The sequence below is a fragment of the Spea bombifrons genome, chromosome 5 (genome assembly GCF_027358695.1).
Source record: "Spea bombifrons isolate aSpeBom1 chromosome 5, aSpeBom1.2.pri, whole genome shotgun sequence".
NCBI lineage: Eukaryota > Metazoa > Chordata > Amphibia > Anura > Pelobatidae > Spea > Spea bombifrons.
In genome coordinates, this window is record NC_071091.1 from 95260726 (window position 1) to 95549083 (window position 288358).

General features: G+C 38.1%; 2 protein-coding genes across 2 annotated transcripts; both read left to right on the top strand.

The window, feature by feature from the left end:
• The first annotated feature begins 431 nt into the window (after positions 1–431).
• On the top strand, positions 432–36001 carry SDC2 (syndecan 2). The gene is made up of 5 exons (XM_053467202.1): positions 432–670; positions 32614–32728; positions 33318–33460; positions 34189–34306; positions 35264–36001. Exons 1-5 carry the CDS (start codon positions 611–613, stop codon positions 35425–35427), a joined length of 600 nt encoding a protein of 199 aa, XP_053323177.1. The 5' UTR covers positions 432–610; the 3' UTR covers positions 35428–36001.
• Positions 36002–61474: 25473 nt separating this feature from the next.
• On the top strand, positions 61475–190514 carry CPQ (carboxypeptidase Q). The gene is made up of 9 exons (XM_053467199.1): positions 61475–61521; positions 67250–67345; positions 83445–83911; positions 100450–100657; positions 116500–116707; positions 155268–155379; positions 162169–162260; positions 170064–170265; positions 190056–190514. The coding sequence occupies exons 3-9, from the start codon at positions 83479–83481 to the stop codon at positions 190214–190216; spliced, it is 1416 nt and encodes a 471-aa protein (XP_053323174.1). The 5' UTR covers positions 61475–61521; positions 67250–67345; positions 83445–83478; the 3' UTR covers positions 190217–190514.
• The last annotated feature ends 97844 nt before the right edge of the window (positions 190515–288358 follow it).

Here is a 288358-nt window from a genome sequence, read left to right on the forward strand (position 1 = left end):
TCCAGCACTATATGTAACATCCAAATAATATATATACCGTATATTTAAATGCCCTTTAACGTCACTCACTCCCATTCACTGCCTTGCCTTTTCTGTTTGTGGGAGGGTCGCAGCAGGCAGTGGAATCTCTTCGTTCATTGGTCAGCTGAGCTGCCAATCTGGAAGTTCTCCTGGGTTTTAACTAGGAGTCGCGCTAGTACGCCAGTGCACATTGTTCGGGAGGTTGTGGGAGGATCGGACGTGTTCCTACAGGCAGCCTGAAGGGGAGGAATCACGAAGCTGCAGCCTTGTTGGCACATTCGGCATTGATTACACAGTGCGATCAGGGGAGGAATAACACGCAGAAACTGGGAACACGTGCAGGGCCCCCTGATCTGTGCAGCGCCGGTCACCCCGAGACCCCCTATTCGTTCCCTTTAAGTTTCTTCTCTGGTGCTGGAGGAAGGGAGAGAAGTAACCTCGGGGTAAACAAGTGTGCGGAAGGGCAGAGACTGCATTGATTCGGGTGGGAATTCCTCTAGCAACAAGTGGGAGATCCGGATCGAGCGCCCGTGGGATCGCTTTATACGGCGTGATTGGGAGCTTCACGAAGAACCTATTTGGGGGAATAATGAGGAACATTTGGATACTCCTTACCTTTGGCTTGTTCGCCTTGGTCTCCGGGGAAACGGTGAGTTTTAATACCGCGGGTGTCGTTCGCTTTGGGGCAGATTTATTAAGGTATGAAAAGTCTGCGAGTTACTCCAGCGAGCTGCTTCTCATTAACTCTTTGTGTGCTGTGGGCGATCATGCCCCTTTATGCTCTTGAGTTAAAGGGTAAATCTTTCTAAATGTTATTACAGGGCAAAAACTACATTCAAGCAAGAAATTCATTTTTTGTTGCTCCTGACAAAAAAAATGAGATCCTTTAGCTTTTCTTCTCTCCTTCTAATAGAATTCTGATTAGATCTACCTTTTATAGTTCTGGGAGACATTGTATAACTGTTTGTATTTTATTATATATATATTTTTGTTTTGTTTTTTAAATTCCATGAGTGCCTTTTAGTTTCATTAGTGTGTATGTATATAATATATAATATAATATAATATATATATATATATATATATATATATATATATATATATATATATATATATATAATAAAACAAATCATGACACATGGCTCCTGCATATATACCAGCCTTACCTGATCTGCAATGTAAATTCCCCAGTCTCTGAATGACTCTGTAGCTCTGCTAATGCAGCAAACAATACAAGCAATTAGGCAACTTTAGCTCTTTTTGTGTGATGCTAACTACACACTATGAACAATGCATAATTAGCAGTGATCTCCTTATCGACTGGAAATGAGTTAAATGTGGATTATTTGCTTAGTAACCAAGCAGACCATGACATGCAGCAATGGAAGGCAATGACACTGAACAGAACATTGGGCTTTAAATGGTGACTTAGACTTCTGGGGTTATTATTGTTGTATTCAGTTAAAGCAGCAGTGTGGATCACACACCGTATCTCGTGGCAGCCTTGCTCGATAAACATATCCTTAAAAGTCCAATGTCGTAAGTCTGGGTCCTAAACCCCCCTGGCTTTCTGAGGTTTGAAGCATTTAACCAGGCATTGTTTGAAGAGGAGTCCTATCTCCTGCTCTGTAGTAGTAGTGTGTGTGTGTGTGTGATACATTTATTTATATTACAGACACAAATAGTTGGGGAATTATCAACACATTTCTCCCAAGTTGTATTGAAATGTAACCAGACCTTTTGCCTTTTAACCCCTTAAGAGCCACACAAAGGGTTAACTTTGAAAGGGAATCTGGAACCTGAAAGTGTTGTGGAATGCAGATAACACATCCTGTTTTCCTTTTAAGAATCAAGTCAGACATACCTCTTTCAGGAATGCTGCAGAGATTGCAAAGGAGACTGCTGATTTTTTTTTTACGTTTTTTTTCTTTTTCTTTTGAAATCTGTATTATAAGGAAGTGTTGGGATCCAGTTTTTTTAAAAGCCGCAGAAGTTTTTTTAGTGTCTTATTGACTTAAAGAAAATCTAGCCCCCCCTCTCACCAGCCCCTCAAATGCTGTTTATGGTATTCCATGTTTTGCCCCCATCCCCCACTTCCTGCTGGGCTGCCAAGTTTTATCCACTCCATCCCCTCTTTGTTGACAGACCCAGCAGAGCCTGCAGACTGAAAACTTGTTTTGAGACATTCAGCATTTTTTCAGCACTTCCCAATATTTTTTTTTCTTCAAACCCATCTTTATGAGATGTATCACCCATCTGTATGTAACTTCCTTTGGCATTTACATCTAAATAAAATATGTAGACAAATTTGATGGAATGATTCATTAAGAATTTATATTTTTTTTCCCGTTTTATGACAGCAGGCAATACTCTCTTCTTAAAGCCCGAACTCTGAAGTAGTATATCTGTTAAACACTAAATGGTTAAATGTATAAGATGTGTTCTCTGATATAGCATTATCTAACATATTTCTCTGTAATAATGGATTTCAAGGGTTTTGATGTCATTTAAAAAAATGGATTTATAAAAGTTGGTATTTGTGGCATAATTTCCCTCTGGCACATTTTCAGATCAGATTCCCCACCTAACCGCAACCTTACCAAGGCCCTCAGAACCAACCAGAAGCTTGACAATAGGGGCGCGATAACTTAATTGGGAGTAGCGCAGGATCTAAGGAGTTAAGATGGCTTCTGCCATGGTATATGCATACGATGGATTTTACACTGGTTAAATTAGGGAGTAAAACTGCCATATAGAATTAGGGAAATATGATGTTGGCTTACTGGTCGAACCTTCAGCACCCGACTTGTTTTTCTTTTTCTCTGACCTGTCCCTTTTGCTGTCTTACCTTGAGATCAATTTGTAACTATTGTTACGTGTGTGTGTGTGTGTGTTTTTTTTTTTTTTTTGTTTTTTTTTTGTGTTATAGGGTAGAAATGTTTACAGATTAAATTTGTTACTTTACATTCTGTGGGTATCCAGTGGATTGGTGAATTGAAACACTGTTACTCACCTGAGATTGAAGGAACTTGATTGTTTTCGCTTTAAACATATACATTTTATAGTGTCAAGAAGAAAAAGATGTTTTTCATTTTTAGTCCCCCCCATATAGAAATTAAACATTTAAGAAATGCTCACTGACTCATAACAAAAACAGTCTGTATGGAAAATAAAATACTGATAAAAATCGGAGCCTTTTATGGTAAAAGAAAACCGAACCATATCCATTATAGTGACTCCAGTGTGCGGGTATAATATATATCTCTTCAAATCCTCTGGAAACAATTGAGGCTAAAAAAGTGAATTCCTGAATACAAACCAGCTGGGTTCTTGGTGTCTTTTGCCCAAATCCACTTTGATATTATCTCGAGGTGGGTTGGATTGGTTACGTGGCCACAGATGGACTTGTTGTTTAGGTTCCTGAAGTGTTAAACGTGCTGAGACGTATTATGGAAACATACTAATAGATGTTGCCTTTAATGTTACGTTGAATTTTCTGATCTTTTGTAATATTTTGATAATCTGAACATGCGTATGAGAAGTTTATTTAGAGGACATTTGTTTATTATATATGGTTTTCACTGACTAATTTTGTCTGCAGTGCATTAACCTTTTGTGACTTGCGTAGTATGGTGTTGGGAGTTGCTGGATAAGTAAAGCACTTTGTTGTCCTTAACAGTACAACCACCTAGGCTCGCGTGGTCACCCCCTGACAAATTATCGGTGGTGTTCCATGGACTAACTTACAGAACATTCAGTTAGTGTAGTGAGACGGGTAGTCGGAGTCATGATCTGAAGTGTATCAAGCAGATGTCCCAATTTGCGTGCCTGGCTCCAAATCTTTTTACAGATGTATCCAGCATCCATACATGGAGATGTATTTTCTATCTAGGCATGTTCCCCCCCCCCCAATAATTTACTTATTTCAATGTATTTTGGGCCATTAACAGGGTTCAGACTAAATCATTATTGCGGGTTGCCAAATGCGGTGCTCACTGGTTGAGAGTCATGGTACCCCGCTTCACACGTATTCCGGATGTTGGTAATCACTCTGGGGGTGTCATACTAACACTGAATCAATCGCAAGAACGAGACCAGCGAAAACATGTCTTGGTATTTGACTGACTGGGTGGCTCCATAATTTCAGCCAGGTGTAAAAATGGATCTAAAAATCCTCATGTTGCTTGTTTTTTAAGATTCTAGTGGAAACATCCTATGGTATGATTCAAACATGGGGGGGGGGTGCTTTTTAAGTTGTGCAAACATGAAGAACAAAATGTCCTTTTTCTAAACATCTGTGACGCACCATCCCCAATTCCAGATACATGGCACAGACAGCGTACAGGAACGTGGTTCCTGTCTCTTTGTGGTCTCCTGTCCCTATAATTTTTCCATTGCTGAAATGAGGCAACATAGTTACAACAAAATGTTATTTGAGGTCACTGTATTATCCTGGAAAAGTTCTCACCAAAAAGTGTGAGGTTTGAAAATTGAAGATAGCTCCTGGTCACTATGGAATTCTCTTATATCAATCTGATGACTGTGCCATGACCCCCTGTGTAAAATAACTTGATGGTCACCTACTGGAAAACTATTTTTGTTCACTATTACGTTCTTCCGTGTGTCACCTACTATATACCCCAACCGAGAATTCACTTCACAAAAGGAAAACAAAAAGTTGATCAAGTTGACTGAATTGTAGGACGCTCCCTGTTTTTTTTTTTTTTTTGTTGTGTGTGTGTGTATGTTGGCCATGTAGATAAAACGGTGCTATATCATAACCACATGGTACAGCCACTGGTTGATCTGATGGTCTGATCAATGTATATAGTCCACTCTGTTAATGTGTTATTTATTTGTGTGTATGTGTATATATAATGTTTTCTATCTACTAGAGGACACTATTAACTTTAATTGGTCATATACAGCAGAAGGAAGACACTATCAATAACGATGAATGTTAACTTTCAAAATGTTGAAAAAGTTCTGCTTAAATAATTTTAGCTTTTCTCTAGCTTTTTCATGGGTTTTAAACTGTTATTTATCAATTTCCAAAACACAGAGACTTAAAAGTACATCCCAGATGAAGAAGAGCAGTTTATTATTTCAACACATCCTGAAAAAGGTTTTCAAAGGATCCTTTTGTAATGAAGAATGAGGTCAGCTTTGATAAACATTCCCTGCAAACTTCAGACTGTAAACACGTTCTCTGAGCACAAGAGTGTCTCTATTTAAGAAAAGCATACGAGAAGCTCGGTATGAACAGATGTTTTAAGATTCATTTTCAACAGCGCTGTCTGGAATAATATTTTCAACTTGTTTTTACATTCAGACTCCAAGGCAGGAAAGGATAATTTGTGTATGCGCTCGTTTTACAGTTTTGGAATGCTCTTTGCACTGCTTTCACCACATCACTGTCCCAGAGACCATGTTATTCTATCTTCACCCACTAAAGTGTACACGGGGGGGGGGGGAATCTGTTCTTGTGAATATCTTGCACAACTACGATATATTTTTTTTTTCCCTTTTTTATGGGGCACATTTTCAAATTGATTGTTACCGTGGGGGAAGACGTTATATTAGAATGTTCACTTCCTGTTTTCTTTTCAGCTTCTTCCTGCTCAAGTTTTCCCCCCTGAACAAAAAACACTATCTTTAAATGCAGGATATTTTGCAAACCTTTTCTAGATTAAATTATACACTACAATATTTTGTTCTTAATACAGTTGTAACTTTGGGAATGGCTTCTTTACTTGTCTCCATTTTATCCTGTGTAAGATATTTTTTGTTTGACCGTTCCTTGCATGGTCATACAATGTACGCAGTCGGTGCTATGTATGGTATTTATGGAAGCTACTTTTTAAACAAACAGTTCTATACTTTGGCTAAACTTTATAACGTAGGGTATAGATTTTAATCTTTTTCCCCGTGAACATAGTGTCCTGTGAATTTTTTTATTTTTTCTTTCATACTAGAAAATTTTGTACAAACCAGAAACTTGGAGGGTACTTTTTTTTTTTTTTTTTTTATATTTTATTTATTTTTTGTCCCAACTCACCACAAGATCAAATCCAATAATTTGCTACATCGTGGAAATGTCTGTCACGTTTTATTCATATAGTAGTATGTGTGATATATATTACACATGCGCACTTAATTGTCACTTCAATTAATTGGATTCCCTCTGCTCTGACTGTTGGGATTCAATTGACAGGTACAATTATGTAGTTTCATAACTGATTGTCAGAAAAACATTGAATTAGCCGGACTGACCACTGGGGATTAATATTTATGGTCTGCATTTTCTAAATATTTCATGGAGTTTGAGATGAAAGTGCTATTTCACTCTTGGCAGAGTGTAACTATACGTTTATTTCCTCTGAACAGAAGAGCAATTCTAATTAAAGTTTTATTGCTTGTAAACACAATCATTGGAGAAGCTGGAAGGGATTTGCCATAATAAATATTGTATCACTAAAGGCCTGCTTTATGTTTCCTGGTGTTTGAGGGAGGTTGAGGTAATTAACATATCTGACCATTCCATGTCAGCAAAAAAGTGTTCAAAATCCCCAGATTTTAGTTACTTGTGATGGTTGCTAAATAGTTTTATTCTTATTGCACGTGTAACTATCCTTTACCCAAATAATATTTGGCAAATTTTTTATTTGATATTTGGCTTTTTTCTTTCTTGAGGTATCTTTTTACTAGAAGCTTTAGAAGACAATATAGTTCACATGGAAACTACTTTGATATGTTGAACACTGTATGTTTTTGTTTTAGAAGCTAAACGTATGCTATAGGTTTACTGAATAAAGTGTGTGTGTATAGGTAAATTTATTAATGTGGGTTTTTTTAATCAAAATCAGCGAAATCATGCCGTGCTTTGTTGCTTTCAGGCTTGTGGAATGAATGCCCATCTCATTGTTTGATAAAATGTGTAATGTTAACACCGTTCTTGGTTTCAGCATCCTGCACTTATCCCTTTTATAGTAACGCTACTCATGTTCTTCGTAATATATAGTCTGAGCAATTCCTAATTTATTTGGCGGATGAGGGATCACAATATTTAATGCAGAATCTATCGTCCTCCTTTACTAATTGTGAAATGCTTGAAAGTTTGATGCTCCATATAACTCTAGTAAAGAAGGTGACACTAATAAGAACAATTACTCTTTAACACCCTATAGGTGTTTAATGCATTAAATATTTACTTTCGCTGCAGCTGTCTTTCTGTGCCTTAGTGTTCGCTGGAGAATATGGTTTGAGCCAGACAAAGTGGTTAAGGCTTTATGTGCATGAAACACGAGATTAATGCATGTAAAACCTTCATTAAGAGTGTTTGCTTATCCTCCCAGCACTGTTCTCCAGTATTACAGCAATCCCTCAAACTAATCTTTGCAAAATAGCAAAGACTAGAAATGTTTTTCCCGTTCTTGTGCATAAAGGCAACACTCGGTTGCAAGACAAGTTTTGACAAAAAAGGGGATACTAGTCAGGACCAGTGACATCACAGCGTATATTGACTAAGAACGTCTCTGAGAGTAGCGGCTGCCAAAGTGCATGCGCCAGCGCAGTGGGCAGCTACTTCTTTACATTTTATTTTTACCAGCACCGACTGCTACCCCACCGAGAATGCCGCCATCTTTCTCGGGAGATCTTTCCTAGATCGGCTCATGGCCTAAATGTCCGCATAATTGGTACAGCGTTATTTCTGATGCCTACAATGTTTTGCTATTATAGTTCACTCTACCAGACTTTCTACACTTATATCTACCGTAAACCCAACAAAAGTCCCTATGCGTGTGTCCATATATTCTTTTATCGTTCCCAAAAACGACTTGTGTTTCATCATAAACTTGTTGGTGCTCTTCTACCTGCGCACCTTCTCCCTCTTTCACACCAAATGCTAAACTGGCAACAGTGATGGCACTGTGTTTAGATCAGTTGCCTGCAGATCCCATAGTTCAAGAATAAAATACTGTTTAATAAAACAGTCTTTATTAGAGAAGGGCATAGTATAAAACCTTCAGTAAACAGGCATACTACATCAGAGGAAAATTCAAAAGAAAAAAAGTTCACAAAAACAGTAGTTTATTACATTAAATAACTAAACAGGACTCTCATGGAAATGTATAGATGTAGATTATACAAAATTAAAATACAATTCACGCATGAAATACATTACAAACTTTTTTTTTTTTTTTTTTTTTTTTTTTTTGCTTTCTTCATAGAAGGGGTAGAGGGAGCTTTTCTTAGAATTGGCCAAGTCGGTTTTTATTTTATCACTCATGGTCTACATGCCCTGTGATGTATCTGAAATGTAATACTCCTGAAAACGTGTGACTATTCTGCTATTTGCTTTTGAAGATATTAATATCCCGCAGACTACTGAGCAGCTACAGGAAATTTAGTTCTGTTTCTTTTTTTTAATTTAAATAGCATAATATTTGTAAAGTGCCTGTGACAATTTATATTTTTGGGGCTTTTGTTTGCCATGCAGTTTATTAGTGTGTTTATGGATAACACCAATATGTTTCTGACTCAGAAATTCACAAAGTACAGAGCTGGCCAAGAATGACAGGTTACACTGTATGCAGTGAGGCTTTTACTTTTAATTCATAGTTCTCAGTTTTAACAATTGTTAATTGTTACTGTCTATCTAAGAAGATATAGGTGTGAATGTTTTTCAGAATAACCTTTTTTTTTTATTATTGCATACATTATATATATATATATATATATATATATATATATATATATATATGTATATATATGTATATGTGTATGTATGTATGTGCAATGCCTATGTGAAAACCTATTGGGTACCACGTGGTACCAATTTTAGGGTGCTTTTTATGCAACTGTTTTTAATTTACTGAATAGCAAAGGAGACCCCCCCCCCGTTAAACACTGTTAGATATGGTGTTCTAATGAGTTGATTTCCGTATAACTTCCTTTTTTGAACTACATAAGATGACTTGTAATCTAATGATCTAAAAAGCTGTAGCTATAAATCAGTTTGTCTTTCCAGAATCTTTCCCTTTGGGTTTGAAAAGGAAAGCTATCCCAACTCTTATCCACTTTGTGTTTAAAACGCAGTTAGAATTGTATATGACTTTCTTCAGATGTTTCCTTTTTCATTGTCTGTGCATTTTGTCATTGTAGTTTGGAGTAATGTATTTTCAGCCAGAATACGCATTATTACTTGGTCTGTTAACAAATTCTCAGTGGTGCAAGAATATTTATTTCTATGTAGGACAGACCAAAAAAAATGGCCCAACTGACAGCAGGGTTCCGGGGCTGGCAGGAACAGGCTTTGTGGCGGACTCTTCTCTAAATTTCCCTTATTCATTGGTACCTACAACTAAACTTATCTCAAACGCCACAATACTTTGCCTCTCTGCTGCAGTCATACTGTTCATTCTCGTTTTATCTAGTAGTTGGTTTTTCATTGCACTACAACCCCCACTCGGTGCCCAGTTAGAGGAGATCAGGGGGGCTATAGTCCAGAAACCACTGGCGAACCAACTGTTGACTACTTCTGGTTAAATTATGATAGACTGTGTTCACATCACACACAGTGCAACAGTAATAACCCATCAAATGGAAATGCTGGCTTTAGACTTTGGTAGAATGTTTATGTAAGGGAAGTACTATAACTGGAATATACTGTATATCGGACCCTTGTGATTTCAGTGCATCCAAATGTATTTAATTAGTTCTGCTCTGTATCTTCCTGAGATGTAGGAATTCTACCAACTCGATGTTATGGGTACTTCAGTCATTAGCCGAGTCAGCTTTATTTACTTTCAGGCTAAATCCTTAAGAGTGGGTGTATGTCTTTAGGGTGTGATCCAAGCCTTGGAGATTATAAATATGGAAATAATAACATTGCTTGTGTTTCTGAGAACTTCTTTCCAATCCTCTCCTTCTGGTTTGTATCTTGGCTGATCATGGTATGCAGTTTAACATTAAAATAGACAAACAACTCTACTTTTGATTGTATGTACAGTTAGAAGCGCTGCATAAATCGTTGGCGCTGTAAAATAACAATCATACCTTTTTTTAGCTTGAAATAGGATGGCGAGTGGTGATTGGCTACTGTAAGGGTAAATATAGTGAGGGAGCTGTTTGAAAGGTTAAAAAAAAAAAAAAGTTTTGGCTGCCATTTTGATTTCCTGCATCTTACAGCTCAGTATATTTTGGCATTGACTTGCCATAACAAAGATTGAAGATCACAAACTCAAAACGTGAAACCTAGGGATGTGTCCCTTTATACTTGACCAACATTTCATAGATTGGGGATGTTGCTAACAATTCCACATGAATAATATATCCTCTGTCACATCGGGGAATATCTTATTTACTTCGCTCTCCAACAATGATGTATCATAATTTGCTTGTGGCTTATTTCATCTCTCGCCTCTTGAGAGTTGACAAGCGAACTCGTGGATAAATAATGAATCTTGAATTTCCATGCTAAGCCTGTATCTGTTTACCGCTTCCTGGGTTTGTGAAAAGCAAATGCAGGAGCGGTGCGCGGTTACGTTGCCTCTGGTATGGGAGAGATGGCCTAATGGAATTCATAATGTTCGTATGAAGGGGAGCTTTCATCAATAGGCTGTTTGCAGTAATACGTGAAGATGAAAATGGATTGGTAAAGGATGTAGACTTATTGGGTCCTTATATGCAAATTAACTCCAGAAACTCTATTTCCCTGCCATCCCAGGTGACACTCAGGATAGACTCCTCCTCCGTACCTGAGATAGGGCAGGACTCAAAAAACTTAAAAGCCCCTCCCCTCCTACTAGCTCCAGTGTTTTTTTCCTGCCCTACATCAGGTAGGGAGGACTCGTCATCCCTTTTGTTGTTTTTTCCGGCTCCAGGTGGAGCCGTGTTCCCTGGGCTAAGCCCCCTTTCTGGGGGATACCTTGCACCTTAAGCCGGACGGCTGGTGCTGCGCTGCCCGGCGCTTGTCGGATATTGTACCGCGGCGCCGTGGTCCCGGCGGTGTCCACGGCTGCGGCGCCGTGGTCCCGGCGGTGTCCGCCGCTGCGGCGCCGTGGTCCCGGCGGTGTCCGCCGCTGCGGCGCCGTGGTCCCGGCGGTGTCCGCGGCTGCGGCGCCGTGGTCCCGGCGGTGTCCGCGGCTGCGGCGCCGCGGTCCCGAGTGCTGTCCTCATCCTGGGATCGATGTCCGCGGCTGTGCCGCGGCGGCTCCGGCTGTGCTGCCCTCGTCTCGGCGGCGGCTCCGGCTCTGCTGCCCGCGTCCTGAGAGGCTTCTCGGTCCCCGTATCTGGGGCTTAATGCCGCTGTTGCGGCGTTCTGACGACGGCCATAATGGCGGCGGCCGACTTCCGGTCCAGGCTCCTGCACTTCCTGTAGTGCGTTTCAAGCCTCGTTTTCGTTCAAATTTGAATTTTTGGCCCCAAGAAGCCGAGGGGTCTTCGTCTCATCATAGACTTGCGCTTTTTGAACAGTTACCTCCAGTTTGTCCGGTTCAAGATGGAAACCGTGAGATCCACCCTCGACACCTTATGCCTCAACGATTTCATGGCTTCATTGGATCTAAAGGATGCATATTTCCACGTTCCCATCCATCCATCGCATCAACGTTTCCTGAGAGTGGCGATTCCTCGGGGTTCGACTGTCCAGCATTTCCAGTTTCAAGCCCTTCCATTCGGTTTGTCGGCGGCCCCAAGAGTCTTCACAAAGCTTTTGGCAGTCGTGGCAGCGCATTTCCGGGTCCAGGGAATTTCAGTCATTCCTTATCTGGACGATTGGCTTATACATGCCCGGACAGAGCAGATTCTTCGGGTTCACCTTGCCACAGTGATCGACACGTTACAGGATCTCGGCTGGATTCTGAACTGGGACAAATCCTGCACCATTCCCTCTCAACAACTGACGTTTCTAGGTCTTCGCCTGGATTCCTGCTCCGGGAAAGCTTTCCTTCCTCCTGCCAGGATCAAGGGGATTCGGCTCCTAGTGCACAGGGTTCGCTCTGCGCACCGCACCTCTTTGAGGCTATGCATGTCCCTGTTGGGCAAGATGGTCTCCGCAAGGTATGCGGTGCCCTGGGCTTTGGCCCACATGAGACTTCTTCAGAGGTTTATCCTCGACAATCTAGAAGACAACCCTTTGGCTCTGGACAGGCTTGTCTGTCTTCCACCGCATGTCAGAGCCTCTCTCGCCTGGTGGCTCCAACGAAGCACCCTTGCTGCAGGGAGAAGATGGTCTCTTGTCTCCAAGGTTCTTCTCACCACCGACGCCAGCGTCACGGGGTGGGGCGCTACGTATCGGGACCTATTCGTGCAGGGTCTCTGGTCTCCAGCCACGAGGCTTCTTCCTTCCAACTGTCTGGAATTGCTTGCAGTGGAAAGGGCTCTGCATCACTGGGAACATCTGCTCACCGGCAAGGACATTTTGCTTCGCTCCGACAATCAGGCTGTAGTGGCCTATGTCAACAGGCAAGGGGGCACAAGAAGTCCTCGACTTCTCCGTATGTCTCTCAGGATTTCTTTTTGGGCAGAGTCCCGTCTCATGACTCTGTCCGCTATCCACCTCAGAGGGACTCTGAACTTTCAAGCGGATTTCCTGAGCAGAACTCCGGTTCTGAGCGGCGAATGGGCTCTACATCCGGCAGCCTTCGACCTCATCGTCCAACAGTGGGGCTTACCCGAGATCGACCTGATGGCATCCAGAGACAATGCTCAAGTTCCTGTTTTCTTTTCCCTCAAGCCTCGAGATCATCCTTTGGCAATAGATGCCTTCGCCCAGGAGTGGAATTTCCGTCTCGCCTACGTTTTTCCTCCGTTTGCTCTGATCTCCAGAGTCCTGCAAAAGATCAAGAAGGATCGCGCCTCCGTGATCCTAATAGCACCAGACTGGCCCAAGCGTGTCTGGTATTCGGACTTGATCACTCTAGGTCTCTCTCCCCCTCTAAAGCTCCCGGCTTGGAGAGACCTTCTGCATCAGGGTTCATTCCTACACCCAAACCCTGCCGTGTTCCACCTGACGGCCTGGAGGTTGAACGCGAACTGCTGAGAGCGCAAGGTTTTTCTTTTCGTGTGGCTGAAACTCTTCTGCAGAGCAGAAAGAGGATTACCTCTCTGCGGTACATTAAGATCTGGAAGAGATTTCACGGTTGGTGTTGTTCCAGAGGAGTTTTGCCATCTTCCTGTTCCTCGGCCTCCATTTTGGACTTCCTACAGGAGGGATTCGACAGTGGGCTTCAACCTTCCACTATCCGGGTTCATATCTCTGCCATCAGTGCTCTCCTGGGATTCGAGCTTATATCTCTGCCTGCGGTTAGACGTTTTGCCAAGGCCATTGTCCGGATGCGTCCTCGTTCTGTCACCAGAATGGTTCCATGGGACTTGAATCTCGTCCTTCGTGGACTCACGTTACCTCCTTTTGAGCCTCTTCAGTCGGTTTCTCTGTACTTTCTATCGCTGAAGACTGCCTTTTTAGTGGCCATTACTTCTGCTCGTCGGATTTGTGAACTGCAGGCTCTGTCTATGAAGGAACCGTTTCTCCGTTTTTTCCCGGATAAAGTGGTTCTTTCTCTACCGCCGGAATTTGCTCCCAAGGTTCAGTCGGCTTTCCACAGGAATCAGGAGATCGTGCTGCCTACCTTTTTTCCTGCTCCTGTCTCGGCTGAGGAAGTAGCTCTTCACTCCCTCGATCTGAAGAGGTGCCTTACCATTTATTTGGAACGGACTCTGCCCCTGCGTAAGTCCTCTCGTTTGTTTGTGGCCACTTCGGGACCCAACAGAGGTGTCAGCATCTCCAAGTCTTCCATCGCTAAATGGATTGTTGCGTCCATCAACTTGACATATTCTGCGGCTGGCCAAACTGCTCCTGTGGGGATCCGTGCCCACTCTACTAGGGCGGTCTCCACTTCCTGGGCCGAAAGATGCTGTATTTCGCCTGACCAGATCTGCAAGGCGGCTACTTGGCGGACTCTCCACGCTTTTGTACAGCATTACCGTCTCGACCAGATGGCTCAGGAGGACACTCTTTTTGGTCGGAAGGTCCTTGAAGCTGTTTTGTCTCCTTAGGTCTTCCCACCCTTCTGCTTTGGTACATCTATCCTGAGTGTCACCTGGGATGGCAGGGAAACAGGAAGTTCTACTTACCGAGAGCTTCTTTTCCCTGCCAATCCCTGGTGACACGTTTTTGTTCCCTCCCTTCCTTTCAATAAAATTTTGTTGCATCAGATTGCTTTTCCTGTGTGGTCTTTGGTATTCACTGGAGCTAGTAGGAGGGGAGGGGCTTTTAAGTTTTTTGAGTCCTGCCCTATCTCAGGTACGGAGGAGGAGTCTATCCTGAGTGTCACCAGGGATTGGCAGGGAAAAGAAGCTCTCGGTAAGTAGAACTTCCTGTTTCCATGTAGAGCCAAAGGGAGCATTTTTTTCTTTTTTTAAACTATATTTTGTGGTTTTAGAACAATGGATAGATTGTCAGGCTATGGAGTAGAAAGCCATTCTGTTTCTCAGCCCATCAGCCCACACACTCTTCAGGTGATCTTCATCTCTTTTTAAATATTGTACAATGAAAACCATTCATACTTCTAACGTGTCGAGTCCTGCCGAATATCCTAAAGGATTTATGACCAGCTGAGTGACGCACTGCAAACAGAGCTTAGACAATGGAGATGTCTGCCTTTGGTAAAAGCCTCTTGCTCTTGTTGATACAGCGAGGTGTGAGGTAGCAGGTGCAGAGACCGGGCCCCGGTGTCCTGAACCAGTAACTCGGGTCTCACCTGGCCTTTTTGTTTTTCGAAGACTCACATACATTTCGCAAAAAAACACAATGTCACCTTCTACTGGTTAAAGGCCATCGATCTTTCTGTTGACATATCGTGCACATGGTTCAAAATGGGGGAAATTATCATATCACCATTGCGTAGGCCGAAGCCATATTTCCTCCAAGTGTCAGATCGGGGGTTGGTATTAAAGGGAAACTCCTGTCATATATAATAACTTTTTGTCGCGGTTGTATTGTGGTATTAAAATACCATTTAATCTACACTAACAGGAATTCGGACCTCCAATATACACTGTGTCCATTTTCTTTAGGAGGCATTCTTGTTGAGGGGGTGTCCTGCTCACAGATTATAGAGAAATGTCTCCCACCTGCTGGCTCTGCTCACAATTCTGCTGCCTGTCACGCTCCGCTTTGGCCAGGCATATCGTGACGTTACTCTTTGTAACATTAAGATTATGTGTGAATGTATAAAAATATATTGGGTAAGCAAGAATTAGTGGATTGAAGACCATTTTAGATGTCAACCTGTTCATACCTTGTATTCCTTTTTTAATGTATGTACAGTACGTGCCTGACCTTCAGAGACCTTTTCGTGTGCCTACATTTAAATTGCTAAAAATAACGTGGCTATTTAAAGATGTAAGGCCACTTACTAGGCACCTTTTATCTGAAGGCAGACATACGGCTGAAACTGTTCCAAAGGTTACATCTCTGCGTCTTTTCAGACTGCGGTCTGTGGAACTCCAGTGTTCACCAGGACCCTTTCAAGGTGATTTTCTACATGACACAAGGAATGTGACGGGCAGGGTTTAAAGAAAATGTGGGCACGTGAGACGAGGAGCAAATATAGCCCGTTTCTTCCCTAGAACTTTGAGCTATCTTTATGCTCCTCGAGCTGGGAAAAAGTTTCACAGATATTTATTTTATTTATTTATTTTATTTATTTTTTTGCATTGGATCTTGAGTGGCTTTGTGTTGATGCGTACATATTTAATGAGTTTTTTTTTTTGCCACATTTATCTTTTTCACACAAGTGCTCTCCTACCTAGACTAGCTTCTGAAATAGCATATAAAAGTATAAAACCAGAAAGATCTCCCCGTGCATGTAAACTATCATCCTTTTTATAAAAACTCATTTCTCTAACCATGTATTCACTTTAACGATCTTTAAAGAACTGAGTGGCAAACACAATATTCAAATAAATAGAAGCAGATTTTTGCTCCTCCTTTCCGATTCTCTGACGCGTCTGCCGCTTTAACCTTGGATTTGCATGTTATTTAGTGACTGCCGACTCCTTGCTATAAAAAGCAACTTGAACTCACCATCTGGCTAAAACATCAATAAAGCACTAATAAGGTTTGGTGACCTTCATTTAAACAGGCTCCATATAAATGTATGATAGGCTGCCATACTATTTATGTCAATTTAATGAGATTTAAGCATGGGCCGATTTCTTTCTCAGTCTGTTCGCGTTTTGGGTTCCTCCGCTTTTATTGAAGATTTGTAACATAGTCTTGTCTCCAGTTCTAGAAGCTGTCCTATAGAAACACATTGCAGAACTTGCCCTCTAACCCTTCCCCTTCACGTGGATTAAAAGCATAAGGTTCAGCCGTCGGCAGGAACTCTGCTCTATAGTTTATATTGATTTACAGAATTCACAAGTCATCGCTGAGTTTAAGAATTGTACTAAACAAAAAAGTGATTCTGTAGTATGGTTTTGATATCTATGCCAGTAAACTGACTTTGTAATGTATTTAATTTCCTGGCACCGGGTCTTTGCCGAGCCTTGCCATACGCTGTTATACACTTACACACTCTAACACCACACAGAAACACACGCTAATGTCTTTTATGCTCGCAATCCCCACACAGTAACGTGCATTACGAGACCACCCCCGGGAGCCACACAGTACTGCACCACCGTGGGAAATCATAGGGTGCCGGATTCAATACTCCAATGATGTTAGGTATCCGTCCATGAAACTCCATCTCTGTGTGTGTATGTGTGTGTGTGTATATATATATATATCTATATATCTATATCTCACAAATTATGCAGACTATGGATTTGTTTTTATTCCACTATTGTATGAGTGGTTTATGTTTTGGAAGACCTTAATGCTATTTGTAATTTATTCACCTTGAGTGTCTCCTTGAGTTGAATGTCTTTTACTTGTCCTGCTCCACCAGAAGCCACCAATTCAGATTGATACTCTTTCTGACTTCAGAGGATTTAACTTGTGATTGGGTCAAAAGTAATTAAAATGCGTCATTCGCCCATGTCATGAAATACTTATCACATGCTCTCTTAATTGAAGCTTATTAGTCACCCCCACAGAAAGTTATTGGTGGCAAAAATCAGAGGGCTCAGAGAATCAACCTAGAATTGGATTGACCAGCTCAGCTGACCCTATGCATGTGAGACGGGTAATGGCAGAGATGTTAAATGATACACTTGGTCCTCTTATCATATAAACATTCTAACGGTTGGCGTTTATTGTTCGTTCTTTGCAATTAATCAGATGTAGCCAGTGTCTCTGCCACTTTGATGCCATATCCAGTGTCTTTTGGCTAATTTTCTTTTTATGTAAACGCTGTTTAATCAGGACATTTTTCTGCTAAATGTGTCTGCTGGAGCTATAAAGATGTGTTCTGCATCTTTGGTCCCTCAAAGCAACAGAAATAGTATGTAGATTGGACAATTCCTCCATTTGCAAGAGTAAAAAGACTAGCAAAACCTTATTATGCTTCTGTATGTTTTGAAAATGGCAAGTAGAAAACGGCTATATAAAGGAATGGTATAAGCTGTTCGGGACCATTCTGTGTTCATCACCTATTTATCTTCTATTTATCAACATGGAATGGTTAAAATATCTAAATATCTATTGTAATCTCTGCCGTGATCAGATTCACTGATGGTGCTATAAAGTATTGGAACTGGTGTAGTTTTTTATTTTATTTTTAAGTTTACTTCACTAAAACATGGTAATACATGCAAAAAGTGTTTGGTTTGTATGGCTTTTACTGGACTTGGAAAAAAATGGCTACAATCACATTTTTACGCAGACTAAAGTGCATTTGCTGCATGCAATTTGTGGTGTTAGTGTTTGAAGTTGGAAAATTGGACTTTAGAAGAAGGGTTAAACTTTGCTTGAGTCAAAATGTTACTCTACTGCAAATTCACGGATTTTAGTCAATACACCCCATTTGTTACAGGGAAGTAGTGTTGGAATCGTTGCAGTGTATACTTATAACAAGATACTTCAAGGTTTTTGGTAATGTTGTCAACCCAGTTCCAGAAGTAGGACTGTAAGCTGCTGTGTATCTGGAAGGCTGCCAGCCCTGGGTCATGCATAGATGCAAATTCCTCTATTTGCATCTGTAGACACGTAATTACTTTGTACCGTGGTGTTTGTGTGTGTGTGTGTGTGTGTGTGTGTGTGTGTGTTTGTTTTTGTTTTTTTTCTTTGCCCCTGACCCGTGGCTTCTAACTTTTAATTGGAGCTCATTCATAATTTTGTTATTTTAAATAAAACATTTGTTGCCCCTGATATCTCGAATAGCTTTGTCAAGTGATTAGAAGACTGATTGGAACGGAGGGCATCCTCATTTGGACTTTTGCTCCGTTTATTACAGATCGTGGATCTTAAGGTAAACTGTTTATCTGACGTCTGACACAAACAGATTGAGGACTAATCTGGCCCAGGATGAGCCCAGTAATCTGGCACACGGTCTGTAGCAATGCCCTGACGGACAAAATCCCTCTACAGTAAATATCGTATCACTTTAATTTACGGCCGGCAGCTTTAATGTTTATTGATTCATTAGAAACGTCTAATTTCTCTTCTACCTCGATTTTAAATGTTCTCAGACTAGTTTCCTTGTAGACTGCAATGATGAAGGCTCCTTTTAAGCTTTCACTGTACTTTTCAACACACTGTGCATCAGAAAGTATTGGAGGTATGTTTCCAAAATAATCGCACATCGGGATGTATCATCAGGGATGTTCCAAGCCACAAGTTCTGTACTCCACTTGCTACATGATCAGTGAAATAGTTGGTTGTGTGCTTTGATGTGCATTAAGGTATTTGAGAAGCTCCACTTTTTCCTCTGTGTATTAGCCCAGCTCAAAATCCTGTTTAAATCCTTCTATTGATAGTATTGTTTAAGCATGATCATCCTTAAGTTTTTGTTCCTGTAAGTCAAAATTGTATTTGGAATATGATGGCGCTATATAGTATAATACTGCATTAACTTGAGCTGAGCCGCTATCGCCCACAACATAAGAAAAGGCCCTGCTCGTGTATGTGTGAATAAGAACTTTACGCCTTAAAGAGCTGGGCTGAGTTAGTCTCGAGTCCACCCCAGCTCATCCACAGGAAGCCAATGTAGTTTCCTTACTGAGGAATCGCTACATTTCTAAATGTTTTACAAGGGAATGTTACATTTTTACTACTTATAATAGAGGTTGACTGCACGCAAAAAGGATAAAAGGAAAAATAAAATTTTCTTAGATGTCTGAGCTGATATCATTATAATTCAATTGTTTTTCCTAGACCACTGCCGTTCTAATGGGTATTATGCCTAGTTGGCATTTTCCTGTCCATTGGTGCAATGTTGGCCTCTTCCCTGTACCGAAGGATGAGCAGTTAGTTTGTTCAGTAGGGAAAATTCTGCCCTACTTGGTCTCTGAGATATCGCCTGCAAGGGCAAGTAAAAGAAGCGTGCGCCCCTGGTGGTACCAAGGTGTATGGCTGGGCGGAAGGTACTAAGTGACCCCCCGCCCAAGGTGTTTTTCTACAAAATGCATTGTCCAAAGGCTTTACAATATAACAATATAGGTTTTATAGTTCCTATTTTGTTGGTAGTTTAGCTATAGTAACACTGTTTTCTCTAACAGCCAGTCAAGTTGCCCACATAAGTAAAAAAGTTTATCTAGTCAAGACTCGCTACTGGTTACACCTGAGCTGATCTGTGCTTGACTTGAGAAACATAACATACACCTGGCCCTTCTGTAAAGATGTCTTGCTAAACTTTCCCCTAGGGTGATTGACATAGGCAGGGAGTTTGTCACCTCCTGGCTATTTTTATGACCTAGATTTCTATGCTCCACTCCTATTGTTATACGTTTTCCTGATCCACCTGGGGCTGTGGGTTATTTATAGTGTTTGTGAGATCTACTGAGAATGCGGACAACAGAGCCTTGAAATGTGCCATAGTCTCCTATTCTATAGCAAGTGCAATGTATTTTTAAAACTTTTTCACGTGTTGATTTTAAGTAAAAATCAACTTGTAATGAAGAAACATCATATAATGAGAACTGCTCACACCCAAAAGGTGAGAACCTTGTAGGGACTCTGAATGTTTTATAACCATTTGGGTGCTTTTTTAAAAGTGAAGTCTCGAGGTCAGCTCTTTTTAGGAAGTTGCAGGTATGCATGTGGATATTTTTCTGCCTATTTCTATATACATATAGTCCTGCATTCTACAAAGAACAGTAAATATAATTTTGACATAGGTATAGCCTGAACAATTTTTTTTTATTTAAGTGCAGCATTTATTTTTATTTACTTTGCATAATTTATTAAAAATGAATTCAACTGGATAACAAAATTAAAAAAAAATAAAAAACCTTTTTATGGTGGAACCAATTTATATAAACTGCTTTGGGTTTTGTTGCAGAATAATCTAGTTCTCATTAGTTTTGTATAACCAGTCTCGCTCCCCCTCCTATAACGTACGTGTGTGTGTATTAATCCCGCTCTGCTCTGGTTGTTATCGCTCTCTGTGTAATGTTCTGTGTATATATCTCCTTTCCTCCAAAACCACCACACACAGCTGGTGTGACCATCTGTTGTACGCAAAGCAGATTTCACTCCTGTATGACATAGAAACTCTACGGATGTGCATTTTATTGCATAATGTCTAGTTTCAATAGCCAAATAATAGCAAACCAAATTATATTTCTAAACATAAAGCCCCGACTCTCTCCCCTTAATATGGATATAGTAACCGTACTCAATATAAGGCGCACATATACTATCAATATACAACGGAACAACACAAGAACATTTTCCGGAGTGCGCCGCAGCCTTCTGCCCACGCGGTTGTCAATTTCTTCATTCCTCAAGATTACAAGCTTGTGAGCCGTGCTCTCTCCACCTCATGTATCGGTTTGTCTTAGTCTGTCAATTCTCGTCTTGTCATACGCCTTGAATATAGGTATTGTATTAAGTGCTGCGTAAATTCCTGGCGCTATAAAAAATTAAAAGATAATTTGTGCTGGAGGGGAACCGGAGCGGCTGCACCTGAGAGGCCCCGTTATTTTTGTTTTGCACAAGTAGGAAAGTGTTTTACCTGTTTGACGAACTCGATTTAATCTCTTAAAGAACATTTTCAGATGCAATCTCCTCCCTCGTGTTTCCTGCCCATCTGTGGCATATACCCTGTCCATTACCTTCTGCCCAGTCTTTCCCCTCCCCCAGTGTTATTACCGCACCTCTCATTATACAAATAATTTCAAACTGCACTGGGCCTAACATGTTATGTGCATACCTGGGAGCTTTTGGGCTCCGGCTATCCGGGTCTACCTTTTGCAGGATGTGGCTGGCACTACCAGCTGACATCTGTGGGCAGTCTAGCTGATGTCGTCAGACACCCCTGTTTAAGGGGGAAATGGCGGGGCCAGCGCTTCACCTGGAGTCTAAGGGCAAAACTCGTAGCATTCCCAGGTCTTGGATGCTATCATTCTTACACAAAACCATCAATGTGAGATCTGGAACTTTCTCTATTCACCCAAGAATTGTTTTTGTGGATCAGAGGAGCCATAGGTGAGAAACCGCAGGAGACCTTGGTTTTGGGCAAGATGATTTGGGAGCTAATGTCCAGCCATCTCTACAATCGTATAGTGCATACTGTGATGCTGAACACTGTACTTGCCTAAAAAGTTTGTGTTGTAAAATATGCATTGCTGACTGCTCAGTGCACATATACTACAAATGAACATGGTCATATCTGTGAATGGTAAACAAGTCTAAAGCTAGACTCCCATTTAGCTGAGATCCTATATTGTACTGTGCATCTTTACAGTAGACCCGAAGAACTTCTTTCAGCTCTCCAGATGTTGATGCACTTCCACTTCACATCATACATTATCTCTGTCAGAGTTCTTGCTGAACACAGAGATGTCTGTTCTCATCCAGTAACATGTCTTGGCTTAAAGGCTCTCCTTACCCTGTCTGGGAATAAACAGATTTTCTTTTTAGCCGCCCTTGAAATTCTACCAGTCCCTGGCATCTGGCAAAATCTATTGTCTTGTTTAACAAAACATCCACTGTTCGTGCAGTTAAAGCCTCAGGGCTAACAATCTTTAGACCAGTAAAAGCCTATCTATGGTTTTAAAGAGCTAATGTAAATACCGTGCTGTATACGGGACCATCATTAAATACTTGTGTGCTAGAGGGGTTACACAGGCTTATTGCTCCTCCGTCTTAACCTCTTCGGTCTCTAATTTCTCAAGCACAGTGTATAAGACCTGTGCAACTTGTCCTCTACTGGAAGAAATCCAAGTATTTAAACTGCTTGTACATTAAAATTTTCGAGTCTCAACCCCCCCCCAACAAAAGTATTTAAAACTGGATTTTTACCATATTTTTAGTTTGTAAGCTCAGTGCCTGTATTTTTATGGCATACATACTTTTAATAACATTTTTAGTATAAGCAGCAGTTTTAACGATGCCATATGGTATACATTTGATTGTAAGAAATGCACTAGTTAGGTTGGAGCCAATTTCCATCCTGTTCCTCTTGTAATTCTAAAATGTTCTGCTAACTCTGCTCTATATCTTACAGTGGGCTTATTAAGAATATATTTAAAAGCATTTGCAGTTGTATTTTAGTTATTGGCCCCTTACTCCCTCTGATGTCCATAACTAGAAACTGTGCTGTTCCAACGCTTTCTGGGTCAAAAGAATTCTCTAAATGCTCTACTCTCTAATAATAAACATCAAGCAATAGTCACAAAGTCCCCGGTCAATCTAACCGTATGCCTCGGAGGTATACAAACTCTATTGTGTTCTATCGCTGGTACTCATCGCAACCGGGGGTGAACCTGGAAAAAGGACCCGGTAATATAGCAGATCGGAACTTTGACTTTTGCCCACGGTTTTATTCTACCAGACCAACAAATAGTCACTGGTGCACAGTATGGGCACTCGGTACAAATACCTATTATAGGAATGGTCATGTCATGACTTTATAAATGCGATTATAGTCCTCAGTGCTGTAAAATGGCCATACAGAATATAGCATGTAGTGCATCACATAGCAATTTAGACTTTCAGAAACAAAAGGTAAAGAGGTCTCTGCTTACAATCTATGTAATTTAAGTTGAGCACAGATATACTTTTTTAATATGACACAGGAGACAATATTTGCCTCCTGTTCCAATGTGTTTACTGCTGCAGCCTAGGTCTTTGTCCGCATGATTCCAAGCACTAGTCGACTTAAGCCTACACCAGCCAAATGAAAATTCCTTGTGTGTTTTGAAGCATCTTGCTTTTGTTAACATATAGTGTTTCTTCAACTAGGGAAAGCAGTGGCGTTTCTAGGTACTGACGACTAAAGAATTGTAGGCATTTCGAGAATCTGAAAGGCAATTTTTAGAATAAAGACCTGATCAGGAATGAACTGGAGTATTGAAGGGTACATGCGTTCGCTCCTTCTAATGTTCCCAAAGACAAAAAAAAACAAACCTCCCAAAGGTCATAATATTGTACCACTCCTGTCTGGTTACTACTTGATTTTCCAAAAGTATATTTGTTTCTGGAAAGTCCTTAAAACTAAGTTTTACTTGCAGAAAAGCAAGCCATTGGTGCTTCATCTTGGTTTAAAGGATATTGGATTAATCCACTAAGTACTGAGGGTCATTGGCAGCAGTGCTAATCCAGAAGTCAGAACTTCATTAAATCATGGAGCATAGTGCAGTGTCTTTTATTTTTTTATTTTATGATTAGATCTTAACCTAGGGATCCTCTGTTGCTCTAGCTAGTGTGGTCCACACTTTATTTCGATACATTATATTTTACATGGAAGCATAGCAGGGATTTGTATGTTTGAGTGGAGCAATCGCCCAGCAGCAATGCCATCAGTAGCAGTGTTGGTGTACTAATATATCCTGTTTAGTCGCCTTATTTTTCTCCCACTTATAAAACCGCAAAACTTACCTGGCCTTGTCTTATTCTGTTCAGGATAACTTCATGCCATTTTACATTCTTAGATTCCCTCATTGTATTAACATGTATCCTCTCTGAGACCTGATTCCATTTAATTACCATGTACAGTCAATACATAATAGGCTTAACAATCATATTGGTTTCTTACTGTATAGTCTAAATAACTTAAATCACTGTTGGGAACAAGCAGTGGGAAGCAATTGTGGCAAGTTGGGTTTCTGCTTGGCGCAGGATGTTGCATAGAGGAATATCAATCAGATCTGATAAATTACAAGTAATTAAGTAAGTAAGTGGCTGTCAGATATACAATGGTCAAGCTACATGGAGCGCAAGTAAGCGACTGATCATGGGCTGGTCCGGTGCATCCCCCCTGGTGGCCAGGCTCAGTAATGCGCTTTTTGTAACTTATTGTACGTGTGTCTGCTGAACAGTTTAGGGAGCCCAAATAAAGTCTAAATACCTACCTCCATCAAACGTATTATAAAAAGTGCAATGTTGGAGCATACCAAGATTATAAAAAACGATCTGTTCCTAATATAATGTAAACTAGCCTATTTTATATATTTTGGATATTAAAATGAAAACTGCAACCAGACCTATTAGGGTAGGAATTTTACAAACCAGGAATATTTTATGTCCCCTTCATTACTTCCCATTTTATAGCTTTTAAAACGTATAAAGCTATTTTCAATGTGCATATGGTTTGTTTGTACTGAAAACAAATCTGTTCTCTGTTCATCTTGCCTAGTTTTAAAACCTAAGGAATAGACATGACTTATGTGCTGCTCAAATTTTCACATAAATAATAATTGGAAGTTAAATTGTGTATAATATTTGTATTCCATTATTAGCTTTGTGCTTCTAATAATTTCCTAATCTCTTCTACATTCCTTAGGATAGTTATGTTCGCTTACATCGAGGATGCAAAAGTAAATTTGACCTATTCCCAAATTGAAGATCCTCTCCCAAATTCAATTAATATGGTTTCCTTAATTTCATCCTGATATCGCCCTTGGCAGTGCTTGGCAGTCTTCTGTGCTTTAAGTTGTCACGTAGCATTGTATTTTATCACCGGGGGATTTGTGCAGACTATTAACACATCTGCACACTAACAGGACCCCCACCTGCGTGTAATATATTAGACTTTATCTTACCAATCCTTCCTTTCAGGAAGTAATTCCGGCGTTACATTGCTGAGCTAAATACATAGGGAGTTGTTTTGAATCCCATTGTCTGTAATGCAGCTTGTAAATTTGGCAGCAGACTGGGTATTCATGTTGCAAAAAAACCCCCCCTAAAATATCTACTTTTTAATTTTAAGAACAATAAAATTTAAGAGCAATTAATGATGAAGTTGGAAACAGGTGCACTAACTCATGTTGGGGAAATAAAAAAAACAAAAGAAGCTGATTGTTACACTGAAACAATAACCTATCGGTGCAGACAAATAAAAATAAATAAAAAATAAAAATCTGATTTCTAGATGACGGACATGTTGTAGAGTCTCAAGGTCGCGTAGTCTGCAGCTGCCTCCTTCATAATATACTCTGTATGAATACCCGATAATTCCAGTTGGTGTTTTATCTTCAAGCTTGAAACCCTTGGTTGACGGCACATGACATAATTGTGGATGTTTTTACCTTCTATCAGGTTTGAACATTTAAAAACATTTGTCGGCAATAGAATCTTTGTAATACGAAATGGCAAATATTTTTGTAAAGTTCTAGGTACAGACATGTTCTCTACATGCTTTATAGCCCATTCTTGCTATAGTCATGAATATTGGCAGCCAGTGCCAACATTTCAAACTGTGCCGGGGGAAACCATTTTAAGTTTTTTGGGGTTTGTTTTGGTTTTTATGCCCCAGAGATTGATATAATGGGGAAAAAAAATGAAAAGTGCTTTGCTACATTTACATTTACAAACCTCCCGATCGTCCTGACGATCCACATACGCGTAGATGTATACATATAATGTTTAAATGTGTAGGGTAAATGTGTGGGTATAAATTGCTACTGTATATATACAAAGTGTGTTTTCTGCGTATACAAGAAGAACAAGCTGAAGAAGGGACCATGTTCTGTTAATATAGATTTCCCATTCTATACCCAATAATATTTTTTTGACATCGCAGAAGGTCACACAATCAGTTTGCATTATGAGTCACTTGCTCTTCTATAGTCCCCTTATAATCATTCCTCTGTGCCAAGGATTAATCTGTGGGCAACCATCAATTACTAAGGACAGATTTGTTATGATAGCTGTATTTAGTAAAGCGGAAGTCTGTGTCTGAGGTTTTGTCTCTAATCTGGATGTCTAAATGTGCGCTGATGACTATATAATAGCAGCCATTGATAATAATCATCTGCCAAGACAATGCAAGGGAAAGTTGAGAAGCCATTAGACACAAAGCAATTTGCATGTTTGCAGAGTCGATTGTTTGGATGGCTTTTTCACAATATGACGATCTGCTGTTGACGTTGTGTCATACGTTGGAGATACCAGTGTTACCTCGGCGGTATGGATTAAAAAAAAAATGAGTATTGCAGATTGCGGTGACATTTTAGCTTTAATCATGTGCTTTCCAGACTATCAACCTTTCTTTATCAAGTTCAAGAGTAGTTATTAGGCTCTTGTGGTGTAGTTGATGGAAACATAAAGAGGCCATACATTTGGAAATTGGACACAAAACAAAAAAATGGCCCATAGTGACTATAAACTAGAACTTAACACCATTAAAAATTCCAGGAAAAAATAACCTGACAGATCTGCTAAGGATTATTCATATAACATGCTAGAAAGCAATTAATAATTTTCTAAGTGGAACAGAGCCTTTAAATTTGGCATTCACCTGGGGTCCATCCTTCGTATGTCCATCAAAAGTTAATAGGCTCTTTACCTTTTTTATTTATAGATAATAATTCAATGGTTTCTTGTGCAAATCCATGTAGTTTTCCTAGTCCTGTGTGTTTTTTAAATCTGTCGGTGCACTAAACCTTTTGACAGAGGTCATTGTTATGATTGGTTATTAAAGTTTGGTTTGGTATAAAATGTATGCTAACATCTCCCTTTTTCAACTTTTAAATCTCACACATAGTAACTTATTTTTGAGGGTATTATAGCATGTATGCGTCGAAAAGCAGGAGATGTTTGGCAAAACTACTTGTAAGCTAGTGAACTTTTTTTCTTTTATAGTTGTGTTTTTTTTTGGGGGGGTATACTGATGGCTGGGGGTACCTTTTTGAGGAAATCTCTATCCAGATAGTGTAGGTTTTTATATTTTTTTAATAGCACAAAGCCTATGAGAGTGACTTCCATGATTGCTTACACTGATAGCTGATGGTATGAGGGATCTCTGCGCCAACAAGTCATGTTGGGAATTGTATGTTTATGTTTTTAAGTATCGTAAAACATTTAATTTTTCACATCTGATAAAATGCCTAAACTTTCAATAAGATGAAATGGTCTTGAATCACAATTTTTTTTTTTTTTTTTTTTTTTTTTATAAATGAAAATTTCTCTTGAAGAATAAGACGGAAAGCCAAGGTTATGTATCACAGTGGGTGGGAAATGTTATAATAGAAATACGCAAAAAGCATAAAAATATGAGGTTAGTTTACTATGTTCCCGTGTATGGCTGGGGGGACCACACACACAGCCATATTGTGCGTGAATAGAAAACAAACTGTTATTATAGGTGGTCTCAACTGCTTTTGGTCTTAAGAAAAACAAATGGTTTGCCCATATTCTACATACAACAGTGTTAAATCAAAACTATCTTCAACTTGAGTTCTTCAGTGGACAGCTGCCATACATTGCAAAGGTGAGGGGAGAGAGACCTGTCTCAACACATTGTCTGATCCCTGCATGATAGCAGCGATCGGGTAATTCTTTTTGGATGTCAGGCAGTGGTTTAAGTATATATTGGCTGCCAACATTCAGGCACTGATTAACTTAAATAATTTTGCTCTTACTTGGATTTATGTTGTTTTTTGTAAATTCTCTGAAAAGGATGAAAGCCTTTATCATTGGCAGAGTCGGTGTTCTACCCTGCTCTAGAATGCTTACGGTCATGCTCTTATAAATGTCTTCTCACCTTACCCTGTTAGGATTGATCTGTTTACTTCAATACGCTATTGTTAAAAGGATTAGCCATTTTATGAAGGCAGTATAAATTGTGTGGATTTAATGGCTAAACACAAGTGTGTGATTTCTTTAGAACAAATTAAAGCAAATGACTTGTCAGTTTTTTTTTCTTTATCTAAAATCATGTTATCCGGCGCTTTTCAAAAGGCTGGCCAGAGAGGCTTTTTGAAATTGGTACACATGGGCTTCAGTCAACACGATTATAACTTTCATGCATCTACATAGTTATGTTGGACAATGGGTCATTTTTTCAACCCAATTAACTAAGTTCAACTTTTCTACAAACCCATATTAGTTGATCCAGAATAAGGTAAAAAACCATGGACAATAATAATGTTATCGCAAAGGGAAAACATTCCTTTTGGACTCCAAGGCAGTCCGTACTTGTGATAACCCTGTATGCATTTTATATTTGCAAAAACTTTTTTTTATATTTTTTATTAAATGAATGTGTTTTGACCAAACTTAATTCAGATGGCAGTCTAATCCACAATTTAACTGCCCTAACAGTAAAGAAACCTTGTCTATGGGCAGTAACTGAGAACATGTGGAATAGAATCTTCTTTTTTCTAAATTATCCTGTGGATGACTTTTGTTTTTCTTTACAGTCTAACATTTGACTTTTAGTCATGTCCCAAATACTTAGTCACATGATCTGCATATTGACTGTAAAAAGGAATGAACAATTACAGGGTAATATCTATGGCATGACTGGGAGTTGTGGCATTAAAATGTTTAATTGCCTGCATGCTGCATCATGTGCGTCTGAATAAATTGAGAAATTGGTCAGCAACAAAGGGACCAAAGTCCTACTAATGGCAATAAAAACAAAGCCTTTTCTGCAGGGATGGGATATTTTTCTTATTGAATGGCATGTGTGCATCAACTAAACCAAATTCTCAATCAGCAATTCTTAAGATTCCTTCTATTATATATAATTTTGTGTCCCCTTTTAACAAAGTCAAATAGTTTTGTTTTTTTTAATAAATAAAATATATATTGTGATATTTGTGTAGGTCAAAAATCCAGCAAATTGATTTTTATTTCCATGGAGGTTCTAATTTGATTGGCTACAGAGTGGAAATTTAATCCATGAAGACTCTTGAGGAGACCGCAGCGCAATTGATTACAACTGCTTTTATATAGTTTACAAAAGGAACAATCTTTATTAAAAACCTAATTCTTCTGTTTGGGGATCAGCGGTTTCAAATGGGTTTCCATGGGGCTATCCTAAAATTTGACCATTGGAGGATTGTAGTAATCCGAGGCAAAGGAAGGGCTGGTGGGTGAGGATTTTCTGTCAAGCATGAGTAAGAGGCTCTACTCGGAAGTCATAATCACTTTGTTGCTTATAGTATAGGGAGGAAGAAATCCAAAGTGTGTTCAAGTTGATGCCTTTTGAAAAGCACAGACGTGTACACGGCTTGCAAGCCTGCCGTCTCTGGTTATTCTTTACCGTATTCCGAAAGACTGGCAGTCGTGTGTATAGCTGAATTCTTTTGTTCATCACCTCTGTTAACACCCTTTCACCAGATTCCACATGTTAATGGTATCCGAAGTCTGGAAATATGTTGGAAATTGGTTGTCGTGAACTGTTGCATAGTGATGTGGAGTCAGTACAGGAAAATCAGGTCATCTTGTGTTGAACACATCACCAAAGAAGCAGATGCATAAGGGGGTATAGCACTTAAAGCAGGACTATCATGAAGAAGCACGATTATGCAGTGATGTCACCATCAAGGGAACCGCAGAGTTCTAACAAAATGGAAAAAGCCCACAAATCTAAAAATAAAGTGTTTTTATGAGTAAGTGTTAAAATATATTGACAGTGACATATTATACTTCAGGTATGGACTTATAGCTTCTGGTATGTGGTATGTGTTTTAAAAAAACACAATGATTACCACAAACTTTGACAAAGGCAGGAGGTAGAATTAGCGCATGGAAAGCACTTGAAATACCTTGGGGTGTCTAGTTTACCAAAACATATGGTTTGATAGGATAAATTGAGTTGGCCGGCTTCAAAGATGTCTAAAATAGGACATGGGGACAAGGTTATCTGGTTTTGAAATGGCAAAACATTACTTGTACTTGTCCTATAACTTGCAAACAAAATAAAAACATTGGGTATTTGAGTAAAAAGTTTTAAATGTGAGTTTGGTTTTGGGGTTTTACCATATTTGTATTTTTTTTAATAGGAAATGAGGTGATTATACATATTACTTGTGTGGGTACACTAAATGAGACGGCTAAACACAAGCACAATATTAATGTTAAAACCGCCTAGTTCACAAAGGGTACAAAAAAATAAATAAAACAGCCTGGTCCTGAAGAGGTTAAAATTAGGCGAATGATCTGAAGCATTTAAGAAGTTCTAGCTCTCAAGGATGTTTGACCGCAAAGCAAATTGATGTGCTTCTCTGGATGATCTGAACTCGTCCCAGATCGATTACAAATGTGTTTGACAAATCTTTTACGTGGAAATGTTTGTCCCTTTTATAATTGAACGGGTTGGGTGTTAATGAAAATGACTTTGCAAGGCTTTTAGACATAAATCAGTGGCTTCTGTTGAGACCTCTGGCTACAAATAACAGTTGATTCAGACAGTGCTGTCAATATTATGTGTTGATCAGACCAGGTGAGATATACCTGATGTTGTTCAGCGCTGTCATCCAATCTAGATAATCCTTAGCTTTGCAGTCAGGTCTTTTCATATACAGCATATATACATAATGTGTAAAACACACTTCTATTGTGATACTGTTACTAAACAATGTAACCTTGATAGTGTTGGTGGGATGGCTTCAGGATGTGCCCTGTTTCCATGTCCAAGACCAGTAAAGGCTTTATAACATTCTTTCCATGACCGGATTTGGCAGGTCTCTTCTGACTCGAATCCAAACATCCTTAATTACCCTTGTGCCGATCAGCTGACAAAGTAAAGCCATATCTTCCTATATCCGCCGTTTTTAGAATGTGATAGTAACGGGACCTAAAACAAGTGGGTAGATCAGTTCGTCTATTTTAGATTAAGGTTTCTTGATTGATATACGGTATATATTTATTTCATTTTTTTTCCCTCTGCTATGCATGTTTAGTGTCTTATGTTTCTGTCTTCTAAACATATGCACATACCCCCTTCTGCCCTTTGTCTATGTTGCCAATGTTTTTTTTCTGTATATTAAAAGTAAGGTTTGCACAATAGTTATCACGAAAGTTTAAGTGTATGGAGCCTAGTTACTTTGCTGAAACGCATGTTCTCTTGCGTGCGTCCTCGCTGTTCTTCAGTGCAAAGAATATCAGACAGTAGAGGAGCCAGCTGTGTCCATATTGTGCCGCCGGGTCTTCCTTTTTGAAGGGAATAAAACCACTTGTGAAATTCTGCGCAGACCTTGGGGTTGCTATTTTTCCCCAGGGATAGATTTACTTTTAAAGAGCATGGCTCTAGTGCTTAAATACCTTTTTATACAATAAATTCTTTTAGTGTTTTTTTTTTTTTTTTTTTTTTAAGTTATAACCCCCTCCCCCCCAATCTCATGATTTGTACATACAAATTAAATCCTACTCCAAGAATCTGTACAGAGTTAGATGCTTGGGAATTAGAGCTGGAAAAGACTGTTTCCTGTAGCGTTTAACATCTGGTTTATTGTTTGAATGCTGGTGTCACAGGTTCAGAAGTTTATTTAATGGCATTTAGGGCATTTCAGAGATCAGGAACTGGCTGTATTTAATATAACAGCTTGTAAACCAATTGTAACAACAAGCCTTGTTTTCCTTACGTTTGAAAGCCATGTGTGCTCGACGAGGCTTGTTATTTCTACACTTAATAAAACGGCTGCAAGAAGTTTATATTGAGATACATGGCGCTTGTATGACTTTGTAGAGGAAGCAGAGCTGTGAAAAGACAGGAGGACAATCTGCAGATATGTTTTGGCTTCTCCTCTGGTCCATCAGAATACCACATTTATGCTTTAATGTATCATACAGCACTTTGTAAGTCTTGCTTGCAAGAGCAGGATCCTCTTCTCTTTCCGTACCAGTACTGAATCATCAAATGTAAATATTTTGTCTTTCTCTGGTACCCTAATATCATTCTTTTCATCCCCTGATGTTCCCCTTTTTCTAGCCGATTTTGTTTCAATTGTGAAAGTGAAATACACTTTTGGTCTAAATGATTTGCTCAGTTGCATAACTAGATTTCAACCAGCATATTATTATTATTATTATTATTCTTTATTTATATCGTGCCAACAGTTTACGCAGCGCATATGTTTCTCTAACCACACTTTAACACAAGCATCTATTGTTGGCTGTGTGAATTGTTGGCTGTGTGAATTGTTGGGAGTGGTGTGCGTCTATGCACACAGTATTTGCATAATTATATATTTGTGTATGTATTGCCTTCGTTCATCGTGACTTACGGTGTTTGTTAATACTTACAGTGGGTGAAAACAACAACCTCTGACAAAGACCTGTATATCGATAATACATCAGATGAAGGAGCATCCGGATCCTATCCAATTGATGATGATGATTATTCTTCTGGGTCGGGCTCTGGTAAAGTTCATTTAAGTTTTTTGGCTTTTTTTGTTTGTTTTTTTTCTCTTGCACTGAAAGTCTTAATTTGTAAATTAGGCTTCCTTTTAACTCTAAAGCTGCCCCACCTTGATTGTGTGTTAGAGGAGGGCATGTGTGCCACCTTTTTGGATTTAGGAATGCTTACTCTACATGCAGCTGGGTTTTGATTGTGAACCCAGTGATGCCTTATCTCGGTGGGCTCGGGAGGACAAACGTTTGCATAGGCGAATATTCCAATGTAAAGACATTTATGCAATTAATAGCAAGCCCCTTTTTAACTTTAGAAGAAACTAATTGGCTAGATCACTTTTGTGGATTTTTTGTTTCTGGAAAGACTTTCAGTTGAGCCAAAGCCAACCCACAACATATGCTGTACCTGCATTCTGCATTAATGGCGCAAATCCCAGAACTAACACACACACGCACACACACACACACACACACACACACACACACACACACACTGGCCTAGTAAGCGCTATGATCTGATATACAGAGAACTTACTAATTTAGTTAGAAATATGATGCAAGTTTGACTAGACAAAGAATATTGTTTTTTATTTAACAGGTTCTTCTCACATAGATGATGCGGATGAAGTTGTCGTGTTTACAACACCAGAGATGCTTCCAGACGTTACAACAGATAGTGATGCTCCTAGCTTGGAGACTACTACTCTGACAATAAAAACAAATATACCACCTGAAACTGAGGTAAGTACAGGCCAGAGAGCCTACAAACCTATAAATTCAATAACATCAATATCTGAAGCCAGAACTTGTGTCACTCTTTTACGATGTGTATCTTTTCCATTGTTCATTGACCAACTGAAATGTATCAGATCATAACAAACGTGTTCTCGCCTTAAAGCTATTCTTGCACCTTGGAACTTGAGGTTAAGCGTTACTTTTCAAAAGCATCTAAAATCTCTGCTGAGGTTGGCATTTTTGGTCATGCCCACTCCTGCCTCCTTATCATAACCACACCACAGGAGAGGAGTCACTTTGCCAGCCCGCCAGGGGGGTATTTCAGTCATCACGATTTGGGGTGTTCGTCGCCCTGCCAGAGGCAGACTGAACTGCCCACCACTGGAGGAGCAGGGCCTGTTGGGTAGATCATTGATCGCCTAACTGACCTAAAATGTGACTCCTACCACAGGACCATCAGGAATTAAAGCAAGAAAGACAAGGGGGGAAGGAAAGCATAGAGAGGGGAGAGAGTGTGTTTTGAAAGTTGTATGAAGTAAATGTTTGTTGGGTAAGTCTGTCCATGTAAGGACAAGTAAGCGAGTCTCTTTAAAAAACAAGTGTATGGTGAGATGTTTGAGTAAGAGCAAGCATGAACATGTGTATAAGGGCAGGAGTTTGTAAACTTGCGTCTTTTAACATCTATAATAATTCAGATGCGACTTTCTGAAACAAACTTTATTCTGATTTTACAGGAGTCTGAAGAACCGGTAAGGAAAAGCGACACTGAACAAATTCAGGTTAAAACCGAAATAGATGTGCGTACGCAAAAGCACACGGAGAACCTTTTCCACCGAACAGAAGTACTTGCAGGTGAGAGCTTGATTCTTAAAGGGCATTAACAGGACATCTGGCTACTAAACCTCTGTGTAGGTGTAAGAAATGTCTTAAGATGGTTTAATGTATATTATATACAACATCCAATCTTTGCTTGCACTTAGTGGTTTCAAGATGCTCTTCCAAATAGAAAACTGAGCAATTAATGTTTTTTATGTACACAGCCCATAGCTGCCTTGTAGTAATTTTATCTTGTATTACATGACAATGGTAAACTGTTAAATAAAGCCATTTAGATAGAACAGCACCTTACACTAGCAATGCCCAAACTGTGGAATGTCAACGTTCCTAGGACACTTCGAGGTGGTCTTCCAAGTGATATAAGGAATGTGAAAGTTAAATTACATGCATTTAAACAAGGATCTGTGATGTGACTGTCTTCGCTGTAAAAGGGCCGTTTGAATCTGCACTATCCATTTTACTTTCTTTAAAAGAAAAACTCCCTGATTTTGAATGTGAAAGTTGAAATTTCTAGGATTTGTCCCAAGGTGAAGTGTCGTAACCTGTGAACTGTCTGATCTAGAAGGTTTCTCCTTGATGCAGGATATGGATATAAAAAAAAGTCTCTCCTGTGCTAGGTCTAGACATTCGGTGGGCATCATAAGAGTCTAATTCTGTCTTCATCAGTGCTGCTCGAAGGCTGCGCATTCTTTGAATCCTTTTGCCTGAAAGCAAGTCGTATAATACGTTTTAAATTAAGATGCCTCTGCTAAAGCTGAACTTATCAAAAAAAAAAAAAAATTAATAATAATAATGCAGCCTCTTTGCGGCCCTCGAGGCTTTGAGTTGAGTACTACTGGTGTACGAGGAGGAGCAAACTCTAATCTCTTTTGAAATTTCTAGATAGTTGGGCCATTTTCCCAAATCTGTGCATTATTCTGTAATATTTACTTGGATGTGAAAACTAAACAAACTATATGAACTGTTTTTCAGCTGTTATCGCTGGAGGAGGCATTGGTTTCCTGTTTGCCGTCTTCTTAATTCTCCTACTGGTTTATCGCATGCGGAAGAAGGATGAAGGCAGCTACGACCTGGGCGAGCGAAAGCCTTCAAGTGCCGTCTACCAAAAGGCACCAACTAAAGAGTTTTATGCATAAAACTCCCATTTAGTGTCTCTTTTTATGAGATCACTGAACTCTTTTCTTTTAAATAAAGCTTTTGCATAGAATAATGAAGATTTTTTTTTCTCATTGAAGAGCCTTCATGGCGACTTTATGATTAAAGAAAATCCCATTGTATTTAAAAACGTTTCATGTATTCCTTTAAAAAAAATAAATAAAAAAGCAAAAAAAAAAAACCCAATGTAAAGTCAGATCTTAACACTTACATTGTTGAGTGAGTAACGGTGGCAGAGTATTATTTTATAAGACCATTGCTATTCACTAATGTCTCAAACCATTTTGAATAAACAGAATATAAAGGAACAGATTGTTTAAAGCTTCGGGTCTGTGAAAGGTTGTTTAATATTTCTAGCATGTCTCAAATCTTTAAAAATTTTAGTTTTTAATTTCATTAATTTATCTCTTTCCAAACAATGCCTTTTGTAGTTGTCATGGTGCAATCGTCTTAGGATAATTCAGATATACAATATATTAGTGTAAATGTATTTCTTTTCCTTCCTATGTAAACTTTTACTTCCAAAATTTGTATAAATCTGTGTTACAATATCAACATTGCTATATTTTTTTTTTTTTATGGAATTCTGTTTTTTTTTTTTTTTTTTTCCTCTTTTCAGCATATGCTATTAGATTTTTTTTTTTCCTGGTTAATCTGTAAAATTGGAACATCCCTACAAACGGTTGTTGCAAATTAAATTACTTTGTCATTTAAAGGTGCATTCCCTCTTGGATGAGTTGAAACATTCACAGAAGGAACAATTCTAATCTGCAGTGTTTTGTGTTTAGGTCTTTATAATTCTAGATGGATTAATTTATGTATTTTCCTCTTATCGAACTACCTTGGCCCATTTGGAGGGCAGCAGTATGTAGAGATTCCTAGTGTTAGTAGTATACACAAACGACAAAAATACACCACCTCCCCATCGTCTGTTATACCATGCCAAATTGACCCAAGTAAAAAAAACCTAGAGCATTTTATTTGCTTTTTAACGTGTAGTGTAATGAGCTATAGTGGGTTTAATTTTTTTTTGCCCCCCCTCCGTTTAAATTACCAGAGCGTCTGCTTGAAATATTAATGTATCCTGATATGAAGTGTTTGTTTCTTAACTATATATATTTTTCTTAAGTGTGTACTTTCCTGCCCCCTTTCTCTGTAGGTTAGGGAAGCCATGTCTCACTAGTTTCCTCATCTGGTGGGTAAATTGGGAGACTGCTGGGGGAGGTCTGCAAAATAGCACTCGCCCAGCGATAAACACTACCCTGCAAAACTGTGTTATAATATTGGCATTTGCTTTTAATCATTTTATCGACATAGTCCATAGAGAGGTCGCATAGAAGAGGTTCAAGGAACTGGGGCTCTTTTTTTTTTTTTCTCTATAATTTAGCTAAACGGACAGTTTGGCGGGGAGTGTATGCGCTTTGTAATGCCGTTCATTGTTGGAGTGGATGCACCTTTAAACCCATTGTTACTGTAGAGAGCGAAAGGTGTACTGCATGCAATGACCTGCAGATCCTTGTGGTCACGTATGTATTACATATGTCCTGTAGCAGCATTGGCAACCTGTGGACCTGCAGCTTTTGTTGAGTTGCAACTCGTTCGGTATGCTGAGGATAATACAGGTGGCAGTCCACCAAAAGCAGACAGGAGAAGCAGGTTCCCAATCCATATTCTATGGTGGTTGGAGCCAAAATCCAAAGATTATAGCAGTATTCTGACAATTTTGCCGAAGTCCGTGGGCCACTGTATTTGACTCCTTTACACTTTGACGGTACGAACAGGAGTTTCAAGAACAATTGTCTTTTTTTATTTTTTTTTCCCACATGCATTTAAGTTGTAAAAGTCTTTATAAGCCTTTGAAGTGCCTATGATTCCATGTAACTTGTTGCAGACTGTGTTACGAAGTGTATGACTGTAAACAAAAAAAGTTATTTTATAAGCACAGAAAAATCTAATGGTAAATTTTGTAGTCTTACATCAATAGACCTAAAATGTAATTCGGGAGCATAAACACTACTGAATAAAATCATGTGGCCTAATGATGGCTATTTGTGTCGTTTATTTCTTATCACAATGTTTTGTAATGAGAAGCTGAGATTACTTTTGGCTGTTTTTACATGCTGTTCACGAAAAATGTTTACTTTTTTCACTCAAGCATTAACGATAAATAGGGAAATGTGCAAGCGATTGTTTACATTTAATAAATATTGGACTTTAGTCTGAACACTTGTAGTCACAAAGGGACAGTTTTACTAAAGGTCACATGACAGCACTTTTGTCCCAATGCATAGATTACTTTTATATAAGAGAATTGTAAATGCGCAGTTTACATTTTGTTTGGTTGTTTACATTGTTGCTCCTATTTACGAGATCACTATGAGGCCTCATATGGAAATTGTGTAGTTTATTTTGCATATAGTCCATAAAAACACTAACCCACCACTAACCCATTTACTTATACATCCTCTTGAATTCTGAAACCACATACCCCTAATTACTGCTACAAAAGAGCTACTACTCCTTTTTTACCCCTACTTTCAATTATCCACATTATTCCTTTAGATTGGAAGTGCTCCAGCTCCCTCCTCTTGCCAGAAACTTTGTGTAAAAGTTCCATAAAACTAGATGGCAAACTCCCCAAAAGGGTTCTTAACGCCTGTTGTCTGTATGTATTAATGTATATTTATGTATGTGTTATAACCCCCTTAAAAACTTGACAGCTCTGTATAATTTGTTTCAGCCTAATCAATAAATGTTTAAATAACATAGATGCTGCATGTAGATGGGTACTTTATTATCCAAGTTCCGCAAGTTGGATCAATGCCTTAGAATACATAATTAGGCTGGAAAAAGACATGCGTCCATCAAGATCAGCCTTTCCCATATCTGTTTATTTCTTGCTGTTGATCCAAAAGAAGGCAAAAACCCAGTTGTGGCGTTTGTTCAAATTTTTGCACACACTAGGGAAAAAATTCCTTCTTGACCCCAGAATGGCAGTCAGATCTCTCCTTGGATCAATAAGCGGTTTCCCCATAATTTAAATATTATATCCCTGAATCCATCCAGTTGCAGTTTAAACGTCTGTACAGACTCTGATAAAACTACCTCTGCAGGCAGAAAATTCCACATCCTTATTGTCCTTACTGTAAAAAAACTCTTTCCTCTGCCTTAGACTAAATCTCCTTTCTTCCCGTCTAAACGCATGACCACGTGTCCTATGCATAGTCCTGTTTATGAACAGATTTCCACACAATGGTTTGTATTGGCCCCGAATATATTTATATAACGTTATCATATCCCCTCTGAGGCGACGTTTTTCTAAACTATACAGATTTAAATTAGTGTTCCATTCCTTTTAATTTTGTAGCCCGCCTCTGCACCCTTTCTAGTTCTATGATATCCTTCTTTAGAATAGGTGCCCAAAATTGCACAGCATGTTCAAGGTGCGGCCTTACCATTGATTTATAAAGAGGCAAAATTATATTTTTATCCTGCAAATTGATGCCTATTTTTATACATGACAATACCTCACTGGCCTTGGCAACTGCTGACTGACATTGCACATTGTTTCCTAGTTTGTTGTCTAACAATTCCCAAATGCTTATCATTTGTTATCCCTAATTCACTACCGTTTAGGGTGTAAGTTGCATTCCTTACCCCGAAGTGCATAACTTTGCATTTATCTACATTAAATTTCATCTGCCATTTGTGTGCCCAGTCCCCCAGTCTAAATCCCTCTGCAGCACAGTAATATCCTGCTCACACTGGATTACTTTACCTAGTTTAGTGTCATCTGCAAACACATAACTTTCAACACCTACTGCCAGGTCATTTATAAATATGTTGAATAAAATTGGTGCCAGAACAGAACCCTGAGGAACACCACTTACCACTTTTGACCAGCTTGAAAATTTACCATTTATAACAACTCTCTGTTCTCTACCTCTAAGCCAATGTTCTACCCAAGAACAAGAATTTGTATCTAGACCATTTTCCTTCAGTTTGAATTCTAACCTATTGTGTGGAACCGTGTCAAATGCCTTGGCAAAATCCAAGTAGATTACATCCACTGCGACACCCTGATCGACACTTCTACTTATTTCGTTGTAGAATGACAGGACCTATGTTTCATAAAACCATGCTGATTATTGCTAATACTGTTCTTCCCAATATTTCTGGATATTATCCCTTAATAACCCTTCAAATACTTTCCCGGCCACAGAAGTTAAGCTCACAGGTCTATAATTTCCGGGCACTAGAGTTGGAACCCTTTTTGAATATAGGAACCACATCTTCCTTCCTCCAATCCTCTGGTACAATTCCTGAAAGAAAAGAATTAGAAACAGAGGTTCACTTATTTCCAGACTCAGCTCCTTGAGTACTTGTGGGTGAATACCGGCAGGCCCCGGAACTTTGTTAACATTAACTTTCTTTAGTTGCTGTAGAAATTTGCCTATCCATTGTCATAGGTTCAATAATATATACTAAGGAAAAATAGTTTCTGCTTTTTCCTGGTCCTTGTTAATGAACACCCCCATCTCTGTTTTTGGTGTACCTACACTTTCCTTTTTTTTTTTTTAATTTATTTGTAGAATTTATGTACTTTTTTGGGGGTTGGTTTTGCTCTCTTTGGCTATCCTGCTCTCCTTTTCTAGTTCAGCCCATCTAATCCCCACTTTGCATGCGTTATTGGCTTCCTTATATAGGATGCCTCTGTTTTGTCTGATTTAAATGCTTTAAAATCTCTTTTCTTATTTTTAATTTCGTGGTTTACGTCCCAGAATATTTAATTTGATCCATTGATGCAGAACCATCTTTTCTCAAATTAGTTTTGGGGAATTTATGGAAGGAATAAAAAAGTAAACAAAAGGTATGCAAAATAGGAAGAGAAAATGGGGGGGGGGGGCTAGAGGCTTGCAATATATATTTGCAGCAAGTTTATTCAGATGTCTGAAAATACTCATTTAAAGCACCAGATGGTAGGACATATAATTTATCTTTATTTTGTACCTGTTGAGGTTGGGTAATTTGGTTTCTGAATCTATCCCATTGTAGGATATGTTGCACTTGTCATTCACGCTGTGAATGTTAATAGAATCCTCAATCCAGTGCGTGAATAGACTGTAGCTGTATATTTGTATTTTTAATTCTCATTTCCATAAGAAGAAACAAAATTACAGGGTTATCTGCATGACAGCCGAAGTTTATTTCAAATCGAATTGTCCGTTACATTTTAAAGTCCTAAACATTTAACAAATCTATGTAACTGTATACAGATTAAACGAGAAGCCCATCCATCTAATGTGGAGACTGTGAAAGTTTCCATTTATAAGTCTAAGGATCATCGTTCCATTAAAATGTTTCCTCCTTTAAAAAAAAAAAAAAAAGAAGTATTAAAACATTTATGAAAACTTATAGAAATATGTTCTTCAAACCTTGAAAAAGCTTTTGAGGACTACGTCTACGCTAGAATCATAACCCACCTTCCCATGGGTTGTGGTTATAGCATTAAATCTTCTGTCATGTACGTGTTATGGCATTTGAACGCATCTTACGTTGTATACGGTCACCAATTAAGGGCTTTGTGTGTGTATACTTCACAATATATGCTGCGGGAGAAAAATAAATCTTGAATCTATTGAATTAGTTTGTCTCTGTAAGCCACCGCTATATAACATCATATCTAGTTAGTATGCGGAACATCTGGCGGAAGGTTAAGGAGATGATATTTTCTTCAAGAGAGAATGGAAAATTTGGGGAGGCATGGGATAGCATTGCGGGACGGCCCACTTCCTCATTAATAAAAGTATGCCCCCCACATCTTGCAAAAGAGTGAGCTCTGGGTAGCCAGAGCCAGAAAGTTGCCAGTCACAGATACTCGGAGGTAGCCAAGCAGATAGGAGTATCTCACAGGGTGCCTGATTTCATGAAGAACATGAGCCTGCTAGACATGACATAAGGACAGTGTTGACAGCAGTAGTCTCCATCTCTGGCGCTTCAGTTTCCTCTTAAGTTTTTGTTTTTATTTTTATTTTTATAGGAATACATGTTAAAGTATTTACAAACTCATATGCATTCTTTGTGGTGCTGTATAAGAGATCAGTGTCCCTTTATCACCCATTGTACAGCGCTACGGAATTTGATGGCGCTATATAACACAATAAATAATAATAATAATAGACATAGACGGGACTCAATTTCCATAGCGGAGAATATTTTGACACAAGTATAACTGTTGACTTAAAGGTTTTGGTGGGGGGGGAGTTATTGTTCAAAACTCCTGAACCATACAAAAATTAAGTTTCAATCTACCTGCTTTACAGCAATAATCCTTTCCATACAGATGCCATACTTCTCCAGTAATAAATTAAATTACAAATGTCTTGGCCGAAACTTAGCAGCTGACTGAGATGAGGTTAATAGGTTAATTGTTAAATTTGTTATTTATTTTTATTTGTCACCATAACCGCTTTTAGCTGTAGCCTGAGCTTTTTTTATTTTTCAATTGGATATTTTAATGTTAATTTGGATGCTCGGATCATTTGTAACACAACCTTAATCTTAATCATTGATTTTAATTCACCAATGTGGCAACACCCGTTTGTATTCAGCAACGCCCCCCCAATAACACCATTGCCCCACATACATTGGTTATGTGGAAGCTACTAGGCCAAAACTGGAACATGCGCATTTCAAATTTCTTGCCCATGTTCAAAAAAATCCCCAGTTTGGGTGCCCTCAATTCAAATGACCCTTTAATCATTTTTTTTCTAAAAAAAATATTTTTCTGTGTCATTTTCAGTGCAATTTCTTTTAGGTGTAACTATGCCAATTTTATTTTTTACTTTTATATGTATTTTAAGCCCTTAAGGGCAATGGGTGGTCCCTAAACACATTGAAAACAATGCATTTTGAGCCTGTACATGTTCCTTTTTGGTCTTCTTTGTAGATATGCTCAACTGAATAGGTGTTACATGTGAACATAGATGTTCCTCTGTGTTTTTAATACAGAGGTTGGAGGCCCCTGGCCCTTTATGCTGGTCTATGAAATTTAGTCAAATAACTCATCCCAAAGGTGAATCTCACAAATAGTATGTAAAACACTTTCATAAAAGCAGGGCCGGCCCTATAATGGGGCAGACTGGGGCAATTGCCCCAGGCGGCACTTTAGAAGGGGCGGCACTTTGCCGCCCCAAGCGCTTTTTTTTTTTGTTTTTTTTTTTGAAGCGGAGGAGAGAGAGAGAGAGGGGCACCGAGTGGTTTTCGCTTACCCGCTCGGCGCCCCTCTCTCTCTCTCCTCTGCGGCGAGTCTCCCTGTTCGGTCCCGGTGCCAGCTTGTAATGCAGAGCGCCGGAAGTGACGTCAATTTCCGGCGCTCAGCATTACAAGCCGGCACCGTGGCAGAGCAGGGAGACTCGCCGCAGGACTGTTTAAAGGTAAGTACCGGGGGGGGGGGCGGGGGTAGATAATGGCGTCGGCGAAGTTTAAAATGCCGCCCCCGCCCCCGGCGTCGGCGGGGGGGGGGCGGCGGCGTTTTAAACTTCGCCCCAGGCGGCGTTAAGTCTTCGGCCGGCCCTGCATAAATGTGTATAATCAAGGGGGAAAATTGGGCTTTTAACATGCAGAAAAATCCTCAAACTATTCTATAATTTGAAAACTAACTTCAAAAAGTAAAGTTTCCGAATGTACAGATAATTTAATAAAACAATCTCACATGATAACTGTTACTTTAATGAAAATAAGATTACCCAGTCAATGCTCGATATTATATGTGATATGTAAAATGCTACAGTATATTTCATCCTTTCTAGTTGTATGTCATGAGAATATATACTTCTTTAAAATTGCTAATTCCTTTTTGGGTATCATCTGGAGACATGTCATAGTTTGAAATGTTCCTCTTGGTAATTCAAAAGGAATGTTCAAGTTATCTCAACACTTACATCATTGGTGAAAAAACAGGATTTTGATTAATGAGACCTTGTTTGGGTTTAAAAAAAAAACAAAAAACTAGCCATAATGTCGCTCACCCGCCAGCGCCTCTGGTTCTGCTTCTTCAGTCCGAGGACAACTTGTTACTGGATGCTGCCACCAGAGGATCCTCCGCACGGTATGGGACAGTGGAATAATGACGCCCCTGGATTCACAGGCATAGAGTCTGTCCCCGAGGATCTTCAGAAAGTCCCACCGCCTTCCAACTCGAGGGGGAACTGGTTGGAGGGTGAAGAACTCTTCTGAGACCGATGGCTTTCTCTTATGGGGACGCAGTGTCCTACTCTGCAACAGCATCTACTCAAGTACACTGAGCGCGACACTATGTTAAAAAATGTATTTTATTTTTTTTTTAGTTTGTGAATTTATTTAATCAGAAGTGTCAGCACGTTTATTAAATCTCAGCACGATGTACAAATATGCTCATAATATCTTGATTTTCAGCAAATATAGATTATAATTTCCACAATTTCACTATTGAATGAATAGTGAATTTGTAGATACTAATATACTCTTTTGGGATTTACTGGATTGATATGAGAACTGGCAGATTCATGACATGTAAAATCATAGTCAATGGATTCTTAAGAAATCTACAGAAAGGTCTGGAGAATAAAATGTTTATCCAGAGAGGAATTTTATATAAACACTATCACAAGTCTGAAAGAACAGCACATCTGTCTTATTATTGTACATGAAGGTTATAATAACTCATTCTGATAGACTGGGGTGTCTAGTCACTTAACAACAAGCTAAAACATATCACCCAACTTCTTTATGCACAACCAACCATGGCAGATGTTTCGTACAATGAGGGCTGAGTGTGTCCTGCATAACATTTAGCTAAATCTGTGTGGTTTCATCAATGTAATTATGGAGTCTTCTACAAACTTCAAAGCACTGGCACTCAGATCATATTTCGGTAAATAGATTTGTAAACATAATGCTCACTCATATCTAAGCCAAATAATTCACCATTTACAATGTAACCCGAAAATAAGGATTTTAAAGCGGGTATATCCTAACTAAAAAAAACCCAAAAACCTAATGACTAAAGTTATGTACAATAAAAAGGAGCAATACTTACAATATTCTTACCACTACATCTTGGTAACAAATTGCACATGCATGGCACAAATATGCAGTGATCCCACAGTAAGCAAGCAGTGATAACGCGTGTATATCAGACTACGTCTAAAGTACTCACCCACAAAATGCCAAAATGCTATTTATTATGGATCATTTTATTCCAAAAAACGTACCTAGTTGCTGGTATTGTTTAAGAAAGATGTGAATAAGATCAGGTGAGTCTGCTGATCCACGTAGTCTTCTTTTGCTTCAGGAGATACTCCCTCTCTCTCCTGCCCTTCTCAGAGGTATACATGGTCTATGGGGTGGTACTAATTGACCCATCGCCTTAAAGCATCTGGTACCTGGGGAATCTAAGCCCCTGTGCCCATTAATGGAACACTTTTACTCGCCTAGTGGTTTCACCTACACAGTTTTGCCACACATGGACATTTTAATAAATAGATGGCAAAGTTAGTGTTAGATGTGTAGAAATTACAAATTTTGTGCTGGTGGCCAGTGAGTAGGTGAGAAAAAACGTGGTACCTTTGATAATACTGTTGGGCCAAGAATGTGCATGTACTATCTTCATGATGTCCTACATCAGCTTTCACGAAGGCGTGTGGCAGGTTGGGGCCCCTTCTATAAGAAAATAAGATGGAGCTCTAAAAGATTTCTATAAAATATCTATTACTTTTTCCGTATTTCCTCACAATGCAATTGATGGAGTTGCTCAATTGGGAAACAGTCTCTATTATCTGACTGTACATGAGCTCACTAGGGGAACCCATTTGTGCAAAAGTGTTTTCCAATGGTGGTGGACTAAGCAAAATATGGGCATACAGTGGTTGATGGGTGTGCCCTGATTCCCTGCTTTGTGCCCCAAAATCTGTATTTATGTGCTTTTTTTTTTTTTTTTTTTTCTATAATCTTTATTTTTTTATAAAAAGAGGAATTTTAAGAAGACAAGAATAACAAAAACAAAACATAAATGCATAAATAAATAGATTAAGGGATGTATCTAGGATCCGAGAAACTTCTTTCTCCATTGTGATTTGAAATTTTAATTGAATTCTTAACTGAGTCAAAGTAAATTGATTGTCTTGTTTCCATTGTCTAGCTATTAATTTTTTAGCTGCTAAACAGGTATGTATAGTAAGATTTACTTGTGTCTGGGACATGGAGCTTTATGTCCATGTATTCATGTGCATTTATGTATTTATGTGCTTTTAATGGTATGCTTCCCCGTTTTAGTAAACCAACAATGTATTAGATTAATAAAGTTCTTTATATCTACAGCAAATTGTTTTACACACACCCTTATTTTAATGACGAATGCACATGTAATGGCGCTGCCACATGCGTTTGTTCTTCATCCTAGTCTAACAGAGAATTAGATGGAATAGGAGAATGTGATAAGAGATGTTCTGTGAATAGCAAAACTGCTTGATACCTCCTAGTTTTTACAAATATAAGTAAAAATAATAATTTTGGAAAAACCCGTGTATGTGTATAGACATACTTATGTTTTTTTGGGAGCACATGCCCTGAAATAAGGATAAAACAATGAAAGCACTGCTCACTGGGTTGAACGTGAATGTTTTTTTCTACCTTTCAGAAGAAAATTAAGAAGAGATTTTTTCCTAGAGAGCCCAATATTAGACATGCACAATCTATGACGGTTTTGTGCTGAATGAGGTCATTTCAAGAACCAGTTTGCGAGTGATCTTCTCTGTTCTGGTTTTCGTTCCCCTGAACCAGCTAAAAAAGCTGCCAGGCTATGGCTGTATGAAAGAAAATTAGCATAACTGTTTGTTAACTTGCTTAGCAGATCTTTGCTATTCTCATCACATACCTTCAAGATGCAGAACTCCTGCACGGTTTTTTTGTTTTTGTGGTTTTTTTCTTAATTTGTGAAAAAAATTACTTTTAGCATTCAAGAAGTCTTAAATTAGGTAACATGGCTTTTAATCATAAATTAATTAATTAAAAAAATAAGCTAATCATCAAATCTTCCCACATGCTTTCAACACGTTTCACATTCCAGACTAGAAATATTGTTACTAAATTATGGTTTGTCTAATTATGTGGCAATGTGAAAAAACAGCAGCCTGCCTTGGAGACAGCCTATGTGAAGCAATAACAAATTATTACGACCACTCATTTAATTATTTATTTTTACTGATTGTCTGTTGGCATTTCTATCAAAAACAAATTTAAATAATTGATTTGAGTGGGTGTGTGTTTTGGGGGGTGAGGGTAGGGGTTCTGAATTTTACATTTTACCTTTCAGAGATCTAGCTATTATAGCCCAAAATTGTAATTTACTTTTCAATGCATTTGGAAACCAATTTGCATCCAAACCGAGAGTCCTCACCTGGCTTTTTCTACTGAGCTCAGCAGCACCACTAAAGAAGCTGCAGATATATGTGTGTGAAAAAAATCAGTGATCAGATAGCATACATCTAATTGGCTAAGGCTACTAATTCTGATGTCAAAGGGAACTGAGCACCCATTGACTAGAATGGGAGATCTAACAAGCATACTATGGTATGCTTCCTGCTTTCAGCAGAGACAGTTAGGGGAGGAGTTAAATGAAACAGACAAACTCCAATAACTAAACAATGCCTGCATCTGTTTGCTTGCAATATAAAGCACTGGAGTCTAGGGAAAATCAACGGCAATAAGGCTAAGGTGCACCTTTAAAGACAAAAATGTGCCAGATTTATCAAGATTTTAGCTTTGCCAGTGTTGTCAGGTGCTTCAGAACACAGTTTCCACAGTATCCTGCCCTCATGACACATAAGTAGAGTGTCTTTAGGTGCTAAAATAAGTTATAAGTAGATACCATACATTTCATAACATTGTAAAAACCTGCTAAATAAAGATTATATATACATATATATATTGTCCCTGAGCATTTCAAATATGGGGAGGTGTGTGACAGTGAATTGTCATCTGGCTCACAGATTCTGTAACTGCATTATCTAGAAAACTGTGTTTCCCAAGAATGTATATGGCAACTCCTGTGATGGCATGGTGAAGAAGAAGGCCGTCCAAGATAATCTATAGTAACACTTACAGGAGCATAATATGCATGAAAATGAAAGGATGTTATTGTGGGTCTGGATCTTATTTTGCGTTTCTATATTCAATCAAGGATAACTAGACATTTTGTCTAGGAATAACTGCCTAGTGGCTAGTAATGGTGATCAGTTGGCTTTGTACAAGTAAGGAATTTTGCAAGAGCCTAGTAATATCCCTTAGTAAAAAAAAAATACTGCAAGACTCTGTCTTGTGCAGGATACATTAATAGGAATATTTATGCAATTGTGTGCGAGACAGAAGCTACCAGTAAATTAAGATTTTTGGAGACCGTGCCAAACCCATTTTAAAATGGGCTCTTCAAACCTTTATTAAAAGACGGAGGCGCATCCCACTTGTCTGCTCTATCGCAAATAATATTTTTTATCCTGGTCAACTTGAAAACACCAAGAAAAAAATCTTCTGACAATATGAGTCCATCGTACAACCAAGATGTTTTATCTCTAGACAAGCCAATCTACGATAAGTTTGTGTATTTATGTGTTTAAAGTGGCTGATCGTTAACAGATACTCTTTTCAAATATACTTATTTTCCTCTGTAATTATAATTTCCACATGGAAAGCTTATTACCTGTGGGTGGGAAGACTAAAGGTGTCAAATAATAAACACAGCATGTGTATAGGAAAAAGGACGTATGGTGCGAAACGAGTCAAGTGTTTAGCCTAGTCCTACTTGGTTTTGTTTTGTACTCTATTTACTTTGGTCCAAGGAAGTGAATAAATATTGTTTTTATATGGACTATGTTTCATTTCCTTATGGGTTTCAAGCTGGCAGTGACCACTCAATACTTAATGCATTTTATGAGGGCTAGAGCCGATCCTGATTCTGTGCATTACATGAAAACATCCATCAAATGAGTTGCAAAATAAATAGAAAATACAGTCAAGATGTTAAAGTTAGAAATAATCATTTTTTACTTAAATAATAAATATGTCCTTCCAATCCTCCATTTGCAGCAATTACGGCCTATGGTATTCTAGTTGTCCATTTGTTGCATAATCTGTAAAGACTTCACCCTATGTTTCCTGAAGCAGCTTGAATTGGCTTGATGGGCACTCTTCCCACAACAGCTCGGTAGAATTGAGATCCGGTGACTGTGCTGGCTACTCCATTATTGACAGAATACCAGATGGCAACTAAATAGTTCTTGCATAGCTTGAAGTTGTGCTTTGAGTCATTATCCTGTTGAGCAAATTGTCTCCAATCAAGTGCTGTCCACAGGGTATGGCATGGCGTTGGAAAAACAGAGTGATAGTCTTTCTTCTTCAACATTCCTTTTACCCTATAGAAATCTTCCACTTTACCCCTACCAAAGCACCCCCAGACCATCACATGGCCTCCACCATGCTTGATAGGTGGTGTTAAGCTCTACTTTGTGATCCAAATATATCAAACCAAGATTTGTCTGTCCATAACATTTTTTTCCAATCTCCCTCTGTCTGTGGTGTTTAACCCTTCTTAAGCGTTTCTTTTTGCTGGCCGGTCTGAGGTAAAGTATGGTCTTTTTTGCCTAGAAGGCCCACGTCCTAGAGTTGCCTCTTCACGTTGATGTTGAGAGCATTGTTATGCACATACCATGTAATGAACTGCCAGTTGAGGACCTGTGAGGTGTCTGTTTCTCAAATTAGACACTCTAATGTACATTTTCTTGTCCTCTTGCTCAGTTGTGCACCGGGGGCCTCCCACTCTTCTTTCTAGTCTGGTAACAGTCAGTTTGCACTATTCTGTGAAGGGAATAGTATTCTTCACGATCTTCGGTTTCTTGTCAATTTCTCGCATGGAATAGCCTTCTTTTCTCAGAACAAGCATAGACTTTGTTTCTGTCTCTTCTGAGCCTGTAATTAAACACACAAGTGCTGATGCTCCAGATACTCAACTAATCCAAAGCAGGATAGTTTTATTTGTTCTTTAATCAGCACAATAGTTTTCCTGCTGTGCTTAAATAATTGCAAAAGCATTTTCTAATGATCAATTGGCCTTTTAAAATGATAAACTTGGATTTGCTAACACAATGTGCGATTGGAACACAGGAGTGATGGTTCCTGATAATAGACCTCTGTATGTCCATGAAAATATTCCATTAAAAAGCAGCAGTTTCCAGCTACAATAGCCATCCACAACATTAACAATGCCTACGCCGTATCTCTGACCCATTTCATTTCAAAACCAAAAAAAATGTAATTTCTAAGTAACCCCAAACTCTTGAACGGTAGTATGTATATGTGTGTACTGTTTAGATTCAATTTGTAGACTTGTGTAGTATGTCTATGGTTTCTATTTCTATGGATGAACGCATACCACAAATATCTGCTTGAGAATATGAACCAACCAAAGTTTATCCAAAAACCCCGCACTACTGGTGGAGACTGTTCATTGACCTTAATCAACATTATTGATTAAACAATAGTTATTTCTCATCGCACTTGCATTCTAGCCTTAACTTCCTGTTCTCAGAATCAGATGTTCTTGAGACTTGAAATAATAAGGAAATGAATTTATGTTCAAAACTGTATTTTTGGCTTATTAATAGCTTTGCTTCCGTTTTATTGAACTATGGCCTCATCACATTGCATCTGAAGAGCTGTATAATGGGAATTTCAACACTAGTTTATAGGCGTAAGTAAGACATGAACAAACGTCTCACTAACTAAATATATGCCTTATTTTTCATTTGTTCAGCTTTTTTTAAGATCATTTCACAGCATGTGTAGCTTAAGCTTGGAATATAAATACCAAGCCAACAGAACCATCTGCTGACACTAGCGGTGACCTTTGGGGCTCAGCAATGGAAATTAATTACTGCAGCCGTATGCTGGCAGTCACGGACAATCATCTGTGAATGCTGAAAAATACCTTAATGGCAGTAATGATCTAAAACTAACTTCATAGGCATTTTAACCAGGTAAATAATGTGTAAGAAAGGAAAGTAAGAACGGGAATTCTGGATAAAATAACTTTCTAAAAGTTTAATGCACACAGAATCAGTTCAAAGGCAATATCACGCTAAAAAAGCGAGTACATATAGAAGTCATATCATTTTATAGAATATATAATTTCAGATTTTCCAAATGATTTCTATAAAATATTTAGGCATATTAAGAGAGGAAGATTTAAACCATGGGTTTCAACTAGCAGATATACTGTTGTGGCTCCCACCCATCCTTCCACTTTGAATAATACAATTATTCACTATGTTGAGGGACTAGACTGGTTGATGACACAGGACATAGACAGAAATGGGAGGATGGGGAGACAGAACAGCATTTAAGAGTTAAACTGCAGAACTGATACTCTTATTTTGCGTATTGCAATTTCTGTGACAATTGGCAATAGTGGAATTTTCAAAAGAAGCAGCTAGTGAATATACCGTATTGGCTCGGATATAGGCCGCCCCCGTATATAGGCCGCACCCTAAAAGTTTGGTGCTTTTTTAAAGAAAAAGTTTTTTTCTTTAAAAAAGCACCAAAAAACATGCTGCCACTCTGTCCTCTCCCCCCCCGAGATATGCTGCCACTCTGTCCCCCCCGAGATATGCTGCCACTCTGTCCTCCCCCCCGAGATATGCTGCCACTCTGTCCTCTCCCCCCACGAGATATGCTGCCACTGTCCTCCTCCTCCCCCCCCGAGATATGCTGCCACTCTGTCCCCCCCCCGAGATATGCTGCAACTCTGTCCCCCCCCCCGACTTACCAGAGCAGACTCCCTGGTGTCTTGCGGGCCGGAGGGGGACATCTATGCACATCGTGTATACAACTCCCGGTGCCGGCACTCAGCGGAAGTGCCGGCACCGGAAGTTGTATACGCATATTGCGTAGATGTCTTCCGCCGGCCCTGCAAGACACCCGGGAGTCTGCTCTGGTAAGTCGGGGGGGGGGGGGTGTGTGTAAAATGCATCATGCGGACGTTCGGACGATGCGCTTAGACAACCTCCCGTGCCGGCACTCCCCCGTGGGAAGTGCTGGCACGGGAGGCTGTCTGAGCGTATCAGACAGTAGGATACAGGTCCCCTGCACCGCTGCGGGGGATCTGTATCCTAACCCCGCTGCCTGCCCGGCGCCCGGGACTGCATGTCCCGGGCGTCAGGCGGTAGACCCTGAATATAGGCCGCACCCCCACTTTAAAGACTTAAAGTGGGGGAAAAAAGTGCGGCCTATATTCGGGCCAATATGGTACTATGTAACAAAAAAACAAGCAAATATGTGCTTCATATGTTATATAGGAAAAACTATGCCCCCTGTAATCTGCTTTTACTCTACAGAGATCCAACCATTCCTTGGCCATTTTTACTCATCCGCTACACATGCACACTAACCCATAAGTGCACAGACAAACTCGATGGGCCAGATGGTTCTATGGTTTCTATATAGTACACATTTTTTGCTTTGTGAAACTCCCTTGAAGACTTGAAGATAGGACACGAAAGGACAAATTACTCCAAAATCCAGGCTTAAAAACATGTGATGTGTGTTCAGAATATAAAATATGTGTTTTTGATGTCTCTAGGTTTTTTTCCCAAATGCATCCACATTCCAATATTCATAAAAAGATTGACATAAAAAATGACATGGGGCCAATGAGCTTGTCGGAAGACAAGACAACACATGATCCACAACTGACTACAGGTGGGTTAAATGAATTTATGTTCAGTGGTGTGTCTCCTAAAGGAAATAAACTTTCATACTTGATGTCAAAACTATTTTGAAACTATAAAACAGGGCCAGGGCACCAATCTATGATGTGGTTAGGTTTAACCTGTCTAGCATATCGAGTACCCAGAAACTACAAACAAAAACCTCAATTTGCTTCCATTTGATATTAGTGGTGGACAGTAGCTGATTTACATCCTAGATTTTTTCTCTTATCTAGATAAAGCATGGGGTGACTAAATGTATATTGTAAATAGCAACTGGTGGAAAAGGTGATCCATTCCCTATAGCAACCAATGGGATTTTATTATTATAATATATTGATTTATATACCACCCTCATGTTCCGCTGCACTTTTAGTTTTCTATTAATTGTTCTTAGCACTTGGTGTTAAGGACTGCTCTTCACACCTAACCCCAGACATTCCGTATGAATACATATACATATGACAATACGCGCTTTTTTATGAAGGTCAGTGTGATCCGACAACTCATTTAAATAGGTGTGTGTGTATAAAAATGAAGTAGGGTAGCTTTCAGGTTGTTACCCAAAGTTAAAAAAAATATATTTAATTCAATTTACTTATATGCATTCTAATTCACCAATGTTTTAGGCTTTCCCTGTGAAGTAATCATTTAATATAAAATAAATTTTGACTTAAAAAGCTAAGCAGACGTTATTATTTTCTTAGCATAGTCCTCCTTACTTCTGTGTTTTTAATGTGTAATAGGTCAACAGGAATAGCAGCCCACCCAAAGAATCCATACAACTAAACACATGTTATAACCATCAACCTCCAGTCAATAAAAGCAGATCCAGTCAAAAGTAACCCATAAAATGGTGAGTGTTTCCCAGGTGTTAACGAGGGGAACAAGAATTTTGTTTGAAAAAATAAAAATTGTGCAACGTGATCCTGTGCAACGTGATGCCGTGCAACCGCTAATGGTAAAAGGCATTTAATAACAGGCCTAATTAAGCAAGGTGAGCGAGAACACTCAATTACGCAATATTCTACACCAATGTTTTTCAAATCCCCTTACAGACCTGATTTTAAGTGATAAGTAAAGTAAATAAATTTCAACAAACAGAATGAGAACATTTTATCCATGTTTGTAAAATGTGTTAGCATTGAATTTAGAAAAAAGCTAATTAAATAACTTGCGCAGAACACAGGACACCATAAATTCCCAGTTGTATCTTGTTTTGCTTCTAGATTATTTGAATGACAGATACCAAATCTAATAGATTGTTTTATAGATAATTTAATTATGGGTTTTTACATTATTGTTAATTTGCATTGTACCCCTATTGTCATAGCTGTGCATATTATGTATTACATTCCATAGTGTGGGACCCTCGGTAGTGTAGTCAGAACACACAATAACGCAAGCCCCTATATAGTGCTGGAGAGTATTCTGTATCATCAAGTGTTTTTTTTTAATTTCATTTAGGAATTTGTATTCAGGATATGTGGATAAAACTATGTAAGCTTGTCTTTCTCATATTCTGTTTTTGTGTATCTACAGGTACTTGGCAATGAAACCATCAGTTTGCTTCATAAATCTCTACCATTGATTTGATACGTGTGGCCCAAAATGCTTTGCTTTGCTATTTGACAAAAACCAAAGTAGGTTGAGGTTCTCTCACATGGTAGCATTGAGGCAGGAAATGCCAGAGACTGATGAGCTGTACAGTCGCACTCTTTTACTATCTGTTACAGCCATCATTCAGTACCAGCAGTTAAAGTCAACTGCTGTCCAGACATTCAATGTAATTAACTGGAAACAAAACACAGAAAACCTGTTAAGAAAAAAGGAAAGTGCCTTTGCCTGTAAATAGAGCAATTTTTACTGCTTATAAATTTCACAGCAGTGTCTATGTAAAAATTATTTGTTTCAGACAAAAGAAGCTCATGAATTGGTGAGATTCTATGGAGTTCAAGGTAGGGATGCCACCTATCCTGTGTTTTACCGGCACAGCTGGTAATCTACTATATAGAGTAAATGCCGGCATAAGTAAAATAACAGCAATTCAAAGTCACGATTGGAGTAACTGATGAGAGGCTGTCGACATGGTGCCCAGATGCTCAGCCCTCATACAGATGCACTCTGGAAGGCCTGGTACCAGGGAGAAGCAGACAAAGAAAGAAGACAGAATAGGCAAAATAAGAAGTGTAGCTGTAGGAAATGAGACAGAGACGTGGAAGCGGTCAGCAGAGAATGTTGAAGACATTGAAAGAGAGAGTGAGACAGTGTGTGTAAGAGTGTGAGAGTAAAAAAGCAATGAAATGCAAATTAAAACGATGATGACAGAGTTATGCTGTACCACCATCAATGTTTTGCTCAGTATATAATGTTTGGAGTTATGGTACTACTATATTTAACTGTAAAATGTAATCCGTATACTCGTATGAAGAATATGCATTTAAAATGATGAAGTACTTTTCTGACAATTACTAATAGAATTTGAAAAATGGTTTCTTATGCAGCACAGTACTATAATTGATTTTCCACTTTAAAAAAAATCTTCCAAAAGATCTGCAAAAACCAAATAGTCAAATATACTTTTTATATGGATTTAATTCATCTCATTAAAAGGCTGGAAGCAAAATCCCATCTCTTCTCAGCCTGACCTTTACTTGCATTCCTTCTTACTCTTGCAAAGCACCAGCAATAGAAAATGCTTATTTAAACCTAGTTTTAAATCATACAATTTGAAGTGTGCAGAAGATAAGAGATGTGTGAGTGGCACAAGAGTGAGCAAAGCAAGCTTCATTGACTAATATTTTCAGACATGGAAGCTGGCAAGTAGCTATTATAGAAGCTTATCACAGATGTTTCAGGAAATATCATCAATGCAGCCAGCATGAAAAGGATTGTGGCACGAAAATCAGACTGCTCGGACTTCAAAACAGTTTATTATTCAGGATTGTTATCAAAGTTAAAGGGCACTCCGCAGCGCCTAATACGAACCTACTAAGGAAAAGTGGAAATGCTTATATATTGCAGAATATATTGAAGGTAATTATTATTCTAGGCAAAACTAATGGCACAGCCGATTTGGAGCAATAGTCTTTTAACCGCTACAAAGCCTACTAAAAAATATTAAAGCCTATATGGACAGATAAATTTCCCCTCTACACACAATAATAGTTGCAACAGTATTAGGGAACCTAGAGATGGCCCTGAAGGAGTATTTGTGTAAGATAACAGATAAGCAAACATTATTATAACATTAAGTATTAATAGAGCTTCTACTGGTTTCATGATATGATATTTGGATACTTGGAGAGTTTTTTAAATAAATCCCAGCGTCACAAAGAAACTGATCCCTTCACATTATATATATATAGATTTGACAATAAAATACAGTCTCCCAAACATTGGTTACAATCCCTACCTGAAAATCGAAAACCAAGAAGATGACGCATTGGTACACAGTCCTCACGGTACAGACCTTTATTTCGTAGGGATTGAGGTCATAAACGGTTGTCGGGTTGAAAAGTTGAATAATCTTTGTAAAATGTAACATTTATACAATTAAAAAAGAGCATGTAGGCAATTTCAAGGATGATACACACACATTTACATAGCTCATATTGATCCACTTCACATAATGGAGTAACTAAAACACAATCTTAGATTTTGTCTTTTGATTCCATGGCTGATTAATTCTACCAAGTATGCTTGTTCCCCGGTACCTGAGATGTAATGGATGTAAAATGGTGAGGAGTGCAATGTGGTTAATGATATTTGTAGAAAGTGCAGATTAATATTTTGACAAATTGATCTGAGAATAGCTCATTTTTTTTCTCTCGGATTTCCTCTACCGCTCGGGAACACTGCTTCACTCATGAGTTAAGTACCTAATTAGTTGTCTATACGTGTGTTATGTATAAGTATATAACCTTTAGTGATGTCATTGTGACTCCTCAAACACAGAAACGTGTCTCAACCTGTTTGTCTCAACCTGTGTCTAATGGTTTCCTGTTAGAATGCTGTAATGACCATCATGAATCTGATTATTTCCTGACTGACAGGAAGAAGCCTATTCCTCTCTGTTACAACACACAGGGGTTCTGTTACAGAGAGCCAGGAATGTGTACGTTTTTTCCAGAGCCTGGATGTAGGGTGAAACATGTATTCTCTATACTGTGCCTCTTAGAAACATGTTGGTCAGCTTGCACAATGAGAAGGACAGAGAAGCTATACTAATGGACTAAAAAAACAGGGACATACATATATTTAAGTCATTGCAGTGATGGTTATGCACTATATAACATTAACTTTTTATATTGGAAAAAGTTAAGTGATGCGTATTCACTAATGTAATAGTAATATGCATTTTCCGCTATGAGTTAATGTTGTAGCAAACATGGCTGCCAAAGGCTTGTTCTGTTACTTTTCTCCTTTTTACATAGACTTACCCATCGATACGTCCACTTTTCATTTCCTGAAATACATTTCATTTCCTGAAATACATGTTTGCCTATATTTATTCTATGGTTTATGGAAGGCCTGGTGATTTAAATAAGCCCTGGCACTTTAAGGCCAGTGGTAGAAATGATGTACGTACGGACGCCTCTGCTGGATACTCATGGCGGACATGCTTTACTATTAAATGTGCTTGGTGTGTGGTTGCGTGTATCCAGTCTGTGGCCTCACATCAAACGACCAGATCTGACGTAAAGGTAAGTGACCCACATCACCTGGGAATTAACTTGGTTTGCCAGATGGCCAATCCGAGCCTGGCCTAGCCTGTATTAGTTCTCAATTTTCTGTATGTTTTGATTTGAAAAATAAATTTTTATTTGTATTTTTATTTTGGTGGCCAAGTGGTCACGATATTTAATTTCACGCGAATTTGCATTGTTTGTAACTCAAATAATACCAAACCCTGAACCATATGCATTAAACTTTTCACAAAGGGAAGCATCGTCTCCGATTTTGGCGAGATTTTTATCTAAAATGTATGTCTTCTACAAGATAGCTTTTTATATGATTTTTTATATGAATTTCCCATTCAGTTTTAAATAATAGATTGTTATATTTCCTGACACCTTAAAGTGAATAATTTATGTTCTCATTGCATTTTTGAGACTAGAAATTGCCTCATGTTCTAAACATACACAATAGAACAATATTTTGGCACAAAATCTAACATTAGATGATTCCTTTGAAATAACAAACATTTACATACTGAAAAGAGAAATGTCCCCAAATGTTATGTTTTACACTTTAATAAATCCTATTTTAACTTAACGAGTCAAATAATCCTCTAGATTGTCATATAGTTGTATTGTTCCAAGAGAAGATGGAGTCTTTAGCTTTTTATTGTACCAACATGGAAACAGATGCAGAGTTACATAAGCTTTTGGGATCTCAGAGGTTTCTTCTTCAGATTCTACCCTTTAAATATTTTTAAATAAATTGCTAAAATAAAATGACTTAAGCAAAAATATGAAGTCCGCCATCCAGATTCTTTCTGTTTAATCTAAATGTGCTTAGTTTCTGATGCCTGAACCAAAAAGGAACCCAAACAAACTGGGCATTACAGTTCGAGTATGAGTTATCAATCACATATATTGGGCACAATAGTTTTTACACAACTGCCTTTAGAGCAACTAGGACTAGATGGATGATCCAATTACAGCCAAAGAAATTCTAGATGCTGTTACTTTTATCCGTTACGATAAATCTCCTTTACTGGACACACAGCCCAGCATGCTGAATTATTAGCACCACAATGCTGTCTAGTTCTCACTTGCAAATTATCCACTGCACACACTTGAAACACAAACACATTTTCCTTTTCTGGATTTATTCGTTTTCTTGACTGCATGTCTGATCCTGAAATTCCTTAGAGTGGTAGCAACCAGACTGCAATTGCAGTGCCTTTAATCTGCTGTCCCTCCATATTCGTTCAGTGATTTGTTTTTGCCCAATGCTGCTGCAAAAAATAAGTCTGCTCAACTGTCACAGGGAAAAACTTGAAAAAAGAACAAAATAAGAGGAGATAAGGAAAACTGCTCCATCACAGCCACGGCTAACCTTTCGGGTTTTTTCAGTCCTTGGTCTATAAAGAACATCTAGTAACAGATTCTAAAAATTAGGTAAATACAAACTCAAATGAAAAACACACCATGACATATTACACCGTGTCATAATTTATTCAACAAAAATAAAGCCAAAATGGAGAAGCAATCTGTGAAAAAGTGAATAAGTACACCTTATGATTCCATAGCTTGTAGAACCACCATTTTAGCAGCAATAACTTAAAGGAATCATTTTCTGTATGACTTTATCAGTATTTTACATCATTGTGGAGAAATTTTGCCCACTCTTCTTTACAACGTTGCTTCAGTTCACCCCAGCTTGCAGGCATTTGTTTATACACAGCTCTCTTAAGGTCCTGCCACAGCATTTCAATTGGGTTGAAGTCCGGACTTTGGGCCATAGCAACACCTTGATTCTTTTTAATTTTTCTGCCATCTTGTTGTAGATTTGTTGGTGTACAACCGAATTTCAGCCAAGCTTTAGCTGTTGGATAGATGGCCTCGCACCTGACTCTAGAATACTTTGGTATACAGAGGAGTTCATGGTCAACTCAGTTACTGCAAGGTTCCCAAGTCCTGTGGCTACAAAACAAGCCCAAATCATCACCCCCCCACCACCGTGCTTTACAGTTAGTATGAGTTTGTGCTCATACGCTTTGTTTGGTTTTCACCAAACGTGACGTTGTGCATTATGGTCAAACATCTCCACTTTGGTCTTGTCTGTCCAAAAGACATTATTCCAGAAGTTTTGTGGTTTTTTCAGATGCAACTTTGCCAACCTAAGCTGTGCTCCCATGTTCTTTTTAGAGAGAAGAGGCTTTCTCCTGGCAACCCTTTCAAACAAACCATACTTATCCGGTATTTTTCTAATTGTGCTGTCATGAACTTTAACATTCTGAGGCCTGTAGAGTCTGAGATGTTTTGTGCAATTTCTCTGAGCATTGCACGTTCTGACCTTGGGGTGAATTTGCTGGGACGCCCACTTCTGGGAAAATCATTGCTGATGTCAGTTTTAAAAAAATCCTTGTGCAATATGTTTTTGTCCATCTGTCCATACCACAAGAGCAACGGCATGAGTTAAAGACTAGATTATCGCCTCATACTGTATGAACAACCTTACTCATAAGTGAAGAGGCTGAGGATGTGAAAGAAATAGATGGCAGGCAAGGAGTCCGGGATATTTGTGATCCAAGTTTCTTTAAAATATGGCTGTCTGCCATAAAACCTGAGGATTTAACTGGTTTTGCTTCCTTATTTTAGTTCCTTGTTTTTTTGGCATTTGTCACACGCTTTAAATCTGTGTCTTCCTGTAATGGATTAACATAATATGGCTTATTTAATGTTTTTTGTAAGTAGCATTTTAGGGTACTGTATATCTCCAGCTTCAAGTATAAACTTCTATACCCCTCAACAATTCAGGTGAGTGTGAGGCTGGTTGTTGGAGGCGCATGGCTTTACCCAAAGTACCACCTAATGATACCCACCTTTTAGAGGTCACATGGTAGCCAAGGTGGAAATCTGTGCTGCAGCAGAGTGGTCCTCTTTTGATTTCCAGACCCCTGGACCAGTCAGGGGAGGTTGGGGGAATCTCCCCAACTAGCCCAAGACCACCACCGCCACCAAAAGCGGTGAAGCAGCTATGTAGTGAGACAGTACCCAAATATCAGGACTGTCCTGCAAAAACTAGTATACTTGGCGGGGATGCTATTGATGTAAGCAGGTTGTAATGACTCAGAAAGGAATGTCAGCCGGCAGCTCATGTACATAATGACCTGGGATTTGTTGTCAAGAAATCAAGCCAGAACCATGAGCAGAACACTTGCAGAGCATTACATAGCGCACTCACATACATGAAGTACTCTATATACAGGATTTGCACATTTACGTTTGTACATTTTCTCCAGCATCTCCGAGAAGCAGCATGCCAGATGGATACCAGGGACAGTAAATGCACTTACTGAGAGATGCGTGAGGGAGGCAACTCCTTTTCCATCACATACATTACTTGTTTCCTCGCTGGGCAGCTCTGTGCAGAGCACTGGGATATTAACTTGTTCTGCGGGGCTCCGCACGGTGTAGCTGCATGAGGGAGAAAGTGAGAAGAATATCTGCTAAAAGGGAGACTCTCACCATTCTTTATTACTAGTATCATTATAAAAATACCATTATAAAGAAATATTGTACTATTTTCTGTGTTAAAACACTTCTAGTTTTTGTATAATATAATGTTTTCAGGCAGCTGCATGGTAACCATTTGTATGTGCTCTGGCTCTGATATCTTAGCCCAATCTTCCAGACAACCCCCCCCCCCGACTCCTTATAAAACAGCAGCCCCCAGTTCTGCAGATAAAGGACGTTTACTGGAGGAAAGCAAAATAAAAGATTTTGTTTGTACCGATGCTAACTTACATTTCTGTATACAGCGCACTCTTCTAGTACGTTAGGAGCTGCAAAAAAACTGTTTTTATCTAATTTTGTTAAAATACCTGGATCTACCGCCATCATAATTTGCGTGACTTTCCCAGTTCAAACACCACACCAATGCTAATGAAAACCACAACTCCAGTCCAGACTTTTATTAGTCACTGTCCAGCTGGGCGATTAAGACTAAGCCATTCTATTGTTTACCGCAACAATAGTTTGGATTCAGATAGCAGAGCAAGAAGACATTATATTATGGGGCAAAAACTTGCACAATAACTGCACAACAGCGCTTGGAATACTGGACTATCTCACCCACATTGGTACTATTTGCAATTACATGAAATGTTCCCATGAAGGCTGGCATTCTTGAATCTGGATACAGGGGGTTAATATTTCTAAGCATGTATGATGTCAGACTCGGGGCATTTACACAGTTCCAGGCTATTTGTATTGAGCTTATATGGAAAGCAGCCTAATGTATACAGCGACATACTTCCTGCCCCGAGAGCTGCATCTGTAAACGTTTAGAATGTGAAGACTTTTGGACTGTACCATTTCCATAGACGGGGGGGGGGCAGCCAGTATTACATTTAAATGCATGTGAAATAATGATATTGGCTTTTTAACTATTCGTTTAGTGATTACTGTAGCAGATGATGTATAATCATAAATGAATCTGGCTTTCTGGAGTTAAATGTATATTTTTAATTTAAATGAGGCCACCCCTTTCCTTTTTTAGTGTTGGTATGAGGAAATGAGCGCAGAGCTGTTTGATTGTTACTTGGTAAGCTGCTTAGCGCGACTGCTTGAAAAACATGCTTTCTAAGTAAACTGGCGGAAAGGGTTAATTGATTCACTGTTATTGCTCGTTTGGGGTGAGTGGGTGTTAAGTTGTTATAGAGAGCAGCGCGTTATATAAGGTAACTCCTCTTACACGAGGTCTCCTGAGAGCATGCCATCAATACAGGCAGATGATAGCCTAGAACATAGGTGCCTGTAGTTCCCATAACTATGAATGACAGATTCTATAGGACTGTACAATGTGGAACCAGAAGGGAGTTTTGTATATAATGGGATGAGTTCCCTTTAATCTCAGGCTTATTATAAATACCGGTATTAACTGCAGGATTGTATAAAACCGTCCAGCTCTTTCTCAGTTTTAATGGACTCCCCAGCCATCAAACGCACTATAATGTACAAGAAAAAGAGGGCGCATTGTACAGCGCTGCAGAATATGATGGTGCTATATAAAACAATAATAGTGTACATCAGTCAATACACTATATAAGAGGCCTGCTTACCGACTTGAGGAGTGTGGATCATATAAAAATAAAATAGCAGCACGGTCTAGGGCTCCCTGAAAACAATTGTCAATGTTTCCAGTGCTCCAAAGACTGCTCCATGTGCAAAAGATGCAACAATACAAAAGTCAGCGGGATAATTGGACTCGTTTGTATAGATATGTGGTATTCATTTTATGTATAGACTGAGTTATGGGTTTTTCTCGTTAAATGATTGAGTTGCACTTGGAGTTGCGCCCTCTTTTTCTCTTTGTTTTGTGTGTTTTCGGTTGGTAGGAGTGAGACACACACTTCGTAGAAGAGCAGCACCCTGGCGCTACATTGAAGAAAACATTTTTTTTTAACTTTATTATTCACATATACCTTTTATTGTATTTTGGACTTTGGGGACTTTTCTCTTATATATATATATATATATATATATATATATATATAATTTTTTATATGTGTGTGTGTGGCCCTGATTGGTCAGGAAATCTAGTCTATCAAAACACAATATGTATGTGTGCGTATATATAGATATGTATGTGAGGAAGAGACACAAATAATGTATTGTAACTATCATTAATGCTCCTGGCACAATGAGAAATGAGCGCACATTATTGATGTGAATATAACGACATCCATACATGCTTGATAAAATCAGCCAGTGAGGATCCAGAAACAAAATGAGACTCAAAAAAGGAAGAATATTAATATTAATGCAAAAATGTAATTTATACATTTTTCAAGTGCACTACCAGTTCTGGTTCCAGCGGTACCTCCTGGTAATACCCTGATCTTTGCTGTGCATGTATGAAATGTTATGGGGTTGTTGTGTATTAGTGAGTTCTGTCCTCGACCACCTCTAGGCTTTCAATATTAGCAATAAAACGCATCTGTTATTATTGCAAACCTTGGATGGTTTTCTAGGTTAAAAATTGTCAGTGAGTCTAACAAAAAAAAAAAAGATCTTGCGTTATGTACCTGTCAGTGTTTACTTTTGACATTTTGTTTCTGTAGAAGTTAGTAACTAAAATAAACTTACGTCGACGCTCCAGGCATCAAATGCACTTTAACCCCTTCAGGACCGGGATTTTGATACTAAGGTGTCGCTAAAGGACCGGAGCCGTTTTTGTTTTTTTGCTATGTCTTTCTTCAACTGTAATTTCTCTCTTATCAATTAGTGCACCCACACAAATCATATATTGTTTTTTGCAGCACAAGTAGGGCTTTCATTTGAAACCATATTAAGCTGGGTAGTACATTGTTTTGTTTGAAATAAACTGGAAAAAGTGGGAAAAAAAATGAAAAAAACAATTTTTTTTTACAGTTTTGTATACATACAAATTGTACACACATTAAACCAATGGGAAAAAGTTATCCAAAATATATTCATTAACTTGTCCTGATTTGGAAACCACCCAACATGGCCAGGATTTTCATCTATTTTGACCATAGAGGCAAATATTGCAAGGCATGCATCACGTTTTTAAAACGTAATTTTTTTCAAATTTGGCATGGTAGTCTAATAACTGCAATAATTATATGTTTATGAACAGTAGATAAGTCAAGGTGTACAACTAGGGTCATTTTGACACTTTTCAAACAGGGATTTTATCGCCAATTGCTGCCAAATTGCATATGTTGCAATGTTGCTTTAGATTTCATATTATATTTTGTATAGAATATGTGCAACTGCAGAAAAAACCACCACATTTTGTTCACCAACATCCCCCGGTTCCAACAAAGCCTCACATGCATGGTTCATGCATTTTGTGAGGAAGCTATGAGGGCAAAACTGGAACATGCGGATTTTAGTTTTCAAATTTGGAATTTTCAGAAATTGGTTTCTTGGCCCATATCCCATTTGGGAGATTTTGGAAGCCCCCACTGTAAATTACCCCATAAAGGTATATATTTACGAACAGCAGACAAGTCAAGGTGTTCAACTAGGGTAGGTTTAACAGTTTTCAGCAAGCCATTTCTTCACTGATGTCTGCCAAAGTTCACAGGGAAATTATTTTATTGCGTTTTTAATGCATAAATTTCAATGTTGCATTGAATTTCTTGCACACCATAAGTGCAACAGTGGAAGAAAATGCCATATTTTGTTCACCAACATCCCATGATTCCCACATTCCTCACATGCATAGTTCATGCATTTTTTGAGGAAGCCATGAGGCCATAACTGGAACATGCGCAAGTTTTCAGAAATTGGTTTACTGGGCCCATATCCTATTTGGGACATTTTGGAAGCCCCCCCACTGTAAATTACCCCATAAAAGTATATATTTATGAGCAGCAGACAAGTCAAGGTGTTCAACTAGGGTAATTTTGACAGTTTTCAGGCAGCCATTTCTTCATTGATGTCTGCCAAAATTTATTTTATTGCGTTTTTAACGCATACATTTCAATGTTGCAATTTATTTCTTGCACAGCATATGTGCAACAGTGGAAGAAAACGCCACATTTTGTTCGCCAACATCCCCCGGTTCCAACAAGGCCTCACATGCATGGTTCATGCATTTTTTGAGGAAGCTATGAGGGCAAAACTGGAACATGCGCATTTCAATTTTTATATTTATATTTTTTTTTATCAGATTACTTGTAAGGTGTGTTCAGCGGAAAGCATGTGATATACTTACCACCAATCAGCTCAAGCTCTGGCTGGTAGACTCCTCCCTTTGCGCAAATGAGTGCAAAGTGACCCCATTGATTCCCTGCCGCTGATTGGACGCTTCTCATATCCCTTCATGTGCATCCATTGTTCAGGTGGCTCGGAATTGTAACAAATTGCTTTATACAAGTTGCATCTGGATTATAATATTTTCATTGTAAGAGTGAATATTGATATACAATGATTGCATTTGTTTAACGTTTAGCAGGTGTCTGTGCATGCCACATGCCTAATTATAGATAAAACAACCGGTGTGATGCCCTGATATGCCCTTTATCTTCTCTTTAAAGATCTCTTTAAATTTTATTGGGGCTCTCATTGAAAATGCATGGTGGGGGGGGTTTCTGCAGCCAGTCAGTGACAATAATCATCTGACTACAGAAAGGGAAGAGGTGAGCTGCAGCTTCTCTCTAAGGCAAGTATTTTATTTAGTAGTATAGCATTGTGCTTTGTTCTGTGAAGTGGCCGTCAGAGACATTAACTGTCTCTTTAACCACAGATCTAAAGCAAAAGTGCCTTTCTTTGCCTATTTGAAATAAGTAGGGCTGCAACTAACGATTATTTTAATAATCGATTAGTTGGCCGATTATTTTTTCGATTAATCGGATAAAAAAAATGAATGTAAATTTTTCATTTATTTAAAATAATTTACTAAACAAATGATGTTAAATACAAACAGCAGAATAAAAAAACTTTGATAATACATTTCTTGTCTTTATTTTCCAACCAGCCCCCCACATATACCACACCACGCTGCCTCCCACATATACCACTCCACGCTGCCTCCCACATATACCACTCCAAGCTGCCTCCCACATCTGCCACGCCACGCTGCCTCCCACATATGCCACTCCACTCTACCCCCCACATGCCACTGTGCCTGATACGCCTTATACCCCCTGAAACACCACTCCATCCTCCCCAGACATGCCACCCTGCCCTCCCCACATATGCCACGCCATGCTGCCTCCCACATCTGCCACTCCACAATGCCTCCCACATCTGCCACTCCACGCTGCCTCCCACATCTGCCACTGTGCCTGATACGCCTTATATCCCCTGATACCCCACTCCATCCTCCCCAGACATGCCACCCTGCCTCCCAGACATGCCACTTCTCTACCCCCAGATATGCCACTCTACCCCCAGATATGCCTTATACACCCTGATACACCACTCCGTCCTCCCCAGACATGCCACACTGCCCTCCCCACATATGCCTTATATACTGTATATGCCTTATACCCCCAGATATGTCACTTCACTGCCCCCAGGATTTAGATTCCCCTAAATTAACCCTAAACTCCCCATTAACCATAACTGCCCCTAAATTAACCCTTAACACCCCCTTAACCACAGCATCCCCTAAATTAACCCTAAAGACCCCATCAACCACAGCATCCCCTAAATTAACCCTAAACACACCATTAACCACAACTGCCTCAAATTAACCCCAAACACCCCATTAACCACAGCTGCTCCTAAATTAACCCTAAACACCATATTAACATAACTGCCCCTAAATTAACCCTAAACACCCAATTAACCATAACTGCCCCTAAATTAACCCTAAACACCCCACTAACCATAACTGCCCCTAAATTAACCCCCACCTCCCCTAACTTTCAGTAGCCCAAATATATATATATATATTACATACATATATACATATACATATATATATATATATACATACACACACATACACATTATATATATATATATATATATATATATATATATACATATACTTACAGTTAGATGAGTGTCACAGCCATGTGGTTCTGGCCTGGAGAAGGAAGGGGCGGGGCCAGTTGTCACGGTGATTACAGGGAGGGGGAGTAAGTAGGAGCTGCTGCTGTGAGACGGTGAGTCAGACTAAACGGATTATATAATGAGGGGGATTTTTCAGAGCGTTTGCTCTGAAAAAACCCTCATTTTATAATCGATAATAATCGATTCAACTAATCGATAATGAAATTCGTTGCCAACGAATTTCATTATCGATTATTATCGATTAGTTGTTGCAGCCCTAGAAATAAGTACTTGACGCTATATATTGTTTAAGTTGAATGTCCAGCTATCAGTTTAGCCAAACACTAACACACAGGCAGAGTTGCCATATTGACCATTTTTTACACGGCATGTCTAATATTTACATTGCTGACCACCACCTACAAAGAGCTTCCCTGCATTATGGGGAATGTATAAACTTTATTAAATAATAATCAATTTCTTTCTATGAGATTATCTATTCAAAATACTGCAGTGCAGCACTGGATGTGGTGGACAGTGAGATGGGGCTTGGAAAAAAATGGCTGGCGTGGCAACTCTATTTCCTGATGATTCAATGTTACCCGATTGTTGGGGCTTGTAGAAGACAATGCTGCTCATGACACTTGGCGTAAGTTGTTTAATGGCGGCCACAAACAAGAGGTGCGCACGTGGCGGTGCATTCAATCAGATAAGTTTTTAAGTGTAACACTTGATTTAGAGCGTTAAGTGACTTCCCGCATAATTAACCCAACTTTAATGCTTTTTTGTTTATATAGTCTCCGTGTCACCACCAGGCATACTGTATATTTTTGGAGCTGCAGGTACTGAACTCGTAAATTGATTCATCTTCAATGCGCTGGGGTCTGCTAAAAGTAAGTGCTTTTATTACTCTTCATTTTACATAGCTCAGCTTATATTTGTGGTTCTGTTTTTTAACATTCTTTTCCAGCTAAATTAATGAAAAAATATTCCCATTGATTTCTGATATAAAGAGGTTTCTGAATAAAAGACCCATGTAGAATTTCTAGGTCCTCACACAAAAGTTTATAAAGTGAATTACAAACAACAATAAAAGGAAATATACTTGTATAACAGTGTAAGAGGCTATGGGGGGATAAAGACCCTGTGATGTTTGTCAACACAGTCCTTTGACTAAATTATACAAATCCGTATTCGTTGAAGGACTGTTTCAGACAAACAAACATACGATCCTTTGATTTCTCTGTGATGAAATCCTTGTAAGTAATGAAGAAATAATAAGCCAAAGCCATTGTGTTTTGTGAAGCTATTTTGCATTGAAATCAAAAGCAGCTGATCCTATTTCAAATAGCTTATTTCAACTTGTTAGTTACATTTTTATGCCCTGACAAAAAAGTGAAATATAAAATATGTTTTGCTTCTGCAGTCAAGAAGTTTATTTAATTTAGTTAAAAAAAAAACAGTGATATAACTTCATAAATATTGCCACAAATTAATTCACAGTCATGGGGACTAATATAACAATATAATAAGTAAGAATGTCAGGTTACCCAAAATGAAGCATAGTCACCAATATCATCCATGGGAGCACAATGAGAGTATAACGTGCTGGCAGGAGTTGGAGACATTAGTAGATTTCTTCATATTCTGGGAAACTCTCGGTACAAGAGGAAAGAATGCGGACATAAGGGGGTTAAGAGGAGAGGTGGCAGGAGTTGAGGACGTTTGAACTCCCCAGGTTCTCTATTTATTATTGGAGGCAAACACTGGCAAATTTCTCTAGCAAGAATGGGTAAGGAGACTGACGGCAAAACTACTGAAGCAGAAGCTCGCTGAGCTGCAGCATTCTTAATGTATAATAAAATCAAGGAGTTGAAACCACAACTCTTCCATCCAACTCTAAATTTGGTGAATAAACCTCAAGGTCATGCTGTATTACTTTTCATTGAGGACCAACAAACCCAAGAGCCAAAGAAACGAGGTATTTTTCCTTATTTCCCAACTCATTCAAATTAGATTTTTTGAGTCACTTACTGGATATTATGTATGGTCTTCTAGGGAAATAAGGCACGGAAACATCAAACATCAACATACAAATTAATGTTGACATAGTGATCCCACAGAGGATAGTCTAGATACTTTACTGTTGGCTTATGGTAATTCACCCAACTTCAGGCACAGTCTTCTCTATTAATGTCTTGCATAGTTAAGATTTCTCACGCCTCAGGTGGCATCTGAAACTGGATATCTGAGGCCTTGTGTACAGACTAAAAGTCATCAAAAACACTTTTCATACCTTCGGGGTCTTTTCCCTCACAGCATAGGGAACATTCACAGTCTTTCATCAGTCCCGTGGATTCTGTTGTTTCGGGGAGTTGAAGTAGGCATGCTTCAGGATGCATCAAATTCCTTGGATGAATTTGGAAATCCAGGCATGGACTTGTAGTGTGTTCCACACCGCAGCAGGTTGGACCATTGGCTCATCAATGCATCTCTGTCCATCACAACTTATATAAACATACCAGAACACAGTGATCTGGGCTCCTTATTGGGGGCAGGGATTGGGGAGAGAGATTGCATGCAATTGTCAAAATGGATAATGCAAACAATAAATAGCAGAGATAGTTCACAGTCCCTGACAACATTTAAAAGCCAGGTTTTGTCTGTCTTCTGGAGACCAACTTCAATTCTTAGAGACAGTCTGTTTTATTGTTCATGGGCCATTGCAACACTTAGACATGAGTGGTAATCATGAACATTCTTCATGCTTGCCAAATGTAGTAAGAGTCCTCTTAAAGGCAAGTTTCACATATGCTTGGCTACACTTGAAAAAGGAGAGAAGCTAATAATGCAAGGCTTACAAAGAATTATGCAATCAACAAAAGGACTATTGGCATAACAGAAGCCATTGCATCCCACCTTTAATGCAAATGACCGTCGGAGGCTTCTGACAACCACAGAGAAGATTCACTAAACAATCATTGCTTGTTAGTTTCAGTTAGTGTGGGTCAACATAATGAAACATAATGTCACATCCCAGTTCTTGGCTTTAGAAGGACCGCATCAGTGAGTGATACCTAAAGAGAGCAACGAGAGTTCTCCTGCTACCCCATTCACTACCAATTAACCCACCTCCACATGTAAGTGAGCGGTAGGAGACCTCATAGAAACAAGTATTAGAGGGTGTGGGTATATCGGTGATAAGAGTCTGAGTGCATCAGTGTTCATATGTATATAAATGTCAGAGTGGGTATTTACTGGAATAGTGCACAAGAGTGTCGGTATATCAACCAGTTTGTGTTGTTGTGGGTTAATATATGTATGTGTACACCATGTCAGCTAGAGTAGCATTGTGTGAATTAGTGTATACCTGTGTGTAACTGTGTGTGTGTGTGTATTTATGTGCTTATGATTTATATGAATTTCGCAGCTAAGAACTGGTAGTCAGTTAAGTTTGCAGGTTGACAAAATATTCTGTACTGGACAGCCGTGCTAAAGATTTGTGGTCCCTAATGGCTGCTGAAAATATTCTTATCTTTTGCAATTAACAGCAAATATAGAAAAAGATGAGTGCTGCGGATATATTTTGTAATACCTGAGTATTTGCCAGGAAGGGTTGAATACTGAACAAAGGCACACGTCTGTCCTTACTGCATGGTTGTGTGGCTGGGAGAATTCCTCTCTTTCACAATAAAGGTGATGTATTCAAATATATACAGAGGTTAAAGAAAATCACACGCAGATGCGTGCTACAAATACTCAGTTTCTTGTGTAACATGACAATCGCTGTATTATTAATACCAATAGTTTAACTGTCTTCTAGATTGTAAACTCTTTTGCCCTACTTACTTTTTGTTGTAATGTTTATTAACATTTATGTAATGTTTACCCATTGTACAGCTCTGCAGAATATGATGGTGCTATATAAAACAACAATAAGAAGAAGAAATGTGCTTTCCTGTTAGCATACAGCCTTTTTACGATTCCGGTTCATTCACAGACGTCTTAAGTAGCTGCACAGGCCCCTTATTCATTACTCATTTATAAGCAATTTCCTGCTGTATGATTATGTACACTAGCGATAACTAAGAGTAATCATTCTGTACCGCAGAAGCCAGTGAATCAGAGAAACAAATGCGACGATGATTCAGAGAGACTCGTGTCTTATCCGAAACAGCAAACATTGCCTAATAGTATCTTCTGTGCCAAAGTTTGGTGGTTCTTTTTCCCCAGAATCCTCCCATACTTCATTTGTTCCAGTATCCCTCGTACTTTGGGGTGGGGGGGGGGCGGTCCAGCTCTTTATAGCTTTTATCTCTTCTTCTTCAGCCGCCTAAATTGCCAGTGGTTTTATGATCTTCACACATCCCTCGCATACCTCTTATTTTTGAAACTTTTGTCTTCACTCCGAGTTTCTATCTTCCAAGCGCAGATGCAAGGGTTTGACGGCTGTGAAATTCCCATGCCGAGATTGTAACCCAGTTTCTGTGGGAAACCATAAAATAAACAACCCTTTAGGGAACTAGTCAGTAATGGACGGATTAAATTAAGTGTCGTCTGAGCCTCCATTTGAACTATGACTAATGTGGGTTTATTGCAATTAGACATTTGTCCACTCAAATCTAATGTACAACTGCTACGTTTTTTTTATTCTTTTAGTGGAGATTATAAAATCCATTCTGATGCAGCCTTCTCTGCAGATACAAACAACCCATTTTAATATGTATCTTCAACTTGCATTTCCTCTAGAGAAATCTAATGTTCAAATTAATTAGCAGGTTCATATGGGACAAAATTGAGTACAAACTGTTACACAGACGGTAAAAACGGAATAAAGTATATATTAAAGAGGAACTCCGACCAATTCTTTTATTACTAGTAATGCATTAAAAATCTAGTTATCTCCTTATCCTGGGTCCGTTATCCCACGCTACTCCACGCTGTTTCTAAGTTTGTTCCGATATCCTTGTCCCTGGAGTCGCCACTTGGGTCGAGGACAGGAGACACTGGGGGTGAGAGATAATACCTTCTCCCTGACACACGTGTAGCACTTCACACTTGTTTTCTTTTTTTTTTTTTTATTGTTTTGTCGTTTTGATGTTTTACACATCCCCGCGAATCGTTGTTTTGTTTCAAGGCTCTACCAAATTACCTTCTCAAAACTTTACATACTTGCTGAATGGCAACTTGATTCACCTCAGCCAGGGCATTACTTATAATAATATATGTACTCTAAGAGAATACAGGTTTGGTTGAGCGCTTCCTACATGCGCTCTTCTTCTCTGTTTTTGTTTTCCATCAATATACGCATGGACGTTTAACACTCTGCTGCAGTCAGCCCAGTATATGACATTGACACCTAAATCTCCATATGTTGCTTTGTATTAGCTCCTTGGTGAGCTTTCTCTACTACATACCATGTTTATTTATGTTAAACTTCATGATGCTGTCGGATTTCATAATTGTACAGCTGTGTGCTGACTTCATGTATGTAATATAATACTGTCGGCAGCTGAATATCAGTCGTTTGTATATGTTCCAGGTCTGTTATCCTTTCCAAATCTACGGGACAAACTCCATGATGTTTCTAATACTGTATGTGGTAAAAAAATATATATATATAAAAAATAGAATGGCTCAGTGTTAATCACTCAGCAGGACAATCTAACTAATGGAAGTCTAGAGATATATATATATATACACCGTATTTGCCCGAATATAGGCCGCACTTTTTTCCCCCACAAGTCTTTATGCATGCTGTTCCGGGCAGGCAGCAGGGTTAGGATACAGATCCCCCGCAGCGCTGCAGGGGACCTGCATCCTACTCTCCGATACACTGAGACAGCCTCCCCTGCCGGCAATTCCCACGGAGGGAGTGCCGGCACGGGAAATTGTCAAAGCGCATCGTGCAGACGTGCTGGCAGCGTTGGTTGTTTACGCTCGCATCGGCGCAGCCAGTGAATGTCTGCGCGATGTACGTTAACAATCTTCCTTGCCGGCACTTCCCACGGTGGAAGTGCTGGCACCGGAAGTTGAATACGCGTATTGCGTAGATGTCCCCCGCCGGGCAAGACACCGGGGAGTCTGCACTGGTAAGTCTAGGGGGGGCATATCTCGGGGGGGGGCAGAGTGGCAGCATATCTCGGGGGGGGGCATATCTATAACACCATGTTTTGTTTTTTTACTAAGAATTCTTTAAAAAACCTAACTTTTAGGGTGCGGCCTATAATCGAGCCAATACGGTGTGTGTGTGTGTGTGTCTCTCTCTCTCTCTCTCTATATATATATATATATATATATATATATATATATATATATATATATATATATATATATATATATATATATATATATATATATTGTTGATTTTCTGTGGTCCAATTTTGGTGCGTTAACCACACTTTTATGAAAAGTAAGTAACACCAAAATTGGACAAAAAAATTTGATAACAATATATATATATATATATATATATATATATGATTGTTAACAGCAATCACTCTCCTATCAGCCAGTACATGCTGTAATCTGGCTATGCCTGGGCATGATAGGAGTGTAATTGCTGTTAGCAATCATATATATATAATTTTTTTTAAGGTGGGGAGGTCATTTTCGATCTCTGTTTCGGCCAAGTAAATCCTGAATTTTCATTTCGGTGCATCCCTACCAGTATTTTGATGTATCTCATATTGCTAAAAAAAAGGTGATAGGTTCACTTTGCAATTATTATATTATTTATTACAATTTATTATAGCATCCAGTATATTAGCTAATGAGAGATACAAGTCATTATTATTATTATTTTATATAGTTTCTGAGTCTCTGCTTTTATCATTGAACTTTTAAGGGTTTGATGAGAATGTATGAACCCTGCTGTTTCGCTACTTTTTGCATTTCCATTTTTATATGGCGGTTACATATCATAAATGTAATCCAATTTATACAAGTACAAGAGACATGCCATGAAATAGGAGGCTATTTGCAATTTTTTACAGAACACGGGTAAGTGTAGTTAAAGGGTCACATCTGAAAAATGAACAATTTCACAGTTCTAGTGTCACATTTTATAAAACGATATGAAAGGTAATAGAGGCTCTTTTACTTTTGTGCCAAGTATTATGATCTTCATTGTTTCTTCTTTCTGTATTGTGACCTATTCAAATGTAGTATTAAGGCTCAACTTATATAGTCATGCACTCTTTTTGTCTTGTATAGCTGGAAAGAAGATGTAACGGTGAGAAAGTAACTTTTTTAATGTAAAAAAAATATATAGCATTAAGGGATATATACACTAAACATAGAATTTGATGGCTTGTACAACTACTGATGGGAGGCTGTCCCTTTTATCTACCACCCTCTCAGTAAAGTAAAACTTCATTACATTACATCTGAACCTCTAACCTTACAGTTTTAGACTATAATCTCTTGTTCTAACATTTCTCCTCCCTTGAAATATACTTCTATCCTGTACTTTGTTAGAAATGTTTAAAAAAAGTAAAGGGACTTTCACATCTCCTCGCTCTCTTTTTTCCTCCAAACTATACATATTGACCAACCTTAGTCTTTCCTGATAATATTTATATAAGTTGCTCCATTTGCAACACTTAAAAAGATGCAAACGTGAATAGACCAGCAAGCAGGGGCAGACTGGCCCATTGGGCACTTGGGCATGGACTGAGGGCCCGGGAAGGTCAGAGAACTGCGAGGGGCCCTGTTGGGCTCAATGATTTGTCCCGGGGCCAAAGTAAATGCTTGCCTAATTTTTTCAATATAAAATGTATCGGCAGCAGGGTCTAATATTTATTTATTTATTTATTTATATATATATATATATATATATATATATATATATATTGGCAGCAAGATCTAATATTTATATATATTGGGGGGGGAAACACAAAGAAAACTACTTTGTTGAAGCACCTTTTTGTAACAGCAATCAGTCTTTTTGGGTAGGAGTCTATTAGCATGGCACATCTTGACATGTCAATATTTGCCCACTCTTCTTTGCAAAAGCGCTCCAAATCTGTCAGATTGTGAGGATATCTCCTTTTGTGCAGCCCTCTTCAGATCACCCCACAGATGTTCAAGTGGATTCAGGTCTGGGCTCTGGCTGGGCCATTCCAAAACGTTAATCTTCTGGTGAAGCCATGCTTTTGTGGATTTGGTTGTGTGCTTTGTGTAATTGTCGTGCTGAAAGGTGAACTTCATCTTCAGCTTCCTAATGCACGCCTTAGGCTTTTGTGCCAAAATTTCCTGGTATTTGGAACTGTTCATAATTTCTTCCACCCTGACTAAGGCCCCAGTTCCAGCTAAAGAAAAACAGCCCCAAAGTGCTGCCACCACTATGCTTCACTGTGGATATGGTGTTCTTTGGGTGATGTGCAGTGTTGTTTTTGCGCCAAACATACCTTTTGGAATTATGGCCAAAAAGTTCAACCTTGGTTTCATCAGACCAGAACACATTTTCCCACTTGCTATTGGGGGACTTGAGGTTTTGTTTTTACAAACTTCAGCCGGGCTTGGATGTTTTTCTTTGTAAGAAAATGTTTCCCGTCTTGCCACCCTACCCCACAGCCCATTCATATGAAGAATACGGGAGATTGTTGTCACATGTTGCGCACAGCCAGTACTTGCCAGAAATTCCTGCAGTTCCTTTAATGTTGTAGTAGGCCTCTTGTAAGCCTCCCTGACCAGTTTTCTTCTCATCTTTTCATCAATTTTGGAGGGACGTCCAGTTCTTCACTGTGTTCCATGGTATATCTAATGCTTTGGAAATTCTTTTGTACCCTTCTCCTGACTGATATCTTTCAACAATGAGATCCCTCTGATGCTTTGGAAGCTCTCTGCGGACCATGGCTTTTGCTCTGAGATGCAACTAAGCAAATGTCAGGTAAATCCTACTAGAGCAGCTGAACTTTATTTGTGATTAATCAGTCACTTTAAATGATGGCAAGTTAATTCTAATTTTTTCCCCCCTCAAAGATTTCAGTTTCTTTTGCAATTGAATTGTTCATGTTATAGGTCACATTAAAGGTGGAAAAAGTTCTGACATGATTTATCTTTGTCATTTTTTAACATCACAAGAACCTGGCATTGTAACAGGTTTGTGTAGACTTTTTATATCCACTGTGTGTATGTGTGTGTGTGTGTGTGTGTATATATATATATATATATATATATAATTTATATCGAAAGAGTTACTTGTATTTTTCAATTGCTGTCAGTATTATTTAATATATATATGATAATGATATAATTTTATTTATGTGATATGTGAAAACCACCATGTTTACACTGTTATAAAGTTATCTTTTTTTCATTACTTAAAAATAGATATAAGGGGGTGTAACCATGGGGAGGGACTTAATCAGGAAGGAGTGTGGTCAAATAGGGTGTGGTTAAGGGAGGGGCATCACCACAGGGGGCCCCATGGCTTTTAGTTGCCCGGGTCCCTGGATGGACTCATTCCGTCCCTGCCAGCAAGGAAGAAGAAGTCAAGAGTTTGCCAGGAATTATGATGTCTATGAGAAACATTATACTTTGTGAATAAGACCCTCTTCTTGACCACAGACCTGGACACAGATGGGCTTATAGCTGGTATAAGGAGGTACAGCAGAACTATATATATCCGAAATTGCAAGTTGGGCATTTTTATTCATCAGCTATACTGTCAAGGGCCAAACTTGATGATCCATGCAAGTCATATAATAATATGATTTAGCATTGCATCATTCTGTTACTTTACATTTTATTTGTAGAACAAATTCCATAGCGTTATTACAATAGGAAAAATGCATCAATTTGTGAGAACAATAACATGAACATATGTTAAGACATGCTGGTACAGAAGGAGGAGAGGGTTCTGCTTGTGCAAGCTTACAATATATAAGGGGGATGAGGGGAAATGAGACAGATGGAGAGGAACTGTTTGGTAAGAATGATTTAATTGTAGAGAGAAAATCACGGGAAGTAGTCAATGACCTGAAGAGCAAGAAGTTGGTTAGGTTGGCCTATCATAATACACAGGGCTATCAAGGAGTTCAAGTATTCAACTCTCTGGAAACTCCTGTGGAAGACCAGTTTAGTAAACGACCCCCTTATTTTATAAAATGTTAGAGCTATAGCATATTATGGGAGATTTCAATGAAATCAAACGAGGAATCTTCAAGTTAATCTTTATAAAATAACCCCCTGAAAAGTCAAATTTTAAAATTTCTTTGGATTAAGCTGTCTGACTGGTAGCAGGACATACGGGGCGAAAATCCTCTAAATGAAAATTGCTGTTTATATTCAAAGAGAAATATATAATTTGAGAGTTCTGTGATCTTTGAAATCAGAAACTCAAATTTAAACTTCAATTAGTGTTGAGTTATATAGTGTTACAGAAACATTCCTGAAAAGAAGAAACCTGGCTTCTATCAGTAAAACGTACCATTTTTTACACGAATGCGTTATTTTTTTTTTATATATAATGGTGTAGCAGGTGATTATTCTGCTCAGGTAGAGACAGATTCCGTCAGGGCAGATATTATATGTAGTAGCCAAATAGTGGTATTAGTATTAGTAATGGTAAATATTAGCAGTATTAAAGTGTATGGTAAAGTCTGGCCGAATGCAGGAAACTCTTATGTGTATTCAGTAAACAGTGAGTCTGACGTGAGTTGAGCGGAAATTAAACATTTCATTTTTCACCTGATTTAACCGCGAGTGATTCAGAACCAACTCACTGTCAGAGGTTGGTCCTTTACAGCGTGTAGGTGAGATGATTTCTAGTGCTTTTTTCCTAGATGTTATACAAAGATAAGTACATGGATTGTAACAGACCAAAAAGGTAAGGTAAAACAAGGTCAACCTCACAAGCTTACGGTCCACAACAGACAATGAAGGCAGGACAATCACAAGTTAGGAAAGAGATAGACAGCTAGCGTCATAGGTGGGGAAAGACCTGGCCAGCCACATACCCAGTATCAATGGATGGCTATTCTCTTGGCTACTTCTGGTAAATGACGGTCATTGATCTGTTTGGTAGATAGGGGTTGACAAGGGTTAACATTTGAGAACCTTGAACCAGTGCTTTTAAAGCTCAACGTCACATTAGTTGACAACCACGATATGGACACATTAAGGACAACAGGATTACATTGAAGTAGAGTCTATAGTATAAGGTGCAGAACATTACCCATAGTTCATTCAGAGATATGTGATCTTTTGTTCAACATATAATCCTCTGTAATCTTAAACTATGAAAAATATAAAGTTGAGACTTTCCCCCCCATCTCTTTGCAAAAGATTCTACTTTTAGTGTATCCAGAATATTTAACATATAACAGAACCAGAATGGCTTTATGTATGTGATCATGGTAGCTGCAATGAAGCGAACAATTCTTAAACAGATCAGAAATGCATTTGTATCTAAAGGTTGTATGAGTACAATCATTTCATTTTCATTATTTATTTTTTCAGTTTAGCTTAGTTATGGAAAAAATCTTTGTTTTATTGCTCCGTGAGTATAATTGTACTGAACACAGAGATGTTTACATGCTGTTCTGACAAGTACAGGCCCTAAATTAGTAATGCAGCACAACGATCTTCATGCTTAAGTAGTTCAGGGTTGCTTTCATAATGAAATCACATGTATATGAAGCAGATGGTTACTTTTTAAGGCAGAACTACTTTTTTTCTATATTCGTTTGCGTGTGTAAGATATACAATGTGTGTGTGTGTATATATATATATATATATATATATATATATCACACACAGCTCAAACGTGACCTGAGTTGACGTTTTACTTTTCTCTAGGTTTTTCCGTGTTTGTCGTGGATGTGCTGATCAAGGCATAAAGTTAAAATTATCTTTTACTTAATGCACAAAAGAGATAATTGGAAAAACTAGATCATGTGGTGGACTTTAGCCCTTTGTATGAGTTCTGAAATACGGTATTCAGATGACCGTATTACAACACATGTATGTGTTTCGAGACTTACACGAACATCCAGCAGTATTTGTACGATGACTAATTACAGTTCTACAGTCTGTGTGTGGCTGAGTTTCCGGATACCGCCTCACTTTAAGTATGTATTGTATAGGGCCAGCTCAGCCCTTTCTTGAAGGAGAAACGCATTGGGGCTTGTTAAAAAGGGGCAATGAAATTAAAATCGAGCAGCCTCACTAAAGAAGAATGCAATGTCTGCAGAATAATGAGTACGGGGATTAACCCAGAAAAGAAAGCACATAGTGTTTCTCTCTTTTGGGTTTTAGGCAAGGAGGAGCTGTGTCTGTATTCTTAGTAAACCCATTGCACACCACTTCAGTATCCGCTATGGGTTTTGCCTGGTTGTATTTCGTATCTAGTGAAATCTTGGTGTCTTTTGGTAATATGAAAAGTTACGGTGCACATCATACTAAATATTAATCCAAATGTAAGATGCCCTGATCTGCATACCATAGGAAAAAATATAGTACCGCACCCCCTTCTTTTGTATTGCGTAATTTAAACTCGTGAATATGTGTGCCAAGTCGTGTTTAAATCCTGCATATAGAAATTAAAAAAAAAAAAAAAAAGGGAGGAAAAGGGAAAAGATAATGTGCAATAACCATTTTACTAAAGCAGCAAAGCCTACTAATGAAATATTTAATGTACCCGACCTATCAAGCCTGAGGCTGAGATGAAGTCTTATTGAATTCATTCTGTAAAATGTCTGTAGTGCAAAAGTTGCTAATATTTTACATTTCTTTAAGCATATGGTGCAGAAGAAGTTTCATATTCTGTATAATTTATGGAGAAATAGATTAAACTGTCTTCAGGTTGTAATTTCACGACTTTTGCCGCTTTCTGTTTAACATAATAAAATATAATAAAAGGAATATTGTGTTTAGCATACAGGTGCTTATCAACCTTACTAATATTATACTGCAGCCATCAGCCACCAACCTACAGATAGATGCGTTGCGTTTTAATGTGCTTTGTTGAGGTTTTAGCGCTATATATAACAATAAATGACAATATTGATTCTTTTAAAGAGTATTTGCTGCGTGTGGCGCTGATTGCCTTTGTTGTATGCCAAAAAAATATGAACTATTTATTTGACTCCTATAACCAACCTATTGCTGACAGAATATAACTAGACCTGAAACAACGAATCGATAAAATCGATAATAATCGATAACGGGAATCGTTGTCGACGATTTCCGTTATCGATTAATCGAGTGATCTATTCATCGTTGGAGTGCTCGGCTCCTTTCACTTACCTCCGCCAGCGTTCCCCCGTTTCTGCTGCAGAGCTCTGTAGTGTCCGTCTGCTTGAAGTTACGTAATGACGGATGTGACGCGCGTGAACGATGAAGATTTGAATAAAGTGTAGCGGTTGAACGTTGTAAGTGGAACGATTCGGTAGCGGAGGTACGTATGGAGAGAGAGAGAGAGAGAGAGAGAGAGAGAGAGAGAGAGAGAGAGAGAGAGAGAGAGAGAGAGAGAGAGAGAGAGAGAGAGAGAGAGAGAGAGAGAGAGAGAGAGAGAGAGAGAGAGAGAGAGAGAGAGAGAGAGAGAGAGAGAGAGAGAGAGAATAAATAAATAAATAAATAAATAAATAAATATGATTGCCGGGTGGGAAACTGATGGGGCAGGGTGGGGGCAGGGCATTTCATTAAATTATTAAATATTGTTTTTTTTATTCGATTAATCGAAAAAATAATCGGCCAACTAATCGATTATTAAAATAATCGTTAGTTGCAGCCCTAAATATTACATTAACGAACTCTCCAAACATTGGCAGTAGAATGGCCTGTACTGCAAAGCTTGGCGACTTCCATGTGTGTTTTCATTGTAACTGCCAGCTGTCCAGCAAGTCGGTTCATCAAATTTCTGCCCTACTAGACCTGCCCTGGTCATCTGTAAGTGTCTAGGGGCAACAACCGCTCATCTGCAAGTGTCAGGCCGCACGATCTTACGGAATGGGGCTGCTGGATGCTGAAGTATGTGGAAATCTCCATCCTTGGTTCCACTACTGAGTTATAAACTGCTTGTGGAGGCAACATTAGCACAAGAACTCTTTGCAGAGAGCTTCAAGAGATGTCTCCACTGCGGAGCAGCCGTACAATGTACAATCAGACAGATGCTAGGAGAACGCCATCGGGGGCCGTATCTTATGGTTGAAGCTAGGCCATTTAGTGAAGGGCTATCTTCCATACAGATTAGCATGACCTGTACTTCTATTAAAATGGAGACTTGCTTTCTCCAACTAAGCTAAGTGAGGAAAATAGCAAAGTCAACCCCAAACTTACACCCCAGGAGATCGTGTCCACATGTTCTTTTTTTTTTTTCTTAAATTATTATAAAACATTTGGCTGAGAAAGATGAATGATAGTATGGTTGCAGGAACTGAGTCGGATGCAAAGGTAAAAGTAATGTGCTCTGGTAACCTTAAGAAATTTAACTACTTGTAATTAAATCTGGCCGTTACTCAATGTAAAGTACAGTAAACCCAGAGAAGCTCTGATGCAGTAACTTGTATGCTTGTTAAAAAAGGGCAATGAAATGAAAATCGAGCAGCCTCGCCAAAGAAGAATGCATGTTAAAGTACTTTGTGAGGACTTTAATGTGCATTCTTGAAAAGGTAAAAAAAAAATGTAAATGAAATAAAGAAATTGAAAAAACATTTTGGGCATGGCAAGTAACAGGGGACACAGAGAAAATGGCCAATGCGTGTGGGAGATTCTGATGAACTCCTCAAAGCCTTTGCAAGGGAACGCTGCGTATATTTTAAGGGTTAGACCACTCAACTAGCATACGCATTAAAGTGCATGTAATGGCTGGAGCGTCCCTTTAACTGGCATATTCGTCTATAAAGTTATGGAAAATGTTGGGCAAAACATAGGGGTTGTGTATAAAAATTTATTCTTACCACCTTAGCAATAGAAGATTTCAGTCAACAGACACATACCATCGGTGGAAAATGTTTTTTTTATACTTAACCCTCAGAATAATTAATTAATTTGGTAAAGAGGTAGAGATGTGTTTCTAATGCCATGTAGTGCTCATATGCATGTTATTTAAAAGTATAAACACCTGGATCACAGTAAATGCAGCTCTATTGCCTATTGAGAATACTATGCTAATGTTCTTTTAAAGGTCAGAATGTCCTTGGGTTACAAATATGTGCCTTCTCTTTACATTAACGTGGAAGCTCGTAACATTTGTTGTGTCATTTTACTAGCCTTTGCTGATGTTGCATCAGTTTTGTTTCAACTGACTGATTAAACATTTAAACAATCATTGCTGTTAGGTTCAGATGCTGTCTTTCACTAAGTCTGATTAATATCTAACTGGTGGAATATGTGAGGATCAGCAGATTTTCTTTGCAGGGAATTTATTTCCGAAGCTGGTGTCTCTTATTTCGGCCGGCCAACAGACGCTTTGCAACCACTGAGTGTGGTCATCGCGTAATGATATTACCAACTAGTTAAATGATGTGGATATGTTTCATATACGCACTTCCACCCCCTCTAATAGCAACCTAACTCTTTGGGGTTAATTCACGAAGGGACATTTTACAGGAGAGTTCTGGTTTCAACTCTTTGGCTTTACTATTCATTATGCGGGGCCATCACTAGCAGGTTTCTCCGAGGGCTGAACTGGCCCTCTATAGTGCATAATTCAATGAGTTGGAGGCACCGAAGAAGTCTTGCTGATTTAACTATACATTGTACAGGCTCTTTGTGCAGCAGAAGCTCAGAGGTTGGACCTTGATTATGTATAGTGAAGTCAAGGAACTGATTCTTGTCAAGCCACAAGGTTGCCCTTTGGAAACCAGGAGATAACTTATTATTTATTGTTTTATATCACTCCAAAGGCTCCAATAAGACCGCTTTTGACTGCGAGGTCTGGGTTAAAATGTGCAAAAAAAAACCCCAAAAAACTATTTTTTTCTTTTTCTTACACATACAGTACATATTAGAATTATGAAAACAATATTTTAGAAGTGGGCTGATTTTAATCTTTAATATAATGGAAGCACATTAGACAATCCTGCTTTCCTTTTACCGTAATGTTTGACTTAATGCTTCTCCTGACACTGCTTGTTGTGCTGTTGCTAGGCAACTTCCAGCTCGTCTCTCATCATTTCACCTTCTCATGACAACATACCATTGAAAGCTTTTGCTGAAAGTCTCTGATCCCTGGGAGCCGGGGGAATGTTGATCTCTCTAGTGACATTTCAAAACATTTCTCCCATGCATTGGAGCCCAAGATTTCCTTGCGGTAGCCTCATTATTAGATGTCGCTGCAGTAAAAGGCCTTTACATTTGTTAAAACGTGAGAAATTATTGCGTACGCTTAAAATGGGTGAAAATTCACTTGATCCATTACTATACACATCTACAAGAAAATTGTAAAATGTATTACAATATTTTCTACCTATAGCTTTATTTTATCAAGTATAAATTATTAATGTGATGGATACAATGAGGGCTGACAACAAATGCGTTATGGGGAATGGACGCTCAGCCGAAGTAACGGGAACAAGCCAAAGGAAGAAATATCATTTCATACACCATTCTTTACATGCATTAGAAGTGCGGGCTATCACTGGGTATGGGTTAAATCTGTCACTTTAGCCCACTTAATAAAGTGTTTAAAATAACAACAGTCTAGTCTTTAAAACCCCCATTTTGCATGACTCCAAATTATTTTCCTGCATGCGATTTGGAGCATGGGTTGTTTAGTTATTGGAGTTATAAAATAGACCCCTGTCTCATTTAAGTCCTGCCCTCGGCTGCTGATTCTCCCACTGATTTTAGTAGACTATATTGGGGGTTCTGCTTAGCATGTAGAAGAAGCCTACCAGGGCATATGCCTTAGTTTCAAGATCGGTAGCTGGCGGGAGGATTAAATGAGACAACTAATACCTGCAAAAAAAACTACCTTTAAAAAAATATTTAGTTTAATGCTTTAAGAAACAAATAATTGCATTTGTCTGCTTCTTTCAACAGGATTTCGTGGACCAAGAGTACCATAAGGAGTAAGATGAAGTTCTTTACTTTGGCAACTGTGTTCTTGTTTTGTGGGCTCCAGCCATGCTTTGGATTGTTCTACAAGCCCAAGACACTTCATCCGGAGAAGTTTGGAGGACTGAAGGAAGAAATAGCAACTTATAAGGATGTTGCCAAGGCTATAATAGACCTTGCGGTTTATGGCAAAGCGCAGAACAGGTCATACAACCGCCTGGCCCAATTTGTAGACACTATTGGTAACAGAATGAGTGGCTCTGAAAGTCTTAAAAATGCCATAAAGTTCATGTACAGCAGACTTCAGGAGGACAAACTGCAAAATGTTTCTTTGGAACCAGTGAAAGTGCCACACTGGGAACGTGGAGAAGAGTCTGCTATGCTGATGGAACCACAGAAGAAAAACATTGCTTTACTGGGACTTGGTGGCAGTATTGGTACCCCACCAGAAGGTATAGTAATATTTTATATGTTCTTCTAAGAATCTAAATACTTGCTATGGTGTAACTGAATAATTGTACCAGTGGTGGCAGTTAGTGTGGCATGGGCTTGAACAGAATGAACGTTAGTTGTTGTTAGTGAATGTTAGAATAATGGTATTTTATGATAAATTGCCTGAGCTGTAATAACTGTAGGTCACTTGTCTGTAGCAGAGGTTTAGGATGACCTTGCACACAGGTCGTGTTTCACCAGACATCCCGCTGGGTCTCTAAATCACTACTTTTACACTAATCTTTTCTTGACTTTTGTAATCCAAACATTTATGTAGCACTTGGTAACACGCTGGAACATACAGAATGAACTAAGTTAATTGTACCTGGCAACCCCATTACAGAAAATTGTGTATTTAAGTACTCTATGAGTACTCTATGCATTCTCTATGCATTCTTCCTGAACAAATGCCTGCACGAATTGTAAGCAATTGTTCATATAGTTCCACGTTAGACAAAGCTCCAGGCCAGCAGAGGTGTAGAATTATGCAACGTTCGATATGGTAGGCAAAATAGCTAATTTGGTAAGGATGATACCTTTATTGGCTAACTGGATTGCATTAGATTGGAATCGTTATAATGCCTGGGTCTCTTCTTCAGGGAAGGTAAACCTAATATAATATGCTATACAATTCAGTTAGCCAATAAATGTATCATCCCTACGAGATTTGCCCTTTGACATTCTAGAAATGTAAAGAAAGGTTCTCAATCACATTGATACTTTTTAGACAGCGGTTCATCTGTATTTTAAATACAATGGACGTTCTAAAACGCACTGCACCATAACGAGTGAGCATTCATATTGTACTTCAACCTACTCGGCGATTAATACTTGACTGAGGAAGTAAAATGTTTACTTTGTGACACATAATATATTGATTATTTTTATTGTACAATCTAGATGTTATATTGGCAGAAAGTAATTTACAAACAAAAATGTTGCAAGTATCAGCTATAAAAAAATGTTTTTTGGGAAAAGGCAAATTTAGAAATAAATCATAGAAAAGCAGCTGGAATTTTCTTTCATCACTCCACAAATGTAGAAAACATTGAAAATGGTTAGAGCGCTAAAAAATAAAATATCTAACATTGTTTTTCCATATTCATAGCAATTGTTAATATTTTATACAATGTAACGCATGCCGCTACCCATGGTTCCTAGAATGCCCTGGAGCAAAAGCCCGACCTGGATCAATGGAAAATAACATAAATATTGGTCTGTTCAGAAGACAATCAAATATAATATTTAATCCCCAGAGCAATCATCTCCTAAATCATTAAATAGAAAATACAAACTATGGTCCTGCAAAAGTTATCACAATGGCTCTCGTAATCTATAACCTAGTTATTTCCTACGCTTCTATATTATAACTGACTTAATCGATAAAAAAATATTGCAGCCTCGGTCAAGAATGCCCTTAATTCTCATTGAGGACCCAGTGGCTTTGAAACTGGTTTCATTCTCTTTTGAGCATGATTAATGACATTTCAGATATTTAATTTGGCAACCACTATTGTGCTGGATCTGCTGATCTGAGGTCTGTTTGTCCCCAAATATTATTCTTGCTACTGCGGTTTGTGATTTAACATTTCTGTACTCGAATTTCCTTAGTTCACCATGTTATCTACACTGCTTTCTAGGAAATCCTTGCTCAAAATGTTCTTTCTTCATTGGGCCATACTTGGCTAGTTGTATCTAAAGTCTTGAGATGGGAAAGTATCCATTTCTACTGTTTTTCATTTTTTTTTATCATTGGTTTTTCACCACTAGCTACCCTTTTTTCGCCCAGTTGGGTACTGTCTAAATATAAAAGTCAGAGAATATTGAAAGTTATACAGAACACAAGAGTTTTAAACAATGTCACTGATTTGCTTTTATCAAATAATGCAATTATTTGCTGTTGTGCACAACATATTTGCGTCTCTAGCAATAATACTAAAGCCCACAGTAATTAAAGAGGAACAGTTTCTCAGTTTTTCAGATTTATATTATCCATCTTCAACACAGCATTTGCCTCCACCAAAGATACCCCCGCAATCCCTGCATTAGAAATATACTAATGTCGCATCTGCTATTACTGAATGAGCACTCACAGCACTCACAGCAGGAGTTCTTCAGCCCTGAATCACCTAACATGGAGTTGAGCTCCAAACCAAGAGGACAGGGACCCAGACGATCCCAGCAGAGAGGAGGTTCAGGTGTAGGCAGGTAAAGTTCAGTACTGAGTATTATAGGCAAAGCATGGAAGGATATAGATATCTGTATAAGTATACTGTAGGCTGGAGTCCCAGATGGGTGACCCAGGTTGCCAGGGGTTAATACAGCCAGGTTCGGTACACTAAATGGGTAGTCATACAAGCCAGAGGTTGGTTCACAGAGCAAGTAGTTAGACAAACCAGGTACATTACACAGGTAGGGCAATACAGTAACAGATTCACAAGGCAGAAGAGTAGTCGGGCAAGAGAAAGGGTCAGTAACAGCAAACACAATCCACAAAGCAGCAACGCAATAGCAGGACCACGACCGGGTATCTGTGTTGAGCAGATTGCCCAGCTTGCCTCACCTCCAGCTGTGTGTTGGGGGGGGGGCTCCTCCTGCATGTCACCAGTGCACCTACAGTGTTCACCTGTTGAGGGTAACTCGTGGATGGGTTTTCATTGAACATTTGCCAAAGCCACGTGTCTAAGCACATACAACAAAGCAAGGAAACACCCATTAAAAGCACCTATCTGAAGCATAAATATTGGGGATTTCATCACACTGTATGGCCATAGATTGCTCAGTCCGTCACTATGTCAAAGCACCCCAATTTTGGCAAGTCCTATCTCATGGTCTCATAGTATCCTGATTTTGTGAGCAGCAGGTGTGGAAGTTGGATTTCATCAGTTTCATGCTGCAATGAATTTCTTTCTTTTTCTGACTTTCTGTCCATTTGCAGTTTATGGTTCTTCGTCCTATATCTGATTTTTGTTTAGCTGATATTAAGTCTTTTTAACTTTTCTACTCTATTAGCAGCTTTGATATGTCAGTCATTTCACTGTGATAAAATCCGATCTGCTTATTTCCCTTTCTTTATTTCTTTTTTCCCCCCAAAGTTCCCTGTAGGCTCTGCGTAAAATGTCAAGAATTTTTTGAAAACTATATTTAGCCATTTTGAATTCTTTAGAGTAATTCCTTTGTGTAAACATTTATTTCTGTTGAAGTGTTAGGTGGTTCAACGTCGTTTCAATCTGTTCATTTTCCGTTGAACTGCTCACAAACATTCCGAGCTTCTGACAGGTTGACGTTATTTTGGACCCATACAAAAATATATTCTTAGTTACAGTGAGAACATGCTTTTTTGAATTCATTTTGTCTATGCCTTTAGTTCATAATCCCAAATCCCATGTTTCAACATGGCAAAGTGGACCAACTTAAATTAAGATACATGATGGGGTTGGAGACCCACTCAAACTGCCCTAAATGCCAAACACCATGTCCACGTCTGTGGTCTTACCGTTTACAGCTAAATTATGGCGACAGGTTTGTGACTACATAATACACACTCTGAAGAACGAGTTCTGACCCTCATTGTCCTGGGGGCTTTTTTGAATTCTTCCCTTGGACTTTGGTTGTCGCGTAAAAGTAAGAGGCATTGACTTTTATTTTGGGGCAATAGATCCAGAAGTAGCCACCTGTAACAGACATGATGTAATCCAGACCTTTTTTTCAAGTGGACTTGATAGATGCCTCATTGCGTATTGCGATCTTGGACAGGCCTACTAAATTGTCCCTTTCGGGTTTCATTTCCGGTGTTGAAGGGCCGATTTCCAGTGTCGTTACACAAGCTGAGGTGCATGTGGTGTCATGCAAAGAAATTCCCCTAAAACGAGCTGGGGTGCAGGCTATTTATCTTTCTGTATAAACATCCGTCAAGTTCTGTTATGTTGCTATGTTTCTGTGTTGTAGTAACAATGCCATCTTCTATTTTATTTTGGTTTTATCTCTACTTAACATGGTTGCAGGGACTACGATGTCTATAACAGTGTATCTGCTGTCATCACTACAGGCCAACGTTACTCTGTTATATAAGATGTGACATTCTTATGTCAATGAGGGCCTCAATGTTTCAGACTATACTGCATTCTTTGACTAATATGGGGTTATACTGCCTACTGATGCACAGATTGCTGTTCCTTTTATCTCCTGGATTGCTTGTTTATGACTGACAATATTCCAGCATATGATGTGTCTTGTAACATCTGTTTCCTTTTTGAAGAATGAAATAAACATCCCAAAAAAAAGGTAGTATTTTTGTAAACTGCTACTCATACAGAGAAACTCACAAAGGAAGTCACATTTATTTCTATTATTAAGGTTTTTTTATATAATAATATTAATATATATTTTAATATAAAATGTGTTTGTTGTATAGTAATAAAAAAGTTGTTTGAAGTATTTCGATTTTTTTTATGTGAGATATATATATAAAATGAGACACAGATTACAAGCACAAGCATAGATTGCAGGTAGGTATAGGTATGTGTCAGAATTCTGGTGGTCAGTACTTGTTTCATAACCTAAGAATCGAAATGCTGCTTTAAAAGTTGAGTGACGTTTTTTTGGAAACCCACTGAAACCAGTCTTGAAACAATGTGCTTAAGAAAGCCTTTTTTAAGTACAATGCAAAAATATGTTGGGCCCAATGCAAGATCTATCAGGGAAAGAAGCTGAAATCACCCTTAAGAGATTTTTGGACATCAGCTCACATGTCCATGTTTCTTGTGTTTAATTCTTATGAATTACACATTTTGTTAATTAGGTGTCAGACATTTAGACCGGTTTTAATGTGATATCTGTTATGATGGTAAAATCTGGCGGATAGACTGACATCCAGTAATTTATAGTATTTTGCAGCAGCCTTAGCTTTTCAGTTTCCTCTGTGTCTGAAATAAACTGGACTCTCAAGGCAGCTCAGTCCCGACTTCAAAGAAATTTTAGTTTCATATGTCTCAAATTAAAGTAACGTCACTAAAATACTCACTAGGTGCACGCAGCAGAAGTGTGTAAATGTAACAAGTGTTTTGCGTGTCTATGAAGGTGGCGCCGGCTATTTGCCCTGAAGGCGATACATTCTCCTGCGCAGCACTGCGCCCATGCGGGATACTCACTGCCACGGAGCTTCAACGATGGCTTGTGTGAGATTTCAAGGATGCAATTGTATGTTTAAAAAAAAAACAAAAAACTAATTTCCATAAGAACTCGGATTTCCCACTTTTGTGGACTAATGTTTAGGGTCACCCAGCAAGTAGTATATGGGCATTCTAATGTAAAAGGTATAATGTGAGATAACAAAGGTCTGTTAAAAGGAAACGTTATGTTTAATATGGAGGAGGTTTAATTGCACCTCCCCCAACACATTAATAAGGTTTTGGTAGCAGTATAAACTGCTTTGTGTGTCCACTACGTAGGAGGTGAGAGTAGGTTCTCACCCTATTGAGAGTGTGCCTTGACGTGGCGGGGGAGCTTAATTATGCTTTGGCCAATTCATATAACCAAAACCTCTCATTTATATTATGTTTATATATTTGTTGCCAACTTTATTAGGGTAAGAAGCGCAGACAGTTTTTGTTTTTTTGTTATGTTTATATTGTTTATTAACCCTTGGTACATATGTATTAGATTAGGGGATGTTTAATAGTAACGTCTTGGAAATACCGTTCACTATTATTCGTGAAAGGTTAAAAATATATATATATATATTTTCAAAAACAATTCAGGATCTGTTCCCTTCCACTTTTCGAAATTGTTATGCTGTAAAATCATACATTAGTCATGCGCAATGGGATATCGTTTTTGTAAAGTTTGGATCCAGAGTGCTAGGTGGTGGACACAGACTCTTGTGTGTAATCTGCCTTCCTTGGAAAACCTAGAGGAAAAAAGTTACTCCCATAAACTTTAGATCTTAACGTTTTGAAACATTGTGGTACAAAATTTATTTTAGCTGTGTGTCACTTCTAATTTGAGTGTAGCATGTTGCTATATATAACCAAAACCAGCAATTTTAGACATTGGTTATCCAAAGTTTTAGAAAAATATATGCAGTATAGAGCTCAACATTTTGACAGTTAAAGAGTTAATAGACTAACAAATGCCTGGGGTGGATTTCTGAAATTTAGCATGCATTGATTGATCTGGCGATGGCTGGTTAGAAGCCGAAGAAGTCTATGGGGGACTGACAGCCGTAGCAGAAACAGAGGCTGTAGCCTGCAGAGTGGATAACCTGTGTAGAAATTCTGCCAAAATTCTGATCTGCAGACTACAACTGGGCAGAATGTACCAAAAGTCAAAGAACAGGCTATGGGGTCAGGACGGGCAGAGTTGAAAACCAGGAAGACCAACAAACTGTAATGCACACCCAACAAACACTAAAAAAGGTTTGCTACATAAGATGGGCATTTGTTCATGGTGGAAGGACCCAAATTGGCTGAAAAGAGACCTATGGCGCAGCATGAAAGTAGATTTCAGATAACTTCAAGGCTCAGTCTCCTTCATCAGTGTCATCTTAGAGAGCTGATGCCTTCTAAGAACCCATCTAAAAATCTGCATTATATTGATTTAATGCTAGATTCGCTAATAAGTTGTTTAAGCTGCTGTGACTTAAATCTAGCTGTGGGATGAGCAAGGAAAAGGAATTCCGCTTAAGAAGAATCCAGCCTTTCTGTTCCTTGCTTGCATGTATTGGGTTCCAAGTTAACAAAAGCAGGATAGTTTAGTCTTCTGGGTTCCTTCCAGAATATACCCTAGGACCCTCCAAAATGACCTTACTTTTTGTGCTTGCTCTGGTGATTACTTGACTCGGTAACACGTTCACTCAGTCTTACACATAAACTATGACCCTCTGAATTAAAAAATCCCTCACATTTTCGTCCAAACCAAAATGCACCCGAATCTTTTTTTGGTCTAATCGCTACTTTATCCGCAGTATATTCACATATGCAAACTAGCAATTTCTTTCTTTTCTGAAGTCTACCTGTTCAACGAAGCAAACAAAATTCACACATATATCATTTTTCTTTCTTCCCAGGCAGATGTTTATTTTACATGTACTGTCCTCTTCTATTTGTTGACTTGTCTTGTTTGAAATGCCTGTGCTTGCGGGATACCAACTTCTCTCACCCTGTAATTAGAATCATCTTTTCATCTGATTGTATAAAATTTTCTTCTGACAGTATTATGTATATTTTTGAAATGGCATGTAGAAGTATAATTTAATAGTTTTTTCCTTAGAACTTTTGTGTAATTATATGTTTCCACTTGCAGTAATTATTTTTCTGTAGTATGGTCTGTGAAAATGAGATATTGACTTAAGTGTTTGAGCCCATTAAGCAGGAATTAAATATAATGCCTAATTCTGCCATGCTCCCCCAAATGTATTTACTGCCTGTGGTAGTCGTCCCTCTAATTAACACATATTGTCCTCAGAATAAAACAAAGGATGGACTGAATGGCCAGAGCTTGTATCTAAGGTGTAGGTACTGTGACAAACCCCTTTTTTATAGCTCAGGGCCAATAAGTCACTTCTTGTGTCTTAAGGCATTTGTTGCAAACTGTCTTTTTATTTATAGGTTAACAAGTACCCCAAAACATAATGAATAAAACCTAGCTCCCAAAGGGATCCCTCTCTGGCCTATATTTTGTTGGCCCAGACTAACCAGCCTTAAACGTCTTTTATCTTAATACCCCATGGCAGAGTCAGCTAAGCCAGGCTTTAGAAAACCTGCCCCAGGCAGCAGACATGGGTCCAGGCAGGTAATGCCACACTTGGCTCGCGGATTCTTCTTTTAGCACAAGAGAAACTTTGTCTTTCTGTCAACAGTCTCCTGCACCTTTTCAAAATCCTCAACTAGATCTGGCTTTTGTACTTTGTAATTTCAGCCTTTTCACTGTGGCGCATTAGCTTACTGTGCTCTCGAACTGTTGCACCCTAAGGATCCATGTATGTGATTTATGCAACTCCTGTTCACAAAATACAGCAAAACATTTCCATTGGGCTGTACAGTTCCACGGTAAATTCTGGATGATTCTGGCATTTAGCCACAACCACTTCCCTCCTAAAGCTCCCGTGTCTGTGAATGAACTAATCCCAAGTGTTCTGGATACAGTTTATGAAGCCCATTAATCACAATAGTTGAGACCTGTGGTCTTGTGCATGTGGATTTGTACGAATTGCAAATGTACAGAATTTTGGGAAATTCAGCGATTAGAATGCAGCCACGAAAACAAGGCCAGGCCCCCCACGAAGCAGAAAGCTCAGAATTTTCATCTGAAATTTGCGGGCCCTTACACTCTCACTCACACGCTCGTTCTCGTTCACTCTCTCTTCTGCATCTTCTTGCTCTTTATCTTCTATCTTCATCCGCATAACCACAGATATAACCTTGCGCAAAATAGTGACATTTGCAGTGATGTCCTCTCCCCTGATTCTCAAATCGGGAGAGAGGATTTCCCCAGAAATGCTGTGATTTTGGAGGAAGCTTACCTTAGGGCAAGATGGCAGCGCATCTGGTGACGTCCTCTCCCACCAAAAGCGCCGCCTTTTTGGTGGAAGTTCACAGCAGGTTATGTCCATGGAGATGCGGATGAAAATAGAAGAAAAGATAAAAGTGAGAAGATGAAGAATAAGAAGAAGTGTATGTAATTGGCAGAGAAGGTAGGGAAACAATCAGAGAGTGTGAACGTGGGCACCGGGCAACAAATTTTATTCCTGAATTAAGAATACCCTAGATTTACATCCGAAATGAATGGGTAGAAAACATAGTTCGTTCCCCGAAAATGAATGGCCTGCAAACTAACCGAAAAATTTGTCCTAACTTGGCTCATTTGCATATTTCTAATTCCTGGGTACATGGTATCATTCTTACTTGATTTCTGGTTGCTTTACCTTCAGCACAAATGTTATGACATATTTTTTGCCCACCTTCTAAAAGTATGCAACAAGATTGTTTTTTGATGCTCTAGAATTATTTATTCAATTCAAATAAAAAAACTATCTTGGAAATTTGATGGACACATTTTTACATTAATAGCTACCATTTTTTTAAGCATGGTCTAATGCTGATACTTTCTGTATTATTACCATTATATGTAAAACACAAAACAATGTTTTATTACATCTCTCCAGACATTATCCAGGTAACAGTGCACCCATTCCATGGGTGTTCACATTTAACTGTCAAGCATATAATTTTGTTTCAAAAATATTCTTTACTGATTTAATGGGAATCCCATCTGTTTCTGGCAAGAGATTGATTTGGCAAATGTCATTTACTGGCACTTTTCAGTAACAGATCTTTTACAAGATGAAGAATGCTTCAGTGACTTTCAATAAAACATTCATCTTATACGGGCCTGTTAAATCAGACCAATCTGTTTTGTTATTGAACAATTATTTTATGCAGACGGTGGATAACTAGGTACTTTTCTCTTTAAAAGAAACACACGTTGTTTGCAGTATTGGAGTTGCACTTAACCCTGCCGAATTCTATCCAAATCCTTATTTATGTATTTATATTTTTATGTACTTGTGTCAAACCATGATACAACTAATTAACATTTATTTAAGTTTTAATAACTGTACCATGACTATGCTGAAAGTAATATGCCTAGTGAAGGGTGACTGGGGATAGTGAGGCAGCCCTGGCACTTTAAGGCCAGTGGCAGACTAATGACACACGCATGGCCGTAAACATCAGGCCGCATGTTAAAGTTTGATGCTCAGCATGGCTGAGCATATCCGGCTGCTGGCCGCACACTACATCGCTCACTCTTCTGCTGGAGTGGCAGATCGTGTATGGATAAATATCGGGCAGTGGCCCACCAAGCATTTGCCCAGTGTGCCAGACGGCCAGCCCAAAGAAGCAAAAACAGGATTAATCCCCCGTAGTCACAGAATATCAAAGCATGGATGGTAACACAAGGTGCATTTAAGTAAAACACCAAAGTCAGATACTTCTTGTGAGATACTAGTTTAGTAACTATTGACGTTAGGCGCCATCCACGTCCCCTGTAAGCGGTCACAGTGGCTGTCCTGTTCCCTGTGATTGTATAGGAACAGTAGGATATGCTCATCACTATATTGATAAGATTAACTTATCCCTGAACATTCACAAGAGATCTTGATAACATTTTGGTTGACTAACGTTTTATATATAATAACGTCATATTTTAACATTGAGTATTATATGCTTAAATTTACAAGGATGCAATTGCTGTTTTCTTTGTACCATTTTGCTTTTTTCTGTTTTCTTTTAACAGGCAACAAACGATAGCAGTAACAGGCAGAGCAGCTGGAAGGGCTAAGCTACTTATTCACAAATGATTCTGCCGCTTGTATATTTCCCCCAGAGTTTATAACATTAACAGTATGACATCGGAGGATATTATTATGTTAACCAAATGGAGTCGTAGGGTGGCATATTATGTTGTGCTCTAAGCTTCTTCCTCTTATTTTTCATACAGTATTATATATTGTGCCTAAAAGGTATGTTCCCTTTGAGCTTAAGCTGAAAAAGAAAGTAGAAATCTGTTATACTTCTCTAAATGAAGAAAATGCTTTTCATCTTAATTTTCGAAAACCAATTTTTATCATTTTAAACAGATGTATTTAATGGAACCCGGTATAAACTGTAACGTGTCCCTGATAAGTCTTTATCCGTGATATTTTCACTTGATAAAGAGATGAAGGAAAAAGTACAAACCCCTGGGTTTCTACTCACGCCACACCACGCATTATTAGTAGGTTTATTTTTGTCTAGGGATTTTTTAATACAAAAAAAAACATATTTAGCCTATAACCCTGAACAATGTATAGAACATTATGTAGGTTTGACTACTCTCTTATTTCATTAACGGTGTATCTTGTGAAAGTTACTACACTATAGGTGTGGTATACTTTTGTTGTTGTTTTATTGTATTTGTTGTGCGATTACACAGATGCTATTTTTTTCTGTTTATTCTAATATTGTTATCGCCAACAACCTAGCTCAGCGTAAATAGAGTTTTATTTGTATATGTAAAAAGTAGGTCAGTTGCACTTCTTGAAAGGTTGCATCACCGTAGCATCTTATGGAATGTTTTTGATGAGTGTTCCATTTTCTTGGTTGCTGTCGGCTGTTTTCAAGCTTTATGCCAGAATCACTTTTTTATGTATAATATTCTAATGCCCACAAATTACCCTAAAAATCAACCAATATACTGTACAATAAACAAAGAATGAAGGCGTTGCATTAAAAAACAACTCACTTTAAATATTAGAAAGTGTTAAGGAACAGTCTAGTCACCAAAAATCTCTCATTTTATATTTAATGCATGTTAATTAATTTTGTATGGACTCTGCATCCATATTAGAGAATGCATTGTTTAGTTATTGGAGTTGATGAGATTCCCTTGGCAGCCTCTACTAAGTCATTATTTTTGCACATGGTCAGTAGTCACTTAAAAAGCAGCCAATCACATGTATGCTGGTAAAACAATCAATGTTCAAATACCATGCATGTGATTGGCTGCCACTGCTCCTGCTGATGTTCCTACTGTGGTATGCTTCCTGTTTTCAGTAAAGGCCGCAGGGGAGGGATTAAATGAGGCATAAGTCTCATTTCTAGTCTCTAGTAACTAAACAATTTGCATGCACTGGAGTCTATGCAAAACATTCCAATAATGCATTTAACGTGATCTTTTAATATTATTAAGAGCCACATGAAGATTGCAACTGTTTTTGTAGATGTTGGGTAGGTGATCGTGTGAATACCAATCCAGTTACACTTTACATTTTTTTTTTAGAAGGCTATTTTTAACCAGTCTAATTTGCATGACAAACATATGCAAAATCTGCACAAATTCTTACTACTGTTTCCAGAGATCAGTTCCGTGCAGTCTTTTTTATATTAAAATTTATTGAAGGGTTACAATCACTCATGCAAGAAAGCGCCGCCACAAAGTTATTTGCTTCCATTGATGAGCAATCACTAGCATATTGCATGTCATTACATTTCTTAGTATGGTGCCTGGGCTGAGTATTGGGCTAAATGAGAAGCCTGCGCTTTCCCTCTTTCATTTGTTATGAGAAATGATATGAAATGTAGATTGCGGTGCCAGCCTGCTGGGACATTGGGCTTCTAATGGAATATGAAATTTGTAGCTATCTGGCTGTATTTCCAGTGGCTTGATTCCAGGCTCCCAAATTATCCTGTCGTTGGGACATTCCTAAGGTAGAATATTGAACGGGTTGTTCATTAAAAGCAGCTGCAACCTATCAGCACATTTACCTACATGCCAAGGATAACTTCAGTTTAATTTGTACGCCGCTCATTGGTCTTCATGCTTTGGCTGGAGGAGAGATTACGCTCCATAAACATACCGATGTAATACACGGGCATTGTTTATTTTGCTAACAGGCATGATGTAAGTGGAAGAATAGCAAATGACTATAATAATTTTCGTGATGAATTACAGGTATTCTTTGCGGAATTGTCCTCCTTGCAAACATGCATGTTATGTGGTGTTTTACTTTGGTCGGACAGATTGTTATTGTTTCAGTTCGCCTGTTTTTGCTAAATACTTGTGAATCCAGTGTTTAGTTTAGCAATGAGATCCCAAAGGGGAAATTGGGCTGTAACTTAAAGATGCTGTTCTACTAAAACCTTAATTTCACTCTCTAGGATATTAAGCAAGTAATCATTGTAAGATCAGTCATTTTATTCTTTGCTCTAATGGTTTAATCGCATATAAATAACACACAGGCTTCTAAGAAGCTTTTTTCTTTAGTGTTTATGGCAACAACCAACAGCCTCTGCCACAAGACGATTAGGAGTCCCTAGTAATTTTATAAATGAGCTCCAATTTGACATGATTACAGAACAGATTGGGCATTTAGCTATACTAGGAATTGTGTTTGTAATTTTGCATTTAGTTATGAGTTAGTGTTAAATTCAGCAGAGTAAGTATAACAGCACCTATAAGTCCAATAATAACTTTCTACATTCTGATGCCGCTTAGACTCGATTATATATGTAGATTTTTGGAAGAACGAGTTTCTTGTTTACACATTTACAATCTTAAAGTGCTTGCGCTGGCAAAAGTCCTTGCTAGTTATCTTGCTTAGACATGTTCCTACAGGTGACTAAGACCTTGACCTACTTTTTATAAGTAGGTGTAGTTACTCTATATGTACCTGATTTGGGCTGGCAGTACCTGTTGTCAGTAAATGTTTAGCATCTGTAGACTGGATCTGTCTCATGAATTGTAGCTGTTTCCCAGTCCTCTATGGCAATCATTTTGAAGACCGGTTAACCTTCCGCAAGCTGGCACTGCCTGTCTCAGCTCCCATATGGGAATTTCTGGGACAGATTTCCTCGGAGTTATATGTCCGATCTGTGACCCAGAATAAAAGAATTGCAGGGACTGGTACAATATGTCTTGTGCCGCTAGTATACTTGTACAAACTAATATGTATAAAATAAATGCATCCAACCAAGCTTGCTAAATGAAACCAAAGTCCCCGCCATCTTTGTATCCTAAATTCCAGTAGGAGCATTACTTCTCTTTCCCCTCTGAGAACTGAGTATAATTTTGCCACATACAGTTGTACATTGTATGGATTTTTGCTTTTCGAGACCTAGAAATAAGAGGCACAGACATGCAAACGGACACATGGCTAAAGACATATCTACAGACGCTAATACAAAAAAAGAAGATGACAAGACACGAGAGGTGCAGCATCAAAACAGTGGGGCGCCATCACACATACAGACAGCGGCAACCCGAGTCATTCTCAGGGCGATGGGTGATTTACTCGCTGGAAAAGAAGCTCATCAGAGTACAATTTTAGATATGATCCATTACCTTGCCACTAATAACCAGTATGGTTTTATTCTTGAAAGGACAACATTCTTTAAGAATCTCTACAACGTATACATGTTTTAATTTTAGTATGTCCCCTTTAATTAAATGGAACACTTCAAGGCCTAATGCTTTTTGAGAGTATGTAACTCAGTAAAAGGCACAAAAGCGTGGCGAGGCAAGCCTGTTAATACGATACAGAATCAAGATTTTCTGCATTTTGGGCATTAAATTAACATGCTCAAAATCCCCAAAGAAACCATATTTTCATGTAACAAACCAGCCAGATCACGACAGTACCGCCTGACAGATCTTCTAACATAAATCACTGTAAACTGTAAATAGAAACTAGCAGGCTTGAATCTCATGTGAGTCCCAGCGGCAGAAGTATGCAGCTTGTATAACAGGTGAGAAATTGAAAAGGAGATACATTTCCCACATCGCTGTGCCTTATGAAAGTAATCAACAGATAGAGATGCTTTTCTTACCACTTCCAGGGCCTGCTGCTTCTTTACAGAAGAAAATGCAAATGAAAATGATCTGCTATGTAAGATGAGCAGATATCGTAAGATAAATTCTCTGTATGTTCTCCATGGGAAGCATAATGTCTGTGATACAAACCGTGTAATTACTCAATACCTGTAACTAATATTCTGCTGGAAGAGGAATGTGATTTTATCTTGGAATGGGATTTAGTCAAAGTCCCTAGTAGGGACTTGAGCTTTGACTGCTGAGCAAGAAAAACCGAAGACAGTCTTGATTATAGAAACAGATGCCACCGGTTTATTGGTATTTGGTGAAAGAAAGACGTGTCTAATCTAGAACTTACACAAGCACACAAATGTCATTTCTCTTCCCAACGCTGAAGTACAGAGCTGCATACAATGGCATGGCTCAGTTTGCTACATCAGTATTAGCTGTAATACCATAAATACCATAGTCTAATATAACGGTGCAAAGAATGCTATTTACCATTCTGTTAGAAGTCCTGGTCTAGAAATCAGTAGAAACAGTCACCTTCTTGCATTACAGATAAAAAATCCATGAAACTCTAATAAAATATAGCATCTCAGGCCAGTTAGCCCATGCAATACCTTTATAGAAGCCTCTACGTGCAATCATATCCTCTGCCTAGGCTGAAATATATATTATAATAAATATGGAAAATATGTAGTGTCAAAGTGTGCGGATCTAATTTGTGCTTTATTAGTGTAACTATCCGTCTCCCCAACATACCCCTCTCTCATTTATCTGATGCGATGTCACCAGATGATTGGTTTGGAATTCCCAAACAAAAACAGGCTTCTACGTTCCACTTATTCCATTTAATTAGTCATCATTTTAATATCTGTTAATCTAATTGAAAATTCTAGTGATTACTGCGAGTGGCTTGGATATCTTCAATATCTGGAAACTATAATTAGGGCAAAACTTTAAATAAAGAATTTAGGCCAGGATTTGGAAGTTCCACATACTAGGAATGTTCTTCGTAGTACATTGTTATGGATGCACCTTGAGGCTCATAAGCTCCTCGTAACAGAGTAAATTGTCATCTGTTTGGAGTCAATAATAGCAAAGTAATAGTAGATATTGCTTTACATGAAAGCTTGTGGGGTAGTTCTGAGGTGGTCAAAGTAAAGTATATCGTACCTATGATAGTAAAGAACTATGGAAAGTGTAAAAGTCTGTTCACCAAGCCCAAATTGTCCTAAACTGTCCCACCCTGACTGGTCCGCGGCTACACAGCCTCATACTCGGCTCTGAAAACTAGAACAAGAAGCTTTGGGTGAGATTAACAAACGGTTGTCAGAGAAGCTGGACAATATTGCGCCAGATTCTTATATATATTTCATATGTATTGAGACAGCTATGTTGAGGCGATGCAACGAAGCAAGTGGTTTTCTTTTTAATTATATAAAGTTCTAGTTAGTACTATAGCGATTGGATGTTTGTAGCAGGCTGGCACTTTTGTTGCTACTCTGCTAATTCTGTTGGATTTTATCATCACAAGTGAAAATTACTGTCACCTGCCACACTATATAAATTACATTACAAATCACTCCCTTTGTCTACAATCTACAAGCTTTTTATTCCTAAGAATGTTTACTGTACTGTGTAGAAACAATGCATCTGCTAGCCAGCTAAACTAATGGGCGCCAATGTAATTTGGCAAAAAATAAAGGAAGAAAAGTAATACCTTTTTTAATGGTAAGTACCAGCTTTCAGAACATTCAGGGTAAATAAAGGACCTTGATGTCCTACAAACATACAGTCATGATCCTTTGATTTAGCCATTAATGGCTTCACCGTCTCCGTAATTGTAATTTCTTTATTATAAAACTAATTGTGACTCAGATAACTTAATCTTTTTACTGTTGCTATACCTTTTTGCTGTCTAATTGATTAAATTTGTATATTTCATTTTATTTTTGTCCTTGCGTGGATTGACACCCTGTCTTTAAAATGCTGTGTTGCCCAGAAATGTTTTTCTAAATGAAGTTTGCAATCCGAGTAAAAACATATCAGTTTTTGTGCAATGATATTTTCTGCTGCACTCCATAGTATGAAAGGAACCCTAACACGATTGTTTTTCCTTTTGTTTATTTCATTATATTTCCAGGAATACGTGCTGAAGTCATTGTGGTGTCGTCTTTCACAGAACTACACAACAGAGCCAAAGAAGCTAAAGGGAAGATTGTTGTTTACAACCAACCCTTTGTGAGCTACGGAGAAACTGTTCAATACAGAGCATATGGTGCATCTGAAGCTGCTAAAGTTGGCGCTGTGGCTTCATTGATTAGGTCAATTACACCCTTTTCTGTTTATAGGTAAGGCTACTTAATCAGAATAAAGTTATGGTTTGTAGATTCTGATGTGTCCACAAAATGTGGACTTTGAGTGTGTACTTATGGACCATATATAATTTAGGATGCCTTTTTTAGTGGACCAACAAATTCAGAGACCAAGATGAAGACTGCAGAAGTCTCCTAGAAAAAATAGAATAATAATAAAACAGAATTTGATGGCAGATTGTTTTTGTCCAATCTAGTCTGCCCATTTTCCCTGCTGGTAAAGCTCAAATCTTATTTGGCCCTGTGGTTTTTCAGGATGGCCTTATGCCTATGCCATGTATGCCATGAAATTCATCTGATGTAATAGAATAGCAGTCAGTGATGTTGCTGGCTATGAGGATTGTCACAAATGTTTATCAGAAGTGTCATGGTGAAAGCAAGCCACATATGGACAAAAGTATTGGGACACACCTCTTAATTATTTAGTTCAGACCTGTTGCCACATGGATATAAAATCAAGCACCTAGCCATGCGGTCTGCATTTACAAACATTTGTGAAAAATGGGTCGTTCCGAAGAGCTCAGTGAATTGAAGCGCGGTACTGTGATAGGACGCTAGATATTCCACGGCCAACTGTATTATTGGAAAGTGGAAGCGTTTAGGAACAGCAGAAACTCAGCCATGAAGTGAAAGACGACGAGGGGTCACCGAGTGCTGAGGCGCATGATGCATAAAAATCGCCAACGGTCTGCTGATTCCATAGCTGAAGAATTCCAAACGTCCACTGGCATTAATATCAGCACAAAAACTGTGCGGCTGGAGCTTTAAGTAAACAGCTGCATGCAAGCCTCACATCACCAAGTACAATGCCAAGTGTTGGATTGAATAGTGTAAAGCATGGCGCAGCTGGACGCTGAAGCAGTGGAAACGTGTTCTGTGGAGGGACGAATAACGCTTCTCTGGCAGTCTAATGGGCAAGTCTGGGTTTGGCGGATGCTAGGAGAACTGACTACATTGTGCCAACTGTAAGGTTTGATGGAGGAGGGATAATAGTATGGGACTGGTTTTCAGGAGTTAGGCCCAGTAAAGGGAGATTGTAATGCTTCAACATACCAAGACATTCTGAAAAATGCTATGCTTCCAACTTTGTGGGAACAGTTTGAGGAAGGCCCTTTTTGTATTCCAGCAATAATGGGGCCCAGTACACAAAACAAGGTCCAACAAAGACATGGTTGGATGAGTTTGATGTGGAAGAACTTGACCAGCCGCACAGAGCCCTGACCTCAACCCCATTGAACACCTTCGGCATGAACTGGAACTGAGATTGTGCACCAGGCCTTCTCATCCAACATCAGTGTCTGACCTCACAAATGCTCTACTGGATGACTGGGCAAAAATTCCCACAGAAACACCCAACAATCTTGTGGAAAGCCTTCCCAGGAGAGTGGAAGCTGTTATAGCTGCAAAAGGGGAACGGGGACCAAATCCATATTAATGTATTTAGAATGCAATGTCATCAAAGTCCCTGTTGGTGTAATGGTCAGGCGTCACAATACTTTTGTCCATAAAGTGTATATGCAATATACAACTGCATGTGCTTGGAAGAGACATAGAATAATGTATACAATTATATAAATATATATATATATATATATATATATATATATATATATACACATAATTTTTTTATTATAATTTGCCAATTTATCAAGTGCCATCCTGTTCCAAAAGCTGTACTGTGGGTGGATGTATGTTACTTGATAAAACTTTCATAACTTTAATATGTTTTTATTTTAAATGGACTGTAGAAGTTGGTAATACCCTTTAGGGGTCCAACATAGTCGACAAGTTAAATGTTGAGACATGTAAGTGCTTCGAGGCCATTGTTTAATATACATTATAAATAGGCCTCAAAAGTAGATGGGGAAAATCTGCTGTGGAGGAGCCACCGGTCGCGCACAGAGGTTGAGCCCTAGGGCTATTATGGAACATAGCAAAGATAGCAAGGGCAAAGGTGAGCATTGTGCCTGAAGATCCAGAATACGTGCTGAGGTTCATTAGTGAGGAGACAAATCCAAAGAGCAGTTCAGTAGAATAGTCAAGAAGCAACCACAGTGGATGCACAGGTTAGCAGAAGGAACTAGGAATCTCACAGAGTAAACGAGCAATCTAAGAAATATGAGTTTCAGACGTTCTACAGCTTGCTGACTTCATTTGTTGATTTCTTCCTTTATTTGGTATTGAAATATTTATACTACCAAACCTTATGTGAGTTTTGCAATTTCGATTTAATTAGCGTTTGTTGGAGTAGAAGTTGAAACAAAAAGGACAACGATGTTTTATTTCTCCCTAATAAGCTGTTTCCTGCTAGGGCAAGTGTGATTTGACATATACAGCTGATATTTTTAATGGCACGATACTGATCTGATCTAATACCGCCCACCACGTTCTCCCCGTTGGATGCGGTTTGTCTGCCAATGATGCAATTTCTCAGAACCTTATGTTTATTAATATTTAGAGCCATATTTTAATTTATGATGAGCTGCAATATTTATCAGCTAATTTACAATCTACAGCCTACTTGTACCATCGCAGAGAACCTATGGTCAGGGTTGCTAAAATGCGTACACCAATACAGCCTATAGGCAATAGGAACACAACTGCACACAAATGCAAAGCTTGGTGCCAAAGTTACAAGTATGTATGCTTTCTGGTTTGTAACCATGAGCCATAATGCTCATTAGATTACCACCACTAGCGGTTTCAGGACCCCACTGAGGCATAAACAATAATGAGTAGCCCCAACATGTGTAGAACTTTCAGACCTCCACCATAAAATAAACTCCTGTTCATGTCTCCTGTTTGTAGGTACAGTTGCCCATGGAATGACAGCTGAATTTATACTGTCACCCAAGATACCCATGGCTCTTTTTAGTCATGACAATATGGAGGTCAGGGAAGGAAACTGGATTAACATCACTATTCCTCTCTTCATTGCATACAAAATTGAGAATGCAATTGCTCAGACTCTGGAAGCTCACTTTCATGGGATCCCAGTGCATTTCCTCCACAGTAATGAAGCCAGTGGTGTCCTAAGCGTGTAGTCATTGTTTAAAACCTGTTAAATGGTACCAGTGCAAACATAGGTGCAAACATAGGTGAGAAGCTCAGACACAAAGCATAGTGTTCCTCTTATTAAAAACAATGTGCTTTATTAACAATAAAATTATAATAATTCATGTAGTAACATTGTTTCAGTAAAATTAACCACACTGTCTGGTTTACTTTGTGGTCGTTGCCTCCCTGCCTGAAATTTTCCTTTTGAAATAGAGCTTGACGACATTTTTTTTGCTTTTAGAATTTACGTTTAAATGTTACTTAACTAACTTTGGCAATGTGTGTTTTTTTTGTTAGTTATTGGGCGATCATTTAGTTATTTTGGGCAGAGTTCAGTGTCCTGCTGCCAACTAACTTGTTTTTAAGCACTGTTGACTCTTTCTACACGGTAGACCAAGAATGGCGTCAGTAGTCATTTTTTAATTGAAGTGTCAAAATGTAACTGTTCATCCATAGCCAGTGTTAACAAGATTTGGCTTACTCAGTTCCTCTGCAATTACTTAAAACAGTTTCCATGAAATTAAACTTTTGCAAGGATATTCCGTAACATAAACAACCAAATCCTTTTCAAGGAAAGGTTTCTTGAGTATATTTTTAAAACTCACTGAGAGTCTTGTCAAGAGTGATTGTGGTTTTGAAGTTCTGTGTTACCTTGTGGGATCAGTAAAATCTGGGATTATAATTCCACACATTTTAGTTTCTTTGCTCACTTGCTTGCTCAGAGTCAGGACTGTAATGGGGTTGGGTAGGCAGTCCTGGCACATTAAGTCCAGTGGCCACCACTATTATACGAAAGCAGCGTGCGCAGCTACATGGTGGAATGCACAATCTGCTGCTGGAGCGTTATTAATAAGAATGAGGACCTCTTGGCCGCCGGCACATCTGGTATTTGCCCAATGTGCCCAGTGATTGCCTGAGCCAAAACCTTCAGAAATCACAGATGGTGGATTATACTGCCGCTCTGTAAGAAAGCAAGGCTGTTTAGAATGGACTCTCCCTTTTAATTCTTAATCTTATAGCTATGAGACATTTAGGCCTTGCCCCAAGAATGTGAACAGATTCGGTTAAATGTCTTCAGATTCAAGGAGTGCATGGAGCTCTCCTCTTTGTTACCTAAAACATAGTCAGGCACAATTTGTGTCTAGGTGCAGATACACAGTAGGGGCATGCAGGACGGAACCGCAGTCCGGGTGGGTCTGTTGACTCGAGCACTATTGAGGTTTAGTTGTTGGGAGTTCTGAACACCTCCTGAGACTTCGGTTTATTATACGTAACATATTTGCACTTTATTCATTTATTAAAGATTCATATACCACCCAGAACGTTGTGCTCTCTGCAGAGTCTTATGTTAATAATTTTCCTTTTATACTTTATTGTTCTATGCCCCTAGATAATTTTTCTTAGGAACATCTTTACCACATGTCAAATTGGTCGACTGCCCAGGGCCCCATCCACAGCTGCACCTTCTGCTACTGATTGTCTTCCAGTGGCCTGAAGCTGCAGGGAACGTTAGATAAAACCGGGAGAGAATAGAATCTAACTTTGTTCCATGGGTATTTCCTATTTGGAGTGTGAGCAGGTTGTGTGTCTCTGGCACTAGAGAAGCTGTTATGTGTTGAGATGCAGGTCTGCGAGTGAGAGAGTGCTTGTTATATATGTGCTTGATACATTCCCGAGTTGGTACTTGGATGACTATGTACCGGATATCTGTTTTCTGGTAGTCACAGCAAGCAGAAGTGCTTAGTTGGATTTATTCCTAAATAAATAAAACATCACAAGAAAAGCGCTTTTTGGAAATACCGTTATTATGAGTGCAGTGAGAAATTGGTATATAAATGTACATGAATATACTATATATTTATATATTCATACATGCAAGTGTTACATGCATCCCTGTTACATCATTTAGTGAAGCTTACCCATTAAGATCGCCTTAGCATGTCTGCCCAAATATATAAAATATATGTTGATCAGTATGTCTATAGTAAATGATACAAACAGTTGTGTTTGAGCTCTTTTAATATCAGTTAGGCTTTTTCACTTCCTTCGCTATTGATGTTGGGTATTCGGAATCTACTTGGTATTGAACTGGCAACCTTTTCCTTCTTTCCATTATATTGGCCTAATTTACTAGGTATGCGCTCTAACTCCTCATATTGCTTTGTGCTAATCATAATAACCCTCAGACTCATGAAAGACTGTGGAGAAAAGGACTTTATGAAATAAAGTGGACTTTATTAGCATTGTCGTCAATGATCAGCTCGCTGTGGTGTTACAGCAGGGAACGTCATACGTCAAAATATAGAAACTGTATTTTCAGCCGTTAATTACCATTCAGCCCATCTAGTCTGCACAGTTAAGTACAATGGTGACCTACAGTTCAGCAGTTAAAGTAAGTTTAATGGAAAACTTTTCTTTAATGGTAAACTACAATTATATATACAACACTGTATTTAGTGCTCAGAAGAAACTTTTTTTTCATAGTGCTTTTTTCTTAAATTAGCTCATTATTTGAAAAATGTAACCTTTTCGAAGTTTTATGTGGAAGGTCCTATTTAACCACCAATAAAAAAAACAAAAAAACACCAGGAAGCTTGTAATGCGCATTTTCCACAGACAATTCAACATTAACTTTAGATAAATTGGAAACAGTAGGTTTTTACCCTGTTAATGTGTCTTTCTATACTCATAAACATGAACTATTATGGAGTATATTATACTTCCTTGTTTCCCGACTACTAAACTTCTATGACAAATACTCTTGTCCTTTCATTAGTTTAATTACATTAAATAAGTTGGCAGCGAGACACATTCTTTTATAAAATGTGCTAAGTGCTATCGAATGAACATATGATGTTTATAATTTTTATGCGAACGCCAGGAAAAGAACACATCAGCTACGATTTTACCCATAGTAGAAAAAAAGGCAACTTTTGCAAATACAGAGAAATGTGCTAATTAAAGGCCATCTTTAATTCTCATGCATATGTTTTTTTGTGTGTGTGTGTGAATGGAAAGTACCTATTTGTGCAATTGCAGAAAACCCTATAGTTATTATAAATGAATGAAGTATGCATGTATAAAAATATGTTTATGTATATGTGTCTATATACAATCTGCTAATCATAAATATCTATAAATAATTTCTGACAATGAAAAGGCGAAGTGATAGTTTTTATTGTATTTAGGGATATTTTTGTTTTTTTACTAATTAAAACAATTAGGCATCTTTGGTTGTTGTATCATCACAAGATATGTCTTGTTTTAAAGTTAACACTAACTTGAGAATCTATCAAGCACATAAATCCCCGTTTAATGCCTGTAAGACAGACACACACCCTGTCACAGGAAGCACTCAGAAGTGCAGACAGGAAGCACCCGTGGAACAAACCACTTGAGGCAGGGGGTTGGTAAAATCTGTTCCCTCCAGTATTACCTAACTTTCCAAGCAGTTTCTCTACCAGTATGCTCTGACACACTGGGATCTGCCAGGTCATTAAATGGCCATCACAGGGGCAACTGCCCTGGGCATATTTTTATTGTGAATTGTGAAGCTTTTGTACAGTTGTCTATAACCATAAAATCAATTTAGCATTTATCAATTAAACATTATATGTTTTTGCCATGAGGAGCAGTGATTGTAACTTCCTGTGCTCAGGAAGAGAAAGTTGCTATGCTAGTGTTGCCACCATCTCAACTCCCTTTTCATTGGGGGAAGTATTGCCTTACTTTTAAACCAGATTTTGCCAGAAGCAATTACGCTGATTGGAAAAAAACAAAATTAAAACACAAGCCTTAAGTAGCTTTAGAAGCTGTGCAGTCATCAATTCCTCTTTAAAAAAGGAATTCCATATGAGACAGAAGTGGATTTCTTTAACTGTCCTTGCCACAAGGCGGGAATCTCGTCACCCAGGCATATAATATGTGTATTTAATTTTATGACACACTTATTTTAATGCCTTTTTGTCTTTCCATTACTAAAAACGCAGTAAACTGGTTGAGCTACATTAGTTCCTGCGTGCGCTCAACGCATACACAGTTGCATATTATTAAGGTTGGGAAAATTCCAGCCTTAATGAGATCGACCTTTCCAAATCCCGTCTTTGCTGTTTCACAAAGCAAACAAAAACATCCAAATAAATGAGCAGCAAACCCTAAATGTGACATTTAGTTCTAAATGTGTTATTACACGGACAAAATGCAGTACCCAAACCCAGGGGGAAACAACTCAAGAGAAACGAACAAGGTTGCAGAGCGAAAGTTTCTAAAGCTTCACAAAGTGCTTGACTAAAGATGGCAAGAAGTCCATTCTCCAAGCAATTAAAAAAAAAGAAAAGAAGAAGCAAAATACCTGTGTTTAGTTATCCATTAATGGGGCTTCCTAATCCTAAATTTAATTGTGTAGAATAATCAATCTTCGCTCCAGATCTTCCATATCATCAAAAACCACCGTTTTTGGTCCAGCCAATGTTTACATTTTTGATACATATGATAGGTGCATAGCCCCTATTTTCATGTTTTGCAAATGCTTGGGGGAGTTCTACAGAATCCACCCCTTTCCACACATCCCCAACTAAATGCTGTGCAGGAGATGTATTCTGTCTGTTATGTATTCATTATAAGTCAGCTCCAGCGCTGGTTCAGCAAATGTTGTGGACGGGGGTCTGTTCAGACCCCCGTGCACACGTATGAAAAGTGCTTCCGTTGATCTCAGTGTGAGTACCTGTCACTGATTAACTGCTTTGATGCATTCTCCTGTAGTGTCAGTAACACTAAACTGTCCTATTTTAGTTGGGCACAATCATGTTGCCCTATAGGATGAACAGTACTTTCAGGAGATACTTATAATGACCCCTCGTCATAGTAATCTCATTGGAACTTCTGAACTTTTCTTTCCAGATTAAATTTTTCAATTTTTCACATGATATTGATTGGTAATGTCCTCCATTACATTTAGTTAATATATTGTATATGTTTGATTTCTTCCTCTTAAAAGATTTATGAAAAATCTTTAATAATTCTAAGGATATCAGAGCACTAAAACATTAAAATTGTATTATTTAAAATGTTACACTTCTGTAAATATGTTTTGAACAAAATACATATTGAAAACAGACAGATGTACTGTCAAACACACATTCAGGTTGAAAATTCCCTTTGTTTTTTAACATTTAAAGAAATAGTAATTTAAAATGGGAAATATATGAGCCATCGTGTTCAGTTTATCAATACCCTCTGTTTTTGCACTTTTTCACTGTGAAAAACGTTGCAAAATCCCTTGGCCCTTCCCATTTCCATGATGGATCCTTTTGTTTGTGAGTCAAAATGAGGAATCCTTACGGCTGATCTGGTCTCAGCAGAGACACTCACTCAGTCATCAATGACCATCTACAACCCATTAGCTGCCAGTCCGACAGCTACCAAAAACTAAATGTATCTCGGCAGATTCACCAAACTTACTGATTATTACAAGCATATTCTCCACCCTAAATAATTGTTCAGTGTTCCTAAAAGAGGCATGTGAGTGTGTTTTAATAGAAAATTATGTCACTGATGTAAAGGATTTTTTTCCAGAAGGTTAAGAGGGAAAAGTGTGCAAATTTAGCCCCTATAGGAAGAACAAGGTTAGCCACTAGTGGAATACGCAATGAGGGCGATGTAAAGACAAATTGCTCATAGCATTTGTGCATTATCCTCAATGTGGGGAAATTAGTAGAATTACCATGTACCATTGTCGGTGTAGACATCCTGGGGATCCATCAAGGAAGACATTGAAGAGGACAGCCCACTAGACTTCCATTGTCCAGATTTTGTGAGGACTTGAGGGGTCCACTAAACAACCCTGGACAGATGGCAGTTCTGCTTGTAGTTAAAAACAATGGAGAGCTCAAGTCTGTGTACTCTATCATCCAGAAATATTGTGCTTGATACAACGACCAATTAAAATCCAGACGTTTTAAATGGTGACCACCTGCTGCAATCATACTCATAAGTGAGCAATTCAACTCCCTGGGCACAAAAAAATGTTTAAATGCATGTACACATTGCATGGATTCCACATGTAAACCATTATAAATAAATGAAAACCAAAAACCGACCCAAGCGTGAACGGGATAGACATAAGGCTGCCCTGAATATTAGACAAGACACAAAATATGGCTAGATGTACTTACAGCATGAAAAAATAGACTAGATGGGCCCAATGGTTTATCTGATACAAATTCTGTGATTGTATAATTGCCTATGCTAATAGCATTATATGTATGCGTCAGATATTGGAATCAGAAGCAGGAGGACATTTGAAGGGTGTGCCCTGGGGAATGTTGAATATTTTATGTGTGGGGTCTTGGTAATAAATGTTTATGGTTTTATGCTTTGTGGCAATTCCTTTTGTTTCCTATTTATTTAATAATATGCAGCAGAAAGTGGGTCTGAAGATTACAACATTCCAGCCTAGCCCCTTATATCCTCTTTCTGATAATCCTGCTTTCCCGCCCGGGTACCTCACTGGCCGTGCGGCTCGTTTTTCGCCCTCCCCTGTGGGTACACTGCGTTTTCACCATGCCTATGCGGGCAGCGCTGTGAAACCCATGAGGGAGTTGTTGGGCACTCGCCCGCCGCACGCACAGGACACTTTCTTTTATCTCCAACTTTCACACTTCATTACCTCTCTGCCTCGCCGCTCTGACTACTGTAGACCTTTGACGGACTTTGAACACTTATGCACCGCCTCCTCTGAACCGGCCCATCTGATGTCAGTGTTATACTCCATGTTACTTGCCTTGGACACCAAGTCCAAACCGTATTTCCTAGCCCTTTGGGAACGAGACCTCCCCCACATCTCGTCTGACGAGGACTGGGATAAAATCATTCATCTAACACACAAGGGTGCATTGGCTAGTAAAATACAAGAGGCCTCCTACAAGCTGCTTATTAGGTGGTACCGTGTTCCTCATGACCTTCATAGATTTATTTCTGATATACCCGACCTTTGCTGGAGATGTGAGGGGGGACCGGGCACCTTCCTGCACATCTGGTGGGATTGCCCACTGGTTGTACCGTATTGGAAGGTTGTGGAGCGTGTATTACGAGAGGTGTCTGACCCGGCTCTTATCCTAACCCCGGCGGCAGCTTTGCTGCATCACACCTCCCTCTCAGTCACTTCATATAAACATTCGGTCTCCTACCACATCCTGTGTGCCGCCAAGGCTGTCATCCCTCTCTTTTGGAGGAAGAAAGTAACCCCCCCTATACAAATATGGCTCAGTAAGGTGCAATTAATTTCACATATGGAGGAGTTGGTTTGGGCGTCCCGAGGCAAGGAGTTTCAATATAATCGGCGCTGGTTCTGGTGGAAGGATCTCACTTCCTCCCAGAGATTCCCTGAGCTACTACATTGACTGTATTCCCTCCTGGTCTGCGTCCTCCGGTCCACCCTTTCTGGGTTCTGTCCCTACCTCATGTATGGGCCTGCATCTGCCTGATAATGACGTCCCGAGTACACCTTAACTTTGACAGCTGTTAACACCAATACACGCATCGCTTTTCGTCCCTTTATTTTCCCCGGTTTTTTTTTTCTTTTCTTTGTTGTAATACTGGGTTCCTACAGTGTTATGTTTACCCAGCCATGGTTCTCCGATACTTCCGTACGGCTTGATTGTTCTCTAGCTGTTTGGGATGCTCATTCTTCACAATTGGTAATTCCATCAAAGCCTGTGATCCATGAGGGAAGCTTTACTTTTTTTACTGTTTACTCCCTAGTCCGACGCTTGGGGCTACTCATGCACGTGTGACCTTCTCATTGGTACAAGTATGTTACATTTTAAAGTTATCATCTTTCCATTGGATTTTTACTGCCCTATGAATGCTTTGTTTTCCACGGTCTTACTGTATGCCTTATATTGACTGTATTCATTATGTACCTCCCTGCAGCAATGTGTTACAATCTGTTGTCTTCTACCATAAATCTGTCAATAAACGGAGAATTTACAAAAAAAAGATTACAACATTCGATTTTAATTTAGTACTTTGTGCTCTAATTTTATTAGGTTTGCAAGTGCAGAGGAATAATCACTGTTGGTGGTGTTATAATGTATAACACTATTGTTTAACCATACCTGGGAGCTCTCAGGGTTTGTCAACGAACTTTTGCCCTAATCTCAGGGTGAAGGGGCAGATTCTTCAGTCACACAGTCTGAAGCTGACCCCTTCCTATTCTACACTGCTGGGATCATATATAAGACTCCCAATTGGTGCTTTTGCTACCAGTATGTTATGGCTGACACCCCTGCTTGAACGCAGGTGACTTAATGAAGTGTATCTTTAAATAATGACAGGTCAGGGTATCCATGAGGACTTGTAAAAGAGCTTGGCGAGTCACTACAAAGAATCTGCATGATGAGACATTAAAGGAAATGTAATATTTCAGGAGTCTTAGAAAGTATGTATTTAACATCTCCTTTTCAGATTTTTGAACTTTGCGTGTGACTGTGAATATTGTGTGGCAATAAGTTGTATATTGATTTCTGTGTCTCTCTTTTCTGTTATTCAGTAGAGCCATTATTCGTGTTTGTGCTTTAGGTTTATTAATCATTGAGTCTAGAATCCACAATCGCTATTTGGATGATTGAGGAAGTTTAATATAATAATTGATTGGGTGCCCATCTGTCTTAAGGCCACTCAAACTATAATTGGATAGACTTGTATTTTTACTGAATCCTTAAGGGCTAGATGCGCCAAGCACATTAGGTAAAGATAGTGCTGGTGGTATTCTATTCTCTGTGGGTGCTGTGTTCCCCCATGTAAGCTGATTTTCTATGAAATTAAACTTTTTTTTAAACAGGAATATTCAAAATATGTCTCGATCAACTACTGAAAATCTGTGCATGCATAAATTCACTGACTGGGTGTAGGGCCACCATCACAAATTTTGGGTCCCAGTACAGACTTAAAGCCTAGGCCCCCGTTCCCCTCTCATCAGCCTACTCCAGGCCCATCCCACTGTCCCACTCATCATCCCGATTATCTTCCACCTATCTCTGTCCATTCACTGTCCTGCTGGAAGGTAAAACCTCTGCCCCAGTCTCAATTCTTTGGAAGACTGAAACAAGTTTCCCTCAAGAATTTCCCTGGATTTAGCGCCATCCATCATTCCTTCAATTCTTTCCAGTGTACCAGTCCGTGCTGATGAAAAACATCCCAACATCATGATGCTGCCACTGGATGGTGTTCTCGGGGGGTGAGGAGAGGTGTTGGGTTAGCTCCAGACATAGCGTTTTTTCCTTGATTGCCAAAAGGTTCCATTTTAGTCTAATCTGACCAGAGTACCTTCTTCTATATGTTTGGGGAGTTTCCCACATGCCTCTTGGCGAACAGCATACATGTTTATTTTTTTTCAGCAATGGCTTTTTTTTCTGGCCACTTCTCCGTAAAGCCCAGCTCTGTGTGCACCAGATCTTATTTAGGGACTTCATAGCAAAAGGGGTTGAATACATATGCACGCGCCACTTTTCAACCAATTTCTTCATTTCACTTTACCAATTTTGGACTATTTTATGCATCTCCATTAGATTAAATCCAAATAAAAATGAATTTTAATTCCAGGTTGTAATGCAATGAAAAAGGAACAAATGCCAAGGGTAAATACTTTTGCAAGGCTCTCTCTATATAAAATTGGACTTTTGCAAATGGACCAAAAAACAACACATTTTTGACACATTATTTGTTTTCAAACAACAACTTTTGTTTCCTACCCTTTTAGTTTGGACACAATTCAGAGGGCTTTAATTCAGAAACAAAATTAATTGTCACTCACTCCCAATGTCTCCCTACCTTCCCTGCAAACATATGAATGCTTATGAATGAAGGCCAACAAGGAACAGATCCTTGTTTACATCCTGTAAGATCCTTGTTTACATCCTGTAAGATCCTTGTTTACATCCTGTAGTAACGTGGTAAAGGAAGGTAGTGTCAAAATACTAATAAAAAAAATGAGTCTGACACGTTAAAGTGCCATTGAGGCTTTTACTCACAAAATGTACAGTCCGTTTTCATAATAAGCCTCTTGTATTCCGAACCCTAATATTATTTGTATAGCATATAAAAGAATCCATTATACATTAAATCATTTGTCCTTTTTGATGTCGTCATTTTTTTTTCTCCTAGAAACAATGTTACTTATTGTCTGGGCAAATCCAGCATGTTGCTTGTATGATGATAATGCCCAGAAGGGAACATTAACGCCTGAAGAACATTTTTTTTAGGGTGGGGGCTATTAGTGATCTTACAACAAGCTATTGGTGAAATTTGAACAGAATTTAGTTTCTGATGCTATATACCGTAGCCATAACAGACTGTGCTGGGTTATTTAATTACGATAGAAAGTACTCCACTCTTGAACTGACCGAAAGCTGCAAAAAATTATATATAGTGAGCTTAATATGTTTCAAATAAAAACCCTTTATTACATCAGATTTCCAATTCATACAAAAACGTTCAAAATGCAGGAAATAAAAATGACGCGCAGAATCTGTTCTGTTTCTTTACATCTTACATGTTTTGCTTAGTTTGCTGAAATTTGCTGGTATGGACATGCCAGACGGCTGTTATCAATATCTGTAACTTCTGCTATCTCAACCTAGATCCATGGTCCTTCCAGAATAATTTAATGAGCCATCTGTTAATATATTTCATGCAAAGAGGATGAAATTATTGTGGGTTTTTTTTACACGAAAAAGGTAAATGTTTGTTTCTGTTGTAGGAAACTGTATTATGAAAGCTACAGATTCTGCTGAATTTTGGATGTTTTTAAGGGAAAGGAATGGGTGATGCAGAAGAAGAGGTGCTAAATAATAAATAAATGAATACATCGAGAAATGAAGGGATAACCTGTTACACTCAATGCCAAAACCAAAGAACAGAGTTCAGAAAACAAAACCATAATATAAACAATGTCATAAAATATAACTTTGAATTCATACAGCTTGAACTAAATGAAATACTAAGTAAACCGTCTTCATGCGCAGGCACCGTAAACACGTGTATAATTACTGGCTCCTAAATGCATTTCCTAACAATGAAATTCACTACAAATGTCCAGTGGACTTTTTGGCACCAGATTGTTGGCTCTAAATAGGTTCTATGTTTTGTTCTGAATGAAATAAATCATCAAGCGTGCTATATTGTGTATAATTAAAATGAAATGTTTTACATACCACATGGAATTCTCTGTCCTCTGTATCGTGTGTTTGGAATAGTTTTGTGCTATTTCTCTAACATGAACCAAAGACCCGCCAAGTTACTCAACAGGGTTTGTAGCGTGCATCTGTCTCTATAACAATTCTTTTCGTCGGTAGCCACAGACTTGGGTTTCTTTCGTTGTATCATTTACATGGAATATGTCTAATTCCATTGCTCATCGTGCCCAGAAACCTACACGTTTTTAATAATGTTTGTAAAAGTTATATACACTTCTATATTAGCATGAAACACGTTGTAATGCTTCACCTGGAGAGCAGGAAACTATATATATATATATAATAAATATATATATATATATATATATATATATATATATAAAATTATGATGAAAATTCTGTTGCTTGTAAAGTGATCACACAAGGAAATCTCCCAGGGATATAAGAGAGAGAAGAAGGTAGACTTTGTGTTTTTTGGATGTGGGGATATTTGAGAATTATTTGCATCTTCAGCCCCACAAGCTAGATATCCAAAGACTACCACACCATTGGCTGCTTTTAATGTATGAATGTGTGATATATTGTTACTGCTATGTATTTGAGGTATTTTCCAAAGCAAAAACACGAATGCTCTGGGGCAGTCCTAAAAACTGTACTGTTTATTCTGGAATCTGGTGTTTATTGAGAATACAGGCAGGGTAGCATTAACAGCGCCCCGCATAAGAACCATCTATTTGTTAGGCAAACATGTCCCTGTGCATTACGTTTCAATATGTATTCAATATATAAAAACCACTTTTATATCTCATTTTATTTATACTGCCAGTAGATTATGTAGCGCTGTTACAACAAGCGGCAGATGTGATCCATTATAAGGTTAAGGAGGAATGAGACTGTTTTGGTGGGAATGATTTGGTAAAGTCACTGGTTTGGTACTCTCGTACATGGGGAGGATGGATGGTATCTTCAGGATGCAGGTTGAGGGTATTAGGTGGGAATGATCTTTGCATCTCTGAATAGGTGGAATTTTGGTGGGCATTAAAAGGCATGGCACAATGGGGTATGGAATTCTAGAGAATAGATATAGCACCTTAAAATCCTGGATATTAGAGTAGGTAGAGATGATAAAGGTAGAAGAAGAGTGATGCAAGACATGGGAAGAGCAAAGAAGACACTGTATTTGGACATAAGAGCAGAGATATGAGGGGAGCACAGTGAAGCGTTGGGGATGAGAGGTTTTCAGGGTCGGCTGGAGTGGTAAAAGACAGGACAGGGAGGGATATGTTAGCAGGCAGTTGCAATAATCTAGATGGGATATCAAAAGGGATTGGTGTTTTAGTGTCTTGTGTGAGAAAATGACAGATTTGAATGATATTTCACAGGTGAAGGTAGCAGGATTTAGTAAGTGACCGTATATGAGGGGTAAAGTATAGAGTGGAGTCAAGTTCCACTCCTATAGAACATAGTCTGGAGTTAAATGCAAATATGCTCATTTAATTTATGCCCCACGAAATTAGCCTTTTTATGTGTTATTCTTTAAACAGCTAAAAAACATAAATTTTTCAGCCCTCACACAGGTTGGCAGGATTACCAGAAAGACGTACCCAAGATTCCCACAGCCTGCATTACAATAGAAGATGCAGAAATGTTGGCTCGAATGGCATCACGTGGTGAAAAGATTGTTATTCTTCTAAAAATGGGAGCAATCAATCATCCAGATGCAGATTCATTCAACACCGTAGCAGAGATCATAGGAAGCAAGTACCCTGAACAGGTATGGAATTCATTACAAAATATATAAGATAAACACAATAATGCTGCCTTTGTAAAAGGAATCTGATTATAACCACATGATGTTTTATTGTTCATACATATAATTGTATTGGTATGGAAATAGCTTAAAAAAATAATCCATAATTATGTGAAAACAAACACTTGAGTCAATAAAATATGTTCTGGTCCTCATTTGGGAACTCTACGTAGCTTGGAATATTCGGACAGTGTTCTATTGTGCAGATTGATTAACGATTGGTGATCGCACTCTTTAAAATTGAAAATTTCCAGTGGAATATGGATCTTATTGATTTAATAGCAGGATCTAACACTGTCATAGTTTTGATTACTTATAACCTTTTTTTTCTCCATTATTATCACTTGATTCTGTTGGATTCAATATATTCTAAATGCAGCATACAAGCTTATCTGATCAGTTAATCGTTATCCATCTGATGGTGAACTGTATGAAACTTCAAGCTCGTGTAGCCTCTAGATTCTTATCACTTCTGTTACCTGATCTTTCGAGCTCTAACATGTCCCAAGTTGCCCATAATGCCCAAATTCTGTTATTTCAACCGGGCACTGGGGGCATCTGAACTGTGAAAATGGAAACCTTAACCATTGGAACCCAAGTCTTTTGCAGCAGAAGTTAAGAAATAATAATTACAATGATAAAGATTGTATTCTATTCCAGCGACATCTGTACAATTATCTATCCACTATCCACAAAGTTTGTACCAACAAACGATAGACAGGCCATTAACCAAGAGTTATGTTTCCTTGTATTGAAACCAAATGTGCGTGTCGGTCGGGAGAACACTTTTTCCTCTTTTTTGTTCTTGGTGTATATTTTTCATTATTCTGCTTCAAAGCCTCTTTCTTCAGACCAATACTGTACGCACTTATGTAGACGCTTTGCAAAGCTGTAAACACTTTACAAAGAACACCACGTTTCTGTGTTTAGATTGATGCTTCCTGGATTTCTTTAGCAAGTACAAATGCACCTGAAATGTTCTGTATTCTTGTCATCATGTGTCAATTACCGAGACCTGCGGGTGCATGAAATTCAAGCTCTTCTTGGAATCAGCATCAAGCAAACGGCAAACAGTTATGACAGGACATAAAATCTATCATTACATTGGGATTCATGATTCCGCTAAAGTCGTGCCCTGTTATTAAAAGAGAATTGTGGTGCTTTTTATGAGTCTGTTCAGGGAGTTCGCAGCTGATTGCATAAAAGCTCACAGGTTAATGTAACGTTTGTGAAATTGCCTCCCTCGAAAGTGCCAGCTGCGGCCTTTTTGTAAGCCTTTTAATTTGCAATATGCTATTCAGGGTGCTTTTAAGAATTTTTCTCAAATATAAGGATGTATTTATGATGGGCTCTGCCTTAGGTCTGATTCACCATCTTTTCCGCTGAGCACCAGGATAGACCATCATATTAATATAAGGAGTCTGTATCTACATGCCAGTGATCTAAATGAGAACAATGAGTACAGGCAGTAACACACGTGATGAGCAGCAATGCTGTATCCTTGGATGAACAGACGATGCTAATGTGTCTTATCTTAATACATACCTAGAGAGAGAATATAGACCCCCTTGGAAACCTGTCTGAAGAGGCTTCTCTTCCTACAGCAAACTTTCCTTGAGATAAAAATACTTTAATTATAGCACAAATAAAAGTCTCTATGCTTGTATGTAAAGATATGTATGTATTACTATATTAATAAAATGTGGAATGTTGCTGTTTTCTATGTAGAATGTTTTTGGGGTCCAGTTTTGGAAAGTTTTCAACAGGCATTCAGTCTATGCATGCGACTAGCTGCTCATAAAGTGCGTGATAATTTGTAATAATACATAATATATATTTAAAATATGTAATAAAACATATATATATATATATATATATATATATATATATATATATATATATATACACAGGTATGCGCAATTCGTATCGCCAGGCGCCCGGGCGCCAGGCAGGTGTTTTTTTTCCCAGTTAGCCCAGTTGGACTTTTGCTAGTTTACTGCTGTATAAACACATTTTTTGATAACTTACATAAACTCGCAGTTTAGTAAATAAATCACAATTCTATGTAAACATCCATAGTGTTAACCATGGAGTAGCCCTCTGAGAGCCTGTTGAATCCTGCCTTAGTTTCTACTGTATCACCAAGGGTGTTTGAATAGCATAGGAATAGTTGTCCACACTAAAATGGGATAAGAGTAACGCTTACATTTTTTTTACCCTGAAATCCACTTCCATTTGTATAATCATTTCTCTAAATCAACCAAAGGGTTAAATATTCAAGAGAAAGGGGTTAAATAGCATGGCGCCTAAGCAATTGAGCACCACGTCTGTTCTTTGTGCCATTCAACTTAGACAAAATGTTCAACTTCCTCTAACAATTCCGAAGGGAAAGTATTTTACACCAATTTAAAACATCCAGGGGGGCAAGGTTGTCACATGTGGAGTGAACTGGTTGGATTTCAACCCCTTGCCTTCAGCTTCCCTTAACTGGATATGTGATGTAAGGGAACGAGGCGGCCTTCACACACTTTTATTCATTCAAGCAATCACAGCTCAAAGCACTGTGTCCCTCAAACTACATATAATGATCTTTATTGAAGTTTTATATCTTGAATCATCTTTCTGCTTCATACCGGAACAAAGAAGTCAAGCATCACTGATTACTTGAAAGGATATTACTACAGACTACTCCTTTATGCATCTTCTTTATTTTAGATGCTCAGCCCTCTAAGTCATGCGCCCTTTAGGATGCACTTTGTACACTGTTTTGTTTTCTGAAGATAGCATTAATGTTCTTCAAAGGGTAGATGCGTAACTGAATCAGGTCATTTACTACATATTGAAGGGATGACTCTTGCAATACATTCAAAGATTAAACTCAAATACACTGTTTACATATTTATAAAGAAAATACTTAGAAAATGTAATAGAAATCTAAAGCACTTTGTCAATGGAGGGGACTTGGTAGAACAAGAGGTCTTTGTCTAAAACTAGAAAATCAGTCTTAGTTGTAATATAAATTATGATTAGGTTATAAAAGACTGTAAGCTCCCAAGAACAGGACGCTCTCCTCTTCCTGTACTATTATCTCTCAACATGCACTAATCTCATAGTAGAAGAAAAGATAAGGCCATGAATCGAATTGTAGAAATATGGCACAAACAGACTGACCAAATGGCTCTATAGCCATTTAATTCTGTGCCTGTGTAGCTTTCCAATGTTACGCAGTGGATTTTGTTAGCGAAGGAAGCCAGTTTGCACAGCTTTTTGTTGTTTGTAATAAGTCTAATAAGAATGCTGTTCACCGTGCTTAACCATCAGCTAACACGTGACATGACTTTATATGAAGGCAGCTGTTTAGTACAGATCCGGGGGGAGGAAGTTATTGTCATCACCACAGTTATGATGGATACTTCCATTGTGATCTCATGTTCCCAGAAGGAATATGCAGGAAATATTACATTTTTACCCCTTTTCTAGTGGTTATGTTTTACTGTACCAAAATTGTTGCTGCCACTACCACCACCACTACCAGGAGACACAATAACTCTTGAATAGGGCATTGACTCTATATCAAGAATCTTCCAACTTCATCAAACTTACAATAATGGGGGCATTTGAACACGCGTGTAACCTGCCAAATTCTGTTTAATGACCAGGTCATTGATATAGCTCGTTGATCATCATTTCCTTGAATAAATTAACAAGACATTGAATACAATTGTAATACTGTCCCATTTCTGTAGAAAACCCGAAACAGATGACATCTCAGGGACCTGCAGTCAATAAGCTCTTTGACAGAAAACATACTTTTGGTACTTTAGATCATACATTTATTCATTATTACAATCCAGGCACACCCAGTGACTTCAAGAGCTGTACAGAAACCGAGAGATGTTTGCAGAGTAACAAACCATCTCTACAGTTACAATATCTAAATAATATCTCATTTGGATTTGTTGTGATGTAAGGATGGAAGAAGATGAATAATTATGTTTCAATGTGCTTTAAGATCTATTAACTGAGCCCAAGTTGCTTAAAGGGACAGTCTTTTGCTCCAAACAGACTCACCAATGATAAATGCATATTAAAGTGATCACTGTAATTAAGTAAAATAATATGGAATAATTGCCTTGTACTGTCTCGTCCGCTCTATGATTTGCTCCTATTTTGGCAGGAAAGTGTTGCCATTGGAATCATTGTGTGTTGGGGTGGGGTAGGTGTCCTCTTAGATCCCATGGAAATGCCATGCAACTTATTCTAGTTGGAGGGGAGTTCAAACTCGGGTGAGACAACACGCTCAATGGAACTCATCCCCTGCAAGGCAAGGAGTTGAGGGGGAAGGGCAAATGTATAGAAAGGATTCTGATGAATGAATAAAGCGCATATAACGATTGTGTACCTTAACCGTACAGATTGTTTTTATCCAGCTATAGGTCCGCTACTCAATTAGGATAGTGGTATGACACAACAATCGAGAGAAAGTCAGCAGCTGGGCTATCAAAACCTATTATTTGAGAGCTGTGTCTTTGAATTTTCTGTTTTTGTTGTTACTTTCCTATTGTTACCATAGGTGCCGCTATTAAATTGACCCTTTTCTATATTACTGTGAAAGATAAAGAAAATGTTAGAATTATCAAACAGAAGTATAGAATGCATACCTACCCGTGTGTTATATTGCATCGTACAGACTTTGAGCCTCTTTATGCCTCTTTGTACATGTGCTTCCCTAGTGCTATGAAATGGCAAAATCTCATTGTTATATTGAGAGGTAATAAGAATTTAAAAATTGCTGGACCTATATCTCATCGCCATATGGCCTTAAATGATATTAAAATATAAAAAACACTACCAGATTGTAGAGTGTATAAAATGGTCTGCGAGGGTCCCTACCTAGTGCATCCAGGAATCAATGGGAGACTCTTGGGCTATAATAATAAAACATCTTATTGAATGGACCGTAATGTATTCTGATGGCAAAACCATTTCCCCGTAGCAAGACTGGCCTCCCCTGCTGCTGTTAATTCTAATAATACTTCTGCTGCATAGTTTAAACTGATGAGCAGATGGTACACAAAACAAGAAAAGTGATATAATAATGCAGTTTTATTTACAAGACATTAAAAGCACAGTTCCCGCCAAGGCAGATGTGAAGCCCTTTAGATTAAGCACAGAAACGCCCCAGGCAGGTCGTATTCCGAGGTGTTTGACGACATGTTCCCTGTGAAGCAGGTAAAAAAAAAATACAGGCAGCACACCTTTATATGAACGTGTATGTTGTAAATGTTACACATATATTACAGACATAATGCTGCGAAGTGTTGAGGTTTTTCATGGCTACCTGTTTTTCCGGTATCTGACTCATGTTCGTCGATAGAGTATGTTTTTGTGTAATATGTTCAGTATACATGTGAACTCGTATACAGAGGTGTGGCTGCTTTTTTTACATGTATTTATTGTATATATAAATAATAATATGTTTCTTGCACGTTACTAGCAGCAGTGCTTGGTACTCTCATACAAGTGCAAGAGTATGTTATTTTTTCTTGGATACACGTGCCTTGCCATTTCATCCCTGTTTGATACTCCACCAGTGCTCTTATTTTGTGTTTATTTTTGTGTTTATACATATACCAATGTCGGTGTCCAATTAATGTACTTTTGTCTATGTATTCTTTAAACATTCATAATTGCCCTTGGTGCCAAACCCATGTGTGAAGAGGAAAATGCCCCATTCAATTATAACTAAAGCCCTGCAGTGTATACCCGTAAGTCTGCCATTGAATTAGTGGCCAGACCAATCATACCATGCAGGCAGGGCTGTCTTTAATGCCTATGGGACCTTGGCCATGTGTAGCATGTTGCAAGCTTTTTTAGAACAGACTGAGAGATTAATTACAGAAGCTCCGTTATAGAAGTCTTCAGTAATACTATTATTCCTTTAGAAGAAGTATCAGTTTTAGTCTCTTCCCTTGCAAACATTGATCTTTAAAGAGGACAGGTACTTTTGTTGTTATATCTGTTCATTTAAACTATTTATTACTTCATCTGAAATGCGTGTTGTTGTTTTTTCGGTTCGTGATGCTTGGCTGTTCAGTACAGTATGATTTTGTCTCATCCTCTTTCAAGGTTCAATAAAAACAAGAATTTATAGTTATTTTAAGATTTAGTGTTTTCTTTACAATGAAATCATGCAGATTTGAACAGAGATGAGCCAGCTGTTTTTGGGAGTTCCAGTGATCCATTTGATGAGAAAATGTGCGGAGAGTCCCAGGAAAAAGTTAGAAGTCAGTGGGAACACTACTAAAGTGATAGTCAAGAGCCAGATCCATTCATGTTTAAGACCTAACTGTGTTATAGTGTAAAAAAAACCTCTTATTCTACATTGGGAGTTTCAGGGCCCCGTCAGGAAAGCAGTAGCTTGTGGGCGACCCTGCAGGAGCATTGGCGTTTCCACTCACAGATTTCCCTATCATCATGAAGCATCATGAAGGGCCAATTCTAGTGAGTGTTCCCTGTAACATTAGATGATTGGCCCTGTATATTGCGCAGTTAATATAGAGAAAGGTCTTTGAAGTCCTCTGATTTTCATGGTATTCCTCAAACAACCATTCTTGCAGCAGGGGTTCACTTAGGTTGGCTTATCAAGATAAAGTGAGTTGACACCTAACTCCTTACCACCATACTCATTTGCGACATCATTACAAAGTCCAGCATAAAACCAGCTAGGTTCTCATTTATTGTTGAACTTTGTTGTTTTATACCTACTCATTTCATACATTGCAACCACCTGTCATCTTATCGTAGCTTTCCTTTTTTGTTCTTTTTTTTTTCTACATCATTCATTACAATAGCAATTATTCACAATATTATAACAATTATCAATTGGAGCCAAATGTGTCAGGAAAGAGTGGCCGGTGGTCTTGGGTCTTTGAAGACTAAAAAAAAGTGATTTTTCTTGAATGCCATCTCATTGAATTAAGTATTCCAGCGATCCATTTGAGTCCTTCTTGTGTTTAGCTATATAGATTGGTAGATAGGTAATAATGTTATACCCGTTCAAGCTTGGGATTGTTTTTCCTTGGATGACACTTGTATACGTTGAGTTTGCAGAAAGTTATGTTCCCCTGGTCCATTCAATTAGAATTGTCACTCAATAAATCCAGATATTTTCTAATGTATTACTGTTATCATGCTGCCCAGACTGACAAATACCCCTGGACTGTACCTAGCTTATTGGTAAAGCTGGATGAAAATGATTTAACATGAGTGGCTGTTGAAATTGGTTTGGCAAGGAAAGAGCCATTTCAAGAATTAATAAGATTGCTACACTTGAAAAGTCGTCATACCTCATTAAAAACAATTAAATGGTAAAATAGGATTTAGAAAATCTAGTGGGAGCAACATTCGTTCACAGAAGCCATTTGCTATACTCCCAGTGCAGCCCCAAAACCTGGTTAGAGCTAATGATTTTCTGTTTAAGTGCTTATTTCTTAGAATTATCATAAATAATCACAAAGACTAGTTGATCCAGTAACAATTAGGGGACTACAATGGGAGTCCAAGTACTTTTATATTCAATAAAAAGAATGTAACACATAATAACTTTTCATTTATTCATTAATAAAATATTCACAGTTTCTGGAGGCTCATTGTCAGGTGTCCTTTGGCCTTGGAAATTACATCACGATGACTTCACTGATGTATGTCTGTTCTTTTCTGTATACTATGGCTGGAGATATTTCGCTGGTTGTGACGTGAAGTTTTCTAGATCAGCAAGACCAACACACTGAAGACGTATCAGAATATTTTGATACACCCTTTATCCCATCAGACGTGGACTTCCATTAGAACATCGATCCCCAGTATGGCAGTTTACACAATGTGTGTGATGTTAACCCTCATCAATTCTTTCACTGAGTATCTTTGATGCAGCCCTGTGGCTTTTTTCATTCAGTGCAATATTTCTGATATCCCATACTGGGGTGAACGCAGCCGATAATTTTCCAAGTGTGTTTTCAAATGAAACAATATCCTCGGATGTCAGTGCAGACGTGCAGCCACGGCTCTCAAATTGGAATCCTGCATATAACGGCAGCCACCGGCTGTGAAGAGGACCGGTATCGAAGCGCCCACTGCATTTGGTCAGTGGTGGAAAATGGAACAATGAGCGCTACACTGTCCAGCCAGTCAAGGTGCAGGTCAAGCGCTACAAATGGATCTTGACTTTATGTCCCTCCATGCATGACCAACAGAATGCCCTTTAATATTATTTCATCATATACAGTGCTTAGTGCTATGAGATAAGCAGCGCTACACAGCAAAATAAATGAAAATACTACACATGCCTGCTCCATGGTGTTATAAGAGCATTGTGTTTCTACCAAATTGAGACTGACATTTTCAGGTAGCTGTTAAAAGATTTAATTTACGTGAATTACATTATTAAATTGCTTATTTTGGGTGTTTTACCTGGTAATGGAAATATTGCGGTTTACATTTGCCCTGAGATGATTCAGACAATGTGACATGCAGTCAGCCAATATCAATGAGCAATCATAAGAAAAATGTGACATCTCCTCCTACACGCTCAATACTGGACTTATACCAGTGTGCTACGTGTAAAATAGTAATACTTCAAGCTGCTGGTTATTAGTTAAACCTAAGAATAGTAAGATGCTTAAATATTTATATAAGCAATAATAAATAAGCAATTTCAAAGATGCCTTTGCAATTAACTGCTCCCGCCCCAGCTGCCTCTAATGGAAGGAAGGAGCATACCTAAGTTCACTGAAGTATACCTGTGATTGGCTGCTGCTTAAGTGACTTTAATGAGAGTGCTACTGAGCATGTGCAAGAAGTTAACATATTGTTGCCTCCTGGTTTCAGTAGATGCCGCCAGGGAGAAGTTAAATGAGACAGAAGTCTAATTTTCCCACTTCAACATTTGAACGATGTCTTTACCGCTCTGTTACACTTACCATGTGCATGGGCGTTGCGCATGTGCACCCGTCAGCAGTCTGGAGAATTGGGACACTTGATGTGACAGGCAGCAGCTTGTCGTCTTGATGCTAATAGTTCTGAATTGTCCCTTGGGTAGTGTCTGTCCCTGGATCATTCAGAACCATTAGTTTTAGCGGTGTTTGAGTCACTCATGAAGTGTTGCATGCCTTTCTGAAAATATTAAGTGCTTCATTTATGAATTTTGTTTACCTTTGTCTTGCATTGAAATATTATTTGATTTTACTGTATAATTAAATAGGCATTATTAATGTTTAGAAGTTATGGCACTGATCTAAAGGGTTGCGTCACCATCATAGCACCTTTAAATAAGCATTTTAATAAAATAAATGATTGTTTTGTGCGTGAGAATCCCCTTTATGTATTTTCTCTCTTTCACTGCCACCCAGTAGATATGATGTTCTAATGCAACCTCATACATAGACAGAAAGCCCCTCCAAATGCAGACAAAGATGTGTGTGTGTGTGGGGGGGGTGTTTGGTGTTCCACTGAAGTTTTATGATCAGGTATGTTGTTTAATATGCATTCTCTGTTGGTGGTGCTGTTATGGTTTATTAGAATGTTCCTTTAAACATGTTAAAATATAAAGAACTTTTTAAAAAAAGAGAAAAATGTCAGTCTTCATTTTATGCCAGTAACTTGTGTAGGATGCGTTTATACATTTCACTATTCAGTGTTAGGATTTAAAGCTGAGAAAACCAAATCTGATTTTCCAGAGTTACCATATAGTTTCATTTGTCAATAAAATCAATTCTGGGAAATGAAATATGCATTAAGCAGAAATGTTTAAATTGTGATGGTAGGAGTGTTCGCCACGTGGGAAAAAATATGGTTTTGTCTGATATAAAGTGTGCAATGCTTTAGAACCCCCCATAATAAGCAATATCTCTTAACATTTAGTATGCACTACGGGGAAGCACCATGATGCACACATGCATACAGGGCCGGATTGTGCATAATGACAAATGGGAGGCATTCTTTATAGGTGTCAGTGGAGGCGACATTGCAGGGGCTTGATGCTGGCTGTGGTATACCTAGGTTTTTTTATATACACTACAGTGACTTGCAAAAGTGTTCAGCCCCCTTGGCATTTCCTATCCTATTTTGTTGCATTACAACCTGTAAATAAAATTGATTTTTATTTGGATTTCATGTAATGGACATACACAAAATAGTACAAATTGGTGAAAGGAAATGAAGAAAATAGTAATGGATAAGAACCATTCTGCCCATCTAGTCTGCTTGGTTTTTTTTCTGCTGTAAAGATTCAAACCTTGATGTTACCATAGATTTGGGATAGCCATATGCCATTGCCTGGTATGTGATGATCATACTCTGGGAGAAGCGCAGGTTCTCCAGGTTGATACCTAAATCCTCCAGTTCACGGGAGCGGGGTCCTGACATGCCACACTCCCCACCTATTTCCCTCTTAAATGGGTGTGTGTCAGGGGGACTGCCCATCAGTGTCAATAATACCACCCGCTGCGTTAGCAGATAGTCCTGGCTGCGTCCCGCACGGATAGTCTCCTGGTAGTCGGAGCTGAAAAGTTATCAAGTATGGTTATGATTCAAGTGTTTCTATATTGTTGACCTACTGCGCACAGTGACATTCTTTTGTTTATGTTTACTTTATTCTACCTTTTTTTCTGCACTCATGTAGGGAATGAGAATCAGCAAGAATATTGTGCAGTTTTGTATTTTTGGAGCCCGCTGTTTAAAGTATTGTTTTTAAAACAAGTGTTACAAATCAGTACATCATGCCATAAAGAATGGTGTTGTGTTTTCTTCTCCTGTGACAAACTGACTGTGTAGTTATCAATTTTTTTACGTTACTATAAATCATTGGGATTTTTGCTCATAGAACAATTGTTTTTGGTAGAGAACAATTGTAATCAGTGGAGTGCTGAGCTAATTGCAGCAGCGTACGCAGACACCTAGCAATATGTTTCCTCCTACCCTTTTCATTATTATGTTTATTACACCATTGGATCGTCGTGAATGATTAGAATCCCCATGATAGCTGTATTCACAATCAAGTTTTTTTTCTTTACTGGCTGATATTAAGAACCTTTGCTAAAACTGAATATTTCCCTTATGATTTGCGGGGCTGACATTGTAAACGATTGCCGCAAGTAGATTGTTGTCGCCATTCAGGTCAAAGGGCAAGCTCAAACTTGAGGCCAAATAATATAATCCCCCAAAACATTTGGCTAACAATGTCAAGTTCACCAATGCTTGTGCAGAAAATCCAGTCCTGTCTGAAACATACTTGCCAAAACAGATTACATAGAAATCCTATAAAAGGAGTACAGAAAGGATATAGTCAAGGTGTAAGTGCTGCTAAAGACTTTGTTACCCTAGACACTTGGGTACCTATATGTAGAACGGCAAGTAAAACACACTTTTGCTAGTGGCTTAAAATCTTTACATCCGAGCAGCCTAGAGGGCTTTACCCTACAGCCCCTTGCCAGCAACCTCTTGCCTAAGACTGATTAGAAGTTAAATCACTGTAGCGGAGGGCCCTAAACATACTAATGGTTCACTGTTTAAAGATTTCAACACAAAGGCTCAGGTCACTCTTTAGTTAGAATGAATCTGTTAGAAACACAGGGAGATCTATTTAATAAAGCCAGAGTTGCAAGTCGCAAAGGAAACTTGGCTAACTTAACATGACAGAAGTCAATAAACTCATCTTTCGCAGGATCTTATCTAGAAAGTAAAAGTCACGTTGCACCCGAGAGCTGTCAAATTACCTCGGATGTGGAATTGTAGACACGGCAGTTGAGTCAGCAGTCAAGTTAGCATTGAATTGGTCAATTTAAATTATTGAGATTTTGACCAGTTCGAGGTCATGTCATCTCCTGAGACACAGAGTGGATTTTGTTGAAGCCCTTTTTCAACTCAACTGTCATCCTGAATTTATATGAGTAGACAAAGTTCTTCATACATTCCATGTGAGTTTACAATCACATTGAGTGGAATTGACCAGGACACTGTCAAATTTATGGGAAAAGGGCAAAATACCCTCTTTGGTTTGAACAAAATATAACAAACAAAGGCATTGTGGAGCTAAAAGGCCAAGGTGTTAATTAACTATATGACATGTAACATAACTTGTCCTGCTGAAATCACCCTAATGCTTACACAGAGGAAACATAGTTAAATATAAGTAAAGCATAAATCACTTCCATATGGCTTCCCGTTACCAACTTGAGAGTTAAGCAGTCTCGAGATCTTTCACCTGTTGCTAGAATATGCCAACTTTCCTACCAGCATGGCATTGTCTTTGAGGACCTTGCACTTTTTTTTGTAGTGCAACACGAGTTAGTCGACCCCTATAAAGCTGTATGTGTTTTCACTTGTACATCATAGGTTTATACATAGAGAATACGGCTTTTTTTTTAAATCTTCACCAATCTGCCGTTACTCAATAGTTCCCGTATCTGGAGAGCCCAAAGGAAAGCCAGTGAGTGTGCCAAGCAAAACCACCTCCATGCAGTAAAGCATTACAATCAACAGTAAAAAAGTAACAGGTGGGAGTTGATCCAACCCATGAGAAACCTCGCTTGTAGCTTCCAAGAGCCTGCCATACCAGAAACGTATTAGTTACATCTGGATACCAGTAAGCTTAAGCCAAAGACACTAATTTCTTTGGTAAAAGAATTGACTCAAAAGCCAAAAGAAAGCCACCAAGGACTTCAGTTGGTGCTATGGCTCCAAAGTCCTTGTGTACACTTTATGAGTTACTGGGACCATGGAATTACACAGCATGGCTGGATAACCCCATATAGCCATTGCCACCACTATAAGAAAGCTGTTTTAACTTTGCTTTAACTTTGTCTTAATAGACTCTCAGAAAAAAAACATAAACAGTATTGTGTGCATTTTGGTAGCGTTGCTCCACGCACAGTGTGTGGAATAGCACCTTTAAATAAGCTTAACCATTTGTTGTGTTTTAACAGTTCTTGGTGCATATGTATGTTTATTTTTACCTAGTACCAACAGGTGTATTTAATACTTAACAGTTACAGATAATGGGTGGTAAAATATATTAAAAAAACATTACGAGTTACATTAGCTGTGCATGTATTGGAAAAGTGGTCCTAACCTGTAGAGCTTACAATCTGATCTTCTCTTATATGTGTATATTTGGTCAAAAACACCCACCTTAAGAATTTTACTTTTTAAAATCACAGCACTGGGTGGTTTCAAATGATCCTGCAACTTTTTTTTACTTTACAACATTCCATTTGTGTAAGGTCACTGTTTGATGTAGGTCCTTTCAAATAATACCAAATATTCCTCTTGATTAAAAAGAAATATAGCAAGCACATCTCAATAAAATATATGATCTAGCACCTGAAAATGTTGTACCACATGAATAGAAAGCTCAGTGGAAAGTTCTACAGTGGCATTTGTCAACGTTCCCATAATGATATTTTTGCAGCTTTTACGGAATATGATGATGTAATGATACATTGAAACATATATTTTTGCGGCACACTACTCAAACGGCATGCCCAGATTTAATAGTCCTGCATGGTAAAAAAAAATTGTAATTATCATCTTTCCCTTGGCAAGGAAATTGCGCATGAAATAACCAAGCTAAAATCTCATATTCTCATGGATGAAATGTGCTTACTTCTATTTTTCCAGACCTTTTCTTTAGCTGTAGAAAGTTACGTTATTCAGTGAAATGGAAGCTGAGAAATACTTTAAGTATCTTGCAATAGCTTATCATTATTATTAACTATTACAATTTTAAGCAGGAATTGATTTTTTTTATTTCATTTATGGGTAAAATAAGGACGCACTGTTTATTTTTTTTTTTACAAATCTGGCCATATATTAAAATGAGTCTCTTTTATATTTTAGCTGTTTTAGGCCAAATGCCCATATATAAAATATATCACCATATGTGGCTGCAAGAATTCCATAAAGTTATATTCACAAATCTTTGAACTCTACGCAGAACAGTTTTCACACTTCAACTGCAGGCAGTAGTGGAAGTCGATACTTTTTATTGCGCCAACATATACAAACAAAAGAAAAATATACAAGGAAGAGAACATTGGATTACCTACATATCACCCTTATTTACTTCCAGGTGCTGAAATATTAATCTTTAATAATGCTAAAACACGTATTTATTTGATCTCAATTAAGGATAAACTGAGAAGATTCAGCCATTCAACCCATCTAATCTGCCTGTTTCATCTGATGTAAAGACAAAAACATTAATTACTTTATCTCACCTTAGATTCAGGATAACTTTATGCCTATTCCATGTATGTTAAAAGTCCCTCACTCATCTCATTTCTGGGAGGCTGTTCCACTTATCTACGAAACTCTAAGTAAAGTAAAACTTCCTTAAATAATATCTAAGCCTCTAACCCACTAGTTTTTAAACTGGAAACCCTGGTGTTATATAAGTGGGGTGGCTTTGTGAATGGCAGAGTCAGTTTCCTTGTGGGCTGGTTACCGATGTTTAGCTTAAACAATTGGCAGCTGCTTCTCACATTGGTGTCCAACATATATCAGCAGGAGCGCTAGAGCACATGGGCAGGAAGCATACTTAAGTATGCTTTGAGACAGAGGTCTCATTGTATAATTCCAAATACAAAAATGCAAGATTTGCATACAGAAAAAATATAGTGTAATATGTGCCTTAAAATTAAAAAGAGGACTAGGCTGTCAATGCAAATTATTCTCACCTTAGGCAATACATTGGACATGCTTAATAACTAGACGTAAAATGTAGGACCCTTGTTAATAACAGTTCTGTACAATAGAATGTAGTCTAAGTCATCAACTGCTGTATAATCATTATGTAGTAATGTGACACACTGCATTTACGGATGAAGCATTAACCTTTCCGTCAAATTGTACTGGATCTGCATAAATTGGCTCTCCAAACTGAATGAAATGTGATGTTTGCGCATAAAATGTCCATGACATAGGAACTTTACAATTATAGCACACTCTATAAAGGACCTACTATAAATGAAGGAATTAAATACATTTTAAAAAGGCTTTAAAGATGAATAACTATTGAACGTGCATCTAATAAAAAAAGTGAATTTATCATTTATGGCCCTGTTCCTCTCAGGAGGGCATGCGAGACAATAGAAAACACAGTTTTTGGCCTGGCAATAGCGTAATATCCAGTGAGACTCACTACAGAACCTTCTTCCAGAATTGAGGTTCTATTAAGGTTGCGCTAATTGCCTTAGCATGGGAGGACATTATGGAAGTTATATAGGTAAACGGGTTCCCGAGTGTAACATTACCAGCTGACTCTGAACTTTGGTGGCAGTTTTCCATTTTTTGGGTTTTGTGACCAGTTTTTTTGTCTGCTCAGCTATATAACTTGGCAGAACTGGGCTGCATGTGTAAAGATCAGTTCTGGGAACCATTTCATGGAGACTAATAAAATGTCACTGGTCCACATATAGAAGTTTGCACAAGAGCTGAACTTTATAAATGTGACCTCAAAATCTAACTACAAGTTATAAGAACTGGAATACATCAAGCTTTATCCTTCCACACACCACCAAAGGGCAGCTGAAATCTTTAAAGTGTAGCATTTTATGTGAAGGCTATTTTTATTCTGTTATCAACAGATTAATGTTACAGAAATGAAACTCAAGTCCAATGTATGATCATCACTCCACAGGAGCTAGCCGATGGCTACTCTCGATAAAGGTTATTAACCGAAATGTGGAGAGATATCCTGGGTCTCCACATCCACCCTTACTGTGCTGGTGGATTGTTCTTTTTCCGGTATATGAATTGTGTTCTTTATTTGTGTAGTAGTTGTTATACTATTTGTATAGAATTCTATACATAGTACATTGCATTCCATATTTTTCTAGGATATTAGATATCATTTTGCTTAATAAATGACTTGCAGTATCGTAAATGAATGTGTTCTCTGGATATTATTCTGTTATATTACATGTTATCCTGTGCTTTTTGGGACACAGTTATCTGTTGAGCGCTATTAATCGTCTGTAAATATTTACGAGGTTAGTTTGCATTCTATCTATTAACCCCTTCAATCCCAGGGGTTTTTGGTACCTCAAAGCCCAGAGCAATTTTGCCATTTTTGGGGTATGTCGGTTTAGCGATGATTCTCTTTTCCTGTGAATAGTGTACCCATGTAAACTATATATCATTTTTTCAAGGAGAGATAGAGCTTTCGTTTGATACCATAGTTGGATGATTAGCTGGAAATTTAGAATGAGAAATTTAGTAAAAACTAGCGAAGATTAGAAAATTAAACTAATTTTTTTTTACATTTTCCCTCTGAATCCTCACAAAATTAGGTAAAGTGATGGAAAATCCCCTCCAAGTTTATTAATTCAGGTGTCCTGATTTCAGAAATACCTAATTTATATAGATTTTCCAGACTTTCCCAGCACCAGGGAGCGTTCTATTAGGTGTACAATTTTGTAAAATTTGTATGCCTATGGCTTAACGGGTTTGGGGGTTGTGAACGGGGGCAGGAGGGTTATACTGGCTAGATGTTATGCTAGGGCAATGGGAAGTAAGGTTTTTTAATAATTTTTTTATTATCTTTTTTTATATATTTTTTTTTAATTTTTTTTTTATTTTAATTTTTTTACATTTTTTTTATTTTTTATATATTATTTTTACACAGTAATGGTTAGAGGTCCTCCTAGGGACCTCCTGAACATGCCAGTGATGTCACAATGACATCACAGCCCACATTATAATTTTTTTTTGTATTATTTATATTAATATTTTAATGATTTTTTTAATATTATTTTTTAAATCACTAACCGTTTTTTTTTTTCAGCTTTTCTGTTACAGGACGGGAGGGGGAGTGAGAGAGATGGTCTCTCACTCCCCTCCCCGCGATCCCCCTGCACCTATCACACTGTGATCTCTATGCAGGTCCTCACAGACCTGCATAGAGATCGCAGCGTCTCTGTGCCTCATCGGAGGGCAGGATATCCCCGCAGGGGATATCCTGTCCTCCGATGACCTTCCGGGTTACGTCAGCAGTGACGTAACCCGGAAGGGAATGCCCGATCGCGTGTTTCAACTGCGCGATCGCGCGATCGGGCACTTTCAACCGTAACAGCTTACCGGCTTTCATGCCGGAAGCTGTTACGGGAGATCGGGCAGCAGAAAGCCGGCAATGCCGGCTTCTGCTGCCAGGGGGGAGTCCAGGCTGTCAAACGACAGCCTGGTCTCCCGTGCAGCGGCAGGGATGTGTCCCTGACGCTGCACGAAAGGCTGGACGTACCGGGACGTCCATAGGGGTTTCTTTGTGGGCGTTTTTTGGACGTCCCGGTACGTCTATAGGGGAACTAAGGGGTTAAAAAGCCTGTGAGTGGGGCAAATTGCCCCTCTGTGTGCCTGATTTTGTTCCCTGTTTGCCTTTGTGTATTTTCTTTACTTTCCTCTAGTTTTCCTACTACATCAGAAAGCAGGGAGGCACCATCACCTGTTTTTGTAGGCCTTATGGCAGAAAAGCCACAGATCCAGCGACACTTGAATTCTGCAACCAGCTCAGCTTTCTCTCTTTATAATGATACTCCTTTGTAGAATCACTTATACATCTATTAGATTGTGTACACTTATTCAGTCTGGATAAAATGTCACCAGGTGTATTAACCCTAAAATGTCATCTTACTGTAGTCTAAAGTCCAAGTGTTGCTTAATTTGGGCTGTTGAGTCGTGTTGAATAAGCTTTGGTGTCCTGTGCACCTTAAGATCGGATGCACTGTGTGGAACACGTGTGAATATCTAACCGGGTTGCAGAAGAAGGCACGAAATGTCAGCTCAGAAGAGCATGACGCCCTACACCTTCTGACCAGTATGTCTTAATATGTGTTAATGTTATTGTCGATTTTAATGTTATGATTGTTTTGCACTGTCCTCTTATAGTAATAGTGCTATGAAAACTTCATAAATGTAATGTTCTTCAGGTACAGTCAAAGCTGGGTTATCCTTAAAATGATCCAGGTTGTCCATTTGCCATTAACCTGCTCAAAATGCCTTTTTTATCCAGTTTAACTACATCACAGTAGCAGACGGTTGGGCTGCTTTAAGGGAGCGGTTCACGGAACAAAAAAAGAGGAATAAGCCGTGTGTATTTTTAAAACCATATTGTTACATTACAATCACTTGTGATCACTGTCATTATGTGATGTTTCAGAAGCACTTCTTGCCCACAGACCTCTCCGTGCTTGTTTACATCGCTGTAGCGCTTGCTGAATCATGTAGCTTTATGTTTTCACTGGTTAATTAGACCGTTGGCCCGAATCCTCTATGGTATAGCTCGATGCAGCAAAATAAAGCCTCGTCAGATATATTTAGAAGGTGTAATTAAGGAAAGTAAGTAGACAGTGGGAAAAGAAAACTAGAACCTTTCTTGTAAGAAAACGAAAAGAGAAAGGAGGACTCGAGAACTCCTGCCTGTGAATGATGACTAGAAATTGGATATGTCTGAGAAAACTGAATTGATTGTGGAGCCCCTAGCAACATTATTTTTCTTTTTCACAAAATGCTTTGTTATATGAGTAGACTATGGGAAAGTAGAAGCAAAATATAACACCATTTCCAAAAGCAGATTGAGCAAGTGAACATTCTTTTATTTGAAGTGTATTAAGAGAATAAAGACGGCGAGATCACATTATGCTGTGTGTACATGGTGTGGCTGTGGTATCACACGTTCACAGAAAAGATTAACTCTCTCTGTATAATTAATACCATTTCTCATAATAGTTAGTCTTAGCAATTGACGTGTTGTGTAATGTCATTTTTGGCACCTTTTTGAATATAACATTTGTTTTGATGTCTTCCTCTAAATAACCCGCTAATCATGGAAGTAGGCACACAATATAACTTTGTTCAGGTCTATTATGTCCTTACCCGTTATGACACGGACCCCAGCCAACAGATGAATTCTTCTGTGTCCTCTAGCCAAGACACATGCTCTAAATTGATGCATCCCAGCACCTATTTAGCTACTTTTTTATTGAAGCTGTTTTGCACACAAGTTTGGCATGGTATTTTACACTAAATATCAACATATTTATTTTTTGAACTCACCAATGTGTCTTCACCTACCTGTTCCTTGAGCCACATCACTCGCTTTGTGTTTCTCTCTATTGAACCTGCCTGAACCTTTTTGAGCTAATCTAAGTTTATATTTTATTATATAATAAGGTATTGTAGCAGGTGGCTTTTAGCCAAACCCATTTGCGTAGTCCCCATTAATGGCCCAGGTGGGAGAAGTATATCAAGAATATAGATCTTGTGTTGGGAACAATATGGAGACCACTTTGTCATACAAATGGCCAATCTTTCGTACCCATTTTATTTCCCTTGTATATGTAGGTGCAGTCTTATAATAGACATTCTAGTATGCACCCATCACAGGCAATACTGGGTAAAAGGTAGAATCTCACATATACAGCATTTTTGGAGTAACCAACCTTTCCACTTTCTGCAGTGAAATGAGCTGCAAAGTACTTGTGGCTGCAAAAGTATTCTGCAAGATCACCCACGGCTGTCAATATTAGTTGCCTGCTTGGGGATTTCTAGCTGCCTGAGTATATTTGTACTACTAATACATTTGGTATCCCCAAACCACCCTTGAAACTTTGTCTGTACAACTATTTAGAAGAAAAGTTTGACATTTGATGTAGCCAAATTATATTAGTTGAGGATTACCAAGGAGCTGGATGAGTGGGACTACACTGTATTTTAGCCCACTGGGACTCATTAATGAGGCACCTGTGTGGTAGGCGGATTGTTTAATCCTATGATATGGTCAGGACCTGCAAATATGCACCAAAAATACAGAAAAAGGGAAGCACACCCTTAAAAGCATACATATTCAGATTCTGGGGTGCGGCTGTATACACAACAAAACAAGAGCTCAGAGTAGACCCAGCAAATCCTCTAAAAGTACCAACCTGAGGTATAAATATAGGAGATTCAGTCACACTCAGCCCGCCACTCCGTCAAAGTACACCCAATTTTGGCGAGTCACTATTCTCCACAACTACAGGACTTTGTGCATGATATTCTTAACTCTGGCCTTATCGCCATAGCAACCAAATGTATGTTCTGATCAGCAGGAACCCAATGGTTGCTATGGTGATAAAGTAAGTTTTTGAAACTTTGCTCAAGAATTGCTGTTTATAAATAACCCCAAATATCTGACATTGTATTCAGTAAGTATAACAATATATAATAGATTTTCATGTGTGGCAAAAATATAAACTTAGTAACATTTGTTAGTACAATACTTATTTGGATCTCTGTAAAAGCATACTACTGCTAGGGAACATTTTACTATATTTGTTATTTCCAAGGTAATTTAGTATTTCTCATTTGACGAGCAGAATAGACGTGCTCATACAAACTGCAGATTGTTATTTTTTATCTAAATATATATTATTTGCAGACGGGCATACCTTCCATATACCGTCATACAGAAATGCTGTATAAACTTCAGCTAGAAATAATAGTAAATTGATAAGCTGATCACAGCGTGAAATTAAAGAGCAGTCTGGAGAAATAAACAGATTGTTTCTAATTTATATAGTGGAGGCTAATAAAATGTTTCCGTAAAATTCAGAGGAACAGCGAATCTTAAAAAAACACCTCTGCTGCAAAAACTGATAGGGCAGAGCTTCAAATGAAAGCATTGGCTATGTCCAAATTTAATTGTGTCTGTTCTTTTCATTTTCCACTATTTGGCATTGGTACAGTACCTTATTTGGCCCAATATGAATCATTTTTCTGCATTGTAAAAATATGGACGTAAAAAAAACAACTAATAACCCATTGCCAAAAACTGGATCTCTGTAGCAAAGTGGAGATCATTCCAGAACCAGGAAATCAGTCCATGGAGCAAATATATTTGTTTTATTTATCTGAGCCTTGTCAAAAAGAGGGGGCAAGTGAATTTTACCTTGCCTCAATTGTTTAGAATATACACAAAAGTACTGTGAACATTTTAGTTCAATAATAAAACTTAAAGTTAATAAAAGTATATATATATATATTCCATTCGAGTATAATCTTCAAGGTTGCTATACTCGCAGTGAATTGAAACCTGCGTGCATTACATCTTAATTCTCTAGTTCATAGAGGATTTTTAAAAACATTTCAATAGATTTTTTTTTGGGGGGGTGGAAAGAGGTTTACTTGACATGCTACCTAAAGGATTTTAACCACACACAAAAATAGTAATTCTTCAAAAAATCAACTCAACGAAGAGACTCATCGACCAACACTGGAAACTAATTAAACTTGTGCTATACTTGTACAGATACCCATTTTATAGATCTGAGGAATATAATGGCGGTATGTTAATCAATATCTAATAACAGGTGTTAAAACAGGGAGTGCATAGCATATGAAGAAATTCTCAATTGATGGTTCCATTTTGAAGGTTGAGAATTCCCGTCGTTTGTAGTTCTGTTTATGACCCTGATCGTGGACATTGGACTTCTCCTGTCTCCTTGACACCCTGACCTTTTTGCTGGCTGGATGTTGATTTCAAGACCGGAATCAGAAAATAACATCTCTTGGCCATAGTAAACACAAAAGCAAATTACCAATAAATTCTTAAATTGGACAGTATGTTCATTAGATCTCCAACATAATTATCCAGGAAATATTAGATAGGGGAGGGTAATGTTTATACTGGGGCCACGCCATCAGATCCTTCATAAGGCATTCGTATCTTCAAAACAATTTTTTGGACATTTACCTCCAGAGTGAATTTAGGATTATAATTAGTTGTTTAATTTGCTTGTTATCTCAGTGGAAATAATGTTGGGTATGAGAGACCTTTTAATACATGTGTTCATGTTTAAATTGTGCCTAAAAATTAAGCACAATTAAGAATAAAATTACCCAGCAAGTGTGTTCAAGTGTTTCATGCTATAGTGTTTTTTGTTTTTGAAAGCAGAATGTGAAAAGTCATGTAGAAGTGGTAATTTTATCATGCAGCCTAAATGAATGCAGCACAGCAGAATTAGGGTTTTATTCTAATATATGCATGGAACCCTTCAAATCACTATATGACAAAAACCACACAATGTATTATAATGCAAATCTATTCTGCACAACATCTTGTACTGTACCTTACCATTTTTTCCTGCAGTGCCTCTAATTATACCTAAAATAAGTTAATAGATTGCACTTATGTGCAGTGGCTCTTTCAGCCAGAAATATAAAACAACCTCAAAATATTGCCAATGTTCTGCTTTTCTATACTTTCTAGGTCCAATGGGAAAAGACTGTCCGCATCTTGTGTAAAAGGTTTAAGGCCCTGTAGGCTTATAACTTTCCTGCTCTAATCCATTGCCTTATAACAGTTATAGACATGAGCACAGGGACAAGAGCTTGACTGATGCATGGGCGAGACTATGGTCCTATTGACAAGAATTTGTCCCCCTCCCCAATCGTATATATCTGCGGAGGAATGGATGAAGTTAGATTACATTTGACTAATGTGAAGCTGCTTTTATTATATATTTATGTAATTATATATGACTATATATGAAACCTATGTTTTACTGTGTTTGGTAGAATATACTAAAAGACTGAATTTTGTATAAATTTTAATTTGTAACCACAAAATCTGTCACTACCACCTGTCCACCATAGAAAAACAAAACAAACATAGATCAACAGTGTAATTCAAATAATACAGGGAGTGTATATTGTGATTTGTTTTCAGTGGTTCAAACAGAGCAATTTTATTTTTAAGTTGAACCTTATGAAAATGTTATGTTATGAAAGTATGTGTTATAGTGCGTCAGTTGTTTTGCACGTTTATGATTGGCTGTTCTCGCTTTTTGGTCTCATAGTGGGAATGACATTGAGAGCCTCTCACTGCTCAGCAGATCTCCATGAGATCTTTTAGTGGATTTCATGGCACACACTGTATGTTTGGGAGATATTCTTTAAATATTATCATAACTGGGAACTCTGGGTTTGACACAGAGTCTCTGGGTCACTTTCCTTTTTCTCGAAGCAGGGGAGTAGTGTAAGACCATGGCATCTGTCTACCCACCTCACTGCCTACTTCCTGCCCACTTAATGCAGTCCTATGCACAGCTAGCCCCACCCATGCACAGCACCACCTCCTTACAAAGCCACGCCCCTGATGAGGGAGAACTCCAGATAACGGACACAGGAAAGTTTCCACGTATGTACATAATGTGTGTTTTTTATGTGTGTCCTTCAGAGTCTTCTTTGCTGTCCTCAGCAGTAGAATGCCCCAAAAGTGTTTTTGTTCCCCTCCAAAGGAGCCATCAAACATATACCTCTACTAATAATGCTTTATGTCGTCTGGACCTCAGAATGCATAGCTCCTGTTTATGATATCATTGGTGGGCACTCTGATTTTACAGTTTTAAATTCTGATTTTAAATTCAGAGAACCGTCTTGTGGTTGTTTTCTGCAGAACTAACAATGTCCTCACATTGCCAAACAGGACATAACAAGTCAACAAATGAGTGGAGGCACTCAGGGACACTGCAGTTGGATATATTACTTATAACTACCTATCCTAAAACTATCCTCTCTATCCTAATCACTTAGCTACTAAGAGCTTTGTTAGGAACTGCTTGTTTTCACATAGTATGAGCTACTAAACAAGGAAATGGAATATAACAAAATCAGCATGTTTCCATGTAAAAGATAAAGTAATTATGTATTCTACTATAACAGTCTTTAATAATTCAAGTAAAAGGAAGCTGGTTACAGTAACCTTATGGCCTGATAAAAAAGCGACTGTTGCTCTACCTAAAATAAATGGCAATGATTTAGATTTTTGAAATACGAGCTGGGTCTGCAAACATAAATTTACTTCTTATGTAGATGGAAACATCTGGCAAAAGAACATACCATAATTATCTCTCTACGATTGAACTGTGAGCTGTTCTAAAAGAGTATTATCTCATAGTTGTTTCCTAAAAATCTCTGTATTGAAACCGGATATATACATTAACAATGGTGGATTTGGAAACTTATAGTGTAAATTTAAATGAACATTAGTGGAGGTTTGAGACAGAAGACAGAAGTGCAAGATGTGTCCCATCTGGATAGTTCGGCAGATACCCAGGCCTGCAGTTGGAGTCGTAAGGCAGAAATATTCTGTGATCCCTGGGGTGTTATAAGTAAAACCGTGTCAGGGCAGTGGTGTTCTGCTAAAATTTACAGTACAAGATGAGGGAATAGATTTAGTCACATAATCCCCAAGTAATCCTGACTTTCTAAAAGAAAGCTTACATTGCATGCGGGGCTACTTTAATGTTATTAAACGTAACAGAATAGAACATTCACATTCATTGTGTAAGGTCATCTAATCAGAATGACTCTTGGTAACTGTGGTGATGGCTGGAATTATTCCAGGATCCCAGAGTTCTGAAAAACAGTACTTAAGATACATTCCTTTTCAGCAATTTTTCATACGTGACTACCAGTCACACCCAAACTATCCCACAAATGCTTAAACCATTTCATCATTTGTATTCGGTAATTGAATTACTGGAAACAGGGATTCCAACATTTGCAACTAGATTTTTGTTTAGCGGTTTAATTTTTCTTGTGTATTTTCCAATAAACACAACTCACCCTTTTCTTTATGATTATTATCATTTAATGCTAGAAATGTTACCAAGCTTGATGTTTTAAGTGAACCTTTACTATTCATTGTTACAATTTCTGATGGAATTTAATAAATGCTGTGACCTTTTGTCTCAGACATTTCATAGCTGAGATGACTCTGACCCCTCAATCGATAATTTAGTTTGTATCTAGCTTTATCAATAATTTAATCTATATTTAGAAATCTATGATTTCAGGGGGATTTTCAAAAATAAATGTCACCTTTTTTGAGCTGTTGGGATCCAGTACTGGGTCTGGACCAAAAGTTTACAGAACCCGAGTTAATGTATAGTGGTAATTATTGTTCTTTTTGCTCAGCCTCCCCCAAAAATATTATTCATGATTTGATAATTAAATAATGACCTAAATTTTTGTAGTAATATAAGTTCTAATACAGGGATCAACAAATGTTATGCAGACGAAGGAGCCAACAGCAAAATGTAGGAGTCAGTGTCTGTATAGAGCTGGTTAGTGTGTTTAACAAGCTCCTGAAATTTGTGGAGCCCTAGTCTAATATATTACAGACAAAACTACATATATATATATATTTATATTAACTGTATTCCACTAGTCAAACTAAAAATGCCAGAAGCACAAAATGTAATGTGTGATTCCTCCACTAAAATACATTTTCTTTTCCTAAATGTGGGTCCTTCAAATATGTCAGCGGTTCTTATCACATGCTCAACATTGAGTTAAATTACTTAGCAATGTATCATTAAAATGTTTGTACGAAACACAAATTATAATGGACGTTTGTTAAAAAGTTAAATGGGAAACAGCATCCTGGCAGCCAAAGAAAAATGTATATTCAAATACTTAAAGTACTTTAATATGCTTTTATTATTATCAGAAGCTGATGCTCGCCACCTCATCCATAATCTGATTGGCTGCTTCAAGCCACCAATCAGTGACAGGAAAGCGCTCCTGTTGAAGTCAAAAGGAGTGCTTTCTTTGCATACGCGTGGCAGGAGGGGGTCTAGTTAGTCTGTCCCCCGACAGTGTACTTGAGCCAGCCCTGGAACTGACTGGGGATAAGTGTATCATTTTTGAGTAGGTGCGTTTGCTCTAATTATTTATCATGCTCCGGGTGAAGTAAAACCTCCTCACATTACATGTAAGCTGCTGACCTCTAGTTTTATACTATGAGGTCTTGTTCGAGCATTTTATAGAGTGGAATCAGCCAAAAGTACTATTTTACTATTTATACAAGAGGAACTTTTTTTTTTATAAATGAAAGTTGCCCTCATAAATTTCATGCCATATGGGATCCGTGGTTAAACCTGATGGGACAGCTTTCCTGAACCATAAACCTATTGGGTTTTATTTATCTTGCTTGGTTAAATAATACATAAATCTTAATTTCCAAGTTATAACTGTATTTGTCCATGTATACTGCTGAATGGGCCGTATAGCTGGGATAGTAATGATAAATTTCATTAGGTGTCACTTTGTTATTCCATCTGTATTATGTAATGTACCATAATTATTGGAATGTAATCATAACTAAATGAATGAATAATTGTCCCTACCTTCTCTTTTTTCCTTACTCCTTTTATTGTTCTCTAAAAAAAAAACAGCAATAAAAATCCATTGTATCAAAAGTACTATTTTACCAAAAAGATGGTAATACCTAAGAAAGATTTAGAATAGAAGTACTGATAGCAACCAAACACAGAAGGGGGAAACAGACGTTTTTTGTATATGCATAATTCTCTTTTAAATAAGGAAAAGGAAGACGACGGTAGATTCAATTATTTTTTTGTGCGCCACTTAAGGTTTTTTTAATTTTGCATTCACAAATTAATGTTATATGTGTTTTTTTTTCTATCTTTACTGTCATCTATTCCTGGATAATTCCACCATCTGTGCATTTTTCAAGGATTTATGCACATTCAAAACAAGCAAATGAGATATTCAAATCATTTACTTCTACATTAAGCACTTCTGAAGCAAAAACCAAACAGACATATCTGCTGAGACTGTACCCATTATCTGTATTCTCTGTAGTAGTGCCAACATTCTCCACATCACTGAATGCATTAGCTAAAAAAACAGACCACTTTACTGCACTGTGCATACAGTCTGTATCCCATCCTCGCCACAGCCACATCTTTTTCCCCGCAGAATTTTGGAATGCATTGTTTTTTAAGAATATTAATTTAACAAAATGTTTTGCTTTTTTGCTTATTTTTTTCCCAGGCTTCTTATTTTTGGGTGTTTTTCCTAAGTTTGCAGAAAATCTAAGTAAACAGTGAATCCACTTTTATTAAAATTAGAGTTTCAGTGGAATCTCAGCTTAGTGTCTGTTAGACACTACTGTACCACGGAACCAAACCTGAAAAGAAAGGCTTTTGTGCCGTGCTAGAAATGCAAAGGAAAATTGCAGAAGGCGCAGGAAAGGTATTCAAGTATTTCAGAGTATTGAATGTCAGTAGGATGAGGCTTGAATGTCTTTTTTTGTAGATCATAATGCCCGGTAAATAATAAGTGGGTACATTTGAAAATGCTTAGAAAAAATATCTTGAGACAACTGGATATTCACTTAAGTGTGAGGGTTTAATGTGCTCCCAATGTCTCTTCTCATTTGGAGCCATAATTTACATTTCATGGTAATAGATACTGTCTCTAAATTCTGAACATACATTCATTACATAAAAGCCTATCATTTTCTATGCTAAAGTGTTTATACTGCATGTCTAAAATTTTACATGATGTCATCCTCCATTCTTGGAAATGTGATTAATACCTCTATGGACTACTTGGACATCTCTAGTATGTTATTTTAGACTTGGAAAGAATGGCAAGCAATGGTGTATTTTTGTGAGTACAGAATGGATTTCCAGGTCCCGTTAGAGAAATTGCCAGTACTGTGAATTTTGGAGCTAAGCTTCCTTCAGATATTATTACATAGAAGTTTTTCATAGAATATATGTGTTTAGTCTAGGCCCTATTACCAGATGCATAAACATGCTAAAGGGCCATTAGTGGGGCAGCAATGCATCCTGATTTCTTAGAGCAGAGTTCTTCAACAGACCTGAACTGGCAATGAAGAGGTTGGATACGCGTTCCCCTGTAGAGTGCGGCCGAGGATATCCAGTCAGTGGCCGCACACATCAGATCAGGTGAACATGGGGCACTGTCTGCGAGTGGCCCACCGGGTGTCTGCCTGATGTCCAGTCCTAGCCTGTTCTTGAATTATTTTTTATGGAGACCACATTGCATCATTTTGTTGGACTACCTTTGAAGGTCACAATGCCAATGATATTCCAAGGATCGCATCGTGAGAATAAGATCTTAGATGTTCTATACTTAACTACCATAATTGCATCCTCTCAACTAAGGAATGTTACCTAGTTTGGTGAAGAACCATTAACCACTAGAATTTTTATAAATGGAGATAGCAACATCATTTGCATTAACTAAAGTATATTTCGGGATTTTTGAGTGGGATTTTTGAGTGCCCCTGTTCATTGGGCAACTGTGCTGGCTAGCTTAATAGCAAGTGCGCACTAAAAATAGGACTGGTCAGTTAAATAAATACATATGAATTACTACATTTCCAGCTGTGGCACTCTCATTTACAATTCCTGATCAGAAGTTTAGGGAGTACCAAGCATTTTCATGACTATTGGACTTTTTTTAACCAAACTGCTTATTATGAGTGTTTTTTTTTAATTATTATTATTTACAAATCTCACGTCTGACGTCACCAAATGAGCACTCACCGTGGACAGGGACCTAGACGATCCCCATAATAAGGAGGCTCAGGTGTAGGCAGGTAAAGTTCAGTACTGAGTGTAGTAGGCAAAGTATGGATGGATCCAGATACCTGTATTGGTAAACTGCAGGTTTGAGTACCAGATGGGTGACACAGGTTTCCAGCAGTCAGTGCAGAATGGATAGTCATACAGGCCAGAGGTTGTTTCACGCTGCAGGTAGTCGGAGAAGCCAGGAATGGTACACAGGTAGATCAAACTAAAGCAGGATCATTAAGCAGGAGGGTAGTCAGGCAAGCCAAGGGTAAAAAAAAACAGCCTAGGGTCTGGTAAGTATACGCCGCTTGGGACCTCTCTGCCAGCTGGCAGCAACCAGTCTGTCGGCAGTTGGTCCCGGCTACATGAAGTTGTGCCTAGACTAATAATAGTTTGAAAACACTATTTTTTATTGACTTAGAACTCTATATAATAGTCTTATAAATCACACATTTTGAACTTCTACAAAAAAAGGAACATTAAGGTAAGGGGGTCGATTGGGATGGGGGCACCCTCCCTCCAACTGAAAACATGGTGTGTATAGGGAAGCTTGTGTCACTAGTGCTTAATTAATTGTATCATGTAACCAGTTGTTAGTAAAACCTACTAGGACTATTTAAATAGCCATTACTTGGTACAATTTAATGTTTATTCTTTTCATTTATGGTCTGGCATTTATTCACAGAAGACATGGAACAGTGAATTTACTTTTGAATCCATCATTTCTGAAAAACACATCAAATTTTTTGTGATGAACTTACATTTTCCTTTTTTAAAACATTTCCTCTGTGTGGTGACGTGAAATTTTAACCAAGAAATTTAATCCGAATAAGACCGTATTATTTGTGATTTTATTACAGACATATGGAAAGTAGATTTGTGTGCATTAACATGTTTTAAAACCACTAACTGAATTTTAAACAGTATAAAAAGCCCATCAGTCTGTTACACTTAATATTTTTTGCTTAAATGTGTATATTTGTATGTGTGTACACAGAAGGAAGGCTAATAGGATAAACATTTGTGGTTTACAAGTAAATGCCTTGTTGATAGAAGGAAATTTCAGGGTGGTATCTAACCACAGCCTGACATGAGATCACCCATAGTTCCTAATTGACATGAGGTCACCTCAGAGGTTTTGCTTTTGTTATTTTTATGACCCCAAATCTGCTTGAAAACCCCATTGGCTTTATTTAGTGACATCACTGATTTAACAGGGTCTGGACACCAGCCCACACTACTAAAAATATTTAATCCTCACCATTAAAATATGCACGAACTAGCTTGGAATAGTATAGTTCATTTGTATTTTAAACAGCCCTGCTACTTAAGTTATATAGGACATACAACTGAAAATGTTAAAACAACCTGTATATTATGCGTCTGCTGAAATAAGAGCTTGGGTGGAAAATATGGATATCTACAAAATAGATTATATAGAGGAAAAGTTATTTTAATGCGGATGGGGTCCACATACTGTCATGCCCACCAACTATGCAGGTGCCAAATCAAGACACTGTGTTAGAGTGGAGTATGGAGGAAAGGACGTCACTGGACACGCTGCTATATTGCCCAGAATTCAAGTTAGGGCAAAATGACAGCACGTTCGGTGATGTTCTCTCCCCTGATTGGAGGATCGGGAGAGGACGTCACCACAAGCGACACCATTTTGGTGGAAGTTCCCACTTGGTTATGTCCGCAGAGTTGCAGACAAAGATAGTTGATATCAGACTGAAGATAGAAGATAGATAACCAAACATTTTAGTCTATTAAATATTTAATTTGTTTTTCTGCTGTTCCATTGCTGAGAAAATGTACGTTACATATAGGTTTTATTTGTATTAATTTACTTTCTACCTGCAATTCCTCATCTGACCAATGAGAAGGGAACAGCCTCCAACGTAGTAGAGGCTAATTTAGTGAGGGAATTTAGACCTTCATGGGATAAACATAAAACCTTAATAAGGAAAAATAGACAGACTTAGATGGCCTGAATAAGTAGTCAAACAAAACAAGAACTCAGCAACTATTTGATAGTGTAGAGATCGCACTCCCTATTTCTTATAATTAATCACATGATTGTAGTGGAAATTGTTTAGTAAATTTTTGACTTATTACCACCAGTGATTTGGTGTGAGTTACCATGGAAGCGGGTTAAAAAGACACCTTTGTTCTATAATTCCTGCAAAAGCAATATTTCTTCCATCTCTACAAGTGGGTAAGCTCTACAATGTGCGGAATCTGCAGGATAAACTAGAATGTTTCCTGCCGCTCATATATGTAATGTTATTGAACATTAAACTTTGGATTTTAACTACACCACCAGGAAGAAGGTGCTCCTTTGGGTATTGCATTGGCCACATCAACAAATGAAGCCTGTGTAGCCATTTTACACATTAATTTACTGATAATACAAAGCAAACAATGTTTCAGCGGATGAAAACACTTGAGAAATTATTGGGTCCATTTAGTAAGTCTTGAGTCTACACTTGGGTGCGCTCCAGCTGAAACTTGCTTGGAAATATTCTCTTGAGTTGTGGAGAGCACTTTTGAGTTAAGATGCCCTGAGTGCCCGTTGACCTCGATGAAGCCTGATCGGAACAGCTGAGCCTGGTGTTCCAAAGCCCGGTAATGTTTGATTTTTACTAGTTTGTTCAGTAAATCCTGAAATAAGTATTTAAAGACCTTGGCAGATATTATTGGTTTCCCTTGAGTGCTTTAACAATTATGTAGAAATTAACTTTAATTGGTTAGAAAAGAATACCTGTTTTTTTTGTAATTTGATATATTCAGAATTCCGATATCAGGGTTATATAAAACTGTAATTTAAAAGGTATCATCAAATTAAATACAAATAATCTGCATCATTTCAGAACAGCTGGTGCTATCATTTGTGTGTTAGCGTTATTTTTTCTTTGTTATAATAACAATTTTAAGTAATTTGTTTGACTTTTTTCCTCTTGGCCACTATTGATTTTTTTTTAAAATCCATAATAATAATAATAATAATAACTCTGCAACACTGCCATGTAACAGGGCACATTTATCACAAGCTAAAGAGTGATTCGGATGTCACTACATTTCCATTGATGAATGAACCTTTTTTTCAGTGTAATTTGAAACTATTCCAAATTTCATTGTATTTGTCCCCGAGGTAGAACATAATCTCTCTCCTACAGTTAAGTACAACTTAAGTGAGGCTTAAATAAATGCACACTGACAAATAAAAGCATCTCCTGGAGTTGCAATAACATTCAGCATTCAAATTCTTAACAGTAAAAAGAAACAAAAGGGAAGAAAATGTGCCTTAAACTTTGAAATCAGCTTTACAGCTTTGTTAATAACAATGGCCAGAATGCTAATGAAAAAAATGCGTGGTCATGTGCATACTTATATATAATAAGTGATTATGATCGTTGACATCATCAGAATGCTACATTTGAAATTGAAGGTCCTCATTTGGCCAGAGATGCCTTCTGCTTGTCACCATCTTCATAGTCTAACGAGCCAACAATGAGGGATAGCCCACCAAAAGCGGTGATATTACATAACCATGAATGAAGGTTTTTTCCTACTCTAAAGTAACAAGCTTTTTCTGCCATTTTCACCATGTTTGTTAAACCATAAGGCTAGATTTCCACTTGGTTTTTTTTTTGCTAAAAACGCCCATAAAAACTCCAATAGCGCCACCTGGCGTTTTTTTAGTGAAAAACGGCTGCAGCCAGATGTTAGCTGTTCTTCAATAGGAAATCGCAAAATGCCATTTCCACTTGGCGTTTTTCTGTTTGGCGTTTTTTCAGTCCTCTTTGGCGTTTTTCTGCTTTTTTGGGCTCTGTGGCAGTTTTTCAAAATCGCAGCATGTTGACACTCTGGCGTTTTTTGCAAGGAAATCTTGGCGTTTTTCTCCAATAGAAGTCTATGGGAGAGAAAAAACGCCATGAAAAAGCCATGTGGGTTTATTGCCTTGGCGTTTGTTATGGCGTTTTTTCCACAGTTACAATGCAGAGGATGGACCCAGTATCTGTGTGTCCTACGAGAAATAGGCTGAAAACAAACAGTTTCACACAAAACAAAGTCCTGGACTGGTTCATATTGAATTTTACACCATTTGGAACAAACATGCCATTACAAACAAACATACCCGACGCATCAACTGGATCCTGCGTGCCAAGAGCAACAGCAAACAATTTGCACCATCATTTGGGGCCAATCTTCCCAGAGGAGCAGACATTCGAAATAAAGCATGCCTTACAAACCACAGAAAAGAGACAAAAGGGTCTACCAAGTAAATGACATCAGGAGAGGGCAGATACTTGCCATTTATCCTAATCATTTTTAGCTGGGTGAAACTTCTAACTTGTTAAGGCTGGAAAAACTGCCTAAGGTCAAAAAAAGCAATTTCCACAGAAAGGCTAAAACGCCAGAAAAAACTCCAGAAAAAACGCCAAAACGCAGGTAAATGCAGTGGCAGTTTTCTTGGCGTTTTTCCTGGCGTTTTTCATCAAGAAAAAAACGCCGGACAAAAACCCAAGTGGAAACCTAGCCTTATTCCCCTTTTTTACATTGGGCGTACCCATACAATTTATACATTGGGTTTATTCCCCAGAGCAAACTTTCTTTTAAAACCATAAAAAGACATAAAAGACAACCATTATTTGTGGTACTGTGTAAAAGAAAATGGCCATGGTATACAATATATGCAATTCTTCCACTTCTAGTGCACCTGCTTTTGAGAGCTGCAGCACTTGAGGGTAATGGTGTTGTAGCCCAAGAAAACAAATCGGTACATTTAATTTTATTCCAAAACAATAAAAAAATTAATGCATTTAAACAAGTTAACGTGTTTTATCGAAGAGTACAGTCAGGACCTGTGAGTATATGGGCTTTAGAATGTGGGAGGGCATGTGTGCTGTCGCACTACTTGATTGTAGCAGGGATCAACCTTTTTTTAACTGCATGCCAGATGTTTTTAGATTTTACCTTTGGTTCCATGGTAGCAAGCGGCCATATTAGGCTGCCAAAGCCATGGGCAGTCTTCTTAATATAATTTTATCTGTGATCGATTGGCAGCATTCTCATCTAACATAGTGGAAGCTAACTTGTTTAGTAAATCCTGCTGTACCATTACTGGTAAATGCTCAAGAACTCCCCTTGACTCCCCTTGGCGCAAGTCAGCGCAGGAACTCACTGGAAGCCTTGTCCATGCTATGGAAATGTTTGTAGCAGTTGTGCAGAAGGGACCCTACGGTGCCACCACTTTTAAGATGTGTGATTGGCTCCTGAAGTTTGCCAGCCACATAAGTGAAAGAGACTAAAAGAGTGAATCCTTTTGCCTCCACTCAAGGTATGCGTGTGTATATACAGTATATGTATATATATATGTGTGTGTGTGTGTGTGTGTGTGTATATCTACAGTACACACCTTTAAAAAGTATAGAAATTCAGATTTTAGAGTACTGCTGAAATTACCAATACGTACATACAACAAAGCAAGAAATCTGTGCATACTCAGCAAATACTATTTTAAAGGATATTGGTAAATATTTGCAGTAGTATCTGCTGATTTTGTGTGATCTGTTGCTTGTGTATGTGTACACATAGTTTTCATCCACTGTGGTACTTACACATGATTTCTGTGGTTTACTCAGCCTGTAGAAACATGTTTTTTTTCTTTCACAAGCATCCTATGCCCTGTTCTCCTAATCAACAGTCGTCAGAAACTATCCAGACACGAGATGTTGTTTGCGGAGTGCCATGAAGGCGTCTTTTAAACTGCTGTTGCTACACGGCCCCTGAAAAGCTTGAGGGAAGCCTAGTGTTTTGGGAAAATATATTAAAAAGACACAAGTGTGTTTTTCATCACCAGTATTTCTGGTTTAGTGCCAATGTTGATAGGAAAAGCAAGGCGCCAGTATTAGTAGCTGCGTAGACTTTATGAAGGTTATTACTTCTCAAAACACGCACAGAAGGAGCTGTTTTGAGGTTAGCCTGGATGGAGTGTTGGAGGATTTTTGGTTGTGTTGACAGCAGAAAACATGAATTATTTTTTAAATGCTTACATTACATAAAATATGCAATGGAAAGAAAATTGGTACGCTGTTTTTTTATTTGTTTTTCCCTTGATCTTGCATTTCCTTTACTTCTAGATCTTGAAATCAAACCATACGATTGCTTTGTATTCCCACCGTTCTTTTGTTAAATGCCCAAAGAACAGCTGTGGTGATGCTATCATTTAGATCGAATATCTCCTACCGCAGCTGAAAGGTGCAGTGTTAATTAGTAACATTGTGATTGTCGTAAATTGAAAGTAATTTGTTCTTGATTATACTCTGTGATTAGAATTATTATGTCTTAGAATCTTTCTAAAAATGATTTGATTTCTTGATGTTTCCAGAATCTAATGTATGGATGGATATGTGTTGGTGATAGCAACAGAAATTTGAAGGAATATGAGAACTATTCAACCAGTCTAGTCTGCCCATTTTTCCTGAAGCAAAGACCCAGACCTAAATCAGTCCTTGATCTTGTCTTTGATTCATGATAACTTTGTCCCATGTATATTTAAATTCCCTTCCTGTATTAACCTCTACCACCCTCTCAGTAAATTTACATTACATCTAAACCTCTGACCCTCTTGTTTTAGATTATAACCTAACATTTTCCCTCATTAGCACAACAGCTTAATTATTTCCAAGAATATGATAGTGGTCTTTTGGGATGCCCCAATCTCAGTGTGTCATTGTTATTGTATGGTACCTTTGGGGGGGGGGGTGACAGAGGGTGGTAGTTGAATAGCAATGTAGCTAATCATGTTTGTTTGTGGGCCAGTCGCAGTTAGACTTTAGTGGGCATGGTGTCAGGGTGGGGTGACCAAATGCCCCTCGCCTTCCCAGAGATGGAAGATACTGACCCAGAGTCTCCCAGGAATCAGCGCTTTATCCTAAGACTCCAGGTCAAACCCGGCAAGTTCCCATGTATGGTTGCAAATAAAGGTTCAGTTAAGAGTTCAGTTTCTACACAAATTTTACAGGGTTTACTGCAAAATGGGAAACATTTTACAATATTGCCTATTCTTGTCGCATGTAACATTTGTTACATGCGACAAGAATAGGCAATATTCTTCTCGCATGTAACATTTGTTATTGATGAATGTCAAAGTGAACATATTATCCACCCAACCGGCCATGCTGGGAACAAATATAGACTCGGACGTTAAAACGGATACCAGCTCACAGTTTGTCATCAGTTGATAATTCAAAAAAATCCCTATTGCCCTGTGGCCTACTCAGCCCTGTGGCCTACTCAGCCCTGTGTTTCCAAATGCTCCTCAGTGGACATCTACATTGATCTCCAAGTTTACGTTACCCTGTTGTGGAATGACATTGATTAATAGGAGCCAAGAGGAAAACTGTGATTTTTACATTGTATATTTAAAGTGCTATTTCTCGTAAAACACTCAAATAATAAGAAAATGAACAATAAAGTGGAGCTCAGATATCAACCCAATGTGTAGACACATGGGCATTTCAGACATAAACCCCCTGATATCCCTTATACAAAGTAATAATAATTAATAATACAGCCTGTTAGTGTATACTTGGGACAGCATGCCAATTAGCAATAAACTAATTATATATTACTTATCTGATAAAGACATTAAAAGACAATACAATGTCCTCCCTATCACCGCAGAACAAAAAATGATACAGGAATTGGGACATTGTAAAGAAATGTGTCCAGAAAGCTTTAGAAACGTATTAACAAACGCAAGTTTTATCTATATTCCTAAATACAGAGTTAAAATTTTTTGGATTCTGGCTGAGAGCATTCTGGAAATGCACTGATAATAACTTTATACATTCTTACTTTGTATGAAATGAGAAGATGAATGCTCCAGGCTATGTGATTTTTCATGTAGCAGAAACGGATCTGCTTTTCCATGAATATGAACACTTCACGGCCGGTTATTGATCAGAGTGATTAGTTATTCTTTAGAGTAAAAAGTTGCTGTAATTAAAGGAGCTTCCTATTGTTGAATTCTAGAAGTCCGGAACCTTCTCATGTGCTTCACCGTATTAATAGCTTAAGCTCACACAATAAGATGTAATAGATTGTGAAATTACTTTCAGGTGAGGGCACATTTTATTAAACTAGCCGTGATCATTTTTAGTACCTTGCAAGGCAGGGAATTCTCGACGTTACCAATAAGCATTTGAAACATTAAAATGTAAACTTTTAACAGTTTAATACAAAATGAAAAATGAGAAACTTAGAATTTGACAGCAGATAAGAACCATTCAGTCTGCCCATTTTTCCTGATGCAAAGACTCAGACCTTAATAAACCTTGGTTTCCTCTTAGATTTACGATGCTAAATCCCTATTCCGTTACTGTATTTACCTCTACCACTTCTGACGGGAGGCATTTATCTACTACCCTCTCGTTAAAATAAAATGACTAAAGGACTTTATAATTTCTGGACTTATTTGCATGAGATTTTATATTATATGAATATTATATTCTCAAGTGTTTTGACCATTCACCATAAAATATTGTTAAGGTTCTGTTTGGAAACTAACTGAATCGTTACAGAATCTTGAGGAATAAAAGATTTTTTTTTAATTTTTTTTTTTTTATTTGGTGCAGGAGACACTAAGTATCCTACCTCTTAAATGTTACATGACAATATTTCCACTAATTGATAATAAAATGTTAATATTTAAGCAAAACGTACATTTGATATACAATATAATATTTAGTATGGTATTCTTGTGCTTATTTTTTCTAACCATTTCAGGATAAAATATAATTTATTTCTTGTGAAATCACCATCTATTTTCCGCCTATATCTACAGGAACCCTATAAGCTCAAGGGAAAATTCATTTAAAGGGAAATGAAAAAAATGTTAGCTTTATCTAATGACTGGAGCCATATCATCTTCTCAATTGTGGTTTCTAATGTAATTTCTGTATTAATATGAGAATGAAAGTGACTGCAAAGCATTACCGCATTACCTTTTTTTATGTTTTATTATATTTTTATTATATTTTTTATTTATCTTTTACTGGGGCTTTTTCCCAAAACATATCAACAGATTATGTTAATATTTGCACGTGCTAATACATACTAACGTATCCAGGAGCAGTTTATATATAGATGATTCAATAGAATAAAAAAGAAGGAAATAAATATATTTGAATACATAAACATGGTGAACAGGGACATCATCCTTAATGTGTTGATGTTGATGTTAATCTTTTGATTTATGTGTCCATGTCAGTAATGTGATGGTGTATGGTGATGAGAAGTGATCTTCCTCTGTGTATTCTAAAACATCTAAAGTTATGTTATATACTACTTGTTTTGTCCTGTTTGCTCATTGTACAGCGCTGCGGAATATGATGGTGCTATATAAAGCAATAAATAATAATGCTGAACATGAAACCAGGTCTTAATACCCTAGGAGTCAGCAAATGGGTTGTTGTCTGACAAGGACAACTGAAGCACTACTAAAGCTTTAAATAAGTGTAAAGTTAGTGTTGACAGTTGGTGGACAGTGGTGCAGGATCTTTGATGTTTACTAGTAATGCCATGGGTAAGGTAATTAATGAAGGCATTTCTGATGTCATCACTATGTCATTGTTGTTATGTGTGATGTCCTGTCTGATATCATTGCCAAAAGCACATGGAGGAGAAAACGTAATTTCAAAGAACTTTATCTCGGATTTCCCAGCTTTTCTTCTGCTTAAGCAAGAAATTATGTTTTTTTGTGCCAATTTATGAATTTGTATACATTGTTAAACATTGTTGAAATTTGTGTATAACTCTGGATTGAACTACAATGTTTCCGGCTCTTGAAATAGTTGTTCTCATTCCAAAATCCTGCATCAGTTTGTTACAAAGAGCCAGATTCTGCTATAATCCAAAAAGACAAATTATTTCATTTAAATAGCAGTTAAATAAAGAACAATTGGTACATATTTAATGGAACAGATGTTTTTAAAAGAATGTGAAACTCTAACAAAAAAAAAAAATATGCATTTTGTAACTTATGTTTCTTTGTTTTCTGTTTTTAGGTTGTAATTGTCAGCGGACATCTGGATAGCTGGGACGTTGGGCAAGGAGCCATGGATGATGGTGGGGGAGCCTTTATATCATGGGAAGCGCTGTCTCTCATTAAAGACCTTGGTAAATATTTATGAGGTTCAACTACAAATCATTTTTAATTCATTTGTTCCTATCGTATATCTGTAAAAATTGCGGTGAGTGCTAACCCGGTGGTTTTTAGATTGTATTTTCTATAGTCATGACTCAAAAACACCCATACGATACCAGGCTAGATTTTATTTTAAAAATGCACATTTTTTTCTGCAGTCAGATACATTTTATCATTTTATCTAGTATTATCATGAATACAGACGTTGTGTAGACACATATTTATTGAAGCGGCTATCCCTTTATTAAAGGTACTGTTCCACTTAGACCAACAGTTGCACGCTCTAGTATGTTAAAAAAAATAAACTCTTAACGGAATAAAGATCTGAAGTTATTTTCTCCACTGGAAGTCTTATTACATGAAAACAGCTACAAAGAAACCTTTTAAGACGCTTTCTTGGTTTCTATGGCAACACGTACTGAGTGTCTGCTTTTGTGTCACATGACAGTGCAAGTTTTAATAGCAATAAATAATTATTTGCAGGGATGATTTGGGCAATCAACAATACTAGGAATGACATTTCTAATGTGGCATTTAGTAAAAAGCGTTAAATTAATCAAAGTACACGGAACAGCAAGTTTGATGATCCCAATACAGTCTTTTGAACAAATATTGTACTGCATGGCTGCCTAGCTTCTTCTAGCCATTCTAGGAAACATATAAATTCCATGTTATATTACATCATTAAAATACAGATTCTAAGTGCTATGAGACAGTCAAAGCATATATATATATATATATATATATATATATATATATATATATATATATATATATATATATTATAAACTAAGCACATAGATTGAACTATAATAAAAAAATAATAATAATACGTTTGAAATGTTTATGTTAACATTCCCTACATAACTTCTAGTCTTTCATATATATAAATCTTCTTCATTTATGCCATCAGTCTACAAGTTCTCCAACATCAAAGATAGCCAAATATTTCCAGGAAATATATTGCAGCAGTTGAAGGAATTAAGATAATAGAAGCTTGTTAGTTTCAAATTCTTGTTCTTGACCTATGTTAACCCTGCGTTAAAAGTTGTCTAAAAAGATACCTATGATGTAGTGTTATTTGAAGACCTTTTCTTTCTATGATTCATTGCATATTGTATTAGCAGGCAGCTCTGAAAAAAACATCGATTGCCTTCTGAAGAATTGGAAGATTTTCTCTTGTGTCTGACTTGCCCATCATGTGATTAAGTTAGATGAAAACCAGTATAAAGTTCCATTCACCTTCCATGTCATACTAGCAGTGAATCAGGAAACCGGAACAAAAGCGGGGAGTGACAGTCTATGTAAAAACAATAACTAAACCATGATGCCTTCAGCTGATACCCGAAGGATTAGACAAATCCATAGTCAGGAACACACCAAAGGTCAGGGCAGGCATGAAAAACTTCTGAAGACAATAAGACAAGTTAGAGGTTTGAAGAGGCGGCCAACAAAGTCAAAGTGCATGGGTGGTGTTAAAGGTTAGGACCTAAAGAATACCAAATAAAAGGTGCTAGGAAATAAAAATGAAATATCTCAGAAAGCCCTGGTTGAGGGAATGCAGCAATTGGCATTACAGAGCATTTGGATGTTAGACCTTTTGTACACAGGGGCAGGCCTAGAGTTAGTGGTGACTGGGTGCAGTATTTCTTCAAGGCCTTCCTATAACTAACATCTGTACATAAATAACATACTAACACACAAAGTCCCTCTAACACCCCCTCACTCTACCACTGTACACTTAAATACCCACGCATTACTTCTCCTCTGCTCCTCATTTCCCCTACTAACCCTAGGGTCACCCCTAACACTCCAAAACCATACTCTGTCACACAAACTCACACACATTGGCTAACACCAACTACTAACACACACACACCCTCTTGATAACACCATACACTTACACATGCTAACATACACATACAGAAACACATATCCTAACATATGCTCACAAACATTAACCCCTTACAGTAGCACACACACATGCTAACACCATACAATCATGTACAGGCATGCTAACCCCATACACTAATATTATGATATATATAGCACACTATAAGAGTACACGTGGATATACAATCTCATACTCACACGTGGCATACACACCACTCTTTAATATACATGCACACACTATCCAACAACACACACTAACACCCACCCACTGATCCTTACTCACACAAACTAACATACACACATACTCGCACACACTCCCTACCATTGTTGGCTCAAGAGGGGGTAAGCCGGCACCAGCTATTCTGCTCTCTCAAGGTCCTCACCTTCCCACACTTCACATCTAACAATACTACTTCTCTACACAGTGACATTACTATACATTTGTATTATATTACTGCAATATCTTTAAAACATCTTCATATCTTATTATTATTATAATGATCTTTTATTAATGTAGCGCCAACAATTTACACAGCACTTAATACAATACATGTCTTATATCTATTATGGAGGAGGAACAGTAGTATGTCAAGCCACCATATTTCTCGTAGTTACTCCTTGCTCTCATCTTGTAAGAGGTGTTGTACAACCTCAAGGTGACTTTAACTTTGATTCAGTTTTTTCCGACGAAAAGCTGAAAAATTATACTTTTTTATTACTTGCATTTTTGGACGCTTAGATGTAAGGACACATTGAAATACAAAAAAACATGCATTGTTATATTGCTGTTATATATAGAGCTTGGCAGTAGCAAATCATATCAAGATGGCCACTTTTAATGTTTTACTGAGACTTTTTATGTGACTTTGTGAAGTTAGATATTTAGAAGAAGAGGACTGTATTTTATTAGCTCAGTTTAATGTATAAACACCGTTTCTGTTTTATAAACAAATAATTAGAACACAGTGAAATATCCACAGTTCTGTTTTCCTACAAAAGATGGACATTGGTGAGGGGTAAAAGGGACTGAAGGCTTGGAGTTCCAAAGGTTGACAGTCCCTCCTAAACATGGGGATATGAGCAGAGATGGCACAACTATTAAGAAGATCAAGTGGCCTCCGTTACTGCCCTTCAGTTGATAAATCAGAGAGACACACACTAGCATAAAACAGATTCTTTATAATTTATCTTTATCAAACTTGTTTTTGCTTTTATGTTGCATTGTGTTAAAGTTAGAAATGTAAGTTCCCTAAATCGTGTTATCTTGTATGATTCTTTTAAGAGACAGGCACAACATCACAATTCCATTGTTATGGACTTTTCCAGGGTTAAAATAAAGAAAGCTGAACTAAAATATACACAGAATAAATGTATTATTGTGGTTTTATATAAATGCAGCCATTGAATTCTGGAAGACACAATCCTTTTTACAGGGACATTGTCTTGCAGCTGCCCATGTTCTGTGAGCTTGAAAGGCATAAAAAATGAACGCATGCTGTACTAACCAAAGCCTTGGTATTTCTTAGGAATTTCTGCTATGTAACAATCCCTTATCCCCTTCAACTTTATTGGTTATGCTATGAGTTTTGCTGCATAAAATGTTCTGTATTGCATGCCAATATCTGATTAACTTTTTAATGTAATGAATATTAGTTAAGTTGTTAACTAATATTGTTGAATATTAGTTTCTCATAGTTCAATAAAATCAATATAAAAAATAAAAAAAATGCATTTTTATGTGTCTTCCTTAAAGATGATTTTGTTTGTCAAGTACCTTTACTGTTTATTAATATTTTATTGAAAGCTATTTCCTTTGTAAGATTCTTTGTAAGTTCTATGCTATATTATTACCAACTTGTAAATAAGGAATGATGATGGCTTTCATTATACCGTTTATATGAGAAATACTACCATTCCATACTAAAAGACATTGCCGTTGTAAAAAGCTGTTTTTGTAGCTTGGTTTTTTTCACAATTTTTCTTCTGTTTTACACAGCATGAAAAACATCTTTTATCACCTTAATATTGGTGATAATTCACACATACAGTATGTGCAGCGGTGCTGAGATGATAAACATTATCATGGTGTCACTTCCTTAGGGCCAGTAGTATGGGCACAAATCAAAAACCATCAGTGCATTGAATGCCTTTTTATGGGATGTGTAAGGGGTGAGTTTTAGACATTCTCCCCCCGCATACATTAGCTTTGACTATTTTGACCCTGCACCATGACTTTTCTACCTCAACTTCATTCTCCGCCTTGCTCCAGTCCGCCAGTCTCCATTGTTCTAGATCATATCTTAAAGTTTACTGTCCCTGACACCCCTACAATAGAATAATGCATATAAAAGTACTCTGTGACTAACCCTAACTCTCTGAATAATTCAATATGCAAAGAAGTTATACCCGTGCTGCAAAATCTTCCTTGTTTCTCCATTATTTGAAATTTGGTGCCACTGATTTGCTGTTTAAGCTATCAGTGGCAGTAAGTATTTACTCTCATTGATTTTATTGGAAATCTGTCCTGTCGCTAACTGACAGCTTAAGCAGCCAATGGGTGGCAGGAGCATGATCCTATTAAAACCAATAGGAAGACTAAACAGACCCCTTTGTGCAGCATTAAGTAGAGCCTGCAGGTGAGTAGATCATGTGCAGGGAGGTGCATTCGGCCGAATGCACCTCCTGCAGGGCATTTAGCTGAGAAAAGACTCAAATGCACTTTAAAGGGAGTAAGCAGCTATCATTTGCATTAAAGTGCATATGATGGCTGGAGTGTCCCTTTGAAGTTTCTTTGAATAATTTTTTTTCTAATCAATTAATCTTTGTGTGCTGGTGCCAATATAAAGTAGCGTTATATATTAATGCAATTTACATAATCTGTTTTTAACATTGAGACATAGCAGAATGTTAAGCTGTTCTTTGGTCTTATTGTTTGTTTTGTAGTTTAATTTGAAAAGTGTATGAGAACCATCAACACTTTACTAAACACTGCTTTTAATCTATTCTTATTTTCCTTGCTTCCAGTAACATTCAATTAATGGAAATCACTTTCTAAATAATAGGTTTCATGTGTACAGTTAGAGAAAGAGCATTAAACAGAACATTTCTTAGACAATATCCTGTGCCGTTTATTGCAAAGCATATATCACTTTCTAATTTTGCATTTGTTAGCCTTGTTACATGAGAAAAAGTCTTTTTTTTTTTTTTTTGGGATGACTTAAAATTGCACTTTAAATATTTGTGAATCTGTCCCTGAAGTTAATCTGTACTGTTCACAAACAATTGTGATATGGGTATAAGTAGTTGCTATTTGACAATATAACGCTAGATGGTCTGATGTTGTTCTCTGTGAATACTGCCAGTTTTAATTTATAGTTTACTTTTTAGACATATTTTTTATATTATAGACAGGAACCATGCCACAAAAGTAAATGTAGATACGCAATTATATGTAGCAAATTCCAGACTGAGCAGGACTGGTATGTCTAATACCCCATCAAGATTTAGACGCAAGAAAATATCTTTCACCGGTTTATAATGGAAGAATTTAGAGAGCTCCTTTTCAACAATTCCTGCTATTGTGCTCTCATGGATACCGCCGTTTACTTTGCAAAAGTCTTTTCAGTTTCAGGTATAATAATGTCAGTTCAACCAGAGGTTGTTTTTCTGGATTCTTGCAAAGTGAAAAGCTGATTTCTAGTCTTATATGTGGCTGTAGAAACTCAAGTACAGAACTGGCACGTATGGTGCCATTAAATGGTTTCTACTGTAGGCTATCTGAAGTTACCCAGTGTATAAATCCAGCAGAACAATCATTTCAAAGCAAATATCGCCTGTTAATGCACACTGGTGATTAGTATGGCTCACAAGCGTAATGGTCGCGATGGACTTCTGAATAAATATCAAACCACCCAAAAAAATAAGATCCACGTGTTTGGCCTCTTCAGTCACCATTATTTTTGGGATTGGCAAATTTACAATCTTGTGATGTGTATACTGTACACTGGCAGTGTTGTATGAACAGTGTTCAGTCTTTATTTTATATTGTTTTGAATTTTAATGGCAGAGTTTGTGCCAGGGACGCGCTAAGACGACCGCATGGTCGCACCCAGGCCCCTTGCTAAATAAGATGCCCAGCAGGGTTAAGTAGCACACATTATGTGACACACGGTAGTACGGTGCCAGCTGCCCGGAGAATGCAAGCCTCAGTGAAGACAGTGCTCCTCGTGAGATAAGAGAGAAGGACAGGGAGGGAGAACTACAAGAGGGAGAGAATGATTGGCGGTGGGTATGCATGTATTTGGAAGTGTATGGTGTTGTTAGAGTGAACTTGCGTTACTGTATGTCAGTAAATTGTGTGGTTTTTAGCATGTGTGTGTGAGTTACTGTATGCTGGTGTTTGTTTTTTAGTGTATGGTGTTAGCGGGAGTGTTTGTATAGATCTGTATGTCTATGGAGTTAGAGTGAGTGGGTGTTTGTATCTTAGTATGCATGTGTGTGTTTTAGTTAATGGGGGGGCCAGCTAAATACTGCACCCAGGCACTACTAACCCTATGCTTATTTTAAAGATAATTCTAAACATCTGATCTTGGGGAGATAATCCTCTCCTTAGATACCTGTCTTTGGGAAATAATTTCATTCTTTGCAATGCAGGTCATGCGGTGCTCCAGGGGCTGTTAAATCACATTTCCGAATTCCCAGCCTACTTATAGTTGGACAAGAGGCTTGATACTTGTAGTTCAATAAGAGCTAGATGGCTTCAAGTTGGCTAAAGATAAGTTACAGTCAACGATAGTTCTGGCTATCTCAAAAAAGTGTGTTCTGGTATAAATATCTATTTATATCTGTCTCTTTTTGGCACCCTTCAGGTTTGCGTCCTAAAAGAACAATCCGTCTAGTTCTTTGGACTGGAGAAGAACAGGGTGGAGTGGGTGCTGGCCAATACTATGAGCGACACAAGGTAAGATGTGTATATATAATATGTATATTTGGTCTCCAAATGCTGTTTCAGTTGATTTATATAGAACCGTTATATTCTGCCTCTCTGTAATACGATAACAAGCATGTCATGTAGCTTGGGTTGCCCAAGATTCCTTCATAAAACATAATTATTTTTTTTTTTAAATCTTTGTTCTGGTTCAGACATTCCTCAATGATTGCCATTAAGGTCTGTTCACTCCGCCACCAATAAAATCTTTGATCTCTGTCACTCCCCCCACCTCCAGCCAATCACTTTTGCTCATTTAAGATTTAAAAAGGATTTTGGAATAGTTTGTCATCAGATTATGTCACCAAAAATCCAATGCATAATGAGTAAAGGTTAATTAATAAAAGTTCAGTCTTGGTTGCAAGAAAGAAATACTTTAATACAAACAGTTTTTAAATATAACAGAACACTTAGTTTTATTTTTATTTTTTGTAAAAAACAGACTTAGAGATGTACATTTTAAAATAATTCTAATTGTACATTTTAAAATAATTCTAATTGTAATAGCTAATTAATGTTTGAGTCTAAAATATTGCTATAATGAATATTGTTTAAAGGAGGTATAAAACCAGAAAATCCCAATACAGAAAGTAACTCTAATTACAGCCCGAAGTGGAATTCATTACACAAATATACTTTGAGAATTAAAAGGCTTTACATGCCAGTACAGACACCTTCAACTTGAGTTAGTTCAACAAAAATGGAGTAAAATGAAATCTTTAGGATTTGATTTTTCCTTGGCTAAGAGTCTTTTTAGAATTTGTCTTAAATAGGTAGAGTGGGAAGGTCTTAATTTGGACCTTCATTTCTGCATCTTCTGATATACTCAAGCTCTTGAGGGTATTTCTGGACAGGAACTCCTTTTCCAGGTCCACCAGAGATTTTTGAGCCCGCTTTCCAGACTTTTCATGGCTTGCCCCTGACAGAATTATTTAGGTATTGGGCACGTTGACACTAATATAGAGAGAGACAAGCTGTCCAGATTATTGGGCTTGGATGCCTCATATGTTCTCTCTGCCCTTCCTTGTTCTCTCATGGCAACTCTGGGCTCAGAGGTGGCCTAAAATGATATATATTTACCTGCTCAGCTCAAAGTGTATTTTTGTTATGTACTTGTTAACTACGCCATATTTAAACTCTAGAGCATTGCAAATAAATGCGAGTGCTTAACTAAAGAATCATCATCATCATCATCATCATCATGCAATTTCAAAAAGCTCCATAGATACTATTGATAAAGAAAATTGGTCCACATATATTTTTGTTATATTGTGTTAGACATTGTGGTTTCCATTTTCTACATTTGAATTCAGATGACGCAATAAACATATACATCTGTTCCTAAATGAATGGTTTCCACATCATAGCAACAAAACCATGTAAGTCAGTTTCAACATTTATTTTTACTGCTATCTAAACTCACTTCAGTAATCATGTGAGTATAACGACTAAAACATAAAAGGAACTGCAATCGTTTACTTTGGGTTTTTCCTGATACTGCCAAATTATCATGTAAGGCTTTTCATTTAATTTTTAAGACCACAAGTCAGTTAAATGCTATTTATGTCTCAATATGCATTCTTTGTTGACTGTATCCCTGCTGGTAACCAACATAGCTGGATACAATCTGCCATGAGTCAAGATGTGGGGGAAGTGTGACTCTATAAAGAAATGTTGTTGGCTTGCCACTTTGGATGCTGTCGGTTCTCTTTAATCTATTGGCAAAACAGCTGCTATGGAGAAATGATCTATTTCTGAGGAAAAGATTTTGCAAGACATATGTTTGCATTCTAAAATCTGGCTTATTTTTAGGTACGATTAGGATAAAATAGGTTTATTTAATATTTATTTAAAGTTAGAGACGTATTATTCTCTAAAACTGGAGAAACAGAAGCCAAGGTGCTTACGTGTAGCAGATAGGAAACTGGGTGGCGAAGGTTTAATACAAGGAACAGGCAAACAAAAATGAGGAACAGACAAACAGTAACTGGATGCACACTACAGCAGCAGCCAACAAGACACAGAGCCTAACACTGGGCTGGACCTTCATTATATATAGTTATAGAAAGCACAATTCTCCCTTTAGTGAATAAACCTTATTCTGCGTACAACTAGCACACACAAAGCCCTCTCTGTGTCTAGAGCATAGGGTTAGTGTGTATGCACAATGCACTTGTACTAAAAAGACGGAAAATACACACACACACACACACACACACACACATACATACACTCACTGGCCACTTTATTAGGTACACCCGTTCAATTGCTTGTTGACACAAATAGCTAATCAGCCAATCACATGTAGGCATGTAGACATGATCAAGACAACTTGCTGAAGTTCAAACCAAGCATTACAATGGGGAAGAAAGGGGATTTAAGTGACTTTGAACGTGGCATGGTTGTTGGTGCCAGACGGGCCAGTCTGAGTATTTCAGAAACTGCTGATCTATTGGGATTCTTACGCACAACCATCTCTAGGGTTTACAGAGAATGGTCCGAAAAAGAGAAAATATCCAGTGAGCGGCAGTTGTGTGGATGAAAATGCCTTGTTGAGGAGAATAGGCAGACTGGTTGCAGATGACAACCTAGGTATGCAGAATACCATCTCTGAACGCACAACACATTGAACCTCGAAGCAGATGGGCTACAGCAGCAGAAGACCACACCGGGTGCCACTCATGTTAGCTAAGGACGGGAAACTGAGGCTACAATTCTCACAGGCTCACCAAAACTGGACAATGGAAGACTGGAAGAACGTTACCTGGTCTGATGAGTCTCGATTCCAGCTGCGCAGATGGCAGGGTCAGATTTTGGCGTAAACATGAAAGCATGGATCCATCTTGCCTTGTATCAACGGTTCAGGGTGGCGGTGTAATAGTGTGGGGGACATTTTCTTGGCACACTTTGGGCCCCTTAGTACCAATTGAGCCTCATTTAAACACCTACCTGAGTATTATTGCTGACCATGGCCATCCCTTTATGACCACAGTGTACCTATCTTCTACATCTGCTACGTCCAGCAGGATAATGCACCATGTCACAAAGCTCACATCATCTCAAACTGGTTTCTTGAACATGACAATGAGTTCACTGTACTCCAATGGCCTCCACAGTCACCAGATATCAATCCAATAGAGCACCTTTGGGATGTGGTGGAATGGGAGATTTGCATCGTGGATGTGCAGCCAACAAATCTACAGCAACTGTGTGATGCCAGCATGTCCATACGGACCAAAATCTCTGAGGAATGTTTCCAGCACCTTGTAAAAGTATGCCATAAAGAACGAAGGCAGATCTGAAAGCAAAAGGGGTCCAACCAGGCAGGGTAGGGCTGGCAGCCTAAGGCCTGGGGGGCAAGTCAAGTGAAGTGGCTCCGCCCCTTCGCACTCACCTTTCACCCCTCACGCTGCTCCCATCACTATGCGGCCATCAGAACGATTTTTTTTATTTATTTAATATGCCGGATCGACTTGCCGTATAAAAAATAAATAAATAAAGTAATAAAGTAGCGCCGGCCGGCAGCATCAGCACCCAGCAGCCGTTTAGATTCGATTTCCAGCAGTCTGATGGCATGAGGGGTGAAAGGTGAGTGCGAGGGGGCGGAGCTTTCACCCCTCACGCTGCTCCCATCACTTGGCAGCCATCGCATACGGCCGCTGGGTGCTGATGCCGCCGGCTGGCGCTGCTTTAATACTGTTTTTTTTTTCATTTAATAGCCGATCCGGCTTGCCATATTACATTTTAAAAAAAAGTATTTAAGTAGCGCCGGCCGGCGGCATCAGCACCCAGCGGCCGTTTAGATTAGATTTCGGGCGGCCTGGGGGGCAATTGCCCCCCGGCCCAGCCCGCCCCTGCAACCAGGTACTAGTAAGGTGTACCTAATAAAGTGGCCAGTGAGTGTGTGTGTGTGTATATAATATATATAGATATATAATCATTATTGTGTCTTGTATTTTATATTAAGTTTTAGTCAGCCAACAAACATAAACATGTTTGGAGAAGTTTGAAATTCTGATTTTGACCTTCAGCAGAATTGGAAATATTCCCTGTTAGACTTTTCTGTTGTGAAAATCAGGCTGTAAAGAAATACCAAGGAATTTGAAGAGTCTCAGAATATTAGATAGTTAGAGATACTCAATATTATATGGCAATTTGGGCACTGCAGATACCCACCTGTGCATTAGAAATCCGCTTTAGAAAATCCCCTTCACTGATCCATTACCATTATCTGCCGTTGGTAGCGAAAAATGATATGGTCCTTGAACAGTAATGACCCTGGTTAGGTTCACTGGACTGCATCTTCACCCTTTCCCATCCAAGAGCATTTAGATGTGTACCATAAAATGTGGGCTAATCTCTCATTACAAGATAGAATTTAAAATCAGCCCATCTAGTCTGCCCATTATTCCTACTTTACAGACTCAAACCTTAATTGGCTCCTGTTCTATATTCTATATTTTTAAATTCTCTTGCTGTGTTAACCTCTACAAATTGTGCTGGGAGGTGGTAAAGTAAAGCTTCCTTACATTACATCTAAAGAAAGGTATGTAACATGGAGTTACATAGAGATATGCATGTCACCCAAACTCTATATCACTAATAAGCCACTGTTCTGTTTTGCACCTTTTTTTACTTTTGAATAGCCAACAACTTCCTTGGATTTACCTGAAAAACAAATATGCAATGTAAAATGATCAAAGTAAAATGAATGGTTACATGAGGCAGGATGCTTAATGCACTGTTAATTATTACTCTAACGCATTTATTTGATTTCTTAGGTTTTTTTTCCCCTTCCACAAAAGTACATAATTGCTTATTTGTCTCTATTTAGCAACAGCCTTGGCTATTGAATGTTTGTTTTTACCATTAGGTAAAACGTACACCGCGGATTGTAAATAAAGGAATGATTCTCTTTCTTGAGTACTGATTGAAATTAACCATAGAAAAATATTATAAAAATACTTAAATTGTACAATCTCAGCAATACATAGAGAGCAAAAACGTGAATTTGTTCTGGAATCTAACCATGTTAAACCACAGACAACAATGGTGGGAACTGGCACAAGTGGCCTGCTCTAATGTAAAGATCGTGTGCTGTTGCCTGGAGCCTTTTTTGTGCGTTTTACTTGAGGTTCTGCACATAGCCATCACAATGTTTAGAGTAACGAGGGCTTTAAGCAGCAATTACACCCTCACTTTGCTTTTGGGCAAAACACAAGTGTTCTAGATAAGTTTGATGCTGTTCGGTATTTTTTTGAATACCATCAATTAAACCAAAATCTAAAGTGTCAGGAGACTGGTCAGCACCTTTATGAAAAGAGTCCACTGCTTGCCGAGCATTTGTTTTTCTCATAGGAGGACGGGCAACCTTCAGCCCAGGGAGTAAGTAAGCCCAGACCAATGCCCCAGTAATATAGCTGCCCAAAAAACACGCAACAGAAAAAAATGAACATTTGATAAAGATGATACATTTTGGCTAAATAAAGTATAATAAATGCTTTCCCGATTATCTAGGCTTCTTCTCGAGGCATATTATACAGTAGAAGTTCTTCAGTTAGCCAATGAAGGTTTCATTTTTACCAAATTTACGGGAAAACAGATGCAAGAAGCATAGGAAGGACCCATTTGCTGTGTAAATGTTACTTAAAGGTCTTTTAACATCAGACCCCTGGATGTTGACCAAATCAGAGCGAAAAACATGCTTGTGGTAGTTATCCCAAATTCTTAAATTAGAGCAGCCAGAGAGGGGCAACTGGCTACTCTCCAATGATTTTTCTGTATAATTAGCGGTCTTTGGGACACACAAGACAAAGTGCAGATTATTTCTACAAGAATGTACAGGATAAGGATAAGATAAGTTGGTTGGTACATGTATGGGTACAGTTAGGTTTTTACTTACCCAAAAGATAGATTACGCAAAGATCTTAGTCTTTCTACCTTTGTAATTTTGTAATTAAGTAAGTTTAGTAGGCATACCAAACGTGTTGAGATATTTCCACCTTAATCAGAAAATCAGAGTGTTTGGACTGGATATTCTGAGAAGCATGAAGCCAGGAAACTGCAAATATCTTGGGGAGAAATCCTGATCCTGTCTATAAAACGAAGTCAAATTAGAGTCACGTGTGTAATACTAAGTGCTGTGACTACTTTGGCATGAAAAAGCTTAAACTTTTAAAGTATTAGAGTAAACAAGAGCCTTCAGAAACTGCTAAGCCAGCCGTCAATCCATTTCTAAAATGGTTTATGAAGTAATCTTATTTAGATTGCGGTATTTACAAGAGCTAAAACAATGTAAGCCTATTAAAGAAAAAAAAAAGATTATATTCCTCTTTGTCCAAATGGCAAGGTGTAAATTGTGTCTTCTATAATTGGCAGTGTGAAGTCAACACGTGAAATATCCCTTTACGGTGCTGTTTGTCCACAGCATGCAGCCATCCACGAAGAATCTTTGCACTCCTTCTCCAGCTGTTCTAGTGCACTCAGTAACCATTCACCAAGAATAACGTTTGGCATAATAATTACAGTTTTCATGTTGCTGTTATGTTAAAGGTTCTCTCTATTCTGATTTATTGTGTTATAGAAAAAAACAAACAGAATTCAGGCATCTAAATAAGGACAGGAGCACATTCTACCACTTGTTTCACCCTTCCATTCCATTCCATCAAGCCCATTGTTTAGCCATTTTACATTACATTATATTTATGAAGAGCTAACAGGTTCCATAGCGCTGTTACACAAGGGAAGAATACAAAATTACTTATAGCAAGTTCGCAATTTACAAAATGAACATCACTTTATATGAATGCCAATAAGACATACAGAAGAGAGTCCTACTATCAATCTATCAATAGGCTGAATAGGGGGAATGTTTCTTCCTTTCATCTGCTTTTCTTCTTCTTTATCCTTCCTTTTATTGTAATTTTTATGGTCCAGGGGCTAATCATTTAAAAGAGTTACAACGTTTGAATGTTTTTCAAGCCTAAAGGATGACACAGTAATCCAAGTGTTAAAAGCACATCTTTCTTAAGTTTTAATTAAGTTTTAGTTAACAAACTATAGTATATTGTCATTTGTTTTGTTTGGCTGTTTTTTGCACTTTATTTCCAACAGTTACTTAAAATTATAAAATTCTTAATGCTTTAAGAAAATATAATAGGACAACATTAATGATCCTATTGTCTTAGAGGTCTTTGCTGTAAGTGCCATTTTTTTAAAACAGTATAGATTTTATTTCCCAAATGACAGATATAGAGTCTTTCACAGTTTGACGTTCTAATGAATTTCCTTACTGCGTTCCAGCGATATAAACATTTGTATCCTACGTTTATTCCCTCTGTGGCTGTAGCAGTGCCTTCTTCCTTCTGTCACATACGAAGCAGAAGTATTGTATCTATGCCTGACGCTTTGGAGAAAGGGACTGCTGTCTTACACAGACCTTTACATGGGATCATGCATCATTCCTTCTGGGAATATATAATATATCAGCATTCTGGAATATTAAGCACTTTGCATTGCAGTCTTCAAATCTACATTATGAATGCTAAAAATCTTTTTAGAAAACTTTTCACACTTGAAAGTGTACTGTTGTATCTGTTGTTAATGCATAATAAAAAAAAAAAGAAAGAGAAGGAAGAAAAATGTGTTTTTTGGGAAGAGATATATTTTGCAAAGCAGCTGGTGTCTGTCTCAGAGAATATTAGGTTTCGTATATTTTGCACTTATTGTTGGCTAATAAAATCTTGCCTTGTGTTGTGTCTCTTTTTTTGTGAACAGGGAGACATCGCTAACATTGACCTTGTGATGGAGTCTGACATGGGTACCTTCATGCCTATTGGTATACAGTTTAGAGGAAATAAGGAGGCACGGGCCATCATGATGGAAATCATGCAGCTGCTTCAACCCATCAACATTACCAACCTTTACGATGATGCTGAGGGTACTGACATCAATTATTGGATGCAAGCAGGTGTTCCAGGTGAGGTGTACGAATAACATATTCCTTTTGCCTGTTGTTAAACAAGATTGTTACATTTTTTCCATCTTGCATAAATACATTAAGCATCGCAGCCCTGGAGTCCCTATGATCCATTAACATGGAGATGGTTATAAGGGGGTTACTTTCCATATATAAAAGTAATAGATTTTTGCTTGTGTATCATGATGATGACAAAAAAACAGCTTGCTATACTAATCTGCTTGAAATTTTGTTATCACTGTATATATACTTCGATCAGCCATAACATAATGACCACTGACAGGTGAAGTGAATAACACGGATAATCTTCTCATAGCACTTGCCAGTGGGTAGGATATATTAGGCAGCAAGGGTAGCCTTTTGCCTCAAAGTTGAGGTTGATCAGCTAGAAGCAGGAAAAATGGTGCCCATGCTGACCCCTGTCCACTGCCAAAAGCAATGGGCACGTTAGCATAAGAACTGGACCACGGAACAATGGAAGAAGCTGGCCTGGTCTGATGAATCACATTTTACCTTACGTGGATAGCCGGGTGCGTCACTTACATGGAGAACACATGGCACCAGGATGCATCCATGGAGGCCGCACCTCGCAACTTACAGGACTTAAAGGATCTGCTGCTAACGTCTTGGTGCAGATACCACAGTACACCTTTAGACACCTTCAGAGGTCTAGTGGAGTCCATGCCTCAATGGGTCGGGGCTGTTTTGTGGGGCAGAAGTGGGACCTACACAATATTAGTCAGGTGGTCATAATGTTATGGCAGATTGGTATATGTATGTATTTAAATGTGTGTGTGTGTGTGTGTATATGACATGGCTCAGTCATTTGTGTATCTTATTACATACAGATTTGGTGGTGTCATCACTTAAGTGCAGCTTAGTGAAATTCCAAATAATGGTCTAGTATTAGCTCGTAAATATTCAGCGCACTTAGGAAGACGTTGAGACTAAGGTATTAGGTAAGATTCAGTAAGCATTAATGTCAGCATAATCAGCTGCAGGTGTAAGCCAACCAATTAAAATAAATGTAACTCAATGTAACCAACTAGACTTGTCAAAAAAGAAAATATATTCCCATTATTTCAGCAAGAGGTATGAGTTTATTTTAGAAAACATATATGCCGTTTGCATTTGTTAGATTTAGTAGAAAGAAATCCTTTTTGATTCCAGTGCATAATCTGATTTTTTGTTGTCCAATCATTTTGCATTTGGATGCGTAAAGAAGAATGATAGGGTCAGTGCTTTTCAATACAAGGTGGAAAAGAAGTGAATAGGAATGACAGATGAAAATACAAAGCGCAGTCTTGCAATGAACACATTGTCACAATCACAACTTACTCAGCAGTGCAAGTCTGTTCTGTAGTTCTTTTGACGTAGAGTGAGAAATATACAGCTTTATATTACTCTCAGTTAAAAAAACAGTGTGCGTATTTTTGATGTGTATAGTACAGGCAGGTGGTAAAAGTGACGCTTGGAGTAGGTCTGTTACATGTGACCTTTGCTATAGACAGGGCTGTGTCAGGTGGTGTCGAGGCTGTACATTGAGTTGTGTCAAAGTTTCATGGGAGGAGGAGAATCGAGTTGAGACTTGAGTGTTTTTGAGAGGGAGAAAGAGACTCAAACAAAAAACATTCAGAATTTAATCAGAACCAAAAGGTTCAGGTACAAGATTTGATGTCCAAAAACTGAAAAAATGAAAAAATTGTCCAAAATGTTTATGGTCCTTAAGCACATGTCTAGTTGAGGAAGAAGGTAAAAGACCAGTGCACAGTAACATTTGCCAGTGTCTTTCAACTTTATGAGGTCCTGGAAGAGATTATACACCCTTCTGAAAATATTATGTGCCATATACTTGATGGTAAGTGGGTCCTTCCAGGCCAGTGTTGGACTTGTATTTGGGATATCCCAGCGAAGGTCCACAGCTGCTGTACTCTCTGCTATGGTAAGGCAGAGCCAAACATACGTCAACGCATATACACTTGCCAGGATTGGGCAAGGCCGACAGAACTGTTTTACAGGTTGGGGGGTTCCTGTTGTCATGGGGCATAGATTCCACCACTGTTGGGTTGCGTGTTACTTCTCTTGCTATGTCTTAACTTGGGCTACTTCATCCTGTCTTCTTTAGTCAAAAGGTCATCATACTACTCCTCCACAATACTAGATCTTTCTTGCCCTGCTCCCCCGCAACACGATATATTTGCTTCAGCCATCATAGACTAAGGACTGCAGCCATCAAAGCACTTCACCCCCACTAATGTTATCCATGTAGGGTGCACATATAACAGCAAGGCAGGTCTGAAGAAATGTGATCAAAAAATGTATTCTTTTTCTATGTTTTTATACAATATTCTGTAATCACAAATGTTCTGTCCAAACTCTGTGGCATAAACAAATATGCCAAAGATTGTGCTTTTGCATTTCAACACAAGTTGCTGGGCAGAATATGTCTGAAGAATCTATGCATTAAATGTATGTGTTACATAAACCTACAATATCCGCTTGTACATACTGTTAATGTGTGGTTTGTTTTTCTTTTCCTGATTACTACCCCAGAGGGCACAGTGTTGATGTGTGCCTCACACGATTAGTTTAGTTAACACATCTTGTATAAACACTTTCTACTTATACCAAAATGTCAGGACCCAGAAATCCATCAGGGACATATGTCATTAGAATTGAGCAAATAATAATTATTGTCTGCTGACAGGTGTGTGTTACATTAAACACCCCTAGCTTTAGTTTGGTGCTGCGTATGCACTCAACACCCTGAGAAAAATAGAAAGATTATAGAATCTGCTGGGGTCACACCTGGGAACTTAACAGGGTAGGCTATCTGGAGCTCTCCGTCTTCTGAGGCGTGGCTTCACGAGGGGGTGGGGCTGGCTGTGTATGGGGGAGGGAATCGCTCCAGACAGTCTTAAATGAGTTGGGAGTAGGAGGGGATGTAGCTGGAGAGTGGGTGTGACCAAAGACCACTCCCCTACCCAGATATAGGGCACCTAGAGACTCTGGGTGAAGCTCGGAGTTCCAAGTATGCCTTTAAAAGAAATTACATATACTAAAATAAATATTTACAGGTATTTACTACCTCCTTCCGCCTCCTGTCACTCAACCATTGTCTTATCTATTCAACTATTTTGACATCCAATCACACAAACCGCAATTCATTTAGAGGCTTTCTATGTTAGAGGTTTTCTGTCTAGAAAGGCTACACCAACAGCTCCTCTCTGGTCTACATAGACAAAAAATAAAATTACGTTATTTTGACAGGATCTCCCTGTAGTAAACCCATGCTGTTTTCATGTTTTAGGAGGATTTCCATTAATTTGCCAATTAATTAGCTAGTTTAATAACTGTGGGATAATCCCATTGGGTCCCATGGATTTGTGTGTTTTTTTGTTTTTTTTGGAGAGTTCAAGTTGAACGACTTTCTCTGTAAACACGCCTGTTTTACATGTCACCCTATTTCTCTTTGCTAACTAGGATCCCTCACCTTCGTCTTCCTCTGTAAAAACAGACATAAATATTTAAGCAGTCAGCTAGATCCCTTCATTTGCCTTTAGCGTAATTATTCCTGGTGTATGTTTTCATGTCTCACTTACATATCTAAGAATTGTTTCACCCCTTTTTGTTAACTTGGCAATTTTCTCCTCCGTGTTAAGTAAACTCCTAAAGCTCCTAAAGCTTAGATTTATATTTGCTTCTATATTTTTCATTTTGAGTCTGTTTTAACCCCTAAAAGCTATCTTTTCCTCCTCCAACATACTTACCACATCTGTAGAGTACCACAGTGGTTTCATTTTTATTTTAATCTTACTAACAAGTTTAATACAATGTGCTGCTGGGGGTCCAGGGGGTCTATATATCACACAAATGCAAACAACTACTTTACCAAGTTCTAAAGTTACTCAAATTGTCTCTAGGTTATCCTCCTTACGAGTATGTGAGCATGGATGTCTATGAATAAGGGTATGTGAGCATGGCTGTCTATGTATAAGTGTATGTGAGCATGGGTGCTATGTGTAAGTAAGTGTGAGCATGGATGTGGATGTGTAAGTGGTGTGAGATGGAGTATGTGTTGAGAGCCAGTCTTTCTCGTCTAACATCAATCAGTGACTGACCTCAAAACTGCTCTTTTGGCTGAACGGGTTCCATTTCCCACAGACACACTCCAAAATCTTGTAGGAAGACTTCATATAGGTGTGATGGTCAGGTTTCCACATACATTTGGTTATATATATACACACACGCATACACACAAGTAATGTCCAAGTTATTCTTTTTATTGTGGAGTTAAATTTGCTCCACAACAAATTAAATTTAAATTTAATAGTAGAAACCTGATTATAAATATATATTAAAAATGCACCTGAAACGATGTATTTTGTCATTACATTCAGGACTCCATCTTATTCTATCCATGTCTCTCATATAGTAAAGCAGTTGTGAAAATATTTGGACACTGAATTACAGAGATGGATTTCATGTGTATTTTAGGCTCTCTTTAATAACGGTTGAGATTATTTTTGGGACAAATAAACAAAATCTTCTTTTAAGCTTTAGGTTTTATACTAATCTTTCCTGGTCCACTTGAATAAAAATAGCAGTGTATTGCTAAATCCACGTTAGCCTGTATTAAAAATGACATTTCTAAAAATCATTTTTTAGAAGTGCACTGTATATATAATGCATTATTTTTTAGACCCTAGCATATTTCTTCTGATCAAAATTGGGGAGCGAATCATAAAAAAGGAATACGATGGAGGAGTTTCGAAGGGCTTTTCTTAATGGCTTGCATTAAAAGTGATTTTTTTCTGTAAACCTTTTAACTACAGCTTTAGCTGCTGGAAACCAGTTTTGTTTAGATGTAGATTTCATATAAGAAGATTAAAGGCATACTGTATATGCACTCTTTGTGATAGCTGAATGGACCCTTTAAATTTACGTGATGTCCCCCTTGTAAATAAATGGGGGGATTCCTATATGCATTTGCCCCTCCCCCGCCTGCTATTTGCCATGTTGGAGATGTGTTCGATCGAACACATACATCTCCTGACACTTGATATACTCATCACCAGATCCAGGCAGGTTATTGGGGGGGGGGGGTTTCTGATGTGATTTCAGATGAAGTTAACGTTCAAACTCACCAGTCTCACTATTAATTACAGATGGCATTTCCTAGAGGAAGATGGGAGCCGGCCCTGTGTTATGCATAATGAATGCAGGGAGATTTCATGGAAGTCTCAAATGTAAATATGAATTATGCATCCAATATGACCCCTCTCGTAGGAGAAGTTCATAGGGGTTGGCCTTTAAAATGTTTCGTCTTTTTTTAATGGTTAGATCTGTTTTTCTTGTGTTAAGAAAACATATTCAGCTCTTACCTTACTAGCCTGCAGTAAACCAGTGGTTACCAAAAACTAGCAGAAAATAGGAAGGTTTCCTGTTCTGTTTATGTACCTGTATGATGTAAATTATGGGACATATGATCTCATTAAAATACTTATTATCAGTACTATTAAGAATAACAGTGGCATAATTACAGTTAATTTTGCTTGAAGTAGATCTGTAACATGTCTTAGATCCTGGATTTAGCTGTACAGTACACTAAATAAACCATATATTGGTGTTTAGTTATTAAAATAAGGCATATGTGTGTTTCAGAAACCCACCTTAAATATGTAGGATTGGAGCAGTTTTGCCACAGGTCTTTGCATCTTTGAGGTGAAGACACCGTAATAATACAAGCCATGCCTCTCAAATTTCCCTCTTTTGATGGGAGGATCCCCCGTTTGGTTCTAAATCCCCCATCACTCTTTCCTTCTCTAATGTCCCTCTTTTCTGTTATCTTGTGATGTTTGGTGGCCATACATGTATCCTACTATTCTAGTTCTTACAGACTCATGAATCAATAGATTACAGCATATAAGCAGCAGACAATGTGTTCATAATATATATATATATATATACATATATATATATATATATATATATATATATATATATATATATAATAATTGTGTAAATAAAATTACTTGGTTACATCAATAATTATTGACACATAAAAGTCTTGGTAAAGCCCCCTTTCCCCCAAAGCCATACCACCAAAAAAGTATACTCTTTGGCAATTTGAAATGTTTGGAGGCATGAAGCTGTAGGTAGTTTAAATAAAATAACTTAGTTCAACGTAGGTGCTGCTACCCATTTATCTAATGTACTTGATACGTTCTGTCAATTGATGTTGTCACTTGGTATGTCACCTCTGGTTATTCCTGCGTACTTCATGTTCTTTTGCACATTGGATTCGGCCTTACGTATCTATTCGTGTGTACGCGATGCTGCTTTATGACACTGATAATTCAGCTTTGTATTCTTTTATCTCATCGCATGTATTTCTGTTGTTTTTTATTTGTTGAAAATTCAATAAAAACTCAAGTGGTAAAAAAAAATAATTAGTTATCTTAAAAGCTGTGACGCTCTTTGGAAAAGTCTAACTTACTGTATGTGTTGTATGTGTTTTGACCTTTTAATGCCGCACAGCACTAATTAAATACGCTGCAATATCCCAGGTGCAAATAACCAAAAATGCTTCTGTAAAAAACCTTCATTAGCAAGAATGAAAAAATACGTGTTTTTTTTTTACTATATTGTTAGTTTATTTTTGCCAAACTTAAATTTTGCTTAATTACTATAATTTCTCAAGATTCTTTTTCATTTATTTTTGACAGTTTTCATAATTGGAAAAATATGTTTGGACTGGTTGTGATGAAAGTAGAAGCAGAAGTGTTATTTTTCTTTGTTGAAATAATATTTTGTTTCTAATAGTTACAAGACAAACTCCATTAACTTGAGCAGCACCAAGCTAATTATGTCATCTCTCACAAGATACAAATGAAATCACTTCTATTAGCTTCTATTAGTTATTTAGTTATTGACTAGGCTGCTGTTCCTTATGTAACTTGCCCATTACTTGGGAAATTGTCACGCTTTTAAGGATACATTCAACAGCCAAGCATCAACTAATATATACTTTGACATTATAACTTGTAAAGATTGTGTTGATCCGGGGAAAGTCTGATTATCTCGGAGTTGAAAAAGGATTTTTACCTCTTGTGACAAATTGTGGGGAAAAATAGAAATTGTCAATAATAATAATAATAAAAAGGTTATTTTGTAAAGTTTTGACACAGTTTTGACACTAATTGGTAACTAATTAAAACAATCCCAATACTGAATCTCTAATCCTTTGATATAAATATTTTTAACCATGTTTGCCTCATTCGTTATTTATCTTGGCAGTGATTGCCATGCGACAAAATCAGGCACCGATGGGTCATTGCTTGAGAAACTGGAAAAGACTCTTAAACATTTCGTTTTTATGTGATTAAACTTGCGTAAGAATGAATCAGCCAATGTTTTCTGCCTGGCATTCAAGAGGGTGCAGAGGGTGCAGTGCATAATTGGAACAACACATTTTACTTAGCAACTGAAAAGGGGCTTAGCTAAAGTGATTTCCTAAACCAAATTGCCTCAATAAAACTAAATTGGTTCACTGAAAAATAGCATGGGTAAATAAACTTGGGGAAATAATCAGTGATTTTTGCTCACCAGGACTTTTACGGCTTCAAGATTAGCTGTGAGAAAATTCACTGAGAGTAGTGAGGAACTTTCTATCTAGAGGAAGATAGACACGGCAGTATCATGGCAGAAGCAAAGTGAGTGTTGCAAGGGAGTAAGAGTTTGCAAGGGAGTTGTGGTTTCAACGCCTTACTGCGGGAAGGGCTTGGCTGGCCCAGTGTGATGTATAGTTCAGTGAGATTTGTCCAAGTCACTCAATTATGCATTATACAAGGTCAGCTCAGCCCTTCTAGCTAGAAGAACCTGCTGTTGATGGCCTTTCATAATGACTGAAAAAGTTAAAACCACAACTCTCTTGCCAGCCCTCCCTTTAGTGAATAAACCCCATAGAGAGACAAACTGTAAGAGACCAAAGCGCAAACTGGAGGACAACATGCGATGCTGAGGTAGAGTGATAAATGGGTCTTCAAGGTTTGGCTGTTGACTGATTTATTCGATTAATAAGAGATTCCAGAAGTTTGGAGATTGCAGTTTTAGGAAGCATTCATGCTAAACCACATTAAATGTATAGAGAGACAGAAGGAAGGGAACCACATTAAACGTATAGAGAGGGAGAAGGAAGGGATGTGGATTTGTTTGTGACACACAGGATTTAGATGTTGTGCTATTACCAGTGGTGTATATTGTATGATGATCGCATAGTTCAGCACTGTTGTGTGTGCGCTTTATGATTATTTTGACAGATAAATGTAACTGGTGAATTACTGTCCACAGATAAAGGAATTTCTTCTAAAGTAGCTATGTCCTTCTATAATAATACCGTGAAAGCTGTATGTCACGTAAACTAATATAATACACTAAGAGCTCTCTACAGATTTCAGAAAATAGTTTCACATTTAGCATTTCAGAAAATGTATCCTAAATGGTTTTATACATTACCATATCAGCTGTGCAAAAGAAAAAAACAACATTGGCAAGTTATGCAAATTTTCTAATGCAATTGCACCTTTTGTACACTGGTTTTATATTGATACATTTTATACACAGGAGCAGATACATAATAAATCTATATACCTTTCTTGTGGACGTTTCTGTTAATATGAACAAACAAGACTATTTTAGAAAAGATGAGCAAAACATCACATTTTGGCTTTTTTTTTCCTTCTCCTTTATCTTGAAGCCTCTCACGTAACGTCAGATTTAGCACTACTGTAAACCAGGTAGCAGGTATGTCCTACCTGGGGTCCTCTGGACTAAAAGAACCTTTACAGGATGTTGGAGTGTGAGAGATTCCATGTAATATGATATTACTATGCAATAAGTGCTGTATGCCTTATGTTTATGTATAATTATTATTTTTATACCTTCTAGCATAGATAGGGCCCTTTAATCTTTGAGGTCCCTGAACCACTTCCATATTGGCCTAATATTGAAACGGCTTCTTTTGCTTCTACTGCCTAAAAGGTTTACAGGCAAATGGTTCTGAAGGAACTGCTCCTTACAGTCAGTGACCAATGTTGTCAGCAATAGTTTGCCCTCCTTGGATTGGTAGGGACATTGAGTGGTCAGAGGTTATTTACTAAGTGGCTGTGAACTCCTTTTTAAACAAGCTGTGTCCGTAGCAAAAGCTGAACCTGTTAATCGATTCCATCATTCATCTAAACCTTAATTGGTGTTTGTTTTGTTAGAGATGCATGGCTTGTATTTCAACTCCTTGACGAAACCCTAGATAAAGATTGTGGATTCTAAACAGTGATCATTAAAAAGTAGAAAGCTACTTCGGTGGGGGTTGGGATGGACTTTAAGATTGATTTTTTAGACACACATTCCAGAGGATAAAAAGTTAATTAAGAATACACAAGACACATATAAAGGACTTTGAGAACAGAGAGTAGAAAAACATAGCATACAAGTGACAACTTAACCCGTAGTCAACCCTACCAGCACATGGACTGTAGTGTAAAAATAAGCCACAATGTTACTCATAAAATATTATATGATATTGAGGGTTACATAGAACTTTTTATTACCACAACACATTCAGTCACTTCCAGAGAGATTGTTTAGTAGGCAATCATTTATTTTTACTTACATCACAATACTGGCTGTAATGAGCTTCTGCCCTGGCAAAATCTTGCCCCTTCATCTTAATAGAATGTAGAATGCTGCTGTTATAATGAGATACACACTCTAAGCATGTCCATGCATTTTTTTTTTTTGTATCTTGTCAGTTGAATTACCCGCTTGGGAGTAAGATTTTCTACATGTCATTTTAGACAAGTCATTAAATTGAGTTCAGTGTATCTACTAATTAGAATGACCTGTTACATCAGTGTCGGTAAAGAAATGTTCAATAGTGCAAACAAATACAGATGTATTTTTCTCTACTGTTTTTTTTCTATTTTTGCTGCATGTTAGAACATACCTTAGAGGTTAAAACAAATTAACGTTCTTTGAGAGGCTTTCTTTTTATTCACATTTTTTATAAATGATTTACTTATTCCTGCATAACTTTCTGTATCTTTAAATACATATAATCACACTTCAACAGATACCAGTATCTTGCCTTTATCTAATGCCTTTTTATACTAATGATTCTGTACCTATAGGATTGATCTCATTGAATAAAAGTGATATTACTTTATTGATATATACTTCAGGCTGGTCCCTAAAAGTACCTACTCAATTTCACACGCTTTGTACAGATCTGTTTGAGACTATTAATGATTAAAGTCTATGAAATGCTAATTAATATTGAATATTTACCCATGGAGGTAAATGCATGCTATATTCTGGCCAATTAGACTGTTTTTTATGGTGCAAGAACCAGGATAACATTGTTTTATGTATATTTTATCTCACAATGTTTAATTTACTGCAAGCGATCTTGAGATATGCCGTGGCTGCTTAAGGAGTAGTGCCGTATCACTTTTACCAAATAATAAATAGTACACTTTTCACCAAATATTAAATAGTACACTTTTTACAAATATTTAATAGTACACTTTTTACAAATATTAAATAGTACACTTGAGAAAAGGTGTGTTGCTAGTTTAAAGACTACGCGTCACTTTGGTAAATCCTAATTTAGTATGGTTATTTAGGGGGGTTATAAGTGTATATGCGTGTTTGTATGGATATATGTATGTATAATATGTATACTTATATATACGTGTGTGTACGCCTGCATTAGAAATGGATCTTACCCATACATAATTGAAAGCATCTGACTTAACTACTCACGAGATACATGATTTAGATTTTATTTCCTTTTTGATGAAGCTCATGACTCAATTTCACATTTGTACAGCTCTGTCACCGTTTCAGACCATTGGGGAGTAAAGTGTGTGTGGCAGGTTCAGCCACGCATGCCACTGTGCACTTAGACCAAATGTCTCTGAAACAATAGCAACAATCTAAAACCAGAATGCACAAAACATTTGTAAATTTGTTAACTGCAGTTTGCAGTTTGTAGTTTGGTAAAAAATCATATTTTTTTGGTAGACAAAATTCTGCATTAGATTGTAAGCTTTCAAGACTATATAGGTCTCTTCACTAGTGGTTTTAAAAACTTGTAATCTAATAGAATACCAGCTTGCTAATAAAGGTTTAACCTTTAGCAAATTTGCTTTTTTTAAAATACGTTTAAAATAAACTTAACCCTACATAACTAAAGGGGAATGGACAGGTAAATGTGTACAGGGTAAAAATAAGGATTTATTGTAAATTAACATAGTATAGCTCCTATAACATAATGTGCTATTTTCCCTCTTTTTTATATATAAAAATGTAAACAAACCCTAGTGCTTATTTAAATAAACTATATTTAAATATTGCACCAAGCTGATTTATCAGATGATATTTAGCCAGTTCTCAGCTATATAATTCCCCGGCTGTTCACCCACATGTCCAGCGACAGCTTAAAAATAAATAAATGGGAGATTTTTACTCATTTTGATGTCTGCGTATTTCATAAGCACTCAACATAAACTGCATTTTATTGAGTCTACAATAAACATTTTTTTTTTCAGTTGCACATTTTGACATTCACATTGGTTAAATGTAATATCGCAAGAGCAGGGACCTCTTCTCATTTTGGACCAGTTTGTATGTTGTGTGTGAACTTAAATTATCCCACTGATTGGTACAGCGCTACGGAATCTGCTGGCACCAAAGAAATAAATCTAATGTAATGAATGCTATGTAATGAATGCTACCTTTCATACGTGGATACATTTTCATTATAATTGCAGCCTTGTTAAAATTTTATTTTTTGTTTTTTAAAACAAAAAGCTTCTTCTTTATACAATAAGTCGCATGTTGTTTGTGTTGAATGTTTCCGTGTACACATTATTTTGGTTGGCACTTCAAAATGCATTGTCAAGTTATAATATTAACCACTTTTTATCTCACCAACCCAATTCCTTCTGATCCCAAACACAGGACAGCTCTACCCAGATCTCTTTGGTGACCCATGCTGCCATCACAACCCAAAAAAGAGAAAATGTATCTTTTATAACCCCAGTTGAGGATGACGTATTTTACATCATCTTGTTCCCATTGTGGCCGTCCTGTTACTTCATCTCATTTCTGGTAGAATAGCCCCATGTAGTATATGTCATGTCATTAACATTCCCTTTGTCTACAGTTAATAGGAAAGTAGAAGTGGAAAGGGGATGCAGAACCCCACAATTGTCACCTGGAAACCAGAGCTTTAAAGAACACACCAACATCCCAACATCATGTTCTTCCAACAAGCCATGGAAGTCTATCCACCTCAGTGCCAGATTTAAATTTATATCAACCGTGCTAATTGGTTGAATGAACAGGAAAAGGAAAGGATGGGAGAGATGAAAGACATAGTTTATATTTGTTTGTATCCCCTGCACAGAGAAATTCCCAAAGATGTGCATGTTAACCCCCTCCAATTCCCAACATTTATTTTAATCAAGGTTGCCTTCTTGCTAATTAATACAGCAGCGTAGGTTCCTTTTTAAACCATAACAAGCATCAGATAAATCTAGAGTTTGATTTCCCTGGCAACATCCATGCCATTTAAATGCCAAACCTTCTTATATATCACTGCCATCCTTCCTTTTTTCCCTCTGCACTTTTTGTGATTAGATATGTGACGGGATGGTATTCCTTGCAGTAAAGGTTATCACAGCACTGAATGATGTTTGTGTATTGTGTGCTACCTGCGTGTTACAGGGAAATTGCATTTTAAAGAAAGAAAACTGAAAATGAATAGGATAAAGATGAGATACAGTGACAAAAGCCATTTTACACCTTCCGCTTCAGATACTTATTAAAAGATATATGAAGCCTGAAACATCTGATAAAGTACAGTGCATTGATATCAAGCTAGTAATTTGAAGGTCATGCAGTGTAGGGGAATACTATAAGAGATGTTCGGTTTCAAGTATTAATACCTAATTTGCAATCACTCGTTCTACCCTTACAGCTTTCCTGGGCGAATTCACACCAATGAAAAAGTAAATCAGATAGGTGACAAGATCATCAAGTGAGAACTGGTATATGTAGCAAGCAGAAAAGCATTTGCCATAATGTCAGAAGTCATTGTGCTGTGAAAAACAGAGAACTAGGTAGTCATACATGCTAAAAGAGAATCTGTTAAATGCTAGAGAGATAATTGTATAGATTCATCGTTCATTAACTCCCACTTCATTATCAAATCTAGGTTGTTTGACGTTGATGCCATCTTCTGTCCACCGGGCCGTCTTTAATGTGGAACAATATGGCCAGCGTTCCCTTAGGGGCCCGCAGCAGCTGTCCCTCGGGTCCCCTTAACAGGCACTATAGGCCAATGGAGGTTTGTGAGTCTGCTTCCCCCTTGAGTCTTGTGTACCACATGCTGTTGGAGAGCCAGAGAATATGATGTAATATTCCAGTGTCCAGGAGTAGGCGGCATATGGACCACATTGGAAGTCTTTGTGGAAAGACATGTGCCAGTAGATGCGTCTAGGTGTGTCGAGGGGGCTCGGCTCCACCAATACATTTTATAAAGCTTTGTTGTCAATTGATAGCTATTTATGTAACTGGGAATACGTTTAGAAGGAAAATATGTATTATATTTGCACAATTTTATTGATTACATTACATTTTATGATGTTTCAATACATGCTATGTTGACCATTAGGGCTATAGAAACACTGGAATACACTCATACCCACCAGGCATTCTCGTGCTCCTCGAAAAGAGGGATACCAGTGAGGGGGAAAAAAGTACACATGGGTCCCAAAGAACTGCCCATTTTAACATGGAAACTTGGAAATTATGGTGTTTAACTTAATAAATATAACATTAAATTAAAGTGCAAGTAAACTTTAAAAACACATTTGGCTTTTTCAAAACAAAGCCAAACTTTCTTTTTCAATGCCTCTCAGATGGCAGCTTGTACTTTGGAAATGACAAGCTGTTTTCTAAGGATAACGGCACTGCCTTCTTGCAGACAGCCATCCTGTTGTCAGCGCAGTGAGTGACAAAATCTTTACCAAGAATCAGGAATACAGGAACAGTGAGAGGAGACCTCAGATGGTAGCCAAGAAGCATGCTACAACTTTCAGTCCACAACTACAGCAAATGAGGTGTATCTCAGAACATTTTATGAAAAATTGGGAAAACGGGAGATGAAAGTTGGGATCTCTTGAGGACCTGTTAAATTGTTAAAATACAAATACATTCAGTCTTGCATAGAATCTGCTACTTTTGTTGAACATTCAGAAGAAAACATCTGCTTGTTTCAGCTATTGTAACAGTGACCTGTCATCTGATAAACTTAAGCAAAGTCTTTTCAATACCATAGGAAAAGTAGGTGAATTACCGAGAAAACATTAGCAGGGCCCGAGTGGCGATAACAGGGCAGCTGTGGGACCTTAATGCCAGTGTCCACCAGAGGACGTAAGTGTGACATCCGGCTGGATACATGTGGCTGTACGCTATGTTTTTATGCTCACGTAGCGTGGTGTCAGACATATCCAGTGTGCCAGATCTATGCCTGACCTTAAGTCACAAAGAAATGAACCTGGCAAAGTGAATGGGCATTGTTTTCAAATTAAAATTGTGAAGTTCCCAACCTTGATAGCAGAGGAGGAAGCTTTGCTTTTCCACCAGCCTTAGCCTCTGCGCACAATGGGTTTTGAAATGCAGAAACCCAGGGTCCAGGGGAGAGCAGATACCGTGATTTAAAGATTTTAGGCTTCACTGTGTGAGTGTTTTTGTTGTGTTTTATGGCCACATATAGAAAAATGCAGTTGTTTGACCCTATCCTTAGATGTGCCGTTGTAGTAAATTATTCCAATAACAGCCTAATAAGTAAGTAATTACTTTATCTTGTTCTATGTTTTTGTGAAATACAGTTTTCTTATCAAGAATGCAAATTACATTTCTCTTCTCTCTTCTTAATTAGCGATACACTATTCATGCATTATTCAGATTCCTAAATAAATTATATACAGAGGTCTGGATAATTACAATGACCAAACTGCCATGAATCAACTTTACTTGTTATTTTCTAACTTCACCCAGCTATTACAAATTAAGTTGTTGTGTGAGATTTAATGATTTAAATTATTAAGCTCATAAAGTACAAAAAAGTGATATTTTTATTATAGCAGGCTTTGGCATTTTAAATAGTTCTCAGCATCTTCTCTTTGAAACATTTTGAAATTTTAATTTAGTTATTTGAAATAAAAGTATCCCTTTTTTCTTGTGAAATGCAATAAAAGTACACTCTGGGGAATCGCTGGAGGCTTTGGTCTAGATCTTAGTGTTGTCTCTATGGCACAGTAGGATGTGTGATGTTTTAATGTAATCCCTTTGTCTTTATTCCACACAATATGGTGCTGTGTTCTATGCTGGTACGTCTCCTTGATGTTAGTGAATAAACAGTTTATAGTTTAAACATTATGAAAGTAGTAGCTCAGAAATCATATATGTGCCTTTATAGAGGAAGTGTTAAGAAATAAAATAAGAAAATATACCCAGAGTTGGTATAAAAGACCAGGAAGCATTTCTTTTCTTCTGGTACCTAGCATAATCCCATCAAGGGTTGTCAAGTGGCTGGTGTTTCACCAGGTTGACCATTTCGTATAGGTCAAAAGCTGGTTGCCCGGTGTATACCCTTACCAGCTCTATAGAGAGTTGTTTTTTTCATGGAGAACGCTATATTTTGACTTTTCTCTGACAAATACAATGTAACAGTGTTTGCATTGAGCATTGCTACAATTTAAGGGAACACCGAGAGAGCTACATCCCCTGATACACTCAGAAACATTGTAACTAACCCAAGCAGCCAGCAATAAGTAACCCCTGCTTTTTCAGTCTGCTCATGCGTGTGGTTAACCTCTTATGTAAAAAAAAAAAAACCTACTATACTTAACCTCTTTAATGCTGGCGTGTAAAACCTATGTGAATCTTACCTAATAAGGCTTAGTAGCCTATACATGCAGCATAGTACCACACAAGCCCAAATGTGACAACAGACATCAGATGCCATCTGTGCTCATCTTTTCAATACTCAAATGGTGAGACGCAATGTGACACCGATAGCTGTGACTTTATTTCTCCAAATGCTCCATCGTTCTGGTGCCCCTGTGCCAGCTAACTGGTGTATTGTGGCTAACCCTATGGTTTTCCTCTTCTACCCCAAGTTTGCCTGTTGACCCTTGGCTTACCTGACGTTTAGCTCTCTCTTTGTGAATCCATGTTGCTAGCCCTGACCTCTGGATTGTGTGACCTTGCTCTTGGAACTTCATTTTCCTACTGTTCCTTGGACTGGGCCATGTGTTATTACTTAGCCCAGAATTACTTTATCTCCTTCGATATTACATGGGTGAGTATTACTCATGCATCCAGACTCCATGCTCGCCATGTAATCCTTATAGCAAGAGATGAGGTCATTGCTTGGTTTCCTAAGTCATAGACATGTCATTGTTAGCTGACCGAGTCTACTTCATGTCCTGTGGCACTAATAGCATTAATTGTGCTGTACACACGTATGTGATGTGTTAGAATTTTGACTCTGCTTTGTGCATTAGTAGAATCTCATATATTTCATTTGCATGGTGATAACACCTTATTAAGCCTTTTTTTAGCCAGCTCTTTCATCAGTTGCATGCTTAAAATATTGCACTGTTACCTAGGATTTGTTTCCAAAGCTGTGTTAAATAGCGTATTAAGTGTCTAGATGTACCTTGTATTTTACAAGATATCATCAATCAGCATTATATGTGTCATCTTAGTGTAGCTAATAATATAGAGTTGAACATAAGTGTATTTTATATATGAAGCATAAAGTATGTTTAACATTACAATCAATGGAAATTAAGAGTGCATACAACTCAAAAACATCCAAACAGAAAACACAATGTTGATATTTATAGGTGAAACATCTGAAATAGCCTAGGGTATAAAGAAACATGTTCAAATTAAGGGTAATGTAATCATAACTTTACAGTCATGGGTAGATGACTTGCATAACTGTTGTTAGGTCATCATAATATGTTATGGTCTCCCTTAAGACATATCTTCAAACATTTTATTGTCACAATTGGTCATTACATAGTTTCTTCCTTAGGTTAGCAGTGACATTAGCTACCATTTGTTCTAAAATGTTTTGTTCATATTTTAGTATAGAAAGCAACAAATACAGTACAGCTACGAATTTGTAATACACTACACACATAATACACTAATACACTGTGCTACATAGGTTACAAGTGATTCTGATGGTACTAAATAAATGCAAGTTATGTATTTGTATTCAATTATATTGTATCATTATATTAAATTACATATCAGCAGGAACAACGTCCTGTGTTACTTTACCTATTAGGTATTGTTCTCAGAATAATCACACCGATTATTGAACTAAAACCGCTATAACCAAATGTGTAACCCGCTGCCCCGAACAGTCTCACCAATGATGAATACGAGTTAAAGAACTTATCAAGCACTTTTATTATGCCGTCTTTACCTAAAGGAAAATTATTAAATGTTTACCTTGTTAAAATGCTGCAGCATACCACCCTCTCTGTGATTCCCACCGGTTTTGGCTGCTCAAAGACTGCAGGAAAGTTCCCCCATCGAAATCAATGGCAAAGCTTTCTGGGCATGCACATGGGGATGGACCTCATTATCTGCTCTGTAAATCTTACATGGACCAGTGCTGGAGATGCCAAAACTGTATGTAGGCGATCACCAATGAGTACCGATGCATGTATATTGCCGAGATACATTTAACCAAACACTTCTCCTCCAAGCCAAGGAGCTGGGGGTGGGACGATGATATTAAAATAAATATGACATCCGGAGCCTTCCTTTCACTTATTTATGCTAAAAGTTGTGGTGGTGGCAGTTCTCCATTAAGTGCTTTAAAGTATTATTTGACCATTTGCAACTCTGCATTTTCGGCAGAAGATTACGGACAGTTGTAAGCATTGTTTCTGCAATATTATTGAAGAGGGATACTTGCTTAGCTGTTAGGCAGCTCTAAATGTTTGCTCTTATAATTAAGTGGGATTGGAAGTTAACGGGGCATTTAAGTTTCACAGGTAAAAAATAGAAAGTTCTTACACACTTAAGCTTGAAAGAGCAGTTTGTACAGCTATGGTCAACATTATTGGCACCCTCGAATATTGTATAGACCGTGTACAATATCTTCAGAAATAACTGGAAGTGGACATACTTTGTATTATCGGAATACCGGGGATATCCTTTGTGCATTTGCAACTAACTTAGTGACTTTGCATTAAAAAAAATGACCTGGACAGCTTTAAAAGGAACCTTGAATTTTTGGTCGCACAACTCTTGTCAACAATAGCAGCCTCCAAACAATTCTTCTATCACCCCCCCCCTACACACACACGCATAAGCTTCTTGTACATGTCTGCTGTTACAATTTGTTCAAACTCTTGAATGTTTGCAGGATTCCTCTTTCCAATAACAGAGTTCAGCACTTTCTAAAGGTTTTTAATCGGATTGTGATCAGAACTCATCGATGGCCGGTCTCATACATTTGGATGTGCACTTCAGGTCATTGTCCTACTGGAGGACCCTAGCTTTCTGGCACTGGGTAGCATACGGTTAGATTTGTGTCTTTTTTTTCAACCTAAGTTACTATTTTACTATTTTGCTGTAATATACCTTGATAGTCCTCTGCTTTTATGATTCATTAAATGCGTTTAAGGCCACCATGAATAGGATGTACAGTGGTATCCTCAGCCCTATAGACTGTCACATATATTTTATTATGATTTATGTAAGTAAATTGTAGATTACATATCACCAAAATATATACCGGTATTTTTCACTCTTCATCTTAATTAATCTATATCCGTATGTATATAATTAAAGAGTTACCCACCGCTCAGTTAATGCTTGTGGGTGTCTGGACCAGGCACAAGGATTTATCTGATCAACAGATAAAGCGATGAGTTATTTCTTCTATATATAGCACAAAGTGCATTAAACTCAAAAGGCTTGCCCTTAAGCATACAAGTCCTGCAATATGACTCTTCGGCATAATTCATTAAACTCTGAAGTGGGTATTCAGGCTTTTTTTGTTGGATAAAATCACCGACTGGAAAAGTTTAATTAACTGTCCACCTACTGAATGTATTGTTCTCCCTCTTATTGCTTCTGGTAATAAAGCAGTAATTTTTATGATATGTATGAATATGCAAGACAATAGGGGAAAAAGACTGAATCTACCAATTATTATCAGAAGTCATATTAAGGAAATATGTAATGTAATTGACTCCCAAATAATTATGTTTATATTATTATGTATAAATATATTAGTACTGTGCAGAAGCTTTAGGCAGGTGTGAGAAAATGTTGTAAAGTAAGAATGCTTCCAAAAATATATATGTTAATAGTTTTTTTTCCTAATTTTGTAAAATGGAAAGAAAGTGAGTGATATAAATCAAATCTGGTGTAACCACCCTTTTTCTTCAAAACAGCCCCATTCTTCTAGTTACACTCGCACGCAGTTTTTAAGGGACTCGGCCGGTAGGTTGTCCCAAACCTCTTGGAGGACCAACCACAGCTCTTCTGTGGATTTAGGCGTCTTCGGTAGCTTCTCTCGCTTCACGTAATCCTAGACATTTGAATATGTCAAGAACATAAGTAACAAATGTAGCGGTAGAGTCGCGTTTTCTGAATGTAATATCTCTTTGGTTATGTTTTAGGTGCAAGTCTCCTCGATGAGCTAAGCAAATATTTTTGGTTTCATCATTCTCAAGGAGACACAATGACCGTCCAAAACCCAGTCTGGATGAACCTCTGTGCTGCCATTTGGACTGTGGTCGCTTATGTAGTCGCTGACTTGGAGGAGATGTTGCCAAGGTAACGAAAAGCAAGAAAGATGTGTTCTTTTTAGCAGTGTGAAGTATAAAGACACGTACTCCTGTACCTGCCTTTGTTAGGGACCATATAAATCCAAAGTATTCTCTTTCTTTTTATAATTATTGTTGTATAAAATCTGACAACGTATTATCTTTTTTTTTTCCAAGTGAGAAATCAGGCTTTGTGCTTCTATCTTTTTTTCTCCATTTGTTTACTTTATAATTAAATGTGATTACATCTGTCTGAAAGTGATGTATTTGTACACGTCTGATTGTTTCAAGTAAAGCTACAATTACATGGCCTACGGTATTTGTGATTTATTTACCTATTGCTTGTTATTATAAACGTCCCTGTGACCTTCAATCAAATCCGAAAAGGTGACTGCATCTTTTCCATTTTTATCACTTTTCTATTACATTATCTGATCGCTGTTCTGGGAAATTAGAGATTTCTTTACTGAGTTATGAATTATGTATGGATGTATGTGTGTACTTTGTATGTTTTCTCAGAGCAGGGATCAGAAAACAGGTGAGATAGGTCAAGTAAGCTGCAGGAACCATAAGCAAAGAGCTGTGTCTGGTTAATATAGACTACCTGACCAGTACAAGGCAGCCCAGGCAAGGTCATGCTAGTGCCACAATCCTCCTTTCCAGGGTCAGAATGGCCAATGGGCAGGGGCTGTATTGCTTGGAGGCCAGGTGGTTCCCCAAAAGGGCCAGATTACCAATGGAAGTGGGAGCTAAGCAGGGTCACATGATACAAGGTCATATGATGCCACATTACTGGCAGCAGCTCAAACTGCATGGAAAGTGAGGAAACAGACTTCTTAAAACCATCTCGCCAAACAATATATTAAACTATATTTAACAAAACATTTATCTTAAGTTGTCCTAAATGTATGCTCAGTGCATAGCTGTATGGGTCACCATTTCAGACCCAGATCTGCCAGTGTGTTATGCTTAGCGCTGTTGATTCATAAATGTTAATTAAACTTTTTTCTACAGTTGCAACACCATTGACTTGAGTCGGCCAGTTCACAGCCTCAATACTCTTCAGCGAGAGTCACTTGGTCTGAGCATGTGGTTTTGCTTCACAGATGGTGAACTTTGCCTCTCACACTCAAGGGCAAGGGTTGCAAGATTAATCTTTTCTTCTTACCTCTACTTGAACATTAGTAAATAGACCCCAGGTTATAGTACCATATTAGAGTCACGGAGTAACCACTGCTCACAATTTGATCAAGAGACTCACAACAATCGACAAGTACTTTAACTGCCAGCTATCCTGACCAGTGTCGCAATTTGTAATATAGCTGGCAAAAACTGGCATAAAATGGTGGGAACCAGGGCATTATTTGTGTAGAAAGGTGAATGTCACAACACCATTGTCAATAACAGAGGCATGGTGTTGAACATGAACACATGTCCTCATGGGTGTCCACAAGTGGGCCAAGGAGGGGCCCTTAAAAAACATTCTCAATGCTCACGCCACCTCGTACTTGCTGACTGCATTCAGATGATGTCAGCACAACACAGGGACAGGTCACCTCCGTCTCTCTCCAACGTCACCTGCCTCCCATCCCCGCACCAACGGGGCAATATTAGACATGAAGGTCTGAAAGAGATGACAGGCATGGATGAAGGTAAGACTGTCTTAAATTTCTTCTTGCCTGCCATCCTATCCGCCCATTTGTGTCATATTCCTCCATGGCTGCCATCTCTTTCCCCTTGCCTCATACACCTCAATGTCTGCCATCTCTTTCCCCATTATGTTTGACATAAGACAAAGGAATATAAAGAGCTGTTGTGAATGGTTTTCTCCATTCTAGAAACCACATATTGACTGTTTTGCCACAAGATGACATTGCGCATAAACATAAATATTTTCTTCATTTTATTGTTATAAAAAAAAATCTTTCCATTTAGCATTATTGTTTAAATACATCCCAAAAGCACTCTCATGGACTTTTAAATATTGTATTTTCAATAAAAAGCAGTTGATCTGTTCTAATCATTGTAGCGAAAATGAAACCACGGGTATCATAAAAGCGACTGTCCATTCACATTTATTTGAATATTTAAAGCTTGTGATTCATTCAATGCTGTATAACTAATCAAATCTAATAGATCATTAGCAACTGCTTTACATCATTAATGTCAGATGTTCTCTGTTACACACATCAGTAAAGACAATGACTCAATACGGAGCCCTACAGATCTCTCAAGATTAAAAGTAAACGTAAAATACAATGGTTACCATTTTAATGAAAATCATTACAGAATTGTTTTACTACATAATGTAAACGGTCCATTTACTGGATAATCTTGTGTCCCTTGAATTACCTTGGGCAGATTTAATGACCCCATTCATGAAAATAACAAATAGGAGCTGATGTTAATAATAATAATAATAAAAACATGAATTACACAGCTTTAAGAGGGCTGAAAGCCACGGTGTGCTCTTAAATTCACAAAGAATTGCGCAGTAGCCTTGGATCCTGTTTACTCATTAAATTCTATTCAGCTGAGTAAGAGAGTTGCCCCTCCACTTCCACCCCTCAACTGTACATTAGGCTCCTACTCTGGGCTTAGGTAATGCATATAAACACCTGTGCATAATAAAGTGGCAATTCAGCGCTATTATATCCCAGGGGAAACGTGAATTCTTTTATTTTTTATAAAATGTAAAGGGTTCGAAAGGCCAGGAAAGATGGACGTTCTACCTCCAGCTTGGTTACAAAGAGGTGGGAGTAAGTAGTTAAAAGTCACATTTTGGTTAGGTGGACTAGAAAGGGGCGATTTAATCTATTGTGATCTATTCAGTGCTAATTAAATCCCCTCACTGTATTAACTTTGACCACTTCTAATTTAAAGATAATTTTAATATCATAATGTATTGTCTTTTCTTAAAGCTATAAATAGTGAAATTCTGCAATATGCCCTGCTAATTATTCTCATCGGTACACACATGGTACCCTAGGTGGTATCCCCCCATGAACACGTCCGCCTTTCTGCTAATACCAGCTCTTATATACATGCTAGCATTGAGCCATCGCAAAGGAACAGAGTAGTCCACAAAATTTTACTTTTTTTCTTTAATGCATGTTGGGGTCCATTTTGCATGGTGTTTAGTGCACTTGCTTCTAAGTGAATTGATGCATCCATTCTTAAATTAGTGGCGCTAGAACATAAAAATGATTTCTCATTTAACTCTTTCCCTGCCTGCCGCTACAGAGAGCAGGACATATTAGTATGTTAACTCCCTGCACATGCTCAGTAGCAGTCCCATCAAAATCCCTGAAGAAGCAATCAATCACATATATGCTAGCAGTGTTCAGATACTGGATTCACTCGAGTCCATACCTTTAACATGAAGATAGGCCTAAAGTGGACCTTTAAATATTGTCTTCTTTAGTTGTTTTTTTGTTTTATACTATGAATACCTAATAATATATTCTGCCTAAAAAACTTATAGGTAGAACTTCCTGCTCCCCATGTGATAGAGTTCTCTGTCAAAGTGAAATTGTGTTCTATCAAAACGATCATCAGCTTCCCTTTAAAAAAAAAAAAATGTAACACATATTAGATAAGAAATAAACTTAAAAAATACAGGTGTTCTTCCTTTTCCTTTCTTTTTCTTTCTTTTCTCTTCTTTCTTCCTTTCTTTTTCTTTTTTTTCGTGAATATGTCCTATCCAACACAGTACGTTGACTTAATCGATTCCAAGCTCGTAGTATTGAAGAGCCGTTATTCTCACACAAACAAACAGGGCTAAATCTGTGGAGTTTTATCACTCACACCTCAGACTCCATCTATCCACTATTCCTGCTTGTCTTACAATGTGAGTTAATCTATCACCATAAAACTGTCTAAAGACATCTTAATCTGTCCGCTGTCCCTCAAATAATTCATCCAGGATGTTCTCTATAAAACTGATTTCTGAGTTTGTTGCTTCAAGTCATCTCCATTAAGGCGTCAGTAGCATCTCTGCGAACACATACGGATCTGAACACGAAGAAGCAGTGTATCAATGACTAAAGCTTCCCGACTGATGAGGAATTTGGCTTATTTATTAAATTTGTAAGGTTTTTTTTTAGCATAAATTGTACCGCTTTTAAATAAGTATGAAAATAAAAAAAAGACAAAGCTTAAATTAATCAGATCAAAATAATCAAAGTCCCACACTCCAAGGTAAGCTGCTCAGTATTAAAGTTTATTCTTTATAAAGTGCCAGTGAATCAAAAAACAATGCTTTTCACACTTAACTCAGCACTTAGTCATAAGCTAAAATTATAGAGCAGCTACTAAAGCTAAAAGAACCAAACTAGACTGAATGCTAATTAGATTATTACTGTATTAGAAATATGACTAATTATTGTCATTATAAAAGGAGTTCAAAATTTAGGAGCTGCGTATTCTGAAGAATTAATAAGTAGAACGATTCAAACGGAGCAGAGTAGGTGGACCAACAGGGTCTCTTGTGCTGTCACTATGTATCTATGTCTCTTACAATGAAGTTCAAGCCCTTGAATAGAGAGTTCCATTTTTCATAGTAGGAGTAGTACAGTTTCTTGCACGACCAAGAAGCCAAGATCAAGGTGTAAGAGAGAATATATATGGCTACCTGGTATGTACAGGAATTTTTTGGCTACATTTACATGTTAACTAAAATAAAAGAATAAGCTGATGGGAAATATTTAGTTTTGATTGCGTGGCCTTGTAAAAAGCATTGAGAAAAGATAACATTATTCATTTCCTAAGGTTATCATTCTCCTCCAATTCAACAGCTGTTTTTTACATGTACAGTATCTTAACTTGGTTGAATGATATCCAAGAGTTATTTGGTTTCAATTAAATGAAATAGCCAAGATATATATAATGCAATATATGCATACTGTTACAATGCTTAATAATATTAATTTTAAAAAAAGAACTGTGCATGATATCTTTACATTTCAGTAAATACAATTCTTCCTTGATGACTATGCCAATAGGATAAGAGATCTTATCAGCTCTTTCATTCTTCACTCAACAATATAAATATCTTGATTCATTAATAAAGAATTAAATTTTCTTAAAGTTAAAAATGGGAATACTGAAACTACTCGGTTCAGCTAATTAATGCTGCAATATGAGGTATACTAATAAGCTGACCTCTCTGTGGCCCAAGACTGAATTTGTGGCCTTGGGTATACATTCCTACAGCATTAATTAAGGAAGTTTGCACAAATGAAATTATATGGGGGTGAATTGCTAATGACACATACCATAAATATATATTAGCAAATGAAAAATGAAAATGTGGAAAAAAATATTGTGGTGCGGTAAAATAGGTATGGCTAGAGAAGTGGATGAAAATATATACCCTTATGTAGAATAATTTGATACTTTCAACCAGCTAATGTACAGACTTGACTAGACTAATTTTCCATTAATTTCAGATTATTATGTAATAAACATGTGCCAATGCCAACTCAGAAACTCTTTTAATATTTCTGGGTGTATCCCATTGGGTTCCATGGAATTGTCTGTTTTTACTTTTGTAGAGTTCAAGTAAAATGTCTTCCTCTTTAAACACATGTGCTTTGCATGTTTCCTTGTTTTTCCTTTCTAACGGAGGTCCCTTCCCTTCACAATTTAAGTATTTGTTTTTTATTATTCTTGTTTACTTTTTCTCATTTCACTTATATCAGGTCTTGACAAACCTTGGGCGCCAGTTAGCCATGGCGAATAGAAACTACTATTTTGCAATAGTGCCATCATGAACCCGGCACATTACATGACACTTCTGGGTGCCTCACGGCACTTACCTCTCCACACCCCCAAAAGGAAAGCATAGGGTGCCAGAATCACGATTGTAGAAGATAGGCAGCAGCCTCGCGTGTCTCCACAAGGTGAGAGGGGGAGGAAGGGGGAGTAGTGTGAGTGTGTGTATACGGAAATGTCACAGTCGGTATGTATAGTCTGTGAGTGTTTGTGTGTATACTGTAGTATAAGTGTGGATGTGTGTATATGTATATAGCCAGAGTCAGTATGTGTGGAAATGTATAGTGTGTAATTTTATGTATGTAAAGTGTCAGTGTGTGTGTGTGTGTGCGTGTGTATAAGAGTGTGGTGCTAGTGTGTATGGTGTTGTCTATGATACAGTATGGCATTAGCGTGAGTGTATATGTCAGCAAATAGTGTATGTATTACTGTATAGTGTTAGCATGTGTGTACATGAGCATAGAATGTTAGCATATGTGTTAATGTAAGGTGCTGCTGTTTGCGAGCATAAGGAAAGGGAGACTTCCATCCAACTCCCATCAGTCACAGCCACCACCAAGGAGGAGAGGGAGACCTCTATCCACCACGCAGCAGCCATTACAGTCGCCACAGAGTAGAGTGAGACCTCAGTCCAACACTCTGCAACCGCGGCATGATAGAGGGAGACTGTCTTCTGGCTCTGCAGGCGGCCTCTAATGGTGCCTTTATATACTCCTACTGCTTATAGCAGTAAGTCAAGGCCTTGAAACTGGCTGTGCCACACTCAAGGTGGCCGCCGTGAGCAGATGGAGGCGGGGTGACATCACACCATTTTGGCGCCAAAACTTGTATTTGGTGATAACTAACTCCCACACTCCATAAATACACTCAGAGCCCACCTGGACATTGCCATCTAATGGTTTTGCCTATATATATATATATATATATATATAGTGCTGTTGTATCAAGTGTGGTCTGTTATTGGATTCCTGTGTTTGACCCGGGCTTCCTGACCTCGACTAGACTTCTGACTTTGTTGCTATATTCTTGTTGCCGTACCTTGTGTCTGGTCGCCATCTTATGCTGTGTGTGACAGCTCCTAACATTTTTGGCTCCTAGATTCAAACCAGATTTGTTTATATATCTAATCTATATCAGATTTGCCTTATATATCTAAAAAAGATCTAAAAAATCGCTCTTTTTTATGTTTTGCCTCCTTTAGCTTAGCTTTAGATTTGTTAGTTTAGTAACAAGTTCAGAGGCAAAGGTGCTACAGAAATGTAAAGTATGGTATTCATTGTTAGCAAAAAATAAACAATTATACAACATATTCAGTGTTAAAAGTAATACCCTTTTACATTTCACTTGAAACCTTCTTATGGATTCACAGCTTTATGTGTTACAAATACAACGTGCTAATGGATTTGCAAAGCTTATCTACACTAGAAATGGATAGTTTAATCTAAGAAAGTAATTTAAGTTATTCGCATTAAAATAGAGAAAACATACAATTTTGTGCAACATAAAAACAATTTTAAATACAGAGACGTTGGTGAATATGAGGAGAATGATTTCTTTCTTGTTTGGTAGAAAGCCGGTTCATTGAGTGAAGAAATCCTTACAAATCATTTGTAGTTGGCTTATCTGCAGACATGTATGTTTCAAACCCTATGTGAAACAAAATGGTTTGACAGAAGGTCACGGAGTCAAAACATTTTGTCGCTATGTCATGAAATGGATGATTAATGGATGATATAGTTAGCACAATCCTGATTTCTAGTCCATATCATGTAGGAATTATTAGTGAGTTTTTTTTTTTTTTTCAAAACCAAATGTAAGTACTTTTTCTGTTCTCCATGTTTCTAAAATTGCTGTTATTTACAAAGTATGCTTTTGAAGCCTCTTTATGTGCATTATTTCTCCCACCCCCCATTATGGATCATGTAAAGTTTTGACTCTTTTCCCTATCTCAGTCATTTCTGTAAAAATACATGAATATTTTCCCCCTATCCGGGTGATGCAAGAAATGTATTTACAACTGAGCAACACGGAGATCCCCTGATACATGCTGTTATTTCCAAGACAGACTCGGCTTAAAGGGTCATCTTAGGGAAACTCACAGCACCCACGAGTTTTTTGACCTTAGTTTTCTAAGTTAAAAAAGTAAAAAAGAGAGATTCTCGATTCCAAAACATGAAAATCTCATGGGATTTTAATTAAACTCTAAACATTTTTATAAAGTAACATGCATTACGTGTTGGAAACAACTGATCTGTTCATTTTTTCCAGTGCCCTTTAACTCCGCAGCACCTGGGTCAAGTGTCTCTCTTGGCCTATGGAAGTTATAGCACTGCTAAAAAAAAAAAATATAAATCTAAATAACCTGAAATCTAAACATTATTATGAAAAAAAAACAACGGAAGTGATGTTTTCAGTGCTGTATTCAGTGGCTCTTTTCTAACAGTTTTTCTTTAAATACCATTTAATGCATAGCCCAAAAATAACATAAATATAAACTTATAACCCTGATTATCTAAAATCTACCACTGGAAAATGTGTGGTTCCGTTACTAAATTGTTGTGATATTTTTACTGTAACATTGGGACTTTGGTGTTTTGCAGTAGTTTCCATTTATTTAACTGTTATAAAATGTGATCTATGGAATCATTGTATGTTTCCCCGTAACATTGTGCCAATCAGGCATTATCATCGTCTAACTTTAATTACTGCAATGTCTTATTATGTTAGCATTGATGCTTAACTTGTTTATTATTCCCTTCGGTTCATTAACGTGCATCTAATTCAGTTTACGCAATATTATAGCCTCTAACAGGCCGAGTCCTTTTTATTTTTTATCTACCACACATTGAATTGCTGTGAAGCAAACTCGTACAGTGCTATTCCATTATTACGCAAATCTTTAAGTAGCCAATTTATATGTATGATAAACCTGATCTTCAATATTGAGTTAAGTAATCCCATTTCCTTTATCTGAGAGGCATCTTAATGTTTCAGTTATGGCACCCAAGGAATGTGGCCTGTTTTACCCAGATATAAAAATAGAAAGTGAAATGGAAAACACATTGAGCTGAGACTCAGAGAATTACATATTTACCTAATAAAAATTCTGTGTTTTCCTGAAGCAATCTAATATATTGTTTTGCCTTTTATTTATTGTAAAGCAGCTGGTGTATAAACACTGAAGAAAGAACAGAGGTATAAATTACTAATGTGTTTTCCTTTATTGTGCGCTAGTCATGATTTGAATCATTGCCGCAATTTTTTTCGCTACATATTGTGTCATTTTATTTAAAAATAATTCTACCTCTTGGATTTCCTATAGCGCCAAAGTGGTATATTGTGCTAGTGGTAAATTTTGTTTTATTATTAGCCATTATGTGTAGTGCAAAACCTTGCATATGTAAATGGATGTTCGTGTTTGAAAAGTGGCCTTAATACCATAGCAATCAATGAAATGCTCCTATAAGCAGACACGTTCCGTTGTTGCCAGAGTGATCACAACATTTTTTTTTTCAAATTTGTATAATACCCACTTTTTATACCTAACCTCCCGTGCTTCAAACATTATTATAGAAACATATTTCAAGGAACAGGACAGTGCCTCATGATAAAGCCATTTGCATTGTCTACATGCATTAATTTCAAATTACTAGAAGACTGTCCATTTTAGACATCTTTAATGATGCAGTGCTGGAGAACTGGTCTACATCACCCAAAGGAGGGCAGGGACAGTAGTGTGGCTGGACCTCTGGTCACCCCATTGTGATCCTCTATTGTAACACCATTGGGTATTTTGTAATAAAACCTTTATTAAAAATGAATGCTGTTTATTGACTTATCTTATCCCAACATGCAGCAGTTTTGGTTCTTGTATATTGAACTGAATTAGAATGTTATTCATGGCTAGACCCTATGCTAACAGAATGTAGAGACCGCTAGATGTGGAGTTACAGCTACAAAAAGGCTCTAAACCGTGAAACTAGAGAATTCTTCTATACAAGATTTAGACACTAAAACATGGGTTGTTGGTAAGCTTCACCAGAAAGAATGGTTGACGTATCCCTACCTAATGTGGAGATAACTCAGTAATACATCATGCAAGAACTATCTCAGGGCCATCTCAATCCATCCTGCAGAACTTTACTCATCTTGACTATAATTTTTTTTTAATAAACTCCTATAGTAATTAAACTTCCACTAATATGTAATTTATGAGACCATTTAAAAAATATATAGAATATTTGTAAATAAAAATCATTTTATAGGCAACACAGAATGTCCTTAACCATTACCAAATATAAGAAATAAAATCATATTAGCATTTGATTCCCTGAAATTATTTCAAGATGTAGATTCTTGGAATATTTTCTGGTGATATACAGATGAGATTTTGGAAACTCATTCCAGAAAAAAAAATCTTTATATATAACTTGAATGTCACAGAAGTGAATCCAGTTGTACAAAGTCAGCCAAAGGTCCCAGTTTAACGAGGCTGACATTAATCACGCCTTAAATACCCCTGTCAACTTTTGGCTTAAAAATGACAGACGTGGTTGAGATAAAATAAAGTTCTCGAATATTATGAATTGACTTTATTACGAGGAAATGGTGCAGGTGTATAGAACAATAGGAATGAATTTGGCTTAAAATAATATGAAAACTTAAAGAGCGACAATATATCATAGTGGGGGAGGACTAGTCTCTCTGAGATTTGTATATTCTGTTAGGCGCATGGACAGTTACGCACATAACAGAATATTTTTACACTTTTTCCTGAGGTTCTGTGATTCAATTAACTGCTTGACTGCGGAAAATGCACGTGTGGAATTGATTTTTTGTTGCTTCGGGGCTGGTGTATCATCATGTGTGTGATATAACTTTCTTAAAAGGAAAAAAAAATACCGGTAGCTATCTTACCAAATTCACAAATATGGAGTAATCTCTGTATAAAAAAGAGGCATCCATATCATATGTCATACAGCCGGCCTTATAATGGTTATTGTAGCAAAGGATCACCATAGCAACAATAAATATTCAAACAGCTCTCAATGAGAGGGACTGGGGAAACAGAAGAGTGGGTACTCACCATGAATCACCCTCAATAATGAACATGAAGAAAAACAGAAAACTCAGCCAGGATAATGGTCAAAAACAGTTCTCCTCTTTATTAATGGAAACACCGACCGGTTTCGCGTTTGTCCAGTGAGTACCTACCCCTCTGTTTCCCCTGTCTCTGTCATTGAGAGCTTATAATGGTTATCAGCAAGCATGAGGTCACTTTGAGTGTTTTTTAATAAGGTTACCAAATGTTTCCTGTTTTCATGGAGCATTCCTTTGACTCCAGTCTCTCACCCCTAATTACACTGATCCTTATACTCACTCTTAAGAAATACGTGACCATGAGGAAGGTATAAATGTAAAACGGTACATTAAAACTATAGCAAACTTCAAAAATAACTTGGACTATGTTGGTTCATCATTTCTTTATTTCTTTATTCAAGGCACTAATACCGGTGATCTTTTATACCATTAGTGATACATTTGTATTACTTGCCTCAAGACTCTGGATTTAACAAGGTAATGTGAGAATATTTATACATTTTCTGTGGCACATAGGAAGATGTGTTTATTGTAATCAGCTTTAGTCCTGATGAGGAAGAGTGTGTAACTTTGTCAATTCACATTGAAACTTCGTATTTAATATAACAGCGAGTGGCCTTAAAGCGAGGTATGCCTGTATTGGTTTACAAGTTTACAGGAGGAAACAAAATAGATTTACTTTTCTTGTTACAATATCAGATGCTTATTGCAGGAGAAAAGAAATATAAATTAATTCCTGGATAATGCAGTACAGTTCAACCATTCAAAAAAAATAAAACATCAGATTTCAGTCTGTATAAGTACACATCAGTTATAAAATATATACGGTATCTTCTCACTGGTACAGCCTTACAAAATGAATATAATATAATAATATAATATCCTTATAAAATGAATATAATATGTTATATAATATCCGAAGAGACCTCTGAAATCCTAAACGATTGTCAGTCTACATCTTTTTTTCTGTATAAAAGTTATCACATGGGACTAAAGACTCCATCTTCCCGGTGCCCTCTGGGAAAAGAGTAACAAGTTCCATACCCACCTCAGAACCCACCTCTGTACTGTGTACTGAGTAGTAGAGAACTAGAAATGTACAAATAGGTCTCCAATTGTCGGGAGGACATGATGTTGGTGTAGAAACATAGAATTTGACATACGATTAGAACCATTCAGACAATCTTCTATTTTTTTCTCGATGTAAAGGCTCAGTTCTTGATTTCCTGGGTGCACAGGAGAGATATTGAGGCAGACTGTCTCCTGGTTCATGAGCATAATTGGAGATCGGCAAGCAAAATAAAACACTTTTTTCTCTCTCAATATAAGCATGTCTACGAATATGACATGCACACTAAAACACAAGGTACATCACTTTTTTATCTCTTACCCATGTAAATGTGGGTTCCATCATTTGCACATGTCTGCCGTTTTAGCACAGCATAGAGTTAGAAGTATATGACTTTGTCTTTTTAGATCTCCTATGTTCAAGGACCGCTATCTCATGCAACGTCATTCTGGAACATCATATAGCCAATGATTGAATACAAGTTTGGATAAAATTCATGCACTTTACTTCAGAATATGAAAATTAAAAAAATTATATTTTTATATCCCTAAAAAAATATGGGACCATTATACCTTATACTGGACATTGTAGTTTGCTCATTGCCACTCCATCCACAAGATTCTCCAACTAGTCCTAAATTAAGCCTCCTTTTTTTTTCTCCACTATGGGCTAGGCATAATATATATATATATCTTCCACCTGTCAAATTCCCATTTTGTTCTCCTTCAAGTACTAGGTTGATATTTTGATGAAATATTAAAACTAATGTAGAAGAATATAAAGTTGAGAGAAAAAATACCCATATTCTTTATTAAAATTAAGAATAGTTTTCTGAGCTGGATATTTTATATCAGAGAAGAACTTAACTTAAAGTTGAATGTTTCAGTTAACTGGTTTGTGTTCTTATTTATCTTTACAATCTATTTTATAACGCCTACAATTACTAAGAGTGATAATATGAGTAAAGTTTACATCTTTCTAAATAATCTCTTCATCGGTTTTTAAGCTAACTCAAATATAAATTGTTCTCGTATCGGGAAGTAAGTGTTTCTAGAGCTTTACAGTGAAAGCATTTCTATCAATAGATTAAAAAAAAAGATAGACGTACTATGATGGAGAAAGTGCTTTGAAAGCTTCCTTGCAACAGTTCGGGTTTTATACATCAAAAGCCTTCACTTCTTTTAAACTTTTCAACATGTTGTCACAAGCTCCTGATATTTCCAACATTCTGCCTGCATTCACATCCATATGGTTTTTTTTCCAGTGGGCAATATGCTTTGTTTATCAGGCATCATCTAAATATCGTCAAACTGAAGAATCTATTCAGAGTTTTGGAAAATGTCATTTCTGAGTTGGTGTGTCAGACTACAAAATCATCCCATTGTCATTTTTGTTTGGTTTATTATTACACATCATATTAAACTTAATTAGTTCACTTACTATTTATGGTAAATTCCCTCGACAGAATCGTCCTTGACTTGCACAATTAATTAACAAAATAGTTCTCATGAGGTATGAGCCTTGATAACGCATAGTTAATGCAGTATCATTACCACTCAATAACAACTCACACTTGAAGACTAAGCTCCTGAATCAGGGGCTGTTTTTCAAGGGGTCTATGAGAAGGGATTAGACAATTTTGCCCTACCTACACCTTTTCTACCACTTCCCCCACTCTTACACTATACTACCCTCCACCCCATTGTCTCCTCTTTACTCCACAACCTATTTTCTGCATCCTCTTTGTTAGCGAGTGGTGGGTTCTAGTAGTTATTCAGACATGGGCCAATAGGCATGTAAATGGAATAGACCATTGCTCTTTATGGACATTGTTTCAGTTTCTTACATATCGAGCTTCAAGCATTCCTGAAAGGTGTTAGAAATTAGCATTCACTGATAGTCTCATATACTTATAACTTTGGATATAACTGATTTTTCAATTTTGTCTGGAAGCAAAAGGATTTATTTTAATACAATGGAATGGGGGGTCCCTTATTAACACAGTTTTTAAAATTAATTTTATTTAATTTCACAGCATACTATTAAGATTGAGTGGAGGTATTTCTAAATATTTGGTCTTGCTAGGTTTAACATTCCTTTGTATTTATTCAATACTATAATGACGGTAGGGGTGCAGGAAGACCTCAAGGGACATGACCCTAACTCTCTATCCTTCTTCTTTACTTAGGTTGTCAAAAACATCTGGAACTTGGTTTAACTCCCTTACATGCCGGAGCATACAGGTACATTTATATCAGGTTCTGCATGATCCCTGCTCCCCTTAATGTCATGGCTGACGTATTGTTATGTAGCAGATTGTTGAACTAAAACTTCAGATGCTCCCAGGTGGGGACGCTCCATAGGATAGGCTAAGAAGCGGCTGTCCAGTCTTTGGTTTAGCTTCTCAAATTTGTTTTGTGAAACTATAAACCATGCTCCGAGTCTTACAGAAATATCTGTCTTTGTAATTGGCCTAAAAATCTGAAATGCATATGAACTGTGCTCCAAGTGACATTTCTAAGTACACTGAAAGTCACGACAAACCAATATGGATTTCAAATGAAAACCTAACAAGCAAAATATTTACATTTACCAGCTCAGAACATTTCTCTTTTAACGTAACAAGGTCATTTTCTGCCAGCCAGATCATTAATTGGATCCAAGCTCCGAATGCTAAAACTATAGCAGGAACCTCTGCAAATAAATGACATCTCTGATTTAAGGAGACGATATCCTTTTTTCATGATATCCTTTACATGAATAATTTAGATTTTAGAGCAGATAATTAAGAATCATTGCTCACAAAGGGCTTTGAAGTCAACGACATCTCAAAAAATTCATAGGTTACTTGCTTCTTTGGCGTGCTGAATCATTTACCTTTCTTCCATTTTCTGCTAGAACAATTAGCAACCATTGGACCTTTTCAAAATGTATAATTAATATTAACAAGTCTGAAAGGGTGCCCAAGAGCATTAGGAGATGGCTACATTTGATCATTTACTATAAGTCATTAAGCATACTATTTCTATTCTCTTTTATTTCCAATTAATGTACTTTCATAACCATTTTACTGTTTTTGAAGGTACAATTTAATTGGGGAATCTATGGTGATTTGTGGTCTCTGCACTAAGGCAGATTATATATTATTTATTGTTATTCATTCCTATAGTGCAGCTGGTTCTGTTCACCAAAGGTTATGGTCAGGGCCAAATCCATACAGCAGAAACAGTGTTTGTCTAGAGTGCCATTTCAAAGTGCTGCATGAACCATTATGGACTTGCTCTACTCATTTATCCAATGCAATCTGTTTTCCTGCTAGGTATCTCTCAGTGTCTGCTTGTATCCTTCCGACAAAACATGTTAAGAGTATGGGTGAGATCACTATGGGCTTTTTGCCCGGGGGATCCATTTATACATTGAGCTTTGGTCAAGTTGGCAAAAATCTGCATGCAATGTGATGATTCTCAGAGACGAACCCAGGTACAATTCAGACCACAACACGATCTGGATTCTGCTAGGACACCTAGGAATGGGTACAGATAAATTCTCAATGAATTAGACAATAAACTACAAAGTCGTGTCTCCAATTGAATTTCTTCCTAAGTTTGCCCGAGTCTCAGCTGAATGTAAACATTTTATCTTGGTGCCTAAAATTATGTAGTTGGGGAATCGAACAAATAGATTCTTGGAGGATTAATCTGTATCTTAATCGGATGCTTTTCATACATTTTCCCCATCTCAGAGGTAGGAGATCCATCTGCTAAGCTTCTGAAAACAATGTATAAATATTAGACTTCTATGCATCGAAGGTTAGCATATTCACTTGGGAAACAGACTTTTTTTGATAAAGAAAAAGTGGACTTTTTGTAATTTACACTACATTAATCATATAATTTGTGACACAGTTTATGGAAATCCTCTGTATAATTCAATAGGCTGCTAATGGTAAGTATACGGAATTAAACAAAGTTCTGCCAAAAGGAATCAGCAACAGATTGTCCTGTACTCGTTTCTATCCCCAATTCCATTTTTTAAAGATTTATTGTGTAATTTCTGTCCACTGAGAATGAGACAGCAGGGGTTTGTTGTGATGCAGTTGATAATGGACAAACTGGGGGCTTTTCAATGGAAGCCATTGCATTTTTATGAGCTGCTTAATTGTCATAGAATATTTAATTAAGGATTAGTTATAGTTATTTGGCTCGAACTGGCAGACAACAGGCATGCTTTACATTTTATGATTTAAAAAGAGAGAGGAACAAGTAGATATAGTAGATATAGGTATGGAATTCACTGCCAAGGGAGGTGGTGTTACCAAATACACTAGATGCCTTCAAAAGGCAAAAATATATTTTTTTTTTAGAAGAGCATGACATATAGGGCTATAATGATCCACGGGGAAATCCGATTGCCTCTTGGAGTCAAGAAGGATTTTTTTTTCCCCTGATGGCAGAACTAGAAGTAGCTTAATTAGTTTTTTTTTTTTTGCCTTCTTTTGGATCAAGAATAGGAAGGTTAGGTAGAAGGGTTGAACTTCATGGACTTAGGTCTTTTTTCAACCTTATGTACCATGTAACTATGTAAGATGGGGAAGCATTAGAGAACTCCTTTAGTTGAGACAGGGCAGTTATTTGTAAGGCAAAGAGATGTCCATTATGCACGGTGCAATATCAAATGAATCATAGGATACAGAGGAGAGCTGGAGAGCTATGCATTTAAGACGAACATTTAAGATAAAAAACTTATGGGCATAAGTTCTAGTGGGAAAGAAGGGTATCCTGCTGTGGTAGTCAGAGCGTAGGACAACTTCTTTTAGACCGAGGTCTATTTTGACACAACCCTTGACAAACCTCTATCATTTACGGTCTTCAAATACTGATACAGCTCACACAAAGCAGACCACTAGCATATGACATCATATCTAAACTGAGCCACATGAGTACTCCGTGGGAGCAAATTATTGAAAACTGTGTCGAAAAAGAGAGACCTCATTCTTTCATCACTCAAGGTAAGTGTGTGGCCATTAAATACCTCCCTGGATATTGGAAACAGGTGAACAAAATGTTTCAGTAGTCGAGGCAGGAAATGATTATTACATATATTGCAAATTTGGTATTATTTGGTTGACAGAAGCAAAAATGTTTTATTTAATAATGGTTGGGAAGGAAAGAGATCAATACAACGTTACCAATAGACAATATTCTGTGTCCAAGCCTTCACTAGATTGCAGCATTGAAATATCATGTTAACTATTAGGTAAAATAATAATAAAAAACCTCCTCACAAGACTTAATGTTCCAGAATTATTAAAACTAGTCTTATCACCATACCTACCACTGGAAAGATCCCATCCGCAGGAATTTTCCATGGATAACTATGGCTGAATGACTAAACACCGGATGCGGACAAACTGTATTCGTATTTGCTCTAGAAAAGTAACTATAGACTGTTACCTAGGAATTTTCCCATGAGTAATGCATCTTGGTCGAAGCACTCTTCTGTTAATTGATCTTCAGCCTTTTGAGGTATACTTCAAAGAGGGAGAAGCTCGTTATTCGTAGAGAAGCCTAGTTATTTCAAGTCCAACTTTGTAAACACAACAGCTGTCAAATACGGTAACTCTTCTAATTAGAATTCACTGTGCCAGAATGGTGTATGGTGAAGGAAAGTTGTTGTTCACCTGTTTATATCGAAAAAGAGAGAGACATAGTGTAGATGTCTTGTTTTGCATACATTCAAATAATATGCATAAAATTCAGCTTTCTTTAGGACTAAGTAGAAACATAGAATGTAATGGTAGGTAAGAACCATTTGGCCTATCTAGTCTGGCCATTTAATCCGTCTAAAACGTCTGATGGGAGGCTGTTCCTCTTATCTACCAACCTCCCTGTAAAGTGAAACATCCTTACAAGCTGCTGACCCTCTAATTTTAGATTATGACCTCTTGTAAAATTTCTCCTCCATTGAAATCCATATTTCTTAGATGTTGCAAAAAAATAGAAATTCTCATTTTATACTTTAAAGCTTTGTTTATGCAAGATTCACTAGCAACGCCCACGCACAATCCATGGACATGGGTCTTTAAAGTCAACATAACCGAGACCTAGGTAGTTTAGTAAAGGCTGACATGGGACCTAATTGTGAACAAATTAGACTTTTTCATAAAATAGTTTAAATTACCTTATTTCAGATCTATAGTTCTGCTGCATGCGAATGCGGCTGAAATCTTCCGATCACATTCTTTGGCGCTGATGATTATATTCAACATTTTGGCAGGACATTTTCTTCAATAAGGTCCGGTCTGTTAGAGACGCAGCTGCTTCCAGACCCTAGAGTTATGTTTTGTGTTGGTCTAATTGCCAAAGAAGATGCGTTCTTCTAAGTGCTTGCTCCTAAACGCAATCTGCTTTTTTTAGAAACTCAAGTTAATCTATGGACAGCTTGCCAGGTGCAAATGAAAAGAAAAATGTCAATTAAAAGAGGATTTGATTGGCATTGCCCATAACTAGGCACATAAATATAGCTGGTGAAATTATAGTGTGTTTATGTGGTGTACATTTTCTGTAATGTACTATTTGAATGCATTTAACTTCTTGATGTCCTGAGTCAGATTTTCTTGGCAGGCTAAGTGGTGACAGCCTGCTTGTAGCATAAGGCATTGGAGGAGTTAAATCATCTTATACTTATTTCAGATATAGGAATACATTTGTTTTTATATATGTTCAATGTATTTAAAGTGACATGTGCTTGGGATATTTTTATGCAAAGGAGAACATTTCCTTCCTGTTGGTAGAAAAACATTCCAGCTTATTAAAATATGTTGTACAAGCCTGTCTACTTTTCCAGTTATTTGATCATATAACATCAAAATAGCTGAAACATTAAAAAAATATATAATTTGCCTATAAACATGTTTTAGTAATTTTGATGTTAAAAATTGTTTTTGATTCATAAAAATAAGACTAGGAATATTTAACCTTAAGTATTTGCCTGATGCCCCCATGGCCGATCCTAGCCCTAGTAGCACCCCAAGCAAGAATATTATTTTGAACCGATAGCAATTTCTGCTTAAGGCCTTTCAAGATCGAGCAATGAAGAACTGAAGAGAATACAGTGCAGAGCGATTATTTCTTATGCAGGGGCAGCTGAGTCAGATAGGGTGCATCACTCGGAGACACAGGAATTACCGTATTTGCTCGATTATAAGACGACCCCGATTATAAGACGACCCCCCAAAATCAAAATATTAATTTAGGAAAAAAACAAAAAGCCTGAATATAAGACTACCCTATAGGGAAAAAGTTTTACCAGTAAATATTAATTAATGTAAATTATTTTCATGTTTAATAAAAGCTATGATTGAGAAAAATATATTTTTTAAATTTCCTTTTATTTGCCAACCTGCCCCCCCAGTTATGCCACTCTGCCCCCAGAAATGCTTTATACCCCCCTATTTGCCACTCTGCCCCATGATATGCCTTATACCCCTGTATGCCACTCTGGCATATAGGGGGTTAAAAGGCATATCATGGGGCTGAGTGGCATATAGGGGGGTATAAAGCATTTCTGGAGGAATATAGGCATATCATGGGGCTGAGTGGCATATAGGGGGTTAAAATGCATTTCTGGAGGTCCAGAAATGCATTTTAACCCCCTATATGCCACTCAGCCCCATGATATGCCTTTTAACCCAGCATGTACTGGCTGCCTTGGCTTGATAGGAGTGTGATTGCTGTTAGCAGTTTGATATATATATATATATCAAACTGCTAACAGCAATCACACTCCTATCAAGCCAAGGCAGCCAGTACATGCTGGAACCTGGGGATGATAGCAGTGGGATTACAGCCTCCATATGCCATGCTACAACCCCCACCCCCCTTACACATCCATGCTATCACACACACACTCACACTCATTCACAAACATTTAAATACTCATTCATTCCCTTAATCACACACACTTCACACATACTCAAAAACCCTCCCCCACCCCCTCACCTGAACTGCAGATCTCCCACTCGCAGACTTCTGCAGGGGACCGGCTGTAGCAACTTCTCTGGCCCCGCCCTCAGAGGAGGGAGGGGGGGAGATAGAGTTCTGTGAGGACGCTGCAAGCTTCCTGCCCTGCTTCTAACAGAAGAGACGCTGCTCGCGACCGGTAAGCAGCATGGCGCCAGCATTTTTTTGGGGTCTGATTAGAAGACGACCCCGATTATAAGACGAGGGGTATTTTTCAGAGCATTTGCTCTGGAAAAAACCTCGTCTTATAATCGAGCAAATACGGTAATTGCTTTGCCCCCCTTCTCAGATCACTTCTCCCTGGATGTCATTGTGCAAACCATCTTGTACACTAACACACACTAATACTGTAAATAGACACTAACACTGTATACTGACACCCCTAACACACTGATACCTCATACAGTCATAAACTATACACACCATACATTTACGTACCCTTAAACACACTTGCCTTAGCATGCAAACACTTTCACAACACAAACACTCTCACTCTCCCCTTTCTAATTATCTACCTCTTTTGTCATTATCTCTGCCCTTTCTCTTTATATTTCCCCAACCTTCTTCTTTCTCATTATCTTTTCCCCTGTTTTTATCTCTCCCTTTTTTTCTCATCTCTCTCTCCTTTCTCGCTACCTCTCTTCTCCTCGTTTTCTGTCTCATTTATTTCTATCACTAGCTATCATCTTTCTCACTAACATCTCTCCCATTTCCCCCCATTTCTCACCTTACACCCTCTTCTTTAACTTCTTCTTTGCATTGTGATCTTGTGGTGGGAGTGCAAGGTTTTTTCTTACAGACCCCTGCCTCAGCACTCCCGTTCAGTGCTCACTTCTTTCAGTGCTGAGCCCGGATATGATGCCAATGAGTAATATGAATTGTCAGACTATGGATAAGGAGGGGCTTCAACTCTATAGCTGCTCCCATTTTGTGTCTGGGACATAACCTTGCCTCTTTAAGGTTGAGTCACAGCTGAGTTTTGTTGCATACTTTGTTGTGTGTATTTCACTAAGGTGGCTTTAATTGAGTAAAAGAGTTTCATATTAATATATGAATCTATATTTTATACAATTATATATTAGTGTATATATATATATATATATATTATATTACTAGTATTTTAATAAAATTTCCATGTCATCAAATAAAGTGGAAAACTGTTGATTTAAGACTGCATAGTGGCTATTGTTGCCGTGGAAATAACCTGATACTACTTGATTGGATGCATAAACTAGACAGCATTCGACTTAATAGAATTGAAAAGTTGATGGAGTTTTTTCCCAGTCTTGCAGTTACGCTGAAACAGTTACCTCTCACAATCAACTTGGCTATTTATAAATCAGTTTATTGATCTAATTTTAATGATACATGTCATTTTTACTTATTAAAACTAAAATGTGCCATATTGGTGTATCATGTCACTATTTAGGAAATGTTATGTAGATATAGTACTGTAATTATAGGAAATTAAGAGGCTTAGGGAAAGATGATTGACCTCTTGACAATCCAGGGGATATCAATAAGGGTAGATTTTGTTTTAGTAGCGAAGGTTGCAGGCTGAGGCGCATGGCACGTGGATGGTAATATTCTCCACACATTAAATGTAATTACAAGAAATGTAATGGCTACAAGAAAAATAATGTATCGGCTGAAATAATTGTTCAGCTGTGATTTAAAAGAGATTTTGAACATAGATCCAGTAACATAAGTTACTGTAAGGCTAGCATCAAACTGATAACCTGAAAAAAATCTGGTTGTACTAGAGGAAATAATAAATCATTTATGAATGATTGACATGAAAAGCAACAAAGAAATATTTGTTCCCTATGAAAACAGAAAGGAAAGAATCTGTCCTTACTACATCAAGCTGTTTTACAACGCGTTTGCTACGGCCGTTGTAGGATGTGCAGTCTACTAAGTGACTTCCTTGCTTCGGAGTCACTGCATGCAAGCCCTACAGATATGACAGAGAAGGTGTCTTTTAGAAAAATAGATTTTGCAACATGAAGTGTTCTTTCTGTGAGATCCGTGTCACAATGAAATTTATTTTTATATGTTAGATGATGACAAAGGTAAAATCGAGGGATATGTTCAAGGTTTGATTTTCATTCTAGAGGATCTTGTGCACAAATACTTATGGGTCTATAACTGTCCCTGTGCATCAACAAATGTTCCTTCAGTGGTATCAGTTGCTAAATAATTTAGGGGTATTAATATATGTCAAAGGCAAAATTCCAGGGGAGTAAGTGTAGCGGCTGGGTGCCAACTGTTGGTCAGCTCTGTAGAGTAAATATTCATGAAGGTTAAAATAATAATAATGTAAGAAAAATCCCAAATGAAAAATTATTAAAATATATAGGTGTGTATAGATTGTGATGATAAATCCATCAGATAGTGGAAAACTTTTATGAAAATTCAATTTAAACATAAAAGCAGCATTCTTGAAATTCAAAAGAGTGATAGAGAGGAAGAAAGAAAGTGCTACTTCCATAATCCAAACAGATTCCGCATCAATCGCACAGCTTTTCAAAGGGTTATGAACAACCCTATATGAATAAATGTACAAGAGATAATACCGGCGTTCAAGATAAGCACTCCATTTTATTTCTCTGGTTAGACAATAGCTATCTAAAGTAGAAAATTCAAACATTCAATTTATTTCTGTTCAGAGTAATCTTTCTGCTCTCGCTATCTCCCCATTCTATTGAAGGTTTATAGACTTGTTCAGCAAATTTAAATTGTAATAAATTCTCAGCTTCTTGCTGTGTCAAAATGTACTACTGGGAGATTGACATTCCTAATCTCTATACGTTATTTCTGATTGGAAATGTGTATTTGGAATGCTGTATGTAACAGACAGGCAAGCCTGTTTTAACCTTTGTTGTCCCAAAAGTATTTGCAATGCAGTAAAAAATAACACCGTCATCATCTGAAGCAACTGGGTACATCCTAGTAAGCGTTGCAGGTGAAAGATCACTGTCTTTCCTTGCAGCTTGGATTAAAAAACATGTATATGTCCTTATTGCACTTGGGGGTAGGGTATAGAAACTATTTCTCAATGGTTAACCCTTCAGTTCTTGTAGAGTACCCATAGGAAAACGTTGGAAATGCAAGCCTATGCACAAATTCTGGTTGACATTATACATCTATTTTTACAAAATAACTCTTTAGGCCAGGGTGCCGTTTCATACCTGTTTTGTTAATTTGCATGAAGGCTCTGCCCTTTAGCATAACAAACCAGATAACTGGATAACAAACCAGTCCATTTTAGTCCATGTTCACAGGTCTAGCTGATATATTAAGATAACGAAATATATATGCAGCTTAAAGGAGAACTCTAACCATTTTTTATTACTACTTTTTTGTGCAGTGCTAACTTACACTTTTTTTCTGTATATTTCCTTTTAATTGACTTGTAATTACATTTTATCAGTCTGTACTTCCATACTGTGAACCCCAATTTAACACTTTTTTCATTGTGGTTTGAATATATCTGTTTAATAACCGGCTCTGTTTCTTGTCAAACCTTTATAAAATGTTGTTTAATCTCTGCTGAAATGCTTTATTTTGTAGCCCAAAAAGCATTAGGCTGTCTTCTTCACACAGCTTTAAATTTATTTATGTCCCAGTGATTTCCAGAACTAATGTCTGAGTTGTTCCTTTTGTCACACACCAGTAACTGAGCACCAGAATTATCTCAGAAAAAATATGTTCTTTATTTTACCATTCCCTTCTGGAGATCAGTCTGTCCATGTATCAGCACTTATTGCCTGAGAAACAACACCTTCCTATTGTTCTTTCATTCTCACCTGCCTTGACTCGCATTTGTCCTTAAAATGACATATACGGATACCGAAAATTGTAAATGTTATTTTTTTTTTCCTTTTAAGTCAAATTTAAAAGAATATATGAGAAACTTGGTCAAATCAAACTTTTGTTGATTTTATTGGAACTTAATGTTGTATGAGTGCGTGTCCAAAGTGGGACATTTTTTTAGGGTGAGGGTATAGGGCTTGAGGCAGGGAGGGACAGGGCTGGACAGGGTCGGTCTTAGGTGTTCAGGCGCCCTGTGCGGACTACTTCTCTGGCTCCCCCCTCGACAAAAAAGAAAGGGAAAAAATCTTGTAACAAACAACTAGTTTTAATTACAGATTATTTATGTGCAAGTGCAAACAAGTACAATAATATATAACTGGAAACACTGGTAACAATAATGTACCTTAAATACATTACATATAGGAAAAAAAGACAGCTAACAGTGCAATCTTTGTAACAAAAATATTGGACCCTAGGCAATTGTTTCCTTTGCACCCCCTCCACGCACCCTAGCATGCAATTACTCCCTCTGCTCCCACACCAAAAAAAAATATTTGCCACACTGACTGCAGATTAGGGGAAGACTGTGAGACTCCGTGCGGTCTTCCCTCCTTCTGACTCTACTGTGACTTTGAAAGATCCTCTCCCCCGTAATCATCCCCAGAGTCACGATCTCTTCCCCCTTCTCACTATCTACCCCCTCTTCCCCATTCTTACTATCTACTCCCTCTATCTACCCCCTCTCCTCCGTTTCTCATAATCTCCTCCCCTTCTCACTATCTACCCTCTCTCCTCCCCTACTCACTGTCTACCCCCTCTACTACCCTTCTCACTATCTATTTCCTCCCCCTCCCCCTTCCCCTTCTTACTATCTACCACTTCTTACTATCTACCCCCTTTCCCCCCTTCTTAATATCTACCCCACCCCCTTTTCAGTTCACTAAACTTGGTGAAGTCCTGTGGTGGCAGCGCGAGGCCTCAGTCTCACTGTCCTGGTGCGACGTGCAGCTTCACCGCTCAGCGTTGGGATATGATGTCATATTCCGGCGCTCATCATAAAGCGCCGCACCGCGACCAAGGCCTCAAGCTCCCACCACTGCAGTCAGGGCAGCAGTAGGGAGCAGAGGAGACAAAGGTGGCCAAGCGGTTGCTGAAAACTTTTCACAAGATGACCAAGTGGGAGCTACAGCTTCCTAGGCCAACATGAAGAGATCAGAGGATCCCCAACCAGCTCATAATCCCCACTGTTCACAAGCTCAGCAGAACATTGAAAACACAACAAGTGGGAGGTATGGTAGGTATATTGAGAAAATCTTAGTGACTTTGTTCCTAAATTCTAAAGCTCATCCATATTGTATTTTGTATGCAATTTTAACAAGCAGGCCACCGTTTTAATGTTTAATATGAATAACACTACTTTTGATAGTCTGAGGGCACCAAGCAATCACACTACACTGAGCACATTACTGTTTTGACTGACTATGAGAACACACTATTCCCCACTGTCACATCCCCTTATATAAAATGCCATCTGCTGCATCTATATGTATTTTTTAGGATTAAAAATGGCTCCACTAGAGCTGAAAACATACTTTTCTAACTTGGGATTTTCTCCATGCCAAGCAAGTCCCTTTCAAAGCTAATACTGTTGCCAACTTTAGTTTAAATTCCATGGGAAAGTATTTGCAAATCTCATGATGACATGTTTATCTTGTTAGCTGTCAAGATGAGTAAGTACGTGAGATGAATGCTATCATTCTAGTAGAATAGAGAATTATCTACCATTCATGAAATCTGACAAAATAAAGGCATTTCATATTTAATTTGTCATATTCCTATTATTCCTTTGTTCTAATTTTTGTATGATTGACCAAATATTAAATTTGCCTGCAGACCAGTAACTCTGGTTGAAAATGTATTAATTTATCCATGGATGTAGAATTTATTATCTTCTGAATTCTATCTAGAAGGTAATGTTTATTTTTTACCCATGGTTATGTGGAGGAATGTTTACCATTTCTTAAAGAAACCAGCAGAGATGTCTTTTACATTGGTTGGACCCTGGGTAATCATTTGCTTGGGGCCTCCCACGTTCCCCATTCTTGCTTGCTTGCTGGTGGTGTTGGGGGACTGGTCAGTCAAGTCTGTACTACCTGGACATTCTTCCAGAGGCAAGTGTTTATAAAGTATAAAATAATTATGTGACTAGGGGCGCTGTATATGTGGTTGGATGGATGCTCAGTGCAGGTCTGGTGAGTGATGCGAAACGGACATACGAGTCACAATCCTTTCAGATGTTGTTGCAGGCTCAAGAGGCAGCTGTTTTGGTCATGTAAATAAATCAAACTGAACAATATTTTCTATCTCATTTCTCCTCTTTCTCTTTATTTCTCCTCCTCCTCTTTCTCTTTATCTCTCCCCTTTCTCATTATCTATTCTATTTCTACTAATCTCTCACCTTTCTCCTCATCGCTCATTATGTCTCTCCTTTCTCTTTTTCTCATCTCTCCCTTTTCTCTTTATCGCTCTTTCTCTTCTTTCTTTTTATCTCTCCCATTTATCCCATTCTCATCATTATCTCCCATTCTCACCATTTCTAACATTTGTTCCCATCTCCTCTTTCTCATTACTTCCATTTTCTCTCTATCTCTCCTCTTTATTTCTCCTCATAAACTGAATAACAGACTTTCTTCATTTTTTTTCTCTCGCCTCAAGCATCTAAGAGCTTTTTTGATAAATCTTAGACAATGGGTACCCTGAAGTTATAGCCTAGAGGTTTTGAAGGAGATGCAGAAATCTTGGAAACCTGAACATTATGAATAGTAAACAAAATGCTTTGACCACAGAGTTGTTGAAATCCTGCTTAGACTCCCAATTGGAGCGAATAAAAACTGAAATACATAATAATGCATTGGAAATTAATAAAAAAGATCTAATAGCTCTGAGCAATAGAGTGAAAACCAATGAAGAAAAAATTGAGAATATTGATAGGATGTTGGCTACTCAGGGGGACATCTATACACAACAAAAAAATAAAATTAAAGGTATTGGAATTATAAATAGCTGAAACTGAAGATAGATTAAGGCACAAAAATGTTTTTCTTTTCGGAAACATCCCAGTAGAAATCATTCTTGGCAAACTGAGGAAATTACTGGAAAGTCTCCTAAAGGAATTGGATATTCTTGTTTCCTACCGGATTCCTTACCTACAGATGTGATTGTTTGCTGTCACTCATTTCTAATGAGAGAAAATACTCTCAAACTATCCAGATATCTAAATTGAAAAGATGGGATTTATGCCAATATTAAAATGCTCTCAGACTTGTCATGCCAAACTAGAAAGAATAGAACGACTTCTATGGCAGATACATAAATATTGAGAATATATAAAATTAAATATACATGGTGTTACCTGTCCTCGGTTCCCACGTTGCCGCAACAGCCGTGTAGGAGAGAAAGACCCCCCTCCAACGCACGGCCACCTCCGCAGCAGCCGCCACGAGGGAGAGGGACACCCCCCTCCACCGCACGGCCACTAACTGCGAACTTCCTAACTGCAGGCCTTTATGAAGGGACTGATGGGAGATTCAGACTTCCTCCGCGGTTCTCCATTTAAACCCTTCAGACCTGTTACACCTTGCCTTCTGATGGTCGTCTATGCCTTGTGCTAGCACCCAGATAGTGTTTACCTTCCTGATTCCTGTGTTTGACCTCGACTTGCCTGACTACGTTGTTTCCCGGTATCCTGACCTCGGCTCATTTATTGTTTATCCTGATATCCTGACCTTGGCTACCTTTATCGACTATCTGGCTCTCTGGAATCCTGAACTGTTCTGTCCTGGAGTCTTACCTGACTACGGTGTCTCCTTACTACTTGTACGTGACACATGGGGTATAGAAATCCAGGTAGACTTGGCATCTGATTGGCTTAAAAAGGTTCTGGTTTAATTGTTAGCTATGTGTTTAATAAATGAGTGAGTTTTCTTCTTTGAAGAATTGATACAAACATATCCTAAGGGTTAACTTTTAAATACTATTTATAGCACATGGGGTACACATTGAGGATTAAGCCATCCTACTTTTTTTAAAAAAATCTTTTTATTGAAAACGTAACTTGGGTACACACATTGATCTCAACATTCTATTCTAATAAAGGTGTGCAGAGTACATAGCTTATAAAAGCTGTCAACTTGTATATTATATAGGAGAGAAATGCTGTATATACAGAATATTCATCCAATGTACACTGAACAATGAACAGGCATGTGTCAATAAAGATCCATCACTGCATAATAACGGAACCCAAGAAATCATCAATAAACAATTAAAAAACACTCAACCTATCTCTGCCTCAACGTCCAATGCCCCCCTCCTTCCTAAAACTGAAAGGACTATGGTCTTTCTCTATTTAGTGAGTTCCCTGCAGCATCCCATGCAAGGAGCTACAAACAATACCAGCAAGCATGGTTCCAGATCAATAGGATTAACAAGTATAAGAATAAAAGATCACAAAAAGTGCAGAATCTTTTAGTTTAGGAATAATCGGAAGAACATAAATAATATTCTATATAAGATCTTTGACTTCCTTCCTTTGCCAACAATGAGATTTCCTCTCTGGCACATTTGGTTATAAAGAGAAAGCCATTCATTTCACAGTTATTTGACATCTGGTTCAAGAATGGTCTACATTTTATAAGCAGTTATACCCCCTGCTGTTCAGATTCCGCTTTGAATAACCACACACTTATGTTTATCCCAATGATACCTCAATGTGCATAAACATAACATCATTCATTCATTCATTCTCAAATGTAAGAAATGTTATCTCCACCATTTAAACAGGTCAGATAGAGAGATTATATATATATATATATATATATATATATATATATATATATATTATTTTCCTGTCTTTATTAGATCCAGATCACGCTTTCTTCAGGACAGGCTTGGGGTCAGCATGGGCACACTGAGTGGTCTGCGGATACGCAGCCCCATTCACAACAAACTGCGATGCACTGTGCATTCTGATACCTTTCTATCAGGACCAGCATTAACTTTTTCACCAATTTGAGCTACAGAAGCTTGTCTGTTAGATTTGCTCACATGGGCCAGCCTTTGCCCCCAGCTGCATGATGAGCCTTGGCAGCCCATGACCCAGTCTCCAGTTCACTGCTTTTCCTTCATTGGACCCCTTTTGACCTCTATCATTGTTATCTAGCTTGAAGGACATTTTTGCTGGCTACTGTCCAAGCTGGTAACTATGCCCACAAAAAAGGAGATCACTAATTTGCTCTTTCAACTTCTGGTTTAACTTTGTTCTTGAACTTTGTTCTTGAAGTTGATATTCCTCTTCACTTTTAAATATGCCTATATACAGGGCCGGACTGGCCCACCGGGATACCGGGAAATTTCCCGGTGGGCCGGAAGGTCCGGGGGCTGGGCGGCCATGAAGACAGCCGCTGAGCTGCCCCCAGGCTGCCCGAAATCTAATCAAAGCGGCCGCTGGGTGCTGATGCGGTCGGCCGGCATCAGCACCCAGCAGCCGTGTGCGATGGCCGTCTAGTGATGGGAGCAGTGTGAGGGGTGAAAGCTCCGCCCCCTCGCACTGACCTTTCACCCCTCACGCTGCTCCCATCACTATGCGGCCATCAGATTGCTGGGAATGTAATCTGTACGGCCGATGCGTGCTGATGCCGCCGGCCGCCTCTGCTTTAATACTTTTTTTTTTTACTTTATATGGCGAGCCGATCCAGCTTACCATATAAATAATAAAAAAAAGTGTTAAAGTAGCTCCGGCCGGCGGCATCAGCACGCACCGACCGTTCAGATTACATTCCCAGCAGCCTGATGGCTGCATAGTGATGGGAGCAGCGTGAGGTGGAAGCTCCGCCCCCTCGCGCTCAGACTGCTGCAGCACCGGATGTCAGGTCAGTGGCATCCTGTCAGCATAGAGAACAGTGTGCAGCTGCCAAGAAGTCAAGAGAAGTAGAAGGTGAGTAAAATAATGTATTTTTTGTACTGTATGTTTTTTGTATTTGTTAAGAACAAAAAAAATCGGCATGTGTGTGTGTATGTAAGTGTGTCCCCCTATATGCCACTCTGCCTCCAGAAATGCCTTATATCCCCCTATATGCCACTCTGTCCCATGATATGCCTTTTAACCCCCTATATGCCAGAGTTGCATATAGGGGTATAAGGCATTTCTGGATGCAGAGTGACATAGGGGGTCAAAAGGCATATCTGGAGGCAGAGTGGCATAAAGGGGGTTAAAACGTATATCATGGGGCAGAGGAGCATATAGGAGGGTATAAAGCATATCGGGGAGGCAGAGTGGCATATAGGGGGCATAAGGCTTTTCTGGAGGCAGAGTGCCCCATGATATGCCTTTTAACCCCCTTCATGCCACTGTGCCTCCAGAAATGCCTTATACCCCTATATGCCACTCTGTCCCATGATATGCCTTTTAACCCCCTACATGTCTCAATCATAGCTTTTATTAAATATGGAAAAAAATAGTCTACATGAATTAATAAAGAAATAAAAGTTTCTTACCAGAATATCGTGAAGAATAATGTGATCAGTGTTTTGTTCCACTGAATAAAATGGAACTCTTTCATCTAAAAATGTTCGCAGTAGTAAATGTTTTGATCCCATTATGTGTAATGTATTTCATTTATTAGGGCCTTTTAACACTTTTGCTTTCTGGCATTTTAATACAAATAATGAGATAAAAAGAATGGCACATAGTGTGACTCGGGTGTGTATAAGGGGTGCGTGTGGGTATAAGAGCTTCACCGTGAGATAAACTATATGGGGCTGCTCTCCAAATTTTTCCAGGGCTGCTTTTCAGTCCCAGTCCGGCCCTGCCTATATATATATCTATTTGTTACAAAGGAAGCACAGTTTTGTAAAAATGTATATTTCAGGACTCCAAATGTAAAACTTAATATATTTATATGTATATATCATGTCAAAAAGTACAATTAAATGCATTCAACAGCTCACATCTCTCTTCATGCGCCTGAAAAACAGATTTATTTAAAAATTAAAACAATAGAAAATAACATTCATTCCCACTGGCGTTTCTTATTTAGTTCTTGCATTTCTGTATGTATTTGCAGATATTGCCTAAGATATTTTAAAACTAAACAAGACTCACCAGAAAAATGAAGAAAAAAAAGACTGTAAAAGACTGTAAAACCTGGACACTGCCCGTTATTTTATATTCTTAGTCTTCTTTGAATCAAGTTTTCACCGGAAAATCCCTTTTTCACCATTCATACATGCAGTATTTTCCTAAAATGTTTTTTTTTTCTACTATCTTATTTTTCCGGTGTTATTAAATTCTTTATGTATTTCTATGCTATGTACTGTAGTGTTCCATACTAATAATACCGTATTTGCTCGATTATAAGACGAGGTTTTTTCCAGAGCAAATGCTCTGAAAAATACCCCTCGTCTTATAATCGAGGTCGTCTTCTAATCAGACCTCATTCTGCTTCGGCCGTGCTGCTTACCGGGCTTTGATCGCGAGCAGCGTCTCTGCTATTAGCAGCAGGAAACAGGAAGCTAGCACAGTCCTCACATAACTCTACCTCCTTCCTCTGGGGGCGGGGCCAGAGAAGTTGCTTGCACAGCCGGGCCCCAGTCTGCGAGTGGGAGATCTGCAGTTCAGGTAAGGGGGTGGGAGGTTTGAGCGTGTGTGTGTGTGTGATTAATGGAATGAATGAGTATTTAAATGTTTGTGAATGAGTGTGTGTGTGATAGCATGGATGTGTAAGGGGGGTGGGGTGGTAGCATGGCATAGGGAGGCTGTAATCACACTTCTAACATCCCTAGGTTCCAGCATGTACTGGCTGCCTTGGCTTGATAGGAGTGTGATTGCTGTTAGCAGTATATATATATATATATATATATATCTCCAGAAATGCATTTTAACCCCCTATATGCCACTCAGCCCCATGATATACCTTTTAATAAGGCATATCATGGGGCAGAGGGGTATATAGGGGGTTAAAAGGCACATCATGGGGCAGAGTGGCAAATAGGGGGGTATAAGGCATTTCTGGGGGCAGAGTGGCAAGCCTGGGGGCAGATGTACATAACTGGGGGGGGCAGGTTGGCAAATAAAAGGAAATAAAAAATATATTTTTCTCAATCATAGATTTTATTAAATATGAAAATTAGTTTACATGAATTAATATTTACTAGTAAAACTTTTTTCCTATAGGGTAGTCTTATATTCAGGCTTTTTGTTTTTTTCCTAAATTAATATTTTAATTTGGGGGGTCGTCTTATAATCAGGGTCGTCTTATAATCGAGCAAATACGGTATGTAAAAATACTTTTAGCATTGTGCCCCTGCTATGTTTTTTTTTGCTAACAACTAAAAAAAAAAGGTTGGCCTTTTGTGAAGCAAATGGAAAGAAAATTCTTATGGACCTTAAATAAAGTGGCAGAAATAAGGGGGTTGCCTGTAATTCTGAGGCTATCTGGCATCTCTGAAGTCATGGGAGAGTACAATTTGTATTTGTCCTAAAATGTTAACTTGACAACATGATCGCTGCCAAAAGCTCAGATGGATTGATATATGTTTTGGTCTTGAAAACAATTCAGCAATGCATGCTGTGAAACAGATTACTAGCTTCACATACAGCAAAAAAAACTCTAAGAAAATATTAATTCTTCACTTTTATTTATATATTTATTTTTTTTAATCTCAGATACAGGGTGCTTCAAAATCATGATTTAGCATGATTTAGCAAAGTAAACATTAACCAGAATGTAAGTGGATACCTGGAATTAATATATATATGTGAAAAAGAACGTACACCTTCTTTGAATTCTATGGTTTACATATAAGGGCATAATTACCAATTAAGTAAATACAACTTCAGATGCACAAAACACGACACATTACACTGTGTCATGATTTATTCAACAAAAATAAAGCCAAAATGAAGAAGCCGTGTGTGAAAAACTACACCTTATGATTTAATAGCTTGTAAAACCACCTTAACATTACTTGAACTTATTGTTTTCTTTGACTGGGCCATTGCGACACCTGGATTATTTCTAGAATTTGCTGGTGTTCTTGGGATCATTGTCCTGTTGCATGACCCAATTGACATATGGCCTCACAATTGACTCTAGAATATTTTGGTATGCAGAGGAGTCAATGGCTGCAAAGGTTCTCAGGTCCTGTGGCTGCAATACAAGCCCAAATCATCACATCTCCACTTTGGTTTTGTCTGCCCAAAGGACATTGTTCAAGAAGTCTTGTGGTTTGTTCAGATGCAACTTTGAAAATCTAAGCCATGCTGCCATGTTCTTTTTAGAGAGAAGAGGCTTTCTCTTGTTCAGTCTTTTTCTAATTGTACTGCCATTAACCTTTATGCTTAACATGCTAACTGAGGCCTGTAGGTTTTTTTTTTGATAATTCTTTTGCAATTTTGCAATATCTCTAAATTCACCTTGGGGTGAAGGTTTTGGGGCATCCATTGCTTGGAAAATTGACAACTGTCTCCAGTGGTTTCCACTTTTGAATAATATTTTTACTGTAGAATGACTTTGAATTATTTGGGAATGGCCTTAAAACCCTTCCCAGGTTTATGGGTGGCAACAGTTGCTTCTCTAAGATCATTGCTGATGTCTTTTATCCTTGGCATTGTGTTAACACACACCTGAATGCTCCAAAGCAGCAAACTGCTAAAACCTCGTATTTTATAGAGGTGGTCACGCTAGCTGATAATCAATTAATGTACGGCATTTGATTAGCAACACCTGTCTGCTATTTAGCATCTTAATTCCTATGGAAGCAGTAACGATGTGTTTTTCACACATTTCTCCATTTTGGCGTTATTTTCGTTGAATAAATCATGACACGGTGTAATATGTCATGTGGTGTTGTTCATCTGAGGTTATATTTACCTAATTTTAGACCTGCTAAGGAACAGATAATTGTTATGTCCTGATATGTAAAACCATAGAGATCAAAGAACTGCGTTCTTTTTGACGTTGTGTTTTCCAGATCACAAGATTTTTGAAGGTGTAGTCTTGGGCGCACAGAATACTGAATAAATAAAACATCCTACAATCATATATTATCGGAATTATCAAAATTGTTAATCTACAGTTCCCTCCGCATATGCTTACACATATTTAAACTGCCTCGTCTTGCTGGCACCAATATCTATAGGCTCATCCCTGACACTCTAACACCATATGCTAACATTCACGTATGCCGACATTAAATAAGAACACACACTTCTGCTAACATCACTAACTAACATACAAAACATATGCTGACACACACACTCATGATAACACCACACACTAACGCACACTAGCACACACATGCTAACACCAAATACTAGCCACATGCATTCCTACGAAAACCATTCACCAACATACATTTTAACACAATTCAGTGACACATACACACACACATGCTAACACACACACACACTAACAAAATACACTCACATACGAATCACACACTCACTCTAGCACCATATACACACACATTCACTCTTAAGCATACACTCACTCTTAAGCATATGAGCCTTTAGTGGGAGGTAACTGGGCATGGGGAAGCAGGACTTTACTTTCAAACCCAGAGAGTTTCCAGGTGTGTTTTAGATTTCTAAATGAGCCAAGGCAAAATATTTAAAAAATGTTTCATATATTCAGCAAAACAATGATACATTAACTTTTGAGAATTAGAGAAATCTGATATTTTGCACATTAACTAGTAAAACCACTAAAACCCACAATTCCCCTCATGGCCCACTCCAGCAAAGAACTTGTTCAGTTATAAAAAAAAAAAAAAAAAAAAAAAAAGCATATTCTAGTGCAAGGGAATATAATTATGATTGAGATTAATGTGCCTGGAATATACAGAAATCAGTTTTGCTGTTAGCATCAATAAACTGCAATTTAGTTCATAACCCTCAGTAAATTGTATCATAATCCCCTGTACAATACTAATTTGCAACAAACCCAGTAGATGAGTTTTTGCAGCCTTGCTACCAATCTAACCGCCAATTCAGCCTGTGGAAAGAAAACTATAGTTATTATGAAAGATGTATGAAAAATGTGCTATGATATAAGATTGCGAAGCTCGATTTAAGTTATTATATATTTGGAACAGTAATTCTTTCAGTTCATTTGATTGTTAGTTTATGTAATGGTTAATTCTGTCCTCATTATCAGTGGTAATCTAATATAAGCAAACTAAGAGAAAAGGTAACCACAAAACATAGACAAGGACAATGTTAAATTTAACAATCAAGTTAAAAAAAATCAATTTTTGGAGTACTTTGAAGACTATATAAACCATTATATATTTTAATTTTAATAAAATTTTACATAAAAAATATATATACCGTATTTGCTCGATTATAAGACGACCCTGATTATAAGACGACCCCCCAAAATCTGAATATTAACTTAGGAAAAAAAAGAAAAAGCCTGAATATAAGACGACCCTAAAGGAAAAAAGTTTTACCAGTAAATGTTAATTCATGTAAACTATTTTTTTTAATAAAAGCTATGATTGAGAAAAATATTTTTTTTGTTTTTATTTCCTTGTATTTTCCAACCTGTCCCCCATTTACGCACATCTGCCCCCAGGCTTGCCACACCAATATGGCACTGTGGCCCATGATATGCCTTTTAACCCTCTATATGCCACTGTGCCCCATGGTATGCCTTTTGACCCCCTATGTGCCACTCTGCCTCCAGAAATGCCTTATACCCCTATATCCCATTCTGGCATTTAGGGGGTTAAAATGCATATTATGGGGCAGAGTGGCATATAGGGAGGTATAAGGCATCCCAGGCGGCAGAGTGGCATTAAGGGAGTAAAAAGGCATTGTATAGAGCACTCTGTCTCCAGAAATGCCTTATACCCCTATATATCACTCTGGCATTTAGGGGGTTAAAAGGCATATTATGGGGCAGAGTGAAATAGGGAGGTGAAATGCCTTATACCTCCCTATATGCCACTCTGCCCCATAATATGCTTTTTAACCCCCTAAGTGCCAGAGTGGCATATAGGGGTATAAGGCATTCCAGAAATGCCCTATGCCCCCATTTAACACACTAACACACTCACACACACACACTTACCGGTGCTTCCAATTTCCTGCTGTTTTGCCGGGGCAGCGGGTTAACGTCTCCTTCCGCTGCAGCCGGAAGGAGGTGGAGTTGGCAGCGGGGGTTTGTCTGCGTCCGTCTCGAATACCTTCCCCGGCTGTCAGAGATCAGAGTTCCCCGCACCGGTGCGGGGAACTCTGATCTCTGACAGCCGGGGAAGGTATACGCGACGGACGCAGACAACCCCCGCTGCTAGCCACACCTCCTTCCGGCTGCAGTGGACGTTGTCTACGTGGATCGCTGCCCCGGCAATACAACAGGAAGCACCGGTAAGTGTGTGCATGGGGGGGGGGGAGACAGGAGGATCCAGGTCCTCTGCAGCGGTGCGGGGGATCTGGATCTTAGTCTCATAATCAGACCTCTATTTGAGGTCTGATTAGAAGACGACCCCGATTAGAAGACGAGGGGTATTTTTCAGAGCAGTTGCTCTGAAAAAAACCTCGTCTTATAATCGAGCAAATACGGTATTATAAATTATTTTACACATCTGTACACATTGGTTTAAAAGGGACACTTCAGTGCACATAATGGCTGGAGTATCCATTTAAATTTCCTGTGCACCCCCATCCATTTCAGGGTTAATGGCATCATAGCCTGTTCAACAGTGTACCAGGCACAGGCAGCTGCCTATAGGGTTAAAGCCTAGCAGGGGAAGAATGCATTGGACCTCTGCAAACTCCTACAACTAATGTGAGGGTGGAATACAGAAAGAAAGAGAGAAAGAAAGGAGAAGAAACAAAGAGACAAAACACAAACCAAAAGACGTAAGCATTATTCCTCTATTGGGAATCCCTAAGTTATTGTTTGTGCTACTAATTCAGTATATAAGGAACAGAACCCAATGGGTTAACTTTACCTTTTTTTTTTAGTAATGTATCAGGAATAAGGTAATTCAGTAAGGCAAATTATAACCTCCTAGAACGTTTTTAAAAACAGCACCGTAGAGAATAAGCAAAAACAGGTAAACGGTTTCTAAAAAAAGTCATTTTTCGCACTTCCCTGCGGCTTTCCCAGTGGAGCTATCAAAATTATATATCAAAATGTGAGAAACTTCACGTATCACATAAACTGCTGGAAATAATGAGATTCTGAACAATACAGGAAACCTGTTGGGTTTGTCTTATTGTGGTTGGCTATTATGCTATAAGCATTTAACATGGAATATATTTTTATTAATATAATAAGATACTTTATTTGTGATGTAAGACTGGCAACATAACTTTAATGTTACAAATGGTAAATCGGGGATCTTTAACCTTTTATGTAATAAGAGCTACTTATGAGGAACACTTTCTAGAAATAGTAAAAAAAAAAAAAATAAGGGACTAAGGATATGTTTTAAACATTTTATTAACTTATTAGTTTGAGTTTAATATTATTAAAAATCCTTATTTGCATTAGTTGTGATAGAATTTATTAGCACAATATCCCCAAGACAAGGGGTAAGCCAATTGCTATTTAGTGGTCATAAAACCATACTTTAAATGAACTAAACCATTATCCAAAAAATAAAGTTTCAGGAATCATAACTGCCTACTGTCTGCTACTTTTGTGTTAAATTTAAGTGACTTATGCATTCATTTTATCCCATTGCACATCACTATAGACTTAGATCGTACAACATAAATCAATACATTATGATATGTAATGTAAGAATATTGAAATTGCTTTATTAATGTCATCATTATGTATAACTATGCTTAAGGTCAGTATAAGCAAGGTTTGAGATCTTACTGTAGGCTGGTACAAAAAATGGGAATACTAAATGTCATTTTAATTTAAACATATTAAGATCAAGATGTAAGATGAAGAAATCATGCTGGCAAATCCAGTATACCAAGCAAATCTATGCAGACATATTTGGGTTGTGTGTTGCCCAGATACCACTTAATGGCAGGTGGCAAGCCAATGGTGGAGAACTCCTTCTGATTTGCCAATATCGGCAATAAGTGTTGCCAGTTCATGCAAGGGAAAAATGACAGCGTTTGCATTGACATCCTCTCCCCAGATTGGAGGATCAGGGAGAGCATGTCACCCCAAGCACTGCCATACTGCCCTCAGTTGGTGCTTTCGGTGGTGTTCCCTTTACTGATTGGTGGATCGGTGAGGGTACATCATCACAAGCGTCACCATTTTGGTGGAAGTTCCCGATGGGTTAAGTCCACGGAGATGCAGAGGAAGAAAGAAGATAGGAGGTTGGAAGGAGAGAAGGGAGAAGATAGAAAACGATACAGAAGCAGAAGTGGTCGGCAGAGAAGATAAGGAAACATTTAGAGAATGAGAGTGAGTTGGGAGTGAATGTGGGCAGTGGTAAATTAATTTCATTCCCAATTAAAAAATACCCCAGAATTTTTGGCCGAACCAAATGAGCAGGGAAGGAAATTAGTTGCAGAAAACGAATGGACCCAAAAACGAAACGTAAAATTTGTCTGAACCATTTTTGGCCAATTTGCACATGTCTTATAACAATTCCCTTTTATTATTATGGTGATAAGGCCACTTTCACAACTTGACACCAAGTTTTGACACTTGAGACTTTTTCATACTCTTCCATGGGAAATCTCAGACCCACAAGGAAACTATAATAAGGAGGCCCGTTCTATATAAGAATTATCTACCTGCATACTGTTCTTAACTCAATGGCCCAAACGAAAGCTTAGTCCTGGATACAAAGATGAAGGGCGCAATGTTACACTGGCATGCAATATTCTACCCTTGTTTTAGATAAAAACTACTGAGCTACAAACAAAATGTCTATATAAGAGTTATTTACTTTTGGGTCCTGTTCTTTTCTTTGAGAATGCTAGATGGGCTGAATGGTTCTAATGGTTCTAATGGTTCTGTCAAATAGGGTTTTCATTTTGTCAGCATTGAAAAGAAAACTCCATTCCCCATTTTCTTGTGAAACAAAAAAATTTACGTGATGTCTTTTGACAAATGAGACAAAAAAGACACAATCCAAAAAACTAGACCTTTTTGGTGCAAACACAATTTTCAGGCATACAATTATCAACATTTAAAAAGGTCTTTTTACATTTTAAATGCAAGAGTTCCTGCAGTGCATACATTTTAGAGGTAAAAGGAATAAATTAAAGTTATTCTATATTTTGTCCTGATTAAATAATAATGACATAATTTGAATACTTCTTTTCTCATTTTTGAGAAGAAAGAGAAAAAAATTGAGATTCGGCAATTTATTCTGCTAGTTTAGTGGAATCAGCATACATACTGAAAGGGATGACAAAGATTGACTGAAAATCTCCAGTAACGATCTTACTTATAGCAGAGAGCATACTGTACATTGACAATGGCATAATTGGCTATAGAAGAAAAAATCCTTAAAATGATCAGAGAACAATGTAATCATAACACAAAGAAGCACTTGGGTAATGGGAATGGTGTACTGATGGATTAAAAGCTTCAGAGGGTAATGTATTTTAAAGCAGGAATAAGGATCAATTTCAAGATTAAAGCATTATGTTCCAAACTCCTTCAGGAAAGGGATTCTTTAATGTATTTCCTTCTGGCCTTTAACCCTTTTCCACTCTTTTAATTTATTCATTTATACTTCTGGGACCCCAGTAGCGGTGGATCCAGAGCCTGATTGCGGGGGGGGGGGCGCTCACACTCAGGCACTAGCACACCTTGACACTCACACTAACACAACAAGACACACATTCTAACACACACAGACATTCATACAAACACATATACACTGACATATGCAGAGACTTCCCACAGCACCATCTTTGCCCCAAGCTGTTTTTCAGTGCCATCTTTGCCCCCAGAAAACTTACCAGTTACATCTTTGTCCCCAAACAGCTTCTCAGTGCAATCTTTGTTTCCAAAAAGCTTCTCAATTCAACCTTTGAAACAGCTTGTCAGTGCCATGTTTGTAGCTTTTTAGCACCATCTTTGTGTCCAAACAGCTTGGTGGTGGCATTTTTGTGCCCAAACAGGTATTCAGTGACATTTTGCCCCCCCAACAGCATTAGACAGAATGTGTCAGTAACATTTGAAGAAGCCACTGAGCATGAAAGCCAGAGCCATAACTAGCTCCGAGACAGAACAGAAAATTGTGCCCCCTCACTATGATATATGCGGTAAAGCATACATCCCATTAATATATAAGTAAGACATTCATGGTTGTACTGCATAACTCCCATTATTATATATTGACCCAAATAATAAGAGTGGTACAACATAATGTCACGGAACCGGGTCCATACAGATGACTGCATTGACCCAGCGTGCCCAAAGATTGTGTGCAGGAGTTACAGTGTAGTAATGGAGTTGGACAGGGCCTGGTGCAGGGCGACCACACCCACCGGGGTGTTGAGCACATAGGGTTGTGTAGCCACATACCAGCACCCTGACATAGCAGCAGATGTAGTCCAAAATGAAACGACAGGACACCCCGCTGCCGGGGATACAAGACAGGACACCCCGCTGCCGGGGATACAAGACAGAACACCCCGCTGCTGGGGATAGAAGACAGGGCACCCCGCTGCCGGGGATACAAGACAGGACACCCCGCTGCCGGGGATACAGGACTGGATCAATGAGCGACATACCTGTAGACTGCAGCCTGAGACAAACAAAACACACAGGTGGGGCTCACCTTATAAAGGAAACAGAGCTAAAGCAAAGACCAAGACTGGAAGCAAGGAATCAAAGGTACAAGACAGAGAATAGGGAAATCCAGGAATGGATTACTGCAAAGGGAGGAAAACCGTAGCAAGACAAGAGAAACTATAGCAAGGCAAGGTAAACCAAAGACACGCAGCTCCGCAGCCCGGATGGGGCCTGACACATAACTCCCATCATTAAATAGTAAGCCAGTCGCTGAGGGCGATACAGCATTTGCAATAAAAATGTATATACTGTATATTAAAACGCCCCCTAAAAATAAACATAAATCCCTGTGTATGGTGATGTGTTTTGTGGTGTTCATATATTGAATACATGTGATGGCTATAATACCTAATAATAAGTGAATAGATGTGGATTACGTTTATTTAGTTATGATGGTTTAATGAATTTGAAATTATTATCTGATTAAAAAGCATAATTAATTATTTTAAAAAAATATAAGGACAGAAATTTGAATTATTACCATTAGCGCCTGTTGGGTTAAATATACCAACTATTGAAACTAATGATGTATTTTTAATTAATATGATTACTTGTACATTCGATTAATTAAATAGTAGAAGATTGGGAAATTAGAAGATTAATTTATAAAAAATTGAATACATCAAAATTAATGTTGAGTTCCTGAGTTTTTTTTAACAATATCCCCATTTCATTTCTATCTGTCTAATTTTTAAATAAAATCCTCTCCCCTCCATGATTTTTTAACTACTGCAAGGCCAAAAAATGTGTGTAGAAGGGTCACTGTTATGGTGATTTTTAAAATGTAAGGATACACTGTGTTGTGTTGTATTTTTCAGCAATTTGAGCTGTAGTAACTCGTCTGTTGGATTTGACCACATGGTCCAGCCTTCGTCCCCCACCTGCATCAATGAGCCTTGGCCACCCATGACCCTGTCGCTGGTTCACAGCTTTTCCTTCCTTGGACCACTTTTGATATTTACTGAACACTGCAGATTGGGAACACCACACAAAACCTGCAGTTTTGGATATGTGCTGAACCAGTTGTCTAGCCATCACAATTTGGTCAGAGTCGCTCAGTCCCTTATACTTACCCATTTTTCCTGCTTCTAACACATCAACTTTGAGGACAAAATGTTCACTTGCTGCCTAATATATTCCACCCACTGACAGGTGCCATGATAACAAAATTACCAGTGTTATTCACTTCTTCATCTGTCAGTGGCCATAATGTTATGACTGATCGGTGTATATATATATATATATATATATATATATATATATATATATATATATATATATATATATAGATATACACACACACACACTATATAGACATAGGTTTTGGGACAGGACACACATCTTAATAATTAAATCCACGTGTTTCAATCAGACCCACTGCCATAGGTGTATAAAATCAAGCACTTAGCCATGCAGTCTGTATTTACAATACTGTGACAGGATGCCATCTTTGCAATAAATCAGTTCATGAAATGTCATCCCTGCCAGATATTCCCCGGGGCAACAGTAAGTGGTATTATTGGAAAGTGAAAGTGCAGCAACTCAGCCGTTGACCGGAAGGTCAATGGCTGGTAAATCCAATAGACAGGCCCAGAGTCTGGCATGAACTGTGGCTCCAAAGAATTTAATGAACTCACAACTCTGTTACTGGGAGGCAGGAATATAAAGCCTGTTCATTAGGTCAGGTGTGAGTGGTCTAGGCTTCAGGTGAGGGAAGCAGGGTAACAGCATAACAAAACACAGCTGAACAGAAACACACAGCACAGTCATTATAGCAATCCTGACAACTGTGCCCCAGTGCACAAAGCAAAGACCAAAAAGACATGGTTGGGTGATTTTAGTGAGGAGAACTTAACTAGCCCTGAAATTGCAAGCCAGGCTTTCTCGTCCAACAACAGTGCCTGACCTTACAAACGCTCCCAAAGCACCCAAAATCTTGTGGAAAGCCTTCCCTGAAGAATGAAAGCTGTTATAGCGGCAAATGGGGACAACTATGAATAGTACGAATCAATAAAACCGAGTGCCATCTCTGACACAACTGATAAAAACAAAAGTTTCGAAAATTTGTCATGATTCATCAATTTGTCGCCATATGTAGCCACCATTAAAAGCCATTTGGTGCCATAACAAGTGGTTTGGCGCCATTAAAAGCTATTTTGGCACTCATTGATAAGGTAAAGCGGAAGGGACTGTGTGTAGGAGGGTACATATCAATGACTGATAGGTCGAAGTAGCCAAAAAAACGAGAAGTGATCCTCTTTCTCTGTTGTAGAGTGCATTGAAGAAGCTGTAGTGATTCCTGTATTGTATTACCAACATTTATTTATCAATAAAGAATAATAGATGATATTATAAAAAGATTATAGGGTTGTCTGGTAATATAAATGGGCAACTGTCTTAATGAACTAAACTCTACTCAGGAACACGGAAAAAATATCTGCTGTAGGTCTAAAAATTAGGTAAGAACAACCTCAGATGAACAACAATCAGGGCATGTGCTTAAAGAGCTTCCATTGATTTCAATGAGAGTTCCTTCCTGCTACTGATTGGCTGCTTCAAATTCCAACTGATGAGAATCATCAGACCATGGATGAAATGGGGAACTGCAGCTTCTACCAATGATGCATAATAAAGTACTTTAAAAAGTACATTAATATGCATTCTACTTTGGTGAGGATGTTTTATTAAGGGTTTAGTACAGTTTTTAACACCTGACTTTTTAATGCAGAACTTCTTAGATTTAGTAATATTCTATATTTAAACCTCAGTATAATGCAACTTTTAGATCTGATGATTAACTTCAACAATAAAATTGTATGGAATCACTTTGGAATAGTTGTTATTGATGAAAATCTAGCACAGGAGATTATAACTGACCACACAATTAGATTTATTGAATATCAAAAAAGCCATTTAAACCGAAAACACCACGTTGTTTTATTGCTGATGCACAAACAGGATCAACCCTCCTGAATTTTAATATACAAATTTTAGGAAAAGTGACAGATTCACCCGTGCTAATTAAGGAGCAACCTAGAAATGTGTGACTGTACCCAGAAAACCAGCACGTGGTATCGTGGTTTATACATCCGATTTAGGAACAATTTAAAACGATCTGGCAGCATCATATCTAGCTAGAATGCAGTCACTTTATTATGTGCATTTATTTTATTTTGTCTTCGATATTGGCTAGGAAGACATAAAAACAAATGCTTCAGTTTCTCATCAAATCTACAAAATATTCCATTACCAACAAAAAATGAAATATTAAATCATTTTCAGTCCTACCTAGAACTCATTTCTCATCTCCCCCAAAAAGCCATATAAATTGCTGTTCAGACAGCACATCTTTTCAAAAGAACATACCAATCAATCATCATTTATAGTCTAACAGGAACATTAAGCACCCACCAGACTGTGTCCATCGTCTAGAACTTCTTCCTTGTTGAAATTTGGTTGAATTATAATCACATATTCTTTTTTCGCTTAGCTAGAATTAAATATTTTCATTGGGAAAAAAAATCTTCTATTCCATCATCAGAAGAGCTGTTATACCTTCATCTCAATGTTATTGAGAAGTGTGTATTTATTTAACCCCTTCTATACTAAGGGGGTTTTGTGCCCCGAAATCTGAAACTTTCTCTGTGTCTCATTTGGGACGGTTTAATAGCCCACCAGCTCAAATTACCCCTACAAAAGTTCCATTTTTGGAAAGAAGACAAGCCATTGGTCAAGCCGTCTTCGTGATGTTCAATGCTGTCAATACAGGATTTGGGGCACCTTATTTCATGATGGCATAGAATGTCATGGAGGTTTTGAGGGCTTAACTAATTTTGCATTGAGCCTGTCAGTGGAAGTGACGGAACAGCAGGTTGCCATAGAAGCAGCTTTACATTAAAACATACATTGGCAAGAGCAGCAAATGTTACCATATATTTTGTGTGGTTGTTATTTGCGTGGCTAGAACTTGCATATAGTTTGGCAGCTATTTGTTTAAACGCATTGCCCTGTGATATCCTGAGAGTGATGAGAATTGCCACCCATCCACAGACTGATATTTGGTCATTCATTCTTAGTCATATTGTAGTTTTGAATCTGAAATGATTGAGGAGACGGAGGAATTTATATTTCACCTGTTTATGTATCCTAAAGTATATGTGAGTTTTTCCAAATGTTTAGTTTATAGGGTACAGAACACTCTCATATATGACATTTTTATTAATGTTGCAAAATAGTAAGAAATTACAGCATTCTCTGGTTTTATTTAATTTTCCTGTCGATTTAATAATGAACTTTTGATCTAATTTAGATTTTCTTTTTGTGAGACACAGTATTTGTCTGATAGGGGTTATAATGTTAGTTTGCTTGAGAGTTTTTTTTGGTGGGACACAGGGATTGTGTTGCCAGCGTAATTAGGAATTAGCAGGGTGTTTGAGTTTCCATCACAATGGTGAAAAATGGATAATATGAGTGTGCATTAATCTATTATGTCTTGTGGAAACCCCCTCTTTATATAAATACTCTAAGGCCCAAAACTCCTAAATCTGGCCTTGCTCCCCCTCCCAATAACCTGGACATACACAAACGCTTCTCACTCACTCTCGTAAACACTCACTCTCTCATGCTCTCTTATACCCTCACTCTCTCACACCATACCTCACTCTCTCATGTTCTATCTCCCACACACACTCTCACTTTCTCTCAATGTCTCCCTATCTTCTCTTACAATTACTTCTGCATTCCTGTCTTTCCTGCAGCAATGTTTCTTCTCTTGCCACTTTTTCTTCTAGAGACAGGTAGAGTCAAGTTGATACCTTTATTGGCTAACTGAGTAGATTGCAAGATGAGTAAGATTGCAAGCTTTCAAGGCCTCTCAGCTTTCTTCCTTAGGCATATTATACAAAATAAATGTGAAAAGCATCTTTCTTAAATACACATACACATCACATTGGGAAGCAGATTAGATCCAGGTCTAAGTTCTTTGATCAGTCAGTGGTGGTGTAATGCAGATTGCAGTATTTCTCTGGATGTGTCAGAAGGTTCTAATGGGGCCAAATTCTCTGGTTTGCAGGCTGGTTGTCAGGAACTACGGGGCTTAAACCTGCGACCCTGACCTAGCGACCATACATCTTTCGGTTTCACCACCGGAGGCTCAGTGGGTACTGGGATTCCTGTCCCCTCCTCTAGTGTGTGTGTCACCATCTGTCACATCCTGCAGGATTCAGTTGGTTAATGCTTGATCCATGCGTTATGGTTCAAACTCTGGTATTCTCCTGTGTTTGCCCTTTGTACCTGACCTCATTGAGATTGTTTGGATTTTGACTTTTTTCTTGGACTGTAATTATTCTTTCAATTACTCCTTCGTCTGTCAGCCTCTCAACCTGCTGCCGGTCCTGTTCCTGCAGAAGGCTCCAAGGATGAAGCCTAACAAGTCTATAGGGAGTTTGGTACACAAGTTTTCCACCATCTTTGTAGGCAGGTTGAGGTACCAGTTTTGTGTTTTTGTTCAGGGCAATCCTTACCATAAGTTGTTTAAGATTGGGAGTCTGTCATCAGTTTATGTTTTTTTTTTAATATATATTTTCTGTAGAACGTTAACTTCAGGGTGGTAGATGATAATCAGTGGTACGCAGCTTCCTGTGTGATTTTCTTTTTTTCTGTGAATGTTTGTTGTCAGTAATCCTAGGGGTTATGTTTGTCAGGTAGACAGGAAGTCTTCTTCTAATTCTGCCATAAAAAAGTTTATATATTGTGGTACCATTTGTGTGCCATTGCAGTCCCCATTTTCTGAAGGAGAGGTCCTATACAAATCTGAAATAGTTGTGGTTGAGAATACATTGTAAAAGCGGATGGTCCCCCTTTTGCAGAAACACTCCTTGTCAGGATTAAGAACTCAGCAGTTCCTAAATCCCGGGACTGTCATGGAAAGAACAGTTGGCAACTATGTAATTATATGACATTCTGTGACATTATGTGACCATTATATCAAATAAGTCACAGCCTTTATTCGTATGGTTAAAATATCACGATTGGTCAAACATAAAACTTCCATGATACCATATGCAATTGCAGATAAAATGAGCATAGCTATTTCATTTGAGTGATTAATAAGGGAAATAAATTATTTCAGAGAAAAAATACAATACAAATATATGATGCTACTTGCACAGTAAATTATATGAAATATTGTTTCTAAGCATGACCCTTAAATTAAATGTAGACGATTTAGACAAAATGAATCAAAAGCAAAATAACAGAAATTTTAATTAAATCAGATTTCATATTCCAATGCATTCCAATGCAATCAGTGATCAGGATTCAATGTCGAAGATAAATCTATCACGTAGACTTCAATGAAAAAACAGTGATACATTTTATCTCAGTTAATTAATTTGAGCCAATACATATCTGCCTCACATCTCATTCTTTCAATTGAATTATATATAAGGATTTTTATTAATTACTCGATTATGTGATAGATTTATCTCTGTCGTTGAATTCAGCCCAATGTCTTATAAACAAGTTATTAGAGGTACTACCTGTGATGTGAGTTGTTTCTTCTAATCCTCTTTAGTGTTCATGCAGCTATTCTTTCTTCTTGCTGTTATGTTCTTTTTTATCTTTCTCCTGCTTTGCTGGTTTCTTGGCACATGGTCACAGGGTGATGGGCATAGTATTTGCATAGGACTTGCTAGATGCTGGACCACTGCCCACTCCGATAAGGCTGCACCAAAACTGACCTTTTCTGAGAGTAATAAAAAGACCTGTGGCACAGTTAATAGTTTGAAGCTCTGCTGGAATGTGGGACTATGTTGTTGTGTCCAGCTGTTGTGTATTGTACGCTTGATCTTGGACGTTGGTTGTTGCTTCCCCCACATTGTTGCTGAAGTGACCCGATGCTAAGTATATGCTCTTTTATTGTCTTTGATGCGATAAACTATGTCTGTTTATAAGAGCATGTTTCTGAACTAGTTTACTGGCGTAAGGTCATTTCTTCCTTCAGCTTACATAACTGTATGCTCCCAGAAAAAATGCTAGTTGGTTGCTAGGGCATGCAACTTAAAAATGTGCAAGCTTCAGGTGAGGATGTGGAAGCTCCTTTAGACATGCCCTCACCTGATGCTTTCAAAAAAGTATGCCCCCCTCATACACAGAAAACATAAAAGAAACGAGGGTCACCAAGACCAAAAAGTGTGTGAGGATTGCCCTCGTGCTTGGTGTGGTCGGCTATAGATTAAACCAGGAGATGCGGGTTAAATATAATGGTATATTATCCTATATGAGACACGGACCCCAAACCATGCCTTCCCCTCACCCCCATCGCTTTCCCAGTGTGAGCTTAAAATAAATACCCTTTCAAGGTCAACTGCGCTGCTCACAGGGACTTCATGGTGTGCTTTGCACATGTGCCACAGCCAATGAATTTCACTTGTATGTTAGCACTCTTTGATCCTACTTACCCATGTCAGTTAACTGAACTTTTTGCTGTTTCTTTTGTATCAGCCCTTTACGTCTGCCTGAGCCTCAGTGACTATGCCTGTCAGCCCAGTATATCAGGCTGAGAGTTCTGTGCCCTTGTGTCACAGAGAATTGACTACCATATCACGATCTCTCTACTGCATCTTACATGCATCTTACATGCCTTACTGGATCGCTCACCAGGTGACACGTGCAGCCTACTTGCATATGGCCCCCTCTCCAGTACTATGGGACCAGGTAGGCTAAATATGTTTTTGCAAGTGGTATTAATCAGTAACTAAAGAAGTTGGTTGGGTGTTAATTTAAAATAAACTGTAATGTTTGTATACAATTTTGGCTCTAATAAAAAATAATTTTATAGCATCGTGACAATAATTATCATTACAATAATTGTATAAATTTGTCTCCGCTGTACAGTATGTAGGATGTATAATGTATGCTAACAATCACATCTAAAACACTTTGCAAGTCTAGGTCAGGTGAGATACATAGAATTTGACCGTTCACCATTCAAGTCTCCCTTTTTTCCTCATCTAAAATCTCAAACCCTAACCAGTCCTTCATCTTATTTTAGATTTAACATGGATTTATCCATATCCCATGCATGTTTAAATTCCCTTACTGTATTAACCTCTACTGCTTCTGATGGGAGACTTCTCTATATATCTATCACCCTCACTGTAAAATAAAAACTTCTTAACGTCACATCTAAAACTGTTTAACTTAGCAGTTTAGGACTTGCATGCGAATTTGAGGAAACTCAGAAATTGCTTATAATTGAGTGATTTCACTGACCATGCCACCTTACCAAAGAAGATGATGTCATCATTAGGGACTGAATAATCTCTCGTAAACTGTTGTTTCCTGAATACTAGAAGAAATAGAATATTATGAACCAAAGTTAAAGTTAATACAAACAAATTGTGTCCATTTGGGTGGATTAGATAGTAGTAACATAGTCTATAAACATATTTAGAAATTTACTTTTATTTAGATTTTACTTCGACATTTAACATATGGAGTGATTCTTCTGAAAGAGGCTCATGGGGATCAAATCTGCTAATTCTACTGCATTCAACTTTTTCAAATTAAATCTTCATTACCAGTAACACGACAACTTTGCAAAAAAGTGAGTTATAATATTGATGATGAAGCAAGCTCTGTTACATCAATCAACTTCTGCAGGAGATAACGGAGAGCAAATTTCCTGTAGGAGAACTTTATTCCTATTAATTCAAGGTTTTTAACAAAATCTGTCATTGCTTCTATAAGAAATGAAAGCATGAATACGTTTCGTAAGGGAAAAGCCTTTGCCTTTATTTCAAGAAGTTCACGTTATTACAATGAGGTCCTGTTATGGCATCTTTTTAGAGGTTACAGTTAATTGAAAGTGTCACCACTGTTATCATTTAAATAGCAACATATTTTTTGTTTCGTCTGGGGAATATATACAGCCACCAACGTTAGATAGTGTACATGGAGTAGAATACCCCAAAATTGAGGAACTCTTTTTATTATTCTGTGTTGAAGATAAATCAAGTACCTAGTCTTGATGTAGATGGGAAACACTTAAGTAGCTGCTATGCTCTGATGGTTAGTCATGTGAAGTGAACTGCTAGTATAAAATGACGACAAAGGAAGAAGCTTATGATCCAAATGTTAGATGCTGCTGGGCTATCAAAAATAATACCTAAGGAAACATGACAGATGACACACCAGAAAACCCTCAGGAAACTGCTGCACATCACCCTAGTGGCAGGCTGGAGGCACAAAACAGATGGTCAGCAGAGGCTATGGTCATAAGTAATGGTGACAGCTCCCACATGGAACACTAGAGGTTAGGAGGAAAATAGAAGTAGTAGCCAGGCTATACTGAGGAAAGAGCGAGGAATCAGACTTGAAAACGCTTGAAAGTGCTTGAAAACGAGGGTCAGAAGTTTAAAAAACATTGGAGGAAAAATTAATTTCTGGAGTTTAGGAATTGCATAAAAAAGGGGATAATAGGATTATCCATGTGACGATGTTTCACAGGAAACCATCCAGAGGCCCAACAAAGGGTTGCTTTATCTTAATCTGTTTTTCTTTTATATTATTTGTTCCTACAAGTGTTTGCTATAAAAAAAAAAAAGATGAACGGTAACAGGAACAATATATATGGAACAATGTCATCAGCTTGACAGTTTGTGTAAATGTATAAAGGGTGATTTTGAAACATATATATCAAAGTAGTTACTGTTGCACATGGTGACATCATTGGGGGAATTAAATTGATTTTAAAATGTTCTAATGATTTTTTTTTAAATGTTATAAAAATGTATTATGTTGTCATGAAAAAAAATTTCTGTGGGAAATTGGTAATCTGCAGCAAACGCCATGAAAACCAAGGTGATGTTTCTGTTACTTGCTGCAAATGAACTATTCAGACTCAACAATTATTCAGCTATCAAATATCACTCGTTGTGTCCGGTGTGACATGTACATTCCAAAAAAAAAATATTCTCTAAAAAATGTATTGTACCTGTTATCTTCCAAAAATTATTATTATTATACTTAATTTATAAAGCGCCAACAGATTCCACAGCGCTGTACAAAGAAGAAAATGATACAGATAACGACAAGTGCAATACAGCAATTGACATACAGATCCAAGAGGAATGGAGGGCCCTGTTCCCGCAGGAACTTACAATCTAGGTGGATAAGGGGAGAGAAACAGGAGGTGAGGACTGCGTGGTGGTGAATGATGTTAATGTAGGGGCAGATAAGGGTTGTAAGTGGGTGATCAAAAAATGGTATCTGAAGAAAGCCCTTCTTGTCTTGAAAAAACAATATATAACTTGTTTGGGAATGCTAAATAGGAGAGGAGAAAAGTACAGGTAAACAGAAGCATCACAAAGGTCCTTAAAGGGTTAATTGTAGCTGAAGAAAACAAAAGTAGTATTTACATTGGGGTCTGCAGAGAAGGAAGAAAATGAAATCAGTTAAACTGAGAACCATCAAAACACCTGAGCCACTTTACATTAAATTAATACGTTTTTTTTTCTTTTTTAGTTATATATTAGCAAGTCATCTTGGAATACTGGAATGTATAAGCTCTAGTTTTTATACAAATGGGTTATGTATAAGGCATATTCAGCAGAGTTATAAACATTTAGCCATTATGATAATGCCAGTGAAGTAAAGATCAGAATGAATGAAAAGGTGTTAAAATGCTAAGAGTTATTTGGTTTTATCTCCTGCTTCAAATAAGTTCAACATGAGTAGATACATCCCAGCAACAATGATGGCATCAGAGATGTTCACTTGGGGAAAAAAAACCTGTAAAATACCGTTTCAAAAATATTTTCCGGGCAGAGAAATGAATCTCTCTCTCTCTCTGATTATCTAAACTATCTTGTACTTAAACGAGAGTTCTGCTATCTCTTGACACAATCATCATTGTATTATTGCGGTGTAAGGACTGTTCACTGATTGACAACATCGCTGATCAATCAATACTTTGTCCATTTTCATTCCACTTTTCATATTTACCAACTACTCTAGGTCCAGTAAACATAAAAACAATTTTAGAGTATAGAAAATAATTTTTAGAGTATAGAAGGTGCATGTAGTCTGAGCCTAGGGGCGACTGCAACAGAGGTGTAACAAATTTGCCTGGGGACATGTGTCACAATGTTTCATTTCTAAACCCAGGATTCCTTCAACAAAAACAACACTTGTGCACTTGTCACTGCAAAAGGAAAAGGTGACACCTCAGTGAAACTATTCTTGTTTCTGTATCGTGTTTTAAATTAGGGTCAGACTGACAATGACAAGGTGGTCTTGGCACTTACGTCTGATGATGTAAGTGCGGCCGCACGCTTTCTAGTATATTCATGTAGTATACTTGCACACATCGTTAAATATTCATTAAATTGTACTTCTTTTTTTAACATTGTCTATTGGAGATCTGTAACCAGCACACATCAGTCATTTCTACCATGGGCATTGATATACTTACATTGACTAACAGCCATGCCCATTATTTTCCCAATAGAAAACTACTGTTTTCTCTGATTTCTGCTCAAAACCTCAAAATCCTGCATATTTTACAAATTTACTGATACACAAAATAATATTTACAGTTTCTTCTCTTTCATCATTCAATCTAATAGGTATCCATCCTAAAAGCCTAATGGAAAGCATAAATAAAGTTGAGAGCATTGGTAGAGTTTGATTAGCCGAACGAGACCCGTAATATCCCACAGAGACACGTAGTATAAAATAAAAGAGATTAATAGAAGCGCTAAAAACAGTAGAGTGAGACTGCAAGACTATAAGGGTTTACTAGCCAGAATTAGTGGAAAGTGAGTAGAGTGTAGTTATAGTAGGAGAGCAGGGGGAGAGGAGTAGACATAATGTTATAGAGCAATATGGTAAGTAAAAGAATAATGTGTTTACAGTTTTAAGTTTGCATGATAACCCTTAGTGCAGATAATATTATATTGTATTATACAGCATTTCTATAATGATCAGTTGACTGATATTCCTTAAATCCATTTTACTGCTCTTGGCTAGTAAAACAATTATGTTTCCCCTCAAGAATTAATTATTCACTAAAATGTATGTTTATCAATCTATATTTTATTATGCAGTGAATCATATGTTTTCACTCCACTTTCTTAATTCTACTGGGGTTGGTGACTAATCCACAGGACAAAAAGGCAAACAGAAAGGCACACTTTGTACACTGCCCCATATCTCACGTTTTTGAAGCTTGCGTGTGTCCCATTAAGATAAGACCCGGACAAGGCGGCCATGCCAGCAAAGCAATAGAAGAGGGGCTACCAAATTACTATTCCATATGCTCAGGAACCCAGGAGGATCTTATTCCAGAGTTAGTATTCAGCAACAAAATGTAAAAAAAATCCGACTTGGCATCTCAAAGCATTCAGTCAAACTGTAAATTGATACAGTTGTTTTATTACTAAGAAATAACAGTCCGACCTAATTCATGTTTAATGACACATGGGAAATTTATATGACTGAAATCATCACTGGCATGAATAGCGGGGAAAAAGTTTATCTAGCACTTAAATTGAAACCAAGTGTCACCCTGTCTCTTCAGGTGCTACATGCATCACTGTCCAAACCATCTTCATGATGATAACAAAATTGAGACAAAAGCATTAATGTTGTGTTATCTCAATATCAGGATACTGATACATTGTAGTGTGATATATATATATATATATATATATATATATATATTTTCTAATGTTGCTAAACAAGCTAACAGTGTATATAATTTGTCTTTTGGAAATTCATTTAATATTTGACACCAGTTGGCATCACTGTATCCCCTATGACTTCACTTCTTATCAGCCAAAGAACGTTTCCAAAGTGTGCTTATTGCTTAATGTAGTTTCACTGTGGTTGTAATGTGTCCTAAAAGCTAGTCTAAAGACACCTTCAGACACAAGCCATGAACCATTAACCTCTAATGGCACATAAATTGTGTAAGACAAAGAAAATGTGCTTATTAGCAGATTTCTTTAGCATTACAGTATTTTTCACATTTCCAAGTGGAATAAGAAATGTAACGCTGTCTGTCTGTCTGTCTATCTATTGAACAGAATTTTCAACAACGTGAGTGTTTTTACAATACTCTGCCTAATGCATTGTATTCGGTGAGACTGCACCACCAAATGTATCTATTTATTAGAGCAAGATGATTTCAGATCACCCTCATATATATATATATATATATATATATATATATATATATATATACATATATATATATACTAACGTGTCTATTAGAGGGGGATGATTTCAGTCCACAATGCTCAAACAGTTGTTTGGAAATAGTTTGCCAGTCGTTACATTCTGAGTGAAATGTTCAACCACTGAGATGAAAATCATTACTTCTAAAGAACAGTTTTTCCTTAGATTTCTGTGTCTGAAATCAGTGTGTGTTAATAAAAATGGATATAAAATACATACACCCCCATCTAAATACTCTCTTTTATGTCTATTCATTAAGAAATGTATTGGCCAGTTAAGTTAAGGCTCAACTGACCTGACTCTTCTAAGGTTTTACTAAAATATTAGTTGTTTGCAGGGACCTGAGACTTTACATTTTGTGAGTTTAAGGCAAGGGCATGCAAATTCCATATTAACTTGCAAGTCATAGCCTGCGACTTGGAAACTCTACCTCTATAATACACACATAAAACAAACAAGTAGTGGCCAACAAACACCATGCATAGGTTTTGGGAAGAAGGGGTGATCATCAGCCCCCTAGGTGATAGGGAGTTGTGGGGACCTTACTTGCAATTTATGGGTTAATAAATCTATGAGTTGTTTTGGGTTTTTTTAACCCTTCATACACTCAGCTCTCCAGAAGACAATTGTATGTCAGACCAGTCACTTTAATAACTTTTCTCCATGACAATGCTGATGACATGCTTAATGCTTTTTCTGTAGAACCAGAATTAAATCACCATGGAGTAACAATTGTATTTATTTTCTTTTAGTTCCTTATTAGTCCACTTATTATGCTGAGAAGAAGGCAGGATAAAACATGTGATATTTTTATATATAGAAAAAATTATTAATCAGCTTAGTTAATGATGACATGCTGAGAGTGAATAAAAGTGAACGTATTGCTTTGCAAAACAACTAAAGAAAATCAACATGAATATTAAGACTAGGAAGGGAAAATTCTGAACGCATAATAATCTATGTGTTAAAAATGGTGTTATTCAGTGAGGAATTCAGTGAGATTTACCCTACAGCGATAGCTGTACAGTTAGTATGTGTTCTTTCTCACAATCAGATTAGGATACAAAGGGAGTAGTTTAACCATCTCTGATGTATAATAATTAATTTTAAAAGGGAAACCTGTTTTATTTAAAAAAAACCCTGATACTTCCCACATGATTTCAAGCGAAAACATCCGTTACCTGTGAAACTAAGTGAAAACACCTGTCTGTCTTACTGCCTTACTACAAAAAGGGTCTTGCCTGTAGTTTTTCAGCAAATGAAGAAGAGGATTTTCAGTAAATATTTTTCAGTAAATATAAAATAATAACTAATAATTAGAAGACAGGCGTTCCTGTCCATCTGGTACTGGATGGAAATTAAGGATTGCATTAAAGGTGGCTCTGCAGAAGCAACATTTACAAACCTTCCTCCGGAGGAAGCCTAGCACCCAGCACTTAGAAGGATAGATTCAGGAATATCCAGGAGGACTGCATTTATATATCTTTTTTACACATTTGATTTATGTGTAAATTATATTGTATGTAATTTGAATTTCTTTCACACAATTGTGCAACATTTTTGTGAGTGCAATATTACCCCCCCACACCGATTTTGAATTTGATTGGATAATCAGTACTATATTGTTTTGTGTTTTTCTTTTTGTATAAGCACCCTATTGTGTATTTGTTGTATTCAACTTTCCTTTACGCTAAGCAGGAACACATTGCAGCCCCTGTCAGGTTAACAGGTTCCCCCAACCCAACACAAAGAATATGGTAGATGGGGAAAGGATCTTGAAAGCTCACTCTTGACGCTATCATATTTAAAAACAAAACCAAAAAAAATCTCAAAGCCTAGATGATGGAGGAATATGCAGAAGGTCTAAGCGTGTTTCACAATTAAAATTTTAAGTGAACCAAATCACCAGCTCTAGTTTGCTTTAGATGTGTATTTTAAAGATATTTAGATATTTTGAGAGAAAATCTAAAAGACAAATTTCCTTTCAATGAGAATGGCATTCTGGTATTTTAGGTTTATTTTTGCCAAAAAATGTTTATTATGTGGCTGGTTTACTTATATAACATGATACGATATGAAGTAATATATTATGGCATCATCACACAAGTAGCGTTTTTTTTATCACTTTTCCCATTACAGATTGGAACACTTAAATCAGTTTATGCCAACAGAAGAATAGATAGAATTTTATGTTTTTATATATTTTATATTAAATAGTTAATATATTGACGCCATTACGAAAATTGTTTTGATGTATTTTCTTTAAACACTCAGTTGCACTTCAATTACTTTATAAGGCAATATGTCAAAGAATGATTTTCTTAGAACTCAGATTAAAGTGCGCTTAAAATTTGAATAGTAATTATCACATCATAATATATAAAGAAAAATAAGAACAAAGTACTAATTAAGCTTACATTTTAAATCATTGTAGCCAACTGAGCCTTTTATTTCATTACTCACAGAAATCACACGTCATCCATTGTTTGTTTTTTTTATCTATTTCATATGTGCATACCAGTCTTTCTCTCTGTTTGCAAATGATTGCTTTAAATAATTAAACCAACATTTTCCACTGCTGAGTATAATGAGGAAATGCAAAATTCCAATTCAAATAATACTATGACCTTTAACAAGAGGTGTGTGCTTTACTCCTTTGCGTCTTTTTAGGGATTTAGGGTCTCTATATTTTGATATTTTGGAGGGCATTGGAATAGAATGATATACTGTATATATTAGGTTTGTGTATTCTGATTAATACAAATCAATTTAACAAATGCCAGATCCCCCAGTTAGAGTTTTCGGGCAAAAATTCAGAGCTTTTGTTTCATTCTCGTCAGAAATTTGTAGGTCCACATTCACTCACACTCTCACTCTCTCACACTCTCATTCTTGTTCATTCTCTCTCTCTGATGCTCTCTAAATGTTTCCCTACCTTCTCTGCCAACCACTTCCGCTTCAACATCTTCTTCCTCCTCATCTTCTTCTATCTTTTCCCTTCTCTTCTCTCTTCTTCCTTTAGTTAGTTATCTTCTACCTTCGTCTGCATCTACATGGGCGTAACCCGGCAGGAACGTCTGCCAAAATGGAGGCGCTTGTGGTTCTGTTCACACCCCTGATTGAAGGATCAAGCAGAGGACTTCACTGCACCATATTGCCCCAAGTTCAAGTGAGGGGAAAAAGACGCCGCTTGTGATGATGTCCTCTCGATTGATTGAAGGATTCACCGCTTTGACGGAAGTTCCTGCAGAGATGCGGGCAAAGATAGAAGATAGCAGACTGAAGAGAAGATGGAAGATAGAAGATGTGGAAGAAGATGCAGAAGTGGTCGGCAGAGAAGGTAGGGAAACATTTAGAGAGTGTGAGTAAACGATAATGAGTGAATGTGGGCTCTGGGCAACAAATTTTGTTCCCAAAATAAAAATGCCACAGAATGTTCAGCTGTACCAAATGGGCATGGAACGTAATTCATTGCCCAAAAACGAATGGTTCAAAAACTAACCGAAAAATTTGCAATCAAGATCTACTGGACATAATACATATGTGTGTATGTTACACTGGAGCCAAACAAATGCCTCCTTGGTGGTATTGCATGATGTCTAAGTATCGGCTTGTACTTCTCAGCATTGAGGAGATTATTAATTCTCACCAAATCCCCAACTCCATTTGCAGAAATGTAGCCCCAAACTTGTAATGAACCTCCACCATGCTTTGCTGTTACTTGTAAACACTCATTCTTGTGTAGCTCTCCAGCCCTTTGGCAAACAGAATGCTTTCTGCTACAGATTTTTCAAATGTATTTCCATTTCACCAGTCGAAAACACTTGCTACCAAATGTTCTGCACTGTGTTTTTGCAAATAGTTGAGTCACTTGGCCTTGGTTCCACTTTCAGCTTCCATCGGCTGGTATGTTTACTACTTTTTTCAGTAATTTTTTAATATGGGATTACGGATCCAAATAAAGGATTAATTGTATGATTTTAATGTTATTTCATTTGATCGTCTCTTCCTACAAGGAGTGCCAGCATTTGGTCATTGTTTCGCTTTGCTGTTGGAGTGGGTGCTCCCCATGTCAAGCATGAGCATGGAGAAACTGTTGTACGTCATCTAGTTATTAACAATTTCTGGATTTTGGGCTGCATGTCTTCCATGAAGCCACTTCTGACCAGACTTCTTTGGGCAGTAGATGGATGTACCAGAGTCCCACTGTTTTCTGCCAATGCTGGGCTGATGGCACTGCTGGACATCTTCCTAGTACAAAGGGAAGTAAACACAATGTGTCTTTCATCTGCTGCACTAAGTTTCCTTGGTTGACGGCTGCGTCTTTGGTCCTCAACATTGCCTATTTCTTTGTGCTTTTGCAAAAGAGCTTGGACAGAACACCTGTCTGTCTTAAATTTTCTGCCTGACAGAGACATTGCTCATGCAGTATAACTACCTTGTGTGATGTTAAACTGTTTTCAACAACCTCACCTTGTTAGTGAGTTTGTCTGTTCCTCAGCCAGTTTATTCCTCCAACACAGCTGTTTCTGTTTTAGTTAATGATCGTGGCTGCAGCTCATGGGTGCAGATACCACAGCACACCTTCAGAGGTCTAGTAGAGTCCATGCCTCGATGGGTCAGGGCTGTTTTGGCGGCAAAAGGGGGACCTACACAATATTAGGCAGGTGGTCATAATGTTATGGCTAATCAGTAAGTATTAGACTTGTGCATTCGTCTTCGGGCGAACATGAAAATGAACACGAAGAGTGCGTTTTCGTGTTCGTTCCGAAGACAAGTAGAAGAGAAGACAGTGCAGGAAAAACGTAGGCAAAGACACGCACGAAGAATCTTCGTGATCGCCTTTGTCTTTGTCTACTAATCTCCCCTACCCCATCTAGCCTACCTTATCTTCATGGCATCGCGGGAGTTGACTGAAGCCGAAATCCGCAGGATCGTCGTCAGGGGTTACAGGGCAGTGCGAGTGAGCCTATTGGTCACCTGCAGGGTCTTCCTCTGGCATCAACCAATTGGTTGATGCCAGAGGAAGACCCTGCAGGTGACCAATAGGCTCACTCGCACGTCCTTTTTAACTCCTTATTTCCGCTCCCGTTAACCCCTGCGATGCTGCGTTGGATAACGGGAGCAGAAATCCGTAGGGTAAAGGGCCGTGCAAGCGACCAATAGGCTCACTCGTGCGGCCCCTTACCACTAGTTGCTATGCAGAGTAAAGAAAAAAAAATCTGACAGAATGCTGCCCTCTGTTGGTTTTACCTTGACTAGCATAATAACTTATTCAGCTACTTAATGTATCTAACCAACAGAGGTCAGCATTTTGTCCGAAGTTATAAGAAGTTAAATTTAACTGACACAGCGGGGAGACCACTGGGACCCTGCTGCAACAGTTAAAAGTCCGTGCCAGCAACCAACAAAGTCACTGGTACGGACGTTTAACTTAGCATAATAATTTATAACTTCAGACACAATGCTGCCCTCTGTTGGTTAGATCCGTTGAGTAGCTTAATAAGTTATTATGCTACTTAATGTAAAGCCAACAGAGGGCAGCATTCTGTCCGATGATATATTAGCCATATGTGGCAGAGTGTTCATTTTCATTTATTAATTATTTAAATAAAATATATTCCCATGTTCCGCTGGTCTCCCCGATGCAACAGTTAAATGTCTGCACTCGCGGGCATTAATTCTGTCGAACTTGCAAACTCTTTTTTTCTATTTATTTTGTTTTTTTTTTGTATTAAACCATTACACGAAAGGATCATGGGAATATATTTTATTTGAATAAATGCAAATGAGCACACTAGCATATATGTTAGGACAGAATGCTGCCCTCTGATGGTTTTACATTAAGTAGCATAATAACTTTGGATTTCAAGCATATGGAACAATGCTACTTAATGTAAAACCATATGTGGCAGTGTGCTAATTTGCATTTATTCCCATGATCCTTTCGTCTAACAGTTTAATACAAAAAAAACCCCCAAATAAATAGAAAAAAAGAGTTTGCAAGTTCGACAGAATTAATGTCCGCCAGTGCGGACATTTAACTGTTGCAGCGGAGAGACCAGCGGATCATGGGAATATATTTTATTTAAATAATTAATAAATGAAAATGAACACACTGCCACATATGGCTAATATATCATCGGACAGAGAATATATTTGCTATATATGGTAGTGTGCTCATTGGTCGCCAGCAGGAGGCCCCCTGCTGGCGACCAATAGAGTTGCTGACACGCACATTTAAACACATGTTAACCCCGTATTAACCCCTTAACCGGTAAAAACAAAGAAAAAACGAATATTCGCCCGAAGACAGGAACGGGCGAATATTCGCGGAATACGAAGATTTTTTTTTGACGAAGACGAGCACGAAGACGAAGAGCCCCCTGGTGCCCAAGTCTAGTAAATATATAAATATATACATATATATATCATTTACACAAAGTTTGCCAACACTAAATGCAGAATTCAGTTATATAAACATAGTTAAGCATGTCTCAGTGTAGAAATCCAGAATGCTGACTCCTTCAAAACTTCTAATAAAAAACTCAATGTCTAACTAAATATTGCAAGTTTTAAATGTCCTTTAGTTAGTCCTTGATAGACTATAAATGCATAAACATCTAATTACCTAATTAACTGTGATTCCTCATTGGTGAATGTTGTAACATCAAATGTTCTTTGAAAACACAGACTTTTCCGCCTGTTTCTGACCAGTTACTTGATGATGAGTTAGTAATATAAAGAATTCCGTTGTGCCGTTGCCCTCTGGTTAATGATTTCCTAAAACAAAATATTAATCATACCTAATTAATACATTTTCCATATTTGATGAAATTCATTCCAGTACACATTAATTAGTTCTTGGGGTGAGCTAATGGCTTCCTCTTTCTAATTACCATGCTGCTCTCGTTATAATCGTTAATTATACCTGGCACTCTCATGATGTCTGTGTCAGGAAGCTTAACCCTGTCAATACAAGATCTTCAATGTATTTAAGGAGGTAGTGGGAGTAAAGCCCCAAATTAACCCTTCAAAGAAAAGTATATCTATATGTTCTAGGGTATATTAGGGTCAACTTATTCAAGATCCACACACACACACACACACACACACACACACACACACACACACACACACACACACACACACACACACACACACACACACATACACACACACATGCAGGTAATGCGCCTGTTTTATGAACTGCTCTTTCTAATTAATATAATCAAAGGAACCCCTGACGTCATGGTGACATCATAGAAGAATCATCTAATTTATTTTATTATATATATATATATATTATTATTATTATTATTATTTATTTATTTATTTTTATTTTCACTCATTTAAAGAGGGAGACACTTTTCACTCTGGTCTCCCTGCCTACTGGTCACACAGTGATCAGGACACAAGGCATTTCATCCCTGCTTTCCTGATTACACTATGGAGTATCAGCTGCAGGGACGCAATAGACATGATCCCCAGAAGTACCATTTAGCACTTTTGCCAACTCGCAGAGGAGAGAAGTAAAAGTTAATACTGACAAAGACATTGGCCACTACTGGTCTGCCATTAACATTCATTCCGGCCATGATCAAGCTTTGTCTTGCGGAGTATATTATTATTTATCGATTTATATCTCAACATTTCTGGGAGGTAAGCATATGACAAAGATGTATTGTCCTGTTCACGTTTCTATTCAGACCCTTCACATATACTTTACTAAACAACATTGATCTGAAGCAGACACTTTTAAAAATGTCTGATTTTAAACTTTATGCTTACTTTTGTTGACTGTAATTCTATCAAGAATAGTTTATTTTATATTGCAATGCACTTTTGAGCCCTTTTGAATAAAACATGCTATTTTCCATTAGATTTATAGTACTGTTTAAAATACTTTACTGAAATTACTTGGGTGTTTGTGACATTCATTGCAGTATTTCACTAATAATTTTTGACTTAGGTTAGCAATCAACATCAATAACTATAGAAGGAGCTGTATGACATCGCTACTTTTTTGTCAAAAGGAAGAATTGTGAACTATTTTGTTTCTTCTTCAACTTCAGCATAGAGAAATGTCCTGAGTACATTATGCACCCGAAAAGTAAAAATTCTATAAATGTGAGAGCTGACAAGTAATCAGTGTACCTAATTCGAGCTACCCTTTACAGAACAGTGGAAGCCCATAAATAAATGTTTCCCGGATCTCTCTTTGTGGTTTATTCACTAATAAATGGAGTTTGGAGGAGAGTTATATTTGCTAAAACCTACAGTTTATTTTGTCTTTTTAGGAATATAAAACCCAAATTTAATGGTATAATGAAATGTCATCATCCACATTTTACATCTTCTGGTTTATTCATTACAGCTTTAACTGCCAATATCTTGTTTGGATGTCGCTGATGTATCTGGAACTGGTCAGCAGTTGACCTCATCCTGCTTTGGAGACCTATAAAGATTATATCATAATTTCCATAATTTGCAACTCTACAGCAATTATCAAACGAGTGTCTAAAAACTATTTTACGACATGTCCAGCCGTTGCACTCTGTATGTGACCTTTAGTGAGAGACATCACATGACTCAGGAGATGAGGGATGTGCAGGACAGAAATAAAGGAGTGGGGATGCGGTTGGCAGGGAGAGGGGAACCGGGACGGAGGCTGTGCTCTAGGGAGGACCTGTTGAGATACTTGGTGGGGACATTGTCAGGAAGAAGGGACTCAGAAATGTGCCACGCACTTTAGAAGGGAGGGAGAAGAAAGTGAAAATGGGGAAAGGGGAACACACAAGGCAGCTAGAGCCTCGAGCAGTTGTGGCAGTTGTGTATGACCCCATACCACCTCATGGAGGAGGAAGAGGATGATGACGACGACCAACGTGGCGAAGCTGACGGGTTGACAGGGGCGAGCTCCTGGGTTTTTTTCTAATTGTTTTGATCTGTGTGCTGTGTTTGCAATATTGACATTCTTAACTTTTCCAAACGTGATCTCAGCTAGTTCCTGTTTTTGTCTGATTGCTGCCTGTACCGACTTTTGGCCTAATTTCTGACAAGCCGCGTTTCTTCATTCTGAACCTGGCTTTTCTGCACTGAAGTGTATCCTAAGGGGCTAGGTGTCACACACTGGGGTAAGCAGGTTAGCGAGGGGCCTGTGAAAGGTAGACAGGCATACAGCAGACATAAGAGGAGGACTGGGACTGGCAAGGCTGATGCTGAAATGGAAGCCCACTGGCAGGGCACATGACTGGGAAATCACTGGCAGGGCACATGACTGGAAAACCACTGGCAGGTCACACGACTGGAAGCCCTCAGGCAGGGCACACGACTGGAAGCCCACTGGCAGGGCAGACATAGTCAGGCAGGGTCAATATCAGAAGGATGGTTTCAAAGCCAAATCGGAATACAGAAGGAGAGTCAGAAAAATAAATAAATAAACTGCAACTACCTATGGGAACATTGTATCTTCAAATGTGTTCTAAAAGCTTTTCATACAAAGCTGCCATTTTAAGCGGATAATTTTACTCACTTGCTCTTTGTATTTGACATTTAATGATTTGGCATAAGGCACAGAGGATCTTTATTGGGTGGTGGGCTTCTAACATTACAGGCCTTTTTCATTTACCGTAAATGTTGGAAACATGGGAACATAGTGTTCAAACATTCAATTAAGGAACGGAAGGTAAACAGTTCCTTTGACGGTATTTGGAAATGAATTGAACTGGTTGTTTCTTATTTACCATTTTGGTTTACAAACTATATTCATATGCATGGGGTCCCATTACCACTGATTTATTTACAGGATTACAGACTGGATTGAAAGTGTGTATTTTTAACCTTTGCCAGTACTGAGATTTCTTCCTTAAGGTGAAAATGCCGTAATCATATACGCTACAGTATGGCATATTGGATAAAAAAGTCATAGTGTTTACAGATTAAATTATATAAAATGTATATATTTATACATATATTACTGTGAGTGTAAATCAGTGGGAGCAGCAACAGTAACTTCCTAACTTCCTGTTCACAGGAATTGTGTGAAATCTACACAAAAAAAAACCCACAATTGGTTGTACCGATAATTTAATTACGCGAAAGCAACTGTTGTATTTAGTTTGATCACCGTAACAACCAATGGAATGCTTATGTTGATTAGACGTTTCATTTGTTGTTATGGTGATAACACCCATTCTTAAACTTTGCACCAGAATCTCTTTTTGTACAAAACAACTATTAAACATCCATGTTTATTATCATTATTCATTTACTTATCTTTATTCATTTAAGGCATCCCTACCCAGATGTCAGTGGGTGGATATATTAGGTAGCAATTGAACATTTTGTCCTCAAAGTTGATGTGTTAGAAGCAGGAAAAATGGGAAAGCATAAGGGTCTGAGCAACTCTTACAAGGGCAAAATTGTGATAGCTCTTGTGGGGGGTTCCCAGTCTGCAGTGGTCAGTACCTATAAAAAAAGGTCCAAGGAAGAAAAAGTGGTTATCCAGCAACAGCAATGTTCTGAGAAATCACATTTTCATCACGTGGCTGGCCGGATGCGTCGCTTACATGGAGAACACATGGCACCAGGATGCATCTGTGGAGGCCGCACCTCGCAACTTACAGGAACTAAAGGATCTGCTGCTAACGTCTTGGTGCAGATACCGCAGCACACCATCAGAGGTCTAGTTGAGTCCATATCTCAAGGGGTTAGGGCTGTTTTGTTGGCAAAATGAGCACCTACACAATATGAGGCAGGTGGTCATAATGTTATGGCTGATCAGTATATATATATATACATTAACAAAAAGAACAATAATAGATGGTTGTTTTGTTTTACAGGAGCCAGGACTGGCAGTCAGAGACACTTTGAATGTAATGGATAAAAAGTGGTCTGTATTGAAAGTAGAAAGCAAAACAATTTACCTATTTCATTTGTACGAGTAGCAAATCTAAAAGCACTATGTGGTCGCGCTGTGTGAACTGATTTCTGCCTAGAGGAAGTTATTGTCCACACACGCATACACACACATATATTTATAGCTGGACAAATGGTTCAGCTTTTTCAGAAACTAACCCCAGGGTAAGTATCTTGCCTGACAGACACTGTGTTCATACACAGTCCTGGCGTGCCTTCCTAATTTGTGGAAAATATTTTTGTATTCATTTATTTTGTATGGTACTTTGCTGAAACCCAGCTCAAGAACAGTACACGACTGTCTTCTTTGGAAGCCACAGAGAGCATGTAGTGGTGGACTTGGCTCTGCAGGATACTAGAGTACAGCTGAAGGACCAATTCAATATGCATCACATTCACAATCCCCTGGCCTGGATAACTATTAATAATTATTAATGGCACACATTAATGTTTTGCTCTACAGAAATATGAGGCTTTGCTAGTAGTGTAAGTGTATTACTGAAACACAACACACGGACAGTATTTGGAGAAGCCCCAAAATAATCAATTATTAATCTGCACTAGTGACACTGTGATGATCCATCTCTCATCTGTTTCTGGCTGCTGTTTAGTTAAAATGGTGTCAGTAGGTTTAAATGTCTATTCTTGTCTTTTTCCCACCTTAAGCTGACAGCAATAGTAAACTTAAAAAATTGTGACATAAAATAATAAAAAGAAAATATGCTGGAACTTTACAGAGAACTACGAGGCAGTACAAAATGTAGTATTTTAGGTATTTTTTCAATAATAATAATAACTTCATATAACAATTCTTGCATCTTTATTTGTTATAGAAAATAATGAATTGATATAGGAAGAAATATGATAGCTCCATTCACTTTTAAAATAATAATAGATAATGTTCTAAATTTTGAAGACTTTTTTTTTATTCCGAGAAATGTAATGCTTACTCATTCTCTCTGTCTCACTCTCTCTCTATGTCACGTTCTGCCCAGGCTGCGGAGCTGAATATCTGTCCTGCTTTAGTTTCCCTATTTTGCTTTGATCCATTCCTGGATTTCCTTTTGCTTTGTTCTATTTTCCATTCCTTGCTTCTGCTCCGGCTCTTTGCTTCAGCTCTGCTTCCTTTATTAGGTGTGCCCCACCTGTGTTCTGTTTCTCAGTCTGCAGTCTTCAGTCTAAGGTATGTCTCAGTGCTGTGTCTTTGGTTTACCTGTGTGGTTTGTTTTGTATCTTTGTCAGCAGGGATTAGCGTTAGGACCCACCGTCATTGGAGTACTTTGGCGTAGTGGTGGGCTAAGCATACTATGGCCATATCATGTGACGAAATCTCCAATAGTTATCTTGTAGTCCTAGGCTAGTTTCTGTATTCATGTTTGTTTGTCTTTTATGTACCTTTGCCCTTCTTCCTTGAATCATCTGAGGATTCCGGTTCCTCTCTCCTCTCCCCATGTCCCAGTTAAGATTTCCTATCCTTGCTTAAAGGAAGAAGCGTCCGAGGGTTCCGGCTCCTCACTCCTTCCCCTGTGTTCCTTGCCTTCTTCCCTGTCCTTTGTTGTGCCCTGTACCATGTATGTCTTGTCAGGTTATGTTTATTCCTTGTCTTGTGCCTGTTTATACTTTACGCTATTCATGTCATGTTTCTAGCCACTTCTCATGTATATCCTATATCATGTTTCTTGCCTGGTCTCCCTTTCCTCTGCTGTGTTAAGTGTCTGCTACATTAACCCTTTGCTTAGCTTTCATTCTCCCAGCCTGCAGCATCCTGCTCGTGATCCATGTGCTATGCTTCATGCCTGCTCCAGGGTGCCTGCAGGATTCGTTTTGTTCTGGTCTACATCTGCTGCCATATCAGGGCGCTGGTGTTTGGCTGCATCCCTAGGTGCTCAACGCCTGGGCGAGTGTGGTCACCCTGCAACCAGGCCCTGCCCCAGACTCCACTGCTGCATCGTGACTCCTGCAAACAACCATCGGGCGCGCTGGGTCCTTCCAGTCACCAGCTTGGACCCAGTCCGTGACACTCTACCTCCTTCCGCTACCCCATCTACATCTTTCAGAGTACTTCCACAACAGGACGGAGTGTGCAGCGGTACTCTAAAAAGCTCTGAAGAGAAGAGTGTACATCAGACTTGTTTTTGTTTTCATACAAGCTTTGTTTTTAACGAAAATTGCATGTTTTGTGCATTTGTACGAATCAACAATTACAAGGGGCCATCTCCGACGAAAATTACTGCAAAAGTAAAGAAAATGAGTCAGGATTCGTCCATTCTGAGGGACTGTTTATAGGAGGGTACATATCAATGACTGATAGGTAGAAGTCGACAAAAAAATGGTGGTCTCATAGATGGTTAAGGCTGTGATTGATGAGTCCAACAACCCAGTGAAAGCTTAGCAGAGGCTGAGATTGATTCTCAGTACTCATATACGATACTGAAAGTTGATAAATAATGTATTTTAGTGCAGAAAATGTACTGTTGTGTAATGTATCAGTGACCTCCCCCTTTTGAAACCCCCACCCGGTCGTTCCGGATCAAAAAAGGCCCTCTAATTTCATGTGAACCAAAAGGCCAGGAAACAAGGGATTTTGCTTGCTGTGTACAAGTCTAGTACATGGAGAAGCGGAGACACAGACGTAGCGGTCAGAGAAGGCAGGGAGAGAGATAAAAACAACAAATTTCAAATGAGGATTCTGAGCTTTCTCCATCTTTTTTTGTTTGTTTCGTTGGAGCTCATTCCTCATTTTCAGACTTTTCATACAAATTTTACAAAATGTATTCAAATAAAAATTTGTATGAAACCGAATGCACAAGCCTATTTATAATAATGTTCATAATCCAGATGACAAGATTGGATACAGTCTCCATTCTTGTACTTGAGGTTACATAACTTTCTGAAGTCTGTTTTTGGAAGGATGCACATCTGGATTTTGTCCTCTGTACTCCTCATGCTTCATAATTAAACATATATAGATATATATATTTACACAGAAACAGTAGGAGTTGAGGACCCTGCCCTTCACCTTATGGGACATTCATACAAAGTTCCTGGCAAAACTAACTGCTTGCAGATCTGACAGAGACATCCAAATTAGGTTGAATACATCTATCTTCCAAGCTTGATTTTGAAGAAAAGCTTTTCTATCTTGACATCATTTGTAGACCATGGTAAATACAGATGAATATTACTTTTCATTCCGCCATTTTCTTCTCCGTTCTGCCCAATATTATTCAGCCATCTCACTTCCTGTCTCTGACTTTGACATTTTATCTAAAGTTTACTAGAGAAATACTTCTAGTGGCACCGCAAATGTTGTCAAAGAACAAGACAAGATAATGATGTATAAAAAGGTCTATTTATAAATAGAAAATCCTAAATGTTCACGCACACTCATAGTCTTGTAATTATTATTTTGAGTGATTGTTCTTTGCATGTCAATCAAACTAATTCTAAAAAAAAAAAAGTGAACTCATTACATCCCACTCATGACTGAAAGTGACAGGGTTCCTGTGGGATTAATTATAAGAATAAAATAAACTTGGTCACATGGTGTTTTTAAATTTGGGTAAATCGTATAGATTATGTTATTGAATTTAGAAAGTAACTCATTTCAGCAAACTTGAAAAAGATAGAAATGTAACTAACTCGACATGTTCAAAGCAGGTAATTGAGATTCAAATGTCACTACAAAAGTTTGATCACATAAGTAATGGAAATATCAGTTAAGATTTGTGGATTTTAACTAAGGTTACGTTGCATGCACCCCAAAACCAAGCATCAATTTTATGAACGTTTGATGCACCTCTATGACATGCTGGGCACAATCCGATGTGCAATTTGTAGAGCAGAATGTTTTTGTGTGTACAAAAATCAACTGAAGTACAGTCAGGGCCGGCCCAAGACATTGTGCTGCCTGGGGCGAAGTGTGAAATGCTGCCCCCCCCCCGCTTCGGGGAAAAAAATTCTGCAAAAACTGTCCTACATCCATTATTACAAAGTTCTATGTATCCCTACAGTAAGTAAAGTGCCAGGAAACAGATAACCAAATACACACCAGGACAGGCTCTGCCACACCGAGGCCCAAACACACACACATAGTCCCCACTATAAAGAAATCAGCAATTGTGTTTCACAAACTCCAAAGAACCAATTTAAGTTTCCTTTTTCATAAAATATTCAGATTGAAATAGAGTAAATAACACAATACACAATTCACTTTTCCTCACACTGATGTCTGGAGTTTTGTCCTTTGACGTGACTAGAAATTCAGGAAGGCGTTTTTTTCTCTGGATAAATAAAAATAACAAAGTTCTATTTATCCCTACAGTAAGTAAAGTGCCAGGAAACAGATAACCAAATACACACCACGACAGGCTCTGACACCTGTCAAGAGCATAAAAAATGCTTTCCACATTGCTGCTTATTGTGTGTATCTGACTGTGCCCCCTGCCAGGCCCCTTTGTGCATTGATTTATTTGATGCCCCCCTTTTGTACTGGTTAATTATAATGCCCCCTATACCCATGTGTATCACCCCCTCCTTTGTGTATAGATCGTCCTAACCACCCTGTTGTGTCCTCACTCCCCAGCCACCCTCTAGGGGCATGAATATGTCCTTTAAAATTATGTCCTTCCCACCCTTTAAAATTAGGCCTTTCTTTAGATAACCAGATAAGACAGATAACCACAAACCCTATTAGCTGTAGTTACCTCAAAAACAGAAGGCACAGCCAGTGTATGTTAACATTAAACCTGCTCCAAGGCCAAGAAGGTTTATTACAAAAAATCCTATACATATTTGGAGGAAAAAACAGTGATTTCAGAGGTTCATGATAACCTCCATAAACAGCCATTTTAACAGGCTTAACACTTGAGCTGACAGCTCACCTCTCATGTGCTGAGGTATTGAGGTCATACATTTGTGCTGTTTTGAGCAGTTGCTGTTTGCTTTGTGGCATGGTGGCACCATGTCTGAAATGTGTGCAGGTGGTGTTCACTCCCCTTCTTCCATATTGGCGATATTCTATTTAATATGAAATGGGAACCAAAATTGGTGGTACAAAGCAAACAGCAACTGCTCCAAAGAACCAATTTCAGTTTCCTTTTTCATAAAATATTCAGATTGAAATAGAGTAGGCCCGCAAATACGTTTCAATGATATTCAATTGTTAATGTCCCCTGACTCCCCTCTCCACAGCAACCCTCTAGGGGCATGAATGTCTGTCCGCGACTCCATCGGTCCGCTTATCACCTCAATTTTTTATTTTTTTTTAAATACTTACTTTTTCTTCTTCCACCGACGTGCTCTTCAGCCTCTTCTCGCTCGAGATCTTCTCCTTGTCACGCGGTGACGGGAACCTGCTCTGCGTGAGCCCGCCCCTTTGAGCGTCACGGCGCATCAAGGGGGTGGAACGAAGAGCCGAACCGATCGGCACGCTGCACGCAGGCAAGTAATTAAACGGCTGCGGTTTTACATTTATGTTAAAACCGGCGCCGGTAGCCGCATCAGCTGACAAAACAGCGGCACTTGGGACGGCAAAGTGCCGCCCCTTGAAAAGTGCCGCCTGGGGCAATTGCCCCAGTCTGCCCCATTATAGGGCCGGCCCTGAGTACAGTGAGAAATAAGTAAAAGTAGATGTAAAGACTTTATCCAGCTGTCCGTTATATGGCTGGGTTATTAATGATGAGCCGTTGCATTGTTTACCACAGGCAGTATGATGAGGAGTTAGGGTGTTTGTCTAGTAGTTTGAGATAAGCTAGAACATGTGCACATGGCTAACATACAGCTACCTAAAAAATCATATTAAAATCATATCATATTATGCCTAAATTATAATTCTTATGAACTTTATGAAAACATATACAGTGCCCAATACCACGAGAAACTCATATAGATGTTAGTTTTACATTTCTGGCCTAAATCTTCATTTATAAAGCTGTGTTAGTTATTGTAAGGCACCTACCTTAAACAGCTCCCGGCCGTCCTCTTCTCTTCCCCGGGAAAGAAACGCCGGCACCGCAGACTGGAACTTGAAGCGGCCGCTCGCGCACGCGGCCGCTTCATGAATATTCATGAAGCTGACCGCCGGCTGGATTCCGCTGCGTCGCTATGGCGACGCAGGACGCGATCACGTCCCGGACGTCGGGGAACGCCCCCCCCGGGCTATTTAAACCTCGAGCACAGTATCCCCAGTGCTCAGTTATACTGATCCTATCCTTATTACGTGAGCTCCTCCCGTATCCCATATATACTTCCTTGTTCTTGTTCTCCCGGTATCCGACCCTGGTCTGCTAAACGGCTTCCTGTGTTTCTCTGGTTTCCTGACCCTGGCTCTCCCTGCTACTACGTGTACTCCTGGCATCCTGACCCTGGCTATCCAACCCGACTACGTGTACCTCTGGCTTCCTGACCCCGGCTATCCAAACGGTTCCTGTGTACCTCTGGCGTCCCGACCCTGGTCTGCTAAAAGGCTTCCCTCTGACCACTCGTGCTTACAGTTACACTACCAAGTGCCCTGTTACCCTCACCAGGCCCCTTGCGTGTGTTCTGTTTTTGAGCAAGTGTGTTCCAGTCCTGCATACCGGATTCCTTCTGGTAAGACAAACCTTACAGAATAACTGAGCCTCGACATGGAGTCCGCAGGAATTTCTGATGCTCTTGCAGCAATCGCTGGACAGATTACTGCACTTACTCGTTCCTTCCAGGACCTCCAAGCCAGCCATGCGCATATGCAGCACCAGCTTCATGAACTTCAAACTAACACTCCTGGCCCTGGGGAACCATCTCCTGCTACCGCTCCGCTTCCACCAATGGAGGGGGCCTTTGCTGCTGCTGCTACTCCTGAACCTAAGGCTATTCTTCCCGAGCGCTTCTCAGGAGACCGAGCTAGTTACCGTACCTTCATGACGTCCTGCCAAATTTTGTTCTCTCTGCAACCCAGAACCTACGCCTCTGATCATGTGAAGGTACGAACTGTGATTTCCTTACTATCAGGGGAACCACAGATCTGGGCTCACCATTTACTACGCACCAATAATCCAGTCCTGAACTCATGGGCCGAGTTCAGTCACGCTATGGACACTTTATTTGACGATCCTTTTCGCACTACCTCTGCTCATGCTGCCATACGTGCCTTACGTCAAGGGAAGAGACCAGTGGAGGAATATGTGACCGAATTCCGAAGCTTGGCTATGGAAAGCAAGTGGAACGAACCAGCACTGTTAGATCAGTTCCGTCTGGGTTTGGCCGAGGGATTGAAGGATGAAGTGGCTCGCGTGGGCATTCCTGATTCCTTAGAAGACCTCATACACCTGGTCATACAGCTTGACCGCAGATTTCGGGAAAAACGCCTGGAACGCGCAGCTTCAGCCATTCCTACCCCGAGACGCCACTTCCCTCCTATGGTTCATACTGCTCCTACCGGTCCTCCTCTCCAGTTTCCAGTGATCATGCCCGCTCCGGAAGAACCTATGCAGATCGGATTGGCACGTGGCCCACTATCAGAAGCCGAGAAGGCCCGTCGTCGGAGGAACAATCTATGTCTATACTGTGGTGAACCAGGACATCTGATATCTACCTGTCCGCGACGCCCTCCCAGGGGTAAGCCCGCACATGATAAAGTTTGCCTAAGTTCCTTCCCTAAGGACGGTTCTCCTCACCTGTACATCTCCTTGTTTTTACAGTGGACCAATAATTCTACCACCGTTTCTGCTATCGTTGACTCTGGAGCCAGCAGTTGCTTCATGGACCAGGACTTTGCCAAGCAACTGCATATACCAACTTTAATTAAGCCGGCTCCTATACACATACAAGTGGTCGACGGGTCTCCCCTGTCTACTGGACCCGTTACACACGAAACATCACCACTTCATGCTCTATTGGGGAATAATCATACGGAATACTTGAACTTTCACCTTATTCCGTCACCCATGTTTCCAGTAATTCTTGGCCTACCCTGGCTAAGACTACATAATCCTACAATTGATTGGTCCAAGGGGACCCTCTCCTTCCAATCCCTGTTTTGCCGCAATCATTGCCTGACAGACCACCCTACACTTCTATTGCTTCCTGATTGTTCGCCTCCTCCTCCTGATCCACGTATTCCTAAACAATATGCAGGGTTCAGTGATGTTTTCGACAAGAAGGGAGCTGATACACTTCCTCCACAAAGGACTTACGACTGTCCCATTGATCTCCTCCCTGGCGCTCCCATTCCATTCGGCAGGATATTCCCATTATCAGAACCTGAATTACAGCACCTTAAGGACTATATCCAAGAAAATATAGCTAAAGGGTTCATCCGACCTTCCACTTCTCCACCAGGCGCAGGAATCTTTTTTGTAGAAAAAAAGATGGGAGTCTGCGACCATGTGTAGATTATCGGGAACTAAATAAGATCACCATTAAAAACAGATATCCGTTACCTCTCATTCCTGAACTCCTGGATCGACTCAAAACTGCGCGGATCTTTTCCAAGATTGATCTCCGAGGGGCTTATAATTTGGTCCGCATACGTAAAGTAGACGAGTGGAAGACCGCCTTCCGAAGTCGATATGGACATTTCGAATATCTTGTCATGCCCTTCGGGCTCTGCAATGCCCCTGCTACCTTCCAACATTTTTTGAATGACGTCTTTCGGGACTATCTGGATGTCTTTATGGTGGTCTATCTGGACGATATTCTCATATTCTCATCAAACCTGTCTGATCACCGTGACCAGGTCAAAATGGTTCTCGAACGTCTACGCACACATCACCTTTATGCTAAGTTGGAGAAATGCCAATTTGAAGCTGATCAGGTAGAATTTCTGGGATTCATCATTACGCCTGGAAACCTTTAGATGGATCCTAAAAAGGTGTCAGCTATCTTGGAGTGGCCAGTACCTTCTGATAAAAAAGGGGTCCAACGTTTTATTGGCTTTGCGAACTACTATCGCAAATTTATTAGAAACTTCTCTCATGTTATCGCACCCATCACCAGGTTGACTCGTCAATACTCCCGTTTTGCCTGGACACCGGAAGCACAGAATGCGTTCGACACTCTCAAACAACACTTTATCACTGCTCCCATCCTTATTCAACCCATGGTGGCGGAACAATTCCATTTGGAGGTGGATGCTTCGGATCTAGCGGTAGGAGCAGTCCTGTCCCAAAGACATGGGGAGAAACAAAATTTGCATCCTGTGGCCTACTACTCGCGTAAACTCACCCCGGCCGAGATGAACTATAGTGTGGGGGACAGAGAACTACTGGCCATCAAACAGGCTCTGGACACCTGGCGTCATCTGCTGGAAGGGACTCAACATCCAGTAACGGTATATACCGACCACCGGAACCTGGAGTATCTTCGCTCCGCACGGCGTCTATGCCCGAGGCAGGCTCGGTGGGCTCTCTTCTTCACGAGATTTAACCTACATATCACGTATCGCCCTGGATCCCGCAATACTAAAGCAGACGCCTTGTCTCGGTTACCTACTGTATCGAGTTGTCCCGAGACTCAACCGGATACTATTCTTCCTTCCAGTCTCTTCCTCACACACCAACCATCTCTCATGGACTTTATTTGCTCCTTATCCCGCAGAGCCGTAGTCCCGAGAACTAATCCTCCTGTTCGTCGTACCCAAAACCTACTATACTACCGTGATAAGATATTTGTACCGACCCCGGCCCGTTTAAAAGTTCTACAAGCATGTCATGATTCTCTCCTCTCCGGACATGGGGGCATTAAGAAGACTACAGACCTCGTTCGACGCCAATTCTGGTGGCCTTCGCTAGACCAAGATGTGACCTCGTTTGTCCGTTCATGTACCACCTGTGCTCGTACCAAGACCCTACGTAGAAAACCAATGGGCCTTCTCCGCCCATTACCTACTCCTGGTCTGAAATCTCTATGGACTTTATTGTCGATCTACCACCCTCCAAGAAACACGACACAATCATGGTGGTGATCGATAGATTCACCAAAATGGCACATTTTATTCCCACAATTGGCATTCCTTCCGCTTCCACCACAGCCACCTTGTTCCTGGATACAGTGTTCCGGCTTCATGGATTACCACAAACTATCACTTCAGACCGTGGAGTACAATTCACATCCCGTTTCTGGAAGGGGTTCTGCCGCAAGCTGCACATCCGTCCCACTTTGTCCACGGCCTTTCATCCGCAAACCAACGGTCAGACCGAACGTCTAAATCAAATATTAGAGCATTATTTAAGATGTTACACCACGCACCTTCAGAATGATTGGCTCTAATTCCTCCCTTCCGCAGAATTCACCTACAACAATCAAAAACAGCGATCTATAAAGATGTCTCCATTCTTCGCAAACTATGGTTACCACCCTATCATGATTCCAGGTCTGCCAACCGAACCCACGACTTCCGGGATTTCGGATCGAGTCACCGTGCTAACAAGGCAATTTCAAGTCCTGAAGCAAAACTTAATCAAGGCCAGAAAGGCCTACAAATTATATGCAGATCGCCATCGTTCCAGTCCCCCTACTTACCATTGCGGCGACAAAGTCTGGCTGTCCACAAGTCATTTGCGCTTACAGATCCCTTCTAAGAAACTGGGACCTAAGTTCATTGGCCCATACAGTATCACGAAAATCATCAACCCAGTGACAGTGCAATTGAAACTTCCCTCTACCTGTCGGATTCATCCGGTTTTCCATGTGTCGCTGGTCAAACCCTGGGTGGCCAATCCTTTTCCTGACCGGGTACCTCCTCCTCCTGCCCCAGTGGTCATCGACGGAGTTGAAGAATACGTGGTACAAAAAGTGGTAGATTCCAGGATCCGTCGAGGGCATCTAGAATACCTTATACAATGGAAGGGATATGGCCCAGAAGAAAGGACCTGGGAACCGGCAAGTCAAGTTCATGCTCCATTATGTGTTCAAAAGTTTCATAAACTGCATCCTCTCAAGCCAGGCCATCCTCGCCCCCGGAGGTCGCGTCTTGCGGGGGGATCCTGTAAGGCACCTACCTTAAACAGCTCCCGGCCGTCCTCTTCTCTTCCCCGGCAGAAACGCCGGCACCGCAGACGGGAACTTGAAGCAGCCGCTCGCGCACGCGGCCGCTTCATGAATATTCATGAAGCTGACCGCCGGCTGGATTCCGCTGCGTCGCGGGCGCCCCCCCGGGCTATTTAAACCTCGAGCACAGTATCCCCAGTGCTCAGTTATACTGATCCTATCCGTATTACGTGAGCTCCTCCCGTATCCCATATATACCTTGTTCTTGTTCTCCCGGTATCCGACCCTGGTCTGCTAAACGGCTTCCTGTGTTTCTCTGGTTTCCTGACCCTGGCTCTCCCTGCTACTACGTGTACTTCTGGCATCCTGACCCTGGCTATCCAACCCGACTACGTGTACCTCTGGCTTCCTGACCCCGGCTATCCAAACGGTTCCTGTGTACCTCTGGCGTCCCGACCCTGGTCTGCTAAACGGCTTCCCTCTGACCACTCGTGCTTACAGTTACACTACCAAGTGCCCTGTTACCCTCACCAGGCCCCTTGCGTGTGTTCTGTTTTTGAGCAAGTGTGTTCCAGTCCTGCATACCGGATTCCTTCTGGTAAGACAAACCTTACAGTTTGTCTTACATCTTGATTGACAGAATTACATAACACTTCAACAGAATCGTGATATTTAACAATGACTTTGAATTCCTGCCACTGAAATGATTGTAGCCTGAAAACAAAGATTGGATACTACTGGCACAGATACATGTTTATCTTTTGAAGTACAAGTTGCAAGCCATTGATGAAGTTAATTAACTAGATTTAATTAACAGACAAACTGCAGGTAATATCTTGGATAGTTCTAACACAATAATAGCTTAAATTTGATTTTCTTCCACTGAAGTTCCATACCAATGTGTATATAAATAAACAATGCTAAAGAAGATCCAAAACAATGAGGAACATTGTTATCTCATGCTGTCTGCTTAGCTAGATGTGTCAGTAGCACTTCATGGTCCAACAGAAGATAGACCTACCATGAATTTAAATAGACTTTAAATATCAATGCAAAACTTGGATTGTTGCTATCATGGGATAGACATAAAACTATCTTAAATTTATATAGAGCTTTGGGAAACCTTCTAAGTGCAAAACTTTCAAGTGAAAACTGGTTAGTAAAGAGTTACTTGCCAGGAAGGAGTTGAAAGACAGGGATGACTAGAAAACATAATAGAAAATAACAGGAAAGACTAAAGGGAGACTAAGTATCAAAAGGAGGACACCACTGCAAATGCCACCATGTGGCCCCGGGTTCAAGTGAGGGCAAACTGACAGTGCTTGTGGTGATGTCCTCTCCCCTGATCGGAGGATCACGGAGAGGACGTCACTGCATTCACCACCATTTTGGCTGAAGTTCGAAGAGAGAAGTGAAGAGAGGATAGAAGAACATGCAGAATGGGGCAAAAGTGAGTCGAAAAATGTGCCCAAAATGTTTTGGGCCCATTTGCACATTGTACTTATTAAATGCTTATTACAATCACAGTTGGTTGAAGCTTGTCTAACTTCAACAAATGTAACATCTTCTAATTAACTGGCAACCATTCCAGAAAATGTATGAGAGGAATGGGGAGAGATGAGTCAGCTACAGCAGGAAAGCAAATTAATCTTAACATAATTTATTTGGCTTTGTTTTGATTTCTTTCGTTAGGGGCTCTCGTTATGAACTCACAAAACTTGCAAATTTGATTAAAAATAAAGTACTATGAACCTGAATCTTCAATGTAGTAGTGTGCGAAGTACTCCATGAAGCACTCTCCCCACCCTCTACCAGTCAAATTGAGTGGGAGGAGAGGCAGAATGAATAGACTCTCTCTCCTTTTTTGTTTATTGGGGGTGTTGTAGGGTTAAATTATGTCTCCAATAAGCAGACCTTTCTTGGTTCCTTTTTTGGCTGCTTTCACTGTGCGCGGGACTGCTTTTTGAATCCCGTTCCCGCCCGCTCCCGCAATGTGGGTGTTCTGCTCCCGCCCGCTCCCGCCACATTTGTGGCCAATCCCGCCGCCTCCTTACCTGATTTCCCGCGCAGTCCCGCGAGGCTACCCTCGAGTTGTTCCCTCACAGCGTCTCTTCTCTTGCTCCGCCCAGGAATAAGGCGGAGTCACAGGAAGTGACGTCACATCATGTGACTTCGCCTTGTTCATGGGCGGAGCAAGATAGAAGACACTGTAATGGAACAGCGAAAAGGCATCCTTGCGGGACTGCGCGGGACCCGCAGGACCCGCCTCCCAATGCAGTCCTCTACTGTGTATGACCTTGAAATAGCTTTGAACTATACGTGAAAACAGGTCCTTAAGACAAAAGTTAATAAGCAAGGAGATTTGGTACGCTCATCATATGTTTCAATCAAGAAGAAATGTCATATGAATAACATATCTGTATCATACGCTTCACTATGGGTTTTTATCAGTTTGATAGCTTCACAGAATAAACATGCAAACATTTTACAATTTTATGTATAACTCTAAAATCTAGTCCAAAACTAATTGGTCTGCAAAAAAATATTGGTATTAGCAATGGAGAAACACTTCAACTAAACAATGACAATTAAATATTTTTTTTTATCATAAATGAAAGCTTTAAAATGATATAAATGTGCTTTTTGTTCGTGTCACTTGTTCCTCTGAAGATGTTCCAAAAATGTAAACTTTTGTAAAAGCTACAGTTTGTTTTGCTTTCATGGCATTATCCTTGGGTGGCCTTAACTTGCACCTGCGAAAAGTAACTCCCTCCCCCTGATTCTGTTATTCTGGGAACTGGAATTATGTCTTTGTTCAAATTATTTTCCAGCCCATGGGCAGCCATCTGCTATAACTAAATAAGAAATGCTGTTATAAGGGAAACCAGCTTATTTTTATTAATTTCAACGCCACTATGTGGCCTTAACATTGCTGACACCTTGAAGGCAAATACATATTAAAAGAGATTAGCCAATAAACCAATAAATATATAAAATATGGAGATAACTATACTCATAACAAAATCATGATAATGTGATGTTATATTTTGAAATTTTAGGTAATTTTTCAGCAGAACTGACATAATCTCAAAGGGAATAATATTATTAGAAGGATTGCCCTGAATTAAATATATGTAGGGGAACATTAAAAATAATATAATAATGCCAAATAAATAAGTGAAACGAACATAAGTCAAATATCTTGTAAACATAAGATAGTATCTACTGTGGCATAAAACATTTTAATGTTACAACATATACAACTGTGTTTACAATAAACACAGTTGCGGTCTCCCCAGGCCAAGTTTCGGCACCAGGATTTGGCCGCCAGCAGGGGGCCCATCTGCCATCAACCAATGAAGTACACCTGCTGGCGACCAATCGAGTCGCTCGTACGGACCTTTAAAATCCTGGCGCCAAAGCTGCTGCGTAGTGCGGGACGAGAAATAATTTTCGTATTCCACGAATATTCGTGTACATTCTTCGTGTTCATTTTTTTCTTCGTTTTTTTGTAGAAGGGGTTAATATGGGGGTTAACGTGGGACACGTTAACCCCCATATTAACCCCTTCTACAAAAAAAGACAAACCCAAAGAGTTGGCCGGCACCCAAGTCTAATATATATCATATAAACAATCAATTTAAATCCAAGAAATAATATAAAGTAGTGTACAAAAAATAAGTATAATAAAGATAATCATTTGCAACATAATCATGTGATACATCTCCCCCTCACAAACTTACCGTTCCACCATCTTATATACCTATTATCTTGGGCAAAAGTTGACATCGCCACATGGTATAACCTTGACTATGTCACTCAAATTTGTTTACGACGATTGGACATCTGCAAGACCTTGAACTCAAAGTTTTTGCAATAACCACGTGACACATACTGTATCTTATGCAAAACACTAAGCACAAAGCGCAAATACACACAGTTAACCATCATACTTTATAGCTGTATGATATATATTAGTACACTTAATACATTATAAATTAAAGTGTAAGTACGCTAAATCTTAATAGGTAAACATATATTGCATCAATCATGAAGAAATTATAATCTATATATTAACATAAGCCTATAACAAACCAGGAAAAGGAAAATGTAATTCAACCACATTCAGTTGAGCTGTATATTATAAATATAAATGGTCCAAAATAATGTTTATTTATAGGTCTCTGATTCAATTAATAAAGTGATGGTTACTTAAATTAATAAGGGATTATGTTGAATTCATGCTAAAGATTCATCCTGGGCATGTTGCTATGTAAGCATTTCCTCATCAAAGGTAAATGTTCTCCATGTCCCCGCTGTCATGTCTGCCATTGCCCAGAAGCACACATCAAGTTCTTTGCCTCGAAAAATCTAACAAGGGTTTCAGCACCAAGCTAAGAAAACAGGGACTTTAATGCCCCCAACTGTGTGAAGGTATAGGCAGGTATAGCTAGGCACTGAGTATAAATAGCCGGATACCTGTATAGGTAATGATGCAGGTAGAATTCGTATGCAGGTGGGTAATGTAGAATGGATAGTCAGCCGATGCCGGGTTTGATACACTAAGCAAGGAGTCAGCCAACTCAAGGTCGGTACGCAGAGCAGATAATCAGAGAAGCCAGGTGCAGTACTCACATCCGGAAAATAAGGTACAACATTGCTAGGCAGAGAATGGTCAAGAACAACCCAGGAGTCTAAGAATAATGTTCAGGAATCAAATCGCAACTCAGGTAACAAAGGACCTTCCGGATTTTAAAATCTGGCACCTCGCCTGCCCCTTCCCTTGATGTGCATCACAGCTTTCTCTACTCGATGAGACTGCGCATAAGGCAGCCGTCAGGCAAGTGCACGCCGTCTCGAGACCTCACAACGCCTGGCAGTAGTGGGACCCAGCGTCATAACACCCACTTTATGACAGATTCCTTTTCTATTACCAAATATATATTTTTATCACCTTTAGGGATGCCATCATACACGTATAGCATATTAGTTATTTACTAGATGTTTCACAATAAAGTTAAAATTAAAATACATTTGTTATTCATTTGAAACAAGGCGTTGATCTTGATGACTAATTATAATCATTCCTACTGACAGGCTGACCTTCAGCCACCTTAACTGGGCGCACTTCTGAAAATAATTGGCTGTATTTATTTTGTAACATAGTTGGATTAGTCATATGAAAAAAAAATATTTACTCTGCAGAAAAATATGATGAATTTGTAAATTTGTTTAAACTCAGCAAACCATTGAAAATGGTCAAATATTTATACGCTACTTACGTTCTAGCCTGCAACCTGATAAGAATTTATAACCTGGTAGAAGAGAGAAGAATGGACTCTTTTTTAGCACTACCTTTGAAAAATAATACATTTGCTTTAATTATTTAACTGTAAATAATTGTGACTGGATAATAGAGGTTTCATCAATTTTCCAAACTACAGTGACATTAAAGCCTAAAATCTGTATATTGTTGCTGCTATTACAGTAATATAGTGTGTATCTTTGTAATAGGTTGGTTTCTATCAACCCAGGGATCAATATGACAATTTTTGTGTAATGTACACAATACATACTATATGGACCAAAACACCTGACAATCACACCTATTTGAACCTGCTGGACATCCCATTCCAAATCCATGGGAATTAATATGCAGGTCCCCTTTGCAGCTATAACAGCCTCCACTCATCTGGGAAAGCTTTCCACAAGATTTTGGAGTTTGTGCCCATTCAGCCAAATGAGCATTTGTGAGGTCAGACGCTAATGTTAGAAGGCTTGGCTCGCGGTCGATGTTTCAATTTATCCAAAAGATGTTTTATGGGGTTAAGGTCAGGGCACTGTGCAGGCCACCTGAGTTCCTCTGTACCAAACTAATAAAACCATGTCTTTATGGGCTTTCCTTTGTGCACTGGGGGACAGTCATGCTGAAATAGAAAAGGGCCTTCCCCATACGGTCCCCATACAGTATGGGCAGTCTCCTAGCTTCAGTGATGTCACCAATGCGACCACAGGCTCCCGCAATCACGTGACCAAGCTTCGTGAGCTGCCACGATCATGTGACCGTGCCCCACGAGCCGTTAGTTTCTGCTCTGCAGACTAGTTGGAGGCAACCTGACGTCATAGGAATCGGTTGTTGGGCAGATAAGTCCTATACTCTACCAGATAGCACATTAAAGTATGCACTACACATATTGGCGTGACAGCAGAAGTGGTCAGTAGAGAAGGTAGGGAAAATTTAGAGAGCATGAAAGAGAGAGTGACCGGAAATGAGAGTGTGAGTGAATGTGGGCCCACAAACTTCACACAAAAATTCGGAGCTTTTTGCCTAATATGATTCATGGGGGGTCTGGTCTTATTCTTGTGGCTTTGTATGAATCGCCAAATTTACCATATTCAGTAAACTTGCAATTTGTACAAATCTGAATGTACAAGTCTAATTTATACTGCTCCAGTGGCAGTACTCCAGCTTAAGCTTGACATTGCGGTTTGTGTGCAGCTCTTCGGCCATGGAAACTAGACGTGTGCATTTGGATTCGTACAAATTTTTATTTTATTAAGTTTTGTTTAATTTGTCAATTCGCACAAATGTCCCAAATGAAGAGGGCCCCAAGGAAACAAACAAAAACGAAGCAGGAAGCTCAGAATTTTGTCTCTCACTCTCTAACACGCTCTCACTCTCACACATTCTCACTCATGTGCTCTCTTTTACTGTCTCTCACACGCTTTCTGTCAATGTCTCAACTTCCCCTTCGATCAGCTTGTTCTCGGTTTCTTCTATCTTATCCAGTGGTCATTTTGTCAAGACCAGATTAATGAAGACGGATCTGTTTAGTTAGTTTTGCTGGGAATATCATAACAGAGTATATTTCTTCAAGTAAACCCACAATAAATGGGTTGGACATGTATGAAATATTACCCTTCCTAATCTATAACACTGAAAATTATCAGCCTTTTAAAGATCTTTAATTACAGGATTTTTTTAATGATCATCCATTCAAATGCAGTGGAAGAAAAGGTCCAGGCTGATTTACATGCAACCCTTCCCTGGTTTAGTCCTGTAGACATTACAGTATGGGAGTTATAGCCTCCAGGTCATGGGAATTTACATATATTAATAAAATATGTTCTCAATCAAAAGTACTAGTGGGTGTCTCACAGATAATCCAAAGAAAATGCAGACATTGGCATCATTTTACAACAATAAATATTTTTTTGATATTTAAACTGTCTGTATTAAACATAGAGAGACATTTGAAACCTGAGAGCTAAGATCGTGTAAAGTGTTACTAGAGGTCACTTCTTTTTACATACTTTGGAATGCTTCTAATTTAACTGCGACATAAACAACGTTCTCTTTCTCACCAATTAAAGGATTTTTAAGCAGTAATAATCCAATGTTTTACCACGCATTTAATCGTTTCCAGATGTGTGTGTTTTGGATAGATGTCTATGCCAATATGCTATTTTGTATTCCACGGTAAGGTATCCGCCTACATTTAGAATCCCAGATGCGATATTCTTTTCTTCTACACATCTGGGCTTCGACATGCTTCTGTCATTGCAACGTGGCAGACTTGCAAAAATACTGACCAGCTGCCGGAAAATATACATCACGTACGTAGAAGAAACAAAGATACTTCAAAGAAGAAAAGGTTTAAGGATCCAGCAAAAAAAAAAAAGAAAAAAAAAGATTTCTAAAAGTTAAACAGAAAAAAGAAGTTTGACAAAACAATGCATTAAATAAAGAACCGAGAATCAACACAACTGTTTTACTTGCAGTAACGTTTCCCTATTTCTCTAAGGCTTTTCTCACGAGTAATCTATTTTAAGTGCATGAATATTTTATTTGTGGTTTAGATGCCCAAACTGGTATCTGAACACTATCACTAGTACAAGCATGTGTTCTGGGACATTGTAAGGTAATATCCATATAAAATTCCTATTATATTTTCAGTAGGTATACCCATAACAAACACCGACATAAAAGTCAGTCCTTTTTATGTTTCAATTTGATTAACCTCTAATGGATTTGTTCTCTGCATATCACATTTCCATACAGAATATTACATACTGTAAATAGCATGCCCCACATAAGGGTTTATTGACCAATTACCTTTTGTTATTTCTTGCCTAGTGCCTATACATCTCCGATAGTAACATTAAATGTCGTAGGAATCATTGTCTGTTTCCAATTGCTTCCTTGTGGCAAAAGGATCACCACTTCTACACGGTGAATTGATTAAGAGAAATGCTGCTACAACCCAATGCTAGATCACAGGAGGTACTGATGCCCTCTTATCGTGGATGGATGGCTGGGCCTAATAGAGATGGTGACAGCCCAGGATTATAGTTTGGAGTTTGTGGCTGTGTCCTCTCTTGGGTAGAAGCAGTGTGTGTGAAGGCATTGTCCTGTCATTAGACAAAGTCAGTGCTGGCAAGGCCTCTTATTTAATGGTTATTAACTAGACTTGGGCACCAGGGGGCTCTTCGTGTTCGTCTTCGTGCTCGTCTTCGGGGAAAATATTCGCCTGTTCCTGTCTTCGGGCGAATATTCGTGGACATTCTTCGTGTTCGGTTTTTCTTCGTTTTTTTTCCGGTTAAGGGGTTAATACGGGGTTAATGCGTACCGCAGCAGCTCTGGCGCCAGGAGTTTAAATGTCCGTATGAGCAACTCTATTGGTCGTCAGCAGGGGGCTCGTCTGCCAATGGTTGATGGTAGTGTATTCTCTTCGGCGTGTCTTCGGAACGAACACGAAAACGCACTCTTTGTGTTCGTTTTCATGTTCGCCCGAAGACGAATGCACAAGTCTATTATTTACCCAGAATCTTCAATTTGTGGAGGCTTGTGGGCAATTGACCACCCCTTCCCCAAAAAAGGGGAAAATAAGAATATCGATTGGTGGAACAGATATTTAAATGTAGCTTAACTCTCTTTAGCAGGCTAGTGTTGGTTTTTGGTGTTATAAAAAATTAGGAATCAACCAGAACCTTCCTATTTTTAGTTGTATGCCTCACAGTATTTTGCTCTTCTTTAATCTACAACTTCAGGAAGATATTTAAGATATCTGATGATCCGATTTAAAAATTGTTCTTCATGAAGTCAAGATGCTTATCAATTAAGGTTGATATAGTTAAGTGTGACAGATATAAAACTATTTTAAGTATTTGTACAGCTTACATGAAAAAAATCTTTAATGCTTATTTTGAGATTCTGCGCTTTACTCTCTTAGATTATGATGTACAGTATGGTTGCACATGATAAAAATATTTTGCGGTTTCAATAACCACTCCTGCTTTAACAATTTATTGACATTTTTCGCTTTGCTATTGCCTGGAAACAGAAGTAAATAATTAAAAAAATCTTTATATTATTTTCTTTATTGTTTTTCAGTAGGCTATTACAGCCTTTGTACCCTTCGTGACAATGGCTCTTTTAACATTTCTGCGGTGCTTGTGTTTAGCTATAATTTCCTTCTCTCTCTCATTTACTGTACCCACACAAATTATACATTGTTTTTCCAGGACAAGAAGGGCTTTCTTTAGATACCATTATTTTAAACATATCTAATTTACTATAATATATATATATATATAAAATATGATGAAAAATTTAAAAAATATTTTAGTCATCTACAAAAGGAAATGAAAAAACCTTCTAAGTAGATTCTAATATTTGTCCTGAGTGTAGAATACCCAATTTTTTGCAAGTTATAGGCCAGTAAGTACAAGTAGCGTATTGCTATTTCAAAACCTCATGTCCTCTATGGGACATCTTTGAAGCCGTTCAGTTAAATTTACCGCTATCAAACCATATATTTTTGAAAACTAGACATCCCAGGGCATTTCAAATTATGGTATTTAAACTCTTTCCATGCACTAATTTTACCACCAGCCTTTGTTAAAGTTTGTGGAAGTCATTTTTTGGTGTTTTTTTCACATACATAGTATTTCAGGTATGGATTTATAGCTCCTGGTATATATGTAACTGTCAAACAACCCAGTATGTGTTCAGCAACATCCCCTGGATACAGTGATACTACCATTCATATGTTTGGCTGTTGGGGGGCTAAAAGATCACATTTGGGAGGCACACATTTTTTTTTTTAAATTGACATCTGGTTAGTTTGCGCCTAGACCTATTTGAGACATCTTTGAAACCAGGCAATTAATTTTTCCCCCATCAACATTTATTTTTGAGAACTAGCCACCCTAGGATATTTTAAATGCTGGTATTTTAATTCTTTCCATGCCAGGATTTTTGAGGAGATTTTTTGACTTGCTCATAAATTTTTTTATTTTTAATATTATTTTTTTATGTCATGGTGAAATCACTAGGGTCTTTTTATTTTGAAATTGCATTACATTGTGATTTACTTTTTAACTATTTTTACATTTTTAATATTTTTAATGTTGTTTTACTGATCACTTACTGATTAGTGAGCTGGGCTCCGTTGACCTGCATGGCTGGCTGTAGTACATGTAAACTCTTTTATTTTGAATGGGCGTCGTCATCTTCCTAGAGGCAGCGTGCCTCTAACAGGTGGCATTTTGATTTGAGTTTTATTTGTGTCCCTGAATGCCTCTAGATCAAGGCACTTCAGCAATACTGGCTGAGCTAAGGAGGCGATGCTTGATCATCACCTAACCATTATTTTTTTTAGCCTTGGGGCGCCACCATAATTGAAAGGCATATAGCCTTTCAATATGGTAAACAGGATCGCTCCTAGGAGTGGTCGTACAGGGGCCCCTACATTTTTTTGGTGTTGCTGAATGCCTTGGTGTCGAGGCATTGTAGCAACACCAGCTGAGCTTGTTAACCTCCATGTATTTCCGTGACCTGCCTGCCACGTCAATTGTCATCAAGGGGTTAATATATATATATATATATATATATATATAATTTTGAATAAATATACAAAGACAGATTTTATGTTTTTGTTAGTTTGGTTATTTTTTTATCCTTTTTCCCAGTAAAAAACAAAGGCATGCTAATGACCACGGTGAAAATTTCCAAAAGTTCACAAACACGTGGCAATAACAGAGATTCAGGTGGACTATTTTAAATTGTCTATTAATTTCCATCATTTTGGGTTGACATGTTATTTTTTAGCTTTGGCCATGGCAATCAAAAATAAATATTTTTGTGCCCAGTAAGCAATACGATATTTAAAAAATGTGCTTATTTGTCACACAAAACAATACAGAGAATGAAATGGTCTCCATAACAGGGACAGTTTATGCTTCATTTATAGACCCACTCATGAAGACTTCATATTAAAGTTAGAACTTAAAAAAAGGCCATTTAGCCAAGTGCCTTGTCTGAGGGCGTTCCTTCCAGATGCCTTCTCCTGATGACTATGCAGCTTTTGCCCTGGCTGTGAGCTTCCAGTCTGTTATGCCAGCCTGGCTAAGTCGCAGTCCTGCCATGGTGCACAGTCCTTTCTAAGTAAGTACTCGGTCCTGCCTGTGCTAACCAGTCCTGTTTGCAATTACCAGTCCATTAGGTACTCTGCAGTCCTGCCTGTACTATCCAGCCCTGTTTATACCTTCTAATCATTAGTCATGCATCGTGGGGTACAAACAGAGTCCATAGTATGCTCTGTACCTAGGCTTCTCCTTGACTTCCTTGCTCGGGTTGTGACAGGAGGCCACAGTAAGGAGTCTGCGGGGATAACCTCAGTGTTAGAGTTGCTGGCTGAGTGTCTGCTAAAGATGTGCAAATCTGTGAAGAACATACTTGAGAACAATGCTAGTGATAGGAAGTCCAAAACTGTGTCCAAGTGTAAGAAAATTCCAAAGAAAAGCTTTAAATGTGAGCCTCTTACCAAAGAGGAAATGTATAAAAGACTTTTTATTGTGGGGAGAGTGGTCACAGAATATCATTTTGCCCAGAAAAAAACTGCTACAAACCTCATGCCTCAAAAAGTCAAAATTCAGGACAGGGAACCTGAATATACCAGCAATCTTAAACATAGACAGGAGAAAACCCTACCAATTTTTCGGCCCAGTGATCCTAAAGATAGTAAAACAGCTAGGAACCCACTAGCTTTCAAAGCCCTGTCTGATAATCAGCAAATTGCTTTTGCTATAGATGAGCATTTCTTTAGATGACTCTGATCTCAGATATAACATTCATGTTAACACACATTCATGTTAATACACAAACACATTCATTCTAACACAAACATACACGCTCATACACTTTCACACAAACTTACATATACATACTCATGATAACACACTACCTTTGAGACACTTACACATATATACATGCTAATACACACACATACACACTCATGCCCACACACATTTACATATTTCTGCTCACAAAACACTATCATACATACATAAATACATACCTACAAACATACACTCTCTCAACCCCTTATCTCACCTGCAAAGCTTTCCTTCTAACTGCCTTCCCTCCTCTCTGGGCTGTTACAAAATACTTCTGATCGAACCTTTCCTTTGTGAAGACCTTAGGTCTGGCCCAGGGAACAATTGCCCCCCTCTCCCTGGAGCAGCCCATCACTGCAGCTGGTAAACAGTGATTTCTGCATTATTTTGTGTACTAAATGTTCAGTTCGGATTTAACTATGGATAATAGAGAGGGTTCAGGCATTTGGACAGCAAACCTGGGTCAAAATCTGGGTTCTATACATTGGCAGTACCCTGCCACAAACTACATGGGATAACCGACCTGGGTAAGCATTTATGCTGCAAGTTGCTGCAAATGTGTATGACTTCTAAAACACAGCAATGGTTGTTAGTATTTTAATATATTTTTATGGGGGTCTAATACAAAGTATCTAATACAAAGTATCACACATTATCTTTGATGACTTGTAATATGGTAGCAAACAAACAGTCTCTTCCCATTGCTATAACAAAAAACACAAGAAGCGGTGTTTTACTGCATGTTAATCCTGGCATATGGTTGCTGCAGAATAGTAAACGGAGCCTTTGGCAGCCTTGACACTTTAATTAGTTTGCGTGGTAGTAGAATCAACTCATTTATGTATCAAGCCGAGTATTATGCATATTTCACAGTGATGTACAAACACTTACAACAGAAAATCATATTCCAACATATGTTACTCTCTTCTCTATCCCTACGTTCTTCCCATGGGCTAAGGCTCTCCTCCTTGCTTATCACCTCTTCCTTTTCCTGTCTACAAGATTTCACTTAGGCTGCCCCATATCTCTGGAATCTACTTCCACCGAGCCTTCAGCATTCACCCTCCCTCCCAACATTCAAGAAACATCTCAAAACTCATTTCTTCAGAGAAGCCGCACCATCTTCGTTTCTAGAACTTCCCTGTCACTGATGCAACTCCGCACTACCTCTCACCCTTTCTCTGTGCCTTACGTTTGTCATCCCATTCCCTTAAGATTGTCTTCTTGCGAGCAGGAGTTCTACCACCTAATGTATCTGTTTGTTTTAGTCTGTCAATTCTTGTCCTGTCTTACCCCTACGTATTGTATTAAGCGCTGCGTAAACTGTTGGCGCTATATAAATAAAAGGTAATAATAATGTTATATATCACTTTTTTATATTGCACCGGTTGACGGAGGAATGTGTATAGAGCATCCAATATTGATTTATGGACTTACTACTGTGTTTACATGCATCTATTACAAAATTATATATATATATATATATATATATATATATATATATATATATATATAGATATATATATACACACCGTATATATGTACATACAGTTGGCCGAGTCTGTGTAGCCCATCAATACAAGTTGATAATGAACACACATTCACAGGATTTCTGAATATGTGCAGAATACAATTTATTCAATGGAATACAGCATCGACATTCCGGTCAGTAAATCAGTACCAGACCTTTATGCCGATAATAACACATATAAATAAACGCCTTAAATACAAATAGCATTTGTACTCATCCGTTACACCTGTGCGAAGCTCCCATCATCCACCAGTTGGCATGTGACAAGTTCCCAAAAATCATGTGACTGCACAAAGTCTGTGAATGGAACACAAAAGCATCTGCCCATCACCATGGTTACCACCAGAGACTTGCACATATATAAAACCTAGGCCCAATATGGGCCTTTAAACTGACCATAGACAGAAAAGATGCAGCTGAAGATATGCAGATATCATGACGATATTGTGTCTATGCAGGAGAATAGATAATGATATTGATCACCGTGGAGACCTTCATTACATGTGTGGGGCAAAGCATGCGTGTCTCTGCCACACATTTATTAAGCGCAACTTGGACTTACCACCTGCTGCTTGACATTTCAATGCATCTCTAATTCTGAGATTTTGTACAATTTTGTTATTTTCATTTACTTAAGGTACAGCTAATATAAGATAAAACATTGCCTAATAATAATTGTTCCAGACACACATAATTAAGAAAAATATGTAACAAAAATATACATAAATGCACTATTCTGCACAACTGAGGTTTTTATTCTGTGTATCCCTCTTCTCTTTTAACCTGTAGGTATACAGTGTGATTAATATGAAAACATGAAATATTTGTCAAAGTTGAAGTGTTAAAACTAGAAAGAAATTGCTTGGGATCAGAACTTCTTTTAATCCCTGCATCTTGCGGATGTGGGTACTGGTTGTGGTAATATATATATTTCACAGGGTTCATTTAGCTTTTCTAAAGCACCCGGAAGACAGGCTAGTGAAGCGTGCCCCAAGAAAAGAATAATGACCTGTCAAAAAAGGCAGATTAGAGTCATAGCTTTAGCTCTCCAAAATTCTCTGCGATGCACTTATCAAGCCAGCTGATACCAATAGGCTTTTACACCGAATCCACGTCTAACCCTAAAGGTAATTCAGGTATACAAACCAAGTAAGAAACATCATCCAAGACCATTATAAATTTAGTGAACCAGACATTTTGGAAATGAAGCATATTTTATAAGCTACTCAAAAACTGTAAGTTTCATGCATTATTCCAGAACAAACTTTTCATTTCCAAGAGACCATTTTATTTGGCGTGACAAATAATAGCCTACTTGTACAGGAAAAAAAAAATATTATTTTGAGTACTAATCAAAAGCGGATTATTTCATTGTGAAACAATATGGGAAAGTGTATGTCACATCTGAAAACAGGTTCTGAAATTCCTAACGCTTGCGAATAATTTCCACTAATAATTTGTTGATTAAAATGCCCTTTGACAGCTATGAATTGACAATTAGGAAGTAATAAGAATGGACACCTATAAAACTGTGCCCGGGATATACTGACAGTACTTCAAAGTTTTGTATTTTTAAAAAAAGGTGTAAGCTGCGAATTTATACTGACATTTCCATTACAGTGTTCTGAATATTCAGAGCATCTTGGAGAAATCTAATTTAAGTCTAAATATTGACTGATGTTTAGTACCGAATGCCTGCCTGTCACATCTGTTCTTTTGTGCGCTTTGCCTATGCGTTGTATTACTAGGCACAAGATTACTGACATAGAAATGGAATTAACTTCTGCCGCCTCCAGAAGAAAACAATAGTGAAAGGTGGAACAGAAGAAGCTGCAACAGAAACACTTGTGTAAACCAGGGTCTGTCTTGTCAGATATTTTAGGCTGGAAAACAAGTATTTTATAATTGTGTATTTTACGTGAACACAAAATGGAGTCAGAGCCATTTTGTTTTCCTTAATCATATAAATGATTTTTTTTTTGTCCTTGTTCTCTCTGTAATTGAGAACAAAGAAATTTTTATGAATATAGCTGCTTCAGCAAATATTTCTTAATTAGTATATCTCCTATGGGAACATTTAAAGAATAGAAGCTGCTTATCTCTAGGAATGTAAATTGGAATGGGGGATACATTGTAAGACCACCAAAACTGATTTACTACCTAGGAGGTAACTTCTAGAGATATGTGTGATCAAGGACAAATTCCAGATGTATATGTAATTGTCTTAAAGCTATTTCTTAGAGGTAAATGATGGAAAATCAATGGGGTAAATATGCTAAGAAGTCCTAATCATAATGAGTAAAACACACAATTATGATCAATAGGTGGATAATATGGTAATAAGCCCTGTTTTTAAAAGTTTGGGACCCCAGACAATTGAACCCCTGACAATTGGAAACCCAGGACAATTGAATTTGGAACATCACAAGATCTTGGCACCATATTTTACTCTAATAATTACGTTTAAGTATCTAACATATATATATAACTTTAAGAAAGTTATAATTCTTCCCACTTACTTTTTCCACTGAACCTGGAGTGATAGCTACAAGGACCAGTTGGAACACAGCAACACGTGGTGGTAAATATAATGGTTTAATTATCTTGAATAGAGGTAAAGTTTGTCTACTTCAATAGAGAAGAACTAATTCCCTTCTTCTGGGAAATAGTATATGACATTATTGTATATGACGGCTTGTGAGACTGCAGTTTATAACCCGTAATAATGACAATGATGTAAAAGGTATTTTTTACCTGTAAATGACATGCATCTATTAAATGCATCTATTAAAAATGTCACTAATACTCTTAAGACATTATTAAATTATTGTTTTTATTGTTGAATTAGTAATACTGATATACACTAATACAGAGCGATAGTGATCTTTTTGTTATCACCCTGATTCTAATTATTTTTGGGTTTTTTTTTTTGGTTGCTGAGTGGATTGGAAATTAATTGGTTTGATATTATTAAATGCCGTTTATATAAGGTGATATATGATGAAGCTGAAATTAACTATGGTATAATATCTCATAAGTCAAATTTTAAACTACCACTTCTTTGCTAGTCTGCACTATTTTCTGCACTACCTCGCCATTCAACTCACCCCATAAGTAAGTATTTGTCAATTAGGTTTCATTACAAGTGTGAGTGGATAGAAATTAGGTTGGATCGTTAATTAATTTTCAAGAGTAATAGGCTTTATCGACTTGGCAAAGGAAATATTATACTACGTATGTTTGGCACAAAACTCAGTTGAACACTGTGTGGGTAGCACAGTGATTTATATAGATAACAATGCAAGTATCAACTTATAGTATTTGCATCTGCTTATGAATGAGCTAGGATTGCTATGATTTTCTCCCTTGATTTACATGAATGAAAGGGCAGATAAAGGCGGAAGAAAGTAGACAGAAGAGCAAGACGATGCAAGATCAGAAGCAGAGCTGCGGAAAAGGAGGAAGGGACATAGAAGCGGAGAAGTTAGGGAGGCATTGACAGTGAGTGAATGTGTATCAAAGCTATAAAGAAATAACATTGAATGAAACAATGTTAAGTGAGGACTTACTGTACTTGCATGTTTTAGGCATTGAGGTGCTGATATTCATAATGCAATAAGACTATAGGGGAGCTTAGAGACTTGATCCAGCACACAGGTGTGATTTCGGCATTAAATTATTATAGACAAGAGACCAAATAAATTCACTTAATATTAAAATGGAAAGTAAAAGGTGTACAAAATGCCAAAAAAAATCACATTTTCACATCATACTTTAGTTATTTTTTTTTCCATTTCACTGGATTAGTGTAATAGATATTGTTTAATAAATTGATTCTGAAGGTTAATTTCTAACTATATTTTTTATTTTTAATGCAAAGTGTAGATCAGATTTTATGACCTAGTATGTGTATTTATGCAAATGTATTTAGCTAATTTAACTGTAAATTTGTATGGACCTTTTATAATGAAAAGGCTGTTATGTCCTATTCAACTTATGTAAATTAGCTTAAAAGCAACACAAAAAAAATAATGCAATTGCATAGCTAGCTATTGTATCATAACCCAGGAATCCTTGGCTGAGTGGTACAATTGGCATCACAAATCTTCTATTTTCACAGTGTGTAACTGTTTGGTATTCTTTTGCACAGAACATTGCCTTTGCTGCCTGTTTGAAGGGCTTCGTGGGATTTAGAAATAGAGAGTGTGTCCTCCAATGCACTATATACAGTCACTCTCAGTAGAATGGCTTATCCAGATTACAGAAATGGGTTTCACGCCCCAGTAATCTTTGGATGTTGTAGAGAGTTTCCGAACACAATCATTCCAATGATGCCATTAAAAATCACTTTCTGATTTATAGCAAACACAAAGGGGAGAACTGGCTTTCCACTTGTAAACAAAAGAATCTGAAATGGTTCGCAGAAAAAAAATACATTTGCTGCTTATCTACAAAACCTGTGTACATAATGCACTCTTTGGAGCAGAGTAGCAATGGAAATTTAACCCATCGTGGCAAAGTAAAGCGTAATTCAGTGAGGGAATTTAAACAAGCATGGGATAGACATAAAGTTTAAGACAAGACCAAGGACTGATTAAGGTTTGAGTCTTGTTAAAAAAACAAGCAGACTAGATGGGCCCGAATGGTTCAGATCACCATTCTAAAAGAATATTTTTCGTGCATGGTCTCAGTCCAAGTCAGCTGTTTCAGAACTCAATGCCTAGCCGGCTGCCAAAAAAAAAGTGTGACTGGCTTTGCGTGGGAGGAAAAATAATAGGAACTGGATGGAAATTAGCGGGATTACTCAATTGTTCGGAAACTGTGGTCCACAGACCGCCAGTGGCCCTCAGAATCTTTCAAGATGACTTTAAGTATGATGGAAGGAGTGTTAAAAAGTGAGTTTGCCTATGTGAAAAAATAAATAGAAAGTGGAAACCGAAGGGAACATTTACTAAATGTGGGTTCATAAAGGCATTGTTAGGTGAGTTGTGTTTCTGCTCCTTGACTTCACTATAAATTATGAAAGTTCAACTCAAGTGAGCTTCAGCTGCAGGAGAAGGTTAGCTGGTCCTGTATAGTTAAATAAGCGAGATTTACTCACCCTTTGGCTTATGCAGCCTTTTGCTGAAGAACTTGCCAGTGTTAACCCTTTATAATGAATAGTGAATACGATATTTGAAACTCTTCATTTATTGATTAAACCCCACCGCTCTATGATAACTAATAGAATGATTGCCTAATGTAAGTCTATAGAGCAATGGACTTTGTGATGGCCTTGCCCATAAGAATCAGGTCAGTGTGGTGTTTCAAGAAGAGACACTCCACATATCACATAGGTGAGAAGAATGGCAGCCTCTAGGTCTGCAGATAAAAGAAGTTTATATCAGGTTTTGTCAATGCAATTAGGTAAAGCTCATATATGTAAATTGAAGGCGGTGCCTGCTATTAGTTATTTATGCATTACTTTATTTTGTGAATATGTTTAAATTGCACAGTTTAGGTAGGCAGTCCCGTGGTCCTGCAGCTTTTTAAAGTGATTCCAGTGCCCATGGTCCAAACTCCTAAGGACCAAATATAAAGTAGTCCAAATAAAAATGCAACAAGAGACAGTTTTGTAAATTCTGAATCCCACGAACATGCTGGAATGTTTGTTTTTATTAGAACCTTTATAGCAGAAATGCTTTTTATGTTTTTTATGCTTTTTAGGCATTTAGTAACATGTTTTTTTACCGTTTTAACAGAACTATAGAAAGAAAGAAAATATGCAGTTATCTTGGTATTTACTATAATTCAGGTAACTATGTATTGAAAGTGGGGTATAAACACAAAAGTGCAATAAATAACCCATTTGCACGCTGATTGTCCTGCATGATTACAATGTAGAAGATGCTGTTTACTCTTGAGCAGGTTTTGTAGGGGTTATGGACTCCTTTGTGGATTATGGACCGATTTGTTAAAAACAAGCAACCTCAAATTTTCCTCTATTACTCGATGAACTAGTTAAAAAAAGAAAAAACAGAAATGGCCAAAAACAGCTATTAATAGTTGAAAGGAAACATTTCTGTTATTTCCTACCACATATTAAAATGTTCCTACTGCAAATACCTAAAGATACCCTACCCTTCAATTTATACCTAGATACATGGTTTGTGGGATTTTCTCTTACATACATAACTTAATCATTTCTCCGCTGGCAGCAGAAAATATACTTTATTGGAACCTCATGTAAATGTGAGTTATCTGGAGACGTTCTGCTGAAATCATGGGGTTTGGGGTGCAAGAATGTTGATATCTTGGTTTGGAGATAGAAGGCCCATACCTTTCCAGATATTTGTAGAGTTGTAGTTGTGTATTGTCCTTTGTGAATATATTTTGCATCTTGAGTAACTTTGGCTACTTAATCCATGGAAGGTTGCTGAGCCAAACTTTTTTATTTACAGGCATTCTATTTAAATGGACTTAATCGGGAGTAGAGTATGTATAACAGCTCTACAGCATCACCTTCTAGGCAGAAAACCCTTTGTTGAAATATTGTGTTGTGTAGTAAATTGTAAAGTGGTCATTCTATATCTTTGTCCGATCTCCTTCTCAAACCAGTCAATAGTAAGCTGCTTAAAAATGTTAGTATTAATATTAAATCAATTCTATTTGGAAAATACCAGTAAGTTGTGTAACACAGAGAGTATAGACCTTTGTAACCTGTGTCTGAATTCTGCGTGCTTAAAACCATGCCTCAGGTCTTACTATATGGTGGTCCAGTTAGCAGATAACTCATACACGTTCTATCATAGCGGATATAATGCTGGTTGACCTATGGCGCTCAGTTCTTTACAGCAATCCAGTGAGAGAAGATTTATTTATTTTTAACAAAATGGGATGTATACACAAGTCTGTCAAGGGAGTTAAGAAAGTACAGGTCGAAAGTTTATTTTAAATGAGGTGGTCATAAACTAAAACGAGAGAGTTAGAGTTTGGATGTATTGTAAGGAAGTCTTGCTTTACTGATAAGGTGTTAAGAAAATGGCACAGCCTCCTAGCAGAAGTGGTAGTGGTTAATACAGTTAAGAAATTTACATATACATGGGATAGGCATAAATCTATCTAAAAAAAACGAGACCAAGGACTGATTAAGGGTCTTTATAGCTGGAATATTGGACAGACCCGAAGAGCCAAATGGTTCTTATCTGCTGTCAAATTCTATGTTTCTCTCAAGAAAACAGTGTCTGTAATGTTACAGTTTTATGATGACTCACATCTATAATGATCTAAAACTGTTTTACGATAATTTAGGCTGTAATTACAGTTAAATAGTATAATTATCCTTGATATCATTATAATTTACATTTTAAGTGTACCGTCCTATCAGTATTTGCAACCCTGAGAGTGTGGAATAAGCAACTTTATAATGTATGCTTCTCCCTCTGCCAAAAATATTTACAATTACTATATTTTAAAGATTGTTGAAAATATTTCCTTGCAATCAACATGTTCAAGATCCGTCTTCACCAAAATCCTATTAGCTTCTAACATAAACCTCTTCCATTCCTGAAAAATGAACATTATTAGATATAGGGACTAAAGTTGACCATCGTTTAAATACTTTTAAGACTTTAAAGAAGTCTCAGTGTATGAATGGAGGATTGCTAGTGTGCTGTAAAAACACCCGTTGTTGTTGTTGTTTTAAATTACAATTGGTTTTTATACGGGTCCGTGCTGTTTAGTTTGTACTTACAGTTCCATTATGTACTGAAGATGGCACCCCTTCTACTTACATCTATGTGGAGTGGTTGATAAATAAAAAGTGGCTTTATCTGATTCAGTTGAGCGTATCAAGTGTATATTATGTTAACATTTTTAACTGTTATAACGGTTTTTCTACTCAGTAAGTTTTCCACTCCAGCCCAATTTTCATCTTGTGGTCTTATGTTCATGGATGTTGACATTTCACTGCATACAAATTGCTGCTTCCATTTTGATTTTTTGTTTTATCTATTATTATTTTTTTAATTTCATTTTTCTATAGTTATATATAAAAAGCATATTGTGTTATGCAGCATCACCATAGCAACCCATTACATTTTCTTGTCAATTCCATTGATTGTTATGGTGATAAGACCACACTTCTCAAATTTTGTACCAGAATCACTTAGTGTTTTAACATCTTCCAATCTAGTTATATTTCCACCAACAAAATGATTTCATCTTCATGCTTCTAACTCCTGGTTGTTCATCAAAGTTGATATTTTAATCTCTAGAACTTGCTTTGCTACCGCTATGGAGCACAAACAAGGACATAATCACACCCAGAGTCTTTTAGAAGTTGTATGCTATATAATAATTCACTATGGTCGAATATTTAGTTAAAACCAACAGTAAATTTATGACTGATAGCCTAAACAAATGTGTGACATTGATGGTTTTGTGATTTGGTAGAAAATGGCTTCCTTTTTGTAGAGATTCTAACCATTGCTTTCTTATTTTGTATATTTCCATTGACTCTTTGCTCTTTTATTTATCGTTAATAGTGTGCTGTAACATTGTCTGAACCCTGAAAGGCACTTTATCTAGGAGAGTATCTCTGACACTATACCTGCTAATATTCTGCGACTCTGATTTAAGATTACAGGCTTCCACTCAACCGTGCACTTACTATTAGGATAAATTATTCCAATTGACAAACTTCCCATCAAGATAAATGATACACTTATCCCAGAAATGTATTTTTTTGCTTTGACAAC

Excerpts from the sequence above, each read along its gene's own strand:
- CPQ (XM_053467199.1), top strand. The coding sequence starts at position 83,479 with ATGAAGTTCTTTACTTTGGCAACTGTGTTCTTGTTTTGTGGGCTCCAG. Across the intron at positions 83,912-100,449 it reads TATTGGTACCCCACCAGAAG|GAATACGTGCTGAAGTCATT; the intron begins GTATAGTAATAT and ends TTATATTTCCAG. Across the intron at positions 162,261-170,063 it reads AATACTATGAGCGACACAAG|GGAGACATCGCTAACATTGA; the intron begins GTAAGATGTGTA and ends TTTTGTGAACAG.
- SDC2 (XM_053467202.1), top strand. The coding sequence starts at position 611 with ATGAGGAACATTTGGATACTCCTTACCTTTGGCTTGTTCGCCTTGGTC. Across the intron at positions 671-32,613 it reads CCTTGGTCTCCGGGGAAACG|TGGGTGAAAACAACAACCTC; the intron begins GTGAGTTTTAAT and ends TAATACTTACAG. Across the intron at positions 34,307-35,263 it reads CCGAACAGAAGTACTTGCAG|CTGTTATCGCTGGAGGAGGC; the intron begins GTGAGAGCTTGA and ends ACTGTTTTTCAG.